The 254,817-nt window shown below is 39.2% G+C and overlaps 2 protein-coding genes, 1 long non-coding RNA gene and 1 pseudogene across 3 annotated transcripts; all 4 read right to left on the bottom strand.

The window, feature by feature from the left end:
- Nucleotides 1-11,740: 11,740 nt before the first annotated feature.
- On the bottom strand, nt 11,741-23,650 carry LOC118717002. The gene is made up of 3 exons (XR_004987314.1): nt 23,555-23,650; nt 18,478-18,480; nt 11,741-11,754 (listed from the first exon to the last, which is right to left on the bottom strand). It is a non-coding gene; the product is annotated as an uncharacterized LOC118717002 (long non-coding RNA).
- A 1,082-nt stretch (nt 23,651-24,732) lies between these two features.
- PRRG1 (proline rich and Gla domain 1) lies at nt 24,733-243,831 on the bottom strand. The gene is made up of 4 exons (XM_045580428.1): nt 243,762-243,831; nt 148,621-148,671; nt 108,618-108,778; nt 24,733-28,369 (listed from the first exon to the last, which is right to left on the bottom strand). Exons 2-4 carry the CDS (start codon nt 148,628-148,630, stop codon nt 27,884-27,886), a joined length of 657 nt encoding a protein of 218 aa, XP_045436384.1. The 5' UTR covers nt 148,631-148,671; nt 243,762-243,831; the 3' UTR covers nt 24,733-27,883.
- On the bottom strand, nt 215,471-215,777 carry LOC118717001 (40S ribosomal protein S29-like). The gene has a single exon (XM_036434546.2). It carries the CDS (start codon nt 215,746-215,748, stop codon nt 215,587-215,589), a length of 162 nt encoding a protein of 53 aa, XP_036290439.1. The 5' UTR covers nt 215,749-215,777; the 3' UTR covers nt 215,471-215,586.
- Nucleotides 243,832-249,216: 5,385 nt separating the features above from the next.
- LOC118716999 lies at nt 249,217-250,821 on the bottom strand (annotated as a pseudogene).
- Between the last annotated feature and the right edge of the window lie 3,996 nt (nt 250,822-254,817).

The following is a 254,817-nucleotide window of genomic DNA, read 5'->3' as shown; positions in this document are numbered from 1 at the left end:
GCCAACAATTGGAGTCGCTGGCTCTTATTGTGAATATACTGGGAATCAGGGGTCCAGGTGCACACCATGAGAAAGAGAATCTAGTCACTGGTGCTCATTGTTGCCTCTTGTGTGGAGATCCAAGGTACCCGATCTGCTTGGGAGGCTGGGTTGCACAGTCGCACTGTGTTGGAAGGAGTTCCACTCCTTCCATGCAGAAAACAGCCTTCTGTGTGCACTTGCCCTGAATCAAAGTCAGGTGGAACTTCCATTCAGTGTGGTTGTGGGGTTTGGTCATGTAGGTGTGCTCTGTGGAAATAAACTCCCCATATTCATTCACCCAGGCTCAAATTCAGTGCTGCCTCCCTGAGTGCGCCCGGAGTCTGGCCGTGGGGAACAAACTCCCCAAGTTCACACATTCAGGTTCAAATTCAGTGCAGTCTTCATGCTTGGGTGCATGGTCTGGTCATAGGAAGCGAACTCCCCAGGTTTGCACCCCCAGGCTCAAATTCAGCACTGTCTCCCTGCGTGAGCATGGGATTTGGTCACAGAAAACAATCTTCCCAAGGTGGAATACCTAGGCCCAAATTCAGCACATCCTCCCTGCCTGGGTGCAGAGCCTGGGTGAGGGAAACAAACTCCCCAAGTTCACAAGTCTAGGTTGAAATTCAGCGTAGCCTCTCTGCTAGGGTACAGGGTCTGATCATGAGAAACAAACTCCAGGAATTTGCACCCCCAGTCTCAAATTCAGTGCTGTCTCCTTGCGTGGGTGTAGGGTCTGGTTGCAGAAAACAATCTCCCCAAGGTCATGCTCCTATGCTAAAATTCAGCAGTCATCCTGCCTAGACGTGGAGCTTAATTGCAGGAAACAAATTCCACAAGTTTGCATGTCCAGGCTAAAATTCAGTGATGTCTCCCTGCCTTTCATGGGTGCTGGGTCTGGTCACAGAAAAACAATCTCCCTAAGGATGCACACCTAGGGTCAAATTCAGCACAGTCTCTCTGCCTGGGCATGGAGACTGGTCTTGGGAAACAAACTTCCTATGTCCGACACCAAGGTTCAAAGTCAGGTAGAGCTGCTGGTGCTGTGTGTGTGTGTCCAGAAAGCCTGATTGTGAGGCTGGGATATGGCAGCTCCTATGTTGCTGACACAGGGGTGGTGGGAGAGGGGGATTGGCTTTGTGACTCACAGAAATCTGCAGCTGGGGTGCCTGGAGTCTTGGTGTCCCTGGGTCTGCAGCTGTGGTTGCAGCTCTTCTACTAGAGCAGCTGTAGGGTCCCGGTTTGCTACCGAGACCAGACTGGGTGGTGGCGAGACTAGGATCCTAGTCTCAAGCAGTTATGTTCTTCCAGATGGCATTGTCTCTGTGCTTCAGGTGTCTTTGGAGTGTCAGTGGCAGCATTGGGATTTTACAGTCTAAGACTGCCCGGATTTGGCAGCCCCTTGGGATATCTGCAGGATCAAACTGTCCCTATTTCACTCACACACACATCCACACACGTCCACTCACTCCCTTATTCTCTCACATACTCTCCCTCCCTACTTTTCTGCCAGTCACCATCTTTTTTCCTCCTATTCATTTGATTTTTAGATTCGCTTATTGATAGGTATGTATTTGTTGTCACTTTGTTGTTCATAATTTTTTATCTTTACCTTTTTTCTTCTTCTTCCTATTTTTAAAGAATACCCTTCAGCATTTCATATAATACTGGTTTGGTGATGATGAACTCCTTTAGCTTTTCCTTGCCTGTGAAACTCTTTATATGACCTTCAATTCTAAATGATAGCTTTGCTGGGTAGAGTAATCTTGGTTGTAGGTTCTTTTTATTCATCACTTTGAATATTTCTTGCCTCTCTTTTCTGGCCTGCATAGTTTCTGCTGAGAAATCAGCAGACAGTCTTATGGGTATTCCCTTGGAGGTATATATATCTCTTCTTCTCTTGCTGCTTTTAAGATTCTTTCTTGTCTTTTGCCCTTGGCAATTTAATTATGATGTGTCTTGGTGTTGTCATCTTTGGATTACCCTTGTTTGGGATTTTCTGAGCTTCTTGGACTTATAAGTCTATTTCTTTCACCTGGTGGAGGAAGTTTTCTGTCATTCTTTCTTCAAATAGGTTTTCTTTTTTTTGCTCTCTCTCTTCTTCTGGCACCCCCATAATTTGTTTGTAGGTACATTGAAGTTGTCCCAGAGGCTCCTGACACTCTCACACTCTCTTCATATTTTTGGATTCTTTTTTCCTTTTGCTCTTTTGGTTGGGTGTTTTTGTTTCTTCGTATTTGAGATCTTTGATTCTTAGGATTCTCTGTTCTACTGTTGAATTTCTGTATATTATTCTTTATTTTGGTTAGTGTATGATTAATTTTGACTGATAATTTTCCTTTTTTTTTTTTTTTTTTTTTTTTTTTTTTTTTGCATTCTCACTAAGATCCTTGAAGGTCTCATTAAGTTCCTTGGAGGTTTCTAAAAGATTCTTGAGTATCCTAATAACCATGGTTTTGAACTCTATCCAGTATTTTGCTCTCTTTCATTTCTTTCATTTGTGACTTGTTTCTTTGTCTCTGAATTTTGACCTCTCCCCTTGTTTGTTTCTATGAATTGAATTGGGTAGCTGTTAAGTCTCTTTAAGTTGATAGAGTGGCCTTGTGTGGTAGGTGTTCTATAGGGCCCAGTGGCTCAGCCTCCCCAACAAGAAATTCTTGTTGCACTCTTTTTTGGGTTGTGTGCACAGTTTTGTTGTAGTTAAACCTTGATTGCTTTTGGTATCACTGGGAGGAATTTACCTTCAGGCCCATTGGTTGTGAGGACCAGCTGTATCTACAATGGAAGAACTGCTGTGCAGGAGACACTCTTATGGGGTAGTACTTTCTTCAGTGGGGCTTTGGTAATCACTGAGTCTGCCCCTTGAGTTGTTAATTATGGATGCGAAGAGTTGTAATTTGGTATAGTCTCACACTGGCTCTTGGATACATTGGTTCTTGGATCTTTAAGGACATGCAAAGTCAGCCACTGTCTGGGGCCACCCAATTGGAGCTACAGATACATCTGCAAATTCTTCCTCTATGTGTTGGGTTTTGAAGTGCCCAGACGAGGCCCAACTGTGAAGCAAGGCAGGTTGCTGCTGCTGGCATTGGGTGTTCTTTTGATAATTTTGGGGCTCCCTGATCCAGCTTCTGCCTATTTGACATGTTTTTGGCTGAGAAAAGACAGACCATTCATATGCAAAAGCTGCTGTGCACAGTTTGGGTGTGGTTGAAATTGGGTAGGGCAGGGTCTCAGGGAATCCCCAGGATAGAGCAAATAGCAAAGACTGCTAATCAGCCCTGCTTTGGAGAGTACCCAGTGCAGGAACAATGACTGCTGGGAGCACTTCCATCTGAGAGAAAGCCGCCCTTTCATTCTTGCTCCAATGCCAGACAGTCCAATTTCTCCCCATATGTGTCTGGGTCACCCAGAGTCTCATTCGGAACTGGAGTTCAGAGCAAACAGGAACTTGTATTTCCCTTTAGATTAAAAAAGCAGCACACAGGGGTGCCAGCCCGTTCTGGGCCTCTGCATCTCCTATAATTCAATGTGTTTTCTTCTTTACCTCTCTGATTGTAGTAATGCCACTCAACCAGCTTTCCCATGGTTCAGGATGATAGTTGCATTGTCTTTTAGTTGTAATTTTGATGTGGTTGAGTGGTAGCAAGTACAGTTGTTTACCTATGCCACCATTTTGGTTCTTGTCTAGTGTTATCTTTAAGGAAGGGGAATGAGGGAGCCTTATTGGGGTGTCAGAAATGCCTTGACCTAGGTGTTGGGTTTCATGAATTTATTAATCAATATGTAATTTATATAAGTTTTAGAAATTGTATGTTTTTTTAAATACATAAAAAGTTTATTAAAAATAGGTTGGAATTGAATACAGTAGAATAGAAGTTGGGATGTATTTGCAGTACTGCAGTTATGAAAAGCCCTCCCCTACCTATGCCAGCTGACCTCCCCAAGATGGCCAAGCCAACCCCCTGTGCAGGAGACAGTTTACATGAAGTTCACTTGCTTGTTGAAAGGGGCCTTTCTATATATTAACAAAATATCAGTTTGCAAACATCATCTCTTGGAGGCATGTGTGGACTTTGCCCCGTGGGGCTGCCACTGTCTCGGGGTGCCTTGGAGGAGCCTTCTCAGACTATGAAATTCTTCATAACTGAGCAGGCCCCTCTACTGACTTACACACACCTCTCAACTAAAGCCCTGGCCACATGAACATATTTACACTCGCAACGAAAAGGCTTATTCTACGACTCTCACCCAAGTGGTTCCAAGGTCAGAAGCCCTTGCCCCTTCTATTTGAAGTGTGTGTGTTTTCTTAACCGACAAATTTGTAAGAGAACAAAAAAGAGAGATCATGGGGAGACAAAGAAACAGCCCTCATATAAAAGAAAAGCAGGCTTCACCAGAAAAGGAAGTAAATGAGATAGAGGCAAGGAACCTACCAGAGCAAGAATTCAGAGTAATGATCATAAGATGGCTAGAAAGAATGAAGGACAAATTTGACAATATGAGTAAGAACCAAGAAGAAATGAGGAAGAACCAAGAAGAAATGAAAAATGACATCACTACTGTAAAGACCTCAATAGAAAGCATCAAGAGTAGACTAGAAGAAGCAGATGATCGCACCAGTGAGCTAGAAGACAATATGGAAAAAAACACCCAATTAGAATAGCATCTGGAAAAAAAATTTAAAAAGCAGGAGGAAAGTCTAAGGGAACTTTTGGACAATACAAAACAAAACATAACAATATTATAATAATAGGGTTTCAGAAGGAAAGGAAACTGAGGAAGACATGGAAAACGTATTTCAAGAAATAATGACAGAAAACTTTCTTGAGATAGAGAAAAAAAAGAAAAAGAAAAAAAAAAAAACCACACAAATCCAGATGCTCGCAGAGTCCCAAGCAAAATAACTCCAGAAGACCGACCCCAGGGCACATTATAATTAAACTGGCAAAAACAAATGACAAAAAAAGAATTTTAAAAACAGCCAGAGAGAGACAGAAAGTTACATATAAAGGAACCCCCATCAGACTAGCAACTGATTTCTCCACAGAAACTTATCAAGCCAGAAGGGAATGGGATGAAATATACAAAGTCATGCAAAGGAAGGGGCTGAATCTAAGAATACTGTACCCAGCAAGGATATCAATCAAAATTGAAGGGGAAATCAGGAGCTTCACAGACAAAAACAGACTAAGGGAATTTATCTCCACCAAACCAGCAATGCAAGAAATGCTAAAGGGTCTACTGTAAAATTAAAGAAATAGAAAGCAAAGAAGGAACACAGAGGTATAGAATAAAAATGAAGTCAAATAAGTACCTATCAATAATAACTTTAAATTTAAATGGACTAAATGATCCAATAAAAAGACATAGGGTAACAGATTGGATAAGAAAACAAGACCCATATATCTGTTGTCTACAAGAAACCCACTTCAGAAAAAAAGATGCACACAGAATGTGGGTGAAGGGATGGAAAAAAGGTTTTCCAGGCGAATGGAAATGAAAAAGAAGCTGGGGTAGCAATACTTATATGTGACAAATTAGATCTCAGAGTGAAGGACATAACAAGAGATAATGAGACCACTTCATAAACCTAAGGGAGCAATCCAACAAGAAGAAATAACCCTGGTAAATATATATGCACCCAATATGGGAGCACTCAAATACATTTAAAAAAACTGCTGGCGGAAATTAAGGGAGAGATTAAGAGCAATACAATTATAGTAGGAGATTTTACTAACCCACTGTCACCCTTTGACAAATAATCTAAACAAAAAAATCAGCAAAGAAATATCAATCCTAAATGACTCGCTAGACCAGGTGGAATTAATTGACATCTTCAGAACATTCCACCAAAAAGCCACAGAATATACATTCTTCTCAAGTGCACATGGGACATTCTCAAGGATAGACCACATGTTGGGACATAGGCAAAGTCTCTTCAAATTCAAGAAGATAGAAATCATATCAAGCATCTTCTCAGATCATAGTGGCATAAAACCGGAAATTAACTACAATAAAAATAATCCAAAGAAATCAAGCACATGGAGACTAAACAGCATGCTATTAAACAGGGACCGGGTTACCAGAGAAATCAAGGAAAAATTTTAAAAAATCCTGGAAACAAATGACAATGAAAACACAACTATCCAAAATCTATGGGACACAGCAAAAGCAGTTTTGATAGGGAAGATCATATCCCTACAAGCCTATTGGAAAATAAAATGGTAACAAATGATCTAACTCTACAACTCAAAGAGTTAGAAAAAGTGCAACAAGAAAAGCCCAGTATAAGCAGAAGAAAGGAAATACAAAAATTAGAGTAGTAGAGATATGTGACATAGAGACCAAAGAAACAATACAAAAGATCAACAAAACCAACATCTGGTTCTTTGAAAGGATAAACAAGATAGATGAACCTCTAGCCAGGCTAACCAAGAAACAAAGAGAGAGGACTCAAATAAACAAAATCAGAAACGAAAGAGGTGAAATAACAACAGACCCCGCTGAAATACAAAGGATTGTTCCAAAATACTACGAACAACTCTATTCCAACAAGCTGAACAACCTGGAAGAAATAGACATATTCCTCGAAAATACAACCTTCCAAAACTCAATCAGAAAGAATCTAAAAATCTCAATAGAGCAATGACTTGGGAAGAAATTGAAACAGTCAGCAAACAGCTTCCAGCAAACAAAAGCACAGCCGGATGGCTTCACAGGAGAGTTTTGCCAAACATTAAAAGAAGAACTAAAACCTATCCTCCTCAGACTATTCCAAAAAATACAAGAGGAAGGAACACTTCCAAACTCCTTCTATGAAGCCAGCATCACCCTAATACCAAAACCAGATAAAGACAACTCAATGAAAGAGAATTACAGGTCAATATCCCTCATGAACATAGATGCCAAAATCCTCAACAAAATTCTATCAAAGCCGCTCCAGCAGAGCATCACAAAGATCATACACCACGACCAAGTAGGATTTATTCCAGGAATGCAAGGATGGTACAATATCTGCAAATCAATAAACGTGATACATCACATAAACAAATTGAAAGATAAAAATCATATAGTCATATCAATTGATGCAGAAAAAGCATTTGATAAAACCCAACACCCTTTTCTGATAAAAACTCTCAACAAGGTGGGAGTACAAGGATCATACCTCAACATAATAAAAGCTATATATGATAAACCCACAGCCAACATCATACTCAATGGGCAAAAACTAAAACCATTCCCTCTAAGAACAGGAACAAGACAGGGAAGCCCACTATTGCCACTCCTGTTTGACATAGTACTGGAAGTACTAGCCATTGCAATTAGACAAGAAGAGGAAATAAAAGGCATCTAAACTGGAAAAGAAGAAGTAAAGTTACCCTTATTTGCAAATGACATGATATTGTACATAAAAAAACAAAAGTCTCCATTAAAAAACTAATTGACTTAATAAATGTATTTGGCAATGTAGCAGGATACAAAATTAATGCCAAGAAATCTATGGCATTTCTATACACCAATAGAAACAGAGACTAAAAAAGAAATTCCATTTACCATCGCAACAAAAAAATTAAGATACCTAGGAATAAACTTAACTATGGAAGTAAAGGACCTATATACAGAAAACTACATGACACTGAAAAAAGAGATAGAGGAAGACGTAAACAGATGGAAGAACATACCATGTTCATGGATTGGTAGAATCAATATCATCAAAATGTCCATACTTCCTAAAGCAATCTATAGATTTAATGCACTCCCCATTAAAATACCAATGGCATATTTCACTGACCTATAAAGAACTCTCCAAAAGTTCTTTTGGAACAATAAAAAATCCCTAATAGCCACAGCAAACCTCAGAAAGAAAAGTAAAGTAGGAGGGATCTCAATACCAGACTTCAAGCTGTATTACAAAGCCACTCTTCTCAAAACAGCCTGCTACTGGCATAAGAACAGACATATAGATCAATGGAATCGAATTGAGAACCCAGATATCAACCCAAATCACTATGCTCAGTTAATATTTGACAAAGGATGCACAAATATGCAATGGAGTCAAGAAAGTCTCTTCAATAAATGGTGTTGGGAAAATTAGACAGATGCATGCAAAAGAATGAAACTAGACCACCAACTTACACCATACACAAAAATAAACTCAAAATGGATAGAGGACTTAAACATAAGATGGGAAACCATAAAAATACTAGAGGCATCCACAGGCAGCAAAATCTCAGACATATGCCAAAAGAACTTCTTCACTGATACTGCCCCTAGGGCAGTGGAAGCTAAAGAGAAAATAAACAAATGGGAGTACATCAAAATAAAAGGCTTTTTTATAGCAAAAGAAACCATCAACAAAACAACAAGAAAGCCCACTGTATGAGAGAACATGTTTGCAAATGTTATCACTGATAAAGGTTTAATCTCCAACATCTTCAGACAGCTTACACAACTAAATAAAAGGAAGATGAATGATCCAATTAAAAAATGTGCAATGGCCCTAAATAGAATATTTCCAAAGAAGAGAGAAGGAAGGCTAAGAGGTACATTCAAACCTGTTCAAAGTCACTAATTATCCGAGAGATGCAAATCAAAACAACAATGCGGTACCATCTCACACCTGTCAGAATAGCCAACATCAATAAATTAACAAAGAACAAGTGTTGGCGAGGTTGCGGAGAAAAAGGAACCCTCATGCACTGCTGATGGGAATGCATACTGGTGCAACCACTGTGGAGAACAGTGTGGAGTTTCCTCAAAAAACTGAAAATGGAACTCCCATTTGACCCAGTAATCCCACTCCTAGGAATATATCCCAAGAATCTAGAAACACCAATCAGAAAGGATATATGCACCCCTATGTTCAAAGCTGCACAATCTACAATAGCCAGAATTTGGAAACAGCCTAGGTGCCCGTCAGCAGATGATTGGATCCAAAAACTATGGTACATCTACACAATGGAATACTATGCTGCCATAAAAAAAGGAATTGTCATCATTTGCAGCAACCTGGATATAACTAGAGAACATCATGCTAAGTGAAATAAACCAGTCAATGAAAGAGAAATACCATATTACCTCACTCATTTATGTATATTAAAGAACATTATAAACTGATGAACCAAAAGTCAGATATAAAGACACTAAAGCAACAGCATACTGTCAAATTACAGCTGGGAGAGTAGGGAGATCTGGGGGAGATTAGAGAGCAACCAAAGGTCATGTATACATGCATATAAATACAACCAATGGACACAAAACTCTGGGGAGGGAGGGTATGTATAGAAGGGACAGGGCAATGTTAAAATATGTACACAGATAATAATTTAATTTAAAAATTTAAAAAAATTTTTGTAAGAGAACAATGTGGTACAGAAAAATCTTTCAGACTCCTCCTCAGGACTTTGTCAAAAAATCTGTTTTTAATCACAAAGTAATTAATAATTTTAACATCACAGAATATAAAACAGTGTGAGGCCCGTCTCCCAAACATCAGCCACATATTCATAGCTGAAGAAATGACAGTGGTAACTAATAATTCAACAAATGGAAATTAATTAATTCTATTAGAGTATAAAAATAGCTTGATTGCCACACAAGTTATTCTTAGGAATTTAAATAAGTTGCTGGGTGGGAGTGTCCCTCCCTCCCTGCAGCACATGGATATCACTCTTGGTTGAATGTAAAATCCCTGAGAAGTAGCTTAACCTGGTGTCCCTTGTGACTCACATCCTAACTCATTCATGCAACACTGAGTTAATTAGTGGCATCCTTACAGATCTCCTCGAGCATCCGAAATACTTAATGTTCTAACTCTAACTGCCACCCCCAAAATCACCAGTAGTTTAATATAACTAATTTAGTATTTATAAAAATAAAATATTCTAAACTCAAAATTTTCTGTTGGGAAAGTTTTCCCAACAAATATATAAGTGAATCATAAGGGGTTGCACCTGTGAGGAGCCGGCAGAGAAAAATTGCTATATGTTTTTAAAAGTGTTAGAGAGTGAGAATGTTGGAGCATGCTTCTAGAGAGGCCATGGACTATGCCCCAGATAGAGTTATCAGTGTGATACCAGGCCAAGCCTTGAGATACAGTCTCATGGCCCCTTCCTAGAATGTGGGCCTTCTTTCAAGGGCAAAGCAGGACTGACTCCGTTTTGTACTGTGTCTTCCATCTTGTGTAACTATGTCTCCGACATAACTCCTTTCTGAGAAAAACCACAAAATGTATCAATTAATCAACCCACCCTTAAATCAGCCAATAGAAATGCAGAGGGAAGTAACCCAGCGTAACTGGACCCTGGCCCTCACCCCACCAATCAGAATCAGCCAACTCAGTGGTCTGAGCACCATTCCAGCACCCAACCTTAAACCCTATAAAAGGACTACACTTTCAGAGCTCAGGGCTCTCTGCATCCTGCCACTATGTCAGTAGAGTCAGGAAGACCAGGCTCTAGTTTGAATAAAGGCACTTTTGCTTTTGCATCGGACTCAGCTCCCTGGTGGTCCTTGGGAGATCTTAAAATCTGGGCATAATATTTGTGGGCTCATCCAGGAACCCCAAGATCCCGAGGGACCTCTGATCCAAAGAGCCTGACTGGCCATGGTAGGTGTCTGTTCTTTGTCTCTCTTGTGTGAGCTCATTTCTGAATTTCTGGTAATGCCCGACACGGCCTAAGTGGACACACTGCTGGAAGGCCACAGGTGGGAGGAATCGGGAGACATTCCGATCCTCCTTCAGGAGAGACGTGTATTCCCCTCATGAAGAAAGTGTATTCCCCTTAAACTTCTGGGAGGAGGTGGGTTGCTCTCACCAATTGGCGTGAGGCCGTCGTCTGATTTTTGGTTTTGCTTCCATGGGGTTGGAAGGCTGTTCTTTGGGGCCATTTGTTTGTCTATATTTGTATTTCTCCGTTTTATTCTGTGGACATATGGGAGTATTTGTTATCTCTGTTGTTTAAATTGTTAAAGATAGGGCAGACCTGCTGTGATGGTCTGCAAACGTTTAAACAGTGACGATGAGTTATTTTTCTCAGAGATGTTTGCTCTCTATCACAGTAGAGGGAATCAGCTCATTTAGCTAATAAAAATTTCTCTCTCTGTTTATATGTTTGTATAAGTAAGGGTTTCGTTTGCTATGATTTGTAAATTTACTATATTAAATTGAAATTGTAAGTCCTAAGGTTAATTTAAAGGTATACATTTATAACATTTCAAGGAACAAAGAACTTTCATTTATGGCTTTATTATCTCTTTTGGTAATTAGAAACTTTCAAGGAAAGGGCGGAGAGATTTACAGACCCTGTCCCTGCCTGTGACATCATAGTCTAACATGGAACTAAGGCTGGAGTTATTATTAACCATCTAAGGACCCCTAATTCTAATAGCATCCATAACTGGATTAAAGGTCTTTTCTTTAGGAGGCCATCCAGGCTTTCAGCTTGCAAGAAATCTCCCTACACACCCTTTTTTTTCATCCTCCATATCTTTCCAGACTGACTAATAGTCATTTTTTCACAGGTCAAAACTCAGCCTTCAAAAGGGAGGACTGCTACAGCGGTAGTCTGTAGTTTTCTCTGAAACTCCCGCTGTTTCTATTCTCCCCTCCGTAGAAATTGTCTTATTCTGATTCACAATCCAAAAGAAAGACAAGCAACTGGACTAGGGGACAGGACAGGGTGGGAGGGGATGGTTGGAGAAATTAAGAGTGGTAAAGGAGTGTAGGGGCTTAGAGCAAAGATCTATGAGGAAAACAAGAGTTACAGATTTAAATGAGAAAAAAAAGTATCCTTAAATGTAAAAAACCTGGTTATACAGGATCTCAGACCACTTTCCTTATTTCCCCTGCTAAGGACAGAGTAAATGGTTAATGCAGAGAGGGGAAGGGGGTGTCAGCAATTGATTATGAAGCTGGAAGAGATAGGGTTTTGTTTATTTTTACTGGCTGCAGTCCACTCTGCTAGTCTTAGGGTCTTATCAGAACTTCTAACTGCCCTGGTGATTTAAAAGTTGACTAGCAAACTCATCCCCCAAGAACCAGATAAAAGAAGGAAGCTTGAGTTGGCAAAGTTGCCAAGTCTGACAAAACCAGTTTGGCTCAATGGATAGAGCGTCGGCCTGTGGAATGGAAGGTTCCAGGTTCGATTCCAGGCAAGGGCATGTACCTTGGTTGCGGGCACATTCCCAGTGGGGGGTGTGCAAGAGGCAGCTGATCAATGTCTCTCTCTCATCAATGTTTCTAACTCTCTCTCTCTCTCTTCCTCTATGTAAAAAATCAATAAAAAATGCATTAAAAAAAAAGTCGCCAAGTCTGCCTAACAAGCTCAAAAACTAAACTTATTTCTGACACCTGGCACCACCCAGTCTTGATCAGTGGTGGAGGAACGGTCTCAGAACTGTTTGTCTCTATTGGCCATTTAAATGTGATATTATTAGAGACACAAAATTGCGGAAGAATAGACGGACAGGTTCTGAGCCTTGTCCTGAAGCAGAAAGAGAAAGCAGCTGAGGGTCACGCTGGGAGTGTTTGTTAGCAAGCTAAGGGACAGGTGAACTCCAAGAGAATGTAGAGGACTGCTGATCAGGGTGCCTCTGACAGGGAAGCACCCACTGCAAAGCTGGGTCCCCTCCCAGAGCTACCTATGGGCTTGGACAGGGAAATCTCTCCATCTTTAAAGGAAAAGTGGATCTTGTCAGAGGCCTGAATATTCATAGCCGCAGCAACCACCGAACAACTGTGAGCCTCAGAACCCCAGTCCCAGGAGGCGCAAAAACTTGGACTCAAAGGAGCGCTCAATGAAAAGGTCAGATTTCGAGGAAGTAGAGTGAAAGACAGAAGCCCACGAGCTATGCAGAAGCTGGAGGACTGGGGCAGCATTTACAAGGAGAAACCCGGGGCTGTTCGGCTGGTGTATCCCCTTATTATATAACGGGCTCCTAATAGGGGAGATATCTAAAGAAAAACACGTTTTAATCTGACATGGAGGAACATCCGGAGAATTACAGGGGAGTGCAGTTGGCTCGGACTTGTACCCCAGCCTCCACAGATCAGTATCATAGAGAGAAAAGAAAAAAGCTAGAGGGGCTTTAGAGCCCTGGAAGTCAACCCAGAAACACTGCTACCCAGAGGCTAAATCACAAATTGACCCTAGTGTAATAAAAAATCAAAGAAAATCCCGCTAAATATCAGGACCGGATTACAACACTGAGGAGCAGTGAAACGCAGGGAACTGCAATAGTGTCCTGACTGGGAAACTGGTGTGCCAAACAGAATGATAGAGGAAGTGAATGACCTTTACTACTACACATTTTATTTAATTTTTTAATTTTAATTTTTTAATTTTTGTTTTTATTTTCATTATTTGCAACATCCACTCAAGAAACTATTTTTTGCCCTCACTTGATTTTACCTTTTTAATTAATACATTTTTATTTGTAATTAGCATTATAACTACTACTATTTTACCTTTTTATATTATTTACTTTTGTTTATTTTTATTATTATTTGTTTAATTGTCATATTATTTGCTCTTTATGTAGCTTCGAGATTATTGTTCTAAAGTCTATTTTTACCTTCCCTTCACCAATGCTTTATTCTATATCAACCCTACTTTTATGCCGTCACTCTCTTCCTAACCTTTCCCCCGTTAATGTCCTGTTTATCTTAACCCTTTCTGCTCTAGATTTTCCCTATTCTTTCTGTTTACCCCCTGCTAAAATTTCACCCTATTTCTGTATATTTAATATCCAACCCCCTGCTCCAAGCCCATACACACCTCCCTTTTCGCTGTCCTTAAAAAAACAAACAAACCCACCACAAACAAACAAACAAACAAACAAACAAAAGAAAACAGTCTTTCTATCATTTTGTCGTTGTATGTTGAATGTTAACTATATTGAAGTTTTATGCTTTTGTGTGAGATTGTTTTGCTTATTCTTTTTGCTTGATTGTATGTTTTTGTTAGCTGTGTTTTAGCTGGCTTTTTACTTCTGCTTTCCCTTTCCTCACTTGATAATGGTTGGTGTAAATTGTATTAATCTCTAGATACTTGTTGCTGGCATTTGCTGTGATTAAGGGTTGTTCTATTGGAATTTGCATCTCATATATTGGTTAGTTTCTCCTTTCTCTCTTAGTATTGTTCTAGTTTTTCTATTTTTTTCCACCTTCTCTCAACTACATTTTACCACTCCTTTTCTTTTCTTTTTTTTTTTTTACTCTTCTATCTCTCCTACCCCATTATTTGCCTTTCTCTAATGGTCACCTTTATTGGAGGTTATTAATATTATAAACACATTTCTGTTCAGTGCCTTGTGTGTTGTACCTGGTTGTGTTGTATTTTGTGCCTTTAAATCAACCAGAAGGGAGAGAACTACATAACCAGACATCCTGCAAAGAGGGATCATGGGGAGACAAAGAAACAGCCTGCATATGAAAGAAAAGCAGGCATCACCAGAAAAGGAAGTAAACGAGTTAGAGGCAAACAACCTACCGGAGCAAGAATTCAGAGTAATGATCATAAGATGGCTAAAAAGAATGGAAGACAAATTTAACAATATGAGTAAGAACCAAGAGGAAATGAAGACGAACCAAGAAGAAATGAAAAATGACATCGCTACTGTAAAGAACTCAATAGAAAGCATTAAGAGTAGACTAGAAGAAGCAGAGGACTGCATCAGTGAGCTAGAAGACAAAATGGGGGGAATACCCAATTAGAGCAGCTTCTGGAGAAAAAAAATTAAAAAGCAGGAGAAGAGACTAAGGGAACTTTTGGACAATACAAAACAAAACAATATTAGAATAATAGGGGTTCCAGAAGGAAAGGCAACTGAGGAAGGCATAGAAAAACTGTTTCAAGAAATAATTGCAGAAAACTTTCGTAAGATAGAGAAGAAAAAAACACACACAAATCCAAGAAGCTCGCAGAATCCCAAGCAAAAAGAAACCAACCCAAAAGACCAACACCAAGGAACATTATAATTAAATTGGCAAACATCAACGACAAAGTAAGAATCTTAAAAGCAGCCAGAGAGAGTCAGAAAGTTACATACAAAGGAACCCCCATCACACTAGCAACTGATTTCTCAATGTAAACTCATCAGGCTAGAAGGGAATGGGATGAAATATACAAAGTCATGCAAACGAAGGGTCTGAATCCAAGAATACTGTACCCAGCAAGGCTATCAATCAAAACTGAAGGTGAAATCAGGATTTTCACAGACAAAAACAGACTAAGGGAAGGTATCATCACCAAACCAACAATGCAAGAAATGCTAAAGGGTCTGCTGTAAAAATAAAGAAATAGGAAGCAAAGAAGGAATAGAGGGGTATAGAATAAAAATGGCCACAAATAAATACCTATCAATAATAACTTTAAAAGTAAATGGATTAAATGCCCCAATCAAAAGACATAGCGTAATAGATTAGATAAGAAAATAAGACCCATATATCTGTTTTCTACAAGAAACACATTTCAGAAAAAAAGACGCACACAGACTGAGGGTGAAGGGTTGGAAAAAGGTTTTCCAGTTGAATGGAAATGAAAAAAAAGATGGGGAAGCAATACTTATGTCTGACACATTAGATTTCAAAGTGAAGGACATGACAAGAGAAAATGAAGGCCACTTCATAATACTAAAGTGAGCAATCCAGCAAGAAGAAATAACCATAGTAAACATATATGCACCCAATACAGGAGCACCAAAATACATTAAAAAAAAAAAAAAACTGCTGGAGGACATTAAGGGAGAGATTAATAGCAATACAATGATACCGTGTTTCCCCCAAAATAAGACATCCTCCGAAAATAAGACCTAATTACAGATTTCTTTCTGAGTGAAATATAAGGCATACCCCCAAAAGTAAGCCCCCCCCCCCAAGGCTAAACATGAGAGATTTGATCCACTGATTCTGAAAGAAATGGAGTCACAAGAAATTCATGAGGAAATTCAGGAATTGGATTGTTATGATCATGTTCAAAAGATGATGACATGATTGTCATTGAATAAATGAGTAAATTCTTGATACTGTAGGATTCACAGTTTATCTAGTTTGTGTTGACAACTACCGTACTACCGTACCGTATACAGGTAATAAAATTACTTTAACAATAAATGTGTACTGTATTCTTCTTCATGGAAAAATAAGACATCTCCTGAAAAGAAGACCTAGTGCAGCTTTGGGAGCAAAAATTGATATAAGACACTATCTTATTTTTGGGGAAACAGGGTAGTAGGAGATTTTAATACCCCATTATCACCTTTGGACAAATCATCTAAACCAAAAATCAGCAAAGAAACATCAATCCTAAATGACGCACTAGACCAGATGGAATTAATCGACATCTTCAGAACATTCCACCCAAAGCCACAGAATATATCAATATATTCTTCTCAAGTGCACATGAGACATTCTCAAAGATAGACCACATGTTGGGACATAGGCAAAGTCTATTCAAACTCAAAAAGATAGAAATCATATCAAGCATCTTCTCAGATCATAGTGGCATGAAACTGGAAATTAACTACAATGAAAATAATCCAAAGAAATCAAACACATGAAGATTAAACAACATGCTATTAAACAAGGACTGGGTTACCAGAGAAATCAAGGAAGAAATTTAAAACATCCTGGAAACAAATGACAATGAAAACACAACAATCCAAAATCTATGTGACACAGCAAAAGCAGTTTTGAGAGGGAATTTCATATCTCTACAATCCTATTGCAAAAAAAAAAAAAAAAAAAAAAAAAAGGTAACAAATTATATAATTCTACAACTGAAAGAGTTAGAAAAAGAGCAACAAGAAAAGCCCAGTGTAAGCAGAAGGAAGGAGATAACAAAAATTAGAGTGGAGATAAACGACATAGAGACGAAAGAAACAAAATCAAGAGCTGGTTCTTTGAAAGGATAAACAAGATAGATCGACCTCTAGCCAGGCTAACCAAGAAACCAAAAGAGAGGACCCAAATAAACAAAATCAGAAATGAAACAGGTGAAATAATAACAGACCCTGCCAAAATACAAAGGATTGTAAAAAAAAAAATCCTATGAACAACTCTATTCCAACAAACTGGACAACCTGGAAAAAATGGAAAGATTTCTAGAAAAATACAACCTTCCAAAACTCAATCAGGAAGGATCTAGAAAGCTCAATAGACCAGTGACATGGGGAGAAATTGAAACAGTCATCAAAAAACTTTCAGGAACAAAAGCCCAGGGCCAGATGGCTTCACAGGAGAGTTTTACCAAACATTCAAGGAAGAACTAAAACCTATCCTCCTCAGACTATTCCAAAAAATTCAAGAGGAAGGAACACTTCCAAACTCCTTCTATGAAGCCAGCATCACCCTAATACCAAAACCAGATAAAGACAACTCAATGAAAGAGGATTACAGGCCAATATCCCTCATGAACATAGATGCCAAAATCCTCAACAAAATTCTAGCAAATCGACTCCAGAAGAACATCACAAAGATCATTCACCATGACCAAGTAGGATTTATTCCAGGAATGCAAGGATGGTACAATATCTGCAAATCAAAAAACATGATACATCACATAAACAAATGGAAAGATAAAAATCATATAGTCATATCAATTGATGCAGAAAAAGCATTTGATAAAATCCAACACCCTTTTCTGATAAAAACTCTCAACAAGGTGGGAGTACAAGGATCATACCTCAACATAATAAAAGCTATATATGATAAACCCACAGCCAACATCATACTCAATGGGCAAAAACTAAAACCATTCCCTCTAAGAACGGGAACAAGAAAGGGATGCCCATTCACACCACTCCTGTTTGACATAGTACTGGAAGTACTAGCCATTGCGATTAGACAAGAAGAGGAAATAAAAGGCATCCAAATTGGAAAAGAAGAAGTAAAGTTAGCCTTATTTGCAGATGTCATTGTACATAAAAAACCCAAAAGACTCCATTAAAAAACTAATAGATTTAATAAATGAATTTGGCAATGTAGCAGGATACAAAATTAATGCAAATAAATCTATGGCATTTGTATATACCAATAATGAACTTACAGAAAGAGAGACTAAAAAAGCAATCCCATTTATCATCACACCAAAAAAAATTAAGATACTTAGGAATAAACTTAACTGAGGAGGTAAAGGGTCTATATAGGGAAAACTACAGGACACTGAAAAAAGAGATAGAGTAAGGAGATGGAAGAACATAGCATGTTCATGGATTGGTAGAATCAACATCATCAAAATGTCCATACTTCCCAAAGCAATCTATAGGTTCAATGCACTCCCCATTAAAATACCAATGGCATATTCCACAGACCTTGAAAGAACTCTCCAAAAATTCAGCTGGAACAAAAAAAAGACCCTGAATAGACACAGCAATCCTAAGAAAGAAGAAAAAAGTAGGAGGCCTCTCAATATCATATTTCAAGCTGTATTACAAAGCCTCTGTTCTCAAAACAGCCTGGTACTGGCACAAGAACAGACATATAGATCAGTGGAATAGAATAGAGAATCCAGATATCAACCCAAATCACTATGCTCAATTAATATTTGACAAAGGAGGCACGAACATAAAATGGAGTGAAGACAGTCTCTTCAATAAATGTTGTTGGGAAAATTGGACAGATACATGCAAAAGAATGAAACTAGATTATCAACTTACACCATACACCAAAATAAACTCAAAATTGATATAGGACTTAAACATAAGTCAGGATACCATAAAAATACTAGAGGTATCCACAGGCTGCAAAATCTCAGACATATGCCAAAAGAACTTCTTCACTGATACTGCCACTAGGGCAGTGGAAGCTAAAGAGAAAATAAACAAATAGGACTACATCAAAATAAAAAAGCTTATTTTACAGCAAAAGAAACCATCAACAAAACAACAAGAAAGCCCACTGTATGGGAGAACATATGTGCAAATGTTATCACTAATAAAGGTTTAATCTCCAACATCTACAGACAGATTATACATCTAAATAAAAGGGAAATGAATGATCCAATTAAAAAATGGACAATGGACCTAAATAGAATCTTTTCAAAAGAAGACAGAAGGAAGGCCTAGAGACACATGAAAACATGCTCAAAGTCACTAATTATCCGAGAGATGCAAATCAAAACAACAATGCGGTACCATCTCACACCTGTCAGAATGGCTATCATCAACAAATCAGCAAAGGATAAGTGCTGGAGAGGTTGTTGAGAAAAAGGGACCCCTGTGCACTCTTGGTGGGAATGTAGACTGGTGCAACCACGGTGGAGAACAGTATGGAGTTTCCTCAAAAAACTGAAAATGGAACTCCCATTTGACCCAGTAATCCCACTCCTAGGAATATATCCCAAGAAACTAGAAACACGAATCAGAAAGGATATATGCACCCTTATGTTCATAGCAGCACAATCTACAATAGCTAGGATTTGAAATAGCCTAGGTGTCTGTCAGCAGATGATTGAATAAAAAATCTATGGTACATCTACACACTGTAATACTATGCTGCCATAAAAAAGAAGGAATTCTTTTCATTTGCAGTGACCTGTATGAAATTAGAGAACATTATGCTGAGTGAAATAAGCCAGTTAATGGAAGAGAAATACCACATGATCTCACTCATTTATGGATAATAAATAACATTATAAACTGATGAACAAAACGTTAGATAGAGATACAGTAAAGCAACAAAGAGACCATCAAATTACAGCGGGGACGGTAGGGAGATCTGGGAGAGATAAGAGATCAACCGAAGGACTTTTATGCATGTATATAAGCATAAGCAATGGTCAAAAAACTCTGGGGAGGGATGGCATCTATGGTAGTGGGGGGTGGGGTGGGGATTGGTAAGGTATGTACACTTATAATACTTTAATAAAAAAATGAGAAAGAAAAAAATTTTGATGTGATTAATAATTATAGTACATTGTATAATCTTTAAAAAGAAAGGAAAATATTTTGTGGGCCACTTGGTCCTTGTGTGTATGTGTGTCAACTCTTAAGTTATAATTTTAAAATCAGTAATATTAATGGAAACACACTCAAGCAGAGGAGCTTTTAAGAAAGGTCAGGGAGTCTAATTACAGTACAGAGGTCACTGGTCCCCTGCCATGCCACGTTCGTCATCAGGAGGCAAGCGATTTTCCCAGAGGACCACCAGATGAAAACACCCTAGTGGGAGCACCTCCTTTGCCACCTGGGACCCATGCCATGCTCCCTGCCTCCGCCCACCCGGCATCCATTGTCCATCTCCTCCAGGGGTTGTTTTGAGTAGTGGTGGTAGGAACAAGGAAGGGAATTCCCTTGCGACTCCCTGCATCTCGATGAGACCCAAGAACTCCCAGCGACTCCTTGGGCACTTTTCACCGTGTTCTGTTAGGCGGCTTAAAGTTGCAGCTAGGAATTCTCCCATTCCCCTTTTCAGGCTTATCAGAATCTGAGATCCATTTGTATAGGGAAAATGTAGCATTTTAAATTTTAAGTGTCTGGAGGCCTGTGAACAGGGTGCTGGGCCTGCTCCCTCTTCCCTCTGCCTTTTCTAAATATTTTTAAATTATAGAAAATTTGAGGCATGGTTATACATAAAAAAAAAAAAAAAAAAAAAAAAAAAAAGGCCAGCAGCAAATAGGAAGGGATTAGTATGCCTATTATAGGAAGCAGGAGCACTGAAAGAGAGAATGTCTTGGCAGGTTAGCTAGAGAAGCAAAAAGGGAGACTCAGACTCCAAAGTTCTTTAACTTAGAGAAAGAGGACTGACAGGACTGGGGCTCCTTTCCATTAAGCCCCCAGGGTAACCTTACAAGTTGGGGCAAACCTGTTAGTTTCCTGGTGGACACTGGGGCAGCCTATTCAATCTTGACAGAGCCGATAGGACCCGTAACCTCTAAGAAAACATCAGTCCAAGGAGCCACTGGACAAACTGCCTGTTTTCTTTGGATATCAAGAAGGACTGTGGACCTCAGAAGAAACACGTACTGGAGGAACGCAGCCGCTAAACTAGACCAAAGTGGAATAACGGGCCTTTGAGGCCCTTGCACCTCTACTTGAGTGAGGTAAGAGGCATTGCCAAAGAGGTTCTCACTCAGACTCCAGGTCCCTGGAAGAGACCTGTTGCCTATCTGTCTAAGATACTAGACCCTGTGACAGCAGGGTGGCCAGCATGCCTCCGGGCAGTGGCCATCACAGCATTGCTGGTAAAGGAGACAGATAAGCAGACTCTGCGCCAGGAGATAGCGCTGACAGCACCCCATGGTGTGGAGGCCTTCCTTTGAGGTGCTCCAGAGAGATTGATGTCAAACACCATAATCTTCTTCTCCTGGACCAGCTCTGTGTCTGGTTCCATAAAACACTGGCCTTCAACCCTGCCAGCCTGCTTCCAGATGATCAAGAGGAACCCATTCATGACTGCATAGAGGTAACAGACGCAGTACAAACAGCTCACCCAGACCTGACAGATGTCTCGCTTTCATCATCAGATGAGGTACTGTTCACGATGGGAGTAGTTACATTCAGGATGGGATCTGATATGCAGAGGGAGCAGCAGTCACCCTGGACTGCACCATTTGGGAACAGTTCCTGAATAGAGGAACCACAGCACAAAAAGCCAAATGTTTTACCTTAATCCAGGCCCTTTGATGGGGACACAGTGCCATCCCCTGGGAAAGAGGGTCACCAACTGCAGCCAGAAATGACATTAAAAATAAGGAAGAGAGTTTAGCCTTATTAGAGGCCATCTGGCTCCCAAAGGTAGTTGCAATAGTGCACTGCAAAGGACATCAGAAAGGGGAGACAATTAAAGCCAGAAGAAATAGAGCCGCAGAGCAAACTGCCAAGGAAGCCACCCAAAAACCAATGGGGCCTTTACAAGCCTTAATAGCCCTGCCGGACTTCGACCTACGATGGACACCCTCCTACACCAAACAAGAGGAGGGATTGGCAAAACAGAAGCAAGCCATCAAAAGACAAATGGTTTGTGGATCCTACCAGATGACAGACTGTTGGTCCCAGAGGCTCTTGGTCAGACGTTAATTGCCCAGTTACACCAGGTTACCCACTTAAGCATCACCAAGACTTCTGAACTTCTGCAAGGCAGATACAACCAAGCCTAGATAACATAATTAAAAGCATAGTCATTAGAAGTACTGTCTGTGCACAGGTAAATGCTAAGCAAGGTAATAAGGTCCCCCTGGGAATTCAAGCCCCAGGAAAATTCCCCAGGAGAGCATTAGGAGGTGGATTTCGGAGATTAAACCACCAGCATCAGGGTACAAGAACATGCTAGTTTTTGTAGACACCTTCTCAGATTAGGTTGAAGCATACCCCACTAGGACAGAAACTGCCTCTATAGTAGTCAAGAAATTACTCCAGGAGATTATACCTAGATTTGGGCTGCCAGTAGTTATAAGATCATATAACAGCCCCACCTTTATAGCCAAGATATCTCAAAGTATATAGCTCAAGCCTTAGGACAGGCACGAGCAGGACTCTAAAACAGAGTTTAACTAAATATGTCCTAAAAACCAGTGAAAACTAGACCAACCTTCTGCCTTTCCGCCCTTTTATGGGCCAGGTGTACCCCCTACTGGAAAGGGTTCCCCCTTTTTAAGATCATGTATGATAGATTTCCCTCCATCTTTCCCAGGGTCAGGGAGAAACTGGAAGCTATAATTCATAACCATTCCCTTGCTCAAGTTCTTATAGGCTTTATAGTCTACCCAGAAAGCAGTCCAGAAGCATGTATACCAACTTCTGATCCTGTCCATCCACCCTGGTGACTCTGGGTAAATAAATTTACCACACAAGGACTGACTCCTACCTGGAAAGGACCATCCTGACAGCAAAGTTGACGGGATCCCAACATAGCTTCATCATACCTGGCTTAAGACAGCCAGGCAGAATAGAGAGTCCAGGACTCTTCGGACCCTCTAAAGATTGCTCCGGGCCCTCATTCTGGGCCCTTATCTTATAAATGGGCCCACTGACTTTACTCATCAAAGAATTAATTCTATTAAGCTTATTATCCTCATGGGTCAATATAACTTCCTCACCAACAATGACCCAAAAGAGTCAATGTTTTGACTCATGTACATAAAACAAGGGAGGAATGTTAGTGAGAATATTGGAGCATGATTCCAGAGAGGCCATGGACTATGCCCCAGATAGAGTTATCAGTGCTGACACCAGGCCAGGTATTGAGATACGGTCTCATAACGTAGGCCTTCTTTCAAGGGCAAAGCAGGACTGACTCTGTTTTGTACTGTGTCTTCCATCTTGTGTAACTATGTCTCAGACATAACCACTTTCTGAGAAAAACCACAAAATGTATCAATTACCCAACCCACCCTTAAATCAGCCAATAGAAATGCAGAGGGAATTAACCCAGCATAACTGGACCCTGGCCCTCACCCCACCAATCAGAACCAGCCAACTCAGTGGTCCGAGCATCACCCCACCACCCAACCCTAAACCCTATAAAAGAACCACACTTTCAGAGCTCAGTGCTCTCTACATCCTGCCACTGTGTCAGTAGAAGCAGGAAGACCAGGCTCGAGTTTGAATAAAAGCACTTTTGCTTTTGCATCGGACTCGGCTCCCTGGTGGTCCTTGGGGTATCTTGAAATCTGGGCATAAAAAAGTACCTTGTTATGATATTTTGGACAACTCTCTGGGGACTGATGCTTAGAAAATGAATACTTAGACTTATAATATAGTCTTAAAATTCCTCCTCAAATATAATTCAAAATTTTATACCATAAAAATCAAGTCATATTTACATTTGTTTGTTTAATGACATATCACATTAACCTTTAGTTTTTGAGGTAACTACACTTAAGAAGCTTCCCTGTTATTACATATGTTTTCTGTGATTTCCTTTCTAATTTTCTAAATATCAAGTGCAATCTATTCTGCTAAGGAGGAAAAAATCCAGGTCCTTGATATCTTTAGATAACACTATTTCTAGTACTTGGCAATCTACACCACTGCAGGGAGTTCAGTCTATCCTTTTGAAGCAAGTGTTTCCATTTTGTGTCATGCTAGCATCATTCAAAAGTAGTACAGAAAGTTCTTTCTTGATGAGAACATCCTGAGGTTGTCACTAGATAATCTTTTATTTCTGGAGTAATATTACTTAAATCCTTAAGAAAAAGAAAAATAATTTTTACCTTGTTAAAAAGACCATAATTCATAAGAATTTATGCAACATGTTTATTAACTAGTCATAATATAATTAAAACATGGTAGAAAAAGTCTCTTGAGTTTAAAAAAAAAAGCTTTATTTAGCATACCAAAAACATAGAGATATAAGAAAAACATTACCTAGTATAAACATAAAAATAGTTAAATACCATAATTTAATGTATACCAAGTGTTTAAAAGTGTGAAATATCATAATGAAATTTACACAAAACCAAGTTAAAGCAACATCTAGTTATCATATCAGATCATCAGTCTTTAAGTCATATTTAACAATGAATCAAAGACAGCATCAGTATTGTATTGTTCAATATAAAAAAAGAAATATAATTTACCTTAAACAGATACAATTAATTGTGATATTCAAAAATAGAGAGGAAGATAGTTCTAGTATTCTAGTTATAACTACTACATGTGTAAGTTTGGAAACCTTTCCACTGGAAGAACTCCCATTAAGCTCATTCTTTTATTTAAATTCAAACTGGTTGATTCAGTTTAATTACTCCTTAAGAAAGGCACTAAATATATCTGAAAAACTAAATCTTTATTAAAAATGATCAAAGGTGAATGTAGTATCTGTCAGGTAAGAAAGGCAAAAGCATAAAAATATATTTATTCCAGACAAGCCCCTTCAATTATAAAACATATTAAGAAACTCAGTTTATAAAACCAGGTGGCATAGCAAAAGGGTTTTTAAAATTGTAAAACCCAAACAAACAAATTCAAACCAAACTAACCAAACAAACCTAAGAGAATGCTTCTTGAAGAAAGTGGTATTTTGTTTATCCTGTCATCATGATGCCAATGCTGCCAGGAGGGAGACCTGTTACTGATGCCACTTATCACTATGGAGTAGGAATGCTTTCTTTAACCAATAGTCTGAAAAGCTGTGGCCATTGATCAGTTTAAGCATTTGGATTTTGTTTCAAGGATCAACACTGCAGTTCAGGTATCACTAAAAGGTAACATTAAGTCCAGTATCAGGTGTTTGAAATGTAAAATAAAGTTGCAAAAATATTTTAAAAAAAAAAAGAATATATACTTAGTAACAGAACATTCTGATCCTTTGTATAATCTTGTAATTCTGAAACTTTTGCTCTCCAGATCTCCTTATATTCTTAATTTTATTGGGGATCTGGGCGCCAAAGAGCTTTTGTTTATGGAGTTGACATCTATCCATATTTACCATATTAGGATGTGTACAAATTTAAAAAGTATTTATTTATTAAAAAATTAAAAAGTCCACTACGTGCTAACATAAATAACGTTTTAAATAAAATAGCCATATTTTCTAAAATAGAAATAAGATCTGAGGGAAGATGGCATTGTTTTATATTTTAACTATTTTGAGGGTTAGAATAAAAAGATAAATAATAGCTTTGTAATATTATAATAGTTTTGATCTCACTTATTCCCTAAAAGGGTCTCAAGGACACCCCAGAACTCATGGGCTGCACTTTTGAAAACTGCTGTTTAATCTAAGGTCTGATATTAATGACATAAAAATCTATACAAAAGGAGCCTTAATTTTCATTGTAGAATAAACCAAAATACACACACAAGTCACAGTATTAAACACTTCAACTTTAAGCTTTAACTAGAAGCCAAAGATCACCATGGCTAAATTCAAAACAGTATTGTCATTTCTGCTGAGACCAGGGAGAAGATTTATTCATTTTTAGCCCATGAAAGTTACAAAACCTATTAACTAAGCACACTTGTTCTATTTCTCTTTCTAACATTTGCTTAATCCTGTTTGTGTTAAACTGGCTGTCTCTTTAAGTTGGCACAGCCTTGATATAGACCAGAGAATGACAGTTTAACTAATAGCCTTCACGCTCAGGTCAGGAACATGTCATCCATTTATGGGGCAGCCTATAATATTTTATTTCTCATTATGTAAAAACTCAGAAAAATTTTAGGGGGATGGGGAGAAAATTCTCTCTTAAGGACAATAATAACAATGCTATGACCTCTTCATATCTTACAAATTGCTTTCATACACACCATATCATTAGGTCCTTTAATGTAACTGGAGGACAGGGCAAATGATTTTACTGCCATTTCAGAGTTAAGGAATTTGAGGGCCAGATATGGGACTTTCCTGAGGTACCATGGCAAGTATATTACAGAGAGGGATTACAATTCATGTCATCTGACTCCTGGTTCAGGATTCTCCTAAGCATTTCCTCTTCCTTTGGTTTCAGGGCAAGATTGAGGGAGGGGTCAGTGGGGATGGAGATGGAGGCAGCAGTGTATGATACTTACTAAACCTGCATTCCATTGCTTCATCCACTATTTTACCCACGACCAAGGAAGCCTGGGAGTGGCAGAGACATCTTTCTGACTAATAAAATGAATTTCCCACTAGTGACATAAATTATGGAACTTTGTATAAAAAACACTGTAGTACTTTTCTTTCTGAGCTAGTTTATATTGGCAGTTCATTCATAGCTGTTCACTCGGATCCAAAGGAAAAGTAAAAATCATGAAGTAAAAAAAAAAAACTGATGAAAAAAACCCAAAATGAAATAACAAGAACAAGATCTTTGTTAAGCTATTATAACTAGATTTATTGTGCATCTGGCACAACTGACTTTGCAATATTCCTCCACCAACTAGAGAACAATATAAAAATTACAATTCTCAATTTAATGGGAAATTGCTTCAATCATCTTGACACAGAGACTTCAGTTTATAAAAAAGCATTAAGAAAATAATTTTAAGAATTTTATTTTAACTAAATTCTTAGGTACTTGATGATTCTATGGTGGTAGGAAGAGTAGAAAGTAGAGTAAAAAGCAATGAAACAGTGAGAAGAAAATAATTGTTGTCACCAAAGAGCAATGGAGAAATCTTTATTCACTGTCATTAATACATATTTGTACTTTAGAAATTATTCTGTTTGCAGGAAATCCCCTCTACCAAGATGTTAATACAAATAGCATGAGACATTCAAAACTAGTAAGCAAACACTGTTTAATTGGGAGGTGGGACAGTCAACAACAACAAAATTCCCTCCTATAAAATTAGCCAAATTCTACTATTTACCAATAATTTTCTTGCTATACACTATAAGCAAGTTATTATTTACTGTCCCTTCCATTTATCTTCCTGGGATGTTCTGAAAATCAAGATGGACTACATGCATTTTCTTCTACTAAGGTAGTTGAAGAAAAAGTTTAACAAAAGCCAGTAAGAAACAGAGAACATACTAAGTTCATCTTATTTTCAAAATTGAACTGCATTTCACTATCTATTTCACAACTTGACAGTCTCCCCCCTCCCCCATTTTTAGTGAGTAATTTACAGGTGATTTAGACAGAAGTTAATGGCTATTTAACACATTGCACATATGTTGGGCTGATGTACACACTGGTATATATGCATATATGTATATATGCATGAATACACATACACACATATGTATAACTCATCATATCACATAAAGACCACTGTTTTCCCCTCTTCATATATTCCTATTACCTAAAATGAGCATGTATAATGATTTTATAGTAGGAACCAAAACTAATTAAAATCAAATCAGAAAATGTGAAGTGATATACTGTCAGAGTCCAATAAAATAAGTCAATGCATACTTATGTAGTGGTAAAGTGGTAGACAGTTGTTTTATTAGTATTCTAAAAATGATTATAGTAAAAATAAGTTTGCTGTTTCATTTGATGGTGGTGACCACAGGCACCATAGCAATGGCACAGGATGAGTTGGAATTGATGATGTCCTCATACTCCGGGGGGGGTCCTAAATGAGCTTCTGTTTCAACCCTCTGAAGGTTCATCTGTCCCGTGGCTTCCTCATAGGTTGGTGGAGGATCGCAGTTGGACAGGTGAGTGGAGACAGAATCTGAGCGCCCAACTACATATTCCAGAAAGCCTGGTGAAATTCCACTGCTATCAAACACTTCATCTGGTGGGGGAGGTGGAGTGATAATATTAAGGTGCTGAGGGAAAGGGATGTGATCTTCAGTCACTGTCTGTCTGCGAGTTTTGTTTTTTAGGAAGCATCTCCAGATTAGGAAAATGACAAGGAGGATAATAAAAAGGCCAAAGATTAATGGAAAGGTGAGGTAAAATTGAAACCAGTCACTTCCTCTGCTACTTTCACCTTGTTGCGCTTTTGTATAGGTGTTCCAAAACTCTTTCTGAAAGTAAAAGACAAAATTATTGAAAATCAGTATGATCAAAAGATATGAAATATCAAATGAACAAATGTATGGGGTCTACCAATATAATGAAAAAACAACAACAACAAACTGGCTTTCTTTGTTTAAATGACCTACAGTCTACATTTTTCATGAAAAGAAATTACAAATAAATCATAGTGCTCACTCTGAATCCTTCCTAAAATAGAACATGAGTCATCTTCAAGACTTGGAGTTATTTATAATTTTAGCTATGACATTTTATTTATTTATAGAATTTAAAAAAATATTTCCATTACATTTAACATACAATATTTCATTAGTTTAGGTATAAAACATAGGTATTAGGTATTTATATAACTTACAAAGTCATCAATCCAATAACTCTAGTACCTGACAACACACATAGTTATTATAATAATATTTGCTATATTCTCTATTCTATACTTTATATCCCCATAACTGTTTTTATAATTGGCAATTTGTACTTAATTTCTTCACCCTTTTCACACATCATCCTCAATCCCCCTCTCATCTGGTAATCATCATTTTTTCTCTGTATCCATGAGTTTGTTTCTGTTTTGTTTGTCCATTTATTTTGTTTTTTGGATTCCACATATAAATGAAAACGTGGTATTTGTATTTCTTCTTTTTAATAATTCTTTATTGTTGAAAATACTATATATGTCCTCTTTTTCCCTTCCCCCTGTGAAACCCTCCCAGCTCCCCCTGCACCCCAAGGCCTTCAGTACCCTATTGTCTGTGTCCCTGAGTTATGCATACAAGGTTGAGTACCTCCTACCAATCCACACTCCCCCACTTTCCCTATAAGATTCTGCACTCTATTCCATGCTTCCATGCTTCTGGATCCACTCTATTCATCAGTTTATTTTGTCACTTAGATTCCACATATGAGTGTGATCATGTGAAACTTGTCTTTTCCTGACTGACTAATTTCACTTAGCATGATACTCTCCAGGTCCCTTCATGCTGTCTCAAAGGGTAAGATCTTTCTTCTTCTTCTTCTTCTTCTTCTTCTTCTTCTTCTTCTTCTTCTTCTTCTTCTTCTTCTTCTTCTTCTTCTTCCTCTTCCTTCCTTCTTCCTCTTCCTCTCTTCCTCTTCCTCTTCCTCTTCCTCTTCTTCTTCTTCTTCTTCTTCTTCTTCTTCTTCTTCTTCTTCTTCTTCTTCTTCTTCTTCTTCTTCTTCTTTCTTCTTTCTTCTTCTTCTTTTATTAGAGGCCTGGTGCATGAAATTCATGCATGAGGGGGGAGGGCCTCAGCCCAGCCTGCACCCTTTCCAATCTGGGACCCCTTGGAGGATTCCGACTGCCAGTTTAAGCCCAATCATGCAGGGACATCCCTATCGCAATCCAGGACTGCTGGCTCCTAACTGCTCACCTGCCTACCTGCCTGATCACCCTTAACCACTCTGCCTGCAGGTCTGATTGCCCCTAACTGCCCTTCCTTGCCGGCCTGATTGCCTCTAACTGCCTCCGCCTCAGCTCTCACCACTGTGGCTTGGTCTGGAGGGATGTCTGGTCTAATTAACATATTATCCTTTTATTAGTATAGATGGTTACTGAACAGTGCATTCTGGGGAACATGGGGAAGTGGTCCGATGACTCAGAGACCAGGGTCATCGGAAACTGGGAGGTTTGGTCTCACTCAGCAGAAGATGGGCCTGGGATCATGGGCGAGGCCTGAACTGTGTTTAGGTTTGAGGAGCCTCCCTCCTCCAAGCAACACTTGCTCAGTGGACTCCCGCACAGCACTAACCCTGACCCGGGTTTAAAACTGCAGCGTTTCAATGTAGAGGATAAAGCTCCAACCAATGGAGCCACTTGGCTTTCTTTTCCTTTTTAATTTTCTTTTATTTTTTACTCTTTTTATTAAATCTTCATTGTTGAATGGTTTACATAGGTCCTCTTTCCCCAACTAACCTTTTCCAGCCTACAATCCACACCAGGCCCTCACCATCCCATTGTCTGTGTCCAGGGGTGATGCATATATGCACACAGGCCATTGGTTGATCTCTTCCCACCCACCCACCCTCCCCCACCTTCCCTCTGAGGATCCACAGTCTGTTCATGCACCTGTGTCTCGGGATCCATTTTTGATCATCAGTGTATTTGACTCATTAGGGTTAAAAGTACTCTGCTTGTGATCACTTGGGTTTTCTAAAGATGCAGTCAATCATGTACAATTTTTTTTTCTTTTTCCAAATGTACTTGTGTACTCATTGGGAATATAGATAACAGAAATAAAAGTCTGTGAACAAGTTGGGATTAGGATGCTTTTTCTTTCGTGATGTACATGATCCTGTGCTCCGCCCTGTTGAGAACACCGAGTACTGTGATTGCAGGGAGGCTCTCATTAGCAACTCATCCACATAGAGCCATAGCCTCCCTCTCCATCAACCACAGCTCCTAGGACAGACGTAGGCTCCCTTCAGTAGAGGTCGGGGCACTTGGACACCTCTCGCAGGCTTGTCTCCTGTCTTCACCCTGTGGTGCCCACCTTCCACATATCACCCTCTTGTCCTACTCCCAGGCCTTTCCATGCACTTCCTCTCATCCTGCCCCTTCTCTCCTTCCTGTCAGGAGCCTCAGGTGCTGTCCCTGTAAAATCTGTGACCCTCTCTATTGCACTGTTTCATCTAATTCTTCCACGGCATCCAGTGTTTCTTCTGCCTCGTTAATTTGGTTTGAATCTGAATGGAAATAGATCCATCTTCTATTCCATTTGTGTCCTTTCCACCCCTAGATGGTCAATGTTATGTCCTTAGTATGTAGGTATAAGATGTCTCTGTGACTGAGCTGTGAAATCTTTCTCATTTCTCTTTCCTTTTCTTTCATCTCAGGATAACTGAGCTGTGCAGTTTGTATGGAACTAAAAGCCCTGGGAGTACAGTGGTGAGCCCTATGAATTCATTTTATTCTTTATTATATTATTTGATTCCTGGGATTGAATTAAACATGAAAACATACCCTTAGATATGGAATCTGGGTTATTACCCAGAGATTTCCATGGGAGTTGACACTGAGACATGAGACATATGTGTTTATTGGTCAGTTTCCTCAACTATGAAACAAAGGTTGAACCTATCCCTTGGATCTTTTGGAGGGTGGATATGATACATCCAGAGGGATTAACTGGAAGCTTGGAAAATAAGATTGGAAGTCAACAGACACTTGTTTCCTTTCCCCGGACAGAGTTAGAAAAAAACAGCTCTTTTTATCGTAACACCAGGAAGGGCTATGCCTGTGGGAGGAGGTGCAGGGAACTGGGACTTCCTCCTTGCTCCTTCCCTGCCCTCCCTCCCTCCATCCCTGCACTGGCCCAGCTGCCATTGTGGAAATGACCAACTCAGGATTTGGCCCTGTCCATCTCTCAGGGAGGAGCATGCACAATTCTTGCAGACATGGAAGCAGCTATGGAGTAGGGAGGTGGCGGTTTTTCCCAAGGAGGGTGTTTGTGCTTTAAAGTTGACGCTCTCTTTCAACCTCCCAGCAGTGAAGGCTGAGGGTTGCTGCAGATGTTGAAGTCCTTGTTGAAGTGTCCACTCTGGAGTATTTCACAGCGGTGAGTCCACATCCGGGAGGCTGTGCAGTGAAGGTGCTACGTTCCTTTCAGAAGAAACTGAGGATCAATGGGAGTCTGTAGCTGGGGGGAGGGACCAAGAGGTCTGCCTTGTGCCCACTTGCCAGTCTCCAGACTGGTTCCCCTTGGTTCCCTGTTGGCCATTCATCGATGGGAGCATGGGAACGGGATGGGGGGAGAGGAAAGGACCTAGAGGTGCTCCATGCACTTCCTGGTGTTCGGGCCTCTGTTCGGTCATTTTGGATGTTATGGAACCTGGCCTTTTATAGTGTTGACTAGAGGCCCGGTGCATGAAATTCATGGACAGGGGTGTGTGTCCCTCAGCCCAGCCTGCACCCTCTCCAATATGCACCCTTTAAAATCTGGGAACCCTACTGGGATTGGGCCTAAATGGGCAGTCAGACACTCTCACAATCCAGGACTGCTGGCTCCCTACTGCTCGCCTGCCTGCCTTCCTGATTGCCCCTAACTGCTTCTGTCTGCCAGCCTCATCACCTCCTAACCAATCCCTTGACAACCTGATTGATGCCTAACTGCTCTCCTGCCAGCCTGGTCACCCCTAACTGCTCTACCCTGCTGATCACCCACAACTGCCCTCCCTTGCAGGCCTTGTCCCTCCCAACTGCTCTCCCTTGATAGCCATCTTGTAGTGGTCATCTTGTGTCCACATGGAGAAGCCATCTTTGACCACATGGGGGCAGCCATCTTTTGTTGGAGTGATGGTCAATTTTCATATTATTCTTTTATTAGATAGGATAGAGGCCTGTTGCATGGTGGGGGCCAGCTGGTTTGCCCTGAAGGGTTTCCCAGATCAGGGTGGGGGTTCCCTTGGGGAATGGGGTGACCTGAGCGAGAGACCTGTGGTGGTTTTCAGGCCAGCCATGCCCCCCGTGACCCAAGTGGAGGCCCTGGTATCTGAGATTTATTTATCTTGTATGATTGAAACTTTGTAGCCTTGATCAGAGCCAAGCCTCCTGCTTGCTCTGTGGCTGAAGCCATTTTTGTTGGGGTTTATTTAATTTCTATAATTGAAACTTTGTAGCCTTGATCAGAGGCCAAGGCAGGCCAGGGCTGTGGAAGCTTGGCTTCCTCCATCACTGGGGGAAATTCAAGCCTCCTTCTCTCTCCAGCTCTGTGACTGCCACCATTTTTGTTGGGATTTATTTATCTTTTATAATTGAAACTTTGTAGCCTTGAGTGGAGGCCTGATCTGGCCAGGTTGTGCAGAAAGCTTGGCTTCCTTCACTGCTGGGGAAACCCAAGCTTCCTGCTCACTCCGTGGCAGCAGTCATCTTGGTTGGGTTAATTTGCATACTCCTAATTGGCTGGTGGAAGTGGTTTGTGGGTGTGGCAGAGGGATGGCTAATTTGCATATTACTCTTTTATTATATAGGATTGTATGAAGTATTACAAATAGTATTTATGTTTTCTTTTCCCCCAATGACCTCCCAGACCTCCCTTACCCCCCAACACATGCCCTCAACTTCCCCTACCCCCAGTGCCTGTGTCCTTTGATTATGCTTATATGCATGCATACAAGTCCCTCAGTTTCTTACTCCCCCCAAACTACCCCTGCCTTCCCTCTGTAGTCTGTTTGATGCTTCATTGTCTCTGTATTTCTTTTTGTTCAACAATTTATGATGATCTTTATATTCCACAAATGTGTGAGATGATATAATATTTATCTTTCTCTGATTGGCTTATTTTGCTTAGCATAATGCTCTCCAATTCCAGTTGCAAATGGTAAGAATACATTCTTTTTTACAGCAGTGTAGTATTCCATTATATAGATGCACCACAGTATTCTAATCCACTCATCTGCTGATGGGCATTTAGGTTGTTTCCAAATATTAGCAATTGTAAATTGTGCTGCTATGAACATAGGGGTACATATATCTTTTCTGATTGGTGTTTCTCATTTCTTTGGATATATTCCTAGAGTGGGATTACTGGGTCAAATGGCAGTTCAATTTTTAATTTTTGGAGGAAATGGCATACTGTTTTCCACAGTGTATACACCAGGGTCCACGAGAGTTCCTTTGTCTCTACATCCTCACCAGCACTTGTTGTTTGTTGCTTTTTTGATGATAGCTATTCTTTGCATCTCAAGGATGATTTGTGAATTTGAACATGTTTTCATATTTGGCTTTCCGCATGTTCTCTTTTCAAAAGTATCTAGTTAAATCCTTTGCCCATCTTTTGATTGGATTGTTTATCTTCCTTTTGTTTAGTTGTATAAGCTCCCTCTTAAACCCTTATTGGAGATAACATTGGCAAATATGTTCTCCCATTCAGTGGACTTTATTGTTTTGTTAATGGTTTCTTTTGCTGTGAAGAAGCCTTTTATTTTTATATAGTCCCATTTGTTTATTTTATTCTTAGTTTCCATTGCCCTAGGTGTTTTATTGGTAAAGATATTGCTACAACAAATGTCTTCTATTTTGCTGCCTATGACTTCTTCTAGGATTTTTTATGGTATTCAATCTTACGTTTAAATCCTTTATCCATTTTGAGTTTATTTTTATATATGGTGTAAGTTGGTGGTCTAGTTCCATTTTTTTTTTTTTTTTTTTGCATATGTCTGTCCAATTTTCCCAACACCGTTTATTGAAGAGACTGTCTTGACTCCAGTGGATGCTCTTGCTTCCATTGTCAAATATTAATTGAGCATAATGGCTTGTGTTCATTTATGGGTTCTCTGTTCTATACCGCTGGTCTATATGTCAGTTTTGAGAACCATGGCTTGGTAATTTAGCTTGATATTTGGTATTGTGATCCTACAAACTTTGTTCTTCTTTCTCAAGATTGCTGCAGCTTTTGGGAGTCTCTTTTTATCTCAGATAAATTTTTGGAGGGTATGTTCTAGGTCTTTGAAGTATGCATTTGGAATTTTAATGGAGATTGCATTGAATTTATAGATTGCTTTGGGTAGTAGGCACATTTTAATGATGTTGATTCTACCAATCTAAGAACATGGTAAATTATTCCATTTGTCTGTCAACCTCTATCTCTTTTTTCAATATCCTATAATTTTTTGAGTACAAATCCTTTACTTCCATTGTTAAATTTATTCCTAGGTATCTTAATTTTTTTGTTGCAATGGTATATGGGATTGTTTTCTTAGTTTCTCTTTCTGTGAGTTTATTATTGGTGTGTAAAAAAGTGATAGACTTCTGGGTGTTAATTTTGTATCCTGCTACAATGCCAAATTTATTTATTAAGTCTAGTAGTTTTTTTATGGAGTCTTTAGGGTTTTCTGTGTACAATATCATGCCATCTGCAAATAATGACAATTTTACTTCTTTTCCAATTTGGATGCCTTTTATTTTTTCCTCTTGTCTTATTGCCATGGCTACTGCTTCCAGTACTATGTCAAACAGGAGTGGTGAGAGTGGGAATCCCTGTTTTGTTCCCGTTCTTAGGGGAAATGGTTTTAGTTCTTGCCCAAACCATTGGCTGTAGGTTTGTAATATATGGCTTTTATTAGTTTGAGATATGATCCATCTGTTCCCACCTTTCTGAGAGTTTTTATCAAGAAAGAGTTTTGTCAAATGTTTTTTCTGCTTCAATGGATATGATTACATGGTTTTTATATCTCAGTTTGTTTTATTTGGTGTATCATGTTTATTGATTTGCAGATATGGAACCATTCTTGCATCTCCAGATTAAATCCAACTTGGTCATGGTGTAGGATCTTTCAAATGTAATGCTGGATTCAATTTGCTAAAATTTTGTTGAGAATTTTGGCATCTATGTTTATGAGGGATATTGGCCTGTAATTCTTTCTTTGTATAGTCTTTATCTGTTTTGGGGATTAGGATAATGCTGGCTTGGTAGAAAGAGCTTGGAAGTGTTCCTTCCTCTTGAATTTTTTGGAATAGTTTGAGGAAGATAGGTTTTACTTCTTCCTTGAATGTTTGATAAACCCCTCCTGTGAAGCTGTCTTGACCAGGGCTTTTGTTTATTGGAAGTTTTTTGATTATTGCTTCAATTTCCTCCACTGTTATCAGCCAATTTAGATTTTTTTATTCTTTCTGTTTCAGTTTTGGAAGGTAGATATTTTTATAGGAATAAGTCAATTTATTTTAGGTTGAACAGTCTGTGGAAGACTGTTGCTCATAGTATTTTTTTTTTTTTGTGTGTGTGTGTGTGTGTGATTCTTCGTATTTCTATGAGCTCTGTTTTTATTTGGACTCATTTCTGATTTTGTTTATTTGGGTCCTCTCTCTTTGATTCTTGGTGAGCTTGGCTAGAGATTCATCAATCTTGTTTATCCTTTCAAAGAACCAGCTCTTGGTTTCATTGATCTTTTGTATTATTATTTTTTCTTTGGTCTCTATGTCATTTATTTCCACTCTGATCATTATTAGTTCCTTCCTTCTGCTCACTTTTATTATTTTCTTCCTTCTGCTCACTCTGGGCTTTTCCTATTTCTCTTTTTTAATTCTTCAAGTTGCAGTGTTAGATAGTTTATTACCAGTTTTTCTTGTGTTTTTGTTTTGTATTGTTTGTTTGCTTGTTTGCGCGAATGTGCATGCACGCATGTGTGTGTGTGTGTGTGTGTGTGTGTGTGTGTGTGTTTGTGTGTGTGTGTTTTAACTTAGGTCTGTAATGATATAAACTTCCCCCTCAGGACTATTTTATCTGTGTCCCATAGATTTAGCATTGTGTTTTGATTGTCATTCATTTCCAGGATGTTTTTTTTTTAATTTCTTTTTTTATCTCTATGGTTATGCAATCATTGTTTAATAGCATGCTATTCATCCTCCAAGTGTTTGAATTTTTGTGATTGTTTTCATTGTCATTTATTTCTAATATTATGCCATTGTGATATGAGAAGATGCTTAATATGATTTTAATATTCTTGAATTTAAAGAGCTTTTGCCTGTGTCACAATATGTGGTCTATCTTTGAAAATGACGCATGTGTCCTTGAGAATATATATTCTGTAGCTTTGGGGTGAATGTTCTGAAGATGTTGATTAAGTCCATCTGATGTACTGAGTCGTTTAGAATTGCTGTTTCTTTCCTAATTTTTTTGTGTAGTGGATTTATCTGGTGATGTTAATGGGATATTAAAGTCTCCTACTATGATTGTATAGCTGTCAGTCTTTCCCCTGATACCTTCCAGGATTTTTTTTTTGTTATGTACTTGGGTGTTCCTGAATTAGGTGCTTATGTTTTTACCAGAGTTATATCCTCTTGTTCTATTGATCCCTTTAGAATTATGAAGTAACATTCCTTGTCTCTTGTTATGTTCATCACTTTGAGATCTATTTCATCAGATATAAGTATTTCTTGTCCAGTTTTTTTTCATTTCCAGTTGTCTGAAAGATATTTTTCCATCCCTTCACTTTCAGTCTGTGTGAGTCCCTTGTTCTGATGTGGGTCTCTTTTACACAGCATATATACTGAGTGGCCAGATTATTATGACAACCTGATGTTTGTAGACAAACACTGCATAGTATGGGATATGGAAGCTGAAGGCCTGTTCAAACACCTTTGCTGTCTGCAGTTACCAAAATAAAATGTTGCAAATTCGCACGGGAACACAAGTATTGGATAGTCGAGCATTGGATAAAAGTCATGTGGTCCGATGAGTCACATTTTCAGTAGCATCATGCAACTGAGAATTTTGTGGAAATAGCATTAAAGCATGCACTCCACATGCATAAGTACAACCCTTCAAGTTGGTGGGGGGAAGTGTTATGGTTTGGGGCATGTTTTATTGGCATGATTTTGGCCCTTTAATTCATGTGGAACAATGTCTGAAAAGCACAACATACCTAAATATTGTTGCTGATCAAGTTCATCCTATCATGTTGATGGTGTATCCCAATGGAGATGGCGTCTTCCAATAAGACAATGGGTCATGCCATGGTTCTTATATTGTGCAAGAATGGTTTCAAGAACATAAGGGAGCTGAAACCGGTTTGGCTCAGTGGATAGAGCGTTGGCTTGTGGACTGAAAGGTCCCGGGTTCGATTCCTGTCGGGGGCATGTGCCTTGGTTGTGGGCATATCCCCAGTGGGAGGTGTGCAAGAGGCAGCTGATCGATGACTCTCTCTCCTCGATGTTTCTGACTCTCTATCCTTCTGTTTTCCTCTCTGTAAAAAAATCAATAAAATAAAATAAAATAATTTAAAAATGAACATGAGGGAGACTTTACCTTGCTTAGATGGCTCAATTATGAATCTAATTGAGCCTATGTGGGACGAAGTTAAAAGAGCCTTCAAGAAGCTGGTTCCACAACCATCAAATCTCACAGAACTGGATAGTGCTATTCATCAGGCATGGTGTCAGATTCCTCACATCACCTTTCAACATCTTGTGGAGTCAATGTCAAGAAGAATCGCTGAAGTATTGAAAGCAAAAGGGGGCCCAACAAAGTACTGATGGCATAGTCATAATAATCTGGCCACTCAGTGTATATGCGTCAGGTTTTCTTATCCATTCAATCACTCGATGTCTTTTGATTGGAGCATTTAATGCCTTTATGTTTAATGTTATGATTGATAGGTATTTGTTTGTAGCCATTTTGGTACTTTATGCCTATGTTCCTTACTCCCTTTATATTTCTTCTTTTTTAAAGCATTCCATTTAGCATTTCTTGTATTGCTGGTTTATTTGGTAGTGATAAACTTTCTTAGCATTTTTTTTTTCCTGCAAAGCTCCTGATTTCCCCTTCAATTTTGATTGATAGTCTTTCTGGATAGAGTATTGTTTTATTCAGTTTTGTTTTGCATTTCTGTATACTTAATTCCATTCCCATCTAGCTTGGTGTGTTTCTGTTGAGAAATAATTTGATAATATGATGGGGCATCCTTTGTAGGTAACTCTCTGTCTCTCTCGCAGCCTTTAAAATTCTCTCTTTGTTGATAACATTTGCCATTGTAATTATGATGCATCTTATGTGGGTCTTTTGGGATTCATCTTGCTTGGGACTCTCTGTACTTGTGTGATGTTTTTCTTCCCCATATCAGGGAACTTTTCTGTCATTATTTCTTCAAATAGGTTCTCTAATCCTTGCTGCTCCTCTTGTCCTCTGTCACTCCTATTATACATATGTCACTTCGTTTCATGTTGTCCCAAAGGTCCTTTAGGCTCTACTCCTGCTTTTTAATTTTGTTCTCCAGTTGCTGTTCAGATAGGCTTGTTTCTCTACCTTGTCTTCTAACTCACTAATTTGGTCCTCTGCTTCTCCTAGTCTACTATTGAAACAGGGTATCACATTTTTTTTGTAGCTACATCACTTTTTATTTCTTCCTGATTTTTGTATAAGTTGATGATTTTCTTGCCCATCTAGTTTATGAACTGTATGACTATTACCCTGAATTATTTTTCAAGCATATTGCATGCCTCCATTTCATGTATTTTCTTTCTTGGTGATTCCTCTTTTTCTTTCCTTTGGGAATTTTTGTTGTTGTTGTTGTGTCCGCATTCTAGCTATCACCAGAAGGTCAAAGCACTGAATTGTTGGGCACTGAGCCATGTGTGGTGGGAGTGTGTTGTCACCCGAATGTCACTAAAGAGCTCAGACACTGAGACGTGTGGCTATGGTGGGTCAGTGGGAGCCACGTGCACCCAGAATCAGAGTCCCCGTGTGCCTGTGCCAAGAATTGGAGTCACTGGCGCTGGGCTCAGATTTGCATGTGTGCCTAGAATCAGTGTCCCCACACGCATGTGCTGCAAAACAGAGTCCCTATATGTGAGCAACAAAAATCAGAGTCCCCAATTGTGCTCCTAGAATCAGAGTCCCCATGGGCTTACGCCAAGAATCAAGAATCAGAATCTCTAGTGCTCAGTGTGGTCTTGTGTGCGCTATAAGAATCAGGGTCCCTGTGAGCTTGTGATGAGCATACATGCAGAGTTCCTGCATGTATGCTGAGAATGAAAGTCAGTGGCACTCAGGGCAACCTTGCGTATTCAACAAAAGTCAGTCCATGCACACAGGCCAGTAATTAGTGTCCCTGGCCTGCTAGGGGGCAGGGCTGCACAGCTTCCCTGTGTTGGCCATAGGCCCACTCACACAATGTGGGTAGTGCAGACCCTATGCAGCTGTGGCAGGCTGGAGGGGAGAGGGATGCACTCTGTGACTCAAAGAAATATGAAACTGGGATGTCTAGAGTCTCATTGTCCCTGGGTCTGCAGCTATGGATAACAGGTCTTTCTCCAGAGTGGCTGTAGGGTCCAGATTTGTGTCTGAGGCCAGTCTAGGTGGTGGTGAGGCTAGAATCCTAGACACAGCAGCTTTCCCCTTAAAGATGGCATGGTTTCTGTGCCAGCGCTGGCCGCCTGGGAATGTTTGCAGTGGCAGCAGGGTTTCGCAGTCTAAGACTGCCTGGTCTGCCAACCCTGAAAGTCCTGCATGATTTAAGTGTCTCTAGCTCACACACACACTCACTACACATGTCTACACACTCCCTTTCACCCGCTCACTCTCTCACACACTCTCTCTCTCCCTGCTGTCTTGCCAGTTGCCATTTTCCTCTCCCAATATTCTGTTTTTTCACTGCTGCATAGTATTCCATGGTAAAAATGTACCACAGCTTTTTTATCCACTCATCTACTAATGGCCACTTGGGCTGTTTCCAGATATTAGCTATTGTAAATTGTGCTCTATGAACATAGGGGTTCATAGATTCTTTCTGATTGGTGCTTCAGGTTTCTTAGGATATATTCCTATAAATGGGATCACTGGGTCAAATAGCAGTTTCATTTATAATTTTTTGAGGAAACTCCACACTGTTTTTCCATAATGGTTGCACCAGTGTGCATTCCCACTTGCAATGTACTAGGGTTCCCTTTTCTCTACATCTTCGTTAGCAACTTGTTATTTGTCGATTTGCTGATGCTACCCATTCTGACAGGTATGAGATGGTACCTCATTGTTGTTTTGATTTGCATCTCTTGGGTGATTATTGACTGAATATTTTTTCATATGTCTCTTGGCCAATGTATTTCTTCTTTGGAGGAGTTTCTATTTAGGTCCTTTACCCATTTTTAAATTGGATTGTTTGTCTTCCTTTTGTTAAGTTATATGAGTTCCTTATATACTTTGGATATTAATGCTTTATCAGATGTATCATTGCTAAATATGTTCTCACATACAGTAGACTCTCTTTTTGCATTGCTGTTGGTTTCTTTTGCTGTGAAGAAGCTTTTTATTTTTATGTAGTCCCATTTGTTTAATTTCTCCTTAGTTTCCTTTGCCTTAGAAGATATATCAATAAACATATTGCTGCAAGAGAAGTCTGATATTTTGCTGGTTATGGTTTCTTATATAATTTTTATGGTTTCAAGACTTACATTTAAGTCTTTTATCCATTTTGAGTGTATTCTTGAATAAGGTGTAAGTTGATAGTCTAGTTTCATTCTTTTTCCCCCTCCAACACCATTTATTGAAGATTGTTGGCTCCATTGTATGCTCTTGCCTCCTTTATCAAATATTAATTGAGCATAATGGCTTGGGTCAATTTCTGGGTTCTCTGTTCTGTTCCATTTATCTATATATCTGTTCCTATGCCAGTTCCAAGCTATTTTGATTATGCTGGCTTTGTAGTATACTTTGAAATCTGGTATTGTGATCCCTCCAAACTTTTTTCTTTCTCAAAATTGCTCCAGTTATTTGGGTCTTTTTAAAATTCCATATAATTGTTGGAGTATTTGGTCTGGCTCTTTGAAAAATGCCCTTAGTATTTTAATGGGGATTGCTTTGAATATGTAGATTGCCTTAAGTAGTATGAGCATTTTAATGATGTTGATTCTACCAATCCAAGTATATTCTTCTACTTGCTTATATCTCCTTCTATTTATTTATAACATCCTGTAGTTTTCTGAGTATAGTTCTTTTGCCTCCTTGGTTAAGTTTATTCCTAAGTATCTTAATTGTTTTGTTGCAATGGTAAGTGTGATTGTTTAGTGCCTCTTTCTGATAATTCATTATTGATGTATGAAAAAAGCCATCAATTTTTGAGTGTCGATTTTGTATCCTATTACATTGCCAACTTCATTCATTAAATCTAGTAGATTTTCGGTTGAGTCTTTAGGGTTTTCTATGTACAATATTATGTAATCTGAAAATAATGAGAGTTTTACTTCCTCCTTCCCAATTGTAATTCCTTTTATTTCTTCTTCTTGCTTGAGTGCTGTGGTTAGGACTTCCAGTACTATGCTGAATAAGAGTGGTGAAAGTGGACACCCTGTCTTATTCTGGTATTTGTCTTTCTCAGACTTATTTAACTTATTATAATATCCTTTAGGTCCATCCAAGCTATCATAAATAGAAAGATTTATTTCTTTTTTATGGCCAAGTAATATCCACTGTATATGTATACCAACTCTTCTTTATCCATTCATCCATCAATGGGCACTTAGATTGCCTCCATAGCTTGGCTATTGTAAATCATGGTGCACATATCATATTGAATTAGTGTTCTGGATCTTCAGATAAATACCCAGAAGTGGATTTGCTAGGTCATATAGTAATTCTATTCTTAATTCTTTCAAGTTTCTCAATATGGTTTTCCATAATGGCTGTAATAATTTACATTTCCACCATCAGTGTGTGAGGGTCTCCCTTTCTCCTTCTCCTCTCTAACACTTGTCATTTCTTGGCATTTTGATGAGAGATTCTAACAGGTACGAGGCGATATCACAGTGTACTTTTAATTTGCATTTCCTAGTAACTGATGATATTGACTATCTTTTCACCTGACTGCTGGCCATGTGTATATCTTCTTTTAAAAATGGCTATTCAGATCTTCTGCTCATTTCTAAAAAAATCCTTACCCTAGGATATATTTTTCATGGATTTTTGAATGAGGAGAAAGGGAGAGAGAGGGGGAGAGAGAGGGAGAGAGAGAGAGAGAGAGAGAGAGAGAGAGAGAGAGAGAGAGAGAGAGAGAGAGAGAGAACATCAATCAGTTGCCTCCCACATGTGCCTCAACCAGGGATCAAACTCCCAATCTGGTCATGTGCCCTGATGGGGAATTGAACCAACTGTTCAGATGACGCTCCAACCAACTGAGCCACTCCTCTGCATATTTTGTAATTAGGATTTCTGTTGTTGAGATGCATGAGTTCTTTACTTATATTAGATATTAACACCTTATTGGATGTATGATTAACAAATTATCTTTTCACATTTGCTAGGTTGCTTTTTCATTTTATTGATGGCTTCCTTTCTTGTGCAGAAGATTTTTAGTTTTATGTAGTCCCACTTATTTTTGCTATTGTTTCCCTTGCCAGAGGAGTCAAATTCACAAAAATATCACTGAGAACAATAACAAGAAGCTTACTATGTATTCTTCTATGTATTTTATGGTTTGGGGTCTTCTATTCAAGTCAAAACCATGTATTGAAAATACTTTCTTTTACCCATTGTATTTTCTTAACTTCTTTATTATAAACTAAAAGCCCAGTGCATGAAATTCATGCACCCCTCAGGTGGGGGGGGGGCAGGATCCCTCTAAGTCCTCTCACAGTCTGGGAGCCCTTCAAATAATCACCCCAAAGAAATAGGCCCTGCACACCCAACAGGGGCTCTGTGATGAACTGCCCCTGCAGAGGGAGGCCCAGGCTACCCAACACAATTGCCAACAGCCACCCATAGCCTAGGCAATCACGTAGCCCTCCTATTCATCGATTGCCCTGCTGGCTGATGGCCTGGGCCTCCCTCTGCAGGATGATCACGGGGAGATGGTCAGGACCCTGACCAATTGCATTGCACCCAGGTCAGGACCCTGACCAATTGCATTGCACCCACCTTGGCTGGCTTTGTGCCATTGGGTGTCATAGCATGGTCATCTGGAAGGTCATCTGGACAGTTGTTCTACTGTTGGGTTTTTCAGTTGATTTGCATATTACACTTTTATTATTATAGATTAGTTGTCCATATAAGTGTGCGTTTATTTCTGAGGTCCAAATTCTGTTCCATTGAATGATCATTTTGTCTGTTTTTCTGCCAATACCATACTATATTGTTTACTGTAGTTTTATACTAATATAGTCTGAAATCAGAGAATATGATACTATTCATCATTTGCTTTGGCTATTCAAGGTCTTTTATAGTTCCATGACATTTTAGGAATTTTTAGTTTTATTTCTGTGAAAAATGTAATTGCGAATTTAGTAAGGATTGCATTGAATCTGTAGATTGCTTTAGGTAATATGGACATTTTAACAATGTTAATTCTTCCAATCTATGAGCGCTAATTATCTTTCTTTTTTTTCTATATTTTTCAATTTCTTTAAACAATTTCTTATAGTTTTTGGTGTACAGGTCTTTAACCTCCTTGGTTATATTCATTCCTAGGTATTTTATTCTTTTGGATGCAACTGTAAATGGGTTTGTTTCCATTTGTCTTTCTGATTTTTCACTTTAGTATATAGAAACACAACAGATTTTTGTATACTGACTTGGTTCCTAACAACTTCACTGTATTTTTTTAAATTAATTCTAACAGGTGTTTTTGGTAGATTCTTTAGGGTAAAATCATGTCATTTGCAAATATTGACAGCTTTACCTCTTATAATGCAATTTGGATGACTTTTATTTCTATTTCTGCCTGACTACTTTATCTAGGACTTCCAATATTATATTGAATAATAGTGGTGAGAGTGGATATCCTTGATTTTTTTTTAATTTTTTAAATTTATTTTTAACATATTTTATTGATTTTTTTTGCCCCCCTCCCTCCTATACACACCCTCCCTCCCCAGAGTTTTATGTCCATTGGTTGTACTTATATGCCTGTATACAAGTCCTTTGGTTGATCTATTATCTCCCCCAGATCTTCTTCCCCTCCCCACTGTAATTTGACAGTCTGCTTGTTGCTTTACTGTCTCTATATGTCTTTTGGTTCATCAGTTTATAATGTTCTTTATTATCCATAAATGAGTGAGGTCATGTGGTGTTTCTCTTTCATTGATTGGCTTATTTCACTCAGCATGATGTTCTCCAATTCCATCCAGGTTGCTGCAAATGATGAGAATTCCTTCTTTTTTACGGCAGCATAGTATTCCATTGTGTAGATGTACTATGGCTTATGGATCCAATCATCTGCTGACGGGCACCTAGGCTGTTTCCAAATTCTGGCTATTGTATTGTAGATTGTGCTGCTGTGAACATAGGGGTGCATATATCCTTTCTGATTGGTGTTTCTAGTTTCTTGGGATATATTCCTAGGAGTGGGATTACTGGGTCAAATGGGAGTTCCATTTTCAGTTTTTTGAGGAAACTCCACACTGTTCTCCACAGTGGTTGCACCAGTCTGCATTCCCACCAGCAGTGCACAAGGGTTCCTTTTTCTCAGCAACCTTGCCAACACTTGTCGTTTGTTGATTTGCTGATGTTGGCCATTCTGACAGGTGTGAGATGGTACCACATTGTTGTTTTGATTTGCATCTGTTGGACAATTAGTGACTTTGAGCATGTTTTCATGTGCCTTTTGGCCTTCCTTCTGTCTTCTTTTGAAAATATTCTACTTAGGTCCATTGCCCATTTTTTAATTGGATCATTCATCTTCCTTTTATTTATTTGTATAAGCTGTCTGTAAATGTTGGAGATTAAACCTTTATCAGTGGTATTATTTGCAAATATGTTCTCCCACACCGTGGGCTTTCTTGTTGTTTTGTTGATGGTTTCTTTTGCTGTAAAAAGGCTTTTTATTTTGATGTAGTCCCATTTGTTTATTTTCTCTTTAGCTTCCTTTGCCCTAGGGGCAGTATCAGTGAAGAAGTTCTTTTGGCATGTTCATGGATTGGTAGAATCAACATCATCAAAATGTCCATACTTCCTAAAACAATCTATAGATTCAATGCACTCCCCATTAAAATACCAACGACATATTTCACTGACCTAGAAAGAACTCTCCAAAAGTTCATTTGGAACAATAAAAGACCCCGAATAGCCACAGCAATCCTGAGAAGAAGAGTAAAGTAGGAGGGATCTCAATACCAGACTTCAAACTATATTACAAAGCCACTGTTCTCAAAACAGCCTGGTACTGGCACAAGAACAGACATATAGATCAATGGAATAGAATCAAGAACCCAGATATCAACCCAAATCACTATGCTCAATTAATATTTGACAAAGGAGGCACGAATATACAATGGAGTCATGACAGTTTCTTCAATAAATGGTGTTGGGAAAATTGGACAGACACATGCAAAAGAATGAAACTAGATCACCAACTTACACCATTCACAAAAATAAACTCAAAATGGATACAAGACTTAATCAGATGGGAAACCATAAAAATACTAGAAGCATCCACAGGCAGCAAAATCTCAGACGTATGCCTTGTTTTGTTTCTGACATTAGATAAAAAAGTTTTGTTTTCAATTGTTGTGTATAATATTAGGTGTGGGTTTATCACATATGGCATTTATTTTGTTTAGGTACTTTACACTCATTTACTGAGATTTTTTTTTCATAAACTGACGTTGAATTGTTCAAATGCTCTTACTACATCTTATGAAATGATAATATGATTTTTTATACTTCATTTTGTTAAATGGTGTGTCACATTGATTTGCAGGTGTTAAACCATCCTTGCATCCCTGGACTAAATTCCACAAGATCATATTATATGATACAATTAACATGTTGCTGCATTTGGTTTGCAAATATTCTGTTGAGAATATTTATAAATGTGTTCATCAGGGATATTGGCCAGAATTTTTCATTTTGTGTGTTTTGTCCTTCTCTGGTTGGTTTTAGTATCACTGTAATGTGGTACTCCTGAAATTAATTAAGAAGCCTCCCCCCCCCCCTTAGTTCTTTGGAAGAGTTTGAGAAGGATAGGTATTAAATCTTCTTTGAATGCCTGTTAGAATTCATCATTGAAGCCATGTGGTACTAGACTGTTGGTTTTATTATTATTATTATTATTATTGTTATTATTATTGTTTCAACTTTGAAAGGTTTTAGCATTCTGAACATCAATTTCCTCTTGATTTGTTGCTTGGTGATATATATGTACTTATGCCTCTTATGATTTTATGCATTTATGCATATCTACTGTAACTTCTCTTTTTTAATTTTAGTTATTTGGACCTTTTCTTTTTTTTCTTTAGTGAGCCTAGGTAAAGGTTTATCTACTTCATTTATCTTTACCACTTCTTAGTTTCACTTATCTTTTCTATTGTATTCTTTTGTGTGTGTGTGTGTGTGTGTTTGTCTACTTCATTTATTTCCACTCTGATTTTCATTATTTATTACCTTCTATTGACTTTGAGCTTTGCTTGTTCTTTTTTTCTAGCTTCTTAAGATGTAAAGTGATATTGTTGGAAATTTTTCCTGTGTGTGTGTGTGTGTGTGTGTGTGTGTGTGTGTGTGTTTAGGTAGTCCTGTATTGCTATAAGCTTACCTCTTGGTACTGCTTATTCTACAACTCATACATTTTGTTGTTTCATAATTTCATTTGCCTCCATATATTTTTAAAATTTCTCCTTTGATTTTTTTTTTGTTGACCCAATAAATTTCTGCCTAATATACTCTTTAGTTTCCACATATGTTTTTATCTTTCCAGATTCCTTCTCATAGTTGATTTCTAATTTCATACCATTGTGGTCAGAAAACATGCTTGATATATCATTCTTCTTAAATTTGTTGAGACTTGTCTTGTGTGCTAACATCTGGTTTATCCTGGAGGATATTCTGAATGCACTTGAGTAGAATGTGTATTCTGTTGCTTTTGAAAAGAATGCTCTGTACATCTATTAGGTACTTATGTTCTAATTGCTACTTAAGGTCACTGTTTGCTTGCTGACTTTCTGTCTAGATAATCTATCCTCTGATATAATTGGGGTGTTAAAGTCCTCCTACTATTATTGTGCTGCTGTTACTTTCTCCCTTTAGGTATGTTAGTAGTTGCTTTATGTATATTTTGTTGCTCCTATGTTGAATATATACATAATGATAAATATTAAGTGCTGTTGATGGATTATATACCAGTAATGTCCCTCTCTGGCTCTTGTTACCCTTGTTGGCTGAAGTTTGTTTTACCTGTATACTACCATTTGCTTGGAGCATTATCTTCTACCCCTTTGTTTTGAGTCTCTGCTGGACTTTAGAGTTTATCTCTTGCGCCATCATATAGTTGGGTCTTATTTTTAAATCCATCCAGCCATTCTGTGACTTTTAATTGGTGAGTTCATTCTACTTGAATCAAGGGTAATCTATATATATATAAAAGCCTAAGTGACTGTCTGACTGTCCAACCAGTAGCTATGATGTGCAAGGACCACCATGGGGCAGACACACTGACTGGTAGCTATGATGTGCACTAAGCACTATGGGACAGACACTCAATGCAGGAGCTGCATGACTTGACAGCTGCAGTTTTTGGGTGATTCACCCAGAACCAGAGAGAAGGGAGCACAATTCCTGGTTGTGTCACCAGAGAACTGCCCTCTCACAATCTGGGATCCATCAGGGAATGTCAGAGAGCCAGTTTGGGACCCCATTGGTGTACAAATCTGTCACTGGGCCTCTAGTTGTTAATATGAGGGCTTACTACTGCTATTTTTTTTTTATTTGCTCTTTATCTTCATTGTTTATTTTCTCTTGTGTTTCTGTCTGTCATTTTAGTTTGGTGATTTATTATTATTTTTTTCTGTTTCTCCTTTTTCATTTTTGTCTCTGCTCTAGATCTTTGTTTTGTGGTTGCCATGTGTTTTGTATAAAATGTTCCACAGATAAAATAGTCCTTTTTCTTCTGATAGCATCTTATCTTCATTTGTCTATACAGCTTCTATAATTTTCTTTAACCCCTTTTATTATTTTTTTTTTATCACAAATTGTTCCTTTTTCTGTTGTGAGTTTTTAACAAATTGAAGTAGCTATAATTTTAATGTGCTTTTTCCTTTAACCTTTATGTTACACTTTAGTGGTTCTGAAGTAGCTTCACAATTCTCTGATTCTTTCTATTATATTACTCAAAGTTTTGTATACCTTTGCTTTTTCATTTCGGTTGCAAGAGATACTTTCAACATTTCTTGTAAGGCAGGCCTAGTAGTGGAAAACTCCTTCATCTTTTGTTTGTCAAAAGAAGACTTTATTTCTCCTTCATATCTGAAGGATAACTTTGTTGGATATTCTTAGCTGGTGATTTCAATCTCTCAGTAGTTTGAATATGCCATTCTTTTTTCTGCTGGCCTGTAGAGTTCCTGCTGAGAAATATGCTGATAACCTAATGGGGATACCTTTGTAGGTTACTGAATTTTTATCCTTGGCTCTTTTTAAAATTCTTTATCATTGACTTGACAATTTTAACAATATGTCTTAGAAATGGTCTTTTTGTACTGAGGTAATCAGGTGTTCTGTTAGTTATTATTTCTTTAAATTAGCTCTTTGCCCTCTTCATCCTCCTCTTCTTTCCGGGATACCCATTTTCCTTATGCTTGTTTTCCTAATGGAGTTGAATACATTTCTTATAGTTTCTTCATATTTTTAAGATCTTACTTCTCTCTGCTCTTCCATCTGAATCATTTCTAGATTTTATAGGTTTCTATCTTTTGAGCTCATCAATTCTCTCTTCCATATAATGAGCTGTATTTCCATTGCTTTTAAAATTAATTCTCCATCTCGTTTCCTAAGTTCATCAGCTCCATAATTTCTGTTTGGTTCTTTTTTTTACAGTTTTAATCTCTTGTGTTCATTAATTTTATTTCTGAGCTCATTGAACTCTTTCTGAAGTTTCTTGTGGCATTTTGAGTTTCTTCATGACAACTATTTTGATTTATCTATCAGTTAGATTGCAATGTTCCATGATGTTAAATTTAATTTCTGGAGAATTGTCCATTTGTTTTGGTGGTGCCAAATTACTGTACTTTTTCATGGTGCTTGATGAATTGTTCTTCTTCTAGCACATAAATTAGTGAACACCTTTCTGAGTTGACTCTATCTATATTTGAGAGCTAGCACTTTCCAACCTCCACTGCATTTGCCATTGCCATCACTGGTGCCCTTATTGCTGCTTTTGCCTCTGAGGTTGGTGGTGCCTTGCTGCTGTTGGTGTTGCTGGGTTGTAGGTGATACCACTGTTCCTAGGCATCAGGTAATAAGCATGACTACTACTATTGGCACTGGGGCATTGGGTACAGCTCCTACTGCTGGGACAGTTGAGGTTGCAGGCACTGCCACAGTTTCTAGAACCTCCGATAACAGGTGCTGCTGCTAAGGGTACCAGGTTCTTAGATGCAGCCACTGCTGCTAGGAAGGCCTGAAGTTGCAGTCGCCACCACTGGTGGAGGGCAGCATGGATCTTGGGTGCTGCCATGGTTCCTGGAGCCTCCTGTGGTGGGCTCTGCCACTGTTATTCTTCTGGTTCCAAGGACTCCAGGAGGTCCAATCTGCCTATTTTCAGATGTATGGATCTTTGGACATCTTAGTGGATCCTATGTTATGCTATTGATGTCCTATTGGGTATAATTTAAAGGGGAGAGACAAAGGGAATGACTCACTTCTCTATGATGCTGACATCCCTCCAAGAAATAAAATTCTTAATCATGTACTTATAGAAACCTACCAAGTATCTCAATTATATTCAATTTTCTTTTATCTGCTGATAAAAATTTCCCCTATCACTTCCTAATCTCTCACATCACCATCTCTTTTCTTCCATTTAATCTTATCCAATAAAATGAACAAGTACATATGATTTCAAATAATTATATAATTATAACTGTACATAAACACATTAAAAAGTGACTGTTTTATATTATCTGCATCACCTGGATAATTGATCATCAATAATAAACATAAAATTATTTTTATGGTTGGCTTGCAATTCAATTTCTCTGGTGTCTTTGACATGCTGGAAATAAAATATACACAGACTAAAAGAAGGAAATAACCAGATTTTAATTTTGAATGGTTAAAAAGAAAGCCTAGACAAAAATGAAATTATAACACTGGAGAGTATTATATTAAGTGAAATAAGCCAGTCAGATAAAGATAAATATCACCTGATCTCACTCATTTGTGGAATATACTGAACAACATAAACTGATGAACAAAAACAGATCCAAACACATAGAAACATCGATCAGACCATCAAACCTCAGAGGGAAGGTATGGTAGAGTGGGGGTAAAAGGAGGATATCAACCAAAGGACTTATATGCATACATATAAGCCTAACCAATGGACACAGACAACAAGGGGTGAGGACATGAGTGGGGGTGATGGGGAGTAATTAGGGAATAAGGACACATATGTAACACCTTAATCAATAAAGAAAATTTTAAAAATCTAGATTTTTACTTTATTGATAGTAACTCAATCCAAACTCAGCAATGTATGTATAATTACCATCTTCACTTGAAGATGAGGAAATTAAGGCTCAGGGAAGTTACCTAATAATATACCTATGGTCATTAAACATGAAAACGTTGGAACTGGAATTTGAACCCAAGAGGCCTGCCATTCAAGCAAACCGAAAAGCAATCTGCCTTAATATATGAGACATTTTGACCCTATCTGGCTACTTTCCTAGAAAATTCAATCCATCATGGTAAATTTTAGTCAAAAGTGAGCAGGCTCAGTTTATAAATAAAATATTTTCAATTAAAGTAACATTAATCTGATAGAAAGGTACTTACTGACAGAATTCTTTGGGAACTAGACGTATTTTGTTCTTTAAGTCAGAGAATCAGATGAAAATTCATTTGAAATCAATACTAATATTTTTCATTAAAAAATTACACTTGGCTTATGCCTCTGTAAGCCATTTTTTAAAAGTTCTTTATCTTACTGAAAGTAGCAAAGGATATTCAGAAAGAGCAATTAAATATAATACTTGGTAAAACAGTGTTTTAGAGGGAATTTTTTTTTTTAATGAAGAAAAATCTCATAAGAGGTACTCAGTAATTTTATATTAGGCTAAAAGTACAATATAATAAATGTAACCTGAATGTTTCAGAGAGATCTGAGCCAATTGTGAGGGGAGAACCCCAAGGGGTAGAAGTTTCAACAAAGTAGATGAGTTTTAGAATAAAATTTGCGAGGACAAAATGGCGGAAGAATAGATGGACAGATTCTGAGCCCTGTCCCGAAGCAGAAAGAGAGAGAAGCTGATGGTCTTGAGCTGTGAGTGTTTATTAGCAAGCTGGGAGACAAAGAACACCAGAAGAATCTGCAAGGGGGCCACTGACAGAGGTAACCCTAACAGGGAAGCACCCATGTGGGTTACGTCCCTTCCCAGAGCTACCTACCGGCTTGGACGGGGAAATCTCGCCATCTTGAGAGGAAGATTGGATCGTGTCAGAGGCCTGAATACCCACAGCCGCAGCGACCACCAAGCAGCTGTGACCCCCATAACACGGATCCCAGGTGGCGCGAATACTTAGCCTCACAGGAGTGCCCCACCGCACGGCAAAAAGGAGACAGAGAACTACACAACCAGACATCCTAAAAAGAGAGATGATGGGGAGACAAAAAAACAAAAAACAAAACAGCCAGCATGTGAAAGAAAAGCAGGCTTCACCAGAAAAGGAAGTAAACGAGATAGAGGCAAGCAACCTACCAGAGCAAGAATTCAGAGTAATGATCATAAGATGGCTAAAAAGAATGGAAGACAAATTTGACAATATGAGTAAGAACCAAGAGGAAATGAAAAATGACATCGCGAGGCGGAGCTTGAAGATGGCAACCGGACAGTCAGACTTGTTCTGACTCCAGTCCCAGAACAGATAGAAGCAGTGTCTGAGTCGCTCAGGGAATGTTGATTGGCAGCTAAGGGGCAGCGGAATTCTCAAGGAAGGTAAGGAAAGTCCACTGGACAGGATTTCCTGACCAAGTGGCCAGCACTGCCGTGGTCTTTGTGATGTTCTTCTGGAGTCGATTTGCTAGAATTTTGTTGAGGATTTTGGCATCTATGTTCATGAGGGATATTGGCCTGTAATCCTCTTTCATTGAGTTGTCTTTATCTGGTTTTGGTATTAGGGTAATGCTGGCTTCATAGAAGGAGTTTGGAAGTGTTCCTTCCTCTTGGATTTCTTGGAATAGTCTGAGGAGGATAGGTTTTAGTTCTTCCTTGAATGTTTGGTAAAACTCTCCTGTGAAGCCATCTGGCCCTGGACTTTTGTTTGCTGGAAGCTTTTTGATGACTGTTTCAATTTCTTCCCAAGTCACTGGTCTATTGAGATTTTTAGATTCTTCTTGATTGAGTTTTGGTAGTTTGTATTTTTCTAGGAATATGTCCATTTCTTCCAAGTTGTTCAGTTTGTTGGAATAGAGTTGTTCGTAGTATTTTGTAACAATCCATTGTATTTTGGTGGGGTCTGTTGTTATTTCACCTCTTTCATTTCTTTATTTTGTTTATTTGGGTCCTCTCTCTTTGTTTCTTGGTTAGCCTGACTAGAGGTCGATCTATCTTGCTTATCCTTTCAAAGAACCAGATCTTGATTTTGTTCATCTTATGTACTGTTTCTTTGGTCTCTATGTCATTTATCTGTGTTCTGATTTTTGTTATTTCCTTCCTTCTGCTTACACTGGGCTTTCCTTTTTGCACTTTTTCTAACTCTTTGAGTTGTAGAGTTAGATCATTTGTTACCATTTTTTTAAGTTTTTTGCAATAGGCTTGTAAGGATATGAACTTCCCTCTCAAAACTGCTTTTGCTGTGTCCCATAGATTTTGGATAGTTGTGTTTTCATTGTCATTTGTTGCCAGGATATTTTTAATTTCTTCCTTAATTTCTCTACTAACCCAGTCCTTGTTTAATAGCATGTTGTTTAGTCTCCATGTGTTTGATTTCTTTGGATTATTTTTATTGTAGTTAATTTCCAGTTTTATGCCATTATGATCTGAGAAGATGCTTGATATGATTTCTATCTTCTTGAATTTGAAGAGACTTTGCCTATGTCCCAAAATGTGGTCTATCTTTGAGAATGTCCCATGTGCACTTGAGAAGAATGTATATTCTTTGGCTTTGTTGTGGAATGTTCTGAAGATGTCAATTAATTCCATCTGGTCTAGTGAGTCGTTTAGGATTGATATTTCTTTGTTGATTTTTTGTTTAGATGATTTGTCGAAGGGTGACAGTGGGGTATTTAAATCTCCTACTATGATTGTATTGCTATTAATCTCTTCCTTAATGTCCTCCAGCAGTTTTTTTTTTTAATGTATTTTGTTGCTCCTGTATTTGGTGCATATATATTTACCAGGGTTATTTCTTCTTGTTGGATTGCTCCCTTTAGTATTATGAAGTGGCCTTCATTATCTCTTGTTATGTCCTTCACTCTGAGATCTAATTTGTCAGATATTAGTATTGCTACCCCAACATTTTTGCCATTTCCATTTGCCTGGAAAACTTTTTTCTATCCCTTCACCCTCAGTCCGTGTGCATCATTTTTTTCTGAGGTGGGTTTCTTGTATACAATAGATATATGGGTCTTGTATTCTTATCCAGTCTGACACACTATGTCTTTTGATTGGAGCATTTAATCCATTTACATTCAAGGTTATTATTGACAGCTACTCATTTGACACCATTTTAATTCTATACCCGTGTTTCCTCTTCACTTCCTATTTCTTTATTTTTACAGTAGACCCTTTAGCATTTCTTACATTGCTGGTTTGGTGGAGATAAATTCCTTCAATCTTTTTTTGTCTGTGAAGCTCCTGATTTCCCCTTCAATTTTGATTGATAGTCTTGCTGGGTTCAGTATTCTTGGATTCAGACCCTTCCTTTGCATGACTTTGTATATTTCATCCCATTCCCTTCTGGCCTGATATGTTTCTGTTAGGAAATCAGTTGCTAGTCTGATGGGGATTCCTTTGTATATAACTTTCTGTCTCTCTCTGGCTGCTTTTAAGATTCTTACTTTGTCTTTGTTGTTTGCCACTTTAGTTATAATGTGCCTTGGCGTCTGTCTTCTGGGATTCATTTTGCTTGGGATTCTGTGAGCATTTTGTGTTTGTGTGGGTTTTTCTTCTCTATCTCAGGAAAGTTTTCTGTCATTATTTCTTGAAATACTTTTTCCATGTCTACCTCAGTTTCCTTTCCTTCTGGAACCCCTATTATTCGAATATTATTTTGTTTGTGTTGTCCCAAAGCTCCCGTAGGCTCTCCTCCTGCTTTTTAATCTTTTTTTCTAGAAGCTACTCTAATTGTGTATTTTTTTTCCATCTTGTCTTCTAGCTCTCTGATGCGGTCCTCCGCTTCATCTAGTCTACTCTTGATGCTTTCTATTGAGTTCTTCATGGTAGCGATGTCATTTTTCTTTTCTTCTTAATTCTTTTTCAATTCCTCATGGCTCTTCTTCAATTCCTCATGGCTCTTCTTCATTTCCTCATGGTTCTTCCTCATTTCTTCTTGGTTATTGTCAAATTTCTCTTCCATTCTTTTTAGCGAACCTATGATCATTATTCTGAACTCTTGCTCTGGTAGGCTGCTTGCCTCTAACTCCTTTACTTCCTTTTCTGGTGATGCCTTTTCTTTCATGTGCGGGGTATTTTTTTTTGTCTTCCCATGGTATCTCTTTTCAGGATGTCTGGTTATGTGGTATTCCTCCTCTTGCGTTGATTTAAAGGTGCAAAATACAACACTGCTATGTTATCTCGGCTCCTTCCAACCACCAATCCCGGCGCCAAGGCACATTTCAGAAGACACCCTCTCCGGAGACACAGTTTCCCTTTTGTATGTCAGGGCTGTAGCTTGAGAAGGAGAGCAATTCTTCTGTTCTCTGGGCCCGAAACTTTTCTCCTTGGAGAGGTGACTCTTTCAGCTCTAATGTCATCCTCCGACACATTGACTTTACTAGCTTTATATGCTTTGACCAATTCAGATGATCGTTTCTTCCTCAGATTCTGATTTGCTCCTGGGTGTCTTGTTGGAAGATGCCCATTGCCTTCACTAGCAGAGAGGTGTGGACAAGGAAAGAGCAAGGCTGGCCAACCTTGAAGTTCTGCTGTTTTGTATTTTTTTTTTTAAATCCTCTGTTTTTGTTTCTTTCTTTTACTTCTGTATACCATAGCCTTACTTAATAATAGTGGATATTGTAGTTTGTATTAATCTCCAAGTATTGTTACTGGCATTGGCTGGGTTCAGTGGTTGTTCTATGGCAATTTTCTCCACATATATATAGTTTGTTTCCCATTTCTTTTTTAGTTTGCTTCTCTCTCTCTCTCTCTCTCTCTCTCTCTCTCTTTTCTTTTTTTCCCCTGTTTTCCAACTTCATTTTGTCATTACTTTTTTTCTTCTTTTTCTATCTCTTTATCCCTCTTTTTAAATTTTATTTACTTAATATTTTTTTAATTTTAATTTTAATTTTTTAAAAATTTTCTTTATTTTATTTTTACCTTTCTTATTTCTCTCCTATACCCTAAGTTGCCTTTCTATAGTGGTCACCTTTATTAGAGGTTATTAATATTGTAAATACATTCCTGTTAAGTGCCTCTTGTGTTGTACCTGGTAATGTTGTATTTTGTACCTTTAAATCAACTCAGGAGAAGGAACTCCACATAACCAGACATCCTGAAAAGAGAGGCAATGGGGAGACAAAAACATAGTCTGCACATGAAAGAAAAGCAGTCATTACCAGAAAAGGAATTAAACGAGTCAGAGGCAAGCAGCCTACCAGAGCAAGAATTCAGAATAATGATCATAGGATTGCTAAAAAGAATGGAAGAGAAATTGACAATAACCAAGAAGAAATGAGGAAGAACAATGAGGAATTGAAGAAGACCCATGAGGAATTGAAGAAGAACCAAGAAGAAATGAAAAATGACATCGCTACCATGAAGAAATCAATAGAAAGCATCAAGAGTAGACTAGATGAAGCAGAGGACCGCATCAGTGAGCTAGAACACACATGTCAAACACAAGGCCCGCGGTCCAAATCCGGCCCACCAGGCCTTGCAATGTGGCCCGCACCGCGCTGTCATCACTGCACTCCGCTGCGTTCCATCACAATGATGCGTGGTGACATAGGAGGCTTGTGATCTCGCTGGCCACCGTACTTGCTATCTATTATGCATGCGCATAGATAACAAGTCACGCGAGATTCAGGAGGCGTGACCTATAGTCCGGCATCCGATGTGGTTGTGCGGGTGGCAGAGCAGAGGAGAGAGTGAGTGTGCGGGCATAAAAACAGCGGAAGCTGCCAGTTCCTGGCATAAAGTGCAGGCATAAAAATCGCAACAGAATCTGCTATCTGTACCCAGCCAGGCATTTATTGACTGACTTTTTTTTCCTCCACTCCATCTGCCAAATCAAGCTATCCCTGTGCAGTTTTCAACTTTTTCCTTCTAATGCAGATTTCCAATAAACTACATCTTTTACTGCCAATATTGATCCCAAAATGTCCAGGAAAAGAAAAGTTGACAGTGAAGGCAGACAATTTAATGACAAATGGGAAAATGAATACATGTTTGTGCTTAGAGAGGGCAAACCAGTGTGTATATTGTGTTATGAGACAGTGTCGGTGATGAAAGAGTACAATATACGTCGTCATTTTGACACCAAACATAATGTTAAGTATGGCAAATATACTTTGGAAGAAAAGCATAAAATTGTTAAAGAACTAAAAGGCAAACTACAATCTCAGCAGCAAATGTTTACAAAGACTACAGCGAAAAATGATGCTGCAGTTAAAGCAAGCTTTATAGTGGCTGAAGAAATTGCCCGTACTTCAAGGTGTTTTTCAGAGCGTGCCTTTTTGAAGCAATGCATGCTAAAAGTGTGTGAGCAAGTACGCCCAGACCAGATACAGAGTTTTCAAAATGTCAGTTTGTCAAGAAACACCATTGCAGATAGAGTTCAAGAACTCTCAGGAAATCTATCATCACAGCTGGCCGAACAGGCATGCAGTTATCTCGCTTTTTCACTTGCTATCGATGAAAGCTGAGACAACACTGATACAGCGCAACTGTCCATCTTTATACGTGCTACGAAGACCGACCTCTCTGTCACTGAGGAACTTTTGGATGTAGCTGCCATGCATGGGACCACGACTGGTAGAGATATATTTGAGGCTTTGGAGAAATCTATAAATAATTTTAAATTACCCTGGGAAAAGTTGGTGGGGCTAACTACCAATGGCGCACCTTCAATGTGCGGAGAAAAGAAAGGCTTGGTTAGACTAATAAAGGAAAGAATGCAAAAAAGTCACTGCCACACACCCTTGATTACTTATCATTGCATTATCCACCAAGAGGCTATGTGTGGAAAAGTTCTGGACATGAATGACATAATGACCACAGTCATTAAAACTATTAACTTTATACGGGCACGTGGCCTGAATCATCGCCAGTTCCAGCAGTTTTTACAGGAGGTGGGTGCAGAGCATGGAGACGTGCCATACCACACAGAAGTAAGATGGCTGAGCAAGAGCGCAGTCCTCAAAAGATTTTTTGAGCTCAGAGAACAAATTGCTCTTTTCATGGAAAGTAAAGGAAAGCCCTTGCCTGAACTGTCGGATCCCACCTGGCTATGTGATTTTGCTATGATGTGTGACATATGCGAGCATCTCGCCCAACTGAATCTGAAGGTGCAGGGACGCAAACAAGTCATCACGAAGATGTCTGACATGATCACAGCATTCCAGCGTAAACTTCAACTATGGAAGTCCCAACTGGAACAGGACAATCTTGCCCACTTTCCTGTTTGTTTAAGTATCTCAACCACTATTTCTGGTACTTTTCCTTGCAGTCGGCTGGCTACCAAAGTTAGCCGTTTACTAAGTGAATTTGAGCAGCGCTTCTCTGACTTTAGAACACAGCACTCAGGCTTTGACATCTTTGCGAATCCTTTTACAGTTGATGTCAACAATGTGCCCCATCACCTTCAGATGGAGATAATCGAGCTTCAGTCTGACAGTGGCCTGAAATCAAGGTTTCAGGATGTTGAAATTGAGGACTTCTACCCTCTACTGCCCCCTGACTCAATGCCAGAGCTCCGACTTCATGCTGCCCGTATTCTATCCATGTTTGGGAGCACCTATCTTTGTGAACAGATGTTTTCAATAATGAATCTGAACAAAAACAAGCACAGATCACTCATTACCGATGACAACCTCCATGCTGTTTTGCTGGTTGCTACAGCCCAAGAAATAAAACCGAACATTGACTCATTGATCTGGGGAAAACGGTGTCAGACATCTAGCCAGAAAACAAAACAATGAGCATTTTAGGTACATTCCAATATTACTGTTTTGCTTGATACCAATATTACTGTTTTGCTTGATAGCATGTGAGTTGGTTAACAACACTGTTAAGGAAAAGATTGTTCTACTCATTTTAAATTCACATTTCTGGTTAACATTGTCAGTTTATGACTGTTCAGTAAACCATTCGGCCCTCAATTTAGGCTGGATTTTAGATTTTGGCCCCTTCTCTGATTGAGTTCGACACCCCTGAGCTAGAAGATAAGGTGGAAAAAAATACCCAAGTAGAGTAGCTTCTAGAAAAAAAAATTAAAAAGCAGGAGGAGAGCCTACGGGAGCTTTGGGATAATATAAAACAAAATAATATTTGAATAACAGGGGTTCCAGAAGGAAAGGAAACTGAGGTAGACATGGAAAAAGTATTTCAAGAAATAATGAAAGAAAACTTTCCTGAGATAGAGAAGAAAATACCCACACAAATCCAAGATGCTCACAGAGTCCCAAGCAAAATGAAGCCCAGAAAACCAACCCCTAGGCACATTATAATTAAGCTGGCAAACACCAATGTCAAAAAAAGAATTTTAAAAGCAGCCAGAGAGAGACAGAAAGTTCCATATAAAGGAACCCCCATCAGACTAGCAACTGATTTCTCCACAGAGAATTATCAGGCCAGAAGGGAATCAGAAGAAATATACAAAGTCATGCAAAGGAAGGGTCTGAATCCAAGAATACTGTACCCAGCAAGGCTATCAATCAAAATTGAAGGGGAAATCAGGAGCTTCATAGACAAAAACAGACTAAGGGAATTTATCTCCACCAAACCAGCAATCCAAGAAATGCTAAAGGGTCTACTGTAAAATTAAAGAAATAGAAAGCAAAGAAGGAACACAGGGGTATAGAATAAAAATGGTGTCAAATAAGTACCTATCAATAATAATTTTAAATGTACATGGACTAAATGCTCCAATAAAAAGACATAGGGTAACGGATTGGATAAGAAAACAAGACCCATATATCTGTTGTCTACAAGAAAGCCACTTCAGAAAAAAAGATGCACACAGACTGAGGGTGAAGGGATGGAAAAAGGTTATCCAGGGGAATGGAAATGAAAAAAAAAAAAAAAAAAGCTGGGGTAGAAATACTTATATTGACAAATTAGATCTCAGAGTGAAGGACATAACAAGAGTTAATAAAGGCCATTTCATAATACTAAAGGGAGCAATCCAACAAGAAGAAATAACCCTGGTAATTATATATGCCCCCAATATGGGAGCACCCCAATATATATATAAAAAAAAAAAACTGCTGGAGGACATTAAGGGAGAGTTTAATAGCAATACAATCATAGTAGGAGATTTTAAGACCCCACTGTCACCCTTTGACAAATCATCTAAACAAAAAATCAGCAAAAAAAAAAATGTCAATCCTAAATGATTCTCTAGACCAGATGGATTTAATTGACATCTTCAGAACATTCCACTCCAAAGCCCCAGAATATACATTCTTCTCAAGTGCACATGGGACATTCTTAAAGATAGACCACATTTTGGGACATAGGCAAAGTCTCTTCAAATTCAAGAAGATAGAAATCATATCAAGCATCTTCTCAGATCATAGTGGCATAAAACTAGAAATTAACTACAATGAAAATAATCCAAGGAAATCAAAATCATGGAGACTAAACAGCATGCTATTAAACAAGGACTGGGTTACCACAGAAATCAAGGAAGAAATTAAAAACATCCTGGAAACAAATGACAATGAAAACACAACTATCCAAAATCTATGGGACACAGCAAAAGCAGTTTTGAGAGGGAAGTTCATATCCTTACAAGCCTATTGCAAAAAAACTAGAAAAAATGGTAACAAATGATCTAACTCTACAACTCAAAGAGTTAGAAAAAGTGCAACAAGAAAAGCCCAGTGTAAGCAGAAGGATGGAAATAACAAAAATCAGAGCCGAGGTAAACCACATTAGGACCAAAGAAACAATACATAAGATCAACAAAACCAAGAGCTGGTTCTTTGAAAGACTAAACAAGATAGATGAACCTCTAGCCAGGCTAACCAAGAAACAAAGAGAGAGGACCCAAATAAACAAAATCAGAAATGAAACAGGTGAAATAACAACAGACCCCACTGAAATACAAAAAATTGTTACAAAATACTACGAACAACTCTATTCCAACAAACTGAACAACCTGGAGAAAATGGACATATTCCTAGAAAAATACAACCTTCCAAAACTCAATCAGGAAGATTCTAAAAATCTCAATAGACCAGTGACTTGGGAAGAAATTGAAACAGTCATCAAAAAGCTTCCAGCAAACAAAGGCCCAGGGCCAGATGGCTTCACAGGAGAGTTTTACCAAACATTCAAGGAAGAACTAAAACCTATCCTCCTCAGACTATTCCAAAAAATACAAGAGGAAGGAACACTTCCAAACTCCTTCTATGAAGCCAGCATCACCCTAATACCAAAACCAGATAAAGAGAACTCAATGAAAGAGAATTACAGGTCAATATCCCTCATGAACATAAATGCCAAAATCCTCAACAAAATTCTAGCTAAGTGGCTCCAGCAGAGCATCACAAAGATCATACACCATGACCAAGTAGGATTTATTCCAGGAATGCAAGGTTGGTACAATATCCACAAATCAATAAACGTGATACCTCACTTAAACAAATTGAAAGATAAAAATCATATAGTCATATCAATTGATGCAGAAAAAGCATTTGATAAAATCCAACACCCTTTCCTGATAAAAACTCTCAACAAGGTGGGAGTAAAAGGATCATATCTCAACATAATAAAAGCTATATATGATAAACCCACAGCCAACATCATACTCAATGACCAAAAATTAAAACTATTCCCTCTAAGAACAGGAACAAGACAGAGATGCCCACTATCGCCCCTCCCCTTTGACATAGTACTGGAAGTACTAGCCATTGCAATTAGACAAGAAGAGGAAATAAAAGACATCCAAATTGGAAAAGAACTAAAGTTATCCTTATTTGCCGATGACATGATATTGTATATAAAAAACCCAAAAGACTCCATTAAAAAACTAATTGACTTAATAAATGAATTTGGCAATGTAGCAGGATACAAAATTAATGCCAAGAAATCTATGCCATTTCTATACACCAACAGCGAACTTATAGAAACAGAGACTATAAAAGCAATTCCATTTACCATCGCACCAAAAAAATTAAGAAAAAAACGAACAAAAAATGGCGGTACATCTACACAATGGAATATTACACTGTGTTAAAAAAAAAAAGGAGTTCTTACCATTTCAACAACATGGATAGAACTGATGATCATTATGCTAAGTGAAATAAGCCAGTCAGAGAAAGATAAATATCACTTGTTAATAAAAGAGTGTTTGTGTATAAAATGATCTCACTCATTTATGAAATATAATAAACAACATAATGTGATGAACAAAAAGAGACCCAGAGACAAAGAAATATTGATCAGACCGTTAAACCTCAGGGGGAAGGTAGGGAAAGGGTGTGGATAAGTGGGAGAGATCAACCGAAGGACTTACATGCATATAAACTGAACTAATGGACAGAGACAAAAGGGATGTGAGGGAATGAGTGGGAGGATGTGAGATAATAGGGAGATAAGGGGGGGAAAAATAAGTTGATCGAGCCATGACTCTGTTTTGTAAACCATGTCTGTTTCACTTGCTTCATGTCATATTGGCATACCAAGTAGCACAGCTATCCATAGTGTGTGGAGGAGAACCCAATTAGATTATGGGACTTTTGATTTCTACTTGATAAACATCTTTCTTGTTTGCATTTTGAATTTTTTAGAAAAAATAATGTTGCAAGTAGCATTCTGGGAGCTTAGTCAATGAACGGTCAGAAAAGGTGTTTCCTCTACAGCTGAGGCACAGAGGCAGGCCTGCTGGAGCTGGGCATCAGTGACCTAAGCATGTTCCCCTTCCTCTTCACTCCTGCACCAGGGCAGCAGCCTGGGCACACCCTCCTGCCTCTCTGCTCCTGCTCCTGGGCCTGTTGGTCCCATGCAGTGGTGGCAGCAACCTGTGCATGCCCCTTAGTGCCCCTGTGCCATCCATGGTTTGCTTCACAGTACCAGCAGTCTCCTCTCACCCATCTGCACATGCAAACTCCTCCTGAGCCAGTCGTGATTGTTAGGGCATCCTGGTTAATTTGCATATTACCTCTTTATAAAATTTGATGTTTGTACCTTTTTAAAATTTCTTTTTAAAGTATAGGTAATATACAATCATATATTATTTTCACATGAATAATAGAGTTATTTAACACTAGAGGCCTGGTGCATGAAATTTGTAGATGGGGGCGTGGGGGGGGGAGTTTAATGGTGTCCCTCAGCCCAGCCTACATTCTCTCCAATCTGGGACCCCTCGAGGGATATCCGACTGCCCTTTTAGGGATGTCCCACTGGGATTGGGCCTAGACTGGCAGTCGGACATCCCTCTCACAATCCAGGACTGCTGGCTCCCAACTGCTCACCTGCCTGCCTTCCTGATTGCTCCTAACCACTTCTGCCTGCCAGCCTGATCACCCCATAACCACTCTTATGCCAGCCTGATTGATGTCTAACTGCTCCCCTGCCAGCCTGTTTGCTCCCAACTTCCCTCCTCTGCCTGCCTGGTCACCCGTAACTGCCCTCCCCTGCAGGCCTGGTCCCCCTCAACTTCCCTCCCCTGCTGGCCATCTTGTGTCCACATGGGGGCAGCCATCTTTGACCATGTGGGGGCAGCAATCTTGTGAGTTGGAATGATGGTCAATCTGCATATTACTCTTTTATTAGATAGGATAGAGGCCTGGTGCACAGGTGGGGGCTGGCTGGTTTGCCCCGAAGGGTATCCTGGATCAGGGTGGGGGTGCCCTTGGGGCATGAGGAGGCCTGAGCAAGGGGCTTATGGTGGTTTTCAGATCAGCCGTGCCCTCTGGTGACCCAAGCAGAGGCCCTGGTATCTGGAATTTATTTACCTTCTACAATTGAAACTTTGTAGCCTGGAGCAGAGCCAAGCTTCCTGCTTGTTCCATGGCCTGCAGCCATTTCTGTTGGATTTATTTACCTTTTATAATTGAAACTTTGTAGCCTTGAGTGGAGGCCTGCACTGGCCAGGGTGTGCAGAAAGCTTGGCTTCTGCTGACATGTACACATAAGGACCTATTTGTCATTGAAATTGGATCTCAAAAGAACTGGTGGCCCAGAAAGAAGCTCACTACAGACTGATCCATATGCCTTTCAACATAACGATTATTGCTTGTCTCATTTTTGATTCTTATAATTGTATTTCCAGTAGGACATGATCTCACTCATGTAGGGGAAATGATGAACAATATAGACTGATGAATAAGAACAGTCCCAGAGACAAGGAGCCATGGGTCAGACTGTAGGACATCAAAGGGAGGGTGGGGATAAAAGGGAGAGATCAACCAAATGACTTAAGTGCACACATATGAGCCTAACCAGTGGTCAAGGACAATATCGGGATGGGGGCCTGAGTGGGGGGGGGGCGTAATTGGAATGGGGGGTTGAGGACAAATATGTGATACCTTAATCAATAAAGAAGTTAATTAAAAAAACATATCTACCAACAAGAAAATCTAAAAATCAAGTAAATAGAAATCTGATGAACAGAAAACAAAAAAAAGAAAGAAAGCTTGGCTTCTTCTATTGCCTGGGAAACCCAAGCCTCCATCCTGCTTTCTGTGGCTGTAGCCATCTTGATTGGGGTTAATGTGCATACTTGATTGGCCGGTGGGCGTGGCTGGTGGGCATGGCTTGTGGGTATAATGGAGTGATGGTTAATTTGAATATTACTCTTTTATTAGGTAGGATTTTTATACCTTATAATATGATAACCACACTAATTCTAGTAATCATCTTTCCCCTTTTACTCCTTTTACCCATCTCCCATCCCCATCTCTGGCAACCATTCTTTTTTTTAAAAAAATTAAATGTTTTTTGTTGGAAGTATTACTTATGTCCCCTTTTTACTCCCATTGACCTCATCTAGCCCACCCCCATCTCCCACCCCAGGCCTTCACCACCCTATTGTCTGTGTCCATGAGTTATGCATATATGCATATGAGTTCTTTGGTTCATCTCTTCCCACCCACCCACCCCCACCTTCCCTCTGAGATTCAGTTTCATGCTGCTATGTTTCTGGATCTATTTTGTTCATCAGTTTATTGTGTTCATTAGATTCCACATATAAGTGAGATTATGTGATACTGTCTTTCTCTGCCTGGCTTATTTCTCTTAGAATAATACTCTCCAGGTCCCCCCATGTTATCTCAATGGGGAAGATATCCTTCTTTTTTACAGCTGCATATTATTCAAATTATAAATGTACCACAGCTTTTTTATCTACTCATCTACTTTTTTAAATCTACTCATCTACTCAAAATGGATAAAATGTAAGTCAAAATCGTAAAAATCCTAGAAGAAACCATAGCAGCAAATATCAGACATCTCTTGTAGCAATATGTTTGTAGATATCCCTCCAGGACTTCAGCTGCTGTCTGTGGGAGTCTGGCCAGCCCTTTCACGCTTCTGCACTTCCTATAAATCTCTATGTGGTCTCCACTTTCCATTCCTGGTTATCAGGGTTCTCTCCAGCTAGTCCTCAGTTTATTTTTCAGGGTCATTCTTCTGTATTTATTTGTGTTTACAGTTTGTTTGTGGGACTATGTCAGTTTACCATCTACTTACTCTGCCGTCATTTTGGAGTATCCCTCTCCAAGGATTTTAGATCCAAGCCCAGAGATTTCTTTTTAGATAATACCTCATTCCAAGTGCTGCCATTAAAAATTTTTTATTGTGGAAATTGTTTAAAGAGAATTTAAAAAAAGAGATATGCAGTTCCCTGCCAGGGCCAGCCTGACAGGTGAACCGGGCTGAGGTAGGGAGGTGGGAATAAAGAATAGAAAGACAAGAAAGCAGGATCTGGAGGCCTACAAGCCATTGACAGACTGCAGCAGCTTTATTAACTGCGTAATGCCTTTTATACACAAACACTGAATGGGAGGTCAGTCAAGAGGAATGCATTCTTTGTTCCTCTTAATCTCTAAGGGAGAGATAGAGCAGAAAGGCAAATTCTCGGTACAGCAAATCTCAGTAAATACAGACTTCTGATAAGGCATGAAAGGTTGCTCTCATTCTACTGATAATTGGAAATTGCCATCCAAACAAGTCTGGGAACATTGTGTGGGTAGGGGACTGAATCTTATCAGTTCCTTATGGTGCAAAGTCTCTGTCAGCTTACACCTGGTCTCCAACAGATCCCTCTTCTCTATATTTCAAGCGGAGTTCATGTAGTCGTATTTGCAGGGATCAGATGCTAGATCCGATGGTTTGGAAGCAGACTGGAAGTAAACAGACTATAGAGAGAGCAAGGATAACAACAATTAACAGAGACCAAATGAAAGACTGTAACCCATGAAAGGACATACAGCTTTGAATTTCATTAAAAATATTCTGTGCTACTTCGCTAGGAGGCAACAGAGCAGAGCCAGCATCATTAATAGCTTGAATCTATCCATGTAATCTACTGACATCCAAAGTAAAATTATTCTGATCCCAAACTCCTAACAGGTGGTTGCAAACTCAATCCCAATGCCAATTAGTACCATTATATATCTTAGGGGTGACACAAATCCAATTAAACTCAGCATGACACTGAAGGGAAGAACGCACTTTCAAGCTGTGCATTTGATCTCCTATAAGGAGCACAGCTTCTTCTAATGTATTGAACCTTTGTTCTATTTTCTTATCTATGACCTCTTGAGCTCTTGAGGCATCCAAAACGTTCTTTGCCAAGCCATCCACAAAATGAGCTGTGTGTATTTCTTGCGTTAAAGCTATGGCCGCAGTAGTGGCAGTAGCAAAGAGAGAGACTAGAGCAACGAGGCCAGCAATAAGGATTCCAATGAATCTCCTAGGGTGGCTTAGAAAATCATTCAGTTATTTTAATACCTGGAAGCCTGTATCCCTGTACCAAGGTCCAATAATATTAACTGGGAGCATGACAAAGGAAGGTTGATGTAATACTACCACCTCATAAACTAAAGTTGTATCTAGATACACAGTTAGACAAATTGCAATGATTACCAGGAATTTTATACAAGTTGCCCTTATGTACAATATCTACAATTCCAATAAGGAGAACATAAGGAAGAGGTACACAGGCAGTAAGACCCATGATCACTGTAAGGTTATCATGATGCAAAGAAATGCTGCCCAGAGTGGCCATAAGCTTAAATATTTCTAGCTGTACTCTCCGGGCTTGGTGGTATCTCTTCAGCCTCCAGGGGTCTCTATCACCTTAAAACTACTTGGGATAGGACCAATCAAGTAACTGAAAGGAATTGTTAATGGGAGTATGTACAACAGCCAAGTCATGATGGCAATGCCTCCAAGGGGGATACTTTAGAAATGGTCTGTATTCACTATACAGACGTGGAGGCAACTTAGGTTGGACTCCCCGAGAGACAGGCCATATATAGTAAGGAACCATTCTTGTTGGATCCACCCCTCATACTCTTCAGGCTCTCCACCTATGCTAATGCCATTGGTATACCTTGGTGAAGGTTCCATAGTAAGACCGTTATTCCAATATTTAATGGCTGTGAAACATGGGAACCCTGGTTGACCTTCCCTTATATCTATAATCTTCTACCCATTGAGGAGTAAGATAATCTGTGCTTGGGTGGCCCATGATATCTGTATCGTTAACAAAAAACGGGAACCCTGGGGTCATCCCAAGTAACGGCCCTGAGAAAAGGCAGATACCCTTGCGAGCTGCAGGAGTAAGCTGAAGAGGGGAGAGTAGGTCGCTATCCCCACAAAGAATGTCAAATAAAGGTTTAAGATCATTAGTAGTTATGCCCAAAATGGGCCTAATCCAGTTGACACCCCCTAAAAATTTTTGGAAATCATTTAAAGTCTCTAGCTTGTCTATTCTGAGTTAAATCTTTTGAGGATGAATTTTTCTTCCCTCTATGATATGACCAAGATATATTAAGGGTCTTGTCTTTGAACCTTTTCATGTGCAATAATTAATCCAGATTTAAGAAGAGCCTGTTGTAAGTCATCATACACTTGTTCTAATTGACATTCTGTATAGTGAGCTAAAAGAATGTCATCCATATAGTGTATGATATAAGCCCATGGGTGTTTCTCTAGAACTCCTCGAATTAACTAACAAACTTTTGACACAGGGTAGGACTATTAGCCATTCCCTGAGGCAATACCTTCCAATAATAGTGGCACATAGGTTCCTGAAAATTAGTAGATGGGACACTGAATGCAAATTGCTTGCAATCAGAGGGGTCTAGAGGAATAGTGAAAAAACAATCCTTTAAATTTAGTACCAATAGCTTTATCCTATTAGGGATTGCTACAGAGGAAGGGAGACCAGGCTGTAAAGGTCCCCTAATCTCCATAGTCTTGTTTATTGCCCTTAGTTCTTGTAAAAGGCGCCAGTTTCCTGATTTCTTTTTTATGATAAAAATAGGAGTATTCCAAGGACTGGTAATCTTTTCTATATGCCCTAACCGGAGTTGTTCTTATACCAACTCATGAGCAGCTTGGATTTTTTTCTTTGGAAAGGGGTCACTGCTCTATCCACACAGGATCATCTGACTTCCAAGATATCTTGCCAGCTGTGTAGATAACAGGAGAAACAATGACCCCACTAACCCTAAAAATTTTCCTGAGCTGGTGGTAAACCAGGGCAGACAGAATGTCTCATCCCCATAAATTCACAGGGATCCCTGGCAAGACATATGCCCGAAACAACCTAGAGTGACTTTCATTGTCTTGCCACTTTAATATTTGTGAATTCTGTAAAGGAGAGTTGGTCTGACATATTGCTTGAAGTTGTGTCATAGCTTCTTTATAGGGCCACTGTTTAGGCCAGTGAGCTATGCTTATGACAGAAATATTTGTTCCTGTATCTAAAAATCACTGTAAATCTTTTCACTTGTATAAGTAAAGTTCTTTCAGGTCTTATATGAGAAATGGCTTGTACCCAATATGCCTTGTCCGAGGAGCCAAAACCCTGCCCCTCCCCCAGACCCCGAGACTGTGTGGAAAGTATCGATAGATTGCCTGTGGCAGGCAGTGGGAGCAAAAATCAACTGAGCAATTTTTATGTCTAAGATGATGGTGATGGTAGCTCTGGGGGCAGAGGCCATACTTTTAATTTCCCCTTCATAATCTGCATCAGTTAATCCTGGAAAAACTTGTAACCCTTTCATAGTTAGGCTGCTTCTTCCTAGTAAAAGGCTAAACATACCTTTAGGAGTAGGTCCATATACTCCTGTAGGGATAGCCTGTGGTCCCAACTCTGCAGTTAATACAAATCATCCTGTGGATCCAAGGTCCAATCTGGCACTTGCAGGGGTTGCTCGGAATAATTCTCCTATCCGTTTTGCCCCCTGGGGCAGGCTGGGTGCTGTGCATCCAGCTGGCCCAGAGATGGTGCAGGGACAGGAGGGTAAACAGATAATGCCCCAATTATTTGTCGGGGCTGGGCTGGCCCTTTCAGGATTTTCTGGACTGCTGTTGAGGCAAAGAATTTCCCTGGACATCTGCCTTGGATCTACACTTATTTGCCCAATGTCTAACTCTTTTACATTTTCGGCATAGTCCAGGTTGTTTAGGACCTCTGCTATTTCCTTTATTAATCGCTTTGTTAGAGGGACACTGCTTTGCCATGTGTCCTGTCTCTCCACAAGTGAAACACTTGTGTGTTTGACTTTTCCTTTGCTAAACTATTGCTGAAGAATTTCTTCAATGGTGGTTCCCTTCAATGTGGCTGCAATGGCAACTCCTTGCATATACGAGGGGCCAATGTCTGCGCAAATTCGGATATAATCTGAGAGAGTCCCCTTTTTTTGTTTTTTTGATAGGGCTGCAATGCAGCTTGACAGGCAGGATTGGCATTTTCATACACCAACTTTTTGACTATTAACATGCCAGCCTCTCCATCCACCACTATTTGGCCAACAGCACGTAATAGCTGAGAGACAAAATCCTGATACTTTTCATCTGGCCCTTGAATAATCTTTGAGAGTTCCTCTGTTTTCTGACCAGAGGTGGGCAACTTTTACCAGGCTCTGGTCCCAGCTCCATTAATTTTTCCCATAAGATTCCTGGGTTATTGACTTTGATTATGGGTATCAGTATAGGCTTTCTCTCCTAACAGCATTTCATAAGAAATATTAATCTGGGCAGCTCGATTATGAGCAGCTTGTTCCTTAGCCTTTTCACTATATTCTGATTTCCACAAGAGATAATCCCCTTCTGATAAACAAGCCTTGGCAATAGCTCTCCAATCATTGGGTGGGAAAGCCTCTGAGGCTATAGTTTCTAAGATGGTTAAAGTATAAGGGGAAGTGGGCCCATACTGAGCACAGGCTGTTTTTAACTCCTTCGGGGTTTTAAAAGGAAGTGGGTCATAAGTACGCTCACGCTATCCCGAATTAGGGTTTACCCATTCCATAATGGGGAAGGCATGAATGCCCAATTCCTCACCACTTTTTTTGTGCCTCCTGTAGAGCTATCTGGAGAGGGGAAAGTGAAACTGTTGCTGCACAAGGCAGCGGAGAATGGCGGGGACTGGCCCATGGTATCTCTTCTTGCCAAGAAGCTTTAATGCTTCTAAAAAGTGTTCTAATACATCTTCTATATCACTACCCTCTTCAGTTCTGGCAGAAAAATATTCTTCCTCCTCTTTTGCCTGAACAACATACATATCATCATCATGATAATGGGCAGCAGCTTCCTCAAGATCCTCCTCATCTTGGGGATTTAACTTATCTTCAAAATTTACATTATTTCTTTTTAATATACTGTCTTTTTTAGACCCCTTTTTTTGTGCCATCACACTCCTTCTCTTTTTTTCCTAGCTTACGAGATGGTTGATTATGGTCACACTTGGGATCTAAACAATCCCGTACCAAATTCCATAAGGAAAATGCATCAATTGGGGTCTTAATTGGCCCAAGGGCTTTATAATGATTGTGCATTTGTTCTCCAACTTTCTGCCGTGTTTCTAAGTTAATGGTCCTTTCCTCAGGAAACCAAGGGCAGATCTCCTGAATGAATTTCAAAAATTTTCTACCTGCTTGTCACTAACCTTAGTTCCTTTACTGTTTTAGCATAGACTTTAACATTTGCCTATAATTTTCCCTAGACTCTAGCTGTCCCATGCTTTACTCACGACTATCAAAAAATTGCTCCTCCCTTACCTTAATATTCAGAGTGTACTCTTTATTTGGAAGAGTTCCTCCCTATCTGCTTCCCAAGGCCTCAGGTTCGGGTGCCAATTGCCAGGGCCAGCCAGACAGGTGAACCGGGCTGAGGTAGGGAGGTGGGAATTAAGAAAAGAAAGACAAGACAGCTTTATTAACTGCATAATGCCTTTTATACACAAACACTGAATAGGATGTCAGTCAAGAGGAATGCGCTCTTTGTTCCTCTTAATCTCTAAGGGAGAGATAGAGCAGAAAGGCAAATTCTCGGTACAGCAAATCTCAGTAAATAGTTACAGACTAATAATGGGAAATTGCCATCCAAACAAGTCTGGGAAATCTGTGTGGGTAGGGGACTGAATCTTATCAGTCCCTTAGGGTGCAAGGACTCTGTCAGCTTACACCCGGTCTCCAACAGTTCCCCTCTACATAAAGCTACATTGGAAATCTTTGAGTTCACATCCCATGGCAGGAACTAGCATGTCAACACCTCTGGGTAGAGATAGTGATTACAAGAGATGCTCAATGTCTTATGTATTTAAGAGTTGGTCAGTAGTTTCCTGGAGATTACTCATCATTCTTACAGGTAAAAACTCAGATTCTTGAGGATTATTAAGAAAACTCCTATTTCACTTAGCTTCTCATGATCCATTGATGGCACTGTAGTCACTAATTCAGAACTTTGCCCTTTGAGAGATGAGGGAATTCAGTAAGGAAAGGAGGTGGGCATAGACATATGGGGGCAAGTATGGGGTGGCCCTGTGGCCATCTCCCAGCCATGCTCAATACATTTCCATCCAAATCTTCCTACATGTTCCCTTTGCTAGACCCATCCCACAACTTCCTGGGGGAGGATCCAAATATGAAGTTTCCCTTCAATCACATGAGGGTGGTTTCCTGGCACTTCCACAGGCTTTCTCTATATTTTTTTGGGGGATCGTTTGAGAATAAGTTAAATGGGGCCAAAGTATGTTATTTTATGCAGTTGGTATTATGAGCTACTAAAGAGATGAGGAAGGTCTGACTTCTACAGGCAGGTATCACTTTATATGATAATTTATTTTAATTTTTTATTATATTGTTGGTTTTAAATTATTGGTGAACTTTATTCGGTGTCAGATGGGCTCTTTTTTAGATTGTAAGTCCTATGTAATCTCAGTTATTCTTTTCAGATTATGATAGCAGCTCAATTTGGAGAGTTTTAGCCTGTATATTCCCAAAGAAGTGGACTTGGTTCCAGTGTGGGTCTCTCCTGCCCATGGCAGCAATCTGTGAACATTGACCATAAGTTATCTCATCAGTTTTCTTTTCCAGTGACAGTTCATCATTTTCAGACATTCCCTCTGAGTCTGTGTAGTGTAGATGGGTCCTTTTATTTCACTTGTAGAATAATTTATACCATAGCTTTAATATAAATCTGCATATTATAAACAGCAGTGTCTAGTTAGTGATGTTCTGTTTAATCTCCAAGTATGCTGCTGTTGCCCTGACTGGTTTGGCTCAGTGGATAGAGTGTTGGCCTGCGGACTGAAGGGTCCCGGGTTCAATTGCAGTCAATGGCATGTACCTTGGTTGTGGCACATCCCCAATACGTGTGCAGAAGGCAGCTAATCGATGTTTCTCTCTCATCGATGTTTCTAACTCTATGTCCCTCTCCTTTCCTCTCTGTAAAAAAAAATCAATAAAATATATTTTAAAATATGCTGCCATTTACCCATGATTGCACTGAATACACATATAGAATTTCAGAATTAATCAGTGCTCCTTGTTAGAATTAATTTGCCAGAGGAGTTCTTCTAATGGACCTGGTAGAATTCCATGGGTTCCATAGCAATACTGCACCAGAGTTTAAGGTCACATAAAAGATGAGTCCCATATCTAAAAAGACCTTGTCTTGTGTAGCCACTTTACAGTGACAATCTAAACTTATGTTCCTTAGAGATAGGCAGATCTCTCACCTTTATAGGCACTTTGAGCATAAAAACTTTTATCTACTCTCTTTCATTCAAAACTTTAGTGTTGTATTCGTTTTATGCTCATCTTTTCCTCCTCTGCTCCTCCAGCTTCTGCTAAAGCTTGACTTTATTATTGTGGAGTAAGGAGAGACAAGATTTGCTTTGTCCCTTGCCCCTCCCATTTCGGGGGGGGGGGGAGAGAAAAAAGGGACAGATGTATTTTACTTAATTGGTATCGATATTATGGTAGCATCATCTGGGTTGTAATTAATTATTTGGTGGGCTTAATTATAAGTTGGGTGGAAGGTACACTATGTTCAAGGAGTGTTAGAAGAAACCTCCCCACAACATAGTTCCAGTGGGGGGCAAGTATGGGGTGGTCCTCTTTTGCCTTATTCCTCAGCAGGCTTCTATCCTGATATGCACACCTCACTTCCTTGCTTTGGGGGCCCTTTGCCTGGCAAACAGCTTTGTGGGGCAAAGTATCAGAGACAGGGCTCAAGCTTTCCACAGTATCCACCTCACTTTAATCCTTGGAAAGTGTCTGTTTTAGTGTTGACCCCATTCTCTACCTCACTTTTCCTCAAATGCACCCTGCCCTTCATATGGACATGGGGGTCGGGAGTGAGGCACATCAGCCAGTCTACTACTTAAGTGGATGTCCACTCAGGGAATAAAATGGCAGTACCCTACATATGACTTTATTGTAGCTCCCTCAGTAGTTCAAAGTTTTCGGGATAAACAGTGACTTTGAGTTTATGAAAGTGCGACAAGCCAACCTAGCATGTGCATTAGTGATCCTAGTGGCCCTAATAGCTACTTTGTTGATGCTTTGGGATGCTTGACTACTTGATGGGCAGCACTATCATTGTTAGAAATGCTCATATTATTCAGCAGTGAGCTGCAGTTAGTCAGTGGCATTTATGTGAATAAAACTTTCGCGTTCAATATGGGATCTGAGTAGGATCTTAGATCAGCAACTTTGCTTGGTAATTGTTTAATGCATCTATTATTTTGAATGAAATAGTGATGTCACATGTTTCCCATAGCATACTAAGAGGGGGATTAGATAGGGATTCAGAGAACAGGTATTTGTTTACCTGTTAACCCAAGGAATTACATTCCTTAGTCTAATACACTAAACCTCTGCCTCCAGAAAAAGGAATAGAAGGAAGAAAAAAGTCAGAAACCACCCATACTAGGAGGAGGCTGAAGTGTTGTTAAATGAAAATGACCATTTTTCCTTTAGAAATGTTTTCTATCATTGCACATTTTTAGACTACTGGGACAAACATTAATAGTAAAAAAAAAAAATGTATCTACTTTGATAAATATATTCAGGTAAGTGAATGGCAAAACCTAATAAATATTGCATATTTCATAGGTTCTCTGATCTTTTATTCACATTTTAACTTCTCTGAGATACATCACTATTATGGATTAGTTGGAAGCATATTTTTTCTTCCCCTTTTTATTGTATAAATCAGTATGCTATTCAATCTGTGGTATATTGTATAAAGTACAGCAATCACTCACCACCCCTACCTACTCCTCAGAGATTCCTATCTGGGACCACTACTTTAAATCAGTTTCTGTTACACTGGGGAGCTGCTGATTCCTTTAATATTGGAGGTTGTCACTGGTTCTTTCCCCCAGTGGTAGGGCACCTCCAGAGCAAAGCATTTTTTTTTCTTTCTTTAAAAAAAAATATATTTTATTGATTCTGTACAGAGAGGAAGGGAGAGAGATAGAGAGCTAGAAACATCGATGAGAGAGAATCATCCATCAGCCGCCTCCTGCACCCCCCCCCACCGAGGATATGCCCACAACCAAGGCACATGCCCTTGACCGGAATCGAACCCGGGTCCCTTCAGTCCCCAAGCCGACGCTCCATCCCTTGAGTCAAACCGGTTTCAGCGAGAGCAAAGCTTCTGACTGTGAATGGCTCTTATGGTTGGTGTATTAGTAACTAATATAAATAAGATTCAGTTTAGCCACTTCCACAGTAAAATAAAATCAATGGCAAAGGAAATTGGAACTTTGTGACAGTCAGCCCTAGGTCTTGGATGCCATCAATCTGAAATGGGATTCATTTTCCCATTACACATACAGCAACCAGCAGAGTGAAGAAGTCTCTGCCTTTTCTTAAATTGTATGTTCTGGGGTCACACTAATGCCCTAATAACATAATTCTAACAACATAAAATAGTATTATTATTTGAATGTTAAGATATTATATCATTCCCAAAGCTAACATTTGATACCAATCATTGCTTATAATGAATAGACTAAAGGCTGATTCTTCGTTTCATTGTAGAAGAAAGACTGATGGGATAGGCTGCAATCATTTAACTTATAGGGTTCAGAAAAACCAAACAGGTCAAGCTCTTCATTTTATAAATAACAGCCCCAGAGAAAATTTTCTTTTGCTCATTTTCCCAAAGCAAGTTACTGATTGGTGCAGCAACAAATGAGATCCAGTCTCTTAATTCAGTGTTTTCCCTCCCTTCCTCTGCATTGAACACAGTTCCCTCTTAATTTAACTTGTGATGGTTATGCCAAAGTTTGTACAATAGATCAATTTACTTCTAGATTTCTTATGCTGGTTTTATTAGATTGTTAATAAAGGCATATCACAATATACTTATTCAATCCCAGATATGATTGAAATGAAAAATTGGTTGCTGGTACCCACCCACTCATCACTGTATTCTTTTTACTGTTTTAAAATGCTTTAGAACAACAATTAGGACAAGCAGAGTAGGTGATTTCCTTTCCATCTTTAGACCAATATTGTGATTGTCAAGAAGACCAGTGATATGACTGACTTCCAAGTGGAATTGAAACTCCTGGTTTTGATTCCTAATCTAGTATTCAAGAGCATCATTCCATGTAGCTGACACACTTAGGTATGACAGGATGTCTTGAAAAGAAGAAAACCTATTAGAATTTGTAATATAATTGTGCCAATTAGAAAAATATATAGAGGTAGACTGAGATTTCTTGTTATTATCTGAGAAGTGGCAATCTGAACTACTAGACACTTTTGAATTGGTTTGGTTTGCTGGTGAAATTATTTTCAAGAAAGCTATCTTTAAGTAAACTAAACTGATGAGGTTTACTATAATTCCACAGTAATGTCTGAAGAGATAGAGGAAAGAATTAGTTCTATAAAAAGTATTTTTTAAAAATTCTTTACTGTTGAAAGTATTACATATGACTCAGTTTTCCCCCATTGACCTCTCCCTACCCGCTCCTGACACCCAGTACAGGCCCTCACCCCCCTACTGTCTGTGTTCATTGGTTATGCTTTTATGCATGTATACAAGTCCTTTGGTTGATCTCTTACCACCACCACCACCACCACCCAGTCCCCTGCCTCCCCTCTGAGGTTTGGTGGTCTGTTTGATGCTTCCCTGTCTCTGGATCTATTTTTGTTCATCAGTTTATGTTGTTCATTATATTTCCTAAATGAGTGAAATCATATGATATTTATCTTTCTATGACTGGCTTATTTTGCTTAGCATAATGCTCTCCAGGTGAATCCAGGCAGTTGCAAATAATAAGAGTTCTTTCCTGCTGAGGCCGGTTTGACTCAGCGGTAGAGCTCAGTCTGCAGACTGAAAGGTCCCAGGTTCTATTCCCGTCAAGGGCATGTACGTTGGTTGCGGGCACATCCCCGGTAGGGGGTGTGCAAGAGGCAGCTGGCCGATGTTTCTCTCATCGACGTTTCTAGCTCTCTATCTCTCTTCCTTCCTCTCTGTAAAAAAAATCAATTATATATATATATATTTTTTTTTTAAAAGAGTTCTTTCCTTTTTATGGCTGTGTAGTATTCCATTTTATAGATGTACTACCATTTTTTAATCCACTATCTGATGATGGGCACTTGATCTGTTTCCAAATCTTAAACTATTGTAAATTGTGCTGCTTTGAACATAGGGGTGCATATATTCTTTCTAATTGGTGCTTCTGATTTCTTGAGATATATTCCTAAAAGTAAGATTTCTGGGTCAAAAGGAAGTTCCATTTTTTAATTTTTTGAGGAATCTTCATACAGTTTTCCACAGTGGCTGCACTAATCTGCACTCTCACCAGCCATGTATTTTATGAGGGTTCCTTTTTCTCCACATCCATTCCAGCACTTATCATTTGTTGATTTATCCATGATAGATGATAGCCAGTCTGAAAGGTGTGAGAGGGTACCTCATTGTCATTTTGATTTGTATATCTCTGACGATTAGTGACTTTGAGAATTTTTTCATATGTCTTTTGGCCTTCTGTATGTCCACTTTGGGAAAGTGTCTATTTAGGACCTCTTCTCATTTTCTTTATTAGATTGTTTATCTTCCTTTTGTTAAGTTATATAAGTTCCTTATAAATTTTGGAGATTAAATCCTTATCAGATGTAACATTGACAAATATGTTCTCCCATGCAGTGAGCTTTGTTGTTTTGTTGATGGTTTTTTGTTTGTTTGTTTGTTTTTTTGTTTGTTTTTTTCTGTGCAGAAGCTTTTTATTTTGATATAGTCCTTTTTGTTTATTTTCTCCTTAGTTTCCATTGTCCTGAGAGATGTATCAGTAAAGATATTGCTATCATATATATATCTAATATTTTGCTGCCTGTGGATTCTTCTAAGATTTTTATGGTTTCCGAGCTTATGTTTAACTCTTTTGCCCATTTTGAGTTTATTTTAATGTATGGTGTAATTTGATGGTCTAGTTTCATTTTTTTGCACTTAATTTTCCCAGCACCATTTATTGAAGAGACTATCTTGCCGCCATTGTCAAATATTAATTGAGCATAATGTCTTAGGTCAAATTTCTGTGTTCTTTGTTCTGTTCCATTGGTCTATATGTCTGTTTTTAAGCTAGTACCAGACAGTTTTGAGAACAGTGGCTTTGCAATAAATCTTGATATCTGGTATTATGATCCCTCTATCTTTGTTCTTATTTTTCATAATGGCTGGGGCTTTTGGGTGTCTTTTTTAAATTTCTTATAAATTTTTTAGGAGTTTGTTCTAGGTCTCTGAAATATGGTGTTGGTATTTTAATGGGGATTGCTTTGAATCTATAGATTGCTTTGCGTATTATGAATATTTTAATGATATTGATTCTACCAATCCATGAACATGGTATATTCTTCCATTTGTTTATGTCTTTATCTCTTTTTTTCAATAACCTGTTGTTTTACATCCTGTACAGGTCTTTTACCTCCTTAGTTAAGTTTATGCCTAGTGTTCTTAATATTTTTGTGGAAATGGTAAGTGGATTTATTTTATTTTTAGCTTCTCTTTCTATGAGTTCATTATTGGTACATAAAAATGCCATAGATTTCTGGGAGTTAATTTCGTATCCTGCTACATTGCCAAATTCATTTCTTAAATCTAGGAGATTTTGAAGGAGTCTTTAGTGTTTTCTATGTACTATAGTATGTCATCTGTGAATAATGACAGTTTTACTTCTTCTTTCCCAAGTTGGAAGCTCTTTATTTCTTGTTCTTGTCTGATCACAATGGCTAGTACTTCCAGATCTATGTCAAATAGGAGTGGTGAGAGTGGGCATCCCTGTTCTTAGGGGAAATGGTTTTAGTTTTTTCCCATTTAGTATGATGTTGACTGTGGTTTTGTCATATATGGCTCTTATTATGTTGAGGTATGAACCTTCTATTCTCACCTTGCTGAAATTTTTATCAAAAATGGGTGTTGTACACAGGAGGGAGGAAACCAAGATGGTAGCATAGGTAAACGCCTAACTGCAGCCTCACACAACAATTTCAAATATACAACTAAAATATAAAGTGGACATCATCCAGAACTACAGGAAAATTGACTGACTGGAAATTCTACAACTAGAAGGAAAGAGAAAACCAGAAGGAAAATCAGAGGAGCTGTAAAAGCCTAAGGTATGGAGACACGTGCACATGTGGGGAGAGGATGGAGCTGGAGAGGAGGGGCGGCCGAGTGACTGGTTGGCGTTCCCTAGCAGGAAGGAGATAAAAGCTCCGGACTGTGCTGAGCCCCAATTCCAACTTCACTGAACCCCAGTTCTGGGCGAGACCCTGGGAACCCAGGCTCATACAGAGAAATTCTAAGCTGTAAGGAGGAAACTCAGGGGAGCGGCGTAAAGCAGAGCCCCAGAGTCGCGCACATTGGGCGCAGAAGACATACTGTTAACTGAGCTGTTGGATTGCCCTAGCGGGAAGGAGACAAAAGCTCCAAACTGTGCTGAGCCCCAGTTCCGATTGATCTGAACCCCAGTTCTAGACCAGACCCTGGGGACCCAAGCTCATACGGAGGGAATCTGAGCTGTAAGGCGGAAACTCAGGAGAGCGGTGAAAGACAGAGCCCCAAAGTCGCACACATTGTGCACAGAGGACGGACTGTTGACTGTGCCGCTGGATTGCCCTAGCGGGAAGGAGACAAAAGCTTCGAACTGCACTGACCCCCACTTCCAACTGCACTGAACCCCAGTTCCGGGCTCATTGTAGGAGAGACTAGACCATCTGGTAGTGGGCGAAACTCGAGGGTACCTTTCTTTCAGAGGTGCTTGCAGCGAGTACCAAAGCAACCAGTACCAAAGGACACTGAGGAACACTGAGACTCAGGAACCTCATAGGGCGGGGCTGACAGGAAGCCAAGGCTGTAGGCTCCACCCTGAAACCCCGTCCCACCCAAGCTGAGCACAGAGGCTTTTGAATAAGGCTGTCTTCCTGCATAGACACAGCTGATCCTCACAGCCAATTGGCCTGGAGGTCAGTTCCTCCCAGTGATACCAACAACAATTAAGACTTAACTACAAAAGGCTGTACACACAGTCCACAAAGGGGTGCACCAAGAGTGTCTACCTCAGATAACTGGGAGGCTGACCCACTGAACCATATAGGACATCTTAACACACAAAGCCACCCTACCAACTCAGGGAAGCAGCAAAAATGCTGAGACAAGGAAACAGATCACAAACAAAAGAAACGGAGGATCAAAAGCGACTGGATATAGAGTTCAAAACCACAGTTATAAGGTTTTTCAAGAGTTTCCTAGAAAAGGCCAATAAAATGAACGAGACCTATGAGGATATGAAAAGAGATCAATTAGAAATAAAGAATACATTGTCTGAAATAAACAAATATTATACAGAGTCCTAAAGACAGAATAGAAGATCATAAGAATCAAGTCAAAGATTTAGAACACAAAGAGCCAAAGGACACTCCTCCACAGAAGCAGGAAGACAAGAGAATCCAGAAAGTTGAAGATAATGTAAGAAACCTCTGAGACAACTTCAAGTGAACCAACATCAGAATTATGGGGGTCCCAGAAGATGAGAGAGAGCAAGATACTGAAAACATATTGAAAGAAATAGTGAAAGAAAACTTCCCCTACCTGGGGAAAGAAATAGACTTACAAGTCCAGGAAGCACACAGAACCCCAAACAAAAGGAACCCAAAGAGGACCACACCAAGACACATCATAATTAAAATCCCAAGAGCAAAAGACAAAGAGAGAATATTAAAAGCAGCAAGAGCAAAGCAGGTAGTTACCTATAAAGGAGCACCCATATGATTGTCAGCTGATTTCTCAACAGAAACCATGCAGGCCAGACGGGAATGGCAAGAAATATTCAAGGTGATGAATAACAAGAACCTACAGCCAAAAATACTCTACCCAGCAAAGCTATCACTCAGAATGGAAGGCCAGATAAAGAGCTTCACAAAACAAAAACAAAAACAAACAAACAAACAAACAAACAAACAAAAAAACAATTAAAGGAGTTCATCACCACCAAACCAGAATTATATGAACTGCTGAAGGGTTTTTTTTTTTTTTTTTAGGAAGAGGAAGAAAATAAAGATAAAAATTATGAACAACAAATATGTAACTATCAACAAGTGAATCTAAAAACCAAGGTAATTAAAAAACCTGGTGAACAATAAAAAAAAAAAAATGGATGTTGGATTTTGTCAAATGCTTTTTCTGCATCAATTGATATGACTATGTGATTTTTAGCTCTCAATTTGTTTATGTGATATATCACGTTTATTGATTTGCAGATAGATATTGTACCATCCTTGCATCCCTGTGATTAATCCTACTTGGTCGTGATGTATGATCTTTCTGATGTACTGATGGAGCCAATTTGCTAGAATTTTGTTGAGGATTTTGCCATCTATGCTCAAGAGGGATATTGGCCTGTAATTCTGTTTCATTGTGCTGTCTTTATCTGGTTTTGGTATTAGGGTGATGCTGGCTTCATAGAATGAGCTTGGAAGTGTTCCTTCCTCTTGCATTTTTTTGGAGGAGTAGGAAGATATGTTTTAGTTCTTCCTTGAATGTTTGGTAAAACTCCCCTGTGAAACCATCTGGCCCCCAGCTTTTGTTTGCTGGAAGCTTTTTGATGACTGCTTCAATTTCTTCCATAGTTATTGCCTTATTGAGATTTTTAGATTCTTCCTGATTGAGTTTTGGAAGGCTGTATTTTTCTAGAAATATGTCCATTTCTTACAGTTTTTCCACTTGTTGCAATTAATTAAATAATTAGGGGAAGAAAAGAGCAAGAGAGGAGAGGAAAAAGAAGGAAAAAATTTGAGTACCAAAGAAAGGGAAAAGAGAAGAAGCAGGAAAGAAGAATTTAGATATATGAGTAAGCCAACAGAGACTATAATAATAATAATACATCAATAAATCATATATAGAAGATCACTTTTTAAAAAGGGTTAAAATGAAAGGCAAGAGAAAAAATAAATTGGGGAAAAGAGAAGAAACATAGGATGAAAGTTAGAGAAGAAGAAAAAGATTTTTAAAAAGAAATAAAATAACAATCAAATAAAAATAAATGTTTTAAAATTTAATTTTTCTTTTTCTTTATTGATTAAAGTCTTACATATGTTTCCTTTATCTACCATTGACCTCTTCCCAACCACTCCGACCCCACAGCACATGTCCTCACACCCCTAGTGTCTGTGTTAATTGGTTATGCTTATATGAATGCATACAAGTCCTTTGGTTGATGTCTTACCCACTTCCCCACTCTCCCCTGCCTTCCCTCTGAAGTTTGACAGTCTGCTCAGTGCTTCTCTTTCTCTGGATCTGTTTTTGTTCATCAGTTTATGTTGTTTATTTTATTCCGCAAACGAGTGAGATCATATAATATTTATCTTTCTCCAACTGGTTTATTTCTCTTAGTATAATGCTCTCTATGTCCATCCATGCTGTTGAGAATGGTAAGAGTTCCTTCTTTTTCACAGTAGCGTAATACTCTATTGATAGGTACTTATTTGACGCCATTTTTATTCTATACAAGCATAGTATTCTATTGTGTGGATGTACCACCATTTCTTAATCCACTCAACTGCTAATGTTCATTTGGTCGGTTTCGAAATCTTAGCTATTTTAAATTGTGCCTCTATAAACATAGGGGTGCATATATTCTTTCTGATTAGTGTTCCTGATTTCTTGGGATATATTCCTAGAAGTAGGATTACTGGGTTGAATGGAGTTCCATTTTTTAATTTTTTGAGGAAACTCCATAATGTTTTTCACAGTGGCTGCCCCCAGTATGCAGTCACACCAGCAGTGCATGGGGTTCCTTTTTCTCCACATTCTCATTATTCTTGCTGTTTGTTGATAATAGGCATTCTGACAGGTGTGAGAGGGTCCCTTATTGAAGTTTTGATTTGTATCTCTCTGATGATTAGTAACTTTTCAGCATTTTTTTTCATGTCTCTTGGCCTTCTGTATATCCTCTTTCAAAAAGTATCTATTTAGGTCCTTTACCCATTTTTTTATTTGATTCTTTACCTTCCTTCTGTTAATTTGTATGAATTCCCTGTAAATTTTGGAGATTAAACCCTTATCAGCGATAATATTTGTAAGTATGTTCTCCCATGCAGTGGGCTTTTTTTTTTTGGTGGTTTCTTTTGCTGTGTAGAAGCTTTTTATTTTGATGTAGTCCCATTTGTGTAGTTCTCCTTATTTTCCATTGTACTAAGAGCTGTATCAGTAAAGATATTGCCATGACAAATGTCTGTATTTTACTGTCTGTGGATTCCTCTAAGATTTTTATGATTTCCTGGCTTACAATTAAGTCCTTTATCCATTTTGAGGTTTTGTGTTTTTTGTTTTGTTTTGTTTTTTAGTGTATAGTGTAAGTTGGTAATCTAGTTTCAATTTTTGCATGCATCTGCCTAATTTTTCCAACACCATTTATTGAAGAGACTATCTTGACTCCAGTGTATGTTCTTGCCTCCTTTGTCAAATATTAATTTAGCATAAAGGCTTGGGTTGGTTTCTTGGGTTCTCTCTTCTGGTCCATTGGTCTATATGTCTGTTCTTGTGCCCGTATCAGGAAGTTCTGTAATATCTTTCAGAGGCTTTGTAATATAGCTTGATATCTGGTATTCAGATCCCTCCTACTTTGTTCTTTCTCAGGACTGCTGCATCTATTGGAGTGTTTTATTTTTTATTGCGTATGAATTTTTGGAGAGTTTGTTCTAGATCTGTGAAATATTCCATTGGTATTTTAATGGGAATTATATTGAATCTATAGATTGCCTTGATAGTATAAACATTTCAATGATGTTGATTCTAAATATAAATCCATGAACTCGGCATATTTTTCCATTTGTTTATTTCTTCCTTTCTCTTCTTTTTTTAAAATTTCCTGTAGTTTTCTGAATATAGATCTTTTATCTCCTTAGTTAAGTTTATTCCTATCTATCTTAATTTTTTTTGTTGCAATAGTAAATGGGATTATTTTTTAAATTTCTCTTTCTGTAAGTTCATTATTGGTATATAAAAAAGCAATAGACTTCTGGCTGTTAATTTTGTATCCTGCTACATTGCCAAATTCATTTATTAAGACTAGTAGGTTTTTAATGTAATCTTTAGAGCTTTCTATGTACAATATTATGTCATCTGCAAATGACAGTTTACTTCTTTTCTAATTTGGATGCATTTTAATTCTTCTTCTTGTTTAATCATTATGGCTAGCATGTGCAATACTGTGTTAAACAGGAGTGGCAAGAGTGGGCATCCTTGTCTTGTTCCTGTTCTTAGGGGAAATGGTTTCAGTATTTGCCCATAAATAATGATCTATAATAATAAAAGCATAATATGCTAATTAGACCAGACAGTGGGGCCAAGGCAGAAGCAGTTAGGAGTGATGAGGCAGGCAGGCTAGCAGTAGTTAGGGGTATCAGGCAGATAGGCAGAGTGGTTAGGGGCATCAGACAGGCAGGCAAATGGTTAGAGGTGATCAGGAAGGCAGGCAAGTAGTTAGGGGTGTCAAGCTGGCAGGCAGAGTGGTTAAGGGCATTAGACAGATAGGCAGAGTGGTTAGACACAGTTAGGCAGGCAGACAGAGTGGTTAGGTGTGAAGAAGCAGGTAAGCAGAATGCTTAGGGGTGATCAGGCAGGCAGGCAGGGAGGTGAGTGGTTAAGAGCCAGCAGTCCTGGATCGCTAGAGTGTGTAGGCCAGCCTGAGGGACCCCTGCCCCTGTGCATGAATTTCGTGCACTGGGACTCTAGTTGAGTATGATGTTGGCTGTAGGTTTATCATATAAGGCTTTTATTATGTTGATGTATAATTCCTCTATTCCAACTTTGCTGAGAGTTTTTATTAAGAAAGGGTATTGGATTTTTTTCAAATACATTTTTATATCAATTGATATGACTATGTGATTTTTATCTCTCAATTTGTTTATGTGATGTATCCTGTTTATTGATTTGCATATATTGTACCAACCTTTCATCTCTGGAATAAATCCCACTTGCTCATGTTGTATGATCTTTCTAATGTAATGCTGGATCGGATTAAAAAGTGAAGTGTCGCCGAAACCAGTTTGGCTCAGTGCCGAAACCGGTTCGGCTTAGTGGATGGAGCGTCGGCCTGCGGACTGAAAGGTCCCGGGTTCGATTCCGGTCAAGGGCATGTACCGTGGTTGCTGGCACATCCCCAGTGGGGAGTGTGCAAGAGGCAGCTGACCGATGATTCTCTCTCATCAATGTTTCTGGCTCTCTATCCCTCTCTCTTCATCTCTGTAAAATATCAATAAAATATATTTTTTTTAAAAAGTGAAGTGTCATTCACTTCACCCACGTTTTAATGCCCAATGAGGACTGATTTAGAACCCCATTCTTCTGTTCTGTCTGCCAATTCTGGGCTTCCTGTTAAATAGTTAGGTGCTGACCACTGTCAGGCACTGTCTTTGGCTTTTAGCACCTTGGTGAAGCTCAAAGCCATCCACTGTTCCTCTGCTTGTGTCTGTCTCCACAGGCTTTGGCTTCAAGCGGGAAGGGCCAATATGCCTGTTTTGCCTGTCTGCCAGCTGTCAATCATAATTGCTTAAGTGTCTGTTTCTGACAGGGTTTTAGGTGGGGGTGGTGCTGTTTCACTTTCTGGGAGTTAGATGGATGTTTTTTCCCTGACCTAGAACTGCTCCTCCATGAGTGGCTCAAAGCATAACTCTGGCCTTTGATGGTAAGAGATCCTTGTATGGATACCAATGGGGTTGTCTGGAAACCTGGATTTTTTTTATCAGTGTAGTTCTGAGAATAATGGGGCTGACTGGCCCCTCTTCCAACCCAGTCACTGAGCTCTTTGGATAAAGCCTTTGAATAGAGCTTTATTTCCTTTATATAGCTCAAAATGCAAGCAGGGTGTGGCAGGCTGTCTTGAGGCTACTGAGTGGGACTGGCTCTTCAGGAGAGAAATGGTCACTTAGATTTGTAAGTGTCCTAAAGCCAGCAGCGTCCTGAGCACATCTCCCTGCCCTGCTTCCCTCTCAAGTCTATCCTCAGGAACTTGAAGCCTGTGCTTCTTCCTGCATTGCAGCCTCCTTGAGTGACTGTTTGGAATGGAAAAATGCTATGTTCTGGGTTTATCAATAAAAACAAAGACAAAACTCAAGCAAATCAACCATAAAACTGTGGGTTTCTATCCCTCTGTCACTGCACTGCTCGGGCTGCTTTTCAGGCTTCCTTTCAGGGTACAGCCTTTCACAGCTGTGGTCTTAGATCTCAATTCCCCAGCTGCCAGCAGCCCTATGGCCTTACCTTTTCTAAGTTGAGTTTTATGCCTGACCCCAAGGCATGTGGCTTTGGTGCAACACAGTTTCCTCCTCACCCTCTCTGCCTGGTGGCTGGCTGGCCCTCTCCAGTCCAGATCCTTGTTCCTACTGTCCTCTGCCCTTCCTTGTTGTAAATTGTTTCCTCAGCTGTGTTTAATTTGTTAATTCTGGGTTGATGTTCTCCGATTTAGTTGCTTTTCCAGTCTGGCTCCAGGACCAGTTGCATGACACATCTGCCTATTCAGCCACCATTTTCTCCCCTGCCTATAAAAAGTTTGAATGAAACTTCAATTATAGAGATTCATTGTTATTACTTAGATTACATTACAAAGATCCAGGTGCATATTAGAAACTGAAATGAGGTAAACTAATAAAAATAGTAATTCCCCATAAACTTGGACTTTATATTAGTTTTTTTTTTTCATTGAAATTGTTACATTCCACTTTGCTGTTTTCTCCATTTAAAAATATTAAAATTTAGGGCAAACTTTAGACAAAAAAGATAAGTAATTACTAGGTGTTTCAGTATTCCTCGAAATACAAAAATATACTTTGTTCCAGCAGTGAACATTCTATTTGCTTTATACTCTATCACATTTTGTATTATTTACATTATCCTAGAAATACTGTGTTCTTTGCTATTTGATTATGGATTGCCCTACCACAAATATTCTTGGGGAGAAAAGAAAGTAATTTCTTAAATTACTATAGTCTAATTTGCTAATGAAGAGAATTGTGGCAGACACTGTTGATTACTGATCTAAAAAGCATTTTACCGCCTTCTTGCTAAAAGAATTAAAATTTTGTAATAATATGCCCAGTTATAATATACCCAGTTGCTAGAGGTAAATCATTATTACTATATGCCCTAGCCAAATGGCTCAATTGGTTGGAGCATTGTCCCATACACCAAAAGGCAATAGGTTAGATTCCCTCTGGGGGCACATACCCAGGTTGTGGTTCATTCCCTGTCTGGGCATGTGTGGGAGCCAACCAATCATTGTTTCTCTCTCTCTCTCTCTCTCTCTCTCTCTCTCTCTCTCTCTCTCCCTCTCTCTCTCTCTCTCTCTCTCTTTCTCTCTCTTTCTCTAACTCCTTCTTTTCCTCCCTCCCTCATCCATTCCTCTCTCTAAATCAATTAAAAATCATTAGTCTATCATAGATCAGTTATGGCAATATTGTTCCATTTTCATGATCTGTAGTAATATCTTCTCATCATTGACAGTGATAGTTCTTATCTTCTCCCTTTATTTTTCAATTAGTATAGCTGGAGATTTATGTGGGCTTTTTAAAAATCTTAAATCTATGTTTGGTTTTATTTATATTGTCTATTTTTTTATTTTCTATTTTATTGAATTCTATTTTCTTTATTGTTTCCTGTCTTCTACTTGATTAAAGCCTGCCCCTCAGGCTGCAGTTATGAGTCTCTTTCACATAAAGACTTAGCACCTCAGTCTGTAGAGTTTTGCTGTGCCCTGGGGGTGGTAGCTGGTTAACATTTTTTTTTTCCTAATTGGTTACAGTCCTGTGGGACCTATGAACATAAGCCCTATTGGCCATCAACTTCTGGATGATAGTTGCAAAAATCAGGGTGCCAGAGGAGGGTACTAGCTCCTATCTGGGAGAGAGACCAGTGAGCTGAAAGAAGGCAGAGTGATTACACTGTTGTCCTCTATCCCTAGAACGTACTTTGCCAGGACCCAGTATGTGTGTTAAATTAAATGCCTGCCCCTCAGGCTAAATCTTTTTTGTTTATTTGTTTTATTAATCCTCACTGGAGGATATTTTTTCATTGATTTTTAGAAAGAGTGAAAGGGAGGGGAAGACACACACAGAGAGAAACATCAATGTGAAAGAGATATATTGATTGGTTGTTTCCTGCACTTGCCCCCACCAGCATAGTCTGCAACCCAGTACATGCCTGACATTCTATTCACTGAGCAACATGGCATATGGCTCAGGCAAAATCTTTAAGGTAAGCAAGTAAACCTCTTTAAGGTAAGAAACATTTAAACCTATAAAGAATTTTTGTAAGTTTATTTGAGCCAAACTGTTGACAATTGCCGAAAAGCAGAATCTCAACATATTGAGACAATGCTCTGGAGAATGGCAGTTTTTCACTTTTGTTTTATACATTACAATCAAAGGAGGAGACTTAAGTGGGTTACATGAAATCCCCGGGTTGTGTGATATTTTATGGAGGTGGGAGAAAGCAAAGCAGGAAATCTCTGAGATTGGATAAAAAGTATAAGTGATAGACACATGCTTTTTTAACTTAGGTGGGTACAGGATAGTTAACATTCAATAATTAATAAGATAACAATAACTATGAGGGAATTTGTTATCTCCTTCCTGGTACATTGTGCCTTGATGGGTGTGAATAAAGGGAAGTTACAAGTTACCGGGCATTCCCAAGGTATGTTATCTAGATGCAAAAAGACAATAGTCTCAGTTAAGATGAAAGCTGATCTTTGTCAGGGAATATACCAGCCTAGGACACGACTACCCACCAGTGACTGCTTTTTAATAAGTGAAATAAGCCAAATAGTGAAAGAAAAATACCACATGATCTCATTCATTTGGAACTCATACAACTTAACAAAAGGAAGATAAACAACCCAATCAAAAAATGGGCAATGGACCTAAATAGATACTTTTCTAAAGAAGACAGAAGGAAGGCCAAGAGGCATATAAAACATGCTCATTTATAATGAACAAAACAATAGAGAGGCAGAGAAGCATAGAACAGACTGTCAAATTACAGTGGGAAGGCTGCGGAGGGAGGAGAGGTAAGAGATCAACCGAAGGACTTGTATGCATTCATATAAGCATAACCAATGGACTCAAAACATTGTGGGGGTGCGGAGGGAGTGAGAGCATGTGCTGGGAGGTAGGGGAGGCCGGGGGGAAGGTCAATGGGGGTGAAAAAGGAGACGTACTATTTGCAATACTTTAAACAAACAAAAAGTTTAATTTCAGATCATCCTTTGTGGTTACTTTAGACTCTGAGTTTGCAAGGCCATCACACAGGCCTTCTTTGAGTTAGTCAGGTTAATGTATGGCCCTTTTCATCCACATCTTTCACAGAAAGTCTGGTTGCCTTTCAGTCAGCTTCTAGAGCTAAGCGAGTCTGCTCACATGAACCATTTAAGAAGCATTTCTTGCCGAAACCGGTTTGGCTCAATGGATAGAGCATTGGCCTGCAGACTAAAGGGTCCTAGGTTCGATTGCAGTCAAGGGCACTTACCTTGGTTGCAGGCACATCTCCTGTGGTGGTGGAGGGAGGGTGTAAGAGGTGGCTGGTCGATGTTTCTCTCTCATTGCTGTTTCTAGCTCTCTATCCCTCTCCCTTCCTCTCTGTAAAAAAATCAATAAAATATATTTTTTTTTTTTAAAAAGAAAGAAGCATTTCTCAGTTTGCTGTAGCCTTGTGGGCCTTCTGGAAGTAAGCCCCATTGGATTTCAAAGCTAGTTGTTTTAGGGCTTCGTCTCTCCAGTACAGGTCTTAAAAGTTGGGGTGCCTGAAGTGGGGTTCAAATAGTTTGCTCTGCAGGGAGAAGCTCATGGTTTTTAGTTCCTTTCTGATTATGAGTCACTGAAGCAGAGTTTGGCTTTATGGTGAGAACTTGTCTCAGCCTCTTCTACCTGCTTAGATATGGTTTTTCCCCCCCTTCACCCAATGTGTAGGAGTAACTCAGGTAATTCTTATGTGTGTGCGGGGATTTTTGTTTTTTGTTTTTTGTTTTTCACAGAAATTTGTTCCATATGTAGCTATAGATTTGGTATGTCCATGGGAGTAGTTAAGTTCTGGATCACTGTATATTGCTGTCTTATACTAGAACCCTGAAAGAATGGATTTTTAGCAGTCAATTTTGAATACTAGTCATGGGGTAAATTTTGGGACTTGAGTTTCCTCCTGCTGCCTCTTAAACCAGTATAGATATCAATTCCGCCTCAAGTAGGCTGAATCCAAATCTTAACATTTTCCAAGTAATTATATCTAAATTACAGATGTTTTGCTTTATGTAAGCTATGTGCCACCTGGCAAAAACAATAGTTCTCATAATTATTTTTTAAAACACACAAAACTATTCCTTCTTTATCCCTCAGCTCTATTGTTTTAAACTGAATTATAAAATAAACCTAATTGGCACTATACTCAACATAAACATTACTTCTTATAGCAATTTGTCTATACCCTAGTGGCAGTTTTCAAGTAATACCTTTTAAATTTTTTTTCTAACATTTTATTGATTTCAGAGAGGAAAGGAGAAGGAGGAATAGAAACACCAATGAGTAGAATAATTGATTGGCTGCCTCCTGCATGTCCCCTACTTGGGATCAAACCCGCAACCCGGGCATGTACCATTGACCAGAATCAAACCTGGGACTCTTTAGTCTGCAGGCCAACACTATCCACTGAGCTAAACTGGTTAGGGCTGCCTTACTTTTTACATAGTAACTTACAAATGTTTTATTTTTCTATTTTCTCTCAAATTATATCTACATATTTCTACCCTGTAGACAAAAATACATTAACACAAAGATGTTAAGTGCCTTGTGTCTCACCAGCCATTTTCCCCCAGAAAATCCATCTTGATAAATATTCTTAAATTTTGTGGTCATCTTCTTGCTGGAATGTTCCAACTTTTCCCCAATTAGATAGCTTTTGGATGTGTCTGTCCAATTTTCCCAACACCATTTATTGAAGAAACTGTCTTGACTCCATTGTATATTCGTGCCTCCTTTGTCAAATATTAATTGAGCATAGTGATTTGGGTTGATATCTGGGTTCTCAATTCTATTCCATTGATCTATATGTCTGTTCTTGTGCCAGTACCAGGCTGTTTTGAGAACAGTGACTTTGTAATACAGTTTGAAGTCTGGTATTGAGATCCCTCCTACTTTACTCTTCTTTCTCAGAATTGCTGTGGCTATTCGGGATTTTTTATTGTTCCAAATGAACTTTTGGAGAGTTCTTTCTAGGTCAGTGAAATATGTCATTTTTTCTGTTTTGTTTTTTGTGTTTGTTTTTTTTACAGAGAGGAAGGGAGAGAGAGAGAGAGAGAGAGAGAGAAAGCTAGAAACATCCATGAGAGAGAATCATTGATCAGCTGCCTCTTGCACACCCCCTACTGGGGATGTGCCCGCAACCAAAGTACATGCCCTTGACCAGAATCAAACCTGGGACCCTTCAGTCCGCAGGCCGATGCTCTATCCACTGAGCCAAACCAGTTTCGGCTGTACCACGGTTTTTTAATCTACTCATCTGCTGATGGGCACTTAGGCTATTTACAAGTCTTAGCTATGGTGAATTATGTTGCTATGAACATAGGGGTGCATATATCCTTTCTGATTGGTGTTTCTCATTTCTTGGGATATATTCTTACAAGTGGGATCACTGGGTCAAATGGGAGTTCCATTTTTAGTTTTTTGAGGAAACTCCACAGTGGCTGCACCAGTCCGCATTCCCACCAGCAGTGCACAAGGGTTCCTTTTTCTCTGCATCCTCACCAGCACTTTTGTTGATTTGTTGATGATAGCTAATCTGACAGGTGTGAGATGGTACCGCATTATCATTTTAATTTGCATCTTTCAGATGATTAGTGACTTTGAGCATGTTTTCCTATGTCTCTTGGCCTTCATTCTGTCTTCTTTTGAAAAATATCTATTTAAATAAATGGAGTTAATGGGAGGACAAAATGTCGGAAGAATAGAAGGGTGGATTCTGAGCCCTGTCCCGAAGCAGAAAGAGAGAGCAGCTGATGGTCCTGAGCTGTGAGTGTTTATTAGCAAGCTGGGAGACAGCGAACACCAGAAGAAACTGCTGGGGGGCCGCTGACAGAGGTAACCCTCACAGGGAAGCACCCACGCGGGCTATGTCCCTTCCCGGAGCTACCTACTGGCTTGGACGGGGAAATCTCGTCATCTTGAGAGGAAGATTGGATCGTGTCAGAGGCCTAAATATCCACAGCCGCAGCGACCACCAAGCAGCTGTGACCCCCATAACAAGGATCCCAGGTGGCGTGAACACTTGGCCTCACAGGAGTGCCCCACTGCACTGCAAAAAGATAAGATTTTGTGGGGAGAGGGTGGAGAGTGCTTGCAGCGAAGACAAAGCCTGCGCGCACAGAGTGTGAAGAAGCTGGAGGACAAGGGCAGTGATTAAAAGTAGAAGCCCCAGCTGTTGGGTGGGTGTCACCCGTGAAAGTGGACAGGGCTCCTAACAGGGGAGATATCTAAAGAGCAACACATTTGGATCTGGCTCGGAGGGATATCGGAGAGTTGCGGGAGATTGTAGTTGCTCAGACTTGCCCCCTCCCCCCTCCATAGTTCCTGCTGCAGAGAGGGTGGGGGGGAAAAAAGCTGGAGAGGCTCTAGACTAGAGTCTGGGAAGTCAACCTAGAAACACTGCCATCCAGAGGCTAATTCACAAATTGACTCTAGTGTAATAAAAACAAAGCAAAAGCTGCCTAAAAATCAGGACTGGATCATAACAATAGAGGAAGCAAATGACCTTTATTACTGCAAATTTTATTTAAATTTTTTAAATTTTATTATTTTTAAAAAATTTTTTAAATTTTTGTTTTTTATTTTTGTTTTCATTATTTGCGACGTTTACTCAAGAAACTATTTTTTTTCCTTTTTCCTCACTTGATTTTATCTTTATAATTATTACATTGTATACGTAATCAACATTATTACTACTACTAATTTACCTTTTTCATCTTTTCTTTTATTTTTATTATTTTATTTTATTTTATTCTATAATATATATATATATATATATATATATATATATATATATATATATATATATATATTTTTTTTTTTTTTCTTCAGGATTACTGTTCTACAGTCTTTATCTTTCCTTCTCCAACGCTTTATTCTATCTCAATCCTACCTTAATGGCTTCACTCTCTTTCTGACCTTTTCCTTTGGTACCCTGTTTATCTTAACCCTTTCCTGTTCTAGATTATCCCCATTCCTTCTGTCTACCCCCTCCTAAAATTTCACCCTACTTGTATATATCTAATTTCCAACTCCCTTCTCCAAGCCCATTCACACCTCCCTCACAGTTGTCCTAAAAACAAAACAAAACAACAACAAAAAAAAACACAGTCTTTCTCTCTAACTCTTTGAAGTTGTATGTTGAATGTTAACTATACTGAAGTTATATGCTTTTTTTTATAAGATTGATTTGCCTATTCATTTTGTTTGATTGTATGTTTTTGTTAGCTGGGTTCTAGTCACCTTTATTGGTGGTTATTAATATTGCAAACACATTTCTATTCAGTGCCTTGTGTGTTGTACCTGTTTGTGTTGTATTTTGTGCCTTTAAATTAAAGCAGGAGAGAGAGAACTACACAACCAGACATCCTGAAAAGAGAGATCATGGGGGGATAAAAAAAAACAGCTCGCATATGAAAGAAAAGCAGGCATCACCAGAAAAGGAAGTAAATGAGTTAGAGGCAAGCAACCTACCAGAGCAAGAATTCAGAGTAATGATCATAAGATGGCTAAAACGAATGGAAGACAAGTTTGACAATATGGGTAAGAACCAAGAAGAAATGAAGAAGAACCAAGAAGAAATGAAAAATGACATTGCTACTGTAAAGAACTCAATAGAAAGCACCAAGAGTAGACTAAAAGAAGCAGAGGACCGCATCAGCAAGCTAGAAGACAAGATGGAAAAAAAATACCCAATTAGAACAGCTTCTGGAAAAAAAAATTAAAAAGCAGGAGGAAAGTCTAAGGGAACTTTGGGACAATACAAAACAAAACAATATTATAATACTAGGGGTTCCAGAAGGAAAGGGAACTGAGGAAGACATGGAAAACGTATTTCAAGAAATGACAGAAAACTTTCCTGAGATAGAGAAGAAAAAAACCAAACAAATCCAAGATGCTTGCAGAGTCCCAAGCAATATGAAACCCAGAAAACCGACCCCTAGGCACATTATAATTAAGCTGGCAAACACCAACGACAAAAAAAGAATTTTAAAAACAGCCAGAGAGACAGAAAGTTACATATAAAGGAACCCCCATTAGACTAGCAACTGATTTCTCCACAGAAACATATCAGGCCAGAAGGGAATGGGATGAAATATACAAAGTCATGCAAAGGAAGGGTCTTAATCCAAGAATACTGTACCCAGCAAGGCTATCAATCAAAAGTGAAGGTGAAATCAGGAGCTACACAGACAAAAACAGACTAAGGGAATTTATCTCCACCAAACCAGCAATCCAAGAAATGCTAAAGGGTCTACTGTAAAATTAAAGAAATAGAAAGCAAAGAAGGAACACAGGGGTATAGAATAAAAATGGCGTCAAATAAGTACCTATCAATAATAACTTTAAATGTAAATGGAATAAATGCTCCAATCAAAAGACATAGGGTAATGGATTGGATAAAAAACAAGACCCATATATCTGTTGTCTACAAGAAACCCACTTCAGAAAAAAAGATGCACACAGACTGAGGATGAAGGGATGGAAAAAGGTTTTCCAGGCGAATGGAAATGAAAAAAAAGCTGGGGTGAAGGACATAACAAGAGATGATGAAGGCCACTTCATAATACTAAAGGGAGCAATCCAATAAGAAGAAATAACCCTGGTAAATATATATGCACCCAATATGGTAGCACCCCAATATATTAAAAAAAAAAAAAAAAAAAAACTGCTGAAGGACATTAAGAGAGAGATTACTAGCAATACAATCATAGTAGGAGATTTTAATACTCCACTGTCACCCTTTGACAAATCATCTAAACAAAAAATCAGCAAAGAAATATCAATCCTAAATGACTCGCTAGACCAGATAGAATTAATCGACATCTTCAGAACATTCCACTCCAAAGCCACAGAATATACATTCTTCTCAAGCGCACATGGGACATTTTCAAAGATAGACCACATTTTGGGACATAGGCAAAGTCTCTTCAAATTCAAGAAGATAGAAATCATATCAAGCATCTTCTCAGATCATAGTGGCATAAAACTGGAAATTAACTACAATGAAAAAAATCCAAAGAAATCAAACACATGGAGACTAAACAGCATGCTATTAAACAAGGACTGGGTTACCACAGAAATCAAGGAAGAAATTAAAAACATCCTGGAAACAAATGACAATGAAAACACAACTATCCAAAATCTATGGGACACAGCAAAAGCAGTTTTGAGAGGGAAGTTCATATCACTACAAGCCTATTGCAAAAAACTAGAAAAAATGGTAACAAATGATCTAACTCTACAACTCAGAGTTAGAAAAAGAGCAACAAGAAAAGCCCAGTGTAAGCAGAAGGAAGGAAATAAAAATCAGAGCGGAGATAAATGACATAGAGACCAAAGAAACAATACATAAGATCAACAAAATCAAGAGCTGGTTCTTTGAAAGAATAAACAAGATAGATGAACCTAGATAGATAGACAGGCTAACCAAGAAACAAAGAGAGAGGACCCAAATAAACAAAATCAGAAACAAAAGAGGTGAAATAACAACAGACCCTGACGAAATACAAAAAGATTGTTACAAAATACTACGAACAACTCTATTCCCACAAATTGAACAACCTGGAGGAAATAGACATATTCCTAGAAAAATACAACCTTCCAAAACTCAATCAGGAAGAATGTAAAAATCTCAATAGAGTAGTGACTTTGGAATTAAAAAAATAAAAATCATATAGTCATATCGATTGATGCAGAAAAGGCATTTGATAAAATCCAACACCCTTTCCTGATAAAAACTCTGAACAAGGTGGGAGTACAAGGATCATACCTCAACATAATAAAAGCTATATAGGATATACTCACAGCCAACATCATACTCAATGGGCAAAAACTAAAACCATTCCCTCTAAGAACAGGAACAAGACAGGGATGCCCACTCTCGCCACTCCTCTTTGACATAGTAATGGAAGTACTAGCCATTGCAATTAGACAAGAAGAGGAAATAAAAGGCATCCAAATTGGAAAAGAAAAAGTAAAGTTATCCTTATTTGCAGATGACATGATATTGTATATAAAAACCCAAAGATTCCATTAAAAAACTAATTGACTCAATAAATGAATTCGGCAATGTAGCAGGATACAAAATTAATGCCAAGAAATCTATGGCATTTCTATACACCAACAGTGAACTTATAGAAACAGAGACTAAAAAAGCAATCCTATTTACCATTGCACCAAAAAAAAAAAAAAAAAAAAAAAATTAAGATACCTAGGAATAAACTTAACTAAGGAAGTAAAGGACCTATTTGCGGAAAACTACACAACACTAATGGGGAGTGCATTGATTCTGTAGATTGCTTTAGGTAGTATGGACATTTTAATGATGTTGATTTTACCAGTCTATGATCAGGGTATGTTCTTCCATCTGTTCATGTCTTCCTCTATCTCTTTTTTCAGTGTCCTGTAGTTTTCCACATATAGGTCTTTTACCTCCTTAGTTAAGTTTCTCCCTAGGTATCTTAATTTTTTTTTTTTTTTGGTGCAATGGTAAATGGGATTGCTTTTTTAGTCTCTCTTTCTGTATGTTCATTATTAGTATATAGAAATGCCATAGGTTTACTGGCATTAATTCTGTATCCTGCTACATTGCTGAATTCATTTATTATGTCTAATAACTTTTTGATGGAATATTTATTTCTATGTATAGTATCATATTATCAGTAAATAAGGAAAGTTTTACATCTTTTCTAATTCAGATGTCTTTTATTTCTTCATCTTATCTGATCGCAATGGCTAATACTTCCAGTACTATGTCAAACAGGAGGGTGAGAGTGGGCATCACTGTCTTGTTCCTGTCCTTAGGAGAAATGGTTTTAGTTTTGCCTATTGAGTATGATGTTGGCTGCAGATTTGCCATATATAGCTTTTTATTATGTTGAGGTCTGATCCTTCTAGTTCTACCTTGTTGAGAGTTTTTATCAAGAAAAGGTGTTCGATTAAGTCAAATGCTTTTTTGAGTCATTTATATTACTATGTGTTTTTTATCTCTCAATTTGTTTATATGATGTATCATGTTTATTAATTTGCAGATATTACAACATCCTTGCATCCCCAGGATAATTCCTACTTGGTCATGGTGTATGATCTTTCTGATGTACTGCTGGAGCCAATTTGCTAGAATTTGGTTGAGGATTTTGGGATGTATATTCATGAGGGATATTGGCCTGTAATTCTCTTTCATTGTGTTGTCTTTATCTGGTTTTGGTATTAGGGTGATGTTGGCTTCATAGAATGAGCTTGGAAGAGTTCCTTCCTCTTGAAATTTTAGGAATAGTCTGAGGATGATAGGTTTTAGTTCTTTCTTGAAATTTTGGTAAAACTCCCCTGTGAAGCCGTCTGACCCATGGCTTTTTTTTTTCTTTTTTCTTTTCTGCAAGCTTTTTTTCTTCCATAGTTATCAGCCTATTGAGATTTTTAGAATCTTCCTAATTGAATTTTGTAAGGTTGTATTTTTCCAGGAATGTGTCCATTTAATCCACGTTGTCTAGTTTGTTAGAGTTGTACATAGTATTTTTTAACAATGCTCTGTATTTCTGGGTGGTTTGTTGTTATTTTACCTCTTTCATTTCTGATTTTGTTTATTTGGGTCCTCTCTCTTTGCTTCTTGGTGTGCCTCTCTGGAGGTTCATCAATTTTGCTTATCATTTTAAAGAACAAACTCTTGGTTTCATTGTTTTTTTGTGTGTGTGTTTTTATGTCTTTATGTCATTTATTTCTGCTCTTATCTATATTATCTCTTTCCTTCTGCTCAGTCTGGGCTTTTCTTGTTGCTCACTTTCAAATTCTTTGAGTTGTAGAGTTAGATGATTTATTATCAGTTTCTCTCCTTTTTTTTTTCTTTTTTTTCTTTTTCCTTTTCTTTTCTTTTTGAGGTAGGCCTGTAGAGCTGTAAACTTCTCCCTCAAGACTTCTTTCATTGTGTCCAACAGAATTTGGATTGTGTTTTTATTGTTATTATTTTCCAGGATATTTTAAATTTATTATTTGATTTCTTTGGTAACCTAATCATTGTTTAATAGAATGCTATTCAGCTTCCATGTGTTTTAATTTTTCAGATTGTTTTTATATTGTAGTTTATTTCTAATATTATGCCATTGTGGTCTGAGAAAATGCTTGATATGATTTCAATCTTCTTGAGTTTAGAGAGAATTTTCTTGTGGTCTATTTTTTAAAATGCCACATTTGCATTTGAAAAGAACATATATTCCGTAGCTTTGGGGTGAAATGTTCTGACGATATCAATTAAGTCTGTCTGATCTAGTGCGTCATTTAGGATTGCTGTTTATTTGCTGATTTTTTTGTCTACAGGATTTATCCAGTGATGTCAGTGGTGTATTAAAGTTCCATACTATGATTATATTATTGTTGACCTCTCCCATGATATTTTCCCGGAGGTGTTTTTTTGTTTGTTTGTTTGTTTTTTAATGTATTTGTGAGCTCTTGAATTGGATGCATATATGTTTACCAGAGTTATATCCTCTTGTTGAATTGCTCCCTTTAGTACTGTGAGGTGGCCCACTTACCTTATCTCTTGTTTCGCCCTTCACTTTATGGTGTATTTTGTCATATATAATTATTGCTACCCCAGCTTTTTAAAATTTCCATTTGTCTGAAAATTTATTTCCCATCCCTTCTCTATCAGTCTCTGTGATTCCTTTATTTTGAGGTGGGTCTCTTGTAGACAGCAAATATATGGCCCATGTTTTCTTACCCATTGAGTCACTCTATGTCTTTTGATTAGAGCATTTAGCTCATTGACATTTAAGGTTATTATTAATAGGTACTTGTATGTAGCCATTTTTCTTCTTTATGCCTATGTTCTTTTTCCTATTCCTTCTTTTTACAGCAGTCACTTTAGCATTTCTTGCATTGCTGGCTTGGTGGCAATAAACACCCTTATCCTTTTTGTGTATGTAAAGCTCCTCATCTCATCTTCAATTTTTAATAACAGTCTTGCTGGATAGAATATTCTTGGATTCAGTCCCTTGCTTTTCATCACTTTTTAAATTTCCTTCCATTCTTTTCTGGTCTGATGTGTTTCTGTTGAAAAATCATCTGATAACCTAATGAGAGATCCCTTGTATATAACATTCTATTGCTCTCTTGCAGCCTTTAAAATTCTCTCTTTAGCTGAAACCGGTTTGCCTCAGTGAATAGAGAGTCAGCCTGCAGACTGAAAGGTGCCAGGTTCGATTGTGGTCAAGGGCATGTACCTTGGTTGCGGGCACATCCCCAGTAGGGAGTGTGCAAGAGGCAGCCGATCGATGATTCTCTTTCATTGATGTTTCTAATTCTCTATACTTCTCTCTTCCTCTCTGTAAAAAATCAATCAATAAGTATATATATATATATATATATATATATATATATATATACATATTTTTTTTTTTTTTAATTCTCTCTTTGTTCTGAACATTTGCCATAGTAATTATAACGTGTCTTGGAGTGGTTTTTTTCAGGTTCATCTTGTTTGTGACTCTCTGTGCTTGTGTGACTTATTTCTTTCCCACTAGTGGGAAGTTTTCTAACATTATTTCTTCAAATAGGTTTTCTAATCCTTGTTCTTCTTTCTGTTGTTCTGGCATCCCTATTATTAGTACGGTGTTTCATTTCATGTTGTCCCATAGCTCCCTTAGGTTCTCCTCCTATATTTTAATTTTTTTCTCCAATTGCAGTTCAGTTTGGGTGTATTTTGCTTTCCTATTTTCTAATTCACTAATTCAGTCTTCTACTTCTCCTAGTCTACAGTTGAAACTTTCCATGGTATTTTTTATTGCAGCTATATCACTCTTCATTTCATTTTAATTCTTACATAAGTTATTGATTTTTTAGTCCATTTCTTCTTGATTCTTATATAAGTTGTTGATTTTTTTCCTTCATCTGGTTTATGAACTGTTTTACACTTATTCTCAATTCTTTTTTTGACATATTGTATGCCTCTGTTTCACTTAGCTGCTTTTCTGGTGCTTCCTCCTTCCTTTCCCTTGGAGGTTTCTTTGTCTACCCATTTTTTGTCTCACCGACTGATCTAGATGTTGAGTCATAGAGGGTCTGCTCCTTGGGCTGCAGTTGTTCCTTGTGTGGTTGCAGGAGCAGATGCTCCTCATTTGGCAGTGGCTTCTCTGGTGGGTGCTTTTGCAGCAGTAGTGTCTCCTATGCCTGGTAGGGGAGGTTGCTCACACAGCTGCTGTTCCTTGGACTGGGGTGTGTTGATCACAAGGCTGCCGCTTCTCAGATGGGGGCATACTGTGAATGGTTACTGCTCCTTGGATGGGGTTGGCTCCTTGCTTGTGCAGCTGTTGCTGCTCAGGTGGAATGAGTTGCACATTTGGCTGCTGCTCCTTGGACCAGTGCGAGCTGTGCAGGGCTGCTACTCCTTAGATGTGCTCCTGAATCTCCTTCTACTTGTATGGCTGTTGTTCTTTGGTCTGGGGTGGATGGAGGCTTCTGCTCCTTGAATGGGGACAGGTTGTTCATGGCACTGCTTTTCTTCATATGGGGGTGGGATGCTCACATAGCTGCTGCTTCTTGGATGGTAGGCTGTTTATGCGCCTGCTGCTCCTCAGACAGGCACAGGGTGTGGGCCGTGTACAGCTGCTGCTTTTCAGATGGGGGCAGATTGTGCAGGGCTGCCTCTCCTCAATCATGGGTGGCCTGCTTGTGTGGCTGCTGCTCCTTGAATGTGGCAGACCACTTGTGTGGTTGCTGCTGCTTGGATAGGGGAGCAGGCTGTTCACACAGCTGATGCTCCTTGGACAGGGCAGGCCACATGAAGCTGCTCTTAGGCCAGGGGTGGGATGATCATTGGCTATTGCTCCTTGGAGAGGAGTGGGCTACTCAAGTGTCTGCTACTCACATGGTTGCAATGTCCTGGGCTAAATCGTTGGGCCAGTCAGAGGGGAATGCTCTTCAGAACTCACAGGAGCCTGCACCCAGGGTAGCTGGGGATTCATTGACCATGGGACTACAGCCAAGGTAGCAGATCCCTGGCAGGGGTGGCTTTTTCCAGGGATCCTCTGCTCTTCCTGGCTGCAAACTGTCACACCAACTGAGTATCCTTTGCCAATTCTGGTTGCATGTTCTTTACTTCAGCTGCTCACCCTATTTGCTTCAGGACAAGGCTCTGGACATGTCCATCTATTTCTCCACTACTTTTCTTACCTCCATAGCGTTCTTAATAACTTGGGTAATAAGAATCAAAGAAGGAAAAAAAAAAGAATCAAAGAAGGTGATCTAGGGTTTTTCCACCTCACTCATGGAGGAAAAAACAACGTTTTGCTGCTGGAGGGGTTAAGAAATGTCATATTGTGCCTTAGCCAGGTTGGCTTAGTGGATAGAGCCTTGGCCTGCAGAATGCAGGGTCCAGGTTCAATTCTGGTCAAGGGCATATACCTAGGTGGCAGGCTCCTCCCTGGCCAGGGCCCAGGTCAGGGCTCATGCAGGAGGCAACCAATTGAAGTGTCCCTCTCACATTGATATTTATCTCTGTCTTTCACTCTCTCTTCCATGCTCTCTAAAAATCAATGGAAAAATATCCTCATGTGAGAATAAAAAAAGACAGAAAGAAATATCATATCCTACAAAAGAGACATCTTGAGAATGCCTAAAGAAAATTGTCATTTTTAGTGGTGAAGGGTTTGGAGTCTATGTTGATGAAAACACCTTGGTGGCCGGCAATGGCAACAGCAGTGGGGTGATGGGGTAGCACCTTCCCCTGAAACAGCCTGTAGAGGAAGGCCATACTGCAGTTTAGGCCTTCTCTTGGCAGTAGGACATCCCTTGAGGGCTCCCGGACAGTGAGAGGGAGCAGGCTGGGCTGAGGAACACACCCCCTCCAGTGCACAAATTTCATGCACTGAGCCTCTAGTTTAATTATAGAATTAAAAAAATCATGGAGATATAATATACAGCATGGTGACAGTAACTATAGTTAATAATACTGTATTGTATATTTGAAAATTACTAAGAGAGTATATCTTATAATTTCTCATCACGAATAAAAATTGTGTGATGATGGATGTTAACTAAACTTATTGAGGCAATAATTTTAGAACATATTTATATGTCAAATCATTACATTGTGCACCTAAAGCTAATATAATAGTGTATGCTAATTATATCTCAATTTTAAAATTATTGTTAAAAAAAGAAAATAGGTGAAAGACATAACAGGAGATTTCACAAAAGAGAATATACAAATACCAAATAAGCACATAAAAAGTTGTTTGACATAATTAGCCATTAAGGAAATAGAAATTAAAATGTGATGTCCCTACACACCTATCAGAATGACTCAAAGAAAACAGTAACACCACCAAGTGCTGGCGAGTAATCAGAGAAGCTGGATCTCTCAACCACACTGGAGGAAATGTAAAATGGTTTGTCAGTGTTCTAAAGAAGTACATATATACTTATTATACAATCCAACAACTTTACACTCCTAGAGAAATAAAAAGTTATGTTCACATGGAAGCTTGTATATAAATATTTATAGCAGCTTTATTTGTAATAACCCCAAACTGGAAACAACCCATATGTCCCTGAAGGAGTGATAGTTTTAAAAAATATGATACATCCATACCATAGATTACTACTCAGCATGGATGTAAAAAACCAATATCAAAAGGTTTCATATTATATGATTCCATTTATAAAACATTCTTGCAATGACAGAATTACAGAGGTGAGGGAAAAGATTAGTGATTACAAAAAGTTAGAGATGGTGGGTTGGGGAAGGGGGAGGTATGACAATTAAGGAAGAATGTTATAAAACTGATGAACAAAAATAGAACCAGAGTCATAGAAGCATTGAATAGACTGTCCAACATATGAGGGAGGGTAAGGTTTGAGGGAGTAAGAGGTCAACCAAAGAATTTGTATGCATGCATATGAGCATAACCAATGAACACAGACAGTAGGGGGATGAGGGAAGATGCTGGGGGTGGGGGTGGCTGGGGAGAGGTCAATGGGGGAAAAGGAGACTTATGCATTAATTTAAACAATAAAGAACTTTAAAAAAAAAGAATTTTGTGGTAGTGAAAAAATTCTGTATCTGTATTACTAGTTGTGATTATAGGATCTACACATGTGATAAAATGGCATAAAACTATACACAGAATGTGTACCAATGTCAGTTTCCTGTTTTTGATATCCTATATAATAAAAGGCTAATATGCAAATCAACTACACAACAGAACAACTGGTCGCTATGATGTGCACTGACCATCGGGAGTCAGACACTCAAAGCAGGAGCTGTCCCTTGGTGGTCAGTGTGCTCCCACAGGGGAAGCACCCCTCAACCAGAATCCAGGCTTACAGCTGGCAAATGCAGCAGCTGTGGTGGGAGCCTCTCCTGCTCCCGTGGCAGTAGGACATCCTCTGAGGAGTCCCGGACTGTAAGAGGGCACAGGCTGGGTTTAGGAACCCTCCACCCCAATGCACAACTGTCGTGTGCTGGGCCTCTAGTTGTACTATAATTATGTAAGATGGAAGCTATTGGGGAGAACTGGGTAAAGGTTACAAGGAGACTCTCTGATTTTCTATGGATCTATAATAATCTCTAAATAAAAGGTTTAACAACACATAATGCATCCTTGAAAGTATAACTTAGACCTTTAGATTTCTTAAAACTCAAGTAAAAATAAATACATCTTTATTTAATTAAAAATCAATGGTTTTGTATATAAGTATTCATAGTAGCTTTATTTGTAATAACTATAAACTGGAAACAATCCCAATGTCTAAAAAACAAATGAACTATTGGTACATGTAGTATGTATGCATCTGAGCATAGCTATGCTGAGTGAAAGGAGTCATACAAAAAAGAGTACATAATGTATGACTTCATTTATAGAAAATTCTAGAAAATATAAATGAAAAAAGGAATTATATGGAGCAAGAAGGTACTTTTGGGGATGATAAATTTGTTTACTATCTTGATTGTGGTGATGGTTTTATATATATCCAATATAATAAAGAGCTAATATGCTAATTAGACTGAACAGCAGAACAACCGTCTGGACAACCATCCAGATGAAACCAAGGCCACCACAGAAGTGAAGGCTGAGGCCCTTGCACAGATTCCGTGCATTGGGCCTCTAGTATATATATGTGTATATTTATCAAATTGATAAAATATGTATGGTTAATGGTATCTATAAATATAAAAGCCCAGCAACCTTACAGCGGAACAACTGGACAACCAGAATGACTGGTTGTTATGACTTTCATTGACCACCAGGAGGCAGAAGCTCAACGCACAAGCTGTCCCCTGGTGGTCAGTAAGATCCCACAGTGGAAGTGCCACTCATTTAAGCTGGGCTCATGGCTGGCGAGCACAGCAGCAGTGCTGAAAGCCTTTCCTGCTCTCATGGCAGTGCTAAGGAGCTGTGAGCCAAGCAGTAAGGAGCAAGCAGGTGAGTGGTAAGGAGCAAGCAGGAGGGCAGTAAGGAGTGAACAAGTGGGTGGTTAGGAATGGCAAGCCAAGCAGTAAGGAGCAGGCAGGCAGGTGGTTAAGAGAGAGCAGGCAGGCAGTAAGGAGTGAACAGGCAGGTGGTTAGGAGCAAGCAGGCAGGTGGTTAGGAGCAAGGGGTCCCAGACTGTGAAAGGGATGTCTGACTGCTGTTTTAGGCCCCCTCAGAGTCCCAGATTGGGAGAGGGCACAGGCCAGGCTGAGGGAATTTTGTGCATTGGGTCCCTAGTGTCAATTATAATTCAATTAGAGAAAGATGACTGCCAATGCAAAGGCAGACTACAAAATAGTGTGTGAATGAGAGAAGGAAAAAAGTGTGTAGTTGCAGGGGAATGTTTGTTTCTGAGTTAAGTGAGAGCTATAACTCCAGGGGACTGTGAGGGATAGCCAGATGAGGCAGCCTCCACTGCTGCTGGGATCCCTCCCGGAGCAACTAGCTCTGATGTGGAGACAGTTACATCTTGAAGGGGAAAGTGGATGTTATTAGAAGCCTGAAAACACTGAGAATCTACAACACTAGCACCCACTGAATAGTGACAAATTCTGGAATACCTTAAAGATTCTACCAAAAACTATTAGACTTAATAAATCAATTTGACAATGTAGCAGGATACAAAATTAACATCAATAAATCTACAGCATTTCTGTACACAAATAGTGAATTTACAGAGACTAAAAAAGCAATCCCATTTACCATCACACCAAAAAAAATTAAGATATCTAGGAATAAACTTAACTAAGGAGGTAAAAGACCTATATGTGGAAAACTACAGGACACTGAAAAAAGAAATAGAGGAAGATGTAAACAGATGGAAGAACATACCATGTTCATGGATTGGTAGAATAAACATCATTAAAATGCCATATTGCCCAAAGCAATCTATATATTCAATGCATTCCCCATTAAAATACCAATGGTATAATTCACAGACCTAGGAAGAACTCTCCAAAAATTCACCTGGAATAAAAAGTCCCCAAATAGCCACAACAATCCTGACAAAGAAGATGAAATTAAGAGAGATCTCAATACCAGATATCAAGCTGTATTTCAAAGCCACTGTTCTTAAAACAGCCTGGTACTGGCACAAGAACAGACATATAAACCAATGGCATAGAATAGAAAACCCAGAAATCAAGCCAAACTACTATGCTAAATTAATATTTGACAAAGGAGGCATGAATATACAATGGAGTCAAGACAATTTCTTTAATATATGTTGGGAAAATTGGACAGATACATGCAAAAAAAAAATGAAACTAGACCAGCAACGTACACCATACACAAAAATAAACTCAAAATGGATAACGGACTTAAACATAAGATGGGAAACCATAAAAATACTAGAGGCACCCACAGGCCAAGAAATCTCAGACATATGCCAAATAAATGTCTTCACCAATACCGCTCCTAGGGCAATGGAAGCTAAAGAGAAAATAAACAAATGGGACTACATCAAAATAAAAAGTTTTTGCACAGCAAAAGAAACCATCAACAAAACAACAAGAAAGACCATTGTATGGGAGAACATATTTTCTTCTCCAACATTTACACAAGACTCATATAACCTAATAAAAGATAAATGATCCAATAAAACAAATGGGCAATGGACCCAAATAGATACTTTTCGAAAGAAGACAGAAGGAAGGCCAAGAGACATGCAAACATGCTCAAAGTCACTAATTATCTGAGCAATACCAATCAAAATGACAATTTGGTATCATCTCACACCTGTCAGAATGGCAATCATCAACAAATCAGCAAATGGCAAATGCTGGCAAGGATGCGGAGACAAAGGAACCCTTGTGTACTGCTGGTTGGAATGCAGATTGGTGCAGCCACTGTGGAGAACAGTTTTGAGTTTTCTCAAAAAACTAAAAATGGAATTCCCATTTGATCCAGTGATCCCACTTCTAGGAATATATCCAAAGAAACTAGAAACACCAATTAGAAAGGATATATCCACCCCTATTTTATAACAGCACAATTCATCATAGCTAAGATTTGGAAACAGCCCAAATGCCCATCAGCCAATGAGTGGATTAGAAAACTGTGGTACATCTACACCATGCAATACTACACTGCTATAAAAATGAAGGAATCCTTACCATTTGCAGCAGCATGGATGGAACTGGAGAGCATTATGCTAAGTGAAAATAACCAGGCAATTAAAGAAAAATACCACATGATATTACTCATTTATGGAAAATAAACAACATTATAACCTGATGAACAACAACAACAAAATATAGATACAGAGGCAGCAAAGCATTGAACATACTGTCAAATTACAGCAGGAAGGCTGGAGAGTGTTGGGGAAGGGTGGGGGGAAGAGATTAACCGAAGGACTTATGTGCATGTATATGCATGTATGCACAACCAATGGACACAAGATACTGCGGGGGTTGGAGGATGAGGGCATATGACAGTGGGTAGGGGAGGCTGAGGGAAAATGGGGGGATATATGTACTACTATGTGTAATAATTTAAACAAAAACAACAACAAAAATACGGCCTTGGATTATGACACTCATGCTGGTTTTCAGGAGACACCTGGCAGCTGCTTTTATATTGTTTCTTCCTTGTGGAGCATCTAGGGAGGTGAAGAGGCCACAGTGCCTGAGGCCAACTTCAGGAGGCCAGCAGTAGTGTCAGAATCATGCTGGTGGTGCAGGTCCATCAGTGCCTGGCCCATTCTCTAAAGATTGGACCTGCAGGACTACTGAGGGAGGGAGTGGCTGCCACCTGACTGATGTGCCACCAGGGCGTGTGGGTAAGCTAAGTGGTGCTCCCACTGAGGGAGTGCACTGACCACCAGGGGGCAGCTCCTGTACTGAACGTCTTCCCTCTGGTGGTCACTGTGCATCATAGCAACTGCTCATTCTAGTTGGTCAGGTCATTTGGTTGTTTGGTTGCTTAGTCTTTTATATAGATAGATAGATGATAGATAGATAGATAGATAGATAGATAGATAGATAGATAGATAGATGATAGATAAATAGATGATAGATAGATGATAAATAGATAACGTTTAAAGACTCAGTAATAGAACAATGCTTAGGAACAACCTTGAGCTATTAGACCTTGAGATTTTACTCCTGATTTCCTCTCTATCTATCAAGATAAAATCCTCTATCCTTAAAACTTCAATAAAATTTTACTTCTGTAATAAAATTTGATGTCCCTCTAACACATCTGACATCCCTTGTTTAGTATCAAGTGTTATTTTCATGGTACAAAGGAATGCATGTTTGTAATAAAGACTACCTCTGGCAATGCAATTTAGAAGTTCAAAGCAGTTCTATAGAATTTATACCACTGTGTTGTGCTTTTACCAAAGTATTTTCTTTGGTAGGAGAAGTAAAGCATTTTAAATTAGTGTCAATATATATTAGCTTCCTCCACAATTTCTCTCTGATTAGGCAGAGTAAAGGGATGATGTCAACTATAACTTTCCCTGAATGAAACTTCTTATGAAACAAACACTTGCTTCCCCTTGCTAAGATGACAAATCTCAGTTCAGCAGAGTCCTATTGAAACAGGACCTGCACAGTCAGGCCAACATACAGGGATGTGAATCTAGCCCTCTATCCACACAATAGTTTAAGTTAGATGCAACTTTCAGAGTTCTTCACAAGGGTAACTTTTAATTGCTAGCAATGCACACCATAAGGGGATACGGATTTCAAACATGTATCAAAAGGTAGGCAAATCTGTCAAAAAAATTTAAAAGTACCAACATACTTACAGTTTTTTCATTATTTTCAAACGCTTCTCTTGCTTCTTCAAATGTGCAGAATTCTTCTTTGCATTCACGCTCAATATTTCCCTGTCTTATTTCTTCAAAAAGTCCATTAGCTCTTGGGTAGCGTTTTAGAACCGAATTTGCTTTTCCTCCTGTGAGGAAAACTAAAAAGAGATACAATAATAAGCATTAACTTGTAATAAAAAAATGTGTAAAGTTAATATACAAGATGAAAACTGCTAGATAGTCTTTAGAATACAGAGTCAACATCCTAAACCTCTTTCTGTGTGAATCAGCAATGAAGTAGCATTTAGCTCCAAACCATCACATCTGCCATATTCTTCATCAAATTAGTATGTCTTTTCAATAGCAGGTGTTCTGGGAAGGGATAGTGATATAGTTTACTATGTTATATTCAGACTTTAGCACATTCTTGCCAACCATGGGTGTTTAAATATAGTAATAATGATACCACTATTTATTTTTTAATAAATTTTATTGATTTTTTTTTACAGAGAGGAAGGGAGAAGGATAGAGTTAGAAACATCGATGAGAGATAAACATTGGTTAGCTTCCTCCTGCATGCCCCCCACTGGGGATATGCCCACAAGTAAGGTACATGCCCTTGACCGGAATCAAACCAGGGATCCTTCAGTCTGCAGGCCGCTGCTCTCTCCACTGAGCCAAACCGGTTAGGGCTGATACCACCATTTATACTTATTATTTTAAGTTGGCACCCTGAGTTAACTCTGCTGTTGGACAGCATTAAGCAAATTAATATCCAGTCTCTACCACATGTGTCAAACACAAGGCCCGCGGGCCAAATCCGTCCCGCCAGGCCTTGCAATGTGGCCCGCACTGCGCTGTCATCACTGCACTCCGCTGCGTTTCCATCACAATGACAGTTTATGACTGTTCAGTAAACCATTCGGCCCGCGATTTAGGCTGGATTTTAGATTTTGGCCCCTTCTCTGATTGAGTTTGACACCCCTACTAGACTATCAGTCTTTGTCCCTTAACTAAAAAACATAAAACTCAAAATGACCTAATGATATGAACCAAAAGGAGCTTTACTTGTATGAAAAACAAAGACGTGACAAAACAATATAAAAAATTAAGGTAAATTTAGCCATAATTCATTCCAAGGAATGCTAATAATAATTTCTTTCTAAATTCACTTAAGTTAAACATATTGAGACATTTAAATATATTCAACCCCATTTTACTGTCCTTCAGAAAAAGAAAATTCTGAATGATCTAGAGGTATTTTACATAAACATTCAAAATGCACACTTATGATATCCAATAAAATAAAGGCAGGAGTTACACAGTTACAGAAAATTCATTTTATTTTTACATACTGATTCATTTATTTATTTATTTTTACAAGTTAACTTTTTTTTTTTGTTTGCTTGTTTTTTAAATATTTTTATTGATTTCAGAGAGGAAGGGAGAGGGAGAGGGAAAAGGAAAAATAGAAACATCAATGATGAGAGAGATTCATCGATAGGCTGCCTCCTGCACTCCTCACACTATGGAATGAGCCCCCAGCCTGGGCATGTGCCCTGACCAGAAATCAAACTGTTACCTCCTGGTTCATAGGTTGACATTCAAACACTGATCCATGCTGGCTGGGCTCATTTTAAAATATTTCAATTACATTATCCTAAAAGTGTCATGTTTGTTTGCAGAGATACTAGAAATCAATCTCCGCTACTGCAAAAACAAATTAGAAAATTCCCTAATCTGGTATACTTCAAACATGGGGAAAAGCACATTACAGATCCTTCAAGATGTTTAAAAATGTCTATATGTTGTAAAGAATATATTGAAGTAAATAAAAAACAGTGAATGTTCTTTTAAAAATGACAATATCAATGAATTTAAGGTTTACTTCATTATAGAGATGTGTTTCACTTTATATGAGATATGGATTTATTACTGGTGATTCTTTAAATTATCCAAATTGATACCAGCTAGATGAACCTATATTAGATTGAAAACTATGGTGGACTTCCATAAGAGTTTCCTTCTTTATGTACCTCAGAAGGTTAACCATCTATAAAGTGAATCAGAGTGATAAAACATCATTAGAAGAAATCTTTAAAATTGTGGTAAGTGGTATGAAGGAAACTAAAAGGCTGATATTGATGAGATTAAGAAAATCAATGGAGAGTAGAAAATGGAGGCTGAATAGGAAGACGTGTCAGGCACTTTGTCTCAGGGCCAGGCTGGAAATACAACTAAAAAGGAAAACATTCACCTGGAATTTCCAGCTGAGGAGGTGACTTATAACAAAGAAAAACAGAAGGCACCTAGAAACCTGTAGGAAAAGTGAGATTAAGAGGGGGTGGGGTGCCCAGAGCATACACAGCAGCCTGTGGCAGCAGTGGTAACTTGAGGAGCAGCACATCTGGACCCACAGTGGCATGACCTGCAGTGACCATATCACCCAAGATGCTAAGAAAACTAGCAAGACTGATGGTGGCAGTAGAGTCTAGACATGGCAGAACAGAGCCACTGGGGATAAAGCTGCATATTTTATTCCCTTTATTTTTTCTTTTTTATCCCTAAACACAGAGCATAGGAGCTTTCATTTGCATCTACACACCAAAGGCAGGGAAGGAGGCATGGACTTGAGTTGCCTGAGGAGAGGTGGGGAAGGGAAGCAGGACAGGGAGACTTGGAAAAGTAGTAACCAGAAGTCCTGCATTGGAATGTTCTTAGGCTTCCAAACTGAAATGGCCATTTTCCCTGGGAAGAGCTACCTTCTCCCAACACCCAGAGTGTAGGTGAAGGACAAAAAACCCTGCCTTAGGTAATACAGCCTGCCACACCTTTAACTTTGAACTTTACTGAGGAAACAAAGGCAGAGACCAAGCTTATGGGTCTGAACACATTCAAGGAGCCATCAGTGGAGTGGAAAGGGGTCAATTGCCCCACTATTCTAGGAACCAGGATAATAAAAACTCTAGGGTCCCAGATGACCCCATTGGTCAGTAGCAACTGGAAAACAATTTAAAAAGCAAGAACATCTAAGGGAGCTATGGGACAACATGAAACGAAACATCATCTGCATAATAGGGGTGCAAGAAGGAGAAGAGGCTGAGCAAGGGATAGAAAACTTGTTTGAAGAAATAATGACAGAAAACTTCCCTGACTTTGAGAAAAGTCATACAAGTCCATGAAGCATAGAGACTCTCAATCAAGATAATCCCGAAAAGACCAACATCAAGACACATCATCATTAAATTGACTGACAAACATAAAAGACAGAGAATCTTAAAGACTGCAAGAGACAAAAAGTTACCTACAAGGGATCTCCCATTAGACTATTAACTGATTTCTCAATAGAAACACATCAGGCCAGAAGGGAATGGAATGAAGTATACAAAGTGATACAAAACAAGGGATTAAATCTAAGAATATACTATCAAGCAGGGCTATCATTCAAAATTGAAGGTGAAAACAGGAGATTCACAGACAAAAAAAAAAGGCTAAGGGAGTTTATTACCACTAAGCCAATAATGTAAGAAATGGTAAAGGGACTGTTATAAAAACGAAATAAAAATAGAAGAAAGAACACAGGCATAAAAAATAAAAATGGCAACAAACAAGTACATATAATAAAACTTTAAATGTAAATGCTCCAATCAAAAATCATAGGGGAGATGAATGGATAAGAAAACATGACTCATATATATATATATATATATATATATATATATATATATATATGTGTGTGTGTGTGTGTGTGTGTGTGTGTGTGTGTGTGTGTGTGTCATGTTTTCTTATCCATTTATATATCCATGTTTTCTTATCATGTTTTATATATCCATATATATATACTGTCTACAAGAAACCCACCTCAGAACAAATGACTCACACAGACTCAAAGTGAAGGAATGACAAAATTTTCAAAGCAAATGGAAAAAAAAAAAAAAAGCTGGGGTAGCAATACTTATATCTGAAATAATAGACCTCAAAGTGAAGGTCAGCACTTCAAGCCTCAGAGAGAAGGCAGGGTAGGATAGGGTATGGGCGGGGCACAAGACATCAACCAAAGGACTTGTATGTATACATATAATCATAACCAAAAGACACTGACAGTAGGGGATTTGTGCAATGGGGGGTGGCTGGAAATAAGTCAATGGGGGAAAAGGAAACATATGTAATACTTCCAACAATAAATAATTTAAATTAAAAAGATACCATTGCAGACCTCAAAAAAACAAATAAATAAATAAAACAAAACAAAACAAAAAACAACAACAAAAGAGATAAGGAAGGCCACTTTATAATACTAAAGGGATCAATAAAATATCAGGATATAAGTGTGGTAAACATATATGCACCTAATATAGGAATATCTAAATATATTAAATTCTGGAGGCTATCATGTGAGAGAGTGACAGCAATGTAATCATAGTAGGGGACTTTAATACTCCACTAACATCACTGGATAAATCTTCTAGAAAAAAAAAATCAACAAGGAAACAGCAATTCTAAATTACACTCTAGAACAGAAGGAACTGATTTACATCTCTAGAATATTCTATCCTAAACCTATGAAATATCCATTCTTCTCAAGTGCACATAGGGTTGGGGGGGTGACCAAGTGTCCCACCTCTGCTGAGGGGTGCATGCATCTGTCCTGGGAGCTGCAGCTGATGGAGAGGGAGGCTATGGCTCTATGTGGATGAGTTGCTAATGAGAGCCTCCCTGCAACCACAGTACTCTGTGTTCTCAACAAGGCGGTCATGTACAACATGAAAAAAAAAGCATCCTATTCCCAACTTGTTCACAGATTTTTATTTCTGTTATCTATATTCCCAATGAGTCCACAAATACATTTGGAAAAAGAAAAAAAAAATTTTACATGATATGACTGCATCTTTAGAAAACCCAAGTGATCACAAGTAGAACACTTTTAACACCTAATGAACCAAATATACTGATGATCAAAAATATATCCTGAGACACAGATGCATGAACAGATTGTGGAACCTCAGAGCGAAGGTGGGGGAGGGTGAATGGGTGGGAAGAGATCAACCAATGGCCTGTGTACATTTATGCATCATCCCTGGACACAGACAATGGGTGGTGAGGGCCTGAGCTGGGGGGGGGGGGGGGGGGGCGGGATTGCAGGCTGGAAAAGGTTAATGGGGGAAAAGGAGACCTATGTAAAACTTTCAACAATATTTAATAAAAAGAGTAAAAAATAAAGTAGAAAAGTAAATAAAAGCCAAGAATAACTGCCCTGGTTGGGTGGATCCATTGGTTGGAGCTTTGTCCTGTACATTGAAAGTTTGCGGGTTTGAACCCAGGTCAGATTGTGTGAAAGAGGCCACTGAGCAAGTGGTGCCTGAAGGAGGGAGGGTCCTTGGATATAAACACAGTCCAGGCTTGGCCCATAATCCCAGGCCCATCCTCTGCTGGGTGAGATCAGACCTTCCAGCTTCCTGTGGAGTCCCCGGTTTCTGAGTCATAAGGCCGCTTCCCCATGTTTCCCAGAATGCACTGTTCAGTAACGATCTATACTAATAGAAAGGTATTAGGGTTAGGGTTAGGGTTAGGGTTAATGTGCTAATTAGACCGGTGACCAGACATCTTTCGGATGTTTGACTTCCTTCTGAACAAAGCCACAGAGGTGGGGCCAAGGCAGAGGCAGTTAGGGGCGATCAGGTGGGCTGGGGAGGGCAGTTGGGGGCCATCAGGCAGCAGTTGGGGGCCATCAGTCCAGCAGAGGAGAGCAGTCGGGGACCATCAGACCCGCAGGGGAGAGCAGTTGGGGGCCATCAGGCTGGCAGGGGAGCAGTTAGGTGGTGATCACATTGGCAGCAGGTAAGCAGTTAGGAGCCAGCAGTCCAGGAGAGTGAGAGGGATGTCCAACTACCAGTTTAGGACCTATCCCACAAGGATCCCAGATTGGAGAGGTTGCAAACCCCCCCACCCTGTGCATGAATTTCATGCACCTGGCCTCTAGTATTAAAATAAAAAGCTTCTGCACTGCAGAATAAATCATCAACAAAATAATAAGAGAGCAGCATGGGAAAACATATTGGCTATATGGATTGGAGTAGGCTATAAGAAGTTAGTTGGGGCCGAGACCGGTTTGGCACAATGGATAGAGTGTCAGCTTGGGGACTGAAGGGTCCTGGGTTCTATTCTGGTCAAGGGCATGTACCTTGGTTGCTGGCATATCCCCAGTAGGGGGTGTGCAAGAGGCAGCTGATCGATGACTCTCTGTCATCGATGTTTCTAGCTCTCTATCTCTCTCCCTTCCTCTCTGTACAAAATCAATAAAATATATTATTAAAAAAAAGAAGTTAGTTGGGGAAAAAGGAGGACCTATGTAATACTTTAAACAATAAAATTTAATGAAAAGAATGCCAGTGAAATTTTCTGGTAGTGCCTCTCACAGTTTGGCAGCATCACAGTCTCCTAAAGGTCCTATTATCAAAGAAATTGCAAGACCCATGTCCCAGAATTTCTGATTCCATAAGTCTGGGTAAAACCATGAAGTTGAATTTCTAAGTTCACAGGTAATGCTGGGTGCTGCTCTTCCTACTTCCACAGTTTGAGAATCACTACATATTTAAAATATATATATTTACTATATGACTTTTAAGGGCCCTTAATATATATTTAATATATGTTTGTAAATCTCCAGAAAAGGAACATGAAACATGCATTTGTCATTTATTTGACTATGGTACCCTTTCGTAGGAGATTTTTCACTGAATTAACAACTTCCTAGCCATTGTTCTTATTTATACCCTCCTCTATATAACAAGGTCAACTAATACATAAAGACAGAAAATGATTTCAATTAAGTCTTATATTTTCCAGGATAAATATGTCTAGATCCTTCATATATTTCTCATGTAAAATATATAGGAGTATTTACATCATATTTATCTCATAAAATAGTGTCCTACATTGAGTACAATGGTCTGAGAAGTCTAAAAACTGATTAGAACTACCTGTTTCCTTGTAATAATACAGAATAGATATGTTAATGTAGTCTAACATATCCTTGGCTTTTGGGACAGTTTTCTTTCTTTTTTTTTTTTTTAATGAAGTAAGTTTTATTTTATTTCTTTCTTTCTTTCTTTCTTTATTTATTTATTTATTTTTATTGTTTGAAACATTACAAATAGTAGTACATATGTCTCCCTTTTCCCCCCTTTGACATCCCCCAGCCTTTCCTACTCCCCCCCCCACATATGCCTTCACCTGCCCCCCCCCTCTGTGTCTTGTATCCATTGGTTATGTTTATATGCATGCATACAAGTCCTTCGGTTGATCTCTTACAGCCCCCCCCCCTCCCGCCCCCAACCTCCCTTGCCTTCCGCTATAGTTTGACAGTCTGGTTCAATGGTTCTTTATCTCTATAACTATTTTCCCCCATTTCTTTTCTTTAAAAAATCTTGCAACTACAGACTAGAAATAAACATATAACAATAAAAAAAGTTTGAGTCTCAATTTCAATGTCCAACAATTCTGAGACCCAGTTTCAATGTCAAATAATTCCTTATGTGTACATGTCAGCAATGATATCAGGATGATGGACAGATGGTGGCAATGTAGGTCCGACTCTCTCTGGCTTGGTGGGACGGTTTTCTTGAAGATAAACCAAACAATAATATACACTGAGTGGTCAGATTATTATGATCTCTGAACGCCTAATAATCTGGCCACTCAGTGTGTGTGTGTGTGTGTGTGTGTGTGTGTGTGTGTGTGTGTGTTAGAGGCCCAGTGTATGAATTCATGCATGAGTTGGGTCTGGCCAGCATGGCCAGGAGGAGGGGACATGGGCGGTTGGCCGGCCTGCCTGCTGGTCAAATACCTGTTTGAGGGGACAATTTTAATATTAGTCTTTTATTATATAGGATATACACTGAGTGGCCAGATTATTATGTGTTCAGAGATCATAATAATATGGCCACTCAGAGTGTGTGTGTGTGTGTGTGTGTGTGTGTGTATATATATATATATATATATATATAGAGAGAGAGAGAGAGAGAGAGAGAGAGAGAGAGAGAGAGAATGTATGTGTAATATATATACATAGCATTTTACCTGTCCTTTAGCCTTTATCCTTCCACTTTCTTCTCATCATACCCCAAAATGGAGGGGGAAAGGCCATATTAAAAGTTACTTACAATAGACCTGGTTAATAAATAATGAAATTATGCATTATAATGGTGGAAATAGGAATGGAAAGAAAGGGACAGACTTGAAAGATGCAGATATTGGGTGATTTCTTTGGCCACTGCACTCACCATGCACCTTATTCCTCAGTCAAACCAAATCTTACCATTCTCCAAACAAGCTCTTTGATACCACCACAATTTTATATTTAATATTTCCTTTGTCAAGTGAACTCCTATTCCATATATGTATATATATATATGTGTGTGTGTATATATATATATATATATATATATATATATATATATATATATAGGGTCGGCAACTACGTAATTGCGGGTTTCACACATATATGGCTTCAGTTGAATTTTTAGGTTTGCAGACGTAGTACAAATGTAAAACACATTTTGTTATTTGATAGTTGGCTATTCAGCTGTTAATCAGTAAAAAAAGTTTTTTGATCTGTTTTGTAGTTTTCGTTTGTCGTTCGTTGAAAAATGGAAAATCAAAAGGAACATTTTCGTCATATTTTGCTTTTTTATTTCCGCAAAGGGAAAAATGCATCGCAAGCTCATAAAAAGTTATGTGCTGTTTATGGTGACGAAGCCTTAAAAGAACGGCAGTGTCAAAATTGGTTTGCCAAATTTCGTTCTGGTGATTTTTCACTCAAAGATGAAAAACGCTCTGGTCGTCCAGTTGAAGTTGATGACGCCCTAATCAAAGCAATAATCAATTCGGACTGTCACAGTACAACACGTGAGATTGCAGAGAAGCTTCATGTATCACATACATGCATTGAAAATCACTTAAAACAACTTGGCTATGTTCAAAAACTCGATACATGGGTTCCTCACGAACTGAAAGAATCACAGTTAACGCAACGCATTAGCAGCTGCGATTTGCTAAAGAAACGCAATGAAAATGATCCATTTTTAAAACGACTGATAACTGGCGATGAAAAATGGGTTGTTTACAACAATATCAAGCGGAAAAGATCGTGGAGCAGGCCAGGTGAACCAACTCAAACAACATCAAAAGCTGATATTCATCAAAAGAAGGTTTTGTTATCAGTTTGGTGGGATTACAAAGGAATTGTCTACTTTGAACTCTTACCACCCAACCGAACGATCAATTCTGATGTCTACATTGAACAACTAACGAAATTAAACAATGCAGTTGAAGAAAAGCAGCCCGAATTGACAAATCGAAAAGGTGTTGTAGTCCATCATGACAATGCAAGGCCACACACATCTTTGGTCACTCGGTAAAAATTAATGGAGCTTGGTTGGGATGTTTTGCCACATCCACCATATAGTCCTGACCTTGTACCATCTGATTGCTTTTTGTTTCGATCTTTACAAAACTCCTTGAATGGTAAAAATTTCAATAATGATGATGATGTCAAATCGTACCTGATTCAGTTTTTTGCTAATAAAAACCAGAAGTTTTTTGAACGTGGGATTATGATGCTGCCTGAAAGATGGCAAAAGGTCATTGATCAAAATGGGCAATACATTACAGAATAAAGTTATTTAGTTCCATGAAAAAATTGTCTTTGATTTTCTTTAAAAAATCAGCAATTACGTAGTTGCCGACCCAATATATATATAGGCAGTATCTATCACAACCATGATGACCAAAGAACTGACCAGTCACCTCCTTCCAGCCCATAGGGGACTGGCAAGCTGCAGCGGGTGGCAAGCAGCAAGCAGCTTGTGCTGGGCTAGCCCCTACATTCACCCACCAGTGTCACAGTGGAGCCTGTGCCAGGTGGAGACAGGAGAGGTGAATCCCGCACCCCATCAGGTTCTCAGACTCCCACACCAGCATTGAGGCCTTGGATGCCAATGCTTTGTTATCTTGCACAACTCTGCGACCCCATTGCTGCTACGGCAGAAGTTTTGCGTCCCTCACCTATATAACCTAGGGCCAGATTATCCATCTACTCTTTCCACCTGCTGCCCACCCACTGTTCAGACACTCGAGCCAGGGCCTTGCTGTGGGGTGGGCCCAAATGCTCCTTTCCATCCCCAAGGGTCTGGTGGCCTTGGAAGCACCTGATCCTGTGACTTGCCCCTAAAAGGGTGGGCCCGAGCTTGATATCCAGCCCCTTCCTCCACAACATCCCACCCAGCAGTGGGGGAGGGGGCAGCCTCCCTCCTTTCCAGCTCCATCCCAGGGCAGAGGCTATGGCATGTCTCAGTCCCCAATACCCTCCAGAACTCTGGGAAGAAGTGCCCACCCACCCAGCTAGGACCAGTGCCTCAGGCTCCCTAATCTCCTGAGTCCACACCTGGCCTCGATAATGGCTGCTGTTTCCCTTAGCTATCAGACCACTGGCATGGGAGGAGAGGAGAGGAGGAGGAAAGCTGTTGGTGCAACTTTGTTGGGTTTAGCTGGCCTGCCTGAAAGCTCTCCCCGTGTGCCTCCCTGCTCTGCCTCTGCAGATGAAACCCTGCCCTTGATGCACATTCATCAGGGTTGCTGCCATCTTGGAAAGATCAATGCCCAGCTGACTGCAAGATGCCCTGTGGTACCATGACAAAGAGGTCATGGAGTGTCAAGACACTGTCTCTGGTTGAAACAGGTGCTGTGGGAACAAAGGAACCAAAAAAATGGTTATGTACAACATCCCTCTAACTCCACATGTGGTGTGCAAATTAGTCATTGTTAGAACTGAATTCAGTACTGGTATGCCACATTTTAAGCAGATTCCCCAAACAGACTCACCATGTTGATAATTCACTTTACTACAGAAAGAATGCACAAATATTCTTGAAATAAGCAAAATATTTTGCACCTCATAGTATGAAATGTTTAAAAATAATTAAAAATCTATATGCAAGCTGATCCAAGATGGTGGCTTAGGTAAACACCTAAACTGCTGCCTTGCACAACAATTTTAAAAACATCCATCACCCAGAACCATGGGAAAGCTGGCTTACTGGAAGTTCTACAACTAGAAGGAAAGAGGGAAGAGCATTGAGACATGCACAGCAATGAAAAGCTGAGGTATAGAGGCTCGATCCGGGATGGCAGCAGGCATTGTATTTTTCTACCCGAAGGGAGACAAGCTCCCAATTACTCTGAAATCTAGTTTCTGGGAAGACATGATGGACCCAAACTCCTATGGGAAGAAGCTGGACTGTCTGCCATCTGGTCCAAAAGTGAGGGTGGCTTGCTTGCAAAGCTGAGCACAGGAATAATAATTTACTGCGCTGAGATGCGGGACATGGTCTGAGACAAAAAGATAGTTGATGGGCAACCATAGCTGTTTGCCATGCCATAGCCTAGTGATTCTCTGAACTCCACCCTGCATAACCTACAAACCCACCCACATTCCAAGCAGTCGTTTTTGCATATGAATGGCCTGCCCTATTGCTGCTTAACCTAGAAAACTTGCAGCCTGGTTCAGACAGCTCCAAAACCTCCAAACCCCAAGCAAAGAGGAGGAAAACTATAGTTCTTGCTGTAGCTCCTGCAGGGCCGCCTCACACAGTATCTGACCTGCACCCCATTGGAGATCCAGAAGCCAGTGTACATAGTGGTCAGTGTGAGATACCATATTTCAACTCCTCACATCCATAAGTTACAAATCCAAGAGGCCTACTCAGTGAGCACCAAAGCCTCACTGAAACAAGTCCTGCACCATAAGTGTATCTCTAGCACAGTAGTTCTTCCATTCTAGACACAGCAGGACCTCACAGCCCATTGGCCTAGAGGTCAATTCCTCCCAGTGTACCAATCAAGGCTTAACTAAACCAAGACCTAGCACTCAGCCCACAAAGGAGTGTACTATGAGTGTCCAACTCAGGTGATATGGGAGGCTTACCTATTGTCCCTCAAAGGTCAGCTACCACACAAAACCACTCCATCAACACAGGGGAGCAGCCAAAATGTGGAGACAAAGAAACATGTCACGAATGAATGAAATGAAGGAAAGCACACTACTGGATGACATAGAGTTCAAAACCACATTGATTAGGTTACTCAGGAATCTTCTAAAAACTGCTGAGAAGCTTGGTGAGACATTCAAGGACCTTAATGAGAATGCCAAAAAAAAAGAAAAAGAACGAGTCAGAAATTAAGCATACACTGTCTGAAATAAACTCAACTGTACATCAATGTACCACAAGAATCCTACCAAAGTCCTGAAATATGAGGAAACAAAAACACCCAACCAAAAAAACAAAAAGAAAAAGAATCAAAAATATGTATGGAGCCTCTGGGACAACTTTAAGTTTATCAACTTCTGAATTTTTGGGGTGTCAGAAGAGAGAGAGCAAAATATTGAAAACCTATTAGAAGAAATAATGACAGAAAACTTTTCCTACCTAGTGAAAGAAATAGACTTAAAAACCCAGGAAGCGCACAGTACCCCAAACAAGAGGAATCCAAAGAGGACCACACCAAGACACATCATAATTAAAATGCCAAGGACAAAAGACAAAGAGAGATTCTTGAAAGCAACAAGAGAAAAACAGTTAATTACCTACAAGGGAGTACCCATACAACTGTCAGCTGATTTCTCAACAGAAACTATGCAGGCCAGAAGGGAATGGCAAGAAGTATTCAAAGTAATGAATAGTAAGAACCTACAACCAAGATTACTCTACCCAGAAAAGCTATCATTCACAATAGAAGGTCACATAAAGAAAAGAAAAGCTAACAGGCAAGAAAAAGCTAACGGAGTTCATCACCACCAAACCAGGATTACATGAAATGCTGAATAATATTCTTTAAGAAGAGGAAGAAGAAAGGGGTAAAGATGAAAATTATGAACAAAATGACATCAAATGCATACCTACCAACAAGTGAATCTAAAAATCAAGTGAATAAAAAAATCTGATCAACAGAGTGGACTGATGAATGTAATAGAGTCAGGGACATAGAAAGGGAGTTGACTGACAATTCACAGGGGGAAGGGGGTGTGAGGGATGCGAGAAGAGATTGGACAAAGGTCTTACACCCATGGATGAAGAGAGTGGTGGGGGGTAAGGGAATGGGGTGGGGTGGGGAATCAGGTGGAGGGGAGCTATGGGGGGAGAGGAACACCTGTAATAATCTGAACAATAAAGATTCATTTAAAAAATAAAAATAAAAAATAACCTCTATGCATAAAGGGAGTTGATATTAGGAAAATCTAATATAGCCGATTCAAAATGTCATTCAGAAATGCATCTACTATGTAAAATAAAAGTATGGGATCTATGGTTTGGAAAAAGCAACTTTACTCCACTCTACCTGCTCATACCCCCAGCCTTATGATTTGCCAAAAGGTCTCAATAAAGAAATGGAGCAGAAGTAAAAGTAATGTCTCATGACACTGAAATTTATCAGTTTCTTCAACAAATATTTATAAAAGTTGTATTAACTTTGTGCCCATATTATACAATAGAAACACAATACAGCTCTGTCCCTATCTTCAAAGGGCTTAAAGTCTTTGTGAGTTCCCAGTAAGGTAAACCCGTAAACAGCCAAAGAAGGAGCAGGTTCCAATACAATTCTTATATAAAAATTATTGAGTAAAAAAACTGTCCTCACTCTCCCTCCAGAATAAGAATTAAAAGGAGCAAATAAATATAATGAATTAATCCAAACTCCTTTGGGGACCCCAACCCTCAGGAACTAATACAGGTTTTGTGAGGCCTAAAGTTTACTGAACCTAAAGGACTAATTTTAGCAGGGGTGGGGGGAGAGTGAAGGTTAATAAGATTCAAAAATGACTTTATTTGGAATAAGAAAATAAATTACAGATAACTGTAGGCTTGGGGCTTGGGGAATCTGTCCCTTTCTTTTTTTAAATCATTTCAGGCAGGTTATCCAAAATGCTGCTGGTTGCAACTTGCTTGCTCTCTCCTGCAGAACAAATCCAGCCCTCACAGGGGTTCTGAATCTTCCTTAGCTTTACCATAAAACAAACAAACAAAAACAAACAAAAACCACTTTAACAACACTCCTTTATGGACAAAATTCTTTCCATTTAGATTTTATCAAAGTAGTAAATACATAATTCATAATGTATCCTTTTTTCCCCCCTAATAAGTGTGTGGTGTAGTGGTATGTCATTGTTGTTTTTATTCTATTGTTGACACTATTATAGATGTCTCCTATTTCTTCCCCCTTTAATCTCCTCCACCCAGCCACCCCCCACCTCTGACCATCACCACACTTTTGTCTATGTCCATCCCCCTCCCCTCTAATCTCTGTCAGTCCCTCCCATCCTATATAATAAAAGGCTAATCTGAAAATTGACCAAATGGTGGAACAGCAAGTCTCTATGATGCACACTTATCACCAGGGGGCAGAAGCTCAATGCAGGAGCTGCCCGCTGGTAGTCAGTGCGCTCCCACAGGGGGAGTGCCACTCAGTCAGAAGCCATGAGCTCGGTTCATGGCTGGCAAGCACAGCAGCTGTGGCCAGAGCCTCTCCTGCCTCCATAGCAGAGCTAAGGATGTATGAATGCTGGCTTAGGCTCACTCTCCCAAGGATCTCCCCTGAGGGCTCCCTGATTGCAACAGGGCACAGGCCAGGCTGAGGGGTCCCAGCCATATGCACATTGGGAGCAACCAGGCCGTCAGGGGAGGGCCATTAGGGGTGATCAGGCATATAGGCAGAGGCAGGTAGGGGTGATCAGGCAGGCAGGCAAGTGAGTGATTAGGAGCCAGCAGTCCTGGATTGTGAGAGGGATGTCCGACTGCCAATCCTGGCCTGATCCCTGGAATTAAGCCTAAACTGGCAGTTGTACATCCTCTGAGGGGTCCCAGATTGGAGAGGGTGCAGGCTGGGCTGAGGAACCATCTTCCCCCTACCCCCATGCACAAATTTCATTCACTGGGCCTCTAGTCTCTATATATAAAAGACTTAGCGACTGTTTAAGTTCGACTGATAGCTATGATGCCCACTGACCATCAGGGGGCAGACAGCACGGGAGTTTCCCCCTGGTTGTCAGTGCACTCCCACAGCAGAAGCGCCACTCAACTGACCAAGGGGCACCAGATGCCAAGGTCATGGCTGTTGAGTGCAGATGTGGATGCGTGAGGCTCTCATGTGGACACGCCTCCTGAGTGCCTCTCCCACATCCAGACCAGGACCGGGATTGGGATTGGCATTGGGAGTGACTGGGCACAAGCCAGTGGCTGCCTGTTGGTCATGGGTGAGCTGGTATCACTCTAGGACAGGCATGTGGAGACATCAGCAGCGAGCTTACCGAGTGGTGGTATCTGACACAGTGGGGCCAAGAAGAGCAGGAGCAGCACAGTGTCTAGCCTGGGCTCAGGTTGCTCCCTGGCCGCAAGCTGCTTTGTGCACTACTACATCCCTTGGGGGATGTAGGATGGCTGGTTTCAGCTGATCCCCATAGGCCAGGCCGAGGGATCCCACTGGTGCATGAATCCGTGCACCGAGCCTCTAGTTCAAATATAACATCCTCTATAAAACTTCCCCAGAGTTTACTCCCCACTTAATTAGACAAAGCTGCTATAGACTCAGTATTTACATATAATTAAATTACAGCAATTAATTAAATTATATTATGATGTTTGGTTATCTAGTTTTCCCTCAAGATTAAGGTTCTCAAAGGCAAGTCCCATGTCTTATTAATATTTTGATCCAATCTATGTCTTTCATAATACCTAGTAAATAACTTGGTACAAGTTTCAGTAAGTATGGAATACATGAAAAGGCAGAATGGGAGAAACTTGAAGGCTGAGTTACTCAGAGCTGGGAAACCATGGACCATGCCTCTAAATATGAAACAGTATGACAAACTTACTATATGATTTTTAAATAAATACATTCACAGCAACATTTCTAGGGATAGAGCACTTGAATATTCTATTTTTAACAAACAAAATTACCTTTTGAAATTTATGTAATACTAGTACTTCTATTTGTGCTTCCCTTGGAACAGATATTTTTGTTGGATAAGAAGCATCTGATTTCCACTAATAGCTGTTTGGAAGGCTAGCTGAATACCTACCATTCTGCAAAGGGGACAAAGCCAGATGCCTTTTGGCTTATCAAGGAACTAATACCTTGATTCCCAAAGTGTATACCCCCAAGGTGCATGTATAGCATAGTGTTAGTCTGCTTGCCAACATCAATCACAGCTCTTTCAAAGCAACTTATGTAATCCTTTTGTAAAACCCGTTTTTCTGTCTTTATAAACTGTCTCTTTCCTCCTTAGAACACAGTTGAGGTTTCTACCGAAAATGGTGTTATCTGGATTGCAATTCCTAAACTAAATAAATAAATAAATAAATAAATAAATAAATAAATAAAGCTTTTGACTATCATGCAGTTCTTGGTAAAAAAAAAAAAAAAAAAAAAAATTACTTTAGAGGGGGCGTAGCTTGAAGATGGCGACTGAACAAACGGACTTGTTCTAACCCTGGTCCCAGAGCAGATAAAAGCAGCCTCTGAGTCGCTCAAGAAATGTTGATTGGCAGCTAAGGGGAAGCGGAACTATCAAGGAAGGTAAGGAAGGGTCTGCTGGACAGGATTTCCTAACCAAGTGGCCAGCACTGCGGCGGCAGAGACCTCTCCCGGAGCTGCGGGCTCAGAAGGAAGGCTGCGCCATCTTATCAGAAAAGGAGGATCTTCTCTGAGGCCTGGAAAACCCACAGCGGAGGAGTCTATCGAGCAGCTGTGATGCCCCAATTGGCACAAACACGTGGATTCAAGGGAGTTCTTCAATCACCCACAGAAAGGTCAGAGTTTGAGGGGATAGCCTGAGGGTTCTGGAGGCGCAGGCAGCAGTAGCCGAGGAGCTCCGGCAAAGCCCCGCCTCCAATGTAGCCTGGAGCGCCACGGCAGCCCATGCCAGAGCTGCGCCCAAAGAAGGCCTCAGCAAGAATCTGACCGGCTACACCAAGTGCTGGGTTTGGCATAATCTTCCCCAGAAGCGGGACTTTTTTAAAACGCCAAGAGACACGGGACAGATTGTTAAGAATCACAGCTGTCCCACCAAGGGCGGAACATCTGGACACCTCAGCGCCTGATCCCCTTCACCCCCTTGCTCCTGAATACTAGGGAAGGACTGCCCAGTTGGGCATATCTGGGGAAATTGCAGGGGGAAATTGCCTTCCTGGAAACAAGGGATTGGAGCCAGAAGAGATAGTCTGGGAGCCAGTTGGCATTCTGCCAGATAGAGCCATAGAGAAAGAAGGCCAGAGCAACCAAAAGGACTGGGAGGTCAAACCAGAAACACTGCAACGTATGGGGCTGAACTACAAACTGCCTTTTCTTTTTCTTTTTCTTTCTTTTTTTTTACTTTTTACTTTTAATTAATCAAAAATAAATGGACACAAATAACTAACATATAGCCTACTTAAAATTAAGGATTACCTTATAAAACTGAGGTGCAGTGGAATGCTGGTAACTGCAAGACTGTCTGGCTCGGGAATCAGGCATGCCAAATACAATAACAGAGGAAGTGAATGACCAATACTGGACATTTTTATGCTAATTTTACTATTCTTTATTTTATTTCAATTTTTACATCTTTTATTTAACTTTCATTTTTTACGTCTTTTACTTAAGAAAAGAATTTTTTTCTTTTTTTCTTACTCGATTTTACATTTTCAATTATTACATTTTTCAATCTTTATTATCACTATTACTACTGCCATTTTGCAATTTTTATTTCCTTTTTTTTCCATATTGGGAGAAATCTTCATTCTATTTTAATCTCTACTATAGCATCATTCAACCCTATCACAACTCGACCCTTTTAGTCTCCTGTTTATCCTATCCCTTTCCAGCTTTAGTTTTCCTCTATTCTTTCTGTATACCCCCTGCTAAAGCTCTCACTATACTTATAGACCTAGGTTCCAAACCCTGATCCAAGTGTATAAATACCACTCTCTGCAATATATTAACTAGTTAAAAAAAAAACAAAAAAAAACTGTTCTCATCTCTCTCTTTTTCTCATTGTTTGTGTGAATTTGATTATTGTGAATTTATATGCTTTTTAGTGAAATGGTTATGCTTATTCCTGTGTTGTTATTGTTGCTCTGTATTTTTTTTTAAATCCTCTGTTTTTGTTTTTTTACTTTTGTATATCATAGCCTTACTTAATAATAGTGGATATTGTAGTTTGTATTAATATCCAAGTATTGTTACTGGCATTGACTGGGTTTAGTGGTAGTTCTATGGGAATTTTCCCCATATGTATGTGTGTGTGTGTGTATATATATATATATATATATATATATATATATATATATATATAGTTTGTTTAGCATTTCTCTTTTAGTCTGCTTCTCTCTCTCTCTCTCTTTCTCTCTCTCTCTCTCTGTCTTTCTCTCTTTTTTCCCTTTTTTCCAAATTCATTTTGTCATGACTTTTTTGTCTTCTTTTTCTATCTTTTACCCCTCTTTTTTTTATTTACTTATTTATTTTTTTAAATTTTTCTTTATTTTATTTTTACCTTTTTTCCCTCTCTCCTATCCCCTAATTTGCATTTCTCTAGTGGTCACCTTTATTAGAGGTTATTAATATTGTAAATACATTCCTGTTATGTGCCTCTTTTGTTGTACCTGGTAGTGTTGTATTTTGTACCTTTAAATCAACGCAGGAGAAGAAACACCACATAACCAGACATCCTGAAAAGAGAGACAATGGGGAGACAGAAAAATAGCCCGCACATGAAAGAAAAGCAGGCATCACCAGAAAAGGAAGTAAACGAGTCAGAGGCATGCAGAATACCAGAACAAGAATTCAGAGTAATGATCATAGGACGGCTAAAAAGAATGGAAGAGAAATTTGACAATAACCAAGAAGAAATGAGGAAAAACCATGAGGAATTGAAGAAGAACCATGAGGAAATGAAGGAGAACCAAGAGGAATTGAAGAAGAACCAAGAAGAAATGATAAATGACATCACGACCATGAAGAACTCAATAGAAAGCATCAAGAGTAGACTAGATGAAGCAGAGGACCGCATCAGTGAGCTAGAAGACAAGATGGAAAAAAAAATACCCAATTAGAGCACCTTCTAGAAAAAAAGATTAAAAACCAGGAGGAAAACCAACAGGAGCTTTGGAACAATACAAACAAAATAATATTCGAATAACAGGGGTTACAGAAGGAAAGGAAACTGAGATAGACATGGAAAAAGTATGTCAAGAAATATTGACAGAGCCGAAACTGCTTTGGCTCAATGGATAGAGCCTCGGCTTGGGGACTGAGAGGTCCCGGGTTCAATTCTGGTCAAGGGCATGTACCTTGGTTGAGGGCATATTCCCGGTAGGGGGTGTGCAAGAGGCAGCTGATTGATGACTCTCTATCATGGATGTTTCTAGCTCTCTATCTCTCTCCTTTCCTCTCTGTACAAAATCCATAAAAATATATTTAAAAAAAGAAATATTGACAGAAAACTTTCCTGAGATAGAGAAGAAAAAGCCCACACAAATCCAAGATGCACACAGAGTCCCAAGCAAAATAAATCCCAGAAGACAGATGCCAAGGCACATTATAATTGAATTGGCAAACAACAATGACAAAGTAAGAATCTTAAAAGCAGCCAGAGAGAGACAGAAAGTTACATACAAAGGAACCCCCATCAGACTAGCAACTGATTTCTCAACAGAAACATATCAGGCCAGAAGGAAATGGGATGAAATATACAAAGTCATGCAAAGGAAGGGTCTTAATCCAAGAATACTGTACCCAGCAAGGCTATCAATCAAAATTGAAGGGGAAATCAGGAGCTTCACAGACAAAAAAAAGACTGAAGGAATTTATCTCCACCAAACTAGCAATGGAAGTAATGCTAAAGGGTCTACTGTAAAAATAAAGAAATAGGAAGTGAAGAAGGAACACAGGGGTATAGAATAAAAATGGCGTCAAATGAGTACCTATCAATAATAACCTTAAATGTAAATGGATTAAATGCTCTAATCAAAAGACATAGGATGTCAGATTGGATAAGAAAACAAAACCCATACATCTGTTGTCTACAAGAAACCCACCTCAGAAAAAAAGATGCACACAGACTGAGGGTGAAGGGATGGAAAAAGGTTTTCTAGGCAAATGGAAATGAAAAAAAAGCCGGGGCAGCAATACTTATATCTGACAAATTATATCTCAGGGTGAAGGACATAACAAGAGATAATGAAGGCCACTACATAATACTAAACGGAACAATCCAACAAGAAGAAATATCTCTGGTAAATATATATGCACCCAATACAGGAGCACCCAAATGCTTTTAAAAAAAAAAAACTGGTGGAAGACATTTAGGGAGAGATTAATAGAAATACAATCATAGTAGGAGATTTTAATACTCCACTATCACCCTTTGACAAATCATCTAAACAAAAAATCAGCAAAGTAATATCAATCCTAAATGACTCACTAGACTGGATGGAATTCATTGACATCTTCAGAACATTCCAAGAAAAAGCCACAGAATATACATTCTTCTCAAGTGCAGATAGAACATTCTCAAAGATAGACCACATTTTGGGACATAGGCAAAGTCTCTTCAAATTCAAGAAGATAGAAATCAAATCAAGCATCTTCTCAGATCATAATGGCATAAAACTGGAAATTAACTACAATAAAACTAATCCAAAGAAATCAAACACATGGAGACTAAACAGCATGTCATTAAACAAGGACTGGGTTACCAGAGAAATCAAGGAAGAAATTAAAAACATCCAGGCAACAAATTAAAATGAAAACACAAAAATCCTAAATCTATGGGATACAGCAAAAGCAGTTTTGAGAAAGAAGTTTATATCCTTACAAGCCTATTGCAAAAACTAGAAAAAATGGTAACAAATGATCTAACTCTACAACTCAAAGAGTTAGAAAAAGAGTAACAAGAAAAGCCCAGTGTAAGCAGAAGGAAGGAAATAACAAAAATCAGAGCAGAGATAAACGACATAGAGACCAAAGAAACAATACATAAGATCAACAAAACCACGAGCTGGTTCTTTGAAAAGATAAACAAGATAGATGGACCTCTAGCCAGGCTAACCAAGAAACAAAGAAAGAGGACCCAAATAAAGAAAATCAGAAATGAAAGAGGTGAAATAACAAAAGACCCCACGGAAATAAAACGGATTGTTACAAAATACTATGAACAACTCTATTCCAACAAACTGAACAACCTGGAGGAAATGGACATATTCCTAGAAAAATACAAACTTCCAAAACTCAATCAGGAAGAATATAAAAATCTCAATAGACCAGTGACTTTGGAAGAAATTGAAAAAGTCATTAAAAAGCTTTCAGCAAACAAAAGCCCAGGGCCAGATGGCTTCACAGTAGAGTTTTACCAAACATTCAAGGAAGAACTAAAACCTATCCTCCACAGACTATTCCAAAAAATCCAAGAGGAAGGAACACTTCCAAACTCTTCTATAAAGCCAGCATCACTGTAATACCAAAACCAGATAAAGACAACTCAATGAAAGAGAATTAGAGGCCAATATCTCTCATGAACATAGATGCCAAAATCCTCAACAAAATTCTAGCAAATCGACTCCAGAAGAACATCGCAAAGATCATACACCATGACCAAGTAGGATTTATTCCAGGAATGCAAGGATGGTACAATATCCGCAAATCAATAAACGTGATACATCACATAAACAAATGGAAAGATAAAAATCATATAGTCATATCAATTGATGCAGAAAAAGCATTTGATAAAATCCAACACCCTTTCCTGATAAAAACTCTTAACAAGGTGGGAGTACAAGGATCATACCTCAACATAATAAAAGCTATATATGATAAACCCACAGCCAACATTATACTCAATGGACAAAAACTAAAACCATTCCCTCTAAGAACAGGAACAAGACAGGGATGCCCACTCTCGCCACTCCTGCTTGACATAGTACTGGAAGTACTAGCCATTGCAATTAGACAAGAGGAGGAAATAAAAGGCATCCAAATTGGAAAAGAAGAAGTAAAGTTATCCTTATTTGCAGATGACATGATATTGTACATAAAAAACCCAAAAGACTCCATTAAATAACTAATTGACTTAATAAATGAATTTGGAAATGTAGCAGGATACAAAATTAACGCCAAGAAATCCATGGTATTAATATACACCAACAGTGAAACTACAGAAACAGAGACTAAAAAAGCAATTCCATTTACCATCGCACCAAAAAAATTAAGAGTCTCATGCTCTACCGACTGAGCTAGCCAGGCGCTTTCGCACCAAAAAAATTAAGATACCTAGGAATAAACTTAACTAAGGAAGTAAATGACCTAAATGCGGAAAACTAAAGGACACTGAAAAAAGAGAGAGAGGAAGATGTAAAGAGATGGAAGAACATACCATGTTCATAGATTGGTAGAATCAACATCATCAAAATGTCCATACTTCCTAAAGCAATCTATAGGTTCAATGCACTCCCCATTAAAATACCAACGACATATTTCACTGACCTAGAAAGAACTCTCCAAAAGTTCATTTGGAACAATAAAAAATCCCAAATAGCCACAGCAATCCTGAGAAAGAAGAGTAAAGTAGGAGGGATCTCAATACCAGTCTTCAAACTGTATTACAAAGCCACTGTTCTCAAAACAGCCTGGTACTGGCAAAAGAACAGACATATAGATCAATGGAATAGAATTGAGAACCCAGATATCAATCTAAATCACTATGCTCAATTAATATTTGACAAAGGAGGCACGAATATACAATGGAGTCAAGACAGTTTCTTCAATAAATGGTGTTGGGGAAATTGGACAGACACATGCAAAAGAATGAAACTAGATCACCAACTTACACCATTCACAAAAATAAACTCAAAATGGATACAGGACTTAAACATCAGACAGGAAACCATAAAAATTCTAGAAGAATCCACAGTCAGCAAAATCTCAGACGTATGCCAAAAGAACTTCTTTATTTATACTGCCCCTAGGGCAATGGAAGTTAAAGAGAAAATAAACAAATAGGACTACATCAAAATAAAAAGTTTTTTTACAGCAAAAGAAACCATCAACAAAACAACAAGAAAGCCCACTGTGTGGGAGAACATATTTGCAAATAATACCACTGACAAAGGTTTAATCTCCAACATTTACAGACAACTTATACAACTAAATAAAAGGAAGATGAATGATCCAATTAAAAAATTGGCAATGGACCTAAATAGAACATTTTCAAAAGAAGACAGAAGGAAGGCCAAAAGGCACATGAAAAGATGCTCAAAGTCACTAATTGTCCGAGAGATGCAAATCAAAACAACAATGCGGTACCATCTCACACCTGTCAGAATGGCCAACATCAGCAAATCAACAAACGACAAGTGTTGGCAAGGTTGCGGAGAAAAAGGAACCCTCTTGCACTGCTGGTGGGAATGCAGACTGGTGCAACCACTGTGGAGAACAGTGTGGAGTTTCCTCAAAAAACTGAAAATGGAACTCCCATTTGACCCAGTAATCCCACTTCTAGGAATATATCCCAAGAAACTAGAAACACCAATCAGAAAGGATATATGCACCCCTATGTTCATAGCAGCACAATCTGTAATAGCCAGGATTTGGAAACAGCCTACGTGCCCGTCAGCAGATGATTGGATCCAAAAAACCATGGTACATCTACACAATGGAATACTATGCTGCCATAAAAAAGAAGGAATTCTCATCATTTGCAGCAACCTGGATGGAATTGGAGAGCATCATGCTGAGTGAAATAAGCCAATCAATGAAAGAGAAACACCACATGACCTCACTCATTTGTGGATAATAAAGATCATTATAAACTGATGAACCAAAAGATAGATACAGAGACAGTAAAGCAACAAGCAGATTGTCAAATTTCAGCGGGGAGGGGAGGAGGAACTGGGGGAGATAATAGATCAACTGAAGGACTTGTATACATGCATATAAGTACAACCAATGGACATAAAACTCTGGGGAGGGAGGGGATGTGTGGGAGGGAGGGTGGGGGAAAAAATCAATAAAATACGTATAAATAAATAATTAATTAAAAAAAAAAAGAGAAACACCACATGACCCCACTCATTTGTGGATAATAAAGGTCATTATAAACTGATGAACCAAAAGATAGATATAGAGATAGTAAAGCAACAAGCAGATTGTCAAATTTCAGCGGGGAGAGGAGGAGGATCTGCGGGAGATAATAGATCAACCGAAGGACTTATATACATGCATATAAGTACAACCAATGGACATAAAACTCTGGGGAGAGAGGGGATGTGTGGGAGGGAGGAAGGGGGGCAAAAAAAAATCAATAAAATATGTAAAAATAAATAAATAAATAAATGGTAAAAAAATAAAAAATTAAAAAAATAAAATAAATTGGACAGAAAAAAAATAAAGAAAGAAAGAACATTATAAACTGATGAACCAAAAGATAGATATAGAGACAGTAAAGCAACAAGCAGACTGTCAAATTACAGTGGAGAGGGGAGGAAGATCTGGGGGAGATAATAGATCAACCAAAGGACTTATATACATGCATATAAGTACAACCAATGGACATAAAACTCTGGGGAGGGAGGGTATGTGTGGGAGGGAGGGGGGCAAAAAAATCAATAAAATATATTTAAAAAATTACTTTACAACAGTTCATCATTAGATAATTCTATATTCACTTTGTGAAGCTAGATTTTTTTACTGTGATTTTTTAAAAAGTGTTGTGTGAAAAATCAATATGGAATAGGAAATTGAGATGGTATCCTTCTATATCCAATATCCTCCACTATCAAATCTGATCCCAAAGTTTGGGAAGTTGTACACTGCTCATCAGGCACATCTATCCTTTTAATAAGTTAACTGCATGGCTACTTAAGGTTGAAATAAAAATATTGCTTTCTTGTAATTTGTTTAGATTATATTTCAAATGTCTACTAAGCTCCTCGGATATAAATATTTAAGTTGTTTGGACATAATTATTTAATAATTATAACTATTAAGTATTCCTTTTGGCCTATAGCTGCTATGGAAAAAAATCACTGTGGCAACTAAGGGCACTGTAAATCAGAAAGTTTGAAGACCTCAGACCTAGGGGTTCTCGAAACAGATGTACTCTTGCCACTCTCTTCCAAGTCCATTTGGCACACCAAGCTCAAATGGGCTGGGGAATTTCTTCCCTTAGAAAAGAGACCAAGATCTCATTTGAAAGTTCATAATTATCGGAACCAGTCAGATGGGTTATTGCTATCCTGATAAGAGTTACAAATATCAGGAAAAGTACACAGAGTAGTCCACTACATTAGATCACTCAGTTGTTGGTTACTCTCAACTAGCTCTTCTGGTTCTATGAGCTTGAAGGAGAGGTCAGAAATGTTAAAACTGAAACAATAGGACCACCAGTTAGCTGAAACATTGGGAAATAGGCCTACTATTTTGTGAGCAAAAGTGAATGAAATGCTAGGTAAAAAGATGCCCCCCTCTTATTCAAGCCCAGCTGGGAAAACCTGTATTTCAGTTACTGTGGTGAATTTCAGTTTAGTGCCCTTGAACTCTTTTAGGTGCCAGAAAGCCTTGTCTGGGCTCCCTGGTTTTACCAGCAACATTGGCAAGAATATCAAGAGCAAGAGACAATGGGGACTTTTTATAAATTAACTTAACATTTTATTATCTTTCCTTCTATGCAAGAGTCAGAGCCACTCCTGTAGACATAATATGCAACCCTAGATTTCTTGTATTTCTCATAGGAACAGGTTTGGTTAAGGAAGGAAGAATGATATTTCTAAATTACCAATGGCTGTAGTTGTTTAATGTGAGTAACAAATGCAATCTGTAACAAATGTGATCTCTTTGGTATCCCAAGCTTATTAAGTGGTGCACATAAGTAATACATTGTGAAAGAAAAAAAAAAGTTTTTAGAGCAAATAGCTATGTGAGGAAAGCAAAAACCATAAGCTTCCCTTCTTCATCTGTAAGTTAGAATAACAGCACCAATCTCATAATTCTAAATGAGGTAATATACATAAATACTTTGATCAGGGTTTGGCAAAGTATGGATGTTTAATAGATGTGTTGCCACTGTTATAATGATAATTATTCAGTGAAAGGAAAAACACAAGATTTACCAAGCTGATAATAAAAATGCACGTAGAAAATATAGAATAAATTAGAAAGGATAAAATTAATTTGCACTTTGTATGCTTAACTCCAAGGATGCATAAGAGTTTGTTCCCCTTGATCAAGCTTGAGAAGAAATGTAGTAGGGTTTTATAAAGTGCTTTTAAAATCTTAAACCCCCTTGGAGACACTCTATACTAACTTGTCTATACTGTTTATTGAAAATGTGTAGATTGTGGTTTGCATCTGATTTAATTGAGCATGCAGACTACTTTCAGCTACATAACCAGTGGGGTATCAAAGATTCTAGGTAACCTGTGCCTTAGCTCCCATAAAATAATATTATCTTGCACATACCTTGGTGGTTCACAATTAGAACACAAAACATGTCCTTTGTGACTAAAACTGGCCTTAGAAGCCATCTATTTCCTGCTGCACTGGACTTTTAGCTATTATTAAAGCCTTATGAGAGCCTCATAGGTCTTTTTAATTATCTAATGTTATGCAGTGGCTACAATATACTTTGATGATTCATAAATATTTTGGGATATCATGAGAGTTTAAAATTTCAGAAATTCTTCATAAAGTAAATTAAGGCCTATTTCTCATCCTTATTTAAAAGGACCTAATTGATAATTGTAACAAACTCCAAGGAAACATCTTTTACCATAATTTACCATATGTACTTACTTTTATTAGCTTCGATTTTGGTCAAATGTATGTTCATAAGCTATCATCATTAGAATTTTAACAATAGATCATAAAGAAGCTCTTAAGGACAGGTTAAGAAATGAAAATTATATATATGACAGATATATATGCTTAGAGAGCATGAGTACCTACAACAAAATACACTAAACAATCATTTTCTACTGATTTTAGGTTATGTTATTTAATATTTTATATAATCACTATAGATATTAATCACAGTAATATATCATTATGCAGAAGCAACTCAAACCCAGTTTCATGAACTTAGAAAGAAGAAATGACCTAGCTTATAACTTACTAGAGACCCAGTACACAACATTCGTGCACTGGGAATGGGGGGGGTGTCACTCAGCCCGTCCTGCGCCCTTTCGCAGTCCAGGACCCCTTGGGGGATGTCAGTCTGCAGGCTTAGGCCCACTCCCTGTGGCCAGCAGGAGGACATCCCGCTTGGGGTCCTTAGCGCTGCCATGGAGGCCGGAGAGGCTCCTTCCACTGCTGCTGTGCTCACCAGCCACTCCTGCTTTAAGCATCTGTCCCCCTGGTGGTCAGTGCATGTCATAGTCACCTGTTTGATTGCTGTTTGGTTGATTTGCATATTAGCATTTTATTATATAAGGATGTTTTACCTACAGCTCCCTTAGACTAATCAAGGATACATTTATTTAACCGTCATCCAGAAACCTGGCTATGAGAAATGGAAGCCTCATTGCACATTATTGCTGAAAAGTAGAAGAGCAATAAGAAGTGAAAACTGATTAATCTGAAGACAAGGGAACTAGTAGATAGAGGTCCTTTGAGGAGGCTCTAACCACCCTCATAGTTCCCAAAGTTCTAGGCATCAATGATTATATTCAAAATGGTAAATAAGAGTGAACAAGAAAGTAACATATGATGTTTAGGATATAGTTTAGGAAGGCAGTAAATTATATGATCTATTTTAGAAGTGTTTCCATAAAATAATTTTTTTAATATATTTTATTGATTTTTACAGAGAGGAAGGGAGAGAGACAGAGAGCTAGAAACGTCGATGAGAGAGAAACATCGACCAGCTGCCTCTTGCACACCCCCTATTGGGGATGTGCTCGTAACCAACGTACATGCCCCTGACCGGAATCGAACCCGGGACCTTTCAGTCCGCAGACCGACGCTCTACCACTGAGCCAAACCACTGAGCCAAACCGGTGTCGGCCATAAAATAGTTTTTAAAAAGCTTTAAACACTTATTTAACAGGTGAGCATGAATACTCAGCAAAATGTATTTTTTTTTAAATGGAAAGTCTGTTCCTAGACATTGTGTAAATGTTGGTTTATCACGTAATCTGTCACAAACCCACATACTAACCAGCTGTTTTTCTCTCCTGAAAAAGTATCTATCTTGGTTAGTTGTGAATTTCTCATAAATACTGCAGAGCATACCAAACTATACACTTAACTGAACCTTCACATGAAAATTGCCTTTTGAGACTATCTAAAAATCTAAAAAAATTTTATACTAAAATCTAAAAAACCCAATATCCATGAACTTACTGTCACACTTTCACCAACCCTGTATTGAGACAAATGAAAAGCAGGAAAAGAGAAAAGTGTGATATGGTAAAAAAAAAAAAAAAAAAAAAAAAAAAAAAAAAAAAAAAGTCCTGAATTTGTTCCAGCTCTGGCAGTAAAGCATGATTCTGCATTTGTTGCTTAATTTATTTATGCCTGTGTCCTAAGGAGCTGTACATGACTTTTTAGGTCCTTACAGTTGTAACTGTGAAAAGTTTTGTAATTGGAAAGATATTTGTTTAGTGGGATATGAACACACTATTTTCCAGCCAAGCAGCCACCATCTTCTAAAGTTTAGAATCTAAACCAACAACAAAAAATAAACAAGAGAAAATCAATAAGGCATACTCCCACCCAACCCTGTGCTCAGATTTATATTTTTAAAATCTTAAGAAGTGTCACACTCATAATTCCTTGTTTTCTTATTTCTAAGCCATTTTGGCACTATTATTTACTCAGTTGTGCCTGCATACAATGCCTTCAGGGTTTCTCTCTCTCTCTTTTTTAAAACTGAAATGGGTATAAAATAGGTACTTTTTATCACAGATTGATAGAAATAACTTTCCCCATAAAAATAAAGCCTCACATTATAAAGTGACATTTCACTTAAAAAAGATGCTATTTGGATCATCCTCTTATTACTTAATTGGAAAAAATAGAATATTTTCCAATTGTATTTCACTACTGTAATCTATTTGTGGAAAACAAACTTAATTTTGTTTTCATACCAAGTAGGTTTATAATTCAGAATTTGTTGTATGGTGGTGCTCATGTACTCAACCAGGTTGTCACAAACTTACAGCTTAGTTAGAATGGCATGTAGTATGTGTTCACAGCAATTAGTGAGCTAAAACCCATTCAGGAACTCAGGTACTTAAAAATAATTTTAAGTTACAAGATTGAGCTAGTGTGAGTCAGATGTCTCAGGGTTTAAGAGAATAAATAATTGTTATTATATTTTATATCCTGAACCTGCTTCTTAAGGACTATGTGGTAGTTATAATCACTACCTAAAACTTTTTAAAAAGGACATCTTTGTCCTAACCAATTTGGCTCTGTGGACAGAGCATCGACCTGTGGACTGAAGGATCCCAGGTTTGATTCCAGTCAAGGTCACGTACCTTGTTGCAGGCACATCCCCAGTAGGAGGTGTGCAGCAGGCAGCTGATCGATATTACTCTCCCATCAATATTTCTAACTCTCTATCCCTTCCTCTCTGTAAAAAAAAAAAAAAATCTATCTATCTATCTATCTATCTATCGATAGATAGATAGATAGATATATTTTTTTAAATATCTTTATGCTACCAGAGGTAATACAATAAAATGCCAGATGATAACAGGCAGACTTCCAAGAATAAGTGTGGAGAAAATGCCAGAAATGGATTTCTATACAAGAGAAAACAAAAGAGACCATGTAAAAAGTCAATATTCTTTAAAAACAAATATGTTCCACCAGGGTAGAGTCTTACTAACTCAATATGGTTTTCTTTTTTTTCTTTTTTTTTAACAATAAAGCATTTATTTATTTATTTATTTATTTATTTTAAATAAATCTTTATTGCTAAGATTATTACAATTGTTTCTCCATTTTCCCCCCATTGCTCCCTTCCACCCGGTTCCCACCCCACCCTCTACCCTTACCTCCCCCGCCCCCCGCCATTGTCCTCATTCATAGGTGTACGATTTTTTAAATATTTTATTGATTTTTTACAGAGAAGAAGGGGAGGGATAGAGAATTAGAAATACCGATGAGATGAGAGAGAAACATCGATCAGCTGCCTCTTGCACACCCCCCACTGGGGATGTGCTGGCAACCAAGGTACATGCCCTTGACTGGAATCAAACCCGGGACCTTTAGGTCCGAAGGCCGACGCTCTATCCACTGAGCCAAACCGGTTTCGGCCATATGTGTACGATTTTAATCCAGTCTCTTTTTGCACCCCCACACCCCTTTTCCTCTGACAATTATCAATCCACTCCCTTTCTTTGCCCCTGATTCTATTATATTCACCAGTTTTTTCTGTTCCTCAGATTTTTAATTCACTTAATCTTCTTCCTCTTCTTAAATAATATATCGAATAATACTGGTTTGGTGGTGATGAACTCCTTTCATATAATACTGGTTTGGCGGTGATGAACTCCTTTAATTTTTTCTTATCTGTGAAGTTCTTTATCTGCCCTTCAATTCTGAATGATACTGTGTTTCCCCAAAAATAAGACATCCTCCAAAAATAAGACCTACTTACAGGTTTCCTTCTGAATGAAATATAAGGCATCCCCCTGAAAATAAGGCCCCCCCTAGGCTAAACATGAGAGATTTGATCCACTGATTCTGAAAGAAATGGAGTCACAAGAAATTCACCAGGAAATTCAGGAATTGGATTGTTATGATGATGTTCCAGAAGATGATGACATGATTGTCATTGAATAAATGAGTAAATTCTTGATACTGTAAGATTCACAGTTTGTCTGGTTTGTATGACAACTACCATACTACCGTACCGTATACAGGTAATAAATTTCCTTTATTTTCATTTAACAATAAATGTGTACTGTATTCTTCTTCATGGAAAAATAAGACATCCCCTGAAAATAAGACCTAGCGCATCTTTGGGAGCAAAAATTAATATAAGATACTGTCTTATTTTTTGGGAAACAGGGTACACTTGAAGTTGTCCCAGAGGCTCCTTACACTATCTTCAACTTTCTGGATTCTCTTTTCTTCTTGCTTCTCCAGAGGAGTGTCTTTTGGCACTTCGTATTCCAACTCTTTGACCTGATTCTTGTGTTCCTCCATTCTGCTCTTGGATCTCTGCTTAATATTTTCCAATTTAGTCAGTTTATGTTTAATTTCTAGTTAGGTCTCATTAAATTTATCAGCCTTTTCTAGGAAAATCTTGCATAATCTTATAACCGTGGTTTTGAATTCTATGTCCTCCATCTCTTTCGTTTGAGATCTATTTCCTTGTCTCGGCATTTTCTCTGCTTCCCAGAGTTGATAGGATGTGTGTTTGGTGTCCTATATGGCCCATTGGGTCAGCCTCCCCAGTTACCTGAGGAAGACACTCTTGGTGCTCCCCTTTGTGGACTGCGTGTACAGCCTTGTTGTAGCTAAGTCCATTGTTGCTGGTACCCCTGGGAGGAATTGACCTTCAGGCCAATTGGATGTGGGTATTAGCTGTGTCTATTCTGGGGTACCTTCTGTTTTGGAGACAGTCTTATAAGATCAGACTTACAAAATTGTACAAGCCTCTGTGCTCAGCTTGGATGGGGCAGAGTCTCAGGGCTGAACTTACAGTCTTTGCTTCCCTTGTGTACTCGCCTGAGTTTCCACCTGACCTCTGCCTTCTGAGGCTCCCCTGAGTTTCCGCCTGACCATCCCAGATTCCCCGTGCAAGAGGTGGGGTGCCCCAGGGGCTCACCGGGAATTTGGTTGGGTCTCTGTAGTCTGGAGCTTTTCCACTATGGAGAGGCCGCAGCACATTCCGTGGTCAGACCTCTCTGCATGCACTCACTCACGCACGTGACCATAGACCCTGCCCGCTGGGGCTCCCAGCTCCCCCAGTCTCCCAGACTCTGAGTCTCCAGATGCCTTTCTCTACAGTCCAGACTCCACCTGTCTGAGCCTGGGTCCAAGGGGTTTCAGCCAGGGTTGGGGTTCAGTGCAATCGGGAATTCCTTTCCCCTCCCGCCACCCAGGCATTTGGCCACACTTCCTCTCTGAGTGTGAGCATCTCCCTACCTCAGCACTTTGTGGCTCCCAATCTGATCTGTGAGCCTTTCTCCTTCTTTCTAGTTGTAAATTTCCTACTCTGCCAGCTTTCCTGTGTTTTTGGATAATGTCCGTTCTGGTTTTAGTTGTTGTTTTTGAAATTGTTGTGCGAGGAGGCAGTTTAGGTGCTTACCTAAGCTGCCATCTTGGTTCTTGATCCTCAATATGGTTTTCTTAAAAGCTAAATTCTGGATGGTATATTCAGATATCTCTTGTCTCGTGATTATTTTGCTTCATAAGGAATAATGAGATACAAAGAAATGGTCTAATTGTTTTTACCACAAAGGAAGATGAAAGACCACATTTTCTTTGATGGAGTCTTACAATTTATCCAAAATAATTCTTCATTAAATAATAGGTGACAACAATAAAGCTGCTAGCAATGGCAACAATTGATTTAAATGTATGGTATTCTAATACATGATTATTTATAAACTAGGGGCTATGCCTTATCAACAATAAACAAAAAAATATGGAATTAGCAATGGTAAAATTTGCACAAAATTAAACATACAATAATGTGGAATCATAAAAATCAGAGAATTCCCAAGATGGGTATTTTTTTTTTCTGTCGCTATTGCCTCAATCATATTTGTTACAAATATAAAACTTTTTTTTAGTTTATGGATCATATCTACACTGATTATGGTTCTGTCTAGAAATAACAACAACTATAATAATCACCATTTAATGGGAAAAAAGCAGAGAGAACTCATAAAAGTGAAATATGGATTTAAGTACATAACTATTATGTTATAATGAATGCTTTATAATTTGTCAACATAGACATTATGATTTTATCTATATGATAGTTTAATCTACATTCTAGAAATGGATAATTATCCTGATAGAGAACACACTACATTTAATCAAAAACCCACATTCTAGAAATTGCTATTAAGATAGCATTCAGCATTCTCTCCTTCCCACAATAGCAGAGAACATAATGGATTTAAGAAATGGAGTCTCATTGGCAAATTAATGCTTTTATTAATTCTTACACGAATTTTAGAAACAACTTTCACTGGTGAAATTAATATTATTTATGCCTGAATTTATTCTAGAAATTATAGAAGAATTCAAACTTTGCTTGCTCTGCCTGAAGGGGAGTTGATATATACCAGGAGCACTTCACTTTCATTTCCTTCATGGTGGCTTCCTTTAGAAAATCTGGCCAATACTGAGCACACTGGAAACCACTAATCTATTTCTATCCCTTCATTTTACTGACAAGAAAACTGAAATTATGAGGTTATGTTACTTATCCAAAAACATAGCTGCTTGAATATATGGTTTTCCAGAACCATATCATGCTCTTCTTTAGACTCAAATTACTTTTATTAAAAACATTATAATACTAGGGGTCCAGTGCATGAACTCGTACACTTTGAAAGGAACTGTGGGCTGTGAGGCTGTGGTGGGTAAAGCGGAGGGTCTCAGCCAATCCTCCACACACCTGCCTAGCCCCTCCTGTCTCAGCCCCCTAGTCCCCTCTCTGCGATAGCCCTGCTCCTGCCACCACCACTCCCACCCTCTGACAGTGAAGAGCAATTGAGGCCAGTGGCAGTAGTGTGTGAGAACTGTGGCTGTTGTCCCAATCACCCCTCAAGAACTGGGAGGTGGAGAAGCCCTCAGGGGACGATCAGGGCCAGCAGCCACCACTCACACCCACTGACAGGGTTAAACAATCAGAACCAGCACTGGGAACCAGCAGTAGGTGTGAGCTGTTGCTCCAGCAGTGGCTGCAGGTGCAAACAAGGCCAGCACTGGCAGTGGGAATGAGTGACGGCTCCTGCGCTTGCAGTGGTGAGAGTAGGGCCGTCTCCAGCAGCAGGTGCGAGAGGCAGCTACCAGCCCTGATCACCCCTCAGGAGAGGTGGAGAAGCCCTGAGGGGCGATCAGGATGGGCAGCTGCCACTCACACCTGCTGATAGCCCTGAGCGATCAGAGCCAGCACCAGATGTGAGCGGTGGCTCCAGCACTGGCAGCGGGTGTGAGCGGGCCAGCACCAGCAGCAGGTGCAAACACTGGATGGGACCACGTGCATGGAAGCAAAGAATTTTCAGTAACTACCAGAGGCTCACCCCAATGACAACAACCAGTGCCCTGCCTTGATCTGACACCCTGCTCACCTGCTCCACCATCCCACCACCACTGACACACCGTGTTCCGCAATCTACCACTTATTGATGATGCCCGCCAGGTTCTGCATGCATCCTCTTGTGGTCAGCACACATCATAGCAACTGGTTGTTTGGTTGTTCCTCTGTTCTGTCTATTTGCATATTAGGGTTTATATATATAGTTTATCTATAAAGATTTCCTTTCCTTTACACCAAATCACTCAGCCTTGGGTTATTTTGCACTCCAGAAAACATTTGGCAGTGTCTAAAAACATTTTTGGTTGTCACAAGTTGGAGGGATAGGTGTTACTAGCATCTAGTGGGGAGAGGCCAGGAATGCTGCTAAACATCCTACAATGCACAGGACATCCACTCACAATGAAAAAATTATCTGGCCCAAAATGTCAACAGTAATTCTTAGGTATATATCCCAACCAATTGAAAGCAGATATTCAAACAAAAACTTGTACATCAACGTTAACAGCAGCACTATTTATAATAGCCAGAAGGTGGAAATAACCTAAACGTCCAGTAACTGATGAATGGACAGTCAAAATGTAGTATAATCATACAATAGGATATTTTTCAGCCATAAAAATGAATAAGGACTAGTATTTCTTAGTAATTGAGCATTGGCTCATGAACCAGGAGATCACAGGTCAATTCCAGGTTAGGGCACATGCCTGGGTTGTGGACTGGATCCCCAGTAAAGGATGTGTAAGGAGGAAGCCAAGCAATTATTTCTTTTTCACTGATGTTTCTATTTCTCTATCCCTCTCCCTTCTTCTCTCTAAAATTAATAAAAAAGTCACTCTCTGTGCCTCAGTTTCCTCATTTAGTAAAACAAGGATAATACCACCTTCCCCACAAAGTTGTTTAAAAAAAGAATAAGGTACTAAATACAACATGAATAAACCTAAAAAATATTCTAAGTGAATATGTCAGATATTAAAGGCCACATATTGTATTATTGCATATGAAATAGGTAAATCCATAGAGACAGAAAGTAGACTACAAGGTGTCAAGGCCCAGGGAGAGGAAGGAATAGTGACTGACCATAATGGGTTCAGGTTCTCCTCCGGAAGTGATGAAAATGTTTTGGAACTAGATGCTTGCACATCATTGTGAATGTACTAAATGCCACTGAACTATATACACTTTAACATGGTCAATTCTATGTTATGTGATGTTTGCCTGAATTTAAAAAATGTCAGTAGTGCTGAGGTTGAGAAACTATTCTAAACGTATGTACCAAAAGTTATTTTTGTCTTAAATAGGTAAAACCAGAAAGGACTGCATGAAAGACAAAAAGCATCAAGCACTATAATGAGTTTTTTCTTCTTAAGGAGTCTGACCCATAAAGAGTTAATTACTTTCCCACTGGTATAGCTCTGTGGTTGAGCATCAACTTGTGAACCAGGAGGCCACAGTTTGATTCCTGGACAGGTTGCCTGGATTGTGGTCTTGATACCCAGTGGGTGTGCAGGAGGCAGCTGATCAAAAATTCTCTTCCTTGATGTTTCTATATTTCTTTCCCTCTTCTTTCCTCTCTGAAATCAATAAAAATATATATTTGTTAAAAAGTTAATTACTTCACTTCTTTTTTTCCTGATGGGAAAGACTTGCCAGGGAAGAGGAATGGCCCAAGCAGATTTTACATTACTGCTATAAAATTATGAATATAATAATTTAAGATAAATTGATGACATCATCTAAACAGCAGAGGCATGAATATGCTACTGTAATAAAAGAGATTATCAGATTTAACACAGGCCAGAACATGAAATAATTTTCTTTAAATGTGTGCCTGCACTTGAACTATAAACCAGGGAGCTGTCAAATAAAATTAAGCACTACATTATGAGATAGTCACTTTACAAGGCTTAGCAGTATGAACATTCATTCGCCATTTGAAAATATGGAGATGTATGCTCAGAGTGAAAATTTAGGATTGGCCTCAACTAAATAGTTTGGTGGTGCATCAAAAAGCTTAGAGATTTACTGTGGTAGCTATAAACCATTTTTTCTTCCACAAAGTCTTAATAAGTGGGAGGACAAGCTTGGGTTCCTTGGGCTAAAGGAGCCAGGCACATCCAGGGACCCAAAGGAATTATGCTGCTATGTTTTAATTAACACACACACACACACACACACACACACACACACACAAAGACTATGCCTGACAGTACTGTCACTGTTTCTCTACAGCATGGCAATATGTTCATGAATACTAGACCATCAAAAGCATGTCACTGTTAAGTATAGAAAATGAAAATGGAAACTGACTTTTCAAATTAAGATTTTTATAAACATAAGATTTTCTTACAGGCTAGGTAAAAGTTATTTCCAAAGACTAAATACGAACAGAGGAAAAACAGAAAAAAATGCTGTTACCTTCATGTTTTTTTATCTTAATTATTCCCCACAAATCCTGTCAGTTTGCTATCACCCAGCTATTCCAGATATTATTTTCTGTACAACAACGTAAAATTCATCCTTTTGAAGATGCATGGTTAAATAATTATTCCTATTTTCTATTAAAAAAAAAAGTAGTACCATAATGTGGTTAGTTATGATTGAAACAGCATGATGAATTGCTTCCATAAGCTGTGTTCTTAAGTTAAAGATAGCAAAATTAGCAATTAATAACTGCATATGCTAGTTAATACGACAAATTACTGCTATAGCACTTAGAAAATGCACTAAGATCAAAATAAAAAGCTTCTGCACAGCAAAAGAAACCATCAACAAAACAACAAGATAGCCCACTGCATGGGAGAACATATTTGCCAATGTCCTCACTGATAAGGGTTTAATCTCCAACATTTACAGGAAACTCATACAACTTAACAAAAGGAAAATAAACAACCCAATCAAAAAATGGGCAATGGACATAAATAGATACTTTTCCAAAGAAGACATAAGCCAAAGCCGGTTTGGTTCAGTGGATAGAGCGCTGGCCTGTGGATGAAGGGTCCCGGGTTCGATTCTGGTCAAGGGCATGTACCTTGGTTGTGGGCACATCCCCAGTAGGGGGTGTGCAGGAGGTGGCTGATCTATGTCTCTCCCTCATTGATGTTTCTAACTGTCTATCCCTCTCCCTTCCTCTCTGTGAAAAATCAATAAAAATATAGTTAAAAAACAAACAAACCAAGAGGACATAAGGAAGGCCAAGAGATATATGAAAACATGCTCAAAGTCACTAATCATCTGAGAGATGCAAATCAAAATGACAACATGGTACCATCCCACATCTGTCAGAATGGCTATCACCAACAAATCAACAAATAACAAGTGCTGGCGAGGATGCAAAGAAAAAGGAACCCTTGTGCACTGCTAGTGGAAATGCAGACTGGTGCAACTACTGTGGAGAACAATATGGATTTTCCTCAAAAAACTAAAAATGGAACTCCCATTTGACCCAGTGATCCCACTTCTAGGAATATATCCAAAGTAACAAGAAACACCAATCAGAAAGGATATATGTACCCCTATGTTCATAGTGGCACAATTCACCATAGCTAAGATTTGGAAACAGCCTAAGTACCCATCAGCAGATGAGTGGGTTAAAAAACTATGATACATCTAAAAAAGAAGGAATTCTTATCATTTGCAACAGCATGGATGGAACTGGAGAGCATTATACTAAGTGAAATAAGCCAGTCATGGAAAGATAAATATCACATGATCTCATTCATTTATGGAATATAATGAACAGCATAAACTGATGAACAAAAACAGAGACATAGAAGCATTGATCAGACTGTCAAACCGTCAGAGGAAAGGTAGAGGATTGTGGGGGTAAGGAGGAGAGATCAACCAAAGGACTTGTATGCATGCTTATAAGCCTAACCAATGGACACAGACAACAGGTGAGTGAGAGCATGAGTGGGGGGATGGGGGGATAAGGACACATATGTAATACCTTAATCAATAAATAAATTTCAAAACATAAAGTGGTCAACACAAACAGTTGATCACTTTACAAGCTTCTGTTTGTTTGTAAAAGTAGACTTTTTGAAGCACTTCCCTTATCTCATTTCAAGGTAGGAAGCATGCCCATCTTGCAGATTACATTACCATGCCCTGTGCTTTATCAAATATTCTATTAATTGCCTGACCATTTAAATAAATACTTGCTGAGAAACTTTTTAAAGTAAGCACCTAATGATCTCTTTGCTAATGACCTGATAATTATTCTAAAAAGGAAAAGAAGAAACAAGAAAAAATGTGTTGCTCTTTCTCAGTGTAGCTCTCTTCTCTAAATTCAACCAAAGTTTGCGATTAGTTGAAGACCAAACAGGGTGAGATACTCTGGAAACAACTGACTTGGTGTTAGGAAATGGCATGGATTAGTCTGAAAATTGATGTTTTTCTTTTTAATTTATTCATTTTTTTAAATTTCTAAAATATCAGAGATTAGTATCTTTTGTTGAGTTTGATAAAAGAATCATAATCTCTGGGGTTACTCAATCTCCAAGGAAAGCCCCGGGGTTGAGGGGAGAAGGCAAAATCTGATTCAATAGGTTCAGGAAGATATTTTCCATGATTAATCCAGGGCCTACCAGGGTCAATACTAAACTTGGGCATATAAAGTGCCTAGAGCTCAAAACATAAGGTGGAATTCTCTTTCACTTGCACAATCCTAGTGAGCCTGCTGATAAAAATAACTTCATTTTAACTAATAAAAAGACAGAACCAATGAAGATATATTATACTTATTCAATAAGGACAAAAAAGAGCAGATACCACTGTTCTCTTTTATTGTACTTTATAGAGTTCTCAACGAGCTTTTCATATGCATTATCACATTATGCCAACCTTAGCTTCCTGAGGCTCGAAGTGCAAAATATATTAATCCTCCCTCAGATATGAACAAACAAGTTTAGGGGAGCTCTAGGATTTGGTCAAGGTGGTAGGGGTAGACTTGAATTCATATCTTTGATTATCTGTGTCTAGTACTCTTCTCACAATACTACACAACACCAAGTCTCATTGTGAGGTCCTTTATAGCATCAGATTTTATAGTCTACATTGATTAGAATTATTTATGAAGTCATTAGTATCGGGTTTATACTAACAATGAAATGACCTTAAATTTGTCTATTAGTCACTGACTCTAAATAGCCTTATAAGAAAGGAAAAATAACAAATGGAATTCATCTAATGGTTCTTAATGTCGGGCTTTAAAATTTTAGGGGAAATCAAAACCATTTATAAATCAAATTTTTAATACTGTCATTGGTTGCATGTTTTTATTTATGTTATTATCAACAAGGCTTAGAAACAATTAGAAGCATATTTTGCTAAGAATTGTAAAGAATCTGGGATTAGGACAGGTCTAGATAGTATCTACAATAGTTTGAGCTTTCTCTTTTTGTGCTGGGAGGTGTTTAGAAAAGAGAAGAAAAAAAAGACCCTTTCCAGTGAGCAACGTGGTCTGTTGGTTTGTCTCTGTATAGGCCTGCTTCAGACAAAATCTTTCTAACACTAACCAAAAATATAATTTAAATATACCCCAACACACACACACACACACACACACACACACACACACACACACATGAAAACCTTGGAGTTGCAAATCTAATTTCCTGGGTACATTGGATTAATATGGAGAGAGTCTAAATTATTTAAATTATTTAAAAGTGAAGGGAAACTTACTCCTCCCCATGTTTTCTTGTGGTCTCTGGGAGGTCCCTGGATGATGACTCCCTGTAAAAGCACAGAACATACACACAGTCAGATTCACAGAGGCTGAGTCACTACATCAAATGAGTCCTTTGAAGCCGATGATGTAAACATGAGCGTTCATTTCAGTGCATTCTAATCTTTCCCCTTTACATAAATGTTTTCTCCATCACAAATAAATATCTAACTTCAGAGGAAAGAAACAGTATCCTGGAAGCATGAGGTCTATATGAAGTTACTGTGACCTTGTTTATCTGGCATTGGTTTCTGTCCTTACCAAATAAAACTCATCAAATTGGTCACATGCTTATCTCTTAGGAGATAGCCATGATATCAATAAAAATGGTAGACAAAAATTCCAAAAGGCCAATTTAATAGCAAAGCTATCATATTATTAGTTTGCCTGGCTTCTAATCAATGTTATTCTGTCACAAATCCAATGCTCTCTATAGTGTAACATTTTCCTGAATGGTGTTAAACAGCAGTACTTCTAATCAAATTATTTCTGAGGCAAAGCAGTCCACAGAGTTATTACCCATAAACAGTATGAAGCAATGACCCTGAACTATTAACCACGAAACCTTGGAGGAAAAAAAACACATATTGAAAATGCAGGAGGGAGGAGAAAATGGCGACTGAATAGACAGACATGTTCTGAGCCTTGACCCGGAGCAGATAGAAGGAGCAGCTGAGGGTTGCTCGGGGAATGTTTGTTGGCAAGCGAAGGGATAGCAAAACTCTAAAAGAAAGTGGGGGACTGATAGACGGGGTTCCCTGACCTGGAAGCCGTACTGCAGTTAAGATCTCCCCCAGAGCTACGGTTCAGACAGAAAACTGCTTCATCTTGCAAGGGAAAGTGAATATTATCTGAAGACTGAAAACCCACAACTGTGGTGAACACTGAACGGTTGTGAGTCCCCAATGGGCACAAACACTTGGATTCAAGGGTGCGCTTCACTCCACCACGGAAAGGTCAGCTTTCGCCAGGGATAAGGTGAGGTATCTGGGTCCTGGTGGCCACAGCGGAAGCTGCGGCAGTGGCAGTGGGAGAGAGAAATGTGCGTGCTATAGGACCTGGAGGACTGGGGAAGTATGTGCCTAGAAAAGTCCCTGGTTGTTGGGTCTGGTGTGATCCGTGAATGTGGAAGGGGTACTCAAAGCTGCTAACAGAAGGGATCTCTAAAAAGCAACCCATTCCAATCTGAAACAAAGGGAGAGCATATGGATTTGAAAGGTGAGCAAGCTGCTTAAACTTGCGCATAGACCAATCATTTGCACACGTGAGCTCTTTCCTCTTCATTCTCTTGCTTCTGATTACTAAGTAAAAATCACCCAGTTTGGCATAGTTGGGAGACTGCAGGGGAAAGTTGTTTTTCTGGAAACTGGGGATCGGAATTGGAAGAGACCACTGGAGAGCTAGCTCTGAGGCAGCCCACCTCCTCAAACCAGTATTAAGTGCCACAGAGAAAGAAGGCTAGAACAGCCAGAGTCTGGGAAGTCAATGCAGAAACACTGGCACCTAGGGGCTGAATTACAAACTGACTTTATTATTATTATTTTTATTTAATAAAAAATAAAGTAATACAAGAAATTAAAACACTGCCTACTTAAAAATAAGGACTGGCTTACAACACTAAAGAGCAGTGCAATGCAGGGAACTACAATACTGTTCGGACTGAGAAACAGGCATGCCAAACAGAATAGAGGAAGTGAATGACCTTCACTACTGCATATTTTTTTATTCTAATTCTTCTTATTTTTTAATTTTATTTTCATTTTTTCAATCTTCTACTTAAGAAACACATTTTTTTCTTTTTTTGTCACTTGATTTTATCTTTTTAATTATTACATTTTTATTTTCAATCAGCATTATTACTTCTGCTATTTTACCTTTTTTTCTTTCTTTTTTTCTTTTTTTTTAAAGTGTCATATCATTTTCTCTTTATTTTACATTGGGATTAGTATTCTACATTCTATTTTCATCTTTCCTTTAACATCATTTTACCCTATCTCAACATGACCTTTATGCCAACACTCTTTTCCTAACCCTTCCCCTTTTGATGTCCTATTTATCTTAACCCTTTCCTGCTTTAGATTTTCCCTATTTTTTCTGTCTATTCCCTGCTAAAATTTCACCCCAGTTATATATCTAATTTCCATTCCCCTGATCCAAGTACACCACTCTCTTCACTGTCTTAACTATCAACAAACAAATAAACAAACAAACAAAAAACACCTTGTATTTCTCTCTGTCCTTTTATTGTTATTTACTTGAATATTTATTATATTGAATTTTTATGCTGTTTAGTGAGATTGTTTTGCTTATTCTTTTTTTGCTGTTGTAGTTTGGTATTTTTTATTTGCTTTGTTTTTGTTTTTTTACTTCTGTTTTCCCTTTCCTCACTTATATTAGTTGGTGTAGTTTATATTAATCTCCAAATACTGTTTCTGGCATTGGCTTTGGGATTAGTGGTTGTTCTATTGGAATTTAATCCCCATATATATAATTTTTCCCCTTTTCTCTCTTAGTCTTGTTCTTTTTCTCTCTTACTTTTTTTTTTCCTGTTTCCCAATTTCATTTTGACACTCCATTTTTATTTATTTTCTTTTTACTCTTCTTCTTTCTCTCCTATCCCATAATTTGCCGTTTTACAGTGATCACCTTTATTGGAGGTTATTAATATCACAAATATATTTCTGTTCAGTACCTTATGTGTTCTACCGGATTGTGGTGAATTATGTGCCTTTAAATCAAAGCAGGACAGAGAGAACTACATAACCAGACATCCTGAAAAGAGAGACCATGTGGAGATAAAGAAACAGCCATACTTGCACTGATTGGTTGGTGGGCATGGCTGGTGGGCATGTCCTGTGGGTATATCAGAGTGATTGTTAATTTGCATATCACTCTCTTATTATATAGGATGCTGAAGGGTATTCTGTAAGAAGAGGAAGAAGAAGAAAAAGGTAAAGATAAAAAATTTTGTACAACAAAGTGAAAACAAATATATATCAAGTGAACCTAAAAATCAAATGCATAAAATACTTGATGAACAGAACAGACTGTTGAATGTAATAGAATCAGGGGCATGGAAAGGGAGCAGACTGACAATTCTCAGGGGAGGGGAGGTTATGGGATGTGTGAGAAGAGATTGGACAAAAAGCTTACACCTATGGACGAGGTCAGTGGGGGAGGGGCCTCGGGGGTGAGAACTAAGTAGAGGGGAGCTATGGAAGGGGAGAAGAGAAACATCTGTAATGATCTGAACAATAAAGTTTTTTTTTAATAGAAAGAGAAAGAATAGAAATGGAAGAAGGAACACAGCCTAAAGAAAATGGCTACAAACAAGTACCCATCAATGATCCTACCTAACAAAGTAATATTCAAATTAACCATCACTATGCTTTACCCACCAGCCACGCACACCAGCCAATCAGAGTGAATATGCAAATAAACCCAACCAAGATGGCTACAGCCACAGAGAGCATGAGGGAGGCTTTGGTTTCCCAGGCAACAGAAAAAGCCAAGCTTTCCTCCTGCCCTAGCCGGCCTAAGCCTCCACTCAAGGCTACAAAGTTTCAGTTATAGAAGGTAAACAAATCCAAACAGAAATGGCTGCTGGCCATGGAGCGAACAGGAGGCTTAGCTCTGCTCCAGGCTACAAAGTTTCAATTGTAGAAGGTAAATCATTTCCAGAAACCAGGGCCTCTGCTTGGGTTGCCAGGAGGCATGGCTGACCTGCAAACCACCAGCCCCTTGCCCAGGCCACCCCATGCCCCAAGGGAACTCCCACCCTGATCCAGGACACCCTTCAGGACAAACCAGCTGGCCCCCACCCATGTACCAGGCCTCTATCCTATTTAATAAAAGAGTAATATGCAGATTACCCATCACTCCAACACACAATAGCTGCCCCCATGTGGTCAATCATCCTGCTCCTATGTGCACACAAGATGGCCACTACAAGATGGCCAGCAGGGGAGGGCAGTTGGGAGGCACCAGGCCTGCAAGGGGGGGGGGGCCAGTTGAGAGGGACCAGGCCTGCAAGGAAGGATAGTTGGAGGCAATCAACCCTGCAGGGGAGAGCAGTTAGGGGTGACCAGGCCAGCAGAGGAGTGAAGTTGGGGGCAAACAGGCTGGCAGGGGAGCAGTTAGATATCAATCAGGTTGGTATGGGAGTGGTTAGGGAGAGATAAGGCTGGCAGTCATAAGCGGTTAGGGGTAATGAGGAAGGCAGGCAGGTGAGCAGTTGTGAGCCAGCAGTTCTGGATTGATCCCTTGAGAGGTCCCAGATTGGAGAGCATGCAAGCTGGGCTGAGGGACCCCCCCCCCCATGCACGAATTTTGTGCACCGGGCCTCTAGTAAACTCATATATAAGTGCATTAAATGTTCCAATCAAAGCACACTGAGTAGCTGTATGGGTAAGAAAACCTGTCCCATATATATGCTGTCTACAACAGACCTACCTCAGAACAAAGGGTATGGAATAATATTTTTTAGGAAAATTGAAATGATAAAAAATTGGGGTAGCAATACTTGTACCTGAAAAATTAGAATGAACTCCATAACAAGTGATAAGGAAGGCCACTTCATAATACTAAAGGGATCAATATAACAAGAGGATATAAATCTGGTAAACATATATATGCACCCAATACAGGAGCACCCAAATACATTAAAACAAGCAAACAAAAAAAACTTCTGAAAGATATCAAGAGAGAGATCAACAGCAATATATTCATAGTAGGTAACTTTATTACCCCATTTACATTACTGGATAAATCTTCTAAACAAAAACTGAACAAAGAAACAGCAATCCTAAATGATTCACTATAACAGATGGAATTAGTTGACACCTTCAGAATATTTCACACAAAAGCTACACAATATACATTCTTCTCAAGTATTCATGGGACATTGTCAAAGAGGATAATAGGACACCAGCAAAGTCTGTTCAGATTTAAGAAGATTGAAATCATATAAAGCATCTTCTCGGAATATAATGACATAATATTAGAAATCAACTACAATGAAAACAGTCAAATAAATTCAAACACTTGAGAACTAAATAGCATGTTATTAAACAACTAGAGGCCCAGTGCACAATTTTATGCATTAGGGTCCCTCAGCCTGGCCTGCAGGATTGGGCCAAAACCTTCTCTCCAAATCCCCTGAGGTGTCCCAGATTGTGAGAGGGAATCGGCCAGGTAGAGGGACACCACCAGTATATGATCAGAGCAAGGGAGGGACATGGGAGGTTGGACAATCCAGGACGGACCACAGGAAGGCTCCAGGATATGTCCAGCCCATCTCATTCAGTTCTGATCGGATTTGTCCCAGCATCAAGCTAATCTACCAGTCAGAGCATCTGCCTCCTGTTAGTCAGTGCACGCCATAGCAAGCAGTGGAGCAGCCATAGCATATCATTAGCATTTTACACTTTGATTGGTTGAATTGATGACTGAACAACTGGACACTTAGCATATTAGGCTTTTATTATATAGGATGATTGAGTTACCAAAGAGATCAAAGAAGAAATTAAAAACATCCTGGAAACAAATGACAATGTAAACATGCCAACTCAAAATCTATGGGATACAGTGAAAGTAACCCTGAGAGGGGGGTTCATAGCATTACAGGCCTACCTCAAGAAACAGGAAAAAATGGTGAGAAATTATCTAACTACAACTTAAAGAAATAAAATGAGAGCAACAGGAAATTTCCAGAATGAGTAGAAGAAAGGAAATAATAAAAATCAGAACTCAAATAAATTACATAGAGATAAAAAAAAAATACAAAACAAAAATAAAACAAGAGCTGGTTCTTTGAAAAGATAAACGAAAGATAAGTTTATCTTTGAAAAGATAAACTCTATCTAGGCTCACCAAGAAGCAAAGACAGAGGAACCATATTTAAAAAAATCAGAAATGAAAGAGGTGAAGTAACAACTGACCCCACATAAATAGAAAAGATTGTAAAAAAAAAAATACTATGAACAACTCTATTACAATAAACTCGTCAACCTAGAAGAAATGGACATATTCTTATGCCACAGTATTTTTACAGCAAGAGTTCAGGAATCTGAAGAAGGACTGAGCATACATGATTACTAGTTAAAAAATATAAATCTAAAAGGCATTTTGGGGGAGCTAGATGGAAACTTAGTTCTAGTGACTAAGCTCTCCAAAGCTTTGGACCCACAGCTTTTTATTAACACATTTTCCCTTTAGCAAAGCAGATATACATATCAAAGGTAAGGTTTGGTAAACAAAGGATTATTAGGTTAGAGGAATTGCCCTCAGCTGTTTGGCAGCAGGTAATAATATGCAGATCTTCATCCCTGCTGAAAATGTCCATCAGCCTTCTGATGAACTTGTTGCATTTATTACACTAACTACTGTTCTTAGCCTCAAGTATATCCCCCTTTTTGATTTAATAAATTTAATAAGAATGTATACCATCTGCAGAGCTCATGTCCTTTTGAGATTTTTAAATTCAATTGAAAGGATTGAATTATTTCATGTCCTTTTAAATTGCAGCCAGGCATCAAAGTGATCAAAGCTCCTTTCTGGGCCAACAGTTCCCTTTCCAAGCAATGTCCAACATTTTTTTTTATGGGTTCCCTTCTCAATCACTGTCCCCTGTGACCTGACAGCAATGATATTTCAGTTCTGGATGATTGACAAATGATGAGCAATGGCAATGCAGGTCCGACCTTCTTTGGCTTGGTCTAGGGCAACCTGCAGTGACATACAGCTGATGACTGCTAGCATGGCAAAGCATCTTCGCCATTCCCCATCTCTAGACAGTTTCTCCTCAGTATCATCAGCATGTTGCTTGGGGCCACTGCTATCTGTGGTTGGAGCAGTTTGGCCAGTTCATCTCTTGGATCCATTGGTGCAGGAATCCACACAGGCTTGGAGGAATTTTCTGGAAATATACAAGCATATCCTTGACCAAAGGTTAATAAAGGAATCCTTCTATATACTAGACTCTGTATCTTTTCATTCTGCCAAACCATTTTCTTTTAGCTTATTCTGACACCATGGGTGTCTTGCCATTAGCATTACAAGTGAAAAAAAATTTAAAGTAAAATATTTAAGTAATTAAGGCTTTATATAATTTACTTACAGGATATTTCTCCACTATGCCCCCATTTTTGTTTTAAATAATATCAAGAGTCTTTTGAAAATCTTGCAATGCAGCCTTGATAGCTTTTAATTAAATTATTTGTAAAGAAGTATGACTGGTCTAAATTCCTTGCATGGTAATCAGCTTTTACTATGAGATGAACTATCAGCGAAAAATAGTTAATGCTCCAGGAATAGATTCCTGCCTAGTATAACTAAATTCCTCTGAATACTATATTCACTTTTTTTAATTTGCTAATTTAAATTAATCTGAAATAAGGCTTATTTTCTAACTTTGTTTTTGGCTGTGGACAGTAATGACGCTATTTGAAAATCTATCAGTCTTTGAGTACAAGCTTTGTTAGGGAGAAAAAATGCAAATTATTTACTTTTCATTCTTAAAGCCTAATACATTGTAGTATGGTCTTTCAGATATTTGAAGGAAACCTCCCTTTATTTCCTCCCAGGGTAACTTCTACGCCATATTTAGAAATTTCCTTTTTAAAACTTTTTTTTTATTTAGGCTTCTTAACAAAAGTTAAGAAGCCTAAATAAAAAAAATAAAAACATAAAATAAAATAAAATAAAATGTGGTTGACTATGTTTACTGAATCTACAAAAATAAGCATACTTAGCATAGCCTTTATAAATAAGCACTTTATATGAATATTGTGTACTGATTAATAAACTATTTCATGAATTTAAAAAAAAAACACAAAAAAACTTTTTCCTCTTTTAAACCAAAAAACATACAGTGGTGCCTCGCATAAAGAACGCCTAGCACAGCGAACGCTGCACACAACGAACTTCATTTCATGATTCATACAACGAACTTCGTTTCACACAACGAAGTCCCCCGAGCTTCCACGACTGCTTCGCCCTAGCTTCCACGACTGCTTCGCCCGAGCTTCCACGATCGCTGCCGATGTATTGCATCCTTCCGCGCAGGCACTGCAGGCAGTCGTTAGTCACTGCGCTTAACTTAAGCACGTATCGCGGCAATCATTCTTCATTACGAATTAAATCACGCACGTATCACGGCAATCGTCCTTTTAAGTTAAACTCAATATTTTTTTTATATCATGGCTTCTAAAAAAAGCAGGAAGGTGATTTCTGTTGAAATGAAACAGGACAATGCTCAAAGGGAAGCGTCATCTGATAACGAGGAGCAACAATCAAACAATCAACCAATCCCAACTGCTGACATCAAGAACATCCTGGTCAAATGGAAAGCAGTTCAGGAGTTTACCAATGCCCACTATCCGGATTCAGCTGAAGCAAACAGGATCAATGATCTTTACTCCGATACTCTTGTCCGTTATTTCCGGCAGATGTTGGAGAAAAGAGAAAAACAAACGACTTTGGACAGGTTTTTCATGAAACCATCGGCCAAAAAGCAGAAAATGGATGAAGATGTGCAAGATTCGGTAGACTCTACTTAGTCTGTCTTAAAATTAAAAAAATGTGTTGTTTTTTTAAAAAAAATTATGTTTTTAGATGTATCTAAATAAAAATAATAACAAAAAATTTATCTTTTTTTATGTCATCTTAGCATATTTTATGCTACAGAATGAATTACTTTTTTTAACATGTATTGTTATGGGAAAATGCATTTCACATAACGAACTTTTCGCATAACAAACTTGCTCCTGGAACAAATTAAGTTCATTGTGTGAGGCACCACTGTACTTGGTTGCTTTAAGATGCTGGCTAATGCTACCTTCCCTATATTTGAAGTGACTCTCTTTTATTTATGGTGACTTTATTAATTATCAAATTTAATGCTTAAATAATAACCTTCAGCTCACCCTGTAAATATTAGCAGAAGAGATTAAAAAAATTTTAAATTTCTCATTTTTATTAAGCTTAAAATTTGCTTTTAAACAGCATACTTTTTTGGCTAGTGCTCATTTGCATACACAGAGGGGTTATGGGAATTTTTACCTTGGCCTTTGTTAAAGCCAATTGTTTATAAAAACATTGGCTTCTCATTTAACTAAAATTATATGAGACCTTGATTATATCAATATTATGAAAACCTAATTCATTAAGTAATTAAAGTTGGCATATTTATTGAAAAAACAAAGCAAGAAAACTCATATGTCTGATCTATAAAGTAGAGATGTTGCCCTACCCTCCAGCCCTTTCAAAAGACAGGCCACCTGAGGGCTCCTGTTTGCTTTTATTTTTAAAATTCAACTGCTGAAGAAATATTCAATAACTATGCCTTGCCCTCTCTTAGAGGTTAAAATCTTTATAACATTTAAAATATATGTATATAAATAAATATATTTATTAATTTTTATTTGATAAAGCTCTCCATGTGATTTTAAGTATATTAGATTCATCTAATTCAATTTAAAAATATTTTTTAAGAAGACAGAATAGGTCCTTGAATGACTCCAGGACCCTTGGACTGTTCCAAAGTAATCTCTAGGTTAAGGTCTTGAAATTTAACTTGGAAAGATCATCGTGTGTGTGTGTGTGTGTGTGTGTCTGTGTGTGTGTGTGTGTGTATCCCAAAGATTATATTACATACTATTTTAATTATTCTAAAAGGTATTAATTAAATTTAAACTGGTATTTATATTAAATATTTGGTTGAGACCACAGAATTATTCCTCTTTTTTAATTAGACCATATAAAATACAATAATTATTTTCTCAAAAATAAATTTCTATACTTTATCACAACGATATAATTTCTCCCAACTTAATTTGAACTTTAAGCTCTTAGAAACCTTAATTTTTTTTAATATATTTTATTGATTTTTTACAGAGAGGAAGGGAGAGAGATAGAGAGCTAGAAACGTCAATGAGAGAGAAACATCGATCAGCTGCCTCTTGCACACCCCCTACCGGGGATGTGCCTGCAACCAATGTACATGGTCTTGACAGGAATCGAACCTGGGACCTCTCAGTCTACTCTACAGCTGAGCCAAACCGGTTTTGGCTATTTTATAATTTTTAATTTTTTTATTGATTACGGTATCACATAATTGTCCTCATCACCCATTCACACCCTAAACCCCTCCCCACATATGCCCCACCCCCCTGTTGTCTGTGACCACTGGTTAGGCTATATACATGCATACAAGTCCTTTGGTTGATCTCTCCCCCTTCCCCCCACCCTCCCCTACCTTCCCTCTGAGGTTTGAGAGTCTGATCAATGCTTCCCTGTCTCTGGGTCTGTTTTTGTTCATCAGTTTATGTTGCTCATTATTTCCCTTAGATGCGTGATGAGACCAGCCATAATGGTTATGCTGAGAGGCAAATGAATCAGTCTGTAGTGAGTTTCTTTCTGGGCCAATAGTTCTTTTGAGTCCCAATTTCAATGTCAAACAGTTCCTTATGTGTAGATGTCAGCATTGATATTTCAGTTCTAGATGGTGGACAAATAATGGTGATGCAGGTTGAACTGTCTCTGGTTTTGTCCTGGGCATCCTTCAGCAATGCAAGAAGCCTTAAATTTTAGGTGGCAAGTTAAATACTTAGCATTTCTTAGATTAGTAATCCCTTCACATTTTTAAGAATATATTTCAAATAAAATTCAAGACATATTTAATTAATAGATTAAAATCTATTCTCTAGATTTTTCATCTGAGGCAAACTCAGATTAACATTTGAGTATTTTGTCATTTCAAAATACCTAGATATTTAATAAATTGTTATTATTTAATTTAGGAAACTCCAAAGTTCCAAGTTGCCATGGGCTCTGGAAAACCATGTTTCTGGCTGGCAAAAGGAGTGGAAAGCCAGGAAACAAGTATGTAGATATTTAAATGTAAAACCACCACATTCTTTCTGTTGGGGGAAATGCAACCAGCCCCCTCCTTCAACAAGGAACAAGTCCCCACTATTAATATACCTATAATTATAACTGAAAAGTTTTACTACAAATTCTTTTTTTTTTAAATATACTTTATTGATTTTTTTTACAGAGAGGAAGAGAGAGAGTTAGAAAATTCGATGAGAGAATCATCTATCAGCCGCCTCTTGCACACCCCCTACTGGGGATGTGCCCACAACCAAGGGACATGCCCTTGACCAGAATTGAACCTGGGACCTTTCAGTCCGCAGGCTGATGCTCTATCCACTGAGCCAAACCGGTTTCAGCTACTACAAATTCTTTATTTTAGCTATATCTATTGTATCTATTTATGTTCAACAATTTTGAGATTCTAAAGCCAATTATTATCCAAGGCATTTTCTTTGGCAAATTATGTAACTGAGATAATTTACTGATTTTCAGCAGTCTTAAGGTTAACTTTGGAATGTGGTTCATTATTATTCAAAAACCGCCTTCTATTATGGAAAGAATGATCTTGTTGCTTAGAACAGCTTGTATTTTTTTTTTCTTGGGTCATTTTTGTCATCTTTCTTTTGAAAACACACACATGTGAAAGAAAAAAGCCACATGCTAACCTGACAAGCTCAGGGAAGGCCAGCGTGGCAGTCTTGCAAACCCAGAGACCTAAGATAACCACAAAAGATGGTTTGAACATTAAATATCTAACAGGTTATAGTAGGTAGTCATGTCCCAGATATTTTCCCAGACAAAGATCAACTTTGATCTTTTTACTGAGCCCATTTACCTTTTTGCCTCTAAGATAACATATCTGTGAGATATCTGGGTAACTTGTAACTTCCCATTTTCCGGAGGCCCTGGGGAACAACCAAATGTGGTGGGCTCCAGGACAGATGCCTCAAATTCCTTCTTTATCATGTTAATTGTTCCTGCACTCACCTGAATATACATCCATCATTTTACGTTTTATCCAATCCCAGGAGTTTCCCACCGCTTTGCTTTCTCCCGCCTCCTTACTCCATCACCAATGAATTTCATGTAACTCACCTATGTCCCTCCTTTGATTTCGGTGTATAAATAGAGAAATGTAACCCGCCATTCTTCTGAGCATTATCTCAATCCGTTGAGGTTTTGCTTCCCGGCAATTGTCGACAGTTTTGGCTCAAATAAACTCATTAAAAAATTCTTTACAGGTTTCAATGGTTTTTTTTCGTTAACACACACACACACACACACACACACACACACACACGCACACACACATACACACACACACACAAACAGTCTTAGGGTTTATTCTACATCATCCATAAAGGGATTGAGTTTAGCCCAAAACCTGTCCAAAATTGGACAGAGCTCTCTTTTGTTCTAAGCTAGCTTTCTCTTCTTTCGAGTACAGAAATCCCAAATGCATTCCTAAATTCTGCCAAATTTTTAAATGATGGACCAGGAAAAAACATGGTGTGAATGAGACTTTTTAATAGCACTCTCAGGAGGGGTTATCCATTTTAGAGGATGACCACCTATCTCTCTCCCCCCCCTCCCCCAATCCTTCTTGCTTTGGGAAATTCAGTAACTGGTCTGGCTGCCCAGGTGGTTTCTTTTCTTATTAAACTAAAGGCACGCTTAATAGACACATTAAACTAAACAAAAATGACAGATCAACAAACATATAGACAAGACTTAATAAGTCAGTTCTTTTCATGAATCTATTCCTATTCTGATCTGGATAGCATTCACTGGCTGTTAAAGTTATTTTAGCTAAAATCTGCCTGCCCAAGGCATCCTATGGTAATTTTTTAAACAAAGTATCAAAGTCTCCCTGTGTGAGAGCTGATGGCTCTACCTTCTCTATCGGCCTAGACTTTCCACAAAAAAGGCAGAGGATGTGGTTGATTTTTGATCCCCAATATGAAATAGGCATTTTGCAATTTGAATAAGACCCCACATAGTTAAATAAATATGGCAATGGCACTCTTTATCCAGGAGCCTGATTTGAAAGCGTACCTTTTGACATTTCAATATCTTTGCCTTTTAACAGAAATCTTCCCCATTTTGGCCTGGCTTGAAAAAGACACCCTTGATCTCTTTGGATCAAAAATTTCAAAGCTGGTATGAGATTTACGTGCTCATACTCCCCAAGGAATTTTTGGTGAACCCCTCCTTTACCAGTGATCCCCACCTTTACCAATGGTCCTCTTCCTTCACTCAGGTGAATAATCTTATACTGCAGATGTCCCTTGTTGAGGTACTATAAATGCTAGGGTCTTTTTGCAGCAAGGGTTCAGAAATCTGGATAAGGGCTGAGCATAAATGAATAATAGACAAGAAATATAAAGTTGGAAGGCATTTGGGGGGAGCCAGACAGAAACCTGGAGCTAGTGACTAAGCTCTCTGAAAGTCTGAATGTCGAATGTCCGGACCCAAGGCTTTTTATTAATACATTTTTCCCCTTAGCAAAGCAGATACACATATCAAAGGAAAGGTTTGGTAAACAATAAAGGATTATCATGTTAGGGGAATTGCCTTCATCTGTTTGGCAGCAGGTAATAATATGCAGATCTTCATCCCTGCTGAAAATGTCCATTAGCCTTCTGGTGAACTACTCTCATTTATTATGCTAACTACTGTCCTTAGCCTCCAGCATTCCTAGAAAAATATGACCTTCCAAAACTCAATAAGAAAGAAACAAAACATCTGAATAGGACAATAACTATGGAATAGGCCAATAACTATGGAGCAAATTAAAGCAGTAATAAAATAAAAATAAAAAATTTGGTTCAGATGGCTTCACAGACTATTTTAACCAAAAATTCAAAGAAGAAGCAAAACCTAGCCTCCTCAGACTTTTCCAAAAACTTCCGAGCTCATTCTATGAAGCCAGAATTACCCTAAACCCAAAACCAGTTAAAGACACACAAAGAAGGAGAATGAGAGGCCAATATCACTGATGAACACAGATGCTAAAATCCTCAACAAAATTGTACCAAATATGATGAGAAAGATCATATACCATGACCAAGTGGGATTTATTCTGGAGATGCAAAGATGGTACAACATATGAAAATCAGTAAGCAATATACCTCATAAACAAATGGAGAGACAAAACAACAACAACACATAATCATATCAATTGATGTAGAAAATGCATTTGACAAAATCCAACACATTTCTTGATAAAAAACTCTTATCAAAGTTGGGATAGAAAGATCATACCTCAACATAATAAAAGCCTTATAAGACAAACTTTCAGCCAACATCATACTCAATGAGCAAAAACTAAAACTATTTCCCCTAAGAACAGAAACAAGACAGGAATGCCCACTTTCACCACTCCTGTTCAACATAGTTCTGGAGTGTTGGCCATAGCGATCAGACAACAGGGAGAGAAAAAATGAAGGCATCCAAATGGGAAAAGAAGTAGTAAAACTGTCATTAATGGCAAATGTCATGATATTGTACATGGAAAACCCTAAAGACTCCATCAGAAAATGACTGGACTTAATAAGTGATTTTGGCAATGTAGCATGATACAACATTAACACCCAGAAATCTATGGCTTTTATACACCAGTAATTAACTCAGATATAGAGAAACAAAAAATCCCATTTACCATTGCAACAAAAAAATTAAGATACCTAGGGATAAACTTAACTAAGAACGTTAAAGTTCTGTACTCAGAAAACTACAGGATGTTGAAAAAAAGAGATATAGAAACACACAAACAAATGGAAAAATATACTGTGTTTATGGATTGGTAGAGATAACTTCATTAAAATATCCATACTACCCAAAGCCATCTATAGATTCAATGAAATCTCCATTAAAATACCAATGTCATATTTCAAGGAACTAGAGTAAATACTCTAAAATTAATATGGAATTAAACAAAGAGCCTTAATAGCTGCAGCAATATTGAGAAAGAAGAACAAAGTTGGAGGGAATCACAATACTAGATATCAAGCTATATTACAAAGCTACTGTTCTCAAAACTGCCTGGTACTGGCATAAGAACAGACACAAAGATCAAAGGAATAGAACAGAGAACCCAGAAATTGACCCAAAACATTATGCTCAGTTAAAATGTGACAAAAGTGGTAACAGCATACAACAGAGTCAAGACTCTCTCTTCAATAAATGGTGTGGGTATAATTGGACAGATACATGCCAAAAAATGAATGGTGTTGGTATAATTAGAACACCAACTTACACCATACAAAAAAATAAACTCAAAATGGATATAGAACTTAATGTAAGATGGGAAACCATAAAAATCTTAGAAGAATCCATAGGCAGAAAAATATTAGACAAATGTCATAGTAATATGTTTATTGATACAGCTCCTATGGCAATGGAAACTAAGGAGAAATAAAACAAATGGGACTACATCAAAATAGAAATCTTCTGCACAGCAGAAAAAAACATTAATAAAACACCAAGAAAATCCATGGCAAGAAAAAAACATATTTGCCAATGTTATATCTGATTAGAGTGTAATCTCCAAAATTTAGAGGGAACTCATACATATTAACAAAAGGAAGATAAACAATGCAAATAAAAAATGGCGAAAGGACATAGACACTTTTTAAAAGTGGACATACAGAAGGCCAAGAGAAACATGAAAACATGCTCAAAGTCACTAATCATCTGAGGGATGCAAATCAAAATGACAACGAGGTACCATCTCACACCTGTCAGAATGGCTATCATCAACAAATCAACAAATGACAAGTGTTGGTGATAATGGGGAAGAAAAAGAACCCTCATGCACTGCTGGTGGGAATGCAGACTAGTGCAGCCACTGTGGAAAACAGTTTGGAGTTTCCTTAAAAATTAAAATTGGAACTCCCATTTGACCCAGTAATCCCAGTTCTAGGAATATATCCCAAGAAATCAGAAACACCAATCAGAAAGGATATATGCACCCCTGTGTTCATAGCAGCACAATTTACAATAGCTAAGATTTGGAAATAGCCTAAGTGCCCATCAGCAGATGAGTGGATTAAATGACTGTGGTACATCTATACAATGCAGTACTGCACTGCTGTAAAAAAAAAAAAAATAAAAAAAATAAAAAAATTTTACAATCCGCAGCAGCATGGATGAACATGGAGAACATTATGCTATGTGAAACAAGCCAGTTAGAAAAGCGTAAATATCACATGATCTCACTCATTTCTGGAATATAATCAAAACATAAACTGATGAACAAAAGTAGATCCAGAGACATAGAAGCATGAAGCAGACTGTCAAACCTCAGAGGGAAAGCAGGAGAAGGAGGTAAGAGATCAACCAAAAGACTTATATGCATACATATAAGCATAACCAATGGACACAGACACTAGGCAGTTGAGGGCATTTGATAGGGGGTGGGAATGGCTGGGGTGAGGCATGAAGGAGACATATGTAATACTATGAATAATAAAGAATTTTAAAAAAATCTCTGCCCTAATGAAAGCTACAATCAAAACTGGGGGAAAAGCAGTAGTATATGTATACAATGAATGTTTAACCTATGTAAACAAGCAAATGTTTGCTATGTTAAACTGTGATCAATAGTGGTAATACGAGGAAGGAAAAAAATAAGTCAGGAAAGGAGGACAAGAATTATTTAAATGATAATTGCTTAGTAAGGCAAGCACTTTTATAAATACCGTGTTTCCCCGAAAATAAGACATCCTCCGAAAATAAGACCTAGCGCATGGAAAGATAAGACATCCCCTGAAAATAAAACCTAGCTCAACTTTGGGAGAAAAAATTAATATAAGACACTGTCTTATTTTTGGGGAAACTGGTTACTTGCCTTTTAATAGTTTATTAATGACACATCTGTTGGTATATATTAGGAACCAACAAACTCTTTCTGTAATGGGCCAGAGAGTACATATTTTAAGCTTTCTAAGCCATGGCTCTTTGTCACAACTACTCAACGCAGCCACATAAATGAATTTGTGAGTGCCTTCATTCTAATAAAACTTTATGGATACTGAAATTGAAATTGTATATAATTTTCAACTGTCATGAAATTTTCTTTTAAATTGTTTTTAACCATTTAAAAATGCAAAAACAATTCTCAGTTCATGGGCTATACAAAAAAAAAAAAAAAAAAAAAAAAAGGCAGCAAGACATTATATGCCAATCTCTGGAGTACACAATGAAATGACTTACTGACTTTTCATAAATCAACAGTCAAAAGAAATATAAGTAAGCCTAGGATACATATTAGTGAAACATAAAGATCCAGCACTATCAATAATAACAGCTAGAAAACTCTCTAATAACTTAGAGATATTAATTTCATATAGTAGTGGAACTTATCATTCAAGTACACAGTAAAATATTAAAGACAATGGTGAATCTAAATAAATCATGCTACAACTATAGAAGTACCTCTGTGCTCTGTGAATGAAAAGAACTCATTACAAATAATCTAGATGGCCTATAAAATGACTTGATGAAGTCAGCTATATTCCCTAACAGAAATATATTGTTTCATCTATAGTGATGTTTCAATTATCACTTCCATCCCAATAAAACACAAAACTATATATACAGCCTTGATATTTTCACAGTTCCAAATGTCTGAGAAATCTACACCTGGATATTGTACCACTACCTGAAACATCACAGATCTAAAAACAAATATTTTCTACATTACATATATAACGTAGTGTCCCCTCCAAATTTCATAATTATATTAATTACATCTTCATTGTAACACTCAACCCAAGTGTTGAGGGATGATATTTTTAAATGTTTACAGTTTTACTTCTTCCAATAGTTCAATTTTCTACGCTGCCTTCTTTCTTTACTCTTTACCTACCACTTCTCCAAAATGTAGCTAAGCCATTCTGTGCTCATTGGTCCAAATGAAAGATAAGCTTGGGTCAGACAAAGAGAGAGAGAGAAAAAAAAGCTGTTCTAACTTTGCCATCCAAGGAACTGGGGGGAGACAAGAGGTCTTCTAGCAAAGACAATATGATAGAAGAAAATAATGAGAGGAATGGTTCCACCTTCAATCCCATTCAGTAATTCCTCCTCCCCAGGCTAGAAAGGCTTCCTTGGATTAAAGAGAAGAGAAAAGTCAGTGAGATCTAGGATAGAAGGACCATACCTGAAGGGACCAAATAAATTCAAAATGATGTGTCATTTTTAGTGAGGAACATTGCTTGAATGCCAAGGAATCCCTTAGGCATGAGTTTAGCATCAGCAGACTTTAAGAGTAAGCACATGGACAGAACCTTTCTTGGTAGTCCAACTTGGACAGTCGTCGTTCCTTGTAGATGATCTCACTGCTAGGAGGCCAATCCAAGCCTGAAGCTTTATCAGGTCCCCATCTAATTTGCTCCATGTAAACAGCCCTCTTTTCATCTTCCCTAGACCATAAGTACTGAAGGACAATAGAGACCTGAACACTCGATGAAAGTAATGGTGCTGGAGATGCAAGATGGCTGCCGACAGGATGGCAGCCTGGAGGATAGTGTGTGAGTGAGAGAATGAAAGGAGAATGTGTATATGTGTGGGGAGTGGTTGAATGTGTGAGTGAGGGACAGCTATATTCCAAAGGACTGTTGGGGACTGGCGGACTTGGCTCCCCAGGTTAGGCAGCATTTACTGCTGCTGAAACCTCTACTAGAGAGGCCAGCTCTGCCACAGAGACCGCACCAACTTGAAGCAGAGAATGGCTGTACACAATGAAATGACTTACTGATTTTTCATAAATCAACAGTCAAATGAAATATAAGTAAGCCTAGGATACATATTAGTGAAACATAAAGATCTAGCACTATCAATAATAACAGCTAAAAAACTCTCTAATAACTTTAGAGATATTAATTTCGTAAGGTAGTGGAACTTATTCAAGTATACAGTAAAATATTAAAGACAATGGTGAATCTAAATAAAGAAGCCCAGATAAAAACCACATAGTCATATCAATTGATGCAGAAAAACCATTTGACAAAATCAAACACCCTTTCTTAATAAAAACTCTCAGCAAAGTGGGAATAGAAGGATCATACCTCAACATAATAAAAGCCTTATATGACAAACCTACAGCCAATTTCACACTCACTGTGCAAAAATTAACACTTTTCCCCTAAGAACAGGAACAAGAGAGGGATGTCCACTTTCACCACTCCTGTTCCATGTAGTACTGGAAGAGCTAGCCATACTGATAAGAAAAGAAGAAATTAAAGGCATCCATATTGGAAAAGAAGAAGTAAAACTGTCCTAATTCACAGATGATATGATACTATACATAGAAAACCCCAAAGACTCCATCAAAAAACTATTATACCTAATAAATGAATTTGGCAATGTAGTAGGATACAAAATTAACGCCCAGAAATCTATGGCATTTTTATACACCAATAAAGAACTCATAGAAAGAGAAAAAAAATCTTATTTTACCATTGCACCAAAAAATTTAAGACACCTAGGAATAAACTTAACTAAAGATGTGAAAGACCTGTACTCAGAAAACTACAGAACATTGAAAAAAGAGATAGAAGAATACATAAACAAATGGAAGATCATAGCATGTTCATGGATTGGTAGAATCAACATCATTAAAAGGCCCATACCACTCAAAGCAATCTAAAGATTCAATTCAATCCCCATTAAAATACCAACAACATATTTCAAAGATCTAAAACAAACTCTCCCAAAATTCATCTGGAATAAAAAAAAAAAAAAAAAAAAAAAAAAAAAAGACCTGAATAGCCACAGCAATCCTGAGAAAGAAGAACAAAGTTGGAGGGATCACAATACCAGATAGCAAGCTATATTACAAAGCCACTGTTCTCAACACTGCATGGTATTGGCACAAGAACAGACATATATAATAGACCAATGGAACAGAACAGAGAACCCAGAAATTGACCCAAGCGATTAAGCTCAATTAATATTGGATATTTGTAAAAGGAGGCAAGAGCATACAATGGAGTCAAAACAGTCTCTTTAAAAAATGGTGCTGGGAAATTTGGAAGATACATGAAAAAAAAAAAAATGAAACTAGGTCACCAACTTACACCATACACAAAAACAAACTCAAAATAGCTAAAAAAAAACTTGAATGTAAGACGGGAAACCATAAAAATCTTAGCAGAATCCACAGGCAGCAAAACCTCAGACATATGCTGATGCAATACCTTCACCGATACAGCTCCTAGGGCAATAGGAGAAAATAACCAAATGCAACAGCATAGGTGGAACTGGAGAGTATTATATTAAGTGAAATAAGCCAGTTGGAGAAAGATAAATATCACATGATCCCACTCATATGTGGGATATAATGATCAGCATAATTTGGTGAACAAGAATAGATCCAGAGACAAATGACAGGTGAGGGAGGTTAGAGAGCATCCAAAGGACTTATATGCATGCATATTAGTATAACCAATGGACACAGACACTGGGGCAGTGGGGGCCTGCCCAAGGTGGAAATGAGGCAGGGGAGGGATCAATTGGGGGAAAGGAGGCATATGTAAAACTTTAGACAATAAAAACAAAAGTGATGGTGATGAAGGAAAGCCCTCTACTAGAATTAGCAAGATGAGGAAAGGGGAGATAGGCACTAATAAACACTACCCTGATTTTTTACACCACAGATGAGTTTTACATATTTTTTACCTTTATACAAATGGACTCATAGTGTATAATCTTGAACCTGACTTCTGCATCTCAACTTCATGTTTGTGAACTTTATCTATATTGTATGTGATTGTAGTACACTCATTCCCAATATTGACTGTGATTAGATATACACTGAGTGGTCATATTATTATGATCTCTGAATGCATAATTATCTGGCCACTCAAAAGAGGCTCGGTGCATGAATTCATGCATGGGTGGGGGTCTGGCCAGCCTGGCAGGGGGGAGGAGACATGGGCAGTTGGCTGGCCTGCCTGCTGGTCAAACTCCTGGTTGAGGGGACAATTTGCATATTAGCCTTTTATTATATAGGATATACAGTGAGTGGCCAGATTCTTATGCATTCAGTGATCATAATAATCTGGCCACTCAGTGTACATTCCCATATATTTATTCTTTCTACTACTGATGGACATTTGAATTGTTTTCACACACCCATTATGTGGGTTTACGCACCCTTAGTAAAACCTACTCACTCTTCCTTTGCTGTATCTGTAATACCCGATCCCAGTCTTTCCATACTCACTGCTACAAAATTTAATCATATTTCTTCAATTGATAGTCAGTTTCATAAGGAATAGCTATTGTACATGTATAATCTTTACTATCATAGTGATCAATAATAACTTTCAATGTAGAAATAAATGCAAGTGCCACTCTGACATCTTGACTTAAAAGGCTTGAGATTTTTTTTTAAATAATCCTATTTTAGGTATCTCTCAGAATATGAAATGTCCCTAAAATATTATCTAAATAAAAAGAGCCTCGTGTTTAAAACATACCTTTCCTCACCTTAAGCAAGGGGCTCAGAAAGAGTGAAAAGAAGTATGTGCTGGTAGAATACTAAAATACAGGGCTCTATCAAATCATAGCTTTAATATCATCAGGAGAGGGGACCTAAGATTTAGCATAAAAACCCAGGAGAATAACAACAGCAAACAATAACATGGAGCTTTATTATGCGTATTACTTATATGTTAATTCCTTTAATCTTTGCAATTTTATAATGAGTTAGGTATAGGACTATCATAAGGAATTTGATGCAGAGTAGTTAAGCAATTTGTTCAAGATCCTACAGTTTGTAAAGTGACAGAGCTAAGATTCTAACCCAGGCCACATGGCTTTCATATTCTTGACTGGGGTAGAGTGGAGGTGGATACTTATTTTTCCAAATTGGGTAAGAGTTCTACAATTTAAACAAAAATTAGTTTAAGCTATCAATCAGTATATGTAAGTACAGATTTTAAAGATAGTTTATATGTGTAAATAAAGCTTTTCAGAGAGAAACCAAGATGGCGGCATAGATTAGACACCTGAATGCAGCCTACCACAACAATTTTGAATTTAGAACTGGAAAACAGGAGAAACATCACCCTGAAGCACCAGACAGCTGGCTGAGAGGAGGCTCTACCATCTGGGAAGGAGAGAGAAGGCATGCTTAGCCTCAGGAATTGTGAAGGTGTGGTGAACTGTGCACGTGAAAGGGCTGCCACCCGACTTTGCTGTTGGCTTACTCCGGGTGCTCAGAGAGGGCGGACAGCTAATGCGTGGCTGGCTTCCTTGTTCGGGAGGAAAACAGAAGCACCCTATTGCTCTGATAGACGGCCCCAGTCAGGGAGAGGCCCGACTGTCAGGCAGTGGGCAAAGATCTCTCAGAGGTGTGTGAAGCCAGCGACCATTACTGCATGACTCAAAAACTGGACTCTTGTAGGGAGGGGATGAAGGAAAACCAAAGCTTGTCTACACCACCCCGAGACTCTGCCCCATCCAAGTGGAGCACAGAAGCCCTCCCAGAGGCTGGCTTTCTCCTTCGCTGCTAATAGGACTTTCCTAGGGAGGGACTGACAGGAATCCAAAGCTTGTCTGTGCCTATACCAAAGAGGAGTGTGCGCACCTGCAACCAATCTTGCGGGACTCACCAAAGCTTGTCTGAGCCACCCCGAGACTCTGCCCCATCCAAGCAGAGTACAGAAGCCCTCCTAGCTGAGACACTGCTGATCCTCACAGCCAATTGGCTTGGAGAGCAACGCTTCCCAGTGATACCAACAACAAGCAAGGCTTAACAACAATACTGCACACACAGCCCACAAAGGGCTACACCAAGACTGTCCACCTAAGGAAACTGGGAAGGCTGTGCTACTAGGCTCTACCAGAACACTTGGCACACAAAGCTGTTCCATCAAATCAGGGAAGCAGCTAAAATGTAGAGAAGAGGCAGGAGACAAAGGAAGGAGATGGAGGAAAGTAAAACAATAGACATTGAGTTCAAAATTACAGATATAAGGTTTTTCAAGAATTTCTTAAAAAACACCGATAAAATAAATGAGACCTACGGCAATATGAAAAGGGATCAATTAGAAATAAAAAGGGATCAATGAGAAATAAAGAAAACATTGTTTGAAATAAAAAATATTATACAGAGTCCTAAAAACCGTCTGGAAGATCACAAGAATCAAGACAAATATTTGGAACACAAAGAGCCAGAGGACACTCCTCCACAGAAGTAAGAAGATAAGAGAACCCAGAAAGTTGAATAGTGTAAGAAACCTCTGGGACAATTTCAAGCGAACCAACACAGAATTATGGGGGTCCTAGAAGAGAGAGAGCAAGATACCAAAAGCATATTGGAATAAATAGTGACAGAAAGCTTCCCCCACCTGGTGAAAGAAATAGACATACAAGTCCAGGAAGCACACAGAACCCCAAAGAAAAGGAATCCAAAGAGGACCACACCAAGACACATCATAATTAAAATTCCAAGAGCAAAAGACAAAGAGAGAATATTAAAAGTAGCAAAAGAAAAGCAGATAGTTGCCTATAAAGGAGTACCCATACGATTGTCTGCTGATTTCTCAATAGAAAACATGCAGGCGAGACGGGAAAGGCAAGAAATATTCAAGGTGAATATTTCTAAGTACAGCCAAAAATACTCTATCCAGCAAAGCTATCACTCAGAATTGAAGGCCAGATAAAGAGCTTCACAAATAAAAAAAAGCTAAAGGAGTTCATCACCGTCAAACCAGAATTATATGAATTGCTGAAGGGGGTTCTTTAGGAAGAGGAAGAAAATAAAGATAAAAATTATGAACAACAAATATGTAACTATCATCAACTGAATCTAAAAACCAAGGGAATTAAAAAATCTGATGAACAATATTAACTGGTGAATATAATAGAATCAGGGTATGGAAGGGGAGTGAACTGATGATTCTTAGGGAAAAGGGGAGTGGGGGTGTGGGAAGAGACTGAACATAAACTGTGCACCTAGGGATGAGGACAATGGGCAGAAGGTGAGAAGGTGGGGTGGGAACCTGGTGGAGGGGAGCAATTGGGCGGGGGGAGAGGAACATTTGTAATAATCTGAACAATAAAGATTTATTAAAAAATAAATAATAAAGCTTTTCAGCCATTAACAATGATGAAAGGAAGTATTATAATAAAGGGAATAGAGGTCTAGTGCATGAAATTCATGCACAGGTAGGGTCTCTAGGCCTGGCTGGTGATCAGGGCTGATCAGGGCCTTTTGGCTGCTGGCCATGCCTTTCTTCATTCCGCACCATCCTCTGGTGGTCAGCGCACGTCTTAGTGAGTGATAGAACTCCCAGTCTCTTAGTCAAACTCCCAAGGGGACACTCTGCATATTAGCCTTTTATATCCTATATAATAAAGAGGCAATATGCAAATTGACTCTCACACCCTCACACAAGATGGCCACTTCCATGTGGTCAAAGATGATGACCCCCATGTGGTCAAAGATGGCTACCACAAGATGGCCAGCAGGAGACGATAGTTTTGGGTGATCAGGCCAGCAGGGGAGGGCAGTTAGGGGTGACCAGGCCAGCAGGGGAGGGCAGTTAGGGGCAACCAGGCCAGCAGGGGGGACAGTTGGGGGAAACCAGGCTGGCAAGGGAGGGTAGTTGTGGGGAGGACCAGCCAGCAGGGAAGGGAAGTTGGGGGTGTCCAGGTCAGCAGAGGGAGGGCAGTTAATGGCAACCATGCTGGCAGGGGAGGGCAGTTAGGAGCGATTGGTCCAGCAGGAGAGGGCATTTAGGGGCCACCAGGTCAGCAGAGAAGGGCAGTTGGGGTGACCAGGCTGGCAGGGGAGGGCAGTTGGGGGTGACCAGGCTGGCAGGGAAGGGCAGTTGGGGGTTGCCAGGCTAGCAGGGGAGGGCAGTTGTGGGCAATTGGGTCAGAAGGGGAAAGCAGTTGAGGGTAATCAGGTCAATAGGGGAGCAGTTAGGTGTCGATCAGGCTGGCAGGGGAGTGGTTAGGTGTTGATCAGGCTGGCAGGCAGGTGAGCAGTTGGGGGCCAGCAGTCCCAGATTGTGAGAGGGATGTCTGACTGCTGGTTTAGGGATAGGACCTAAACCTGAAGTTGAACATCCTCTGAAGGGTCCCAGATTGGAGAGGGTGCAGGCTGGGATGAGGGACACCTTCCCCCCCATGCATGAAATTCATGCACCAGGCCTCTAGAATAACGATAGGCAGAAATATTTTGGAGTGATAGATTACTTGTTATCCTAATTGAGTTGACAATTTCTTGGGTACACATGTACATAAAAATCTATCCAATTGTATATTTTAAATATATGCATGCATGTCAATAGTGTGTCAACTATACCTAAATAAAGCTACATAAAAACAGCATAAAATAGATAAAAACACATATAAACACACACACACACACCATATATATATTTATATATATATATATATATATATATATATATATATATATATATATATATATATATATAGTATGTGGGCTTTGTTTTTTTAGCTTTCACTGAGGCTTCTGTCAACAGGTAGGTGACTGAGCCACCTTGTAGCAAATTCTCCAGTCCCCTTCAAGCCTTCATGTAACTTCATGCTTTAGAGATATTTTGGTAACAACCTCATGAGAGACCCTGAGCCAAAACCACCCACCTTAGCTACTCCTGGATTGCTGACTCTCAGAAACTATGCAAGATAAATATTTCTTATTTTAAGCTGCTACTGTGTTTCCCCGAAAATAAGACATCCTTCAAAAATAAGACCTAGCGCATGGAAAGATAGGACATCCCCTGAAAATAAGATCTAGCGCATCTTTGGGAGAAAAAAATTAATATAAGACACTGTCTTATTTTCAGGGAAACAGGGTAATTTTAAGGGTAAGTTGTTATGTAGGAGGAGAAAGATAATTCAACATTTATTACACTTTTATATATAATATTAAAATATAGCATACATATACAAAGTGAGCACACCCATGTAAAAAGTACCCACATCAGGACAAAGAACAGAACAATACTAGCACCCCAGAATCCTCCCTTGTGACCCTTGTTTATTTACTGCCTAACAACAAGGGTAGCCACTAGCCTGATTTCTTAAAGCATATATGGGTTTTGTTTGTGTGGTCTTTTTTTTTAACTTTATACAAGTGGAATGATAATATATATTCATTTGAATATAGCTTCTTTTGTTCAATATCATGTTTATAAGGTTAATCCAAATTTTTACATGTAGTTATAGTTCATTCATTCTCAATACTGGTTCCATGTTGGGTATATAAACCCATTAATGAACTTGTTTTATTACTGATGCATATTTGTGTTGTCTCAAGTTAGGTTTACTATAGTATTGTGAAAATTCTTGTATGTGCCATTTTATGAACCTATAAACCTTATTTTTGTTGTGTATGTGCCTAGAATGAATTACTGGATTATAGGCATGCCTGTAGTATTCAGCTCTACTAATTATTTGAAAAATCCTTCTCCAATTTGGTTGCATGAATATACCATCTGAGCAGCTATATAGAGGAGATCCAATTGCTCCACGTTCTTGCAGACTCTTGGTATTGTCTTTTTCATCTTTGCTATTTGGTGGGTGGTAGTGGTATTGCATTGTACATTTTACTAATTTTTGTATGTTAATTGGCCATTTGGCCTCTTTTGTGAGGTTCCTGTTTCAACCCTTTGTTCATTTAAGCAAATATTACTTTTATTATTTTAAAGCAATTTTACTTTTTATAAATTAATAAGATCTCTCTGGTACTGTGAAAATAGTACCTTACAGTGTGCGTACCCCCAAGGGTACAAGAAGAGTTTGGTGGGGGTACGTGTTGCACCGGAGTTTGGTGGGGATATGCACTGCACCGTGCTTAGCTGTGCCTAATTCTACGTTCTCATGAGTACGAGGGGTACTCAGCGTTACGAAAATTATAGAAGTGATACACATATGTCAAAAGTTTGGGAAACACTGCACCAGAACAGAGTTATGAAAAAGAAAAAGAAAGACAGTACTAATAACAGGAATATGGTTAGATGCCTATTCTAAATCTAGAATGGTGTTGAGAAGAGAAATAAGAAAAACAGCACGTCAAAAAGAACCCTCAACTTAGAAATGAGAAAAAGGACAAGGTGGCTTCAGGAAAAGAAAGGTGGCTGCCAAAATGAAGGCAGACTGCAAGATAGTGTGTGAGTGAGAAAACAAAGGAAGAGTGTATGGTCACACGGGGAGTGTTTCTTGGTGAGTTGAAGAACAGCTATACTCCAGGAGACTGGGGGGACTGCTGGATGCGGCTTCCATGACCAGTCAGCCCCCCTGCTGCTGGGTTCCCTCCCTGAGTAACCAGCTTGTACATGGAAACCACACCATCTTGAACGGGAAAGTGGATGTTGTCTGGAACCTGAAAAGCCCGGAGAATCTACAACTGTGCCACCCACAGAACAGCTGAGAAGCCCAGAACATCGGTCCCCAATTGGTGCAAACATGCGGAATCATAAGAGCTCTACACTCCACCAGAAAAAAAGTCAGATTTTGCCTGGGATAAGTTGAGGTCTGTGGTCTGCAGCACATTGAGGGCTAAAGGGCCATGGGAAGTCTGAGCCTAGAAAAATCTGTGGCTGTTGGGGCTGGCGTGATCCATGAATGTGCGAGGGGGTCTTCATAGCAGCTAACAGAAGGGAACTCTACCAAGCAACCCATTTTGTTCTGAGTGCAAAAGGACAGCCTAAACATTTTAAAAGTGGCCAGCTGCTTAGACCCAAGGGGGAAAAAAAATACTGCACAGACTTGCGTGCAGCCCCAGAGTTCGCACACTTACTCAAGCTCTTTGTTGCTGTTCTTTTTTGTCCTCTTTAAATCCTTGCTTCTGATTACTAAGCCCAATACATAGGATCACCGAATTGGGGATACTCTAAGAGACTGCAGGTAACAGTTGTTTTTCTGGAGCCTGGGGATCAGAGAGGGGAATAACCATGAGAGAACCAGCTCTGGGGCAACCCACTCCCCCAAACCGGTATTGACTGCCACAGGGAAAACAAATCTAAGCAATACCTAGAAAGGACCTATAAACCCAGAGGTCAATCCAGAAACACTGCTACCCAACGGTTGAATCACAAATTGACTCTTGTGTAAACAACAAATAAAGGAATACAAGAAATTAAGACACACTGCTTGCTTAAAAATCAGGACTGCCTTACAACACTAAGGAAGTGTGGAATGCAGGGAACTTCAATACTGTCCTAACTAGGATACAGGCGTGCCAAACAGAACAGTAGAAGTGAATGATCTTCACTACTGCATTTTTTTTTCATCTTTTACTTAAGAAACTATTTTTTTTCTTTTTTTTACTTGAAATTATTTTTTAATTATTACATTTTTATTATCAATCAGTATTATTACTACTACTATTTTAATTTTTTAAGTGTCATTTTATTTTCTTCTTTATTTTACTTTGGGATTGGTGTTCTACATTCTATTTTCATCTTTTCTTTAGCATCATTTTATTCTATATCAAATTTACCTTCATGCCATCACTCTCTTCCTAGATTTTCCTCTTTTGTTGTCCTGTTTCTCTTACCCTTTACCTGCTTTAGATTTTCCCTGTTCCTTCTTTTTACTCCCTCTTAAAATTACACCCTACTTATATATTTAACTTTCAATCCCCTGCTCCATGTCCATAAACATCTCTCTCTGCTCTGACTTCGCTATCCAAAATTTTTTTTCTCTCTGTCCTTTTGTTGGTGTTTGCTTGATTGTTGATTATTTAGATTTCTTATGCTTGTTTTTGAGATGGTTTTGCTTATTCTTTTTGATTGCTTGTTTTGTTTTTGTTTGTTTTTTGCTTCTGTTTTCCCTCATCTCACTTAATATTAGTTGTTTTTTTAGATTGTATTCATCTTCAGGTACTCGGTGCTGGCATTTGTTGGATTGGTGACTGTTCTACTGCAGGTTTCTCCACACATATATAGTTTGTTCCCTTCTTCTTTCTTATTATCTTTCGTTTCTCTATTACAGTGTTTCCCAAACTTCTCTCATGATGAGAATCACCTGGTGGAGTTGTTAAAATACAGATTCCTGAATTCCAACTAAGAAGTGCTAAACTAGAATTTTTGGGAACATATAGGTAAAATGTATACTTAACTTAGTGCTCTAGGACAGAGCACTAAGTTAAGTATACAATCTGTATTTTAACAACTCCACCAAGTGATTCTCATCATGAGAGAAGTTTGGGAAATACTGCTCTATTACATTTTATTTCTTTTCCCAATTTCACTTTTTCACTCATTTTTTCCTTACTTTACCCCCCCCCCCTCTTCTTTTTTCTCTCCTATCCTCTAATTTGCCCTTCTCTGATGGTCACCTTTATTTGGGGTTATTAATATTGTGAATACATTTCTGTTCAGTTCCTTGTGCTTTGTACCTGGTTATGTTGTATTTTGTGCCTTTAAATCAACACAGGAGAGAGAGAACAATATAACCAGACATCCTGAGAAGAGAGACCATGGGGAGACAAAGAAATAGCACGCATATGAAAGAAAAATGTATCATCTGGAAAGGAAGAAAACAAAATGGAGAAAAGGAACCTGACAGAGAAGAATTAAGAGAAATGGTCATAAGGTGGCTGAAAAGAATGGAAGACAAATTTGACAATGTTGAAGAACCAAGAAGAAATGAAAAATGAAATTGCTGCTGTAAAGAAATCAATAGAAAGAATCATGTTTAGACGAGAAGCAGCAGAGAACCACATCAGTGAGCTAGAAGACAAGGTAAGAAAAAATACCCAAGTAGAGCAGCTTCTAGAAAAAATTAAAAAGCAGGAGGAGAGCCTAAGGAAACTTTGGGACAACACAAACAAAACAACATCTGCATAATAAGGGTCACTGAAGGAGAGGAAACTGAGCAAGAAATAGAAAATTTGTTTGAAGAAATAATGACAGAAAACTTCCTTGATATAGGTAAGTAAAAAAGAACACAAATCCAAAGAGCTCACAGAGTCCACTGAAAAATGAACCCAAAAGACTGACATTAAAGCACAATATAATTAAAATGTCAAACACCAAAACCAAAGAATCTTAAAAGCAGCCGAAGACAGACAAAAAGTTACCTGCAAAGGAACATCCATAAGACTATGGAATTATTTTTCAACAGAAACTCATCAGGCCAGAAGAGAATGGAATGTAATATATAAAGTCAAGAAAAGGAAGGGTCAAAATCCAAGAATACTATAACCAGCAAGGCTATCAATCAAAATTGAAGATGAAATCAGGAGCTTCACAGACAAAAACAGAATAAGGGAATTTATCACCACCAAACCAGCAATGCAAGAAATGCTAAATGGTCTTCTGTAAAAAAGAAATGGGAAGCAAAGAAGGAACACAGGGGTATACAATAAAAATGGTGACGAATAAGTACCTATTAATAATAACTTTAGGAGGCGGAGCTTGAAGTTGGCGACCGAAAAGCGGGACTTCTTCTGATCCTGGTCCCAGAACAGAAAAAGCAGCCTCTGAATCGCTCAGGGAATGTTGATTGGCAGCTAAGGGGGTGGCTGAACTCTCAAGGAAGGCAAGGAAGGGTCCGCTGGACAGGATTTCCTGACCAAGCGGCAAGCACTGCGGGAGCTGCAACTTCTCCCGGAGCTGCGGGCTCAGAGGGAAGGCTGCGCCATCATACCAGGAAAGGAGGAGCTTCTCTGAGGCCTGGAAAAAACACAGCGGATGAGTCCATCGAGCAGCTGTGACGCCCCAATCTGCGCCAACACTTGGATTCAAAGGAGTTCTTCAATCACCCACGGAAAAGAGAAGGAACACCACATAACCAGCCATCCTGAAAAGAGAGATCATGGGGAGACAGAGAAATGGCCCGGACATGAAGGAAAAGCAGGCATCACCAGAAAAGGACGTAAACGAGTCGGAGGCATGCAGCCTACCAGAGCAAGAATTCAGAATAATGATCATAGGATGGCTAAAAAGAATGGAAGAGAAATTTGACAATAACCAAGAAGAAATGAGGAAGAACCATGAGGAATTGAAGAAGAGCCATGAGGAATTGAAGAAGAACCAAGAGGAATTGAAGAAGAACCAAGAAGAAATGAAAAATGACATCACGACCATGAAGAACTCAATAGAAAGCATCAAGAGTAGACTAGATGAAGCAGAGGACCTCATCAGTGAGCTAGAAGACAAGATGGAAAAAAATACCCAATTAGAGCAGCTTCTAGAAAAAAAGGATAAAAAGCAGGAGGAGAGCCTACAGGAGCTTTGGGACAGTACAAAACAAAATAATATTCGAGTAATAAGGGTTCCAGAAGGAAAGGAAACTGAGGTAGACATGGAGAAAGTATATCAAGAAATAATGACAGAAAACTTTCCTGAGATAGAGAAGAAAAAACCCACACAAATCCAAGATGCTCATAGAGTCCCAAGCAAAATGAATCCCAGAAGACAAGCTCCAAGGCACATTATTATTAAATCGGCAAACAACAACGACAAAGTAAGAATCTTAAAAGCAGCCAGGGAGAGACAGAAAGTTACATACAAAGGAACACCCATCAGACTAGCAACTGATTTCTCAACAGAAACTTATCAGGCCAAGGGAACGGGATGAAATATACAAAGTCATGCAAAAAAGGGTCTGAATCCAAGAATACTGTACCCAGCAAGGCTATCAATCAAAATTGAAGGGGAAATCAGGAGCTTCACAGACAAAAAAAGACTGAAGGAATTTATCTCCACCAAACCAGCAATGCAAGAAATGCTAAAGAGTCAACTGTAAAAATAAAGAATTACGCAGTGAAGAAGGAACATGGGTATAGAATAAAAATGGCGTGAAATGAGTATCTATCAATAAAAACCTTAAATGTAAATGGATTAAATGCTCCAATCAAAAGACATAGGGTGTCAGATTGGATAAGAAAACAAGACCCATACATCTGTTGGCTACAAGAAACACACCTCAGAAAAAAAGATGCACACAGACTGAGGATGAAGGGATGGAAAAAGGTTTTCCAGGCAAACGGAAATGAAAAAAAAGCTGGGGTAGCAATACTTATATCTTACAAATTAGATCTCAGGGTGAAGGACATAACAAGAGATAATGAAGGCCACTTCATTATACTAAAGGGAACAATCCAACAAGAAGAATAACCCTGGAAATATATATGCGCCCAATACAGGAGCACCCCAATACAGTGGTGCTTCGCATAAAGAACGCCTCACACAGCGAACGCTGCACACAACGAACTTCATTTCATGATTCATACAACGAACTTCGTTTCACACAACGAAGTCCCCCGAGCTTCCACGACCGCTTTGCCCGAGCTTCCAGGACTGCTTCGCCCGAGCTTCCACGATCACTGCCGATGTATTGCATCCTTCCACGCAGGCACTGCAGGCAGTCGTTAGTCACTGCGCTTAACTTAAGCACGTATCGCGGCAATCATTCTTCATTACGAATTAAATCACGCACGTATCACGGCAGTCGTCCTTTTAAGTTAAACTCAATATTTTTTTTATATCATGGCTTCTAAAAAAAAGGACAATGCTCAAAGGGAAGCGTCATCTGATAACGAGGAGCAACAATCAAACAATCAACCAATCCCAACTGCTGACATCAAGAACATCCTGGTCAAATGGAAAGCAGTTCAGGAGTTTACCAATGCCCACTATCCGGATTCAGCTGAAGCAAACAGGATCAACGATCTTTACTCCGATACTCTTGTCCGTTATTTCCGGCAGATGTTGGAGAAAAGAGAAAAACAAACGACTTTGGACAGGTTTTTCATGAAACCATCGGCCAAAAAGCAGAAAATGGATGAAGATGTGCAAGATTCGGTAGACTCTACTTAGTCTGTCTTAAAATTAAAAAAATGTGTTTGTTTTTTTTAAAAAATTATGTTTTTAGATGTATCTAAATAAAAATAATAACAAAAAATTTATCTTTTTTATGTCCTCTTAGCATATTTTATGCTACAGAACGAATTATTTTTTTTTAACATGTATTGTTATGGGAAAACGCATTTCACATAACGAACTTTTCGCATAACAAACTTGCTCCTGGAACGAATTAAGTTCGTTGTGTGAGGCACCACTGTATATATAAAAAAACTGCTGAAGGACATTAAGGGAGAGATTACTAGCAAATACAATCATAGTAGGAGATTTTAATACCCCACTGTCACCCTTTGACAAATCATCTAAACAAAAAATTAGCAGAGAAATATCAGTCCTAAGTGACTCACTAGACCAGATGACATCTTCAGAACATTCCACTCCAAAGCTACAGAATATACATTCTTCTCAAGTGCACATGGGACATTCGCAAAGATAGACCATATTTTGGGACATAGGCAAAGTCTCTTCAAATTCAAGAAGATCGAAATCATATCAAGCATCTTCTCAGATCATAATGGCATAAAACTGGAAATTAACTACAATAAAAATAATCCAAAGAAATCAAACACATGGAGACTAAACAGCATGCTATTAAACAAAGACTGGGTTACCAGAGAAATCAAGGAAGAAATTAAAAACATCCTGGCAACAAATGACAATGAAAACACAACAATCCTAAATCTATGGGACACAGCAAAAGCAGTTTTGAGATGGAAGTTCATATCCTTACAAGCCTATTGCAAAAAACTAGAAAAAACGGTAACAAATGATCTAACTCTACAACTCAAAGCGTTAGAAAAAGAGCAAAAGAAAAGCCCAGTGTAAGCAGAAGGAAGGAAATAACAAAAATCAGAGCACAGATAAACAACATAGAGACCAAAGAAACAATACATAAGATCAACAAAGCCAAGAGATGGTTCTTTGAAAGGATAAACAAGATAGATGGACCTCTAGCCAGGCTAACCAAGAAAGAAAGAGAGAGGACCCAAATAAACAAAATCAGAAATGAAAGAGGTGAAATAACAACAGACCCCACGGAAATAAAACGGATTGTTACAAAATACTATGAACAACTCTATTCCAACAAACTGAACAACCTGGAGGAAATGGAAATATTCCTAGAAAAATACAAACTTCCAAAACTCAATCAGGAAGAATCTAAAAATCTCAATAGACCAGTGACTTGGGAAGAAATTGAAACAGTCATCAAAAAGCTTCCAGCAAACAAAATCCCAGGGCCAGATAGCTTCACAGGAGAGTTTTACCAAACATTCAAGGAAGAACTAAAACCTATCCTCCTCAGACTATTCCAAAAAATCCAAGAGGAAGGAACACTTCCAAACTCCTTGAAGGCAGCATCACCGTAATACCAAAACCAGATAAAGATAACTCAATGAAAGAGAATTACAGGCCAATATCCCTCATAAACATAGATGGCAAAATTCTCAACAAAATTCTGGCAAATCGACTCCAGAAGAACATCACAAAGATCATACACCATGACCAAGTAGGATTTTTTCCAGGAAAGCAAGGATGGTACAATATATGCAAATCAATAAACGTGATACATCACATAAACAAATTGAAAGATAAAAATCATATAGTCATATCAATTGATACAGAAATAGCATTTGATAAAATCCAACACCCTTTCCTGATAAAAACTCTTAACAAGGTGGGAGTACAAGGATCATACCTCAACATAATAAAAGCTATATATGATAAACCCAGAGCCAACATTATACTCAATGGGCAAAAACTAAAACCATTCCCTCTAAGAACAGGAACAAGACAGGGATGCCCACTCTCGCCACTCCTGTTTGACATAGTACTGGAAGTACTAGCCATTGCAATTAGACAAGAGGAGGAAATAAAAGGCATCCAAATTGGAAAGAAGAAGTAAAGTTATCCTTATTTGCAGATGACATGATATTGTACATAAAAAACCCAAAAGACTCCATTAAAAAACTAATTGACTTAATAAATGAATTTGGCAATATAGCAGGATACAAAATTAATGCCAAGAAACCCATGGCATTTCTATACACCAACAGTGAAACTACAGAAACAAAGATTAAAAAAGCAATTCCATTTACCATCACTCCAAAATAATTAAGATACCTAGGAATAAACTTAACTAAGGAAGTAAAAGAACTATTTGTGGAAAACTACACGACACTGAAAAAAGAGATAGAGGAAGATGGAAGGAGATGGAAGAACATACCATGTTCATGGATTGGTAGAATCAACATCATCAAAATGTCCATACTTCCTAAAGCAATCTATAGGTTCAATGCACTCCCCATTAAAATACCAACGACATATTTCACTGACCTAGAAAGAACTCTCCAAAAGTTCATTTGGAACAATAAAAAATCCCAAATAGCCACAGCAATCCTGAGAAAGAAGAGTAAAGTAGGAGGGATCTCAATACCAGACTTCAAGCTGTATTACAAAGCCACTGTTCTCAAAACAGCCTGGTACTGGCACAAGAACAGACTTATCGATCAATGGAATAGAATTGAGAACCCAGATATCAACCCAAATCACTATGCTCAATTAATATTTGACAAAGGAGGCACGGACATACAATGGAGTCAAGACAGTTTCTTCAATAAATGGTGTTGGGAAAATTGGATAGACACATGCAAAAGAATGAAACTAGATCACCATCTTACACCATTCACAAAAATAAACTCAAAATGGATATAGGATTTAGACATTAGACGGGAAACCATAAAAATACTAGAAGCATCCACAGGCAGCAAAATCTCAGACAAAAGAACTTCTTCACTGATACTGCCCCTAGGGCAATGGTAGCTAAAGAGAAAATAAACAAATGGGACTACATCAAAATAAAAAGCTTTTTTACAGCAAAAGAAACCATCAACAAAACAACAAGAAAGCCCACTGTGTGGGAGAACATATTCGCAAATAATACCACTGATAAAGGTTTAATCTCCAACATTTACAGACAACTTATACAACTAAATAAAAGGAAGATGAATGATCCAATTAAAAAATGGGCAATGGACCTAAATAGAATATTTTCAAAAGAAGACAGAAGGAAGGCCAAAAGGCACATGAAAACATGCTCAAAGTCACTAATTGTCCAAGAGGTGCAAATTAAAACAACAATGCGGTACCATCTCACAGCTGTCAGAATGGCCAACATCAGCAAATCAACAAACGACAAGTGTTGGCGAGGTTGTGGAGAAAAAGGAACCCTCGTGCACTGCTGGTGGGAATGCAGACTGGTGCAACCATTGTGGAGAACAGTGTGGAGTTTCCTCAAAAAACTGAAAATGGAACTCCCATTTGACCCAGTAATCCCACTTCTAGGAATATATCCCAAGAAACTAGAAACACCAATCAGAAAGGATATATGCACCCCTTTGTTCATAGCAGCACAATCTATCTACAATAGCCAGGATTTGGAAACAGCCTAGGTGCCCATCAGCAGATGATTGGATCCAAAAACCATGGTACATCTACACAATGGAATACTATGCTGCCATAAAAAAGAAGGAATTCTTATCATTTGCAGCAACCTGGATGGAATTGGAGAACACCATGCTGAGTGAAATAAGCCAATCAATGAAAGAGAAACACCACATGACCTCACTCATTTATGGATAATAAATAACATTATAAACTGATGAACCACGAGACAGATATAGAGACAGGAAAGCAACAGGCAGACTGTGAAATTACAGTGGGGAGGGGAGGAAGATCTGGGGGAGATAATAGATCAACCAAAGGACTTGTGTACATGCATATAAGTACAACCAATGGACATAAAACTCTGGGGAGTAAGGGTATGTATGGGAGGGAGGGAGGGGGGCAAAAAAAATCAATAAAATATATTAAAAATAATAATAATAACTCTAAATGTAAATTGATTAAATCCCCAATCAAAAGACATCGAGTAAACTGATTGGATAGAAAACACGACCCATATATCTGCTGTCTATAAGAAACCTACCCTAGAAAAAAAGACGCACACCAATTGAGGGTGAAAGGAGGGAAAAAGGTTTTTCAGGTGAATGGAAATGAAAAAAACAGGGGGGGGGGTAGAAATAGTTATTTATGACAAATTAGATCTCAAATTGAAGGAAATAACTTCATAATACTAAAGGGAGCAATACAACAAGAAGAAATAACTCTGGTAAACACATACACACCCAATACAGGAACGCCCAAATACATAAAACAAAACTCCTGGAGGATATCAAGGGAGATATTGACGGTAATGCAATCATACCCTGTTTCCCCGAAAATAAGACATCCTCCAAAAATAAGACCTACTTACAGGTTTCCTTCTGAGTGAAATATAAGGCATACCCCCGAAAATAAGGTCCCCCTAGGGTAAACATGAGAGATTTGGTCCACTGATTCTGAAAGAAATGGAGTCACAAGAAATTCACCAGGAAATTCAGGAATTGGATTGTTATGATGATGTTCCAGAAGATGATGACATGATTGTCATTGAATAAATGAATAAATTCTTGATACTGTAGGATTCACAGTTTGTCTGGTTTGTGTTGACAACTACCGTACTACCATACCGTATACAGGTAATAAATTTCCTTTATTTTCATTTAACAATAAATGTGTACTGTATTCTTCTTCATGGAAAAATAAGACATCACCTGAAAATAAGACCTAGTGTATCTTTGGGAGCAAAAATTAATATAAGACACTGTCTTATTTTTGGGGAAACAGGTTAGTAGGAAACTTTAATACCCCTCTATCACCATTGGACAAATCCTCTAAACAAAAACCAGCAAAGAAATATCAATCCTAAATGACTCATTAGACCAGATGGAATTAATTGACATCTTCAGAACATTTCACCCCAAAACCACAGAATATACATTCTTCTCTAGTACATATGGGTAATTTTCAAATATAGACCATATACTGGGTCATAGCCAAAGTCTCTTCAAATTCAAGAAGATAGAAATCATAACAAGCATCTTCCCAGATCACAGTGGCATAAAAATGGAAATCAAATACAATAAAAACAATTCAAAAAAATCAAACATATGGAGACTAAATAGCATGCTATTAAACAACAGGGTTATCAGAGAGATCAAAGAAGAAATAAAAAACATCACAGCAACAAATGACAATGAAAACACAACAATCCAAAATCTATGGGACAACAGTGAAAACAATCTTGATAGGGAAGTCCATAGCTCTACAAGACTACTGCTTAAAAACAAAAAACAATGGTAATGAATTACCTAACCCTACAACTCCAAGAGTTAGAAAGAGAGCAACAAGAATAGCCCTATAGCCGAAACTGGTTTGGCTCAGTGGTAGAGCTTCAGTCTGCGGACTGAGGGGTCCTAGGTTCGATTCCGGTCAAAGGCATGTACGTTGATTGTGGACACATCCCCGGTAGGGGGTGTGCAGGAGGCAGCTGGTCGATGTTTCTCTGTCATCGACGTTTCTGGCTTTCTATCTCTCTCCCTTCCTCTCTGTAAAAAATCAATAAAATATATTTAATAATAATAAAAAAAAGAATAGCCCTGTGTAAGCAAAAGGGCGGAAATAATAAAGATCAGAGCAAAGATAAACAACATAGAAAAAAAAATGCAAAAATCAACAAATCCAAGTGCTGGTTCTTTGAAAGGATAAACAAGATTGATAAACCTCTAGCCAGACTCATCAAGAAGCAAAGAGAGAGGACTCAAATAAACAAAATCAGGAATAAGAAAGGTGAACTATAATAACAACAGAATCCACAGAAATACAACGGACAATAAAAATACACAACTCTATTCCAACAAACTGGACAACCTGGAGGAAATTGACATATTCCTAGAAAAATATAACCTTCCAAAATTCAATCAGGAAGAATCTAAACATTTGAACAGGGCAATAACTATGGAAGAAATTGAAGCATTCGTCAAAAAACTTTCAGCAAACAAAATCCCAGGTCCAGATGGATTCACAGGGGAGTTTTACCAAACATTCAACAAAAAACTAAAACCTATACTCCTCAGATTATTCCAAAATATTCAAGAGGAAGGAACACTTCCAAGCTCATTCTATGAAGCCAGCATCACCCTAATACCAAAACCAGATAAAGACAACACAATGAAAGAGAATTACAGGCCAATATCCCTCATGAACATAGATGCCAAAATCCTCAACAAAATTCTAGCAAATCAGCTCCAGCAGTACATCTGAAAGATCATACACCATAATCAACTAAGATTTTCCCCAGGAATATTATACTACTCGCAAATCAATAAAGGTGATACATCACATAAACTAATTCCCCCTAAAAAACAGGAACAAGACAGGGATGATGATCACTAACACCACTCTTGTTCTACAGAATACTGGAAGTATTATGCATTACAATTAGACAACAAGAAGAAATAAACGGCATCAAATTTGGAAAAGAAAAAGAAAAGCTATCCTCATTTGCAGATGACATGATATTGTACATAAAAAAACCAAGAGACTCCATCAAAAAACTAATAGACTTAATAAATGAATTCGACAATGTAGCAGGATACAAATTAAGGCCAAGAAACCTATGGCATTTCTATTCACCAATAGTGAGCTTACAGAAACAGAGACTAAAATAGCAATCCCATTTACCATCACACCAAAAAAAAAAAAATTTTAAGATACCTAGGAATAAACTTAACTAATGAGATAAAAGACCTATATGTGGAAAACTACAGGACACTGAAAAAAGAAATAGAGGAAGATGTAAACAGATGGAAGAACATACCATGTTCATGGATTGGTAGAATCAACATCATCAAAATGTCCATACTTCCCAAAGCAATTTATAGGTTCAATGCACTCCCCATTAAAATGCCAACAGCAAGAGACAAAATGGCGGGAGAATAGATGGTCAGGTTCTGAGCCTTGTCCTGAAGCAGAAAGAGGGAGCAGCTGAGGGTCACGCTGGGAGTGTTTGTTAGCAAGCTAAGAGACAGGCGAACTCCAGGAGAAACTGGAGGTCTGCTGATTAGGGTGCCCCTGACAGGGAAGCACCCACAGCAGGACTGGGTCCCCTCCTGGAGCTACCTATAGGCTTGGACAGGGAAATCTCGCCATCTTTAAAGGAAGAGTCAGAGGCCTGAATATCCACAGCCAAAGCGACTGCAGAGCAACTGTGAGCACCAGAACGCTGGTCCTAGGCGGTGCGAAAACTTGGACTCAAAGGAGCCCTCTACCTCATGGAGAAAAGTTCAGATTGTGCAGAGATAGGGTAAGTCCCCACAGTGGAAAACAGAAGCCCCGCTCACAGGATATGCGGAAGCTGGAGGACTGGGGCATTGTTTACAAGAAGCCCCGGGCTGTTGGGCTGGTGTCACCCATGATAGTGGACAGGGCTCCTAACAAGGGAGATATCTAAAGAGCAACATGTTTTGATCTGATTGGAAGCATAACCAGAGAATTACAGGGGAGTGCAGTTGGCTAAGACTTACCCACCCTCCCCATCTCCACAGACCAGTGTCACAGAAAAGGTGAAAAAAAAAAAAAAAGCTAAAAAGGCATTAAAGCCCTGGAAGTCAACTCAGAAACACTGCCACCCAGAGGCTAAATCACAAATTGACCCTAGTGTAATAAAAAATCAAAGCAAGGCCCCCTTAAAAATCAGGAACAGATTACAACACTGAGAAGCAGTGAAAAGCAGGGAACTGCAATACTGTCCACACTGGGAAACTGGCATGCCAAACAGAACAATACAGGAAGTAAATGACCTTCACTACAACAAATTTTATTTAATTTTTTTATTTTTATTTTTGAATTTTTTTTATAAATTGAAAAAAAAATTATTTTATTTTATTTTTATTTATTTTTTAAAATATATTTTATTGATTTTTTTGCCACCCTCCCTCCCTCCTGTATATACCCACCCTCCCCTGAGTTTTATGTCCATTGGTTGTACTTATATGCATGTATACAAGTCCTTCGGTTGATCTATTATAGCTCCCAGTTTTCCCTCCCCTCCCCACTTTAGATTGAGAGTCTGCTTATTGCTTTACTGTCTCTATATCTATTTTTGGTTCATCAGTTTATAATGTTCTTTATTATCCATAAATGAGTGAGATCATGTGGTGTTTCTCTTTCATTGATTGGCTTATTTCACTCAGCATGATGCTCTCCAATTCCATCCAGGTTGCTGCAAATGATAAGAATTCTTTCTTTTTTATGGCAGCCTAGTATTCCATTGTGTAGATGTACCATGGTTTTTGGATCCAATCATCTGCTGACAGGCACCTAGGCTGTTTCCAAATTCTGGCTATTGTAGATTGTGCTGCTATGAACATAGGGGTGCATATATCCTTTCTGATTGGTGTTACTAGTTTCTTGGGATATATTCCTAGAAGTGGGATTACTGGGTCAAATGGGAGTTCCATTTTCAGTTTTTTGAGGAAACTCCACACTGTTCTCCACAGTGGTTGCAACAGTCTGCATTCCCACTAGCAGTGCACGAGGGTTCCGTCGTTTGTTGATTTGTTGATATTGGCAATTCTGACAGGTGTGAGATGGTACTGCATTATTGTTTTGATTTGCATCTCTCGGATAATTAGTGACTTTGAGCATGCTTTCTTCTGCCTTTTGGCCTTCCTTCTGTCTTCTTTTGAAAATATTCTATTAAGGTCCATGGCCCATTTCTTAATTGGATCATTCATCTTCCTTTTATTTAGTTGTATCAGCTGTCTATAGATGTTGGAGATTAAACCTTTATCAGTGGTAATATTTGCAAATATGTTCTCCCACACCATGGGCTTTCATGTTGTTTTGTTGATGGTTTCTTTTGCTGTAAAAAAGCTTTTTATTTTGATGTAGTCCCATTTGTTTATTTTCTCTTTAGCTACCATTGCCCTAGGGGCAGTATCAGTGAAGAAGTTCTTTTGTCTGAGATTTTGCTGCCTGTGGATGCCTCTAGTATTTTTATGGTTTCCCGTCTGATGTTTAAGTCCTGTATCCATTTTGAGTTTATTTTTGTGAATGGTGTAAGTTGGTGATCTAGTTGCATTCTTTTGCATGTGTCTGTCCAATTTTCCCAACAACATTTATTAAAGTAACTGTCTTGACTTCATTGTATATTCGTGCCCCATTTGTCAAATATTAAATGAGCATAGTGATTTGGGTTGATATCTGGGTTCTCAATTCTATTCCATTAATCTATATGTCTGTTCTTGTGCCAGTACCAGGCTGTTTTGAGAACAGTGGCTTTGTAATACAGTTTGAAGTCTGGTATTGAGATCCCTCCTACTTTACCCTTCTTTCTCAGGATTGCTGTGGCTCTTCGGGGTCTTTTATTGTTCCAAATGAACTTTTGGAGAGTTCTTTCTAGGTCAGAGAAATATGCCGTTGGTATTTTAATTGGGAGTGCATTGAACCTATAGATTGCTTTAGGAAGTATGGACATTTTGATGATGTTGATTCTACCAATCCATGAACATGGTATGTTCTTCCATCTCTTTACATCTTCCTCTATCTCTTTTTTCAGTGTCCTTTAGTTTTCCGCATATAGGTCCTTTACTTCCTTATTAAAATTTATTCCTAGGTATCTTAATTTTTTTGGTTCAATGGTAAATGGAATTGCTTTTTTAGTCTCTTTCTGTAGCAGGCGTCTTCAAACTACGGCCCGCGGGCCACATGCGGCCCGCAGAGGAGTCTGATCCGGCCCACCAGGTTTTTTGGGCAATGAGCGGAGCCGAGGTGTTACAGTAGGAATTAGTAGTTCATATAGTCTGGCCCTCCAGCTCTCTGAGGGAGCGTGATCTGACCCCCACTTTAAAAAGTTTGAGGACCCCTGAAAGAAATGCCATGGATTTCTTGGTGTTAATTTTGTATCCTGCTTCATTGCCAAATTCATTTATTAAGTCAATTAGTTTTTTAATGGAGTCTTTCGGTTTGATCATGTCATCTGCAAATAAGGATAAATTTACTTCTTCTTTTCCAATTTGGATGCCTTTTATTTCCTCCTCTTCTCTAATTGCAATGGCTAGTACTTCCAGTACTATGTCAAACAGGAGTGGCAATAGTGGGCATCCCTGTCTTGTTCCTGTTCTTAGAGGGAATGATTTTAGTTTTTGCCCATTGAGTATAATGTTGGCCGTGGGTTTATCATATACAGATTTTATTATGTTGAGGTATGATCCTTGTACTCCCACCTTGTTAAGAGTTTTTATCAGGAAAGGGTGTTGGATTTTATCAAATGATTTTTCTGCATCAATTGATATGACTATATGATTTTTATATTTCAATTTGTTTATGTGATGTATTATGTTTATTGATTTGTAACATCCTTGCATTCCTTGAATAAATCCCACTTGGTCATGGTGTATGATCTTTGTGATGTTCTTCTGGAGTCGATTTGCCAGAATTTTGTTGAGGATTTTGGCGTCTATGTTCATGAGACATATTGGCCTGTAATTCTCTTTCATTGAGTTGTCTTTATCTGGTTTTGCTATTAGGGTGATGCTGGCTTCACAGAAGGAGTTTGGAAGTGTTCCTTCCTCTTGGATTTTTTGGAATAGTCTGAGGAGGATAGGTTTTAGTTCTTCCTTGAATGTTTGGTAAAACTCTCCTGTGAAGCCATCTGGCCCTGGGCTTTTGTTTGCTGGAAGCTTTTTGATGACTGTTTCAATTTCTTCCCAAGTCACTGGTCTATTGAGATTTTTAGATTCTTCCTGATTGAGTTTAGGAAGTTTGTATTTTTCTAGGAATATTTCCATTTCCTCCAGGTTGTTCAGTTTGTTGGAATAGAGTTGTTCATAGTATTTTGTAACAATCCGTTTTATTTCCGTGGGTTCTTTTGTTATTTCACCTCTTTCATTTCTGATTTTGTTTATTTGGGTCCTCTCTCTTTCTTTCTTGGTTAGCCTGGCTAGAGGTTCATCTATCTTGTTTATGCTTTCAAAGAACCAGCTCTCGGTTTTGTTGATCTTATGTATTGTTTCTTTGGTCTCTATGTCGTTTATCTCTGCTCTGATTTTTGTTATTTCCTTCCTTCTGCTTACACTGGGCTTTTCTTGTTGCTCCTTTTCTAACTCTTGAGTTTTAGAGTTAGATCATCTGTTACCATTTTTTCTAGTTTTTTGCAATAGGCTTGTAAGGATATGAACTTCCGTCTCAAAACTGCTTTTGCTGTGTCCCATAGATTTAGGATTGTTGTGTTTTCATTGTCATTTGTTGCCAGGATGTTTTTAATTTCTTCCTTGATTTCTCTGGTAACCCAGTCCTTGTTTAATAGCATGCTGTTTAGTCTCCATGTGTTTCATTTCTTTGGATTATTTTTATTGTAGTTAATTTCCAGTTTTATGCCCTTATCAACTGAGAAGATGCTTGATATGATTTCTATCTTCTTGAATGTGAAGAGACTTTGTCTATGTCCCAAAATGTGTTCTATTTTTGAGAATGTCCCATGTGCACTTGAGAAGAATGTATATTCTGTGGCTTTGGGGTAGAGTGTTCTGAAGATGTCAATTAATTCCATTTGGTCTAATGAGTCATTTAGGATTGATAATTCTTTGCTGATTTTTTGTTTAGATGATTTGTAGAAGGGTGACAGTGGGGTCTTAAAATCTCCTACTATGATTGTATTGCTATTAATCTCTCCCTTAATGTCCTCCAGCAGTTTTTTTATGTATTTGGGTGCTCCTGTATTGGGTGCACATATATTTACCAGGGTTATCTCTTCTTGTTGGATTGCTCCCTTTAGTATTATGAAGTGACCTTCATTATCTCTTGTTATGTCCTTCACTCTGAGATCTAATTTGTAAGATATAAGTATTGCTACCCCAGCTTTTTTTTCATTTCCATTTGCCTGGAAAACTTTTTTCCAACCCTTCAACCTCAGTCTGTGTGCATTTTTTTTCTGAGGTGGGTTTCTTGTAGACAACAGATGTATGGATCTTGTTTTCTTATCCAATCTGACACCCTATGTCTTTTGATTGGAGCATTTAATCCATTTACATTTAAGGTTATTATTGATAGGTACTCATTTGATGCCATTTTTATTCTATACCTGTGTTCCTTCTTCACTTCCTATTTCTTTATTTTTACAGTAGACCCTTTAGCATTTCTTGCATTGCTGGTTTGGTGGAGATAAATTCCTTCAGTCTTTTTTTGTCTGTGAAGCTCCTGATTTCACCTTCTATTTTGATTGATAGCCTTGCTGGGTACAGTATTCTTGGATTCAGACCCTTCCTTTGCATGACTTTGTATATTTCATCCCTTTCGCTTCTGGCCTGATAAGTTTCTGTTGAGAAATCAGTTGCTAGTCTGATGGGTGTTCCTTTGTATGTAACTTTCGTTCTCTCTCTGGGTGCTTTTAAAATCCTTACTTTGTCGTTGTTGTTTGCCAATTTAATTAGAATGTGTCTTGGAGTCTGTCTTCTGGGATTCATTTTGCTTGGGACTCTGCGAGCATCTTGGATTTGTGTGGGTTTTTTCTTCTCTATTTCAAGAAAGTCTATCATTATTTCTTGAAATACTTTTTCCATGTCTACCTTAGTTTCCTTTCCTTCTTGAACCCCTATTATTCGAATATTATTTTGTTTTGTATTGTCCCAAAGCTCCCGTGGGCTCTCCTCCTGCTTTTTAATCTTTTTTTTTAGAAGCTACTCTACTTTGGTATTTTTTTTCATCTTGTCTTCTAGCTCACTGATGCGGTCCTCTGCTTCATCTAGTCTACTCTTGATGCTTTCTATTGAGTTCTTCATGGTCGTGATGTCATTTTTCATTTCTTCTTGGTTCTTCTTCAATTCCTCTTGATTCTTCTTCAATTCCTCATGGCTCTTCTTCAATTCCTCATGGTTCTTCCTCATTTCTTCTTGGTTATTGTCAAATTTCTCTTCCATTCTTTTTAGCCAACCTATGATCATTATTTTGAATTCTTGCTCTGGTAGGCTGCTTACCTCTGATTCGTTTACTTCCTTTTCTGGTGGTGCCTGCTTTTCTTTCATGTGCGTGCTATTTTTTGGTCTCCTCATGGCCTCTCTTTTCAGGATGTCTGGTTATGTGGTATTCCTTCTCCTGCGTTGATTTAAAGGTACAAAATACAACACTACCAAATACAACACTACAGGCACTTAACAGAAATGTATTTACAATATTAATAACCTCTAATAAAGGTGACCACTAGAGAAAGGCTAATTAGGGGATAGGAGAGAAGGAAGAAAGGTAAAAATAAGGAAAAAAATTTTTTTAAAAAAATAAATAAGTAAATAAAATAAAAAAGAGGGCTAAAGAGGTAGAAAAAGAAGACAAAAAAGTAATGACAAAATGAAGTTGTAAAACAGGGGGAAAAAAGAAAAGAAAGAGAAAGAGACAGAGAGAGAGAGAGAGAGAGAGAGAGAGAGAGAGAGAGAGAGAAAGAAAGAGAGCGAAGAAGCAAACTAAAAGAGAAATGGGAAACAATCTATATATACGTGGAGAAAATTGCCATAGAACAACCACTAAACCCAGCCAATGCCAGTAACAATACTTGGATATTAATACAAACTATAATATCCACTATTATTAAGTAAGGCTATGATATACAGAAGTAAAAGAAACAAACAAAAACAGAGGATTTTTTTTTAAATACAAAGCAATAATAACAACACAGGAATAAGCATAACAATTTCACTAACAAGCATAAAAATTCACAATAATCAACATTCACACAAACAATGAGAAAAGGATAGAGGGGAGAACAGTTTTTTTTTTGTTTTTTTTTTGTTTTTTGCTTTTAACTAGTTAATATATTGCATAGAGTGGTATTTATACACTTGGATCAGGGCTTGGAACTTAGGTCTATAAGTATATTGAGAGCTTTAGCAGGGGGTATACAGAAAGAATAGAGGAAAAACTAAAGCCGGAAAGGGATAGGATAAACTGGAGACTAAAAGGGTAAAGTTTAGTAAGAGAGTGATGGTGTAAAGGTCGAGTTGAGGTAGGGTTGAATGATGCTATAGTAGAAATAAAAATAGAATGAAGGTTACTCCCAATGTAAAATAAAGAAAAAATAAAATGGTACTGGGGCAGAAAAAAAAAAAAAAGAAACAAAAATTGCAAAATAGCAGTAGTAATAGTGATTATAGAGATTGAAAAATGTAATAATTGAAAAGGTAAAATCAAGTAAGGAAAAAAGAAAAAAAATTCGTTTCTTAAGTAAAAGATGTATCGTAAAAACTTAAAATTAAATAAAAGATATAAAAAATGAAAATAAAATAAAGAATTGTAAAATTAGCATAAAAATGTCCAGTAGTGGTCATTCACTTCCTCTGTTATTGTATTTGGCATGCCTGATTCTCAGACCAGATAGTCTTGCTGTTCCCAGCATTCCACTACACCTCAGTTTTGTAAGGTAATCCTTAATTTTAAGTAAGCTATATCTTAGTTATTTGTGTCCATTTATTTTTGATTAATTAAAAGAAATAAGAAAAAAAAAAAAGTAGTTTGTAATTCAGCTCTTAGGTGTCAGTGTTACTGGTTTGACCTCCCAGTCTTTTGGGTTGCTCTGGCCTTCTTTCTCTATGACTCTAGCTGGCAAAGTGTCAGCTGGCTCCCAGACTATCTCTTCTGGCTCTAATACCTTGTTTCTAGGAAGGCAATTTCCCCCTGCAATTTCCCCGGATATGCCCAACTGGGCAGTCCTTCCCTAGTATTCAGACGCAAGGGGGTGAATGGGATCAGGCGCAAAGGTGTCCAGATGTTCCACCCTTGGCGGGACAGCCGCGATTCTTAACAATCTGTCCCGTGTACCCTGATGATTTAAAAAAGTCCCGCTTCTGGGGAAGATTACGCCAAACACAGCACTGGGTGTCCCTGCAGCCTTCTTTGGGCACAGCTCGGTGCGGGAAGCCGCTTGGGCACTTCCAGCTACAGTGGAAGCGGGGCCTCGTGAGAGGTCCGAGGCCACCATAGCTGTCTGCCCCGCGGGGCACAGAACCCTCGCTCTATCCCCACAAACTCTGACCTTTCTGTGGGTGATTGAAGAACTCCCTTGAATCCATGTGATCGTGCAGATGGGGGCTTCACAGCTGCTCGATGGACTCCTCCGCTGTGGGTTTTCCAGGCCTCAGAGAAGCTCCTCCTTTCCTGGTAAGATGGCGCAGCCTTCCCTCCAAGCCCGTAGCTCCGGGAGAGCCGCCGCAGCAGTGCTGGCCGCTTGGTCAGGAAATCCTGACCCTTCCTTACCTTCCTTGAGAGTTCAGCCGCCCCTTGGCTGCCAATCAACATTCCCTGAGTGACTCAGATGCTGCTTTTATCTGTTCTGGGACCAGAGTCAGAACAAGTCTGTCTGTTCGGTCGCCATCTTGACTCCACCCTTTTTTAATTTTTTTAATTTTTGTTTTTTATTTTCATTATTTGCAACATTTACTCAAGAAACTATTTTTTCTTTTTTCCTCACTTGATTTTACCTTTTTAATTAATACATTTTTATTTGTAATCAGCATTATTACTATCACTATTTTACCTGTTTTTATTTAATTTAGTTTATTTTATTATTTTTAAGTGTCATATTATTGGCTTTTTATTTTACTTCAGGATTAGTGTTCTACAGTCCATTTTTACCTTTCCTTCACCAAAGATTTATTCTATCTCAACCCTAACTTAATGCCATCACTCTCTTCCTAATCTTTACCCCTTTGGTGACCTGTTTATCTGAACTCTTTCCTGCTCTAGATTTTCCCTATTCTTTCTGTTTACCACCTCCTAAAATTTCATTCTACTTGTGTATATCAAATTTCCAACTCCCTGCTCCAAACCCATACAGACCTCTCTTCGCTGTCATAAAAAAACACACAAAACAACAACAAACAAACAAACAAACATAACAGTCTTTCCCTCTATCCCCTTGAAGTTGTATGATGAATGTTAACTATATTGAATTTTTATGCTTTTTTGTGAGATTGTGTTGCTTATTCTTTTTGTTTGATTGTATGTTTTGTTAGCTGTGTTTTAGTTAGTTATTTCTGCTTTCTCTTTCCTCGCATGATATTAGTTGATGTTGTAAGTTGTATTAATCTCCAGATACTTGTTGCTGGCATTCGCTGTGATTAAGGGTTGTTCTATTGGAGTTTCCTTTCCATATATATAGTTAGTTCATCATTTCTCTCTTAGTAGCAATCTAGATTCTCTCTTCTTTTTTTCTCTCTCCTGCCAATCTCATTTTGCCACTCCTTTTCTTTTTTTCTTTTTTCTGTTCTATCTCTCCTACCCCCCTAATTTGCCTTTCTCTAAAGGTCACCTTTATTAGACGTTATTAATATCACAAACACATTTCTGTTCAGTGCGTTGTGTGTTGTATTTGGTTGTGTTGTATTTTGTGCCTTTAAATCAACAGAGGAGAGAGAAAACTACATAACCAGACATCCTGAAAAGAGAGTTCATGGGGAGACAAATAGCCCACATATGAAAGAAAAGCAGGCATCACCAGAAAAGAAAGTAAATGAGTTAGAGGCAAGCAATGATCATAAGATGGCTAGAAAGAATGGAAGACAAATTTGACAATATGAGTAAGAACCAAGAGGAAATGAAGAAGATACAAGAAGAAATGAAAAATGACATCGGTGCTGTAAAAAACTCAATGGAAGGCATCAAGAATAGACTAGAAGAAGCAGAGGACCGCATCAGTGAGCTAGACAACAAAATGGGGGGAAAAATACCCAATTAGAGCAGCTTCTGGGGAAAAAAAATTAAAAACAGGAGGAGAGCCTAAGAGAATTTTGGGACAATACAAAACAAAACAATATTAGAATAATAGGGATTCCAAAAGAAAAGGAAACTGAGGAAGGCATAGAAAACCTGTTTCAAGAAATAATGACAGAAAATTTACCTGAGATAGAGAACAAAAAACCCACACAAATCCAAGAAACTCACAGAGTCACAAGCAAAATTAATCCCAAAAGAAAGACACTGAGGCACATTATAATTAAATTGCCAAGCACCAATGACAAATAAGAATCTTAAAAGCAGCCAGAGACAAAAAGTTACATAAAAAGGAACCCCCATCAGACTAGCAAATGATTTCTCCACAGAAACTCATCAGGCCAGAAGGGAATGGAATGAAATATACAAAGTCATGCAAAGGAAGGGTCTGAATCCAAGAATATTGTTCTCAGCAAGGCTATCAATCAAAATAGAAGGTGAAATCAGGAGCTTCACAGACAAAAATATACTAAGGGAATTTATGACCAACTAACCAGCAATGCAGAAAACGCTAAAGGGTCTGCTGTAAAAATAAAGAAATAGGAAGCGAAGAAGAAACACAGGGGTATACAATAAAAATGGCAACAAATAAGTACCTATTAATAATAACTTTAAGCTGAAACCGGTTTGGCTCAGAAGTAGAGCGTCAGTCAGCGGACTGAAAGGTCCCAGGTTTGATTCCGGTCAGGGGCATGTACATTGGTTGCGGGCATATCCCTGGTAGGGGGTGTGCAAGAGACAGCTGGTCGATGTTTCTCTCTCATCAATGTTTCTAGCTTTCTATCTCTCTCCCTTATTCTCTGTAAAAAATCAATAAAATATATATTAGAAATAATAATAATAATAATAACTTTAAATGTAAATAGATTAAACACTCCAATAAAAAGTCATAGGGTAACAGATTGGATAAGAAAACAAGACCCATATATCTGCTGTCTACAAGATACCCATTTCTGAAAAAAAGACACACACAGGCTGAGGGTGAAGGGATGGAAAAAGTTTTCCAGGCGAATGGAAATGAAAAAAAAAAACCTGGGATAGCAATACTTATATCTGACAAATTAGATTTCAAAGTGAAGGAAATAAAAAGAGATAATGAAGGTCACAGCAAGAAGAAATGACCCTGGTAAACATATATGCACCCAAAACAGGAGCACCCAAATACATTAATAAACTGCTGGAGGACATTAAGGGAGAGATTACTAGCAATACAATCATAGTAGGAGATTTTAATACCCCACTATCAATTTTGGACAAATCATCTAAACAAAAAATCAGCATCAATACTATTGTAAATGATGCACTAAAACAGATGGAATTAAACGACATCTTCAGAATATTTTGCTGCAAAGCCACAGAATATACGTTCTTCTCGAGTGCACATGGGTCATTTTTAAAGATAGACCACATGTTGGGACATAGGCAAAGTCTCTTCAAATTGAAGAAGATAGAAATCATATCAAGCATAGTCTCAGATCACAGTGCATAAAAAGACCCCAAATAACCACATCAATCCTGAGAAAGAAAAATAAAGTAGGAAGAATCTCAATACCAGATTTCAAGCTGTATTACATAGCCACTCTTCTCAAAACAGCCTGGTACTGGCACAAGAACAGACATATAGATCAATGGAATAGAACAGAGAATCCAGATATCAACCCAAATCATTAAGCTCAATTAATATTTGACAAAGGAGGCACGAACATACAATGGAGTCAAGACAGTCTCTTCAATAAATGGTGTTGGGAAAATTGGACAGATACATGCAAAAGAATGAAACTAGATCATCAACTTACACCATGCACAAAAATAAACTCAAAATGGATACAGGACTTAAACATAAGACGGGAAACCATAAAAATACTAGAGGCATTCACAGGCAGCAAAATCTCAGACATATGCTGAAAAAATTCTTCACTGACACTGCCCCTAGGGCAATGGTAGCTAAAGAGAAAATAAACAAATGGGACTACATAAAAACTAAAAGCTTTTTTACAGCAAAAGAAACCATCAACAAAACAACAAGAAAGTCTACTGTATGGGAGAACATATTTGCAAATGTTATCACTGATAAAGGCTTAATTCCAACATCAACAGGCAGCTTATACAACTTAATAAAAGGAAGATGAATAATCCAGTTAAGAAATGGGCAATGAATCTTTTTGAAAATAGAATCTTTTCAAAAGAAGACAGAAGGGAGGACAAGAGGCACATGAAAACATGCTCAAAGTAACTAATTATCTGAGCAATGCCAATCAAAACAACAATGCGGTAACATCTCACACCTTTCAGAATGGCTATCATCAACAAATCAGCAAACGACAAGTTCTGGTGAGGATGCAGAGAAAAAGGAACCCTCGTGCACTGCTGGTGGGAATGCAGACTGGTGCAATCACTGTGGAGAAGAGTATGAAGTTTCCTCAAAAAACTGAAAATGGAACTCCCATTTGACCCAGTAATCCCACTCCAAGGAATATATCCTAAGAAACTAGAAACACCAATCAAAAAGGATATGTGCACCCCTATGTTCATAGCAGCACAATATACAATACAATAGCTAGGATTTGGAAAAAGCCTAAGTGCCCATCATCAGATGATTGGATTAATAATAATAATAAAAAAAATATGGTACATCTACACAATGGAATACTATGCTGCCATAGAAAAGAAGGAAATCTTTTTTATTTGTAGCAACCTGGATGGAATTGGAGAACATCATTATGCTGAGTGAATTAAGCCAGTCAATGAAAGAAAAACACAACATGATCTCACTCATTTATGGATAATGAGGAAGATTATAAACTAATGAACAAAAAGATAGATACATACTGTAAAGCATCAAACAGACTGTCAAATTACAGCGGGGAGGGTAGGGAGATATGGGGGAGATAAGAAATCAATAGAAGGACTTGTATGCATGCATATAAGCATAACGAATGGATGCAAAACTCTGGGGGGGGCATGTATAGAAGGGGGAGAATTGGTAAGATATGTATATACATAATGCCTTAATAAAAAAATAAAATTAAAAATTGAAAAAATAAATGTTGTTGTAAAAATTGGACAGACACATGCAAAAAAAATTGAACTACACCACCAACTTATACCACACACAAAAATAAACTCAAAATTGATGCAGTACTTTAACATATGACAGGAAAATATTAAAAATACTAGAGGAATCCAAAGGCAGAGAAATCTTAGATATATGCCAAAGCAATTTCTTCACTGATAGAACTCCTAGGGCAATGAAAACTAAAGAGAACATAAACAAATGGGACTACATCAAAATTAAAAGCTTTTTTACAGCAAAAGTAACCATCAACAAAACAATAAGAAAGCCCACTATATGGGAGAATGTATTTTCAAATGGTATTACTGATAAAGTTTTAATCTCCAGTATGTACACAGAACTTATACAACTTAATAAAAGGAAGATAAATTATCCAATAAAAAAAAAAAGAACAATGGATCTAAATAGAATCTTTTCGGAAGAAGACAGAAGGCCAAGAAGCACATGAAAACATGCTCAAAGTCACTAATTATCTGAGCAATGCCAATCAAAACGACAAATGAGATACCATCTCAGACCTGTCAGAATGGCAATCATCAATAAATCAACAAATGTCAAGTGCTGGCAAGGATGTGGAAAAAAAAGAATCCTAGTGCACTGCTGGTGGGAATGCAGACTGGTGCAGCCACTGTGGAGAGCAGTATGGAGTTTCCTCAAAAAACTAAAAATGGAACTCCCATTTGACCCAGTGATCCCACTTCTAGGAATATATCCCAAGAAACTAGAAACACCAATCAGAAATAATATATGCACCCCTATGTTCTTAGCAGCACAATTCACCATAGCTAAGTTGTGAAAATAGCTCAAATTCCCATAAGCAGATGAATGAGTTAGAAAACTATGGTACATCAACACAATGGTATACTATGCAGCTATAAAAAAAGAAGGAATTCTTATCATTTGCAGCAGCGTGGATGGACCTGGATAGCATTGTGTTAAGTGAAATAACCCAGGCAATGAAAAGAAAAATACCACATGATCTCACTCATTTATGAAAATAAATAACATTATAACCTGATAAACAAAAAGATAAATACAGAGTCAGTAAATCACCAAATAGACTGTCAAATTACAGTGGCAAAGCAGGGGAGAGTTGAGGAGGTGGGAAAAGAGATCAACCAAAGAACTTGTATGCATGCATATAAGCATAGCAAATGGACACAAGACACTTGAGTGGTGGGATGAGGGCATGCAACAGAGGGTAGAGGCAGCTGGGGGAAGGTCAATGGGGGGAAAACAGACATATATGTAGTACTACATGTAATACTTTAAACAATAAAATTATTTTTAAAATAAATAATATGAATGCTTAAAAAAAAGAAGGCATTTTTAAGATGATGTACGTGGGTTGGATTTGCATCTTTTTGATGAATGGGAAGTATGGCACATACAGGATATAGCTCAAGAATCATGATAGGCAAACTTACTGTCCAGAAAACATTTTTTGAAGAAAACAAGGGGCTCAGATGGGCTATAAACCTATTATATAATGCTATATAATTCAAGTAAGTTTAGTGCTAATAAAAAAAACAGTAAACAGGAGCATCCAAGATGGCTGCCCAGGTAAACACCTAGCCGCAGCCGCACACAACAATTTCAATAAAATACAACTAAAATATAAAATGGACATTACCCAGAACTACAGGAAAGTCAACTGACTGGAAAATCTACAACTAGAAGCAAGGAGAAAACCAGAAGGAAGAGTGGAGGAGCTGGAAAAGCCTGAGGTATGAAGACAAGCGGCACACGCAGAGAGGACAGAGCTGGAGAGGAGGGCGGCTGAGTGCCTGGCTGGCGTTCCCTAGCGGGAAGGAGATAAAAGCTCCGACTTTGTTGGGCCCCAGTTCCGACTGCTCCGAACCCCAGTTCTAGGCCAGACCCCGGGGACCCAGGCTCAAACAGAGGGAGCTGGGCTGTAAGGCGGAACCTGGGGGAGGGCGAAAGGAGGTCCCGGCAGCGCACACATTGAGCGCAGAGAAGGGACGATCGGCTGTGCAGCAGGATTGCCCTGGGGGGAAGGAGACAGGGGCTCCAGACTGTTCTGAGCGCCACCTCCAAATCCACTTCCAACTGAACTGAAGCCCAGATCTGGGCTCATTGGGGGAATGCCTAGACTGTTTGGTAGCAGGCAAAAATCGAGGGCACCTTTCTCTCAGAGGCGCTTGCAACGAGTACTGAAGGACCCTGGGACCCAGGAGCCGCATAAGGCTGGGCTGACGGAAGCCAAGGCTGTAGGCTCCACCCTGAAATCCCGTCCCATTTGTAATTGCTAAATGCGACAATGAAATAGATCACAAATGAAAGAAATAGAGGACAAAAAGCGACTGTATATAGAGTTCAAATCTATGCTTATAAGATTTTTCAAGAATTTCCTAGAAAAGATCAATAAGACCTATGAGGATATGAAAAGAGATCAACTAGAATTAATAAGGAATCAACAAGAAATAAAGAATATATTGTCTGAAATAAAAAATATTATACAGAGTCCTAAAAACAGAAGGGAAGATGGCAAGAATCAAGTCAAAGATTTGGAATATAAAGAGCCAGAAGACACTCCTCTACAGAATCTAGAAGGCAAGAGAATCCAGAAAATTGAAGATAATGTAAGAAACCTCTGGGACAACTTCAAGTGAACCAACATCAGAATTATGGGGTCCCAGAAGATGAGGGAGAGCAAGATATCGAAAACATACTGAAAGAAATAGTGAAAGAAAACTTCCCCCACCTAGTGAAAGAATTAGACTTACAAGTCCAGGAAGCGCACAGAACTCCAAACAAAAGGAATCCAAAGAGGACCACACCAAGACAAATCATAATTAAAATTCCAAGAGCAAAAGACAAAGAGAGAATATTAAAAGAAGCAAGAGCAAAGAAGGTAGTTACCTATAAAGGAGCACCTATATGATTGTCAGCTGATTTCTCAACAGAAACCATGCAGGCCAGACGGGAATGGCAAGAAATATTCAAGGTGATGAATAGCAAGAACCTACAGCCAAAGATAATCTATCCAGCAAAGCTATCACTCAGAATCGAAGGTCAGATAAAGAGCTTCACTAATAAAAAAAAAAGCTAAAGGAGTTCATCAACAGCAAACCAGAATTATATGAATTGCTGAAGGGGGTTCTTTCAGAAGAGAAAGTAAATAAAGATAAAAATTATGAACAAAAAATACGTAACTATCAACAAGTGAATCTAAAAACCAAGGGAATTAAAAAAAAAATCTGATGAACAATATTAACTGTTGAATATAAGAGAATCAGAGGTATGGAAGGGGAGTGAACTGATGATTCTTGGGGAAAAGGGGAGAGGGGGATGTGGGAAGAGACTGAACATAAACTGTGCACCTATGGATGAGGACAATGGGGAGTGCGAAAAGGGCAGAGGGTGGGGTGGGAACCTGGTGGAGGAGACCAATGGTGTGTGTGGGGGGGAGGAACATTTGTAATAATATGAACAATAAAAATTTATTAAAAAAAGGAAAAAAACCAACAAAACAGTAAACATTCTGCAAATAAAAAATGTGTGTAACCAATATCTTGCTTCTATCCTGTTTAGCTAAAATAAATTCTAATAAAATCTTATAAAAAGTTTTTAAAGTTAAAAAAAATGTATATAATCTAAAAGTATGGTGCCATTACATCACACTTCTCAAGAGAGGAAAAATAGTAATTTCTCCAAACCCTAGAATAGCCAATAAATATATCTCAACTTCCTTTAACCTCACAAGCCTACATTAAGCTTTAGCTTCTCTTTTCCTTTATGTGAGTTACCATAATGTACTATGGCATTAGCTGCTTATTTTTAGTTTACTGATTAAATTTTAATGTGATTCTTCAGGAAGCAGAACAGTCTATTAAAGAAAGTTAATATAGCTGGATAAGATCAATGCATAAAGGACAGCAGGTGGGAGAGAAAAACTAGAATAAACTATGTGGGTTTTGTTATATTCTCTTAGATATATATAGAACAGAACTTTAACCCTAAATGTAACAAACTGGTGCTTTAAATGCAATTGTGTAAGAAGTTCAGGTATTATAAATATTTTCAAAATATATTTTATTGATTTCAGAGAAAGGAAGTGAGAGGGGAAGAGAGCTAGAAACATCAATGATGAGAGACAATCATCGGTTGGCTGCTTCCTGCACACCCCCTACTGGACATTGAGCTCACAACCCAGGCATGTTCCTTGATGGAGAACTGTGACCTTCTGGTTCATAGGTCTATGCTCAACCACTGAGCCACACCAGCTGGACATGTATTATATGTTATTAATTAAATAAGGTCAGATATACTAATAACTTCAACACTTAAAATTCAAGCAGAAAAAATAGGGACTTAAATTTTTAATACTGTCATTGTCCAATTGTGCATGTACATCACAAAAATGGCACTGAGAACTCATCACATCTATACTAATAAAAGAGTAATATGCTAATTAGCTTGCTCCCACCTGCTCTTCTCACTGGCTTGCTTGCCCCCAACTGCACCCCCCCCCACTGGCCTTATTGCTTCCAACTGACACCCACTGATGACCTACTTGTCCCCAACTACCCCCCCCCCCCTGCCAGCCTGCTCACCCTCAATGACCCCTCACTGGTCTGATCACCCACAACTGCCCTCCCCCCTTGGTCCTTAACTGCCTCTACCTTGGCTCTGTCACTATGGCTTTGTCCAGAAGAATGTCTGGAAGGTCTCCTGGAAGGTCTCCCAGTCTAATTAGCATATTATACTTTTATTAGTATGGATAGAGGCCTGGTGCACAGGTGGAGGTTGGCTGGTTTGACCAGAAGGGTGTCTCAGATCAGGGTGGGGATTTCCTTGGGGGGGGGGGGGGAATCTGGGTAAGGGGCCTGTGGTGGTTTGCAGGTCAGCTACACCCCCATTGGAATGGGAGTCCCCACTGGGGATGGTGCCAGCTTGGGTGAGGGCCTGGGGCAGTTTGCAGGCCAGCCATGCCCCCATGGGGTAAGTATCCCTGCTGGGGGGGGGGCATGGCCAGCCTGGGTGAGAGGCTGATAGCTGTTTGCAGGTTGGCCAAACCCCACAGGGACCCTCACCCCATGAGGGCATGGCCAGCCTGGGTAAGGAGCTAAAGGTTGTTTTCAGGCTGGACACACCCCCTTCAGGGTGTGGGACCCTGCTGGGGGATCTGGACAGCCTAGATGAGGGGTTGATGGCCATTTTCAGGCTGTCCACACCCCCTTTAGGGTGAGGGTCCTTGCTGGGGTGCCTAGCCAGCCTGGGTGAGGGGCTGATGGCTGTTTGTAAGCTGGCCAAGCCCCCCAGTGGGCACTCTCACCCCAATGGTGGCGTGGCCAGCCTGGGGGAGGAGCTGAGGGCCGTTTGCAGGCCCCTCCCTTGGTTGCTGTCCCAGGCAATCCAAGCCTCCCGCATGCTCAGGCTGGCTCCATGGCCACCGGCCACAGGCCCCTGCTTCAGCAGCTGGCCAGGGTAGGTGGGAAGCTTGGGTTGCTCTGGCCTGCTCTGTGGATGCCATCCACAGCCCCCTCCTTTGACAGCTGACCCAGGAGGGCAGGAAGCTTGGCTTCCTCTGTCACCAGGGCAACCCAAGCCTCCTGCCTGCTCTGTGGCCACTGCCATCTTTGTCCTGCTAATTTGCATATTTTCTCCTGATTGGTTGTGGGCATCACAGAGTGATGGTCAATTACCATATATTTCTCTCTTACTAGTATAGATTGTTTTTTGTTTCCCTAAGCACTGCATCAAGAAGAATCTTTACATCACTTTACTTGATCTTCAATTAAAAACCCCATGAGTCCAGTAAGGTGAATATCATAATTGTCTTACAAAAAAGGAAACCAAAGATTTTATTTGGTTATAGAGTGGCTACTTGGTAGAACCTTAGCATATTTTAGGTCAGAGTCTCACTTTAAATACTATCTCCACTACAGTACTAAACTGAGAATGGAAAATTTTCTTTTTAAAAAAATATATTTTATTGATTTTTCACAGAGAGGAAGGGAGAGGGATAGAGAGCTAGAAACATCAACCAGCTGCCTCCTGCATGCCCTCTACCGGGGATGTGCCTGCAACCAATGTACATGCCCTTGACTGGAATCGAACCTGGGACCTTCCAGTCCTCAGACCAACACTTTATCCACTGAGCTAAACTGGTTTCGGCGAGAATGGAAGATTTTCACCTCTCAGCTTAATTTCCTGTCCTAGAGTGGATTTTCTAATACTAAAATGGCCATTTTTGCAACTTGCAATTAAAAGAAATAAATACAACTGCATCCAAGCCTGAATCAGAGGTTGACATTCTAGGCCACATGTGTCAAACACAAGGCCCGCGGGCCAAATCCGTCCCGCCAGGCCTTGCAATGTGGCCCGCACCGCACTGTCATCACTGCACTCCGCTGCGTTTCCATCACAATGACAGTTTATGACTCTTCAGTAAACCATTCGGCCCGCGATTTAGGCTGGATTTTAGATTATGGCCCCTTCTCTGATTGAGTTCGACACCCCTATTCTAGGCTGTGTTCTGGTCCGTTATTTGCTTTTGCACTCCAACAAGAATCCTACACATCAAATCAAGCTGGCTCTCTTACAAATGCTATATACTTTCCCACTTCCAAGACTTTTCTCACACCATTCCCCTTAATTTAAATATGATGTCCTTTACTTTTGATGTCTTTGAATTCTAATGCCATTGTTAATGACAGAATAGTCCCCCATTTGCTTAGACATATATCTCTATCAGCCCTGCAGGACATAATTTCTCTGTCCTTTGGATTTTTATAACATTCAAATGTATAACATTCATTTATCAAATATTACTCTCTCTTGTTTGTTCACCAATTTTTTTCAACCATGTGTGTACTATCTCCCCAAGATTACAAAATGCTTGAGGGATGAAGCCATCTCTTGGCCTTTCTGCACTGATGATAGTATCCAGCACCCAGCTGACACAGATAAACACTCTGATGGATAAAACATCAAGACCCCTGAACCTTTCAGTCTGCAGGCCAATGCTCTATCCACTGAGTCAAACCGGTTTCGGCATCGTTTATTTACCACTCTTCTTTTGGTGTTCAATTAAGATGGTTCCATTTCTTTATTATAAATAGAATTGATAATTATAACTAATTAAATTTTTATGCACATCTCACTTTTTTCTGATATTAAATTTCTAGGGTAATTGATACATGTTGCTAACTTGTGCTCCAGAAAGTTTGAAGCAATTTCATTTTCATTTCCAGTGTACAGAAGTACTTGTTTACAGAGAGTAGCTGTCTCAGGTTGGCTTTAGGGGAATTGACAGTGAAGGAAAGAGAAGGGAAGAAAGGGAACTGGACAGGGTTAGGTCTTTTTAAAAAGATGTGAAAAAAAATGGTGGACATAGAAGTTTTTATTATATTGTCCTCTCTATGTTTCAGTATGCTTCATCTGTTATAATACTTTAATAACAAACTTTGAAAGCTAATCTATTTCCCATACTCATCAGTAAGCAGAGCATTTTGTTTTCCAAATTGTGAATTCAGTAATTTAAAATGGTATCTCACTGTTTTAGTTTACAATTCCTTGATCACATGTCAGGTTGAATAAATAATATGTAATATACATATGAGCTAGCTGTATTTCTTCTTTTATGAACCTATAGCTCTCAGCTAAAAATTCATGCTCTCTGTTTCTTATCCATGCAAACACTGCCTTTTTTTTTAATTTTAGAAGCAAAAATTAAAGAACATTTTTCTCTCAAAGATAAAACTCCTACCCAAAAGATCTATTCTCTAAGTAAGATCTTTACATATGCGGTCCTTATTTGATCTCTTCCTTATTATTTATGTGGCCCTCAAAGGAAAAAGTATCTCCACTACCAAATTGCACATACATTTCCTAGAAGCAGTAAAAAATAGTGAGGCCTTCAGAAAAGGGATTTGTCTAATAGATATAACTGTAGGGTTGTTGTGATAAGTAAAGACAAGATAATTCATGGCCGAAAACAAATGCCCAGCATTCAGATAGAACCCCCTGCCTGCCTGATCTTCCCTAACTGCCTCCCCACCAGCCTGGTCGCCCCTGCCAGGCTGGTCACCCCCCGACTGCCCCCTGTGCTGGCCTGGTCTCCTGACCCAACCTGCTGGTCAGTTGTTTGGTCATCCCTCACTAACCCCCCTGCCGGCCTTATCGTCCCATGCAACCTGTGTTTAGTCATCTGTCCGGTTGTTTCAGTTGTGACAGCCTTTGGATTGCTATATATTAGGATAGGAATTCAACTTAAGCTTTATTGTCCCAGGAGTAAGAACTAGGGCCTATGGGAAGCAGAGTGGGGAAAAGTGTAAGTACATTGGACTGAGGGTTGGAAGCCTAAGTTTTAGGCATGGCCACTTCTAGGAAAGCTTGTGCTTTTTAAAAATATATATATTTTATTGATTATGTACAGAGAGGAAGGGAGAGAGATAGTTAAAAACATCGATGAGATTCATCGATCAGCTGCCTCTTGCACACCCCCTACTGGGGATATGCCAGCAACCAAGGTACATGCCCTTGACTGGAATCGAACCGGGAACCTTTCAGTCCCCAAGCCGATGCTCTATCCATTGAGCCAAACCGGTTTCGGTGAAAGCTTGTATTTTAAGCAAATCATCTCTTCACAAATACCTGTGGTTCTCAAAGTTTAGCCTGCCTTAGAATTATCTGGAAGACTTGTTAAAACTTTGTTGTAGGGCTCTACCACCAGAGTTTGTTTTTGTTTGTTTTTTATTAAAAAATTTAATTGATTTTATATAGAGAGAAAGAGAGAGAAACATCTATTTGTTCCACTTATTTATGCATTTATTGGCTGATTCTTGTATGTGCCATGAGTCAGGATCCAACTGAAAACCTTGACTTATGGGGGATAACATTCAAACCAACTGAACTACAGACCAGGACTGTTTTAATTACTGTAGCTTTGTAGTAAGTTTTTAAATCAGGAAGTGTGAGTCTTACAACTTGGATTTTTTTTCAAGATTGTTTTGGCTATTCTGGGGCCTTTGAATTTCCATATAAATTTTAGGTTCAGCTTGTTCATTTCTACAAAGATGGCATTTAGAATTTTGATAGAGATTGCATTGAATTTATAGATCAATTTGGGGAAATTGCCATTTTAATATTAAGTCTCCCAATCTATGAGCATGAGATGTCTTTCCATTTACTTACATCTTCTTTAGTTTTCTTAAGTATTTTGTAGTTTTCAATATATAAGCCTTGAACTTCTTTGGTTAAATTTTTCTTAAAGTATACTATTCCTTTTTGTGATAGAACATTATTGGGTAAATTACAGTGATAGAAAAAGTAATTCCTAGAAGAAATGGGCTTAGAAAACAAGCTCCAAAGGCCCTTCCTTTGTAGAAGTAAAGGAAGGGCCTTTGGAACTTGGGAGTGAAGATAATGGGAGGAAGATAATGGTAATGTGCATGGAGGGTGGGAAAGGGAAAGGAAAAGACACGGGCCTGCTCCCAGGAGGGAAAGCCCTTTTGATGCTATTATGAATGGCATTTTGTTAATTTCATTTCCTTATTGTCATTTCTAGTATATATAAACACAACTGATTTTTGTGTATTGACTTTGTATCTTGAAACTTTGCTGAGGCCATTTATTCTAGTATTTTTGCTGTGGATTCTTCAGAACTATATATATATAATATGTATATATATATATGTGTGTGTGTGTGTGTCTGTGTGTGTGTGTGTGTATTTTTTTTCCATGTCATCTGCAATATCTACCTTGTTTTATTTCTTCTTTTCCAAAAAAAATTAAAAAAGAACCATTACAGGAACTTCCCCCCAAACAATTCATTTATATAGCACTATATAACAAAGTATATCAAGAACGAATTAATCTTTTTTAAAACAACTTGAAAGGTATTAGCTGTGTATCTACGAGTTCAAGAAGAAAAATATACAAATATTTTCTTTAAACATCTTATTTCTGAGATATTAAAAATATTCACTCTTATCTAATTTATTAATGGTGAGCAATTTCTTATGGTGAATGCATTGTTAATGGATTTAAATATTTACTGAATAACTATGAAAGGCATTGTAGAATCTAGCATCTGGCTCAAAACAGCAATAGATAAGTTTTTAAAAATCATTAGGCTTTATGAAAAGTTATTATATTTTCAATACAACTTAGTGATGTGGGATCATAGGTTGCTCATAACCCCCAAAGATCCTGCTTGTCATTAAATGTCTCCCCTATTTCCTTATATATGAAAAAAAAAAGAGGCTAGGATATCACAACCTTCTACCTTACTAACAATATTCACTAAAGGAACATATGGTTTTGGTTTCTAAGAGGTTATTCAGTAAATTTTTCTTGTTGTTGTTTTCATGGAAACATTCCTCAAAATTTTCCATTTCTGGCATGATAAATTCATAATCTATAGGACTGTATTCTTCCTCCATATACATACACATACAAACAGAAAACAACTATAAAACCTGGATATAATAGGAAGGGAAATTAACTTAAGGTACTGCATGGTAACAATAGCATATAGATTCTAAAACTGAAAATTGTTGGGAGAAATAGAGACAGGGATGTATACAAATAGGTTTTCATCAACATGGCTTTTACCCTAGGCCTAAGTGCAGCACTTGTGGTGAAAAACAGCTAGTAGAGAAGGGGACAGAAACAACAACAACAATACCCATCACTATTCTTACTTAGGGAACCATAAAGGCTGGGCTATAAAATGCTAAAGGAAAATGGAAAATATCATAAGGAAGAGAACTAGAGAGGGAATCCGCAATCACTGTCTACTCAGATCTCTAACTGAATCCTAAACCATACTGATGTAGATCAAATGCAAAGCAAAAGAACAAATTCTGAATTAAGACTATAGCTTCCCCTCAGAAGATGCTGGTGAGTAAAGAAAAGCAGACAGACATTGTCAGAGAATATACACTCCCTTGGAATATGGGAGATGGTGTGCCTTTTAATAGGGAACTATGTGCAAATTCAGCACATGTAGAAAACCAGGCCTGGAGAATCAGATACAAAGAATCCAGAAAATTGTGATAATTTAAGAGAAAGAGCCAAAAAGCACAGGCATAAACCCTGATTACCCACATCTCTGACTAAACTCTGAACAATGATTGCACAGTAAGACTCTTAGCAGCCCATCCAAAAACAATAGATCTGAACAAAGACAAGATCTAATACACAAGAGTTAGCTGACCAAGCCCAACCAAGAAAACTAGCTGTTAGAACAAAGGAAGAAGGGATTCCAAAATGAAAATGGAGTAAGAGGAAGTATACTGACATGCTTCCAGGACCAAACTGGAATTAAAACTAAAATACATAAAAACCAGCCTGAATAATCAACTTAAGACTAGCTGGAGAGAAACCAAGACGGCGGCATAGGTAAATGCCTAAACTGTAGCCTCACACAACAATTTCAAAAATACAACTGAAAGACAAAACGGACATCATCCAGAACCACAGGAAAGCTGACTTACTGAAAACTCTACAACTAGAAGGAAAGAGAAAACCACAAGGAAAATCAGAGGAGCTGTAAAAGCCTGAGGTATGGAAACAGGGATGTATGTGCACATGTAGAGGACAGAGCCAGAGAGGAGGGGGTGGCTGAGCACCTGGCTGGTGTTTTCTAGTGGAAGGAGATAAAAGCTCCAGACTGCATTGAACTCCAGTTCTGACTGCACTGAACCCCAGTTCCAGGAGAGACCCTGGGGCCCAAGGCTCATACAGAGAGAATCTGGGCTGTAAGATGGAAACTCACGGGAGCAGCAAAAAGCAGAGCTCTGGAGGTGCACACGAGATTGTGCGTAGAGGACGGACTGTTGACTGTGCTGCTGGATTGCCCTAGACGAAAGGTGATAAAAGCTCCAGGCTGCAATGAACCCCAGTTCAGACTGCACTGAACCTTAGTTCTGAGTGAGAATCTGGGAATCCAGATTCATTGGGGGAGAGACTAGACTCTCTGGCAGGGGGCAAAACTCAAGGGCACCTTTCTCTCAGAGGTGCTTGCAGCAAGTACCGAGGGACACTGAGACTCAGGAACCTCATAGGGCGGGGCTGACAGGAAGCCAAGGCTGTAGACTCCACCCTGAAACTCAGCCCCATCCAAGCTGAGCACAGAAGATTTGCAATTTTGCAAGTCTAGTTGAATAAGTCTATCTCCTGGCATAGACACAGCTGATCCTCACAGACAATTGGCATGGAGGTCAACTCCTCCCACTGATACCAACAACAATCAAGACTTAACTACAACAAGGCTGTGCTCACAGTCCACAAATGGGTGCACCAAGAGTTTCCACCTCAGGTAACTGGGGAGGCTGAGCCACTGGCCCATATAGGATACCAAGCACACAAAGCTACCCTACCAACTCAGGGAAGCAGCGAAAATGCAGAGACAAAGAAACAGATCACAAACTAAAGAAATGGAGGAAAGCAAACAACTGGAGATGGAGTTCAAAACCACGGTTATAAGGTTTTTCAAGAATTTCATAGAAAAGGCCGATAAATTTTATGAGACCCTCAAGGATATGAAAAAGGACCAACTAGAAATTAAACATACACTGACTGAAATAAAAAATATTATCCAGACACCCAATAGCAAACTAGAAGATCGCAAGAATCAAGTCAAAGATTTGAAATACAAAGAACCAAAAATCACTCAAGTGGAAAAGCTAAAAGAAAAAAGAATCCAAAAATTTGAAGATGATGTAAGAAACCTCTGGGACAACTTCAAGTGTACCAACATCAGAATTATGGGGGTGCCAGAAGATGACAGAGAGCAAGATACTGAAAACCTATTTGAAGAAATAATGACTGAACACTTCCCCCACCTGGTGAAAGAAATAGACTTACAAGTCCAGGAACACACAGAATTTAAAAAAAAAAAAAAAAAAAAAAAAAAGGAATCCAAAGAGGACCACACCAAAACACATCGTAATTAAAATGCCAAGAGCAAAAGACAAAGAGAGAATATTAAAAGCAGCAAGAGGAAAACATTTAATTACCTACAAGGGAGCACCCATACGATTGTCAGCTGATTTCTCAACAGAAACTATGCAGGCCAGAAGGGAGTAGCAAGAAAGTGATGAATTGCAGGTATCTACAAGCAAGAGTACACTTCCAAGCCAAGCTGACATTCAGAATCAAAGGTCAGCTAAAGAGCTTCACAGAAAAGAAAAGTCTAAAGGAGTTCATCAACAACAAACCAGTAGTATATGAAATGCTGAAAGATATTCTCTAAGAGGAAGAAGAAGAAAAAGTAAAGATAAAAATTATGATCAACAAATACATATCTATCAAGTGAATCTAAAAATCAAGTGAATTAAAAATCTGATGTACAGAATAAACTGGTGAATATAATAGAATCAGGGGCATAGAAAGGGAGTGGACTGACAACTCTCAGGGGGAAAGGGGTGTGGGGGAGCGGGAAGAGACTGGACAAAAATCATACATCTATGGATGAGGACAATGTGGGGGAGGTAAGGGAAGATGGTGGTATGGGAACCAGGTGGAGGGGAGCTATGGGGGGGGGGGGGGAATAGGAACAACTGTAATAATCTTAACAATAAATATTTATTTTTTTTTTTAAAAGACTACCTGGAGAGACCCCTGATAACCAAGGACAGAAAATGGAGAGTAAGGTATTGGTAGGAAGTACAGAGATATGAAAGTGAAAGGGCTTGTCAGGATTCCATAGCAGGTGAAGTCCTGGAGGGATATCCTCAGTTGTGTGGGATTCCCACTAAGAACTCTGGAGTCTAAAATCTAGGCTGAGCTCTCTAGCCCAGAGCACCAGATCTGAGCAAGGTGCCCACATAACATCTAGTTGGGAAAAGCAGTATGGTTTCTGTCAAACAGGGAGAGATAGCTGGAAATGCAAGCACCCTCTAATTTCATGTGCAGCCACTCACTTTGTGCTCTGGCAGAGGAGGGCAGAATGGACTAAAGCTATGTGAGTAGAAGCCAGGGCTGAAGGTTCTAGGATTAGAGCTCAAAAAGTAAATATCAGTTTCCTATGCTGAGTAATTCCCTCACACTGTGGAGAACATCTTTTTCCAGTGGTCCTTTGCTATGCAGTAAATTTAAGTGGGGGATGGGGAGGAGGGAGGCAGTTGTCCCACCCTATTGGAAAATGCTTTGCCCCACCCTATGGAGTTTCTGAGGCTCATTAAGAGACAGAATAACAATTAGCCTGTAGGCAGAATCAGTTGCTCCACCCTGTTGGACAATCTCTTGCCCCATGCTGTGGTTGATAGCCTGAGGCTAATCAAGTCTCAATACAATCAGGCAGAGGCAGGTCTCTGGAAGAGTTCAGACTTTTTTTTTTTTTTTTTAAGTGTTGTTTTTTTTATTTTATGTACAAAGAGATAGCATTGTCATAAGGTAGATAGATGTCTTCAATGACCCATTCACAGAAGTTCCCTTAGTCCAACTTAATGAAGCCGAAGTCCTTCCGAGTACTGGCGGAAACACTGGCCGCACATATTGAGGCCGTACTTCCGGATCAGGCCATGGCGGTTGGAGCAGACGCAGCAAGAGCGAGAGCCCTGACCGAATTTCCTCGGGTGGCTCCAGTAGAGTTGCTGGTGACCCATCTTGCTCACTCAGTAGCAACGAGGCAAAAGGAGAGTTGAGTCTTTGCCTGATATAATTTTGGGCCCAAGATTAGGAAAAGTAGACCTTATTACACATCTTGGTCTTTTCCAGAGGCACCCAACCCCAGCAGAGGGAGCACACCTGTGGATTGCAGAAAGCTCCAAACAGGGTACTCAGGGCAAGTCAGAAATAGCGTATGACACTAACCTGAACTAGAGATTAGGAGGTGTAGCAGATATACCTAATACACAAACACAAACAGGCAGCCAAAATAGTGAGACAAAAAAAAAAAAAAAAAAAAAAAAAAAAAAGCTCCAAATGAAAGAACAAGAGAATTTTCCAGAAGAAGAGCTAAGTTAAATGGATAAGGAATTTATCAGGCATAGAGCTCAGAATGATGGCAAAAATGCTCAACAACATGAGAAAAGATATAGTAATTATAAAACATGACATAACACTAAGAAAGAACACAGTGGAAGGAATATACAGAAGATTAGGGAAAACCAAGGATCAGATCAGTGAATTGGAAGACAAGGTAGAACAATCACTTAATCAGAGAACCAAAAAGAAAAAAAAATTTTAAAAACAGGAGGACAGCTAAAGGGAGCTGTGGGACAACATGAAACATAACAATATGCCAGAAGGTGAAGAAAGGAAACAAAGGATAGAGAGCATGTTTGAAGAAATAATAACAGAAAACTTCTTAACCTGGTGAGGTAAAACATCACACAAGTTCAGGAAGCACCAAGAGTTCCAAGCAAGAAGAACCCAAACAGGCCCAGACAAATCATAATTAAGATGCCAAAAATTACAAGCAGCAAGAATAAAGGAATTTGTTACCTACAAAGGACATTCCATAAGGCTGTCTGCTGAATTTTTTTTTATTTTTTCAGGCCAGAAGGAAATAACATAAAAATTCTAGAAGAAACCATAGGCAACAAAATCTCAGACATCTCTCATAGCAATATGTTTGTGGAAACATCTCTTAGGGCAAAGAAAATTAACACAAAAGAAAAACACAAATGGGACTACATAAAAATAAAAAGTTTCTGTGAAGCAGAAGAAATCATCAACAAAATGAAAAAGGAACCTACTCTATGTTTGGAAATAATACATCTGGTAAAAGGTTAATATCCAAAATATATAAGGAACTCATACAACATAACAAAAAGAAAACAAACAATCCAATTAAAAAATGGACAAAGGATCTAAATAAACACTCCTCCAAAGTGGACATTTAGATGGCCAAGAGACGTATGGAAAAAAATGCCAAAAATCACTGATCATCAGAGAGATGCAAGTTAAAATGACAATAGGGTATCACCTCACAACTGTCATAATGGCTACCATCAACAAATCAACAAATGATTTGGAGTATGTCGAGAAAACTGAACCCTAGAACACTGCTGGTGGTTATACAGACTGGTGAAGCCATTATGGAAAACAGTATGGAGTTTCCTCAAAAAATTAAATATGGAAATTCCATGTGACCCAGTGATCCCACTTCTAGGAATATATCCTAAGAAACCCGAAACACCAATCTGAAAGAATGTATGCATCCCTATGTTCAGAGCAGCATAATTTACAATAGTTCAAATGTAGAAACAGTCCAAGTGCCCATCAGTACATGAATGGATAAAAATGATGTGGTACCTTACACCATGGAATATTATGTAGCAGTAAAAACGAAGGATCTTGTTCCCTTTTAGACAGCATAGAGGGAACTGGAGAGTATTATGCTAAGTGAAATAAGCCAGTCAGTGAAAGACAAGTATCATATGATCTCACTTATGTGGAATCTAAGAAACAAAATAGATCCAGAGACATAGAAGCATAGAATAGACTGTTGAATCTCACAAGGAAGGTGACGATGTGTGGGTGGATGGGAAGAGATCAACCAAAGAGCTTGTATGCACATATGCATAACCCATGGACTTGGAAAATAGTGTGGTGAAGGCCTTGGGAGTGGGGCAGAGACAGGCCAGAAAGAATCAATGGGAGGAAAGGGGGAACATACATATACTTTTAACAATAAAGTTTAAAAATAAATAAATAATACTTACTAGGTAATGATATAGTTCAGAATCTTCTCTATTTAACATTCATAATATCCGCCGAAACCGGTTTGGCTCAGTGGTAGAGCGTCAGTCTGTGGACTAAAAGGTCCCGGGTTCGATTCCGGTCAAGGGCATGTACCTGGGTTGCAGGCACATCCCCGGTGGGGGGTGTGCAGGAGGCGGCTGGTCGATGTTTCTCTCTCATCGACATTTCTAGCTCTCTCTCTCCCTTCCTCCTCTCTGTGAAATATCAATAAAATATATTTAAAAAATAAATAAATAAAAATAAAAAATAAAAATAAAAAAACATTCATAATATCCTATCTAATAAAAAAGTAATATGCAAATTGACCATCACCCCAAAAAACAAGATGGCTATCCTCATGTGGTCAAAGATGGCTGCCTCCATGTGGACACAAGATGGCCACCACAAGATGGCCAGAAGGGGAGGGACCAGGTTTGCAAGGGAGGGCAGTTGTAGGTGATCAGCCAGCAGGGGAGGGAAGTTGGGAGGGATAAGGCCTACAAGGTAGGTAAGTTTAGGGGCTATCAAGCCTGCAGAGAAGGGCAGTTACGGGGGGACCCAGACATGCAGGGGAGAGCAGATGGGAGGGACCAGGCCTGTAGGTGATGGCAGTTGGGGGACACACCAGGCCTGCAGGGGAGGGCAGTTAGCAGTGACCAGGCCTGCAGAGGAGGGCAGTTAGAGGAAATCCAACTGGCATGGGAGCAGTTAGGCATCAATCAGGCTGGCAGAAGAGTGGTTAGGGGGTGATCAGGCTGGCAGGCAGAAATGGTTAGGGGCAATCAGGAAGGCAGGCAGGCAAGCAGTTTGGAACCAGCAGTTCTGGATTGTGAGAGGGATGTCTGTCTGCCGGTTTAGGCCTGATCCTGCTGGGATCAGGTCTAAATAGGATGTCTAGATCAGGCCTAAATGGGAAGTTGGACATCCCTTGAGGGGTCCCAGATTGGAGAGGGTGCAGGCTGGGCTGAGGGAATTTCATGCACTGGGTCTCTAGTCCAACATATAATACAACAGATTCCAACATACAAAGAATTAAGAACATATAGCACAGTATCAGAAGAAAAGGAAGTCCTCCTGGTCCAACTCTAAGGTGAACCAGATATTGGAAGTAACAGATAAGAGGGTATCCTCAATGAAACACAAGAAGATATGTTTTAAATTCATATAAACCTGACTTCTGGTTTCTGGTCTCTCATACAAGAATCTTGGAAGTCATCATTCCCATTCTTACCAAAAAAAAAAAAAAAAAAAAAAGTTGAACAAACTAAAAATCAACAATTCTTCCACGATTCAGCAGAGGATTGAGCTCACAGGGCAAACCACTGCCTGCAAAACTGTAGACAACAGGTAGTCACAGAAAATCCAAATTACCAAATCAGAAGCCCAGGAACAGAAAATTCCAGAAATAATACAAAAGTAGGAAAACTTAAACTGTCATTGATTGCTGGAGGTTCAGTGTAGACAAGTTTAAGAGTTAAAAACTCCAGGGGAGTCCAATGTTAGAGAGACCTTCACACTTTAGGGAGTTTTACCTGTATAAACTCTACCAGGTTCCTACAGTGAAGATCAAATAAAAATTCCCTCAGACTTTCAGCAGGAGGAGGGGGAAAGTAGCCATTTTATAATATGCCCAGAATATTCTCTCCTTCACAAGACCTGACCTCAAGAGAAACTACTTATCAGAGCCTAACAAACCTTGGGGAAGTAAAATACCAAAATTGTCTTAAATCCCCAAATATCCAGTTAATTATAACCCTCCTCTAGCCTTCCACATGGGATAAATACCCAAATCCATCCCCCATGTTGCCTCCTTGTATCATGTAAGAAGGGGAGAGGATTGAGAAGTACTTGTGAAGGTCAATGCCCTGAGGCACAGGCTCACTGAGACTAATAATATTATTTATTGCACTCCTTTTTTTCTCTTCTTCTTTATCTCTTATACTCTAAATCGCACTTCTCTGATGGTCCCTTTTATTTGGGGTTATTAATATCATGAATACATTTGTGTTCAGTGCCTTGTGCATTCTACCTTGTTGTGTTGCATTTTGTGGCTTTAAATCAATGCAGGAGAAAGAGAACTACATAACTAGACACCCAGAGAAGAGAGACCATGTGGGACAAAGAAACAGGTCACATATGAAAGAAAAGCAGGCATCACCAGGAAAAGAAGTAAACAAAATGGAGGCAAGAAGATAGAAATCATATCAAGCATCTTCTCAGATCAGAGTGGCATAAAACTTGAAATGAACTACAATAAAAACAATCGAAAAAAATAAAACACAAGGGAGATTAAACAGCATTCTATTAAACAATGACTGGGTTACCAGAGAGATCAAAGAAGAAATTAAAAACATCATGGCAACAAATGACAATGAAGACACAATGATCCAAAATCTATGAGACACAGTGAAAGCAGTCTTGAGAGGGAAGTTCATAGCTCTAAAAGCCTCCTGCAGGAAAAACAAAACAAAACAAAACAAAAAAACAATGGTGATAAATTACATAACACTACAACTCACAGAGTTAGAAAGAAAGCAACAAGAAAAGCCCAGTGTAAGCAGAAGGGCAGAAATAATAAAGATCAGAATGAAGATAAACAACATAGAAACCAAAAATAAAATACAAAAATTAACAAATCCAAGAGCTGGTTCTTTGAAAGGATAAACAAGATTGATGAAACTCTAGCCAGGCTCACAATGAAGCAGAGAGAGGACCCAAATAAACTAAATCAGAAATGAAAGAGGAGAAATAACAACAGAACCCACAGAAATATAAAGGATTATTAAAAAATAATGCAAAAAACTATTCCAACAAACTGGACATCCTAGAGGAAATGGACGTATTTCTAAAAATATATATCCTTCTAAAACTCAATCAGAAAGAATCTAAACATCACAATAGGCCAATAACTATAGAAGAAATTAAAGCAGTTGTCAAAAAGCTTCCAGCAAACAAAAGCATGATGCCAGATGGCTTTCCAGGGGAGTTTTAACAAACACTCAAGGAAGAACTAAAACCTATCCTCCTCAGACTATTCCAAAAAATTCAAGAGGAAGGAACACTTCCAAACTCCTTATATGAAACCAGCATCACCCTAATATCAAAACCAGATAAAGACAACACAATGAAAGATAATTACAGGCCAACATCCCTCATAAACATAGATGCCAAAATCCTCAACAAAATTCTAGCAAATTGGACCCAGCAAAACATCAGAAAGATCATACACTATAACCAAGTAGGATTTATCCCAGGGATGCAAGGATGGTACAATATCCTCAAATCAATAAACCTGATACATCACATAAACAAACTGAGAGGTAAAAACCAAATAGTCATAACAATTGAGGCAGGAAAATCATTCAACAAAATCCAACTCCCATTTTTTATAAAAACTCTCAGCAAGGTGGGAATAGAAGGATTATGCCTCAACATAAAAAAAGCTATATATGATAAACCCACAGTCAACATCATACTCAATGGGCAAAAACTAAAACCATTTCCCCTAAGAATAGGAACAAGACAGGGATGCCCATTCTCACCATTTCTGTTCAACATAGTACTGGAAGTATTAGCAATTACAATTAGATAAGAAGAAAAACAAAAAGCATCCAAATTGGAAAAGAAGAAGTAAAATTGTCCCTATACGCAGATGACATGATATTGTACATAAAAAACTCAAAATACTCCATCAAAAAACTAATAGTTTTAATAAATGAATTTGGCAATGTAGCAGGATACAAAATTAAATATATATAGAAATGCATGAAATCTATGGCATTTCTATACACCAATACAGAACTTACAGAGAGACTAAAAAAGCAATCCCATTTACCATCACACCAAAAAAATTAAGATACCTAGAATAAAGTTAACTAAGGAGGTAAAAGACCTATATGTGGAAAACTACAGGACACTGAAAAAAAGAGATAGAGGAAGACATAAACAAATGGAAAAACATACCATGTTCATGGATTGGTAGAATCAACATCATTAAAATGTCCATACTACCCAAAGCAATCTATAGATTCAATGCACTGCCCATTAAAATGCCAATAGCATATTTCACATATCTAGAAAGAACTTTCCAAAAATTTACCTGGATAAAAAAAGACCCCAAATAGCCTCAGCAATACTGAGAAAGAAGAACAAAGTAGGAGGGATCTCAATACCATATTCCAAGATGAATTACAAAGCCACTGTTCTCAAAACAGCCTGGTACTGACAGATGAATAGACATGTAGACCAATGGAATAGAATAGACAACCCAGAAATCGACCCAAACCACTATGCTCAATTAATATTTGACAAAGGAATCATGAACATACAATGGAGTCAAGACAGTCTCTTCAATAAATGGTGTTGGGAAAATTGGACAGATACATGGAAAAAAAATGAAACTAGACCATCAACTTACACCATACATAAAAACAAAGTCAAAATGGATATGTGACTTAAACATAAGATGGGAAACCATAAAAATACTAGAAGAATCCACAGACAGAGAAATCTCAGACATATGCCAAAGCAATTTCTTCACAGATACCGCTCATAGGGCAATGGAAACTAAACAAAAAGTAAACAAACAATCAACAAAACAACAAAAAAGCCCACTGTATGGGAGAAAATATTAGCAAATGTTATCACTGATAAAGGTTTAATCTCCAACATCCATAGGGAATTTATACAATTTAATAAAAGGAAGGTAAATGATACAATAATAAAATGAACAATGGACTTAAATAGAATATTTTCAAAAGAAGACAGAAGGAAGGCCAAGTGACATGAAAATATGCTCCAAGTCACTAATTATCCAAGAGATAAAAATCAGAATGACAATGTGGTATCATCTCATACCTGTCAGAATGGCAACCATCAACAAATTAACAAACAACAAGTGCTGGTGATGATGTGGAGAAAAAGGAACCCTCATGCACTGCTAGTGGGAATGCAGACTTGTGAAACCACTGTGGAGAACAGTATGGAGTTTCCTCAAAAAACTAAAAATGGAACTCCCATTTGACTCAGTAATCCCACTTCTAGGAGTATATCCCAAGAAACTAGAAACATCAATCAGAAAGGATATATGCACCCCTATATTCACCATAGCTAAGATTTGGAAAAAGCCCAAATGCCAATCAGCAGATGAGTGGATTAGAAAACTATGGTACATCTACACAATGGAATACTATGCTGCTATAAAAAAGGAGAAATTCTTCCATTTGCAGCAGCATGGATGGACCTGGATAGCATTATGTTAAGTAAAATAAGCCAGGCAATGAAAGAAAAATTCCACATGATCTCACTCATTTATGGAAAATAAAGGACATTCTAACCTGATGAATAAAAAGATGGATACAGAGGCAGTAAAGCACTGAACAGACTGTCAAGTTACAGCGGGAATGCTGGGGAGTGTTGGGGATGGGGGGAAGATATCAACCAAAGGACTTGTATGCATGAATATATGCACAACCAATGAACACAAGACACTGGGGTGGGGCGGGATGAGGGCCATGTGACAGGGGGTAGAGGAGGCTGGGTAAGGTCAATGGGGAATAAAAAAGAGACATATTTACTGCTATATGGAACACTTTATTTTTTATTTTTTTATTTTTTTAAAATAAGTTTTTATTGTTCATATTATTACAAATGTTCCTTTTCCCCCCCCCACCATTGCTCTCCTCCACCAGGTTCCCACCCCGCCCTCTGCCCTTTCCCCACTCCCCATTGTCCTCATCCATAGGTGCACAGTTTATGTTCAGTCTCTTCCCACGCCTCCCTCTCCCCTTTTCCCCAAGAATTGTCAGTTCACTCCCCTTCCATACCTCTGATTCTATTATATTCAACAGTTACTATTGTTCATCAGATTTTTTTTTAATTTCCTTGGGTTTTAGATTCACTTGTTGATAGTTACGTATTTGTTGTTCATAATTTTTATCTTTGTTTACTTTCTCTTCTGAAAGAACCCCCTTCAGAAATTCATATAATTCTGGTTTGCTGTTGATAAACTCCTTTAGCTTTTTTTTTTATTAGTGAAGCTCTTTATCTGACCTTCGATTCTGAGTGATAGCTTTGCTGGATAGATTACCTTTGGCTGTAGGTTCTTACTATTCATCACCTTGAATATTTCTTGCCATTCCCTTCTGGCCTTCATGGTTTCTGTTGAGAAGTCAGCTGACAATCGTATAGGTGCTCCTTTATAGGTAACTACCTTTTTTGCTCTTGCTTCTTTTAATATTCTCTCTTTGTATTTTGCTCTTGGAATTTTAATTATGATGTGTCTTGGTGTGGTCCTCTTTGGATTCCTTTTGTTTGGAGTTCTGTGCACTTCCTGGACTTGTAAGTCTAATTCTTTCAACAGGTGGAGGAAGTTTTCTGTCACTATTTCTTTCAGTATGTTTTCGATATCTTGCTCTCTCTCATCTTCTAGGACCCCCATAATTCTGATGTTGGTTCACTTGAAGTTGTCTCAGAGGTTTCTTACATTATCTTCAATTTTCTGGATTCTCTTGCCTTCTAGCTTCTGTGGAGGAGTGTCTTCTGGCTCTTTATGTTCCAAATCTTTGACTTGATTCTTGCGATCTTCCCTTCTGTTTTTAGGACTCTGTAAAATATTTTTTATTTCAGACAATGTGTTCTTTATTTCTTGCTGATCCCTTATCATTTCTTGATGACGCCTTATTAATTCTAGTTGATCTCTTTTCATATCCTCATAGGTCTTATCCATCTTTTCTAGGAAATTCTTGAAAAACCTTATAAGCGTAGATTTGAACTCTATATCCAGACGCTTTTTGTCCTCCATTTCTTTCGTTTGTGATCTATTTTGTTGTCTCATTTCGCAGTTACAGATGGGATGGGGTTTCAGGGTGGAGCCTGCAGCTTTGGCTTCCATCAGCCCTGCCCTATGCGGTCCTTCAGTGCTCGCTGCCGGCGCCTCTGAGAGAAAGGTGCCCTCGATTTTCACCTGCTGCCAGTCTGTGCTCTCCCCCAATGAGCCCAGTATTGGGGTTCAGTTCAGTTGGAAGTGGAATTGGAGGTGGCGTTCAGAGCAGTCTGGAGCCTCAGTCTCTTTCCCGTCAGGGCAATCCCGCAGCACAGCCGACCGTCCCTTCTCTGCGCGCAGTGTGCGTGCCGCCGGGGCCTCCTTTCGCCACTTCCCCGGGGTTCCGCCTTACTGCCCTCCTCCCTATGGCTGAGCCTGAGTCCCCGGGGTCTGGCCTAGAACTGGGGTTCAGAGCAGTCGGGGACCCAGCACAGTCGAAGTTTTATCTCCTTTCCACTAGGGAACGCCTGCCAGGCACTCCGCCTCTTATATGGAACACTTTAAACAATAAAAAAGAAGGATATACTTTTGGGCTGATAAGTTTGTAAGTTTTCATGTTTTAGTTGAAGTAGTACACTATTAACTAATGTACTAAGTAGTACATTATTAACTAATTAAATGGATTGTGAAAAGTTATGTTTGTATATTGTTATGCCTAGTTTAACCACTATAAAAATGGTAAAACACACATACAGCTAAAATTATAATAGGCCTAAGCCCAATCATGTCAGTTAATACATTAAAGATTATTAGACTAAAAATATCCCCATTAAGAAGCAGAGATTGTCAGAAGGCAAAAATAAAACAAACACACACACACACACACACACACACACACACACACACACAAGGATACACTGTTTAAAAGACACTCATTTTCAATAGAAGTACACAGACAGATTATAAGTGAACAGATAAAAAATACATACCTTGAAAAGAGTGAGCAAAAGACTGGTATGGCGATTAATAGCACAAGACAAATTTAAAACCCATATGCATTATCAGAGATAAAAGCATGGCTCTTCATAATCATATAAGGGTCAATTCAACAGGAAGACATTATTCCAAATGTGTATGCATCCCACAATGGAGTTTTAAAATATATGAAACAGGAATTGACAAAACTGAATGAAGAAAAAAGAATTACCCAATCATAGGTGGGGACTTTAACACTCCTGTCTCAGCAATGGACTGAACTAGGGGAAAAAAATCTGCGGAAACAGAAGATCTGAATAGCATTATCAGCCACTTTACCTAATTGATATTTATAGACAAATTAGAGGCCTGGTGCACAAAATTCATGCACGGGAAAGGGAGGGGGTGCTGTTTGACCCTCAGCCCAGCCTGCATCCTTTCCAATCTAAGACCCCTTGAGGGATGTCCGACTGTCCATTTATGCCCAATCCTACCAGGATCCTCGTAGGATTGGGCCTAAACGGGCAGTTGGACATCCCTCTCACAATCCAGGACTGCTGGCTCCCAACTGCTCACCTGCCTGCCTTCCTAATTGCCCCTAACCACTTCTGCCTGCCAGCCTGACTACACCCTAACCATTCCCCTGCCAGCCTGACTGATGCCTAACTGATGCTTAACTGTTCCCCTGATAGCCTGTTTGCACCTAATTGCCCTCCCCTGTAGGTCTGGGTCCCCCTGCCAACTGCCCTTCCCTGCAGGCCCGGTTGCCCCCAACTTCCCTTCTCTACCATCCTGGTCACCCCTAACTGACCTCCCCTGCAGCCCTAATCATCCCTAACTGCCATGCCCTACAGGCCTGGTTCCCCTGACAAATGCTCTGCTCTGCAGGCGTGGGTCCCCATCCCCCCCCCCCAACTGCCCTTCCCTGAAGGCCCAGTCGCCCCCAACTTCCCTCTGCTGCCATCCTGATCACACCTAACTGCCCTCCCCTTCAGACTTGATCGTCCCCAACTGCCCTCCCTTGCAAGCCTGGTCTCTCTCAACTGCCCTCCCCTGCTGGCCTGATGGCCCACAACTGCCCTCCCTTGCAGGCCTCGTCCCTCCCAACTGCTCTCTCCTGCTCACCATCTTGTGGTGGCCATCTTGTGTCCATATGGGGGCAGCCATCTTTGACCACATGGGGCAGCTATCTTGATCTTATGTGTTGGAGTGATGGTCAATATGCATATTACTCTTTATTAGATAGGCTAGGCTAGAGGCCTGGTGCATGGGTTGAGGCCAGCTGGATGACCTGAAGGGTGTCCCAGATCAGGGTGGAGGTTCCCTTGGGGTGTGGGTTGGCCTGGGCAAGAGGTCTGTGGTGGTTTGTAGGCTGGCCATGACCCCCAGTGAGTCAATCAGAGGCCTTGGTATCTGGGATTTATTTATCTTCTATGATTGAAACTTTGTAGTCTTGAATGGAGGCCAAGGCAATCTAGTGCTGCTGGAGCTTGGCTTCCTCCATCACCAGGGGCAACCCAAGCCTCCTGCTCTCTTGGCTCCATGGCTGTTGCCATTTTTGTTGGTATTTATTTATCTTCTATAATTAAAACTTTGTAGCTTTGAGTGGAGGCCTGGACCAGCCAGGATGTGTGGAAAGCGTGGCTTCCTCTGTTGCTGGGGAAACCCAAATCTCCTGCTCACTCATGGCCTCAGCCATCTTGGTTGGGTTAATTTGTATGCTTGCTCCTGATTGGCTGATGGGTGTGGTTTGTGGGTGCAGCAGAGTGATGGTTAATTTGCATATTACTCTTTTATTAGATAGGATATACCCAATAATAGCAGAATATACATTTCTTTCAGATTTACCTGGTACACTTAGTAGGAGAGACCACATTGCAGGTTGTAAAACAAGTCTCAATACTTTAAAAAAAAAAAAAAAAAAAAAAAAAAGCTGAAACCATAGTGTATGTTCTCTGACCACAATAGAATTAAATTATAATACAGTTTTAGGACACATAGGACAACCCTCAATTTTCTGGTTCACCAGAAGAACTCAATGGCAATTATTCTCAGGACTAAGTTTCATTTATCACAGCAAAGGTACAATAAAAGCAGCAGGAAAACTCTGGGTGGAGTTCAGACAGGTCAGACACAGTCTTCTTATACAAGCTTTCTCTCAAGTAGCAAAATACAGGAACATGTACAAAATATCTCAGATTATAGCAGAAAGAGTATTTGTATCTCAGTGTTCATGGCTCCAGGGCTGGCATATCCTGCTATGCAACCAGGTACACTAACTAAAAGCTCATGACCACAGCAATGAAACCAAGTGCAAATCATCAATCTGTATGTTTGTACAAAGTAATTCTGACAAACATGTACAGCATAGTCTATTACTCCTGGTGTACAAAACAAAAATCAACCATGAACAAAAAAGCATTCAGGGGGCTACATTCCAAGAAGTTAAGCAAAAGTCAACCGTGTTTCTAGGTTTCCTTAGAGACAATAAAGGAGTTAGCAACCACACCTGCTAGGTTAACATTTTCCCCATTAGTACCAATATGGAAACCAGGAAAACCATACATATTTATAAAATAAACAATAAAACTCTAAATATTAACCACTGGGTCAAATAATAAACTACAAAATAAGTTAATACAATATTTTGAATGAAATGATAATAAAAACACAATATTAAAATCTGTGAAATGCAGTTAAAGTAGTGCTTAGAAGAAAATGTATCTTCTCAAATGTCTAAATTTAAGAAGATCATAATATAAAATCAACAAATACTATAGAAAATTTTTCAAAAAATATTTAAATAGTAGCCCTAGCTATTTGGCTCAGTGGATAGAGCGTTGGCCTGCAGACTGAAGGGTTCTGGGTTTGATAATGGTCAAGGGTACATGCTTGGATTGCAGGCTTGATCCCCAGTAGGGGGTATGCAGGAGGCAGCCAATTGATGATTTTCTCTCATCAATGTTTCTATATCTTCCTCTCCCTTCCTCTCTGAAATCAATATATATTGAGTGGCCATATTATTATGATATGATCTCTGAATGCATAAGAACACATAATAATCTGGCCCACTCAGTATATATATGTATATTAGAAGCCTGGTGCATGAATTTGTGCATGGGTGGGGTCCAGCCAGCCAGGCCAGGAGCAGGAGACATGGGCAGTTGGCCAGCCTGCCTCCTGGTTGAACTCCTAGTTGAGGGGACGATTTGCATATTAGCCTTTTATTATATAAGATATACACTGAGGGAGGGAGGGGGGCAAAAAAAAAAGATATACACTGAGTAGACAGATTATTATGCTTTCAGAGATCATAATAATATGGCGACTCGTGTGTGTGTGTGTGTGTGCGTGTGTGTGTGTGTATGTATGCATATATATATCCTTCCATATTGTTTTCTATTCTTCCCAGATCTAATAACAAAATAAGAATGTTTTGTAGATGCTTGTATGGGGAAACATTTGTTTTCTTTGGAAACCAAAATTCCACAGACAGAAGAGACCACAGTGTCTATGAGCAGGAGAAAACAACCACCTGAGTAGGAATGCACTCTTCTGCCCTAGGAGGTTTGGCTCAGTGTACAGAGCATCAGCCTGCAGACTGAAGGATCCTGGGTTTGATTCAAGAGCACATACCTTGGTTGCACGTTTCTTCCCCGTGTTGGTTAGGCTCCTGTAAGAGGCAACCGATCGATATTTCTTTCTGTCTTTCCCTCTCTCTCCCACTCTCTCTAAAAATCAATGGAAAAATATGCTTGTGTGAGGATTAAATAAATAAAGTATATCATTCTGAGTAGGCCCAAACCCTGTGATTAGTCTTTTTTTCCTATCACATTTAGGTGTGTGTATAGTGGGAAGCTTCAGAATTCGTGTGGTCTTCCTAATTGTATAAATAAGATTTTCCAATGAGCAGGGTTTGGTATTTTCCCTGACCTGGCAATGTGAGAAAAGGATAATTCCAATAGAAAGCACTGGCTTCTGTTCACCTGAAAACTGGGGGCTTGCTCCATTCTGCCCAGAGACAAGTAGAAGACTCAAAGAGCATGTCATGGTACAAGTAGCAGCTGATTGTTTGGTCAGTGAAAGCCCCTCTGTGTCACAGAGACAAACATTCCCAAAGCAGCAACACAGTGGGTAATGGGGCAACAATATTACTACTTTAGCTGTTAGGTTGGCTTACCACACTTCCATAGTTTCAGTTGGTAAGGTGATAATGAGATCAAATGGATTTAGACAATTTATTATTTATATAGACAGCAAAAGCAAAATTAGCATGATGTCAGTAAATCAAGTCTTTAGTCCCACATGATGACATCAATAGGAGAGACCAGATAACAGATGGCTCAAAGGATGTGACATGCTGCTGTTGATGATCCACCTCTAAACTAAACCCAAGCAGTTTTATAGACTTACAGATACCTGAAGTTGTATCCCACAGAGTATAAGGTAGAAAGTCCTGCACTTAACTGAAACTAGGAAATGAATGAGAAATGGCCTTATTGCAGTTTCCCACAAGGTCTGTTATGAGAAACTGCTTCATATCAGCTCCTCACTAGGCTGCTTATCTCCCCTTCCTCTAAGAGGAATTACAGGGCAGTTTGCCTTGACTTGAGTCAGACTACAGTCAAACATTGTCTGGATGGCCTGAATGAAGATGAGCCAGATTGCCAGGGTGCCACACAGAGAAGTTTTTCTACAATATATTAAACTTACTTGCTTCTTCCCCAAACCAGAATTACTGGAATGATATTCAATGCCAAAATTTCTGAAGCACTTAGTAAGAGGTGACACTGAGTATTTCAGCTGGGCACTGAATTAATGAAAAGAAAGTGATGGTGGAGTGATATAAGTGTAAAGTTTTTAACAGAATAATCCTCTGTCTTCTACCCATACAGAATAATGGAATTAACCACTCCAAATACAGGAGGCCTATTGTGAGAAGTATGTGTAGTGCACAATGAAAGAAGTACTGTATCAGCTATATGAATTCCCTAACCACGGACCTTTGATCCTTGAAAAGGGTCTGGTAATACTCCCTGAAATTAGTGCTGCTGCTTCTGGTCAAATAGAGTAAGGTCAGGTCAAAGGTTACGGTTCTAAAACATTCAGTATACAAAATGAAACTAAAGTCTTGGAAATGGATGGCATTATACAGGGAAAGAGTAGAAGCCAAAAAAGGAATTTTAGGAAGTGAATGAGTAAGAGGTCTAGTAAGATGAATATGATATGAATTATTCTTTAGAGGAATGCAAAGGAAAAAGAAACCATTAAAATCCATCTTTTCTTCACAAAAAGACTAGACCTATGACTCAAATACTTATATTCACCATCATTTGTATTAATAAGAGTACAACTGATAATTTAATTAATTCAATGACATTTGAATAGATACATTCATGAATTCAACAAATATTTTGAGCATCTACCATATGCCTGCCACTGTGTTAAACTAAGGGCAACTACCATTTCTAACTAATATACATGGTATCCTCTCATTCATTCAACATTCATTAAGCACTTAATGCTCGCTAGACCATGTTTGATGCTAGAAATGCACACATAGTGTTTCTCTCCTTAAACACAGTTTCACTGTGTGTTTACTGTGTAAAATGGACAATGGGAAGAGGTAGCCCAAAAGCATGCTACATGTAATGGGGTCTCCTGAAAAAAGCTCCAAGAATTAGTGTCAGATAAATCTAGTTTAGAATTTCAACTCCACCACGTACCTCAGAGTGAACTGGATCACTTAACCTCTCTGAACTACAGTGTCCTCTAAAATAGGGATAAATGTCATGTACTGTACAAGGTAATAAAAATATTGAAAGTTAAATATCTGATACAATTTAGCAGGGTTATTGTCATTGCTGTTGTTATTATTATTTCTAGAGGCCCGATGTATGAAATTCAGGCAAGAGTAGGCCTTCCCAGCCTCAGCTTCATCCGGAAGGTTGTCCAGATGGTCATTCCGCTGTTCGGTCATTCAGTCGATTTACATATTATGCTTTTATTCTTATAGATAATCCATGTGTTGTATTTATTATTATAGATAATCCATGTGATACAGTAGAAGAAAAAATAATTGGGCAATCTTCTGAATAAGGAATTCACTATATTTCTATAAAGAATATAGCTTCCAAGAGTGAATTTGGATTTTAAAGAAAAAGCAAAAGTACATAGGACTTTCCACAGACCCCTTCCGGGTCTTCTGAGGGGCCTGCTATCTTCTTCCTCTTATCAATCCTGATGAAGTAAAGTCAACCCACTACAATGGCAATGAGTTCAAGAATATTCAACATCCTGATTCCTGGTGCTGGTAATCAGACAGAAATTAAGTAGATAAAGATAATATAGATGCTCTGACTCCTGGCTAATGAGGCTGCGAATCCAGCAGAGAACTAGCCCCAATTAAATGGTTAAGAACTGAAATGCAAATGAAGAACACAAACAGAAAAAGTAGAAGCCAACTTAGAAAGATTAGGCATAAACAACCTTTGAGAAATGATTAAGTCTATAGAGGTAGATGGGGCTTTCTAGAAGGGTAGTACCTGCAAGTTGGAGGCTATCAGTATCTATGAATGGGCACATTTGGGCTAAGGACTAGTAATAAATGACTGGAGAGACTATAAAAAGGATATGGTTATAGTGTGAATAAAGAAATAATAAATCTTGAATTCAGACAATAGCAGTGAGAATTGACTATTCAAAACTTTGCAAAGGTCAATTCTATAAATTGGATAAACATTCATAGTTTAGAGAAAGAAACAAAGTAAATGTTAATAATAAATATTAACAACTACATTTTCATTTTAAAGAACTTTAAAATTTGAAGAACATATTGATTTTTGCAGTATAGCTCATATTATTACCACAAAACATATGTATTTTCAGACTAGCTGCTTATGAACGTAAGAAAAAAATCTCTTACTTCTATATGTAGTAATATTTTTACAATAAATCCTAGGGAAAAATGAATAAAATACTGAAGTATGATAAAATTACATAGTAAAAGATTAGGAAGGAGGGGACAAAATGGTGGACGACTAGATGGACGGGTTCTGAGCCTTGTCCCGAAGCAGAAAGAGAGAGCAGCTGAAGGGCATGCTGGGAGTGCTTGTTAGCAAGCTAAGAGACAGGCGAACTCCAGGAGAGGGTGGGGCTGAAGATCAGGGTGCCCCTAACAGGGAAGCACCCACAGCGGGGCTGGGTCCCCTCCCTGAGCTACTTACAGGCTGGGACAGGGAAATCTTGCCATCTTTAAAGGAATAGTGGATCTTGTCATAGGCCTGAATATCCACAGCCACAGGGATAACCAAGCAGCTGTGAGCCCCAGAAAGCCAGTCCTAGGCGGCAAAAACACTTGGACTCAAAGGAGCACAGCACAGCACAGCACAGCGAAAAGGAGAGAGCTACATAACCAGACATCCTGAAAAGAGAGATCATGAGGAGACAAAGAAACAGCCCACATAGGAAAGAAAAGCAGGCATCACCAGAAAAGGAAGTAAACGAGTTAGAGGCAAGCAACCTATCAGAGCAAGAATTCAGAGTAATGATCAAAAGATGGCTAAAAAGAATGGAAGACAGCTGAAACTGGTTTGGCTCAATGGATAGAGCATCGGCTTGGGGACTGAAGGGACCCAGGTTCGATTCCGGTCAAGGGCATGTACCTTGGTTGAGGGCATATGCCCAGTGGGGGGTGTGCAAGAGGCAGCTGATCGATGACTCTCTCTCATCGATGTTTCTAGCTCTCTATCTCTCTCCCTTCCTCTCTGTACAAAAACAATGAAATATACTTTTTAAAAATAAATAAAAAAAATAAAATAAAATAAAAAGAATGGAAGACAAATTTGACAATATGAGTAAGAACCAAGAGGAAATGAAGAAGATACAAGAAGAAATGAAAAATGACATTGGTACTGTAAAGAACTCAATAGAAAGCATCAAACGTAGACTAGAAGAAGCAGAGGACCAAATCAGTGAGCTAGAAGACAGGATGGAAAATACACCCAATTAGAGCACCTTCTGGAAAAAAAATTAAAAAGCAGGAGGAGAGACTAAGGGAACTTTGGGACAATACAAAACAAAACAATATTAGAATAACAGGGATTCCAAAAGGAAAGGAAACTGAGGAAGGCATAGAAAACCTGTTTCAAGAAATAATGACAGAAAACTTTCCTGAGATAGAGAAGAAAAACCCCCACACAAATACAGGAAGCTCGCAGAGTTCCAAGCAAAATGAATCCCAAAAGACCGATGCCAAGGCACATTATAATTAAATTGGCAAACACCAACAACAAAATAAGAATCTTAAAAGCAGCCAGAGAGAGACAGAAACTTACATATAAAAGAACCCCATCAAACTAGCAACTGATTTCTCCACAGAAACTCATCAGGCCAGAAGGGAATGGAATGAAATATACAAAATCATTCAAAGGAAGGGTCTGAATCCAAGAATACTGTTCCCAACAAGGCTAAAAATCAAAATTGAAGGTGAAATCAGGAGCTTCACAGACAAAAAAAAAAAAAAAAAAAAAAAAAAAAAAAAAAAAAAAAATGACTAGAGGAATTTATCTCAACTAAACCAGCAATGCAAGAAAAGCTAAAGGGTCTACTGTAAAAAAAAATAAAAATGAAGCGAAGAAGGAACACTGGAGTATTCAATAAAAATGGTGTCAAATAAGTACCTATCAATAATAACTTTAAATATAAATGGATTAAAAGACATAGGGTAATGGATTGGATAAGAAAACAAGACCCATATATATGCTGTCTACAAGAAACCCATTTCAGAAAAAAAAAAAAGACGCACAGACTGAGGGTGAAAGTAGGAAAAAGGTTTTCCAGGTGAATGGAAATGGAAAAAAAAGTGGGGTAGCAATACTATATCTGACAAATTAGATCTCAGAGTGAAGGACATAACAAGAGATAATGAAGGCCACTTCATAATACTAAAGGGAGTAATCCAACATGAAGAAATAACCGTGGTAAACATATATGCACCCAATTCAGGAGCACCAAAATATATTTAAAAAACTGATGGAGGACATTAAGGGACAGATTAATAGCAATATAATCATAGTAGGAGATTTTAATACCCCACTATCACCTTTGGAAAAATCATCTAAACAAAAAATCATCAAAGAATCATCAATCCTAAATGATGCACTAGACCAGATGGAATTAATCGACATCTACAGAACATTTCACCCCAAAGCCACAGAATATACATTCTTCTCAAGTGCACATGAGTCATGTTTAAAGGTAGACCACATGTTGGGACATAAGCAAAGTCTCTTCAAATTCAAGAAAATAGGAATCATATCAAGCTTCTTCTCAGATTATAGTGGCATAAAATTGAAAATCAACTACAATAAAAATAATCCAAAGAAATCAAACACATGTAGACTAAACAGCATGCTATTAAACAAGAACTGGGTTACCAAAGAAATCAAGGAAGAAATTAAAAACATCCTGGTAACAAATGACAATGAAAACAGAACAATCCAAAATCTATGGGACACAGTAAAAGCAGTTTTGAGAGGGAAATTCATATGTCTACAAGCCTATTGGGAAAAAAAAGAAAAAAAAAAACTAAGAAAAAATAGTAAGAAATTATCCAACTCTACAACTCAAAGAGTTAGAAAAAGAGCAACAAGAAAAGCACAGTGTAAGCAGAAGGAAGGAAATAATAAAAATCAGAGCAGAGATAAATGACATAGAGATCAAGGAAACAATACATAACATCAACAAAACCAAGAGCTGGTTCTTTGAAAGGATAAACAAGATTGATGAACCTCTAGCCAGGCTAACCAAGAAACAAAGAGAGAGGACCCAAATAAACAAAATCAAAAATGAAAGAGGTGAAATAACAACAGACCCTGCCGAAATACAAAGGATTGTTACAAAATACTACGAACAACTCTATGCCAACAAACTGGATAACCTGGAAAAAAATGGACATATTCATAGAAAAATATAACCTTCCAAAACTAAATCAGGAAGAATCTAAAAATTTCAGTTGACCAGTGACTTTGGAAGAAATTGAAACAGTCATCAAAAAGCTTCCAGCAAACAAAAGCCCAGGGCCAGATAGCTTCACAGGAGAGTTTTACCAAACATTCAAGGAAGAACTAAAACCTATCCTCCTCAGACTATTCCAAAAAATTCAAGAAAAAGGAACACTTCCGAGCTCCTTCTATGAAGCCAGCATCACCCTAATACCAAAACCAGATAAAGACAACACAATAAAAGAGAATTACAGGCCAAAAAGAGAATTACATACATGCCAAAATCCTCAACAAAATTCTAACAAATTGGCTCCAGCAGAACATCAGAAATATCATACACCATGACCAAGTAGGATTTATTCCGGGAATGCAAGGATGGTACAATATCCTCAAATCAGTAAACATGATACATTACATAAATAAATTGAGAGATAAAAACCTATCAATCGATGCAGAAAAAGCATTTGATAAAATCCAACACCCTTCCTGATAAAAACTCTCAACAAGTTGGGAATACAAGGATCATACCTCAACATAATAAAAGCCATATATGATAAACCCACAGCAAACATCATACTCAATGGGCAAAAATTAAAATCATTTCCTCTAAGAACAGGAACAAGACAGGGATGCCCACTCTCACCACTCCTCTTTGACATAGTACTGGAAGTACTAGCCATTGCAATTAGACAGGATGAAGAAATAAAAGGCATCCAAAATGGAAAAGAACAAGTAAAATTGTCCTTATTTGCAGATGACATGATATTATACATAAAAAAATCAGAAGACTCCATCAAAAAACTAATAGATTTAATAAATAAATTCGGCCATGTAGCAGGATACAAAATTAACGCCAAGAAATCTATGGCATTTCTATACAGCAATATTGAACTTATAGAAACAGAGACTAAAAAAGCAATTCCACTTATCATCACACCAAAAAAATTAAGATACCTAGAAATAAACTTAACTAAGGAGGTAAACGACCTATAGGTGGAAAACTACACAACACTGAAAAAAAGAGATAGAGGAAGATGTAAACATATGGAAGAATATACCATGTTCATGGATTGGTAGAATCAACATAATCAAAATGCCATACTCCCCAAAGCAATTTATAGGTTCAATGCACTCCCCGTTAAAATACCAACATCATATTTCACAGACCTAGAAAGAACTCTCCAAAAATTCAGCTGGAACAAAAAAAGACCCCGAATAGACACAGCAATCCTGAGAAAGAAGAATAAAGTAGGAGGCCTCTCAATACCATATTTCAAGCTGTATTACAAAGCCACTGTTCTCAAAACAGCCTGGTACTGGCACAAGAACAGACAGACAGATCAGTGGAATAGAAGAGAGAATCCAGATATAAACCCAAATCACTATGCTCAATTGATATTTGACAAACGAGGCACAAATATACAATGGAGTGAAGACAGTCTCTTCACTAAATGGTGTTGGGAAAATTGGACAGATACATGGAAAAGAATGAAACTAGATCACCAACTTACACCATACAAAAAAAATAAACTCAAAATGGATACAGGGCTTAAACATAAGATGGAAAACCATAAAAATACTAGAGGCATCCACAGGCAGCAAAATCTTAGACATTTGCCGAAAGAACTTCTTCACACATACTGCCCCTAGGGCAATGGAAGCTAAAGAGAAAATAAATTGGACTACATCAAAATAAAAAGCTTTTTTACAGCAAAAGAAACCATAAACAAAACAACAAGAAAGCCCAGTGTATGGGAGAACATATTTGAAAATGTTATCACTGATAAAGGCTTAATTTCCAACATCTACAGACAGTTTATACAACTTAATAAAAGGAAGATAAATGATCCAGTTAAAAACTGGGCAATGAACTTAAATAGAATCTTTTCAAAAGAAGACAGAAGGAAGGCCAATAGGCACATGAAAACATGCAAAAGTCACTAATTATCCAAGAGATGCAAATCAAAACAACAGTGCGGTACCATCTCACACTTTTCAGAATGGCTATCATCAACAAATCAGCAAAAGACAAGTTCTGGCGAGGATGCGGAGAAAAAGGAACCCTCGTGCAATGCTGGTGGGAATGCAGACTGGTGCAACCACTGTGGAGAACAGTATGGAGTTTCCTCAAAAAACTGAAAATAGAACTCCCATTTGACCCAGTAATCCCACTCCTAGGAATATATCCCAAGAAACTAGAAACAACAATCAAAAAGGATATATGCACTGCTATGTTCATAGCAGCACAATCTACAATAGCTAGGATTTGGAAACAGCCTAGGTGCTCATCAGCAGATGATTGGATCAAAAAACTATGGTACATCTACACAATGGAATACTATGCTGCCATAAAAAAAAGGAATTCTTATCATTTGCAACGACCTGTGTGGAATTGGAGAACATTATGCTGAATGAAATAAGCCAGTCAATGCAAGAAAAACACCACATGATCTCACACATTTATGGATAATAAGGAACATTATAAACTGATGAACAAAAAGATAGATACAGAGACAGTAAAAGAAACAGACTGTCAAACTACAGCAGGGAGGGTAGGGAGATATGGGGGAGATAAGAGATCAACCGAAGGACTTGTATGCATGCAGATAAGTATATGCAATGGACGAAAAACTCTGGGGATGGAGGGCATGTATGGGAGTGGTGGTGGGGTGGGAATTGGTAAGGTATGTACACATATAATACCTTAATTTAAAAAATGAGGGGGAAAAAACATGAAGTAAAAAGATTAGGAATATATTACATTAACTTTTTTTTTCCAGTTACAGCAAATTTTAAAACTAGTCATATGTTTTTCACTTTGCAAGCTTTCTCCCTGAAGCAAACATGTCAGAGAAGATTACTGTGGCTAGTCATATAGATTTTCTTTTTACATTATTAGAATGCATAACATTAGAAACCAAACCACAAAGAACATACACATTGGAGACAGACTGAAGCAGAACATACAGTGCTCTGAACAACAGGATTTTACCATTCAAATGGAAGAGTTTGGTTACCTACCACTCTAGAAAATAATACATATCTTCTAAAAACACAATTTTAAAAGAAGGAGAAAAATAGAACACAAGGAAGTTAGTTCAAGTCAGGGATGTGAAATACAACAGATTTTCCTAAAGAAATCCTAAGTTCTAAATTTCAAGGGACTGAAAAAATGTAACTAAGAAGTTCAAATATTTATTTAAATTCTGGCCCATTTAATTGCCAAACCTTTCAAATTCTTCATCAGTATGTGAATGAGCTTGAAAATAAGTATATCAGATACTACCACTTAATAATGGAGAAAGTAGAGCAACCATTGAACATTTTTAATATGTTTTTTATAATTGGTTTTTTAAGAGAATGATTTCTTCTACAAGGGATCAAGCCTACCATCCCATGTGTGTGCCCTGACCAGGAATCAAACCAGGGGACTCTTGATTCATGGATCTATGTTCAACCACTGAGCCACACCCGCCGCGTCCATTGAGCATTTTTAAGAGCTCTGATTATCCCTGCCTTGTAGCACTTTAACTCTCAACTCATTGGGCTCAATAACATTTATGTTTTTACTTTTAAAAGGGTAAAGCTAGTATACACACCCCTTACACAGCAAAGGTGTTCAGTAAATGCCGAGTTAAAGCTTGACATGTATTGTATAAAGCTATTTCCTTGAAAGATTGTAAAAGTCAATTGCACTGACAATATTATTCTAAAGTTTTCAGGAAAACCAAACATTGCACTTAGTATTTCCTGTCAAAATCCCTAAAAAAAAAAAAAAAAAAAAGCTTTACATGTTGTATGTTACTCCCATACATATCTATGTAAGAACACACATGCACCCAATTGCATAAATTTGTCCTTTTTAATTTTGCCTCATGTTAACCCAATAAATTTAATAAAATTAAAAATTGAAAAAAATAAATGAATGGTACTATGTCAAATTAAAAAGCTTCTGCTTAGCAAACCAAACTGAATACAAAACGAAGAGACAACCAAACATATGGGAGAAGGTATTTGCAAACTGTAGCTCTGAAAAAGGTTTAATTCCCAAAATATGTAAAGAACTCATAAAACTCAACACCAAACAAACAAATAATCCAATAAGTGGGCAGAAGACCTGAAAATAGACCTCTCCCAGGAAGACATATAAACAGTCAATAGATATATGAAAAGATGTTCAACCTCACTGGCAATCAGGGAAATGAAAATCAAAACTACAATGATATACCACCTCACACCTGTTAGAGTGGCCATTATCAACAAAACAAGCAATAACACATTTTGGAGAGGTTGTGGGTAAAAAGGGAACCCTCATTCACTGCTGATAGGAATTTAGACTGGTATAGCAACTATGGAAAGCAGTCTGGAAATTCCTCAAACAAATAAGAAAAGAACTACCACACAACCCAGCAATCCCTCTCCTGGGTATATACTCAAAATCATGCATTCACAAAGATATATGTGCACCTATGTTCATTGCAGCATTATCCACAGTGGCCAAGACATGAAAACAACTGAAGTGTCCCATGATAGAGGACTGGATAAAGATGTGGTACATATACACAATGGAATAGTTCTTAGCCATAAGAAATGATAAAATAGGGCCATTTTTAACGAATTCACCTTGAAAATATTATGCCAAGTAAAATGTCAGTCAGAAAAAGTAAAGAACCATATGATTTCACTAATAAGTGGAATATAAAACTGAAACTTGAGAACACAAACAGCAGTGCGGTGATTGTCAGATGGAAGGAGGTGTGTGCAGCCGTGGTAGGGGGCGTCCTAATATAAGGTGACAGGAGATTTGACTTTGGGTGATGAGCACATGGTGCAATATACAGATCTTGTAACACAGAAGACCACACTTGAAACCTATACTTTAATGTTGAGCAATGTCACCCCAATAAGAACCATTATCTCAAATACCTGTCATATATGTTTTTCTAGTCATAATAATGACAATGTTCCACCAATTGGATTGTATAATTAAATCAACCCTCTGTATCCGACACATACCAAAAACAAACAGAAAGGCTCCTGGTCACCAAATCCAGCTGTGTTCTCTGAGAGCTATCCTTTCCAAGCTTTACATGATATCTGATACAATCAGATTTAAGCACACTCCTCTCTTATCTTTGATAACTTTTTGGCCTTTTGGTCTCCTCTCACCTTCTTCCCTGTCAACTTGTCTGAATGCCATTTGATCAGCAACACTCAGTGTGAACTGAGGACCAGCAGCTATCATTTGGAAACTTGTTAGTAATGAAAAGTCTCAGGCAGCATCCCATACAACAGAAACTCTGGGCGTGGGGCCCAGAGATCTGCACATTCTTATGATTATTGTGCACACTGATGTTTGAAAACCACTGTATTAAATCACTTGTTGAAGATATATGGGAGGAATCTACAAATATAGGACTGGAACTTGAACAGGATGGGAGATGTTAATACAGCCACATTTTGAAGTTAATGGCTACTGAAATTGTTTCTTATAAGAAACAGCAAATAAAAGTAGCTACTATGAGTGGGTGTGGGGTGGGGATTGGAATGGGAGGTTGAGGACAAATATGTGATACCTTAATCAATAAAGAAAATTTTAAAAAGTAGCTACTCTTTTAGGTATTATGATGCCATGCTTTGATATTATGATAAGATGATAATATAACTGATATTTGCATCAGGTATTATAATTACATTTTACAGGTGAAGAAACTGAGACTTAGAAAAGGAAGTTTAATATGTTGCCTTCAAATTCCATGCCCTTGACCACCATATTATTGTCTCTTGCATAAAGTGGGAAATAAAGTATTGCACAGAACCCTATGAAGAAGACTCAGCAGAAATGACTGAGGTTGACTAGTCAAAGAATTGAGGAAAACCCAAAAATATGGGAAGGAAATCTCGGTGAGGAAAGTTTTAAGAAGAAAGCTATAATCACAGTGGTTTGGATTTTTTTCAGTGAGTCTAAAGACCACAGAAAATGTAGAACTTAAAAAAAACTTCCATGAAGAAAAAGTGCTTTACATTTAGGTAGAGAGGGACAAATTAAGTGGGGGGGGGGGGGGGGGGGGGGATGAAAGTGACTAACAGCCAAATAGGTTTTCTGCTTTTCAGGCACAGAAACCGTTCACTTAACGCTTGGGTTGGAGGGAACTGCCTTTAAATACATTTCAGATCTGAAAGTATAAATTTATAAAACAGAATTCATAATCAAGGGAAAGGGGTGGAAGAGGAAGAAGTTCAATTTTTGTTGTATTGTTAAACAAATCAGTAAAAAAATCAAGATTTATGTTTAAGAGCACATATATTATTTTTCATAACGATGCTCAGCCTGAAAATGAAAGCCATATAATCTAATCAAATATTACATTTGCCCTAGTGTTTTGCATTCCCAAAACCATTTTAAGGGTTCAAAAGTGAGTCTGCCCAAGAATTTGGCAGCACCTCCACACACCTACACACACACACACACACACACAAACACAATAATCCACTCTTGATTTAAACAATCAACAGCACCCTAATCAACTTTTCACTTCCCCTTACTGAAGCACCTTCATAGTCTTCAAAATCTAGCTTTATTTATATTACTAGAGGCCGGGTGCATGGAATTCGTGCACTGGAGGGGGGCGTCCCTCAGCCTAGCCTGCACCCTCTCCGATCTGGGATCCCTCGAGAGATATCCAACTGCCAGTTGGACATCTCTCTCACAATCCAGGACTGCTGGCTCCCAACCACTTGCCTGTCTGCCTGCCTGATAGCTCCCTAACCACTCTCCTGCCAGCCTGATCAACACCTAACTGTTCCTCTGCCAGCCCTAACTGCCCTCTCCTAACTGCCCTCTCCTGCCAGCCCGGTCACCCCTAATGGCTCTCCCTTGCCAACTTGGTTGCCCCTAACTGCCCTCCCCAGCCGGCCTGGTGGCCTCCAACTGTCCTCCCCTGCAGGCCTGGTCACCCCCTACTGCCCTCCCTTGCAGGCCTGGTACCCCCAACTGCCCTCCCCTGCAGGCCTGGTTCCCTTCCAACTGCCCTCCCCTGCAGGCCTGGTCGCCCCCAAATTCCCTCCTCTGTCAACCCAGTCATCTCTAACTGCCCTCCCCTGTAGGCCTGATTGCTCCCAACTGCCCTCCCCTGCTGGCCATTTTGTGGCGGCTATTGTGTTGGAGTGATGGTTTATTTGTATATTATCTCTATTATATAAGATGGCTATCACAAGGCATTAATTTAGCTCTAAGTTTTAACACCACCTCTTCACCCTTTCCTTCAATTATTTCCTCTTAAATGCTATTAGTTTCACTTTTCTCCTGACGGGACATTTAAAGACTACTTCAACAGCCCAATGACAAAACCAGAGGCTGCAGCCTGAGTATGAATACAAATTCCCAATCCTATCTCCCTCTCAAGACTGTTCCTACCACTGAGCAACATCAGTGAACCAGGAAGAGGGGGGCGGGGGGAGGGCTGAGGCAAGGACTTTCCCTTCCTTCCACTTCCTCCCATGCCTGCTCCCCTGCTCCCCAAAGCCCAGGACCAAAGAAGGACTTCATTCTAACCCCATCCACGGACCCGCCTCCACTGTCACCCGCCATAGCTTAGAAAACAGCCATCGCCTTTGTTAACATGTCCATGATCACAATGCGCCAGAAGATGGGCACATTCTCTGGGACCGGGAGAAGGAAAGTCACAAGAATGCTGTGCTCTCCTTGGCACTATCCTGGAGTGACAGCCCATGTCCCTTAAATCCTCTCCCCAGCGAAGAAGAACGTTCTTGGTAACTGCACTCTGAGACGACAGAGCGGGGGAAGGGATGGCCTAGGACACTGCTCAGGGGCACCAAGCAGAGGTACTGAACTTGAAGCTAGGACACTCTCCAGCCCCCTTAACAAGCCTCGCGGTCCTGCCAAACCTGAGCACACACTTCCAGCCTGTGGAGCCCTTTCCTTTAATTTTTCTCCTCACACACACCCACACCCGCTCCCGCCACCAGGCACTATGCTTCCCCAGAGGCCCGTCCCCTGGACACTCCCAGGCAGCGCAGCCAACCCTGCTGCCGCCTGTCTGGCCTATTTCTCCTTACAGGACCCAAGCTACCCGAAACAGTCACCCGCACCCACCCCAAACCCTCTCGGGAAGTTCAGCCTGAACCTCGTTCCTCCGCGGCGAGCCCCCAAGGCCACCTCACTCACCAGGGGCCGCTACTCCCAGCTCTGCGAATCACCAGCTGCGCCTGCGTGCTCCCAACGCCTCCCAACCCAGTTGCAGTCCGAGCTGATGGGCCGGGCGGAGGGGGGAGGGCAGGGCGGGGTTAGGAGGGGGCTGGGCCTGGCGAAGGGGCGGGGCCTCCTCTGTCCTGGTATAGAAGACTAAGGGTTATAGGAGTCAGGCTTGAGGTCTGTTTATAACACTGGCAGAGAAGTCATAGAGGTTCCCTCCACACTCAATGTCTAGAAAGCTTGGCTTAGTTGAGCCACCTGGAGCCACCTTGGATCCTCCCTAGCCTTTCACTCTTTTGCATGCCTATTTCCCCACACCTTATCCACCCTACCCCAGGGCATTTTCCTTATCTTTGGCAGTCCTCAGCCATCCAGAGGTGAGGGACATGGAGATTTTTCACCCACAAATCGCCTAGTGTATCCTAGTTAACATGTCTTTGCCGTATGAGAGCCCAGAACTTGGTTGGTAACCATACAACCACAACCCAGAGTTACAACTCAGCTCTTACCATAAAAAACAAATTATAATGTTGCTCTTTTTACACTTGTGACAGTGATCTGCTTTTTTCTTAAAAGGAGTTTTGTACATATCTGAATATCTGGAGAAGAAGAACATGAGTTGTCAAATAAGATCTATCTTTGACCGTGTATTTTAGGTAGCTACCTTAGAATTTGAGCCTTCTAAAACCCCTCTGAGAAACAGAATACTTGGCCTGTGTTGTTGTTTGGACTTTGCTCTAATGGCTACAGGTTTTCTGGCATTTAGCATTTTAGGAAGTCTAACTTTATTATTCCATGCTTCATGTGTGCTTAGTTTTTAAGTTCTATAATTTTATGCTCAGAATCTGGTTAGCTGTGAGATCTCACATGCCTTCAGAACAGCTATTAAAAGAAAATACACTTGAGTGAATCCAAAATGAATTGGTCTGTGGGCCTGAAGTGATTTCTTCCAAATTATTTTCCCTTCTTTTTACTTTAGTTATGATAAAATTGAGAAACATTTGTCTTATTAAGAATAAAGGAATTGCCACCAATAGTCCTTCCAAGTAGGTATTTTGGCTTTGATGGGAGCATTTGGGGGTGAGGTGGGGGTAAAGAGCCTGGTAATTACCATTAAATATGTGAATATCTTGAAATTCTTCCCATTAAACATTTGTGGTCCTTGCATTTCTGTATTTTATGAGCCAGGCTTTCTTTTTTTTTTTTTTTCTTTTTTTCAAATCCTCACTCAAGGATATTTCCACTGCTTAGAGAGAGAGAGAGAGAGAAAGAGAAATTGATTAGCTGCCTCTCACATGAGCCCAGACAGGGGAATCAAATCTGCAACCTAGTAATATGCCTTCACTGGGAATTGAACCTGCAACCTTTTGGTGTATGGAGACCTTGACACTCCAACCAATTGAGCCACCTGGCTAGGGCTGAACCAGACTTTCCTGAGCTCATTTTTATTTCCCATCCTATATAATAAAGAAGTTATATGAAAATTGACCCTCATGTCCTCACAAGATGGCTGCCCACGACCAGGCTGGCTGGGGGTTAGTGAGGGACAACCAAAAGACTGAATAGAAGGCTTCCTGGGGCGACCTGGTGAGCAGGGGGGGGGGGGGCAGTAAGGGGTGACCAGCCCGGCGGCGGGGGGCATTTAGGAACAATCAGGTCAGCAGGGAGGGGGCAGTTGGGGTACCTGGTCAGCAGCAGGGGGCAGTTAGGGGCAACCAGGCCAGTAGGGGGACAGTGAAGGGCGATCAGGCTAACATGGGGAGGCAGTTAGGGGCAATCAGGCAGGCAGGCAGGTGAGCAATTAGGAACCAGGGTTCCAGGATGGAGAGAAGGATGTCTGACTGCCAGTTTAGGCCTGATTTCTGGGATTGGACCTAAATCAGCAGTTGGACATTCCTCAAGGGGTGCTGGTTTGGAAAGGGTACAGGCTGGGCTGAGGGGACCCCCCCCCCATCCACGAATTTCGTGCAGTGGGTCTCTAGTATGTCAAATAAGCATAAGGGATTGCAGTGAGGACAGATTGCGAGAAGGTATGTATATTGGTAAATGTAGATACAGACTCTGGAGGGTGATGAAAAAATCAATCTGTGTCAGGCCTTGTCCTATTCATTTCACTAATAAAATGTTTCACATACAGAAAGTGCTATTAAAAAAAAACATTGGGTTAATAGATAATTTTTGCATTCATTTTTAAATATATATATTTTATTGATTATTAAGAGGGAGAAAGACAAAAATATCAATGAGAGAATCATTGACCAAATGCTTCTTATATGGATCAAGCCCACAACTCAGGCATGTGCCTGACTAGGAATCAAACCATGACCTCCTAGTTCATAAGTCAATGCTCAACCATTGAGCTACACCAGACGGGCAATTTTTGAATTCTTAATAAGTGTGATTACTGGTTTTATTTTCTTATTTTATGTCTGAGTTTATCAGGATATTTTATTTGAAGTGCCTTAGGCAAAAGAGAAAGTTATTGTGCAACCCAAAGTTTCAAAAGAACAAGTCTATGATTGGCCTTAGGAATAAACTGAACTAGTAACTGGAATGCTTAAAATTCCAGGTTAGACTTTCAACCTGGCTTCTCCCAGTAGAGTCATTCATTCAAAACCTCTGAATGTCATGTACTATAGGCTTAGAAGCATAACCTCTAGCAAATCGAGGGCTCACACCAAGTTGTAAAGAGACAGAAAGTGCCTCTCTTCCCTGAGCTCCAATTTCTATACCACCATATAAAGAGCAAGATTGGGTGAGATTGCATAACAACCATTTTTCGAGAAAAAAGTGCATGTGGGACATAAGAATGATACCACTAGTGGAACCACATAGTTAGAGAAAAATATGGTGGAGAGAAAATTCCTAAATGAAAAAAGAGTGTGAGGGAGATGCTCTTTCAGAAGAAGATAAAAGTGCTGGACACACACACACACACACACACACACACAATGTTCACTATGGAACAGCTCTATTTAAGGAATACAACATTAGAATTACCTTTTATCTCTCTTATTCAAGTATTCAAGTATTAACCAGCCTTCTTAATAATGTCTCTGTATTGGTTTTCTGTGGCTACTATAAAAAGATTTGCCACAAACTTATTGGATTAATACAACACAAATTTATCATAGCTCTAGAGGTCAGAAGTCTAAAAAGGGTCATACTGAGCTAAAATCAAGGTGTCAGCAGAGTTGAGTTCCTTAATGGATGCACTAAAAGAGAATCTTTTAAAAAATATTTATTGTTCAGAGTATTACAGATCTACCCTTTTTTCTCCCCATTGCCCCCTTCACCTGGTTCCCACATCACCCCCGACCGTAGGTAAAATCTTTGGTTAATATCTTCCTGCCCCCCAACCCCCTTGTATCTGTGATTTGTCAAACTGTTCCATACTTCTATGGCTCTGATTCTATTTTATTCACCGGTTTATTTTTTCATTACATTTGTTAGTTTATTTTCATTTTTAGATTCAATTGTTGATAGATATGTATTTATTGTCATTTTATTGTTCATATTTTTTATCCATTCTTCCTCCTCCTCCTCTTCCCTCTCCTCCTCCTTTTCTTAAAGAATACCCTTCAGAATTTCATGTAATACTGGTTTGTTGGTGATGAACTCACTTAGCTTTTCCTTGTCTGTGAACCTCTTTATCTGACCTTCAATTCTAAATGATAACTTTGCTGGGGAGAGTAATCTTGGTTGCAAGTGCTTACTATTAATCATGTTGAATATTTCTTGCCACACTTTTCTGGCCAGGAAAGTTTCTGTTGAGATAACTTGTAGGTAACTAACTGATTTTCTCTTGCTGCTTTGAAGATCTCTCTTTGTCTCTTTAACCCTTGCCATTTTAATTATGATGTGTCTTGGTGTTTGCCTCTTTGAATTTCTCTTATTTGGAACTCTCTGCACTTCCTGGGCTTGTAAGTCTATTTCTTTCACCAGGTAGGGGAAATATTTTGTCATTATTTCTTCAATTAGGTTCGCAATATCTTGCTCTCTCTCATCTCTTTCTGGCACCCCATTATGTACATGTGGGTATGCTTGAAATTGTCCCACAGGATTCTTAAACTATCTTCACTTTTTTTGTTCTTTTGCTTGGATTTTTTGCTTCCTCATATTTCAAATCATGGACCTGACTCTCTGAATCCTCTACTCTATTGTTGAATCTCCGTAAATTATTCTTTTTTAAATTTTTATTTATTTTTTTATAGAAAGGAAGGGAGGGACAGAGAGTTAGAAACATCAATAAAAGAGAAACATCGATCAGCTGCCTCCTGCACAACCCCCACTGGTGATGTGCCCAAAACCAAGGTACATGCCCTTGACTGGAATTGAACCTGGGACCTTTCAGTCCGCAGGCCGACACTCTATCCACTGAGCCCACCTGGTATCGGCTGTAAATTATTCTTTATTTCAGTTAGTATGCTTAATTTATGACTGGTCCTTTTTCATGTCTTTGACATGCTCATGAAAATCCTTAAAAGTCTCATGAAGATTCATTATAACCATGGTTTGAATTCTGTATTTGGTGATTTGCTTGGCTCCATTTCTTTCATCTGAGACATGTCTCTGTTTCTGCATTTTGGCTGCTGCCCTGTGTTTGTTTCAATGTTTTAGATAGAGCTGCCATATTTCCTAAAATTGATAGAGTGGTCTTGTGTAGTAGGTGTTCTGTAGGGCCCAGTAGCTCAGCCTCTCCAGTCACCTGAACTGGGTCTTGGGCCTTTTATGGATAGGTTTGTGGCACATTGTCAACATCTGCAGCTTGCTTGAGATATTTTAGCAAAGTCTGAAGCCTGAGCCAGAACAGACCATTCATATGGAAAAGCTGCTGCAAACATCTTGGGTGAGCCTGAAAATTGGGTGGGGCTGAGTCTCAGGGAATCTTCAAGGTGGAGCAAGCAGTGTGCTCCAGGCTGATGGAGATGCAGATATGGCTGCTAGTCAGCCCTGTAACAGGAGAGGTCCCAGCACAGGAACCCCCTTGCAAGCATCTCCACCTGGGAGAAAGCCACACCTGAGTCCTGCCCTGATGCCAGACAACCTAGTTCCTCCCCATATGTGTCTGGGTGTCCGAGTAAGTTTGTGTGCCAGCCTTTTATTTATTTTTTAAAATATATTTTTATTGATTTCAGAGAGGAAGAGAGAGGGACAGAGGGAGAAACATCAACAATGTGAGAGAATCATTGATTGGCTGCCTCCTGCATGTGCCATACTGGAAATCAAGCCTATAACCTGGGCATATGCCCTGATATGGAATTGAACTGTGACCTCCTGGTGTATAGGTTGATGCTCAACCATAGAGTCATGCAGGCCGGCTGTGTGCCAGCCAGCTATTTATTTATTTATTTATTTATTTATTTATTTATTTATTTATTTTAAATATGAAAAGAAAGCAGCAGCCCTTTAGTGACGTGACCTGAACATCTGGCGGATCTCCTGAATTGCACCAAAGGGTTTGGAAGCACTTGGTTTGGTCTCAGAGGGAACATGGAAGGAGGGGACGGCCCAGCCCCCGAGGGTCCAGCTGGAGCCGCTCACATTTCGGAGTCAGTGTACATCCCGTTGATCAGGTAGTCCACCTGCGTATAGTCCTTCTTCTTGTAGTTTTCTTGTAGTGCAAACTGGACCACTACCGTGAAGAGAAGGGCCACTCCCAGCAGGAGCATGGCCAGCAGGGCCCCTCTGTTCACTGGGACAGGGGCAGGACCTGGTGGTGACCGCCACGTACTGGCCCTGGGTGCTGAGCTGGCATGAGTCCGTTGGGTGGGCCCGATGGAAGCAGTGGCACCTGTGGCCTCAAGCCGTGGAGGGCGTGGCGGCCCCCATGGCTGGCCCCGTGGCCCCCCATGTGGATGAAACAGTGCTTGGCAGTGTTGTGGGGGACGTGGCGTCCATCCCAGGTGTGGGGCTGGCATGCGGCACAGGAGCTGGCACCGTGCTGGCAGCTGGCCCCCCAGCGGTCACCGCAGTGGTGGACATGGAAGCCACGGAGGGGGTGGGCTCTGGGGTTGTGTTCTCGAGGGGCGGGGTGGGGCTACTTGATATGTTTGCCACGGGTCAGGCAGTCGACGGCTGGATGGTGGGACCTTGTGCGGATGTGTTAAGTGAATAGGGACTGGTGGGGCTGGCTGTGGGGAGCGTGGGGCTGGTTGTGGGGAGCACGGGGCTGGCTGTGGAGTGGCGGGGGGTGTGCTCAGCGGGTCTCTGTGAGCCCCGGGCACCGCCTGCACTTGCCGTGGTGGCAGCAGCAGTCTGCGTGCTGGTGGCCAGCGTGGTCCGAGGTGCTGCGGTTGGCAAAGTACCGTTGCTGAGTGCCTGGGTGTGGGGCGTGCTGGGAGCGGCCGTGGACGCCAGGGGTGGCCGTGTGAACGTCGGCGTGGGCACCCTGGAGTCCGTGAGGTTGGCGGGACCCGGGGCAGCTGCTGAGTTGCCCATGTCAGTCCCGGGAGTCCTTCCTGCTGTGACTGCAGGGGAGCTGTGGTTGGCTCCCAAAGTCTCTCTGGCAGACGTGACAGGAGAGGGCGTCATCATGGCCTCTGATGTTTTGTTCAAGATGCTGCCAGCCATTTCTCTGGATGTGATTTTTGTGACCAAGCCAGCCTGCATCTGGTTGAAGACCACGGGCACTGGACTCTGGGGTGCCAACCGGCTCTCGGAGAAGGACAGGGAGGAAATGCAGGCGAGCACCAGGGCTGTCCACATCTTGTGGGTGAGCCGGGAGCAGGGCTGGCGTCCCGAGGCTCCCAGCCGGCTCTCAGGCTGCTAGCGATGCCGGCGACGTGGCCGAGGGATCAGGGGCGGGTGCTCAGGGCCATCGTCCCGCTAGGAGGGCTGCGGGCTAGCGCGGCGTGCTGGCCAGGCGTGGTCCGGCTCTGCAGGCGAGCGCAGCTGCGGGGGGCGCTCCTGGGCCGCGGAGTGCTTTGCGGAACTGCCAGGACACGGGTCGATGCTCCGGCCTGGTAACTGTGGCATCCTGGCGCAGCGGGCCTGCGGCGGCCGGGCGGCCCTCGGACTGTGTGCTGCTCCCGCGGTCCCGGTCCAGCATGGGGACGTGGCGGGCAGTGGAGCGATACCACCCGGAGCCAGAGCGCTCCGGACAGCCGCCCCTGTGCCAGCCATTTAAATGGAACATCTGGGTCTCCAGTAGCCTCCATTTCACTCAGCCACAATCCCTGCTGGATTTTTACAGCCCAGTTGTTGCAGGGACTTCTCTGGAATGAGGGTTTGGTGTGGGGCTGGAACACCTTTCTCCTCACAGGTGTCCTACAAAGAGACAATCTCACTCCCAATTTAAAAAAAAAGTCACACATGGGTGTAGGACCATTCCATTCTGCCCCTCTGCCCCTCTTACCAGTCTTAAATGTGCCTTCTTCTTCTATAGTTATAATACTTCCATTCAGCCAGATTTCAGGTGGTGCTGAATGGTGGTTGTTCTTTATTTTATATGTTATTTTGATGTGGTTTAGGAGGCAGAGAGTAGAAGCGCTTATTTACACCACCATTGGGTTCTTACCAGAATCCCTTTTCTTGGCTGGTCCACTTTCCTTGGTTCATTGTACCTTTCCAACTTCAAAGCCAGTAATTAAAGAACTGTGGTACTGATAATTCTGTCTACCTCCTCCACATGTCAGGAATCTTGGGATTACATTGGGCCCATTCAAATAATATAAAATAATTTTCTTATTTTAAAGTAAGCTGATTAGAGCCGAAACCGGTTTGACTCAACGGATAGAGCGTCGGCTTGGGGATTGAAAGGTCCCAGTTTCGATTCCGGTCAAGGGCATGTACCATGGTTTCAGGCATATCCCCAGTGGGGGGTGTGCAGGAGGCAGCTGATCGATGCTCTCTCTCATCGATGTTTCTAACTCTCTATCTCTCTCCCTTCCTCTCTACAAAATCAATAAAATATATTATATTTTTTTAAAAATAAAATAAAGTAAGCTGATTAGAGACCCTAATTCCATCAATAATTTTAATTACCCTTTGCCAGTTAACATAATATTATCATAGGTTCTGGGCATTAGCACATAGACATTGGGAGGGGGTGGCATTATTATCCCTGTTGTAGGCAGTTAGATAGACATGAGCAGAGCAAGGGTGATGGGCTAGGTGCCTGGCAACAGACAATCAATTAGAGGGTGGGACTTCTTGCTGGCATCCAGTCTGGACCAGGGGAAGATAAGGCTTTTGCGGCCACTGGGGACCCCCATCCTCATTCACAGGGCCCCATGGCCTTATCCACTGGACCACTTCCGGGTGCTGCCTCTGGCCCCAATCCATTCTTGGCTTGGCCGCTTCTGGCTGATCACTGAGCCAGCCCCCCAAAACCCCAGCCTCCTTGTTTAGGTGGCTGATGCCTGACAGCAGGCCTCACCGCCAGCAGGCCTTCCCCCCTCCCCAGCCCCCCTCCCCACCTCCAGGTATCCCTGGTGACCAGCCTTCCTCCTGCTTCGGTCACAATTGCCTGCCCTTCACCTGGCCACACCCCCTTGTTGACATGACTGCCTATAGCCTTTCGCCTGGCCAGCCCCCTGATTGACTTGACTGCCTTCAGCATTAGGCCTGGCCCCGCCCCCTCGTTCCCGAAACATCGCCCTCTCATTCATTGGACCAATGAGCGAGCAGCACTGGCCAGGCTGCCCTGCTCCTCACCCCGCAGAGGGGGGGATGGCGGGGGGGGGGGGGGGGGGGGGGAGGGGGGGGGGAGGGCTACCGCCCCAACTCTGGAAGTGTCTTTTGGGGCATAAAGGCCCCAAGGACAGAAGGCCTTCTGCTCGCAGGTTGCCTGCCACCCAGGGCCCAGGTCCACAAGCATGGGGAGGCCAGCTTCCACGTTCAGAAAGCCATGGGCATCCATGAGCCTTGGAGGCCCCCACCGCCCCCACCACGGGGCAACTCACAAGGGCCTGAACTGCCACACCCACGGCCCTGTCTATGGGCTTTGATGTCGGGGAGAGAGCTGCGTCAAGTCCCCCCAAATCACTTTCCACTCTGGGGGCACTGACCCGCCCCTACTGAGGTACCCTGTTTCCCAGAAAATAAGATATTGTCTTATATTAATTTTTGCTCCAAAAGTTGTGCTAGGTCTTATGTTCAGGGGTTGTCGTATTTTTCCATGAAGAAGTATACGGTACACATTTATTGTAAAATGAAAATTAAAGAAATTTATTACGTGTGTACATTACGGTGGTATAGTATCCCAATAGTTGTCAACACAAATCTGACAAACTGAGAACCCTACAGTATCAAGAATTTACTCATTTATTCAATGACAATCATGTCCACATCTTTTGAACATTATCATAACAATCCAATTGCTGAATTTCCTGGTGAATTTCTTGTGACTCTATTTCGTTCAGAATCAGTGGACCAAAACTGTCATGTTTGGCCTAGGGGGCAGGGGAGGAGGGCTTATTTTTGGGGGACGCCTCATAGGTCACTCAGAAGGAAACCTGTAAGGATGTCTTATTTCATAGGATGTCTTATTGTCAGGGAAACAGTACTTACTGGTCGCTGGACCTGAGGGCGAGCTTTCTGCCGCATTCTTGGGGAAAGCCCTTCCTTCTGGACAAGGAATCTTCTTTCTGGCATATAGTCTGGACCAGGAGAAGGTGGTGCTTTTGCGGCCACTGAGGACCTCCATCCTCATTCAAAGGGCCCCATGACTTTATCCACTGGACCTCTTCCGGGTGTTGCCTCTGGCCCCTATCTATTCTTGTCTTGGCCGCTTCTGGCTGATCATTGAGCCAGCCCCCCAAAACCCCAGCCTCCTTGTTAAGGTCATTGCTGCCTGGCAGCAGGCCTAACTGCCAGCAGGCCTTCCCCCCATTCCGGAGTTCCTCCCCACCTCCAGGTATCCCTGGTGACCAGCCTTTCTCCTGCTTAGGTCACAAGTGCCTGCCCTTCACCTGGCCCCGCCCCCTTGTTACCATGATTGCCTTCAGCTGTTCGAAAGGAACCACCCCCTTCTTCTAGAACCCACCCCCCCGCCCACTCATTTATTGGACCAATGAGCAAGCAGCAGTGACCAGGCTGCCCTGCTCCACTCAAGGCCCGGGGTGGGGGGGGTATGTGGACAGGGGGCGGGAGGGGGGTGAAGGGGGGGGGCTAGGGGGAGGCCTACAGCCCCACCTCTGGTAGTGTTGTTCTGTGCCCAAAAGCCCCAAGAGCAGATTGCCATCTGCACATTGGTTGCCAGCCACCCAGGGCCCAGGTCCACGAGCATGGTGAGGCCAGCCCCCCAAACAACATCCTATACACTGTTATGAACCGAAAAGCTCAGGAACATTGTCCCTCAACTATGTTATAGAGCTTAATGCTACATTACAGTGAATTGGAAGGCTTCCCACAGCTGCCCAATTTGCTTATTTCTTTTTTTCAAGCCTTGTGTGACACACGTGTAAAGTTCTAGGATTCTTTAAGTAAATAAAAGAGGTTTCATACACTGTTTAATGTGCTCTTAACTCTAATTAAGGATTTCCTGGATCTTAGATACCTTTTCTACACTAACAACTGAATTGGAGAATCCTTTTCCCCCGTTCTACACCAGTTCTCATCTATTTACTGTCATTTTCTCTGAATTATTCATATTATCATGGAGTATCCTATATTAGTCCTTCTTCTCCTAGTATAAGCATTGCCCAAATATACAAACAACTTCATACACTGTTATGAACAGAAGAAGCTCGGGAAAATTGTCCCTCAACTATGTTATAGAGTTTAATGCTGCATTACAGTGAACTGTAAGGCTTTCCAAAGCTGCTCAATTTGCTTATTTCTCTCTTTCAAGCCTTGTGTGACACACATGTAAAGTTCTAGGATTCTTTAAGTAAATAAAAGAGGTTTTATACACTGTTTAATGTGCTCTTAAATCTAATTAAGGATTTCCTGGAGGCTAGATACCATTTCTACACAAACAACTGACTTGCAGAATTTGTTTCCAGTATTCTAAATGAGTTCTCAACTATTTACTATCATTTTTATGAATTATTAATATTTTATGTAGTTTCCTATAGTAGGAATT

Source organism: Pipistrellus kuhlii, unplaced genomic scaffold, assembly GCF_014108245.1.
Source record: "Pipistrellus kuhlii isolate mPipKuh1 unplaced genomic scaffold, mPipKuh1.p scaffold_m20_p_126, whole genome shotgun sequence".
NCBI classification, from domain to species: domain Eukaryota; kingdom Metazoa; phylum Chordata; class Mammalia; order Chiroptera; family Vespertilionidae; genus Pipistrellus; species Pipistrellus kuhlii.
Note: the sequence above shows the minus strand (reverse complement) of the source record. Positions and strands in the feature narration are given on the sequence as shown.

Bases quoted from the DNA above. Each gene is read 5' to 3' on its own strand.
- PRRG1 (XM_045580428.1), bottom strand. The intron at 28,370-108,617 runs GTAAGTATGTTG...TTTTACTTTCAG, and splicing joins TTGAAAATAATGAAAAAACT to AAAGAGTTTTGGAACACCTA.
- LOC118717001 (XM_036434546.2), bottom strand. From the start codon at position 215,748: ATGGGTCACCAGCAACTCTACTGGAGCCACCCGAGGAAATTCGGTCAG.